Source organism: Nyctibius grandis, chromosome 3, assembly GCF_013368605.1.
Source record: "Nyctibius grandis isolate bNycGra1 chromosome 3, bNycGra1.pri, whole genome shotgun sequence".
Classification (NCBI taxonomy): domain Eukaryota; kingdom Metazoa; phylum Chordata; class Aves; order Nyctibiiformes; family Nyctibiidae; genus Nyctibius; species Nyctibius grandis.
In genome coordinates, this window is record NC_090660.1 from 32,034,589 (window position 1) to 32,322,946 (window position 288,358).

Genomic DNA, 288,358 nt, shown 5'->3' on the forward strand with positions numbered 1-288,358 from the left:
ACAGACAGGCTAAGTCAATTTCTGAGCATTTTTTGTTTGTGAGTGAACAGCTGGACCACTTCAACTTAACAAAGTCATGGTTTAATAAAGTCATACCAGCTGTAGTAAATTATTTGAGAGATACACAAAACAGCAAATTGAACAATAATGGAAACATATTCTAAATTTGAACTCCTCAACTGTGATTTCTCCTTAACTGTGATAAATGTGCAACAAGTTGATTTCCATTTTATATTCACATAAAACTACAAGATTAGTCTGGGGTCTGGTTCCAATTCACTACAGGTATTTTTATTAGCTTTGCAGTCTTTTGACAGATAATCCATAGAGAAATATTAGTGATGTTGTAATTTCCTTTCTTATTTCCCTAAATATAACTGCAAGTTCTCCGTATGTATTGAATTTTAGGAGGAAAGAAAAAGGTGATTTCTATTTCGCTTCCTGATGGATAACCTTCATGATGGCAAATATGATTTGTGTTTATTTTAATGTGCCTTCAGTCTTGATAGTTACTAAAGCTACCTCCCTCTTTGGGCTTCCTAAGTTCAGCAATTTACGACTCTTCATTTTATAACCATCATTTGTTAAGCTGATCATTCCTAAATAGACAAATATTTGGTAATAGCTTATCCCAGAAATAAATTGCCAGAACTACTGACACATGCACAAACCGTCATTAGAACCCCTCTGCTGCATGTATTATCTGCTTCCGGGACCCTCTTTGCCTTTTTGCGTATTGCTGTTTGTTACTCACAGTGCGTCACCTAGAGGTCCCCTTTGATATCAGGGGTTTGTTATGCAGGACACTGCATATACGTGGGAAGATAGTGCCTCTGCCTCAAAGTCCACCCCACGGTCTGCTCTGCCCAGGCAGTGCAGAGGATGGCAGGAACTGTCCTTTCCAACACTCTTTCAGCAGTCCTGTCTCCACCCATACCTCCTCTCACCCCTGCCACATGGAGCTCATACCCTTGGCATCACCCTGTGGAAGCAAGCTCGGAGATAGCAGCATCATTACTCGAAGGAAGTAGATATGGGTCCGTGTAGCTGTCTGTCTGAAGTTCTCACAAGCCTCATAGGAAAGATAGGAAGGCGAGAGATTTGTAATGTCAAATCACCACCAGCCTTGTACAAGGTGCTGGCTGTATGCACAAAAATGAACAGAGTGCACAGCACTATTTCAGATGGACATCTGCATATATGGAGGTGACAGATGTGAATCAGAAATCTGGTGCTCTTTTCTCTACCCCTTCAGCTCCCCACTCCCCATCCAACTCTAGAAAATTCTCAGTTGCTCTCCAGTAACCACCCAGTCTGTGAGCGGGTGACCGGGTGGGGGTCAACGTTAACCTCAGGCAGGGGACAGAGAAGTTGCTGAACTTAACCTTGGGATGATATGAGCACTGCTCACTTCCTCATATATATAGAGAAACAAGCTGGAAATACACAGCAGAGAACTGCCACACCACCCACTATCTCCTGCAGTCGCTTGCTATAGGTGGTCACTGTGGCACCTCTCTTCTCCCCTAGGCCAGAGATCACTTGCACCAGCATTTTGTAGGCCATCCTGCCTGGAGTCCTCTTCAGACATGGTCTTAAAGAGCAATACAAAATTGGAAATAACTAGGTATGCCTAAGTGTGGGAGGAGTGGTGGTCACCCTAGGGCAATGGTTTCCGACTTGAGGTTACAGAAGTTACAGCCTGACAAAAGGGCAGAAGACTGCTTTAGAAATCTGCTCTAAACTGTAAAGTAGTCACAGATTGTTGTGCAGGCTACAGTTACGGTAGTTAAGACTGAGATAGAACTCTCTCCTGATTTAGAGACAAAATAATATATGTTCAAGCATCTCCTTTTGCAGCACTGCAGACCCTCCAATTAGGAGCTGAAATAACAAGAAACTGTTAGCAAAACTACAGTATCAGCTAGAGCAGTGAGCAGAGCAAGAAGCAGGTGTGGCTAGAAGAGCAAGGAATGAAAGGAAAACAGCAGCAAAAATGGAGAGCAGAAGCTGCTCACAACACAAGCTCTACAGTACACCTTCAAGACGACTATAAATCTGTAAATATAATTGTTGCAAAAAGAACAACCTTTTTTGTTTCTTTTTAACTGTTTTCCCACTAGCTTTAGTAGTTTAGGCCTCTAGGTTTTGTATTGTAGAGCAGTGAACAGATTTGTAGACCCCTATTATATCCTCCCCCTTGTCTTTGCCAGGCTGTAAAGTTACATAGTAGGTGAATGGATTTATACAAACGAACAATGGCATTTTTTTTCCTAAAAATTCACATTTGGTCTGCTATTTGGGCTGTTACTGGGCACTGAGTCAATGTCTTTATGGAATCATTTAGCATAACCCCATCAGCTTGCCCCTGAGTTGTACAGATCAGCTCTGAGCATATCTTCCCCCAAAGTGCATCACTTTCCACTTACCTCTGTTCAATTTAATCTGGGTAGGTTTGTTACAAGACTGAGTGACTTGGAAATGTCTCCTTCAGCTCTTCATAACTTGTCCAAAAACCTTACTGCTATGAGTAACTTTGCACTGTCAGCAATTTTTTTAACCCATTGCTCATCTCCTTTCCTGGTGAGCAGCACAAGTCCTTGTAGATACATTGGTGATCTCTCTTTAGCCAGACCTAACCATTTAGTCTCTATTACTTACCTTTTTAACCAACTATATATTGATGCATGGGCCTTCTGTCCTATGTCATAGATAGTTAATTTCCTTGAAAGTTTTGGTGAGGGACTTTGTCCAAAGACACTTATCTGTTTTACTTATATGTCCGTATTCTGGAAGCTCTGATGGACCAGGTGCCCCAAGACATAAATCAGTCTGCTGATGAGGCTGGCTCACTAATACGCCTCACATAGTGAAAAGACTACTCAAACACAAGCAACAAATACACCACTTCAGAAGCGCCAACAGTAGAAACAGCCAATGCAACAAACATGTAATGAACTGCAGGCTGCTGCAAAGTGAGGTAGACAAATGCTGAGCATAGAATGTATTGCATGCTAGTGTAAAAAATAGCATGCAAAATCTGTAGGGCACGTACTGAGGCAAAGGTCTCTCTAAGTGCTACGCTATATGAACAAGGCTGGTCATTGATAGAGGGGAGCATTGGGGATAGATCCAAATCATTTTGACATAAGCCAGCCTCTGGCAAAGGGTCACTGTCGTGTGATACAATGACTATAACTATACATATATGTGTATTTATGTATGTATGCATACCTGTATATAAGATGATAACAATATGTTGATAAACCCAATATGCATTTTAAAAGGTTTTTTAATATTCAAGTATTGAATAATATTAAATCATTACTTATTAATTGAATCAGTAGTTATTTAATAAGCAATGACTACTAAGTGATCAAATATTTACATATTTCTTTCAAAATTATTCATTTTTAAAAATAATTTTAAAATTTCTCTGTCAGGAACTTTCATACCCTTTCATATCTAACTTTCACCCCTTACAGGAATTGTCAAGAATCCCAATACCTTATTAATATTACAGGTGCCAATGCAGGAAGAAAATCTACAACCAGACAACTTCTTTTCAGATATGACTGAATCTAGAAAACCCAAGAGGTTAATTTCTATTGCTACCCTTCTAAGTCCAAGTGCCTCAAAGGTCCCAGATTTTGGAATTCAGGGCAGCCACAGGTACCACCGTAATGGATGTGATGAAAGAACTAGAAAAGAGAAGTTTTGGGTTTGGGGTTCACCCAGCTCCTCACATATTTTATAACAAAATCAGATTTGTTGAAAGAAAAGCAATGCCTTGAAAGAAACTGGTTTAACAGTGCATTTCAAGTCACATGTTTTTTCTAAATAAGAATTTGGAGGCAAATTTTCATCCAGCTAGCATTTTGCAAACTACATTTCAGATCTACTTTCCTGAGTATAGCAATACATTGTATGTAATGACATAAGACTGACAGATGCTGTACAGAAACTTAGCAAGCAAGATTTAAATTAGATCCCTGAGAATATGTGAAGAGGGAAATATCATAGTCATAAACATTGAACCAAGAATCTCCTCGGATGCAGAAATGTAAAATAATGAAAATTTCATAAGTTTGGTCTTTTTTCTCAACATATTATTGCAAGAGAAGATCTTTTGCTAGCAATATACTTTATGTAAGACTTTTCATTTCTCTTTCTCTCTCTTTTATGAAAGGCAGAAGATTTTGGAAGAACTTTCTTGTAGTTACCGACACTGTGAAGAAGTAGTAGGTGAAGCTTTGCTTTCAATGTGATAGGTGCACATCACATTACACTAAGTCAGGCAGAGCTGTTCTGGTTTTATAACGAGAGAGCCAGTGTCATGTTAGCTTTTCTTTCTATAGACAGTGCTGGGACACTTTGCTCAGGTATGCCTACATAATTGCTGGTGTGCTACAGTACTAAAAAAAACAAGAATAAAATAATAAAATCTGTCAGCAGAGGTATTCTCAGTAGATGGAAAATTGCTCTGGTGAGCCATCATCTCACTAGTGGATTCAAGTTTGATGACCTATGCTCAAGAAAGATGAATCTTAAAAGGCATGTGGAGAAGGCCTACCTGAAACATGAAAGGAGTGGGGGCCTGTTTTAAAAGAAACTGCGAGAAAGTATTTGCTGTTTGATTCCAAGCAATCCTCCTCTAAAAGGCAAAAATTATTGTAGCCTGTATACCTATACACATAATAGCAGATATTTGAGTTAACATCAGGGAAGAAAATGAACTATTACACATGAGAACAAATGACTCTTAATGAATCATGAATAAATATCCGTTTGAAGTGAGAAGAGGATATCTAGACGATTGACACAATCATGTTCTGAAATGGGATTTTGAGAAGAATATTAGGATCAAAAACCTCAAACAGTTTAAAAGTGAATCTCAGTAAGTTCATGCTTGCAACACATCTGGACTGATTTGGCCACCCAGGAGCTATTCACAAGTTCCATTGAACAGTGGCAATCACAGCTTGGGTAGGACCAGAAGCATATTGCATGGCTGTTTCCCTATCTGTAAATTACTGTGAAGTCGAAAATGAAATTATTTAAACCAATGAGAATGGCCTTTGTGAAGCAGGAAATGAAAGAGCTGTACTAAAGAAAACTCTCAGAAAATAGTGTCTTCTATTTGTATTTTTAAAGCTATTTAACTACATTTATATTCAAAGTTTTATTCTATTTGTAGGCATCTGCATCTAGATTCATATTAAAACTGCATCTTAAACAACTGCTAGTGATAATTTTCTGTTCCTAGCCAGCCTCATCCTTGCTTTTAACTGACAGGTTTTTATTCAGGTCCACAACTAGGTGCAGCAGGCAGTCTCAGACCTTCCCAGCAGAGTCTCCTGAAGGTTAGGTCTTTAATGAAAATTAATTGACTGAAATTATACTGAAACATTCAAAGCCTTTTGAAGAATACCCGTGGCAGTAGTTCTTCCTGTAGACAAAATGAAGAGTAAATATGCAGTGGCTAAAAAGTACAGATAATCTGAAAGGCAATGAAAATGCAAACACTAGATAGCTCACCTGCACTCATCTTAACCTGGTGTATAACAAGGGCAAAAAGGCACAAGAGAGAGATAATAGGCAATTTGAACACTATGAACCCATGGTCTCAAAAGTAGTGAGGCAAGAAGCTTCGCTCAATATATATAGGTGAGATATTCTTCAGCCGATAGTGAATAGGCCGAACTAAAAGCACTTCAGGGTGTTTACACAGTCTTAAGTACAGAAAGTACTACTACAGCCCAAGAGCTACATCATTTGCTTCTTAAAGAGCTCATGCTATATATGGCATTTTCTAGAGCCTGACATCATGGCTGTTAAACCAAACAGGCTAGTTCATTGTGATAGAAATAGTGCAGCATCCAATATGCGATGATATTAGAAGCCAACAAGTTACTACACTTAGGAACTCTTGTTTCTTATTTGCAATTCACATGGGAGGAACAACAGATCTGAAGACAATTAACCAAATCCCAACTTACTAACTGATACAAATCTAGAATCAAATTATTAATAGCTTGACCACGTAGCCCTGTAATACAGTTTTGCCATGACCAGTGACAGGCTGTAAGCTTTGTAATGAGTTTAAAAGGCACCAGACCTGAATCTTCTCAGACCTGTTCTGTCTCGACTTTTCTTGACCTGCCTTGCAAGTTTGGTTTACTTGGTTGTTCTAAATTAGTTTACTTGGTTACCACGTGTCCATGGGTAATTTGTTTTACTTGTGTTTATCTTTGTATTGTACAACCATAGCTTTCTGTAGATAGCAGTAGTAACTTATTCTATGTAGAATGAGGTATTTATGCCTTTAACATAATAATATAGAGAAAAATAGGCCTGGTAAGATAGCAGAACAATAATACATTTGTTAAAAGTAATACATTAAAGACACCAGATATAGTAAATTTTGATGTAACCCAGAGCTGAAGACAAATGAAGAAAGAGCAAAGGTGTAAAAGTGTGTTAGAAAACATACAGAAATGACTCCAAGTGGATCCTAGAAGGAGGAAGACAAAATTATCAACATGAACATCATATTCATCCTGGCAAAGGACACCAGGTGCTGACAACTCACCATAACACTCACCACCACCACCAGAATGAAACCACAGACAGTAGCATCCAGAGGAGCAGGGAAAGGATGAACATAACATCAGGAAATGGCATAATTAATAATCTGGATGATGGGGCAGAGTGCTTCCTCAGCAGGTTTGCAGATGACCCAAAGCTGGGAGAAGTGGCTGATATGCCAGAGGGTCATGCTGCCATCCACTGGACATTGACAGGCTACAGAAACGGGCGGACAGGAACCTCTCACGAAGCTCAACAAGAGGAAACGTAGGATCCATGCAATCCTCCCTCAGGCCCTTCCCTGTCATTGGCTGGATCGAGGAGAAAAACACCTGTATCTCCATGAACTTGACCCTGAACATCAGAGACATGCAGTCACTCTTGATACACTCAAGGTCTCCCCAGCAGTAACACTGATGCCCACATGGAAAAGCAGCAGCAGAGAATAGTGTGAGTCCTCAATGTCCTGGATCCAAGCCCCCACCAAGCAGCAAACCTCCCCAGATAGCAAGTCAGGTCACAAGTGGGGGCCTTCTGTTTACTGCAGGAGGGAGTCTCCCACTGTTACCAGAGGTTGCTTCCTCTTGGTGCTGCATCTGAGCAGAGACCTCTGATGTTCCCAGTGTAGATGCTCCAGTCCTTGCTGGAAATGTCAGTTCCCTGTGGCATCAAGTCACTGTTACATATGTCATCTCAATCTAGGATTAGTGAAAAATATGCCCTTGCAAGGAAAATACATGTCTACTATGATTTAAGTTCTAGGGCAGAGGTATGTACAAGTAGTAACAATTTATCACACACAGTAAAATAACAACTAATAGGCAAACTGGGAAAAAAAAAAACACCTTCTTGCTGATACTACCTGAAATAATTATCATAGTCTTTTTTTTCCTCTCCTCTCCTATTAGCCTTTAAAGCCAACCCTGAATGGTACTGATAATATTTAATCAGCTTCTCATATATCAATTATTGTTCCTTTCAGAAACAAAGTGTATTTTCCAACCATTCAATACCTTCTGTAAATATTCTGGCTATTTAAATATGTTAAGAGCAGTTAAAGCTGGTCTTTCAGTATCTTCTCTCAGCTTGGTCAAATTTAAAACATGAATTTTCCACTTGTAACAAGAAAACCTTTTGTCTAGCCTAAAGCTCAAAAATATAATGGGCTGGTTCACGCCCCCACCTCTTTTCCCTGAAACTCTTCTGATGCCCACATAGTGTCCAAACTAATAATCTTCCTTGTTTTGCTGTTTTTCTCTCAGTCTTATCTAACGTTGCAGTCCAGGTTTTTATCAGTAGTAGAGAGCCAGTTGTTTTCTGAACCTGTTTAAGCTCTTGACTTCATATCGTGGCTCAAGGGAAAAAAATTCCACCAGTTAATGATGTAAAAGCAATATTTCAATCATATCACAGATGTAACAAGTTGTCTTCAGCAACAGTCCTGATTTTAAAAATAAAGTCTCATCAATTGTTTTGCATCCAGAATAACCATATCAGGATATAAAAAAGTCACAGTGGTGCATAGAAAGGGGATACAGCAGACACTACATCTCAGAATGCTCAAGACAGGTGTAGCAGATTCATAAACAAAAAGATAATCTCAAGGAGAAAGCCAAAGTCACCCTCCTAGTCTTTTTCCACATTCAAATGAAGCAAATTGGCAAGAAATATGGGGAGTATTCCTGATAACCTAAGCTGATTTCTTCTTTTCATGATCTGGGAAACATTTTCAATAATGGCTGTAGAAGAAAAAAGGCTCTGTAAGATATCAGTCTATAAGACAGTAAACACTCCTACTAAGAGAATGAATTATTAAAAGAGGATTAAACTTTAAACCAATAGCTATTTTGTAAATAGTAGGGTTAAGAAGCTAAAGACAAATTATATTAATAAATATTAGAACCATTAAATAGTTGGGAACAGAGATGCCTAAGTCCCTTGAAACCCCTTGCAAGAGAAACTGAAATACTAAAGCATGAACAGCTTTCTTCAGTTAATCTTGCACAGTGGTCCTGTTTTAACAGGAGGCTTTTCCTCACTTCCCTTGATCTGCTGTGGGTTTAGGAAAGGCTTCCCCCCCTGCTGTGACGAAGAGAAACAAAATTTGTACCTATTTTTATGTTAAGCAAAACGAAGCTTTTTTTTAAGGGAGCAGGAAGGGCAAAAATGCAAAAGGAATCTCCTGTTTATGCAATTTTCTGTATATTTCATGCAGCTGTCTCATGAGGTCAACCAAATTGGACAGAAAAATAGGGCCATAGAATAGCTCAGATTGGAAGGGACTTCAGCCTCAGAAGGTCATCTAATACAACCTCCTGCTCACAGCAGGATCAGCAAAATATTACTCAAGGTTTTATCCAACCTGGTCTTGAGAACTTCTAACAATGGAGAATACACAATCTCTCTGGGCACCCTGGTCCACCATTTGACTGCCATCATGGTTAAAAAGTTTCTCCTTACAATGAGTCAGAACCTCTCATGTTTCAGCTTATACCTGTTGGCTCCTATCATCCCACCAGGCACCACTGTGAAGAGCTTGGCTCCAACTTCTTGATAACCTCCTTGTGGGTCCTGTCAGCACATCAGGTCTCCCTGAACCCGTCTCTCCTTCACATTGAGTCAGCCTCAGCCGCTCCTTGCAGAGCACATGCTGCACAGTCCCTGAGATAACTAACTTTCTACAGCTTCCCCAAAAATCTGCAGCTAGGTGAAGGGGAAGCACGAGTATGTGAGCATCCTGACATCGAACTGCAGCCATAACTCAGAGGGTGTGCTATCCATATGGCCATGGTCAGCAGGAAAGCTACAGCTCCAGGTTAGTTGCAGGCTTCTGCCTGGTGGCAATATCACAGGAGACATGTGAGGCCCTGGGATCAAGGGTAGGAGACAGAAACAATAAAATCAGAACAGACTGAAATTCATTAGTTCTGCTGCTCATAAACCAGCCTGCTTCTACCAAGTGTTATTTTCTTCAGACTCAGAATTCAGTCAAACTCATTATGTAAGATTTGTATTTGCCATAGCCCTTTGAGCATGTTGCTTCAGCATAGGTATTATGGTTATATCTATTCATTGTTCTCCTCTTTATAGTTAAAAATGAAGCACGAAGCAGAGATCAGCTTGAACAATTTTATTCTGCATTGTTCAACTCAATCCAAATCATCAATACGTGACTATTTCAGAATGATAACTGTTTTCCAATTTTTGAGAATAAAAGTAACTTCGGAAAACTGAAAAGAATTTATAAAAAATGGAAATAGCTTCAATTGTTTCCACTGAATGGATATACAGTACTTATTTCTGGAAAATTACAGTCCTGTGCATGGACATTTTACTTTCTGGGACTCCCTGAGGTGAGCTTTATTTTTTAAAACTATCATTTCAAATAGTGAACAGTTTAATCAGCAGCAGGATTTACATTCTAAGAATACATAGAATGTACCTGTGGCAAGAAAGGAGACAAATTTAAGCAAAACGTTCTTTGCTTCCAAATCTTGATATATGTCATACATGAAAAACTGTAGTTCAGTGGGATGCAAGACTGATGAACAGGTCTAGAAGACCATATTTTTAGGTAGGTTTCCTAAGAAAATTAAGCTTATGCAATTCCATTTTCTAGCTGTCCCATCTATATGTCTTCTATTAGAACATTTGATTCTGTCGGCCAACTTCAATCAAGTTTGAAATGGGTGAATATCAGGAAGATGACTGAGTTACTCTAAGTCACATGAATGTTAACAGCTTGGTAGAGGACAGCAAATCACAGCAGCATACTTGAGGAGGGAAAGTTGCAGAATTCAGTTTCTACACACTCCATTTATCAACCACTGAAGATGCTGACGTTTGAATCTTAATATCACCCTCTCAGATTTTTATAAGCACTTATTAATTATTTCAGTATTTTACACTTTAAAGACATTTTACAAACATTAAATCCTGCATTATATTAAAACACTTTCTTAGCTGCTGTAAATCAGTTAATTCCACAGCGGTATTCTGTCATGCACCAACAGAGGAAGCATCCCCACAGAAAATAAAGTAATACTGGATTGCAACTAAGTAGCAAAGAATTACCCTAATGCATTATACAGTCTGCCTGATCTATTTTTTTCTTTCCATATGGGGGCATAATAAATGTTTTTATAATGAAGTAATAAAAGTCATCCAGATTTCATCTCCTAAAGTCCATGTATAAATGGAGTAATTATGCAGTAAAAATGGAGTCATTTCCTGTATGTGAAAGCATTGTATTTTCAGGAAGGAAAGTGTTTTAGTGTTAGACATTGTCAAGTACAGGGATTAAGATTATTCCTGTATACCTCTAGTAAATACTGTGTAGTATGAATTAAATACATAGAGAGGGGACATATTTAGTTTAAAAAAACCTCTTTAAAAGCATGACCAAGGGATTCCCACACGCGTTAAGAGCAGCTCTCAGGCTGCCCTAACCTGTACCAGACCAGTACAGCCAATAGGCAGACCCAATAGGCAACACTCAAAAATTTGGTGCAATTAAAATTGAAATAATAAGTGGAACACTGAAATAATAAGGTACAGACTACAAAAGAAGCTTCTACACATTAGAAAAAGCTTGATTTCATATATATATAAGTACATTAGCCTTACTAATATTTACCACAAACTCCACTGGCCTGAACCCCGTATGTGGGTAGGAGCAGAGTCGTACTAGAAACAGCAAAGGCCACACAACAGAGCAGTGGCAGAGACAGGCTGAGATAAATCTGAAGTGGGGGACGGCAGAAAAGACAACAATAACTGGAGGCTCTAATACAACGCAGTATTACATGGTAGGTGGGTAAGTGGCGCAGTGGGGCACAATGGGCAAAGAAAATATTAAGGCCCTGTAAATGGCTGCAAATTTTTGCTCGTTTTATTCTTCCTCTTTTCCCTCACCTGCCACAGGTCCCACTGATCTCTCCCTCCACTCTCCCTTTCCTGCACCTCTGTATAATTAGCTTACTCTTCATTTTCTCCTCACTCTAAAGCCCTTTACCACTCTTCACTCTCCTGTACAGTTGGAGAAGCCAGTATCACTAGCTCCTTTTAATGCAATTTTCTTTAATTTCATCTTATTATGTCTTTTCCCAGATCCTTTTCATTGCAGAAACTCCTTTTCTCTTCTGTCCCTTTCCTCCTCCACACAAATCACTCTCAGCTTATCTGGAGACAGCTTACGTCACTCTGAAGCCAGCCAAAACTCTGGAAACTGCTGCCTGTCTCCGAAGGTGAGTGAAAAGAGATGTAGCAGGAGAGAGATGCCTCCATCTGGACCACACAGCTCCCCTTTCCAAATCAACTCCTTTGCAGCTCTGGTTGTTGCATCCAGAGGTGTTATCCTGCATTTAACAGCCCTGAATGGGTTTCTTTTCTTGGGATTTGTCCAACCGCTTTTCACACTCAAATAAGGTTTCACACACATACAAAATCCTTCAGGAAGAAATTCTGCAGCTAAACCAGGAGTTACAAAAATTGTTCCCTTTGCTCCCTTTCAACCTGCACCTATGTGATTTCTTTGATGCTGTTCAACGGTTATTAGAAGAGACTGGCTACTATTCCCTCACCTGATATTTTAGACCTTTGTCATATCCATCTTCATTTACCTTTTGTCAAAGGTGAAGAGTCCTAATCTGTGTATTCTGTGTAGTCTTATATGGAAACTATACAGTTTACATATAAAAACTAAACAGGACATTACACTCGGCCTCTCCAAATCTGGCCATACTTTGAATAGATGGCTCAGATTCTTAAATTAATCTGAATTGAAGCATGCATGTAATGACTGAGAGCTATGTAGAAGCAATTTATGTGGAAAAAAGAAGACATATGGGCTAGGCTGAAAGCTTTTTTTAAACCTATATTGAATTCAAAGTAAGAAATACAATACCAAAGAGGAAATCTAAAATATTTGATGAACCTCTAGCAGACAAAGTTTTGGCAAAATACAAAAGGTTTGATACATGGTAGTGACAAACCATGTTTTTTTCTGAAGGACTACTCATTATACAGCCTAGTAAGTAGCTGGAGAGAGAACTAGGCTCTAGGAAAAATCTCCTTTTGGAAGAAAATTCAAGACCTTCCCGCTGCAGTAGAGCAAATGCTTACTCCTGATGGCGAAAGCCAAGAAGCCCTGTAAAACTACATATTTCTCACAGTGTTGATATAAATGCAAGACAATGAAAGTCTTAGATGCTCTTATTGAATGTTAGTTTAAATGAAGGCAGTACCCTAGCAAAAAGATACAAGATGAGAAATGTTAGTACCCATATCTCCAGTAACTTCCAGGAAGAAGTGGGGAGGCAGGTAGGAAAGAAAAGCTTGGGGGGAAGGGTGATAACCCAAAGTAAAATCAACACCCAAACCCAGAGTGAAATAACTCTAATTCTGGGGCCAGAAAATATAATCTTGTGAATAAATATAGTTGTGTTTAGAAGTTCTTTAATTGGACAAAAGAGCCTGTTTAAATACAAGGTCTACTGATTTCAGCCTGTTTCACTTACAGTTCTAATTCCCCTTTAAAAGTACAAAATTAGCTCTTGAACTGGTGGTAACACAGACTCCCTGCATACAGCCTGGACTGCACAGAAGAACTGAATAAAGTTCTGGCTTGCACACATCTTTGCTGTGTGTTAGAAGTCCCATTCCTATTTATTCTTCCCCATGCACATTTAGTGAACACAAAATAATTTGCCATGGTGATTGCTGATATTACATTGCTGGCTAAAGATTTCACTCTATCAACTCTTTAACCTTTAGAAAATAGTGTTAATGGTAAATTGACCGCTGAACTAAAGCTGGATAACACAAGGAACTTTAGCACCTGTTCGCACAAATCAAAGAATCCCCAATCTGGGTGATGCTTGGAGCTGTTTTCAAGAGTGTCTTTTCCATCCATGCTGAGTATACTCTATTTTCAGCTGGCATCTTAAACTTGAAGGGAGAAAAAAAAAAAATAAAATGGCCATTTCAGGCTAGCTAGAGAAAACCTGTTAGTGTCCCAGTTCTATTCCCAAGAGCAGTTAGGAATAAAAAAAATCTCTTCTGCATGCTAAAACAATTAGGAGCTCATGCACCTGAGCTGGATGTGCATAGTTAAGGGACTGAGAGATGCCTAAGAAGGAAACAACAATTAAACACCTGGAAGCATGAAATGTTATGCTAGCGGTATAGCAGCACAGTGCAAATTGAATGTAGGGTTTCCCAGGTACAATTTTGATAGAAAAACAACTACCTTGGTCAGTGATCCATTACTTATTACAAATAAAGTGTTCTGAGTATTATCTGTATGAAATAGAATGAAATTACGTTTAAAGCTACCCCCAGGAAAGGTTTTTCAATCAAGGTAGCACCACCTCCAAACCAGAAGCGGGGGAGCTGTTTATTTCGCGATGGGACTTCAGCGCGGTGCAAGAGCGCACCCTCTCTGCAGTCAGGGCAAATTGAATTTAGCAAATTCCATTTACCTGATTAACAGCAGAAAATCTGGTAATATCCTGTAAGGAGATAAGTCAAAAAAAAAAAAATCCTCTACTTGAGTCAGTTTAAAGTCTTATTGCTAGATGAGCAATATTCAGTTCCGGAACTCCATGAGGACTTTCACTTAAAATAAATAAATAAAAAAAAAAACACCATAAACCTCTGCAAAATGCACAGGAAAAAAAAAAAGCTCTTTTTTCTCCAGATTCGATGTTTACCTAGAAAGAAATAAGGACAAGCTAATTGTGAAGTAACTACTGACAGCAATCTGCTTAAACAATGCTGAAAAAATTAATTCATGTTCACCACAATCGTTTTCATAAAACATCTTTAGAAAGATCCTGCTGAGCTCCTTCTACCTCATGTGCATCAAAAAGGTCTCTGAAATTTAAATGCATAATGAATAGCACGTTTTGCCTTGGTAATTTAAATAGCATTCATGCCTAGAGGATTACAGTCCTCACAATCTCAGATGCCTCCTGCCCCTCCTCCCTCACAGTCCTCTCTTCTCTCAGGAGTTCATGAGAGCCAGAAAGCACAGGTTTTTAGTTCCTACAAAAGATAAAAGGCTATTAGGGAAAAAGAGAAGATAGCTGTGAGATGAATGTACAGGTGGACCATTTTGAGAAGTGTTTATTAGCCTTTTCTTTCTCTGAGGTTTGATTGACATGACTGTTTATACCCTTGGATACTCCAGGTAGCACCCTACACCTTAGGGTCTGTCCAGGCATTTCTGAGTCTTCCAAGCAAATAATGATCTTAACACTGCTCTGCAAAATGCTGCTGTACATTTGGGTGTCTCAATAGTTCCATAATATTTGACGAAGCTAGACATGGACTTCCCATCTAGCTGCTCTGAACACATCGGAGATGGAAACATTTCTGAGCAAAGCTCTGAATGTGGCTTATGCTGTGGTGGAACGTGCTCTGATCACTAAGGTGCATCTTGTGATTACTGCGTGATTATGTAGTAGATTCTTAACATGATCTAACATGCCCCATCAGCCTGAATGACAACTGCATAGTCAGGGTTGGTCCCAACACCCTGTCTGCTGTAGGTACAGTATTGGGACTAAGGCTTAGTGCCATGAGCATCTCCTAGATGTCAAGAAAACTTCAAAAAGTCCTCTGGTCTGGAAGCCTCTGATCTGAGAAAATAAACCAATAAATTAATTTCCTAATCCAAAATGTACTTTAGAGAAAGCTGCATCAGACACTTGAAAGGACTGAAAATAGGAAACTAGCAAGGATAAAAATTCAATAAGGTCACATCTGTCATTAAGTCCCGAACCTTGACTCTTTTCAGGAGATGGGTAACAACCACCAAAAATTCTGTTGCATAATGCTATAAGACCAAGCTACAATCTAAAGGCACATTCATGACAGATTTTTTTAAGCATCAAATTTAGAGCTTCAGGAAGTGTACAGAGGAAAAAAACAACTATATCCTGCACACATCTGAGAACAGTGGTATTAAGAATGTTGTAGAGCAAGTAACAGGTAAAATCAGCTTAATGGAGATATTTCGCCCCTTTGGGACAGGCTAGACTATCCATACCAAGTTAAAGCAAATACACTAAAATAATCGAGAAGAAAATTCTTTCAGGTCACTAAGATCTGACTGTACAAGCAGACAGGAGAGGGACTTGGGGAGGGGACAGAGAAATTTATTCCATTTAGACATAACGATCCTGTGGTAGATCTCTCCTTCCCTGTGGGAGGACCCTTCTCATCAATAAAGAACTAGCCTTTTTTCAAGCCATCACAGACAGCCAGGAGCCATGCAATGAGAATTTAAATAGCTTTCATGCCTATAGGATTACATTCCTGACGATCTCAGATGCCTCCCCACCCGTCCTCTCCCACATTTTTGAGTTTGGACCTATCTGTATCTGTAGGTCAATGAACAGGAATGGGAAGAAAGAGACATCAGGGACTGAGCTAGGGCTTGGATGCCAGGCTAAGTCAAAGGATGTAATGAAATTCCCATCCCATTTTATCCACTGAAGTGCTCAGGGTTATTGGAGGGGTCTGAGGTGTTGCGTGCCTTTATCTTCCAGACACCACAAAAGCATCTAACATGAAACACAGAGTAAACACACATGCATTTCTCCACCAAAATTGAGAAAGAAGGGCTGGCTACCTCAGTCACACCACATTCCCTAGACCGATTACATCCAGTCAGATCTTCCACTTGTCATCCACAGATCTGAAATGACAGTCAGCTAGTACGTTCAGCATCCCCAGGAGGCAAGTCACTCCTACATCAAAGCTAAAGATCAAAAGTTTGCCAATACAAGAATGGTGCAAACTGATGCAAAAAGCTGGGTGATGGTATCTGTCATCCCTGGTATTTCACATCATTTTAACACAACATCATAAAAGTTAACTCAAGCTTTGATGAATCTCCAGATGAAGTAGATCCTCAGGTGTCAGAAGATTCTTGAAACCTGTGTCTGTAGCTCCTGCCGTGACAGAATACAGAAAAAAAGATGATTACACTTCTTTTCTTTTTATCCTTTTTTTTTTTTTTCCCTCCTGAAATGAGGAAAGCCACAGGTAATTTAACCAGTAAAACTCTGGACCTGTAATAAAAGAAAATCACTAACACTACTTGAAATATTTCATCTGATATGATTTAGGTTCTCCTATGATCTTTATGAGACAAGCTGGTGAATTCAGTCATCCTGTCAACAAATATGCCCAGGTCTCTCTCCTCTTTATCATTTCTAACCCATAAGCTTTCACTGTTTGGAAGTAGCTATAAATCCTTAATTTCCAGCCTTGTGCTTTGTATTTCTTCCCATTTCTAATACTCAGTACTACAAAACTCTGTGTATTGGCCACGCTTCCCACATTTGTCACACCAGCAAATTCAGCCGGTGTATGGCAGTCCTTGTGTCACGATCATTAGCAAACACAGTCAAAAGAATCTGTTTCCAAAGTTAATCTTCAACTAACTGCACCTCCTTGGCCCAAAAATTTGCAGTCAGCGCCATCTATTGATCCCATTCCGGTTAAGTAGAAGGTAACACCCTGGTTTGTTCACCATGTGGCGCTGAACCGTATCATATGCTTTACTGAACAATTTAAAAAAAAAAATCTGCCACTTGGCATGTCACAACTCCCATTCTGCTGGGATGGTTATTTTATATTTCAAGTTAAGATCATTAAGCTCTTAGATTTTGTTTCCTTTTTCTTTGTGGAAATTTCCTATTCTATACATCCACTCCTGATTAATATTCTTCTAATTTCTATGATGCAAAGTAAGGGACAGCTCTGATCTAGACAGATATGATCTAGAGTTATTTAGGTAAAACTTGGGCTAATAGCAGCTTCCAAATCTTCTCTCTAAAAAGGCTTTCATAATGCTTTCAGCTCCATCAGTGCTGTTTTATTACCTTTCAGACATTATTAGTGTAAGTAATCTACCTATTCCTGTACTGCAGAATAAAGGCAAACAAGCAGATTTTAATTATCAAAAGTTTCCATGATTAATCTATGAAAGTCTCATCAGGAAGAAAAGATGAAGGACTCAGCATTTTGGAGTATTTTGTTTATGTCCTACACAAACCACTACTCCCACACATCTCCATTGCGTTATCACAAGTTGACTGAAATCAGAAAAAAAAAAAAATATGTTTATCATTTATCAATAATGATAATAATACAGAGGAAATACAAACAAAAAATGCATTTTAGTCAGGAAGATTTATTGATTTACTTCTTGATCAGCAACCTATGTTTAGGGACTATGCATTTCCAGGGATGATTAACTTCAGAAGCATGTTCTTACCTGTTTCAACCTGTTTGTCCTAGAATTTGCAGATACATTTTATCAAGTGCAGGACAAAGCAAAAAATGGAACAATTCCTGCCTGACTTCTGTCCCCATTAAAACATTTCATAAACCCAACAGAGATAAAGTAAAATCAAAAAACTAGTCATTCTTTTTTGCAGTATCATAGAAAAATTCACATTAGGAGGAACCCTACAGAGGTCATGTGGCCCAACCTCCTGGCCCGGAAGGACTGACTTTGAAGTTAGATTGGGTTACTTGGGGCCTTGTCCAGGCAGGTTTTTTAAAATTTCAAGGAACAGAAATTTCACAACCACTCTAGAGCATTTGTATTCAGTGTTTAACCACTCATGATTTCTAACACTCATGTCCACACGGTGCACGTAACTCGCATAACCTTACATTCCTTGACCACTCCTTTGTAACAGTGGAGTGGGAGGAAATGGCGAGTCATTTTGTTCAACCATTATATCAGGAACTAGTCAGAAAACTGTTGCACAGACCTGCTCTTGAGTAGAAGTGGCAGCATTTCCTCTTAATCTGAGGGGCAAACAGATCTACTGGGCTGTCTTTGCTCCCCCAAGGTACTTGTAAGGACAGCAGAACAAATCTTGCACTTGCAGCTGAGAACTGCAACTCTGCTCTGTCCATCCGCAGAAGACTTCACACACGTATATGAATGACTAATAGATTAATCTTATTCTATGTTCCTCAGTCTCCTAAGAAATTTCCCTGAGAGAACAGAGATGATTTGATGATCTCACCCACGATTATACAGTAAGTGGTACCCAAGTTGTCCATTATCATCTGGACAGGCAACTCTTGACAAGGGTGAGATTTCACCTGTCTTCGCTCCTCAAATTAGCCAGATGCACCCAACAGTAATCCTGAAGAGGTGGATGTAGTCCATCAGAAGATTCAGCTTTTTGTCCCTGGAAAGGAGGAGCAAGAAGCAAGGAATCTTCTTGCAAAGATTTTTTCAACAGAACATCCCCAAGGGGATCAGTGCCAAAGTTTTCACTGATAGAAAGTGGCAATTTTAGCACAGAGGTTATGGACTTCCAGTTTAAACACCACTTTCATCCTCTCACACAGAAAATCATGTAATAGGAGCTCTTAAATCCTGCTTGTTTTAGGTTTAAAAATGAGTCAGTGAAGCATTTATTTGGAACCCATTTTTTAGTAAGACAGTAAATCAACCTACTATTCATCTCTCCTGAGGTACTAAAGCAGGAAACAGCTTGCTGCACAGCTAAGAACTCACAACAGAAAAACACATCACATCAGTGGGTAAAGGGAAAGTAGCTGGAGTCAGACAAGATGCCCTTTGCACCTACAATCCTAGCATGAGAGGCAATGGCACAAAAGCCATTAGCAATAACACAGTAGAAAATTTTCCTGATCTCAAGCACAGACATGTATATCAACAGTCTGAGCATGCATATGGGCTATTCCCTGAAGGAAAAAAAATCTCTCCATTCATAATTTTCTTTTTATGTTCATGCAACCATCCCTCAATAAAAAAAAAAAAGCTTATTAAAAAAGCAAATGGTTGGAGAATCCACAACTGATTAGAAACAGAAAGGCTGCTGAGCCAGATGCAACATTCTGTGCCAAAACTTTTGCAGTAGCATAACACTGAGAAGAAATGTGACTAGAGATCTAGGTAGCAATTTTACATGTTTCAGGTACAAAGATGTTCTGCAAGAGGCATCCCTATCATCCTTTCACTGAAACACAACTGTAGCCTGTGATCATTACTTTAACCAATTATAACAGAAATATATGGCTGATGACCTAGTAAGAATCCTTGGTTAAAAAGTTAAAAGCATTTTGCCCAACAGATCTCTTGTAGACATAAGCTGTCCATAGGTTTCCTTAAACAACCTCCTACCACCAAGAACAAATTAAGGACTTTGGTCATCCAAAATAGACGGGGCACCTCCAGGACTGAAAGTTATGAGGTGTGTTGGAAGGAAGTGAGAACAAACAAACAAACCAAATTTAATACAAGTTAATATCATGGTTGAAAAATAAAGCCTAAAGCCATCTGAAGAAGATTTGGGGAAAGGTCAGCTACAACAGTCTTCTGGCTGTGAACCTGAGGTTCAGTAAATGGATGATATTGTCATTCTGACACCATTTTGTTACGGTTGAATTAAAGTAAACAACAATCTGCACTGGGTCTGAAAACTAGGGCTTATTTACAAACCAACAGGATTAGAGCTTTTATCCCAACTGATTATGTCACACACTCATCCACTCACTCCCCCAAAGCATTTCATTTGCTAAGGTGTCAACTCCCTTCCCAGCAGGGAGGCTTGCTGCTGGTGTGCGAAGGTCAGGCAGAAAACCACGTCCCTTTGTGCTATACAGCTACGCACAGGTACCAGTCCGAGACAGTATCAGCCAATGTCCCTGAGCATCCCCTGTGCTTTTCTCCTGCATCTTCCTGATCTCCAGGATCTCTCTTTTCAGGCTTCCCTTCTTTCTAAGGCCACTTCCAAAATACTACTTTTTGGCACCACATCTACTTTCCAGAACTCTCCAAGCCCCAATCAAAACAGTCTATGTGCAGAAGTACGAGACACAATCAGCCACCTAAGCAATGGCTCTGTCGTGTCTCTTAATTGGAGAATTCAGGATGTAACTTTAGTTTAGTCCAGGTGTTATTAAATTTATAACCAGACTATATTGGCAGCAGCCAGCAAGCAGAAGGCTTCTTGTCCTTGAGAGCTCAGAAGTTGACACATTCACCCCTCCCCACGTATACATCGAGTTATCTGTTGCCTGTTAGCATTCACAATATAAGCTTTTATTTTTGCCCACAAATAATAAAGAGGTCACATTGCTTGGAGGTATACTGTATTTCAACACCACTCTTTGGACAGACTGTTGCTATGCCCGTTCTAATGATGCTGTGCCACAGCTGTTCCTGTGGAAAGAAACACTGCTGAACCAGCAACACTGTACCAGCAGTCACATTTCTGTCTCCTTACCCTGCCTCAGTGCATCGGGGGGTGGAGCTAAAGGAAAAGGTCAATGCAACACCAGAATTGACAACTCTTGGAAATGGCAAGAGAGCAACAGAGCTGTTTCTATCATGTACTCTGTGGGTCCCGTCCATCCATTCAGTTTGCAGCCTCTTCCTTCCACAACTAAAGTCCATGGCTAATTTTGCCTATGAACAGTGTACAAAATAGTCAGTAGGGCTGGGAAACAGATCAGGTGGATACCTGAGATTATTATCAGAGAACAAGGGTTCAAAGGAACAAATCGAGACTCCTAACAAGGATAAATAGTTGGGCAGAATCTGTGGGAAGAATAAAACAAAGTCATCATCTGGACAGGAAAATGGAAAAGGTGGAGCCCAGGAAAACTGAAGTTTCAAGACTAATGCTGCTGGACTAAATCTTTGTGTCTGCAGAAACTACATATCCCTCTGTCAGCCGTGTCCCACTGGCTAACTAACCTTGACAGAAAAAAAATTGTTATTATCCCAACTATTACTGAGTAATTATTATTTTCACTTCCCTTCCCACCACTTCTCTATTTTTCTCAGTGGATACTCATTAAGACTGAGCAAGTACCACAGACCTCCGATTCTGAATCCCTAGCTCTGCATTACTGTCTATTAAAAATACTTCAGTTCCCTTTCTTGGAGTTCATGGATTTACACAAGTTTCTTCCAAAGACTCAGTTTCTGAAATTTTGAATTTGAGTCAAGTTATTGACATTTCAGAACCTTCTCAGAGGGTGAACAGAAATCAAAAAAAAAAAAAAAAAAAAGACATGTCCAATCTTTGAGAAGGCTGAAAACTGGACAAACATTTTGAAAGGAATTTAGAAACTACAGAGAGGGACTAAAAAATTATACTGAAAGTTAAGGTATCCCAAGGGATCAGTTAGTTAGTCTCCTCTCTTAAGAATACTATTGGGAACTACCTCCAGCTCCTTTGCTCTCTCATTATCAAGAGATCAAACCCACAATTACGAAACCAACAGCCATGTTTGTTACTCCCTTTATAAAGACATCACAAACGTTTGCGGAGGGCTTCCATCCACCTTCCAAGCTCATTCTGAAGGTGTTCAGCATGAACAATTTAAAGCAGATGTTCAAAGCGTATGTCAAACAATGGGATAAGGTCAAGCATTATTTCATCCATTAAATTTCCCATAAGAATGTACAGAAGAGTGACTGGTCTCCAAAGTTTATTAAAAATCAAAGAATAGAAAACTTTACATAAAAATATGTCAATTTTAGCTTCCACATAGTTGTCCGCACAAAAAATTTAAACATGATTTTTTTTAAACCTGTAGCACATAACCACAGTGATAGCCAGGCCAATTTATTTGGTTCACCATGACTGAAGTGTTACAAGATACCACTTTTCAAATGAGTTTTGCTTTAAAATGGACACTAGTATAAGACACCAACTAAAGCCTTTGAAGGCTCCTTAATGTAGTTATGCTCAATATTGCTAGTGTGTGAAGACTAAGCAGTACAGGCTCATGTAACAGCCCTTAGATATTATTTATGAATCAGCTCACAATTTTTAAAACTTTTTTTTTTTTTTAAATTGTGATGAGTCTGGAGCATTAAGACAAACTTTTTGCAAACAGATATGCACTATTCTACTTTGGAATGTTGCCCTCTCTCCCCTCAAGGACCTGCTTGTGTTTGACAGATTCAGTAATAACATGAACTACTTCTGCTTCAAAGGCATACAGCATATTAAAAAGCTTCATGCTTGACACCTCATTTTAATATTCAGGTATCAGTTTTAAAACCTTCTATATCTGTACACAGTATAGATGTCCTGTTAACAGGATTCTTCAGCTTTCTCTGCTAGTGGACTTATATAACTGATCTGTAGTTTTCTGTATAGCTTAAGAATTCTCATTTAAAAAAAACGGGAAGTCAGAGGGCGTGAGATGTGACCTACTCCCAGGACAACTGTGGTGCTTTAAAAACTCAGGGTTAGGCAGGATGTACATTTTTCAAAAAGTTAAAGACAGTGTTTGTCATGGCAATACACACTTGCATAGTATACCTGTATGCATCTGTAAATTAAGTGCCAGCCACTCATACTGTGTACAACACTGGGCTGTGCTCTCCTGCAATACATTAAAAGATACCTCTTGTAATGCTTAGAGCAGCTGAAGTACTTTTTATATGTTTGCTCTTAACAGAACTAATGCATACTGCTATACAGATTCCTTAATGGAATCAACATATTTCCTTTCTCCACATTCCTTAAGCCGGGTACCTCTGTTTAATAATGTTGTTTGAACCCAAACATTAACAGGTTACTAAAATGCATCAAAGCTTGTAGTTCACAGCTTTTTAATTTCACATCAGGACTTGAACCAACCTTTTTCCCCTCCCTCTCAAAAGTTTTACTTCTGCTACTACAAATGCTGGATTTGTTGTCTAGTTCAAGAAATAAAATTAAAACTCATTGGTCAGAGCAAGACGGCTGATAGAGGCCAGACATTGAGCTAAAAAACAGAGGGTCAAAATGCTTTGGAGCTTAATACCTTCTTAAAACTGTAAGCCAAATCGCACTTCCATTGTGAATCAAGAAGCCTCAAATATTACCAAATGTCATGTTTGTAACACTGCTCAGACAACCTGCCAAAACTATGAACCCAACTTAGATAATGCAACCTGGGAAAGGATCTGTAAATTAAAAAAACCTCTTCCCCTTAAATATAACTTATGTGACAATATGAAATTAAATTAAAAATTCCAAGTTATTGCACAAATTATACTTCCAATATTTACAGAGCAAAAAATTCTGAACTTTGAAAAAAAAAAAAAAAAGAAAAACAGGAGAGCAGCAAATTTACTTTTATGAATTCCCAACTTGATTTGCTGCAAATTAAAAAAAAAAAAAAAAAGAATTCCAAGGGGCTGAAGTTTCCTTCACTTCTAAAATAAAAGAAAACAGAACCCACAAAGGAACAGATGCAGCCACAGCAAAAAAGCCACAGCATTTGTAAATGTCCTTGCAGTTCTACTGTCAGAGCTGCTTCAGCACTGTATGAACCGTTGTGGGAAGGCAGAAAACAAACTTCCACATTTAATAAGGCTTCACAGATAAGCACAACTACTTCTTGAAGATGGACTGAACCACCACACAAAGAAACATGCAAAGAAGTCAGCTGCAGATATTTGGCAACACCAATAAAACGATGTGCTGAACGCTGGTCTCCATCCCTCAAGTCGAGTGGCGCTCACTCAGTTTGTCTGAACAGGGAAGGTCATTTTGGCATCTGCCATTATCTGCTCAGACTAATAGGCAAACTGTCTCTGTGTTTTTTTCTTCTCCATATATTACGATTGTACTGGTGGTGTCCTCTGTTACCAACTGGTTGCCTCATGCCTCCACTGCCGACAGGGCTGTAGCTGTTGCCTTGGTTATGAGTTCCCTTCATGGAAAACTTCATTCCACTGTGCTGCTAGAAAACACAAGATAAGCACTCAGTTTAGGCATACAAACAACGGAAAGAAAGCACATATTACCAGTGGCATTTCCTCAACACACAAGTCATTCCCGCAGAACACTGCTTGAAGCAACTGCTTGTCTAATTTTCATGCTTATCTAATTTTAGCTGTGCAAGTCCAAGGGCACTAACAGCTTAAGAAGTTTTCTGAAGTAAATATCCTGCAAATGAAATGGTATAGATTTCAAAGCATCCTTAAAACCCTTAGATCTCAGTATGAAATACACTCACTACGTGTTACCCTTATAAAAACAGACCTTCCACATTAAATACTAATTGTGGCAGTCATGTCTATTTTAGAGGATCTTAGCAAGAGCATGACCAAGTGAGATACTCAATAAGGCTTTCAGAAACATCATGGAGAAATGTAAGGGTGTGATCGTATGAGCTGATACACACAAAGCACAAGTCTGCCCTGCCCATAATCTCACTCAGCTACAGGTAAGCTAGCTATGGCTTGTAAGGAGCTGGTAAATCCTACTGTAAATCCTACAGGGCTACACAGCCCCTAGACCATACCTCATATCCAGACCAAGGCAAAACAATTAAACAATCAGGAACATAGTATGACACTTTCTTTGGGAGGAATCTCCAGTAACTTGGAACAGAAACTGCCAAATAGGTTTAGTGGCAGCCTGAATAAATCTACCACACCATAAGCTAGTACAGGCGTCCCCATCATTTAATGGCATACAGTAAACTGGTTTAATGTGTATGTACTTAAAATAGGTACAAGAGTTTCAAAAGATGAAATTGAAACAGACTTCCCAAATACTGATAACTTTAATGCAAGCAACCTTTTCTGATGTCTGACAGCAATAACTTTAAGACAGACAGCTGACTGCCTTTAATAAGAGCTAATACATCACTTTGTCTACTGTAAGTGGTTAAACAGGAACACCACAAAGCTAAACATTTGAGGCAACTGCTTAGAATATATCTGCAGCTACTTTACTAACCTATATTTCGAAGCAAGCTTGGAGTAGAAAGAAATACGAGAACACCAAGCCATCATTATAATTATGTGCACAAAACCAAAACAGTTACTGAAGGTATAATTCCATAAGCAACATTTTACTGTCAAATTATAATTAGAAGAGACACTGAGCATACAGAAAAACGAACTGGTGAAAACTAGGATTGAAGAATAATTAGTTAACTGCAGGGTGGTAAAAAATCCTTAAACTGTGTTTTAATTTGTAAAGTGTGTCCTACAGCAACCTAATCAACCTTCAACATGCAACTCCTAGACTCCCAAGACAGACATGCTAAGTGCTATCCTCAGACTACCAATGGTGAATTATTCAAGGACAAACAGGAAAAGGGAATGCTAGCTGAGAATCCCTCATTCTTAAGAGGCACAACTGCCCAAATCTTATTTATTGATGTGCGTTGCTAAAACGCCTACCAGAAGTTATTTATGAAAGTCAACAACATGAAACAAAAAAAAATTTAGAATATATTTTTATTTTTGGCAAGTGGTCCTTCAAGTAAACACACCATCTTGTCACATTCTTCTGCAAAGTTTTCTAGTTCAGTAAGTGTACATCTGACTCTCAATTATATAAGCAGACAATCAAGCATCTGCATTGAATGATGTCAAAATACTAAGAATGATCCTTCAACAGTCAAAATACTAAAAACAGCCAGTCATTACAGTTCCCCTCAGCTATACGCGGAAAAAAAAAAACAGAGGAAAACTTTTGTTTTGCTACTGTAGAACCAGGACAAAACTTTGACCAAGAAGCATCAAAGTCTCAGCAAGCCTATCTTCTTCAGCTGGAAATGTGAAAAATCTGGCAACTTCATCCTCAATTTGAGGATTCTGGAAAAAAATTACTGGGGGCAGAAAGGCAGGTCATCACAATATCAGACAAGCACCACAGGAAACATAACAATTAAGCCTATCTACCTGTATCCTAAAAGAAGTCATATCCCTGGTTTGCTCAAAAGGTAATCAAACTTCCAAAGAATGATTAATAAGCTAGACAGAAAGTGATGTCTAGCTTGTCATGAAGCATTTTGCATTTTTTTAGGCCATCAACATAAAGACTGTCAAACTATCAGAGCAGAATCTGAACCCATCTGTCTTATGACCTATAAACTGAGTGCAGGTGCTTAAGGAAGTTGACTCAGAGAGACCTCTTAAGTCAGAGATGATAACTTTGTATTTACTAGTTCACAACTAGATATTGTTCGCTAGTTTGTTCAGATTTTTGAAACCATAAGCTTTTAGCATCCTGCATCCTGTGCTATGGCATTTCACAGCTTAAATGAGCATCATGTTTAATCTGAACCTACTATCTAATGATTTTTCAGTTCTTGGAGTAATTAATTTCTTGTCATTCTGTTCTCTGACTTTTCCATGTACTGCTGATGACTACACAGACCTAGATCATATATCTCCTCATTTTCTTCTCCAGGTTAAAGAATCCAATCATTCATTCTTCACACAGAAGCAATTCCGTATGTTTGACCACTCTTACCATTCTTCCCTATTCTTCTTCCATTTGTATTGTAACTTTCTTCTGATGTGGGAGGCAAAATTGTACTCACTGTTCATGATGGGGGATGTACATGGATTTTTACATGATATTTTAATTTCTGCTCTTTATTCCTAATAATGTCTGAAATTTGGTTTGACACAATTCTCAGTAGGAAATCAAGAAAGCATTATCAAAGCAATTTTCTGAAAAAACATCAAGATCTCATCTTTGCAAGGAACTGTCAAGCCCAGGGCCTACCACTCTCTACAATGTTTAAAGTATTTTTCTCCCTCTTGATGCATCACCTTGAAAGGTCCCTCTGCATCCCTTCTCATTTGGCCCTTAAGGAGCTTAACAGCATGAGCAAACTTTGCCACACTTCATCCGTTGCCTTTCAGATGTTAGGCAGCACAAGGCCCAGCACAAACCCTTGTAAGGCTTTCCTGGTGAACTCCATTTACTACAAAACTTGAATCTTTGTTTCTCATCTTCTAACTGGTTAATTGTTTACAAGAGGACACGTATCTTTCACTTAGTTTCTTTCAGAATCTTCCATAAAAGAAATTTACTTCATGTCTTTTGGAAATCTCAAGAGGCTGTATCAAACAGCTTTCTCTTGTCCACATACTTCTGGATATTCACGTGCTCAGGACTCCCATAATCACTGAGAAATGGCATGCCTGTAAGCAGCTGATGGCTGGAGAGAGATCAGATAATCAAAAAAGAAAGCCCTTCGTCTGTGATACAACCAACAAGTCTTTGGTTTAGACGTTTTGACTTCTTTAGATCTATTTCTCATGATAGAATAATCTCCTCTCCCATCATAGGGCTATTGATTCAACAACTGAGTGATAGAACTGGTTGTTTGGGGTTTGGGTTTTTTTTGACAAGTCTGTTGAATTTGATCCTCTACAAATAGAAGCTGCTAGATCTAGTGGGAAAACTAAAAAATTGTATTTAAGACGAGCTGGGGGGTGGGAGGTGGAATTCTGTATCACACACCAGGTTAAAAAAGTTTCCAGATGTTTTAACAGAAATTTAAGAAAAGAATGTTCCTGGCCTTTACCCCAAACAACAGAAATCTGGTAGAAATTGAAATACCAAGTTAATTGTTTGCTTAGGAAACCAAACTTCTATTCTTAAGTACTGGGAAATTCACTATACGAAACTGCTGACATTCGAAGACTGTCATTATTCAAAAAGAAAATTTATAGCCAAAAATGAATCACCTACACTTTGAAATAACACAAGTAGCATAAAAGAGCTGAAGTCTAAACATAAACACAGTTTCTAAATTGTTTTGGTGTTTGGATTTTTTTTTTTGCCTGTTAGCTTCTCTAAAGTAAGAAGAAAAAAGCAGAAAAGTGTTAGCAATGAAAATGAAGTATCAGTACTCTTAACTTTAAAAGAAAAGAGATTATACACACAGCGCTCAAAAATAATTGGTAAGGACCTATAAAGGTAAAGAAAAAGTTTAGAAAAGGCATAAGACAATTTAGAAAGAACACATATTTACTATTTTGTTGTTAAGACTACAGGATTAATGGGCATAATTGAATGTAGTCTGCAGTTGATAGGAATTGTAATCAAACTCACACACTTCAAAATCATTCCATGAGAAGTATTACAGAGTAGTATTCAGAACTTGAATGTACCATTAATGTTTTAAGTATCCCCTTAAATAATTTAATACACAACCTCAAAATATTTCACAAAGTTCTTTTCAATTTCTCACCGTATTTCCAAATTCTCTATTTTAGGCTTGTAGCAAAAAAACCCCCAACACATAAAGAACCCTTCTTTAAAGGGTTTATGTTCACTTTCCCACCTTCTGGGCGTAACATTTGGAAATATACTAAAAAATGCACCTTGCGTGTAAGCAAAATTTATCTTCTTGTTCTTTATGAAATACATTCACTGTTTTGCTGAGAAACAATAGGCAATGACCTAACCAACATTTTAGTCATTACTGCATGAGCAATAAATCAAGTATTAGGCAATGGTCCAACCTAGCCTCATGACTTTAAATTAGCTAACAGGATTCTACAAGATATTTGCACCAGGTACCTGGGTGTACTCTTAACCTGGTAGGATTTAAGCAGTTTTCATTTCTAAGATGCAGTATAGCAAAACCAAAATAAGTTCTTACTCAAGTTGTTTAGAACCGGTGATATGGGGAAATAAGGCCCAAAGCACCGCAAATATCAGAGACACTTCCCCTCCTTTTGGGCCCCTTGTTTGGACCTACTGGCTACTTTCAGCTACAACTGAGAAGCTGTTGAGTCCTGAACAGATTTTATAAAATGAGCTAAAATCCATTTCTGTTCCCATTAAAAGGGGTAAACAGCATTTATGCAACCAGCCGTGAGAGCAGCAAAGAAAAAAAAATGAACATAGAGACTAGAAAGAGCTCAAAGGCAAGAAAAGTTTTAGATGTTTCTTATCTTCTAACACTAGAGAACTGAAAGACTCAACGTCACAAAGGAGCAGGTTATATCGGTCCTTCATACCGGTGCGGTACCTCTGTCAGTAGCCTGTAACAAAGGGAAGCTTTTGGTTCTCTTCACCTTTAGCAACAGGTTAGTCAACTATTAGTCTGACCAGTTCAAAGATAAATTAGTATTTGAGAGATCAGAGGGCCTAGTCCCTAGAATGAGTGACTGACAGTAGAGACTACCATCACAATGTAAGCATATTTTGAACTACCTTATGGTAAAGAAAGTAGAATCTGACACACAAAATAAATACCCTTTTTGATCTTGTCACCAGTCAAGTTTCAAAAATTAGGGGCGAGAGTGAAAACAACACTACCAGAAGACAGAACTCATACTGCAACTTTGCTACTGTTGTGACATGGGCCATGAAGTGAAATCTGCATGCTTGTCATTAAGGAGAACAAGAGATGATAGCTTCTCTAGCATAAAGCTGACAAATATAGACCTTAAAGAGAAATCTTAACTCACTGAGATTTCTCACCTTTTTAGTTGGAACAAAAGAAGTATTACTACAGTGAGCAGATCCAAAACACTTTCCAAACTATGAGCTGATATCAGTACACTGATATCACACAGTGACACACAGATGTCACACTACTGACATGTGAAAGTCAGTAGAGGAAATGCATATGCGAATATTCAAATCAATCTCAGTTTGAGAGCAATAATCTGATTACAGTGACATTGGAAGATAAAGGTGTACTACACAAACAAAAATCAGGTATTACTTATACATTTCCATATGTCTATCTTTTATTTACGGTGGAGTTATTCATGTTCCCAGAAACTACTATTTAGACTTTGTGTCTTTCCTGCAACTCAAAAAGCAACCAGTAAGCAACCACCAAGGTGGCCAGAGACTTTCATACAGTCAATATAAACATCTAGGCTGGATGTTTACATGGAGACCTCTAGAGATCATCTAATGAAACCTTCTGTTGTAAACAGAGTCAGATTAGGTTACCCAGGGTCTAGTCAAGCTGAGTCAGTTTCCATACACAGAAGGATTTCACCACATAAAGACTGTCCGTATGAATATATGACAATCTAAGATTAAAAATATCTTGAGTACTGTTTCCAGCTGAACAGCCTCTGAAACGAATTTTTCCTTCTCTCCATTCTTTAGGAAAGGAAATAAAACATCATCTTCTTTTCCTAATTTTGCACGTATCAAATAAAAAAACAAACCATGTTCTGTTATACACAGAAGATGGGAGTCTGACATTTAGAATCAAAACTTTCCAAAGTAGACAGTAGTATTCTTCTTCCTTCGCCTAAGAAAATGTGTGGACACCTAAAAAGTATTCCACCCTAAATGAGAGAGCTCTAAATAAAAGATTAGAAAAATGATACTTGGTTGACTGAAGAAGTCTTCAGTACCTGAACAGCTTAATAATGCCATCAAAGAAACAAATCAGGTCACTTCTAAATTGAATTTAACATACTAAAACCTCTGAAGCATCACACTGTAGTAAGGGAATTCAGGATATTTGTACATCTGACTAGTTGATGACACCTATATTCTTGGAAATATTTGGTAAAGTGGACTAGAGTTCAGCCTCCACATGATTTAAAATATATCTTTACAAATTTATCTTTCATTGAAGTGAACAACACTTAACTGCTTGCACTCACCTAAATGAAATATATTTTTGACTCAAGCCCCTGACCAATGTTATTTTTGTTTCCAGTGCTGCTAACTTCTGAGGAATCATTCCAGAGGTACTAGCAATATCAGCATTACCAGTGAGATAAAGCAACACCATTAACAATTGTTCTGGATAAGAGCAAACTCTGAAGCAAAGTATTTTAGCCAGTGAAGTGCCTGTAAAGCAACATAAATGAGCAGTTTATAAGTTTAAGTGTCTGGCCTTGTATAGCCAAACACAAAAGAATCTGAAAACAAACTACATCTACGAGTTCTTCTAAGCGTTATACTGTGGTATTTCAGCACTGACATTAAGGTTTCATTTCCTAGTTGGCTCCTGTACTTTACAACTGAGCCAGTGAATGCTGCTATGAAATTTTCAATGAACATATTCACAATCAGACACCACTCATCTAAAGGGTCTTCAGTGGAAGTTTTCTTAGACACACTGGAGGCCAGTGCAGCAGAAGGACTGGTGCTTACTGGCTTTAGGTAATTTTGAAGCAAAAGATCACTCTTTGGGAAAAAAAATGCAACTTAAAGTAAAAGAAAATAGGAGTTCTGACCTAAGCAACATGAAGTTTCTTCATTGGTGACTAAGTGACCAGCAATCCAAGGAAGAACTAACTAAACTTATTTCATCCCAAAATAACAACAAGGAAAGTAGTCTTTTCTTCTCCATGGGAAGTCACCAAGCAATTTCCACCCCCTCCATTCACCTGGACACGCATGCCAGTATCTGTTTTTCTCCTCATTCCAGCGGGCAGCACTGGTTCATAAACTGTTCTGCTCTTCCAAGTGAAATTTCAAACTGCTTGTCAGCAAAGTAGAAGAATGATTACCATGGAAAAATTATTATGATGATCCTGAAAAGCAAGCAGACCTGTATCAGGAGCTTAATTAGTCCCTGAACTATGTGGAAATTCTCCAAGTAATTATGCAGTATGTAAACAGAATTGATAATCACATCAAAGCTGTTTCAAAAAAGAAAGTATTAGGAAGCTCTAATTGCAGAGAATTTGCCTAGAAGGCTGCAAGTTGTTCAAAATACAGTCAGTGCTCTTGACATTGGCACCTCCTGCTTTTGAGGGTATTACTGGACACGTAGGTACAGCTTTCAAGCTGAACTGAGGCAGAGAAATGTGCCAGGAAAAAGGCTGAAGACACCGTGCAGACAAATTAATCCCTTTTAAAGACTTTTTGAATATGAAAGAACACTCGCTATTAAGAAAAAGTCTTGCACGTGTTCAAGTCTACCAGGATAGAAGTCCTCTGGGCTAGTAAAATGTGCCCATTAAAAATTACAAACTAGCATGGTCTTAAGTTACATCAACTGCAAAAGGAAAGCCATCAACTTGATCTAGCTTAGTCATGCTCCAAAAAGTTGCAAATGAGAAGTAGACATTTACAGTATTCTGGGTAGAATGATTTCACTTCCCACTTCTGACTTGGTCATAATCCTTACCAAAAAAGAATATCTCTATTTCACAATACATAAGCTTTTGGTAAACTCAATGCAGAAAAAACATCATCCCATTTCCTAACTGTAGATAGGAAGAAATTACTCTGATTTAACATGAATCTCAAAGGCACAAAAATTTGTCAAGCAAGCACCACAGAAAACCTCCCAGTTTTAAACATGGATGTATTGTACAAACTACTAAAAGAACAGTTAACAAGTATTGGAAAGGACAGCCAAGTAATAGAAAGACAGAAAAGGTGCTACAAAGCAGTTGTTTTCCAAGATTCAAAATTCCAACAGAGATCCAAAATCCAAGCAACACATTGCCTCTTCAAAATGGAGGCAAAAACTCTGGATGCCAACTTGTTTTGTACCAACAACTGCATGACTCAAAACTGGATTCTTTTTTTGCGTAATTTTGATGAAGTTAAGCTCCAGGATACCTCTTCAGACAAGCAAAGTTGTTAAGGAAAAGAATAAACTAGACTAAGTCTGTATTTTAGATGAAGTTTAACATAAAATAGCTCTCCAGTTTTATTTTAAACAAACTCCAAAAGTTTCAGACTGTACACTAGCATGTGAATACTAAACTGCAGACACTAAGACAGCAATATATTGTTCTATTAGCTTCTCACTAACAGAAAACATTTCCTGGTCAAATAAGATGGTTTTGCCTAGGTAAGATTCAGCAGTAGTGGAGGACAGGCAAAAAGGGGGAAGAGGGAGGGAGGAATCTGTGTAATCACTTAGGAGACTGAAACAAAAGGCATACCTCGAGATAAAAGTGGGCCTCGGCAGTGCAGAGGTAGCTGGGAAGAACATGTGATAAGAATTTTTGAAGATGGTGCCCCTTTTTATGTTATCCTGCCTGCAACGAAATAGTGGAACACCTGCGGTATGCAAAGGGAAAGTAGCCTAGTCTAAATAAAAAAGGGGGTGAAAAACATTTCAGTGAAGTGCCTAAAACAAGCACTTGTGTAGTAACTATGAAGAATTTGGGCATCAAGCTATAACATGTCCTAAATCAATGCTGATATTACTCAACATTGAAAATGCTGTCCAGATGAAATTTCTTCATTTTTCATCTAAAAGTTTCAATGTTTAAAGCACTACCTAATTTTTTCTTTTATTCTGTAGTAAGTGGCAATTACCATCTCTAGACATATAAATCAAACTCACAGGCTGAATGAAAAGTATTTCCTTACATGCCAGGCTCAAAGTATTCTGATCAGCAGCACAAAGTCCAGCTGGAGGTCAGCAGCTCCTACTATCCCAAGAGCTGATACACCAGGGCCAATACTAGTTAAGATCTTTTGTTAATGACCTAGATGATGAGAGACCCTCAGCATGGTTGCAGATGACACAAAAATGGAAGGAGTGGCTGATACATAAGATGGTTGTGCTGCCATGAAGAGGGACCTCGTCAGGCTGGAGAAATGGGCTGACAGGAGTCTTATTAAGTTTGAAAAAGGGAAATGCTAAACTCTGCCCTTGGGAAGAAATAATCCCACACACCAGTATACACTGGGCACTGACTAGCTCGAAAGCAGCTTGGCATAAAATGACCAGGGATTCCCAGGGGACAAGTTGAACATGAGCCAGCAACGTGCCCTTGCGTCAAGCAAGGCCAACACCATCCTAACATGCTACATTAGGAAGAGGATCTCTAGCAGGTCAAGGGAGATGATCATTTCCCCTCTACTCAGCACTCGTGAGGCCACACATGGAGTGTTGGGCCCAGATCTGGGCTCCCCAGTAATAGATGGACATATGGGAGCAAGTCCAATGAAGGTCCATGAAGATAAATAAGGGACTGAAACATTTGTCATACAAGGAAATGATGACAGAGGTAGGACTGCTTAAACTCAAGAAGACAGAGCTCCGGAAGGATCTTATTGATGGGTCTAAGTAATAAGAGGGTGTAAAGAAGATGGAGCCAAACTCTTCTCACCGGAGCCCAGTAAAAGGACAATAAGCAATGAGCATAAGCTGAAATACAGAAAACACCATTTAAATTAAAAAAAACACCACACCACACTTTTTTACTGGAAAAAGTTACTCAGAGCTGTTGGGGAGTCTCCATCCTTGGAGATACTCAAAACCCTGACTGGACAAGGCCTTGAACAACCTGCTGTAGCTGACCCTGTTTTGGGCAGGAGGGTTGGACTAGGTGACTTCCAGAGGCACTTTCCAATCTCAACTATTCTGCTATTCTACAAAATACTTGAACAATCTCAAAGCAGGAACTGAAGCAAATACATCTTGTGTCATGTCCAAAGCATCAAGGAAGCGCTGAATCAAATAAAGACAAGGTCATTAAGTTGAAAATATCCTGGCCCTAGATTCCCAAGAAGTGTGATAGAAGGATCGAGAGAAGAAGGAAAACATAAAGAACCTGAACAAAACTAGGTTTCAAGGAAACTAGCTCATTATTTTGTTATCATATGCAACCTACAACCCACAACTTGCATTACAGCTCTGTCCTAAACCAGACCAATTTTCCTTTCAGTGATTTTTACTTTCAGCTAAGTCTCCTCTAAGTAACTGCACTTTCTGAAACTAACTGCATGTTTTGCAGACAGTGTCTGCTTCCAGGACTGACAACGCTCGAAGTTTGTAGTTATCGCTGAGGCACCGGTAGGGATGTTAGGCTCTTGCTGTACTTATTCTTAGAGAAACCAAGGTCACTGCTAAATTCCTCACTGCTTATGAGTGAAGAGCTGAAGGGGGGTCGCACCTGCAGGGAGGAGCAGACAGGGCAGGTGACCCAAAATTGACCAACGAAGGTATTCCATCCCATACACGTCATTCTCAGTATAAAGCGGGGGGATCACGAGGGTCTCGCTCTCTTTCTGCTATGGACGGTGTCCGAAGAAGACTCTGTCTGTTTTCCTGCTGCCCCCGAACCTGATCCGTGCATTCCTGAATCCAGCTCTCGACCGTCGCTGGGCCCAGCCTGGGCCTTCCCGGAGCCTGCCCTGCAGTGCCAGTGGGGACGTGGCTGACTTCAGGGGAGCTCGATCTTGGTTTTGTATATATATTTATATATATTTGTATATATTTGATTATTTCTATTATTATTATTACACTCTCTTTCATTATTATAGTTTATTAAAACTGTTTTAACTTTCCAACCCGTAAGTCTCTCTCCGTTTTCCCTTTCCCTTCAGGGGTGGGGGGGTGAGGGTTAACAGAGAGCATCTGACACAGGTTTAATAGCCGGCCCAGCTTTAAACCGTGACAAGCTTGTGTGAGGTAGCGGTTGTGACTAATTATTTTAATAAACAAGATTGAGGGAATATTTTCCTACAGATGGAGGCACAGAGGCTGTAAGAAAAACTGGGGGTTTTTCTTCCCCTTGTACTACAATGGATACATTACCTGAAATGCTTCAGGCTAGTTGAGTAACAAAGTTTCCTTGCATGTTCACCTCCCAAGCACATTTAAGCACACATTTAATATTTTGGTAAAAATTCTTGTACACATGCCCATAATTAATTTTCTGTTCTCTATCTTTAAAATGTATTACAGAAAGTGACAAGTGTAGTCATATCTGCTCTAATAATTCAAAATCAAGACAAAAACAAGCCTAGCCAGGTCAGTACTATTTCTTCAGATTAAAAAACTAGCTTACAGACACACCACCTACATGAAGTTTCTATTTTAAGAACAGGGAGTTAAATAGTCTAAAGATCTGCAAACAGCCCACTAGTTAGGCTCCAGGAGTCTCAAATACACCTTAAGGAGTCAGACATCTGAGACACTCCCTTCAACTTGTTCCTAGGTGTCACTGTGCTGTGGAAGGGCTCTTATATTCAGAGATGCATCTCAAACAGCGAACCCTTTCCCACCCATTCTTCTCCCCACACTTCTGACATGGCAGATAAGTACTTTTATGATTACATGAAGTTCAGCACATGGTATATGAAGGTTATCTTCAGAGGTTTTTAGACTGACAGCACAGCACAAATGATCTACACTTCCGATTTGATAGCTTTCTCATGAAAAAGTCGCTCCATTTAGTTGGCTCATACCTGATTACTGGCGGCCATTATCAAGGTTCTCGTAGGCGCAGATTGGGGTTTACCACTTGGCATGGGCAATGCGGGTGGTAAACTGGCCATAAGCTGAGTCGGTGCTTGCAGACTGAACTGGTAAACATTAGGAGCTGTGCAAGGTGGTGTATCAGAATCCTTTTGGCAGAGAAAAAGGGGAAAAGAAAAGCAACTTTACAGAAAGTACAGTATATACAGGCTATGCATGTGAAAATGCACCCAAATATCAACTCATGAATACTGTAAAATTAATTATTTTTTTCAATGGTAAAAAAAAATACAAGCCAGTACTATGTTTATTTTACACATCTAGAAAATGTTTAATTGAACCTGCACCAAGGAGACAATGTCAACAGGTCTATGGTAATCACAGGTCAGTTCCAGTTAGCACAACCTAAAGCCAAACTTGTATCTCTACCAAATTTGAATTAAAAGATGGGAACTAAGGTTGAGAAAAAAACGGAACAAGAACAGCGACACTGTTAGTGATACATAGGCTAGAATTTCAGGTGTCATGACAGACTCCTCTGAACAGTGTTCTGGATTGTACTTATCTGTATGGCAAAGTTACTCACTGTAATTGTTATAGTCGTCTCCCATTCTACCCAGCAACAGCAAAATTAGGGCTCCACCTACCAAGAAACAAGGAGATCGTCTGCCAGTCAAGACTACTATATGCACATCAGTCACCCAGCTCACTGCTAATTAGGAGCTCTGTTCCCCTCGCTTTCCATCGGAAATCTGAGTGAGAATTCTTCAGGGGAACCAAGATGGATGTAGGATTACAGAAAAAAAAAAATACTGTAATAGAATTTATATTACTGACTACTATTCCTTCCAGTCTGATCAACTGCAATTACAGATGCATCATAAGCAGAGTCATACTGGTGTTGTTACATCACTGTGTGCCTGGAGCATTTAACAGACAACAAGCAAGGAGGCAAGCACAGATGCAGGGGTTTATAGGAATTACTCAAGTCTGAAAACACCTGACTACCACAATTCTTAAATGACCAATTATTTTCTAAGTTGAGAAAGTTGAAAAGCAAGCTACAGCCTTTTGAGACAACTTCGAACACAGATCTTCGAACACAGTGTGCCCTTGTGGCCAAGAAGGCCAATGGCATCCTGGGGTGTATTAGAAGGGGTGTGGTTAGCAGGTCAAGAGAGGTTCTCCTCCCCCTCTACTCTGCCCTGGTGAGGCCGCATCTGGAATATTGTGTCCAGTTCTGGGCCCCTCAGTTCAAGAAGGACAGGGAACTGCTAGAGAGAGTCCAGCGCAGAGCCACGAAGATCATTAAGGGAGTGGAACATCTCCCTTATGAGGAGAGGCTGAGGGAGCTGGGTCTCTTTAGCTTGGAGAAGAGGAGACTGAGGGGTGACCTCATTAATGTTTATAAATATGTTAAGGGCAAGTGTCATGAGGATGGAGCCAGGCTCTTCTCAGTGACATCCCTTGACAGGACAAGGGGCAACGGGTGCAAGCTGGAACACAGGAGGTTCCACATAAATACGAGGAAAACTTCTTTACGGTGAGGGTGACCGAACACTGGAACAGGCTGCCCAGAGAGGTTGTGGAGTCTCCTTCTCTGGAGACATTCAAAACCTGCCTGGACGCTTTCCTGTGTGATATGGTCTAGGCAATCCTGCTCCGGCAGGGGGATTGGATTAGATGATCTTTCGAGGTCCCTTCCAATCCCTAACATTCTGTGATTCTGTGATCTTGTAAAACTTATTTCTCAACCATAACACAACGGCAACAGATAAGTAGCTTTCCCTACATTTTACTGCTGCTTTTTACCTCACCCTTAACTCCTAAGTATTCTGAACTTGAAAATAATGGAAAAAAACCAAACCTATTCTTTGTCCCAAACCACTAGTGTTTTTTCCATTCTCATCCATCTGGCTCAAAGTATAGCAAGAGATGGGGCTTGGCCAATTAGTAGCTACCAAATTAGAACACATTATTGGCTCAGAGCATCAAGGATCTTTACTGTTAAAGTAACTACTGAAATATTCTATTGCTCTTTCTGTAAAGACTAATTGCCTGGAAGCAAAAACTCTTCACTTAAACCAAACAAACTTTAAATAGACCTGCAGCACTACTACTTGCCCTCACATGGCCTTGCTTTCCCAGTTAGATTCTTTGGTTAGAGAATAGGCCCCCTAGGAAAATATTTTCCAAGAACAGAAACAAGAAAATATTTTAAAACTTTTCTTGGGGAAAGGAAAAGGTCATTTAAGAGATGTTGACAGTTGTGAATACTGAGCAGCCTAAGCAATGAATTACTAGAAAGCAAAACTTGCATACCAGCTGAAGTAAATACCCACAGCAAAAGCAACCTTCAATAAAACTGTCAGCTATTAGAACAATCACTCTTTTATTGGTCCATATAAAGCTGTACTTACTGCAAAATAAGTTCTAGCAAGAAGGCAGCTGCTCTCCTAACTAGGTCAACTAGTGGTAAAAGTTACAGTATGCCTTTGTGAAGCAGTTTCAGATACTTGCATCACAAATTCACTAGACAGACCACGCTGGTAACAAGAATCTGTGCAGGAAGTTAAGTCTTATGAGATCAGATCTTTACCATTTAATAAATACGTTCACAGCAGGCAACTACATGCTGTAGCAGCACTTGAAAAATGAAGCTTAGTTGTATGCACGTGCAAAGCTGGCTGCCTGGATGAGATGGTATTTTCTCCTTTGCCCAATCCTACAATATTAGCCATGGGAACAGGCTAAGGTCTCTACAAAGATGAAGCTGATACATGCTTAACTAAGTAGGTGATAGAGTCAAGTACAGAGGCAAGAACTTGGATTTCTACGCTGAAGTTTTTTTCAGACACTATTGGTCATGGAATTATTAAAGCTTAGAAAAAGAGGGAAAAATAAAGAGGGGGTAGTCATGTTTGAACAGACAACTTCTGAACATGCTCACAAGTAACCATGAGCAGGCAGATGGGAGGGAAAAGGGGACCTTACTGTCTATCCAATGCGTTATCTTCTGCGATGCAACCTTCACAAACCCGATCAAAGAATACTTCGTCTCTCTACTCAAAGAATCTCCCCTTTCTCTTCTCTTAGATACAAGTAGACCACCTGAAGATTCATATACCTAACCCAGACGGGACATTTCCCATTTATAAGATGTCTAAGGGTTTTTGTGCAACAAAATGTTAACTCCAGTATGGAAGCAGAAGCAGATGGAAGAGAAAAGGGAGTCACATGGTTTAACTGAGACTAGATAAATTTCAGCACAAGAAAACTTGTGTTGCTTTATTTTCATTTTGTAATAGGTATGTTCTTCTGTCTCAATGTTATTTACTGATACGTGTCCCATACAAGTAGATCACATCCCTCTTCTGAGGTGATCCTGGACTGCTAACAGGATTACTGTATGGAGCTGATACGCTGACTTCTCACCAGCATCAAAATCCTTTTGTGAAGAGGAGCATTACCTTTCTTCCTCAAACTGAAAGGTTAACCTCAGTGATCAGAAAATTGAGCCTAATGTGAACAAAACTGATTTTCCACAAGCACTGCCTACACTGAGGGATTAAGTCTTACTTGGTCTTCTGGACAGGATTCTTAAGTGTAATATGCAAACTTGAAGCATTACAGAAGCTCAGAAGACCTACAAGTAAGTAAATGCACACAGGTAATAGTCTGACACTTTAGAACCATGTCTGGAAGACAAAAGCTCTGACCCTTACTAGTGTAAGGGCTACAGAGGTCACATTGTAAAAACATTAATGTAAAATACAGAGGTAAGATCCTTCAATTGATTTTAGCAAATAATCTAGGGATAAAGCCACAATGACTACACTAAGAGCCCAGATAAGTTCTTGATCTCTTGAATACTACTACAATGAATGCCAATCATACAGAGTCCCTCATCCTGCAAGGAAAAGATCTTCTAAAGAGATGCTTCTGGAAACAAAGAGAGACTGCCAGATAAGGTTTATCCTACTGGGAAGTTTCCATTTTAAAACACACTCTTTAAACCAGTTTCAACTTCCTGAGTAAGAACTTAGTACCTGGAAAGAAGATTTCTACTATTCATAGCCTTGATTACTGAGGACTCTAATTTACCTTAATGCTGGAAAGAAGATGAAGTATGGAAGAGACATAGAAACTCATTATTGATGAACTCTCACAGAATCAACTAGGTTGGAAGAGACCTCTGGGATCATCGACTCCAACCTTTGACCTAACACCACTGTGTCAACTAGACCATGGCACTAAGTGCCACATCTAGTCTTTTCTTAAACACCTCCACGGATGGTGACTCCACCAACTCCCTGGGTAGCCCATTCCAATGCCTAATAACCCTTTCTGTGAAGAAACTTAATGTCTAACCTGAACCTCCCCTGGCACAGCTTGAGGCTATGTCCTCTAGTCCTGTAAATCATAGTGACAGATCTTCTCAAACTATTTTTAGAATGTTTTGTGCTAAAAATAACTACAGTAATGTTGCAAGAAACCAGAATTTTAGAAGAAACTACTTTTAATAAGCAGCAGCAAATAGTGTGTGTGTAACACCAGTTCCTTTAAAAACACCCGTTACCCCTGTGATGAAGACCTCTGTTGTCAACTGAGGCGTTTACTCTTGCCTCCAATGGCTTGCACGTGACAGACTTCTACTGTAGCGCCCAACTTCTTCAGTTCACTCAGCCAGATTATCTGCTTGTGGGACAGGCGATCATTGGGCCCTTTCACTTCCACCAGCTTGAAGTGATTAGCTCTCATCTAACTGCAAATTTTGCTTGAGAAATGGGATCCCCTAGCCTTCTATCTAGACAGAAACAGTGAAACACTAGTCTTATGAAAGATGAAGAGCTGAAGCAATCTTTCAATCCAAACTTCTCTTCCTGACATCAGAAGAGAACAAAAAATCCTTTACTGTTCCGCAAAATGCATCTCCCATTATAAGAAGTCCCAGGACCTCATGAGCAAGAGAATATTTACTCGCCAGAAGCTCCTTACAACTAGGTCTGGCCGTAAGAGCTTATTTCAATTCCATTAATAACTCAAGGCTTAAGATACAAGGTAAACTGTACTGGTACATTCATCCATCATGACAATAGTTCAGTTTCCACAAATTTCATGAGCACTCAATTATACTCATAAGTTTCCTTTCCATAATTCTAAATGCATGAAAAAGTGATGCTTTCTGATTTGTTTTATGTAGTCATTTGAGAATTTTCAACTGACTAACAATAGCTACCATTTTAGAGCTTTCAATTTCCAAGACTATTTTTTTTTAAAGCTGGAGTGGCCTAAGAAGATTAATTCACAATCCCAGTCTAAGTTTTGGCCCAGTGGTAAAAGAGTCTAACTATGATAGAAGTCAGTATTCAGAAACCAAAACTTAAACAAAATAGAATGAAAGTTTCTTGCTAATGTGACAGATTTGGCTTCTTACACCCCATTTCCCACCCCCCCTGGAATGAACTACAGAAGTCTTGGCAAAAAGGTTCTTATTGTTTCCATTCTCCAAACTTCTCCCGCTAATTAAACATTTTTTTTCTCTTTCCCACAACATTCAGGAGTTGGAAGCTGTGAGAGAACAACAACCACTTCAGTAAAAATTGTGTTCCGTCTTTGAAAGCAAAGAACTGAAAACAGTAAGAAAATTGGTGTTTATAGTTAACACGTCACAGATTTTTTCATGTGATCCTCTCCTTTCTTACAATTAAAGTGATTTAACAGATAACTGCTGCCAGTCTTCTTCTTTTGCCTCTTTTCCCATTCTGGCCTTCTCCATTATACCTGTATTAGCATTTGACATTATTATGAGCCAATACACGGAGGTGAACCACAGAAACAGTAATCTGCTTCTTACTAGCTTCACCTTCTGAATCAGCTCACCACAGGATTAGGTGAATATCAGTGCAGAAAAGCGGGAGCAGCTAGTGAAGAGAAATATACCTAGCAAGAACATCTATCTACTGTATTGGTTTAATAAAAGTGTAAAACCACACTCCTTGGAACATAAAGCAACACCAGAAAACTTCAGATATTTGATAGTTTGGGGTCATGTGCAGGAGCAGAACTTCAATGCATGCTCTCATTTGAACGGTTTTAGCCCCAACATACTTAACTCTGCTTGATAAAGCAACATGCTTCCAAGGTGATTTCATGGATTACAACCCCCCACCTCATTTCTTCCACATCAGCTTGTGCCATTTCCCTTTTTACTAGGTGGAGCCATAACTTTAGCTATGGTGTAAATAAAGCAGAATTGAGATGAACAAAATTGCTACTTCTATGGGAGGTGACAGGGTGAAGAATTTGCATCAATACACTTGCACCATTTCCGTTTGCCAGCCTATAAACAGTACAAAACAGTCTCAAGTAAGACGCAATTGGTTGATTTTTCTGCCTTTAGGTCAACTGTATTACAAAAGGAAAATGCCTTGGTCATTGTGCTTACAGGAGGGGAAAAGTGAAAGAAGAGATACAGGATACACAAAGCAAACTGAAAAATATACATCCTCCAAAAGCATTAGTGTTCGTTTTACCGAAAAAGAACTAAAAATGTAACCTAATTAGTATCTACCAAGATTAAATACAAGCACAGTAACCCTTTAACCTCACTTCATTATATCCTGCCAGGCCTGACTGTGGTCTTATTCCATGTTTTATCAATACTCATTGTATTTCAGAGAAGCCATCTTAAATAAAAAAGGCCCCAGAAGCGTGCACTTCAAATTTCCTTTGTTGCCCCTAATACTTTCATTTCACAGGCTTTCAATTGGTCTGCATTAAGAGTACAGTAATATTTCAAGTTAGTGTTTTTCAAGTTAAGCACCAAATTATGGGACGCATTATGCAAGCTGAACATGTACAATACTAGAATATAAATACTGAATTTAGGTTTTCTTCCATCCTAAAATGGTTTAGGTATCTCTGTTCTTTTTCAATGTTAAGCTATGGCAAGAATACAACCAGCCTTTGGAATCAGAAAGTAGTCTGAGCTTGACTTCTACAAAATTGCGTGCTTCTCTACTTACTTCATGGACATCACAGCAGTAAAATCCAATTGTACTTGCTGATTTACATATTCCCTCTGTACCCTTTGCTGCTTAGAATAACTTGTTATTAAATAAAATTACTTTATAATTTTGTGCTCAAAACTGTGCCTCCTGCAGCTTTGCAGAAATTTACTCTTATTTAAAGTGGATATAGAAAAAAGACTGCTCAAGCAACTGAGACAGAAGAACTGAAGGAGAGCATAAGACAGTATAAAACAGCACGTAGTCAGAGATACAGGTTAAAAAAAAAACAAAACAAAACAAAACCAAATATGGGACTATATGATGAAAGAGGAAAACAGGCAAAAGCAGCACTGGAAAAATCTGTTCCCCTCTGGTCCACAGAAACTGTCAGTAATCTGCACAGCAAGAACAGGAGAAAAGAGTAGAGTTTTAAAGGATTTGGGGCTTAAACTCTTAAATGCACCAAATCAAATGTCAGTCAAATACTTTTCCCTGGTAACATCATGTTTCTGTGTGTGCACGTTCAGGGTTGCCCACTGCATTATTTGAAGACAAGCTGGCTGCAAGTCAGCACTTACATCTTTCTTTAAAGACTAAAGATGAAGAGGCCTACTTTTTAGAGCACTTGCCTCTATTTGTTCAGGAAGAGGAAAAAGAGTAAGATAGAATCTGCATTCTTCTACGAAAAGATGATCAACTATCCATACACATATTTGAATTGTTACTTTGGTTAGGACATGAGAATATTCAGGCATGTAGAAAGGGAGAAAATCTGTGTAGCTCTTGCTCTCAGACTGAGAATTTTGTTAGGCCACCCCCTTCTGCCCCCTCTTCCTACACACACAATTTCAACTGAAACTCTACAAATTAATCATAGTCATTAAGACAGATTTAACAAGACTACAAGAAGAGCTGTTACAGTAACTACTCTGAAGTGTCTGTCCCTCTACTGCAGATAAGCACATGCCTTACACTTGCAAATTTAATCACTTTAAAAAAAGCAACATTTATCAGGACAAGATATGTCATACACTATCACCTCTATCTGTGAATAGGGAAGTACAACACTTCCTGCTAATATGCTGAAATTCAGACTTTGACTAATAAGAAGGAAGGGGAGATGGTGAAACTTCATTAAGCACGTTGAGTTCAAGTACTAAGCCACAATTTCTTGCAGAGCAAGTACCAGTTTTAAAGTCATCATGGATCTTGTATGCATTCAGCAAAATGATAGGAATAATGAGCATTAGTCTTATCAGTCATATTCATATACTACTCTCAATTTAAGCATCTGATCAATGTATTGAATACATAATACTTGAAGGCAGTGAAAAGACACATGCCAGGAAACACTTAAGGTACTGCTCGGCATATCCCTTAGCTGTTGGGGGCACAACAGTGGGGAGATCAAGCACTGAAATTCTGATGAAAGATTGTTATAAAGCCTCAACAGCAATGACTACAGCTAAAATTTCAAGAATATCTGACAGAACATATTGTAAAAGCTACAAAGTTAAATAGAGGCAAGTATTATGTTCTCTCCCAAACTAGACTATACAGGTACCTTGTTCACTGAAACTTCCACTACCTTGACATGACTGCATGGTCTTGAGAAGTCAGAACTCTTCACAAAATCTTGTTGTAGAAGCCCAAAGAACATTATCATGAGAAACACCGAGATAAGGTGTATGAAATTTCTTACACACAAACTTCTAACAGACAACTTTTGAGATTCTGTGCTGGACTGGATATGAGATTATCTATCCATTAGGTAACAGAAAAGAGCTTTAAAGCTTTCCTATGAGCCATTACATCTGTTACTGATATGCAGGCATCACTGTCACATAAAATGCTATGCTCTATTTGGCATAACAGCATCAAAACTGCAGAGCATACTTGGCACCAGGAATTATACCAGACCAAAATGAGACTGCAAAAACATACCTAGGATTATTTTTTACTTGGCAGAGACTGTTGATCAGGCAGCAGATATTCTCCAGCACTATTTTAGGACTTCCTGAGGTAATAAAAAGCAGCTTTCCACAATGCTTCAGCAACAAGAAATCCAGGTCACCAGTTACAGAGTGCAGGTCCAGAACAAAAAAGCACCCAGGAAAAAAAGGCATTTTCAAGAGGAATTTGTTCACTGCACAGGTTCTCAGACTAACATCTGCAACTAGTCAGAACAAGCAGAGAGCCGGGGGCTAACACAGCTCATTTCATCTGGTTTCAGATTCTCATAACAATCACTTAACTCAGTATGAAGGTTAAAGTGAGATTTCTAATGCCAGAGGCTTATTTTCTTTTGTGGAACAGTTTGATTCTTGCTCCCATAGAGTAAAAACTCACACACTCCGCACTGTCCTTGATGGCAAAGATAGGTATAAAGCATCTTCCATTCTTCACTTCAACATTTGTTAGATCATGTGGGAATGCATAGTATTTTGCAACTTACCTGTTTGCATGAGTAAGTGAAGAATACATACTGCCTTTTTGTCAGGGCAGCATAGAGTATTTTAAATACCTGCACAGCAGAACACTTCATAGACAAAAGACTTACTACATAGATCAGTTTGATAATTAACAGAATCCAGAAAAATGTATGTGCAGTCAAATATGTTCTGATGAGCAGATTCCTTGTATCCATAGGTTTATCTCCATGTGTTCCTTCCTCAGTTTGCTCTTGATCACTAATATTTATATTCTTCACAGAGCTGAGGTAACAGGGTGGGAACTTGAGTACTCAGTATTTTGCAAGGAACTACATTAGAAGTGCTAGTGAGAGTCAGAGCTCTGTATCAACATGTACAGTAAGACTAACCCATAAACTAAACAGGTATCTCAGTAATAGTGATATCAGAAGACAGATTTCTCTTCTACACAGTCTTTGATCTGAAATTTACTGATCCTTACGAAAGCTTTCTTTTGTGAACTAATATTTCGCAGTTTGCTAGGACACTTACGAAGGACAGCACAACTAGAATTTCATCAGCCAGATAGCGCTAGCATAAGGCATTTTGTAAATAGCTTTGCTGCCTTGGAAAAGTCCATAAAAGGATACTTTTTGTACAAATTATGATTTAATCTCATTAGATCCAGAAGTGTGTTCCCCTGCAAGCTAGTCCTGGACATGCAGAGATTAAAGCAATCATCCTTCTGAATTTGAGGTGGTGTACTGAGGAAAAGCATATACATCTAAAATATACAGGAAAAAAGAAAGCTGTCCTTGAAGGAGGCAGTTCTCTTGTTCCTCAGTGGTACACAAGTTCTTATTTCCAGAAGGTGACCATTAATATGGTCCCCAAAGGAAGGAAAACAGTAGCAGGAACAGAAAGAACTCAGGGTAGTAACTTTAAGCTCTTACAGACCTACACTTCCATTTTTCTGAGTATGTACAAAAGTAGAGAGGCTGACTTCTAAATGTTAGCTCTGGTTTACGCCAATCTGGTCTCCAGGAAAACCTGCTCCTTTTATTGCTCTGTTCTGACACCTGTTCTCCTGCTGCTGGAACAAATCTATAATCATTGCAATCTCTGAAGTGCCCGTAAGTCCAAAGACACCAGCAGCCTTATCTATTCATCTGCTGAGCCACATTTACAGAATATAAGGCAAAATCTGTAATGCTGCCAGAACTTCAAGGAAGCAAATGTTCAAAAACCATACAGCATGCTGTATTACAACCAACTATTAAACTATGGGGTCCAATAAATTTCTAGGATCCCTATGAGCAATACTTTGATAACGCTTGCATACTTAATATATACTGCCAATATTGCTTCCAGGACATATTGATGAACATATGCAAGGCTTCCAGACTTACGGTTGGTGTACAGTCATGTGATGACTTCAGAATATAGCTATCTCTGTGCCAGAGTGGATGGCTGGAATACTTAAATTTCAGTAGAAGCTGAAGTTCAGAGAGGGGCAATATGACCAAGTCAAGTCACAAGTTGCCAAGCCTATTTCCTCTTACTCAACATATGTAAGTTGCATTCTATTCTATTATATTGGTAGGCAGATCTCAGAAAGGGCAAGGTGCAGCTGATCACTATTATCAGTGAAACTTTAGCAGTAAATTGAAAAGCAAATACACTATCAAGTCCTTCTAGTTTGACAGCTAGGATCTTGTAGCTGATACACAGAAAAATATACTCTGCAGTCATGCAAAATACTTCTCCAGAAACAGTTTTTTGATGCAGATCTTGTGCTTAAGGTTAACAGTGACATCACACGGATGAATATAAAACCTTAATTACTGGGAAACGATCAGCAAACTGTCAATCTAGGACCTCCCTGTCTCCTGCATTTTCTTTATAATCTGTACCTTGCTTTCAGTCTTCAGTATTAGAGAAGTTCAGAAGATTTAACCTCACAGAATCATTCCTGAAGAACAATCCTTCCCCAAGATCAGAGCTAACACTACACATAACTCTACAGTGATGAGATGCACCATATTCATATTCCCTTGTTCTGAAGCTGGTACCAAAGATCCCTGCATCATACCTATTTGCAGTTCACCAGAAGTTTTGGCACAAATACCAGTTGTCACACATGCTAGATGTTCTTTTGCTGCAACGTGGGCATAGTATTATGCCAGATCATGTCACCGATAGCCTCTTCAACTCCGTCAGAATAGGCTTCTCTTCCCAAATCAGGTGCAGCTCAGGACTGCTCAACCAGAACTTGCTCATCCTCACATATCCAAGTGTCAGTAGGAAGAACTCAGTTATTTGTCAGAAACCTGCCATTCCATTCCAAATTAAGATAACACGCTGGCAGTCTACTAAGGACATAATACCAATAAATGACCAGGGCTTAAACTAGGGTCTGTCACTAGCATATCGGCATAAGGCTTTTTATTTTGTTAACAAGAGTAGCACTTCCATTTACTTTGTGGACGCCCAAACTGATTGCAGGTCTTTCTTGTTGAGAGCTTCCTTTTCACTTTTCATTAATTTCTCTGGCATCATGCCATGAAGTTTCAACGTCAGGCAATAAGGGACTAAGTGGAGGTCATAACCACTCACCACCCATTATGTTGGGAGTGCACGATATTAAGCAAATATTTGCATTTTCTCATAAAACTTATTACAGTGGTATCTTTCTCACTGACACACTCAAACCAGGAGCATGGCTAGTAGTATCACTGGCAAGCATCATGCTGTTCTTTTTCCATTACCCAGATGGTACAACTAAAGCATTTACCATATTTACTGGAGGTGGAGTGAAAAGACTATTCAACATAGAAAATTGACTAGTGTAAAGGAATTACAGAAAGTAGCCAGGACATATAAAGAAGGCGCTTGTCCCTCAAAACTTATTAAATTTTTATTGAATACAATTCCCAACTTTTAATTCCATATTTGACTAGTTTTTGAAAGCAGTCAAGAAACAGGTACTTGGACCTCTCTTGGCATCATCCAGTTATTCACTACTGTAATTAACTGGATATTACATCTTATTCCCGTCAATACCTCTACCTAGCACAGAATGCTTCAGTAGATTTATAATAAGCACCTCATGCCATGCAATGCAATTTTGTTCTTTATAATCTGCGCTGCACAATTCCGTGTTGATTTAAGTCCATACAGAAACACAAACATCTTACAGAATCTTAAGAGTCTGGGAACATACCTAAAGAGACTACAGCCTCCTCTTCCAGGAAGTTATAATAAAGCCCAGCAATTACTTTCAAATTGCACTTCCAAACAAGGAAGATGACAACAAGACTTTACATATGAGGGCCCCATTTCCATTAAAATATAAACTGACTGCTTGGCTGAAAACAGTAAGGAGTATTATTCACCTTCACAGCATGATATGATGTTCATGTTCAATTTGGGGTGTGGGGAAAAAGGACCAGAATTTGACAGTGGGAGATTTTGATTGATGGGAAGATTTATGAAGATATATTTCTACTCTTCTACTGAATTAACTGCTGTTAATTTAATTTTATTACATCTAACTACTACCACAAAGAGTACCAAAAATTTAGCATGGAATTAAGACCCATTTAATTTAATGAAAAATATTTGATTCAGTAATTTTTCTGAGCAAGGGAAGCTATTAATTTGCTGTAGCAGCTTAGGTACAGTATCACATTAACTTCTGTTGTACCAGTTGAAGCTTTGAAGAGTATAATAAACTCTGCTTCTTATTAGTTTAACCCATTAAAAGAAAGAGCTTACAATGTCACTGCCGGAGAGCGATGATACAGAAGAGGCAGATGAGCCAGAAGATAACTGTTGTGTACTAGCCAATGACAAAGCCAAGCGTTGGTTGTAAGAAGGTTCAGAGTCTCTGTTCTGTTGCTGTTCTCCATTGCACGGAGCTATCTGGTCTCTTATTTTCAACCTATTATCTGTTAACAGAAAGTAAATGATAAGCATCATTTAAGAGCACAGAATACCAACACATGGGCCTTGAAGTCTAAGAAGAGATGCAGTTTAACAAGCTAACTGAAAAACAGGCTCAGACAAAACTAGTCATAGGTTAGAAAGTTACAAATACCTTTTTTTTTTCCTACATATCTGAAAGTGATTCATTTTCAGGCATGAGTATTTTCAATTACATCAAATTCAAGAAAAAAATTTAAGTTGGATTCCTGCTATACCTACCAAGTTCAGGTGATAAATTAATTTTGCTCCCCCACTTCTTTTTAATCCAGGCCCTGTAGTCAATCACTTCTTGGGTCACTTTGATGATTCTACCTAATGTACTAAAAAAATTTTTCAATTAAGTATTAAACACACACTGTTGGTTACATATTTGCAAGCATTTCAACAAGCAATCAAATTATGCTAAAAGTCAGTTTAAGGTATGCCTAACCAAAGAATCCTTTTGAACTTTCATTTCCTTTGCACACTATTTAATCCACTGAAGCGTCACAATTTTTACATTAGTATATTGCACATCTTCTACCATACTAACATGTAAGCACTGACATATAGGTGAGATTTTTACTCTGTATTTCTAAATGGAGCGCATCTTAATTACCGAGAAAATACATGCAGACACCAGTGTATTTGATAAAACCAATTTACAGGTTCTCGCATTTCTCCATATAGAACATACTTTTTCCACAGAATCTGGACTACAACAGTTATGGGATACACTGAAGACATTAATATCCCAGCCCCCCAGCTGACCTTCACGCTGAAGACAGACCTTCACTAGCCCTTGCTTAGATTTACAAGACAACCTAAAAGGTGCAGGATCCCCACAATTATAAAGGAAGTACCATGGATCGTGAGGTAGTGGAAACGAGAAGCAGACTGGCTCCAAAACCAGAAAAAGTTAGAATTTATGAAAGTTCGTAACAGTAAGTGGTTCAGAGGAAAAAGCCTACCTGGTCCTGCTGAACAGTGACCAGTTATGAACAAGTACAAAGTAGTATTTTTCCAACATAATTTCCCAACATTCAGCTATTTGAATTGTACTACTTCTTGAGCAGGAGTTGAGTCCTTGTTTGAGAGCTAAACTTTTAAGCTTTCCTTTCATCAGGGACTAGTGGCTGAAACACTAATTATAAACTCCACGCTCAAGATACATGACGGACTGACTATTGTACAAAAATGGGCTGTGAAAAGTTACCATCTTGGAGAAGGAAATGCCATTTTAGTTTTGAAAATCTTCAACCGTTACAATAAGGCTTATTTTGTATTTCACATGACAAAGGTACATTGTACCTGTACTGGAACTTTCTTTTGGTTGAGATGTATAATGGAAAGGGAGGACATATATAGCCCAAATGTATTTAGACTCCCTTTATTAAGTCATTTCATAGGAACACTTTAAAAAGGAGCGATAATTCTCCTTCTGGCTTAGGGATTACTATTTAATTCAAGACCAAACACCACATGTTCCACATTTAGTCTTCCAACTTTAAAGACATGTCAGTGTGTTAGCACTGAAAAAGGCAGTCCAGCATTTTAAGCAAACATTGAACCAAATAATATCATGTAAGTTACCAGACCAATAGCTGCAGAAGGGCCTCACGGACAGAATGAAGGTCATCCACTATTCTATTTACGTAACGTAGATAAAATGATGCATGTTGGAAAACAGAATCTTGAATTTTACATGCAGAATAAAAGGCATGATTGTCACCATTCAACAACTAAAGATCTGGGTTATAATAGGTAATTCTTCGGAAACCACAGTTCAATAGCTAAGTAGAGCACGTTAAGAAAGGAACAAATAAAATAGAGGATAGTATTTTGTCAATGTACACTCCCATGACATAACAGCATTTTAAATATTCAATGCAGTTCTGGTTTCTCACTCTCAAAAAGGAAGTTAAGCCAGAGGAGACAGAATGAAGACAGTAATGACCAACACTGCTGAGAATCAGCTGTGGCCCTGAAGTTGCAGTTCCCAGGACAGCAATGCCAGTACGGAACTCAAACATACACATGCTGGGTCTCTTCAGCAGTGGGACAGAGAAGGAAATCTTGCAGATAAGTTGTTTCATCTGAGACTGCCTTCAGAAAGATTTGAGCTTTTACTCCAAGATAACCTATACATTTCACAACTACTACCAGCTGTGGGCTTAGAACCAGAAAATGAACAGGGACTGAATAACATAAGCTCTTACAGAGGAGTTTGTCAAGTCTGAAGCTTCTTAGAGTACTTTCCCAGAAGCAAACCAATAGTCATGCCTTCATATATCAGAAGGAAAATGAATGATACAGGATGGTATTTTTATCAGCCTGGGTGACTGATACACCAAAAATGCCTGCTATCAAATAGGTGTACAGGGTAAAACTACTGTCACACCAACAATTATGGCAGAGTTGCACATACAGAACCCGGGAATCTCTTCTCTCACTAGCTCCTTTCACAAAGAATAGAGATCAAAGCCCCAAACTCTCATTTTTGGTAGAAAGGTAGAAAAAAAAAAGAAATTCACTAAGATATCAGGTCAGAGGTTCAAAGGCAGATCCATGCTATATTGCTCATACATCAAAATTAAAAACATTCATTACGAGACATCAGACACTGAAAGGTGATTAAAGGCTATACTGCCATATACTTAATCCAGCAGCAAAGAAAGAGGAAGTGTGATCAAACTAGATACTGCTCTCAAAGAACACCATTTCATATGTATAGGACTCAAGCATGTCCATGGGGTCAGAGAACAATTTTTAAAATAAACATTTAAAAATTGTGCTTATCTGTTTTCAACACTGAAAATGCTTATGAACAAAAAACCTACTAAGCTGCCCTGCCTTTACTATGAGGAAATTCCACGCTTTTGGGTTTCTTTTTTTGGCTGAGGCCAGAATTTCTACAGATATATGAGACACTCCCACAATTCTTCAAAGATGTTTGTTTGGAAGACATGGAAAAAAAAGTTAACTGCTTAATAAAATTAGACAGTTCTCCTATGAAAGATGCCCCTTTAAGGTTTTTCCCTTAATATTATCATACAGTAAAACCAGGAATAAGCTATTTACATACCTAGTTAACTTTGTAAGAGCTTAGAAGGTCCTCTTTTTACACACTGCAAGCCTTCAGTTCACAGGGACACTTTATAGCTGCCATTACAGCACAACTACAGTGCAAATAAATCTTAAGATCACACTTAAAAGGCTCAGATTCAGTAAAATCAAGCATCTAAAGCTCCAGCCAAGCTCCACATGAATGAGTGAGTACCAGAGCAGGAGAAAACATCAAGGCTGTGAAAGAACAGCCAAAATAGGCCTTAACTGAACTTATGAAATATCCCCTTGGTATTAAAAGGGCAATATAATCTAAAAGCAGACTAAGGAGCACCTGCGATGGATCTGCTTGAGCACGATGATAAAAAAAAAAATCTAAAGCCTTTACCTAGACAAATACTCTGTAGGAAAAGCTGATATTGCTGATACCTCTTAAGACACAGCACACATTCTAGTTACAGCCACCCACCATCCAAGATGTGAAGCAAAGGAAGGACAGTTTCAGACAGCACATTTCTGCTTTGTGTCAGCAGATCTAGCAGGCAAATTTAACATTCCCTTTGACAGCTCCCAGAACTATCTTGGCCAACCAGGGGCAACCCAAACCTAACATACAGACCTGTCAGCAGTTAGATCTGTTGAACTGTACACTAGGAAGAGACCAAACAGCTTTCAAGCACAGAGATGGAAAGATCACTCTATATATGGCCCAGACTATTGGTTTTTTGAAGATTATCACCTGTAAATGACAACTCCAGACATGCTATAGCAAAACCCTGCCAAGGCTTCCTCAAACTATGAACTCTGGCCTGTTGGCATGACAGTCCCTTTCCCTCATACACCTGCACCACAGGTCTGGCACCAATAAGGAGGAACATGTTATCAGTCTGCAACTCTAGGAACTGAAGAAAGGCTTCAAAAGTCTTAATTATACTGGAAGGGCACATCACAGGAGAACCAGTCTTCCATTCCTCATTTCACATGACCTCATGTGCCACTCAAATGTGGCTACACTGCTGTTTAGAGATGCAGTCTGAGCACACATTCGTATCTGAACCATGCCACAAGCCAACCTCCTAATCTACAGACATACCTATGAACCTAAGGATGCATCTTTTTTCACATCCAAATCAGCATAACTTATGGCTGTCAAATGGTACAACACCACTCTCTCCATCTTCCCCCAAATGCGAACTCCTGCTGCTTCTCTTGCTTCTGATCTATCCGTCACGCAGCCACATGTCAGCTTCTTGACATGACAGAAGTGTTGATGTATTGGTTTTCAGTGAGACTAGAGAGTTCATCTGACTCACCTTCTGACTGAAGGATCGCTAGATCTGATCCAAGGAAAGAGTCAGGAACATACAGATTGAGAAGGAAGAAAAAGGGCAGCTGACAGGAGATAGCCCACAGATAGTTAGGCTAGACAAAATATAATGTGAATTTGCACCTTAATTTAGAGACCATGGACAGGGTAGTAACAGATAGTCCACTTTTTCAAAGAACATGAATCAATGAGAAAGAGCTTATGCCAAACATCTGCTAAGGTTTCCTGTAGTTTATCAAGAAACAGATTAGAACTGGGAAAATGGTCACTAACTTGAAACTTCATGTCCAAAGAAGAGCAACGAAGCTGGTGAAGGGTCTAGAGAAAAAGAATTATGAGCCGCAGCTGAGGGAACTGGGGTTGTTTAGTCTGGAGAAAAGGAGGCTCAGGGGAGACCTTATTGCTCTCTACAACTACCTGAAAGGAGGTTGTAGCAAGGTTACTTTTCCAAAGTAACAAGCGATAGGACAAAAGAAAATGGCCTCAAGTTGTGCCAGGGGAGGTTTAGATTGGATATTAGGAAAAATCTCTTCACCGAAAGGGTTGTCAAGCATTGGAACAAGCTGCCCAGGGAAGTGGTTGAGTCACCATCCCTGGAGGTATTTAAAAGACGTGTAGATGTGGTGCTTAGGGACATCGTCTAGTGATGGACTTCGCAGTGCTAGGTTAACAGTTCGACTCGATAACCTTAAAGGTCTTTTCTAACCAAAACAATTGTATGATTCCATAAAAATATCACTCCTTACAGACTTCTTTAGTTAGCTTACTTAACATGACACTGTTCTCTAGAGACAGCCTATAGCAAAAGACCATACTAAAGCTGTTAAAAGCACATATTGACACTGACCCTTAAGCAGGAGCTATCCTGTCCATAACTATATTTTACAGCTAGACTCATGTCACCATGGCCCCAAAAATTAAGAAATCAATTGTGATTTTTAATCACCTTGGCTGAAGTCACAACACCAAATTTGACCTTGCATACAAGTTGTACAGATTCAAAATGGGTCAAGTCTCCTCATTTTCCTACTAGGAAAACCCCTCCTTCCAAGAAGATGGGAATCTGCTCCAACAAAATCTACTGAACTGTCTATCAACCTCTCCTGAGCCATTGTTGAAAGAGGATGGGTGAGAGAGACTGGGGACAAAACAGTGTTAAGGTAATTTCTGTAGCTGTAAGAATTGCTTTCAAGACTCAGCTGATTACTGTTTCCACTCAGACAGAAGATAGCTTTCAACTCCCGCTACACTCCAGATGTTATATTTGGAAGCTTGAATGAAGATGCTGGTAAGAGTGATTTGAATTTACCCCTTATTATTCTGTGGGACTTGTTACTACAGAACATGGACAAGAAAAAGGCCTATGCTGAAGGACCACAATCTGACTTTTTTCACACTAGGAATATCAGAAGCAGCAGATGGCTAGAAAGCCTTATATTAACTTAGGCTTGTGCTCCTTTGAGTTGGACGGACCCTGAAAAAGAGCAGTAATGATGATCACCCCGAAAGATCTGAAATCTACTGAGATTGTCATCTACAAAATAGGACTCTGTACACAGAAATTTTCCCCGGAAAGAGTTGATATGAACTCAAATCCACCACGTAGTTCAAGAACAAACTGTTCCACTTAGAGGAAAGCTAGCTCCAATTATGACACAACCTATTTGGGGAAAATTTTACACTGTATTGGATTTGACTGGAGCTTTCTTTAGCATACCTGTGGCTGAGGAAAGCCAGCACATATTTGCCTTCACTTGGCAAGGGAAACAATTAACCTGGACTCGGTTACCCCAGGGATTTACAAGTTCACCAACTATATTCTCCCAAATTTTGAAAGGGAATTTGGCTGATCTGTTTTTTCTGTGTAAGTCTGAATTGATACAATATGTAGATGAGTTATTGTTAGTATGTCGTTCAAGGAAGGATTGTGTTACAGACACTCGGTATTTGTGTAATAAATTGGTTGTAAAAGGTCACCGAGCATCTCCATCAAAATTGCAGTCCATCAAATGGGGTCTGGAGAGGCAAAAAGCTTTTACAACTCTGAAAGGTGCCTTAATGCAAGCACCGGCTTCAGGTTTACCAGATTATAGTAAACCTTTCAAATTATATTGTGATGAGCAAAAGGGAAATGCTAGAGGAGTTTTAGTCCAAACTTTAGGACCACATGAAAGACCAGTAGCATATTTTTCTGCTCAATTAGATCCAGTTACACAAGGAACACCATTTTGTATAAAATCAGTAGCTGCAGCAGCAGAAGTGATAGAAAAATGTAGATCAATAGTGCTGGGACATCCCCTAACCGTATGCGTACCCCTTGAAGTTGAAATATTATTGAAACAATATGCAGAAAAATCACTTTCACTGCAACGGGCACATAGATATGAACTGGTTTTACTTTTGGCTGACAACATCACACTTCAAAGGTGCAATACTTTGAATCCAGCCACTTCAATACCTTTGCCGACTGAAGGGGAAAAAGATCAACCTGACTGTACCCAGGTATTAGCAGTATCCAGTAAACCACGCAATGATCTTCAAGACCAACCCCTGAGTGACCCAGACATCAACCTTTTGACAGACGGCTCGTCTTTTTATGAAGAAGGAAAAAGGTATACTGGCTTTGCAGTAACAACAGAAAAAACTGTGTTAAAAGCTAACCCTCTTCCTAGTGCTGTGGGGGGCACAAGGCGTGGAAATCATAGCGCTTTTGAGGCTGCAAAGTTGGCAAAAGGTTTAAAAGCTAATATTTACACAGACTCTAAATACGCTTTTGGAGTTTGTCATGCTACAGGTACCCTGTGGAAAGAAAGAGGATTTTTGACTTCAGCTAGAAAAACCATTGCACCCGGGAAGGAGGTACGTGAACTTTTAGAAGCTATACAGTTATTTAAAAGCTCACACAAACCACCAATATGCACTGTCGCGAGGAAATCGCTTGGCCGATCAAGCTGCGAAAGCTGCAGCCAAACAAATTCATCTTGTTATGGCAGTTCTGTGTGCAGCAGAGAAACCTGACAGGCTTCCAAGTGCAGAGGAGATGTCTTCCAGAGGAAGAAATGAAATTTTGGAGACGACTTGCAGCGGAACAACGGGATGGACAATGGACATTGGGCAACAAACCCCTACTCCCGAAAAGTTATTTACTACCTGTTGTTCGGTGGTTTCATGAAAAATGCCATGGGGGACCTGAGGGACTTGCACAAAGAATTCAACGGCTGTGGGCTGCACCCGGAGTCTGCTCCGCAGTGAAAAGGATTACTGAAAGCTGTAAACTTTGCTGACAATACGCTACCACTAGGATTCAGCCACCTCAAGGTAAAAGACCGCCCACGGTGTTTCCTTTTCAAGGATTACAAAGTGATTATGCTGAAATGCCAAAGGCAATGGGGTATTCATACTTGTTAGTGACTGTAGATCAATTATCAGGATGGGTAGAAGCCTTCCCAGCAAGAATGATTCAAAAACTGTAGTGAAAGCGCTGTTGAAAGAGTTAATACCCCGATATGGAGTTCCTGAAGTAATTGATTCGGATAGAGGAGCTCATTTTTCAGCAGCGATTCTGTTCCAAGTTTATAATGCTTTAGGAGTCACAGGGAACTTACATACACCCTATCACCCTGAGTCCTCTGGACAGGTAGAGAGAATGAATGGGACCAAAAAGGAAAAGATTGTTAAAGTGTGTAAAACAACAGGGTTGAAATGGCCAGAGGCTTTGAATTTGGTTCTGTGGGACATTCGGAACACACCCAGACAACCTGTTGGGTTATCGCCAGCAGAAATATTGTTTGGGCGAGTTTTGGCTGTTCCAGGCACTTATTTGCCAGCAAAAAGATGGATGGAGATGAACGAGTGACACAATATATACTGTACTTGCAAAATTCTTTCTTTGAAATGCGAAAACATGCATATTGGTATCAAGGTGGATCTCCTGAGATACAAGTACATAACATTCAACCAGGAGACAAAGTATTGATAAAAAATTTTAAGAGGAAAAATAGATTTGAACCAAAATGGGAAGGACCTTATGTTGTACTTTTAACTTCTTTTTATGCTGTCAAAGTTGCAGGAAAAGAGACCTGGATTCATCATTCTCATGTCCGTAAGGAACCCGAGGAAAGATGAAATATTTTAGTTTGTTCTTTTTTTTCCATCTGTAAATGTTGCTGTTTCACCTTGTGTAAGATTTGCTATTCGTTACCAAGATTCCAATACCAATGCCTCTCGTGTGCTTTATAATAATTGTTCTTGGCGATCTGCAGGCTTTGTTATAGCAATTAAGACAAAGACTGGGGAACTCATTTTTACATCTAGCTATCCAAAGATTGAGCCCAGAGGAATTATTTATCAATTTGGAAAAAACGATAATAAATATATCTGGGGAGATGATAGAAAAATTAGCCAATGCCTCAATGCGTGGATTTCTGACATTGCAAAAAGAAATTACAAAACTCTCTAAAATTACAATTCAAACCAGAATGACTCTAGATGTGATATTAACCTCACGAGGAGCAGTGTGTACAGTTTTAAGTATCAGTTGCTGTACGTACACAGACATATCTGGAGAACTGCTCACAGATGTGCACAAAATTTGGGAAGTGAGTTCTATGATGCAAAAAGTAGAAAAAGACGACACCTCGTGAGGATCTACTGAAACACTCTCTTGGCTCACATCTTGGTTCCCAGACTTGGCCTTATGGATAAAGAAGCTGATTGTAATTGCCTCGCTTGTAATTATTGTCCTTGTGATTGTACTAGTGTTGGGACAGTGTTGTGTGCGATGTTTTTCTTCCTTTGCTTCAAAAATAAGATCATCATGGAGATACAAATAATTGCAGGGATGCAATAAAAAACAAAAGGAGGGAATTGTTATAGAAATTTTCACACGATTAATGAAAATGTTCTTATGAGTTAGAGAGACAAGAATCAATAGGGGTGAAATAGAATAGTGAATAGAATAATTAATATAAGTCTATCTGAATAAACACAGGTGGGCTTTCACAATCCATGAATATTGTTCTCAAAGCTCCTTGTGTAATCCTGACCTATGACTGAACAAATCATCAATCAAAGCTTAATGAGTAGCTAAGCAGGAGTAGGCCTAGAAGTATTACCTTCTGATGATTTTAGTAAAGGGGATGTATGGTTAACCTTTTCTTTACCTTAAAAGAAATATAGGACACTTAGAAATAAAAATTAGTATAGATAAGGTTTTAAACATAACTTCAGTTGTTTTTAAGGTTGAATGTTTAGGAGACACTGGCGGTGGGAACCGGACTCTGATCAACCTGGATTAGGACGGGACGCTGATCATGGCAAGAACATTAAGGACGCCGATCACAGCAAGAACATCGAGGACGGGGTGTCGGCCGGAGTCGGAGCAGAACCAGAACATAAAGATCAGCTAAACAATGGAAGAGAATGGACTTTTGTGGACTCTTGATGAAGGAAGAAAGAGGAATTGAAATAGTTAGTGGATTATTAACAGAAGCTTATGAAATGTTTATGATGTAGTTGATTATTAGTTTCTATATAAACCGATAGTGAATTTGAGTCAGGTACCATTCACTGCGGTGGTGGTCCACCTCTGAGTTGTTAATAAAACCAGCAAACCTAGAGACCCGGACTCTGCCAATTTTCTTTAACAAAAACTGAATAAATTCAAGTCAGCCTGGGGAGTTCAGCCTCCTGCAAATTCCTACCCTTTCAAGTGCTCTTCGTTTAGTCTCTGTTGATCCTTCTAGTACAAAGTCATAGAGCTAGTCACTGCTCTTAAAGGGAGCCCACTGTCTACAGTTTAACCTACCACTAACAAGCCTAGAAAAGGGAAAAGAACGGATCAGGACAAAGGGCTCCTGGATGGCTAAGGCTTTAGGTCAGGCCACCCAAAAAGTCTTTATACAGATCCTGGACCACTCTGCCTAACAGGTGGAAGAAGGATCTGCCTTCCTGGATTGCCCAAACACATCAGGTTTAACTAAAAACTGAGACTGAACATGGACTGCTGTTGAGGTTCTGCAACAAACTTGTTACTAAACAGCTCATCATCCACCTACAGGTCCTTTGGCATTGACAAGACTGGTGATTGGGGAACTACTTGCATACAGGACTTTGTTGAACGCTGTTCCTCTTGCGACACCATTCCCTTTGACAGAACGGCAAGCCACTGGCATGATAAGTTCTGAGACTCAGACATCACTGACACAGACAGTCCAGAACTAGCAGAAAGACAGGTCAGATGTATGACACTTGAAACACTGCTGCTGGGACTTCTCCCCAGGTTTAAAGTTGTGACAAATCTCAAGCGTTTTCCCAAATACAGTAAGAAGTGTACATGTGAAATGCACATATTGATGACATCTCAGGCTTCCATAAATGCATTTACAAATATACTTTTTGATGTCTGTAATAAACACAGGTACCTCGTAAGAGAATGACTATGTCCTTTGGAGAACCACAAAGAAGCTAATGAAGGCCAGGACCCAAGATACAAGCAAAACTTCAGGAATCCCTAAGTTGTTCTATCTACACTTACATAAGAATGAGTTTCATTCAGCAACAAGAATTATCAGCCAGTACACATTTAACAGATACACCTTTAATCTATCTTAAAACAGCAGTCTCAAATGTCAGTGTCTAACACTTGTGTACCACTCTTCCCATATCTCCATCACAGGCACAAGTGCAGTCTCAACCTTTGTGAATTTAATACCACAGAAAACCTAGAGATTCAGGGGCACTATTAAAACACTGTCAGTCGCAAATCCACAAGTGAAAGACTGCATCCACTTTGTGGTAAACTTACTATAGGAAAACTATTTCACCTTCCAATGATATTAATGCTGGAAGTTAACAGCTTGACTGGAGTTTGGAATTGTACTTATATGGTTTAAGTTACTTGTTACAGCCATTCCCCCCTGCGATTAGCTGGGGAGCTCAAAGCCATTGGGATTCTAGGGAAGTGTCAGGGAAGAGACACCCTCTGATCTAGCCCCAGTTTGTACTGAGGGTTAGAATAACAGATGCTAGAGCAGATACATGAATGAAAACACAACATGGCTGACATGCCTGCATTTTCTTTCTTCTCCCCCTTTCAAAAAAACAGAAAACTTGCAAAGGTGAGAGCTGCGAGAGTACTAGCTGTACAGTGTTTCTATGAAAGACATTAAGAACTGCATTAAAAAATGGCATGTTTAGAAGAATGTTCTGACATTACAGCCAAACTGATTCTTTTAATAGCTTAACTGCATATCAAGCCTTTTAAAAAAGCTTACGGGAGCATGTATTAAAGAACTAGGAAAATTTCCAGCCTTGTTGTCTAGTTTTTTTGTCTAAAAAAGCAATTTGATCACACACATTTCTTTCTGCCACAGTACAGACATATATCATACCAAACATTAAACCAGCAGACCTTCCTTTGAAATACTTTAAGCAGAATGTTTGAGGAAAGACCAATTATCTTCTGGCTCCCTTCCACACTAAGAGAACCTCACATGGGACTCATCCTGGGTTTTGCCACACTGTCTTCATTTTAATGCTGCACATTGAGGTATTACACTCTCATACCACTAGGCAGCCTAAGTTTCTGGGTAGATTTCAATACAGCCGCAGTTAAACAATAAATAACAATATTCCTTTTATTGATTTAGACCCAAACATTCCTAATTGATTACACAGACAAATGGATATTCAAAAAGTGGACTAATTACCTCTCAGAATCTCTATTTGGATATGATCTTGCAAGTGGTGATACTGCATGGCTAAGAACAATGTAGGCATAATCAAAAACTTGTTTCACTTGCATGGCACCGTAAGAACTTCTGCCAACGTCGTTTCCTGAAATAATGTGACAGTCATCAGATCATCTTTTTTTAATATCAGTAACCAGAAAATTATTCACACTTAAAGCTCAGAAGCCTTAACAATACAGATTAACTCTGTTTAAACTGGTTAGCCCATCCTACTCATATCAGGAACAACTAAGTGTGCCTATCAATAAAAGAAGCTAACCTTAGGAATGACACTTAATGTTATGCATTCAATTTACCACTTTTAAAATACCGATGTACCAGCGCCTGAAAGAAACAGAGAATAGAGATCAGCTTAAAGCTCTTATAGCTGTTTTTTAAGAGCTTAAAGCGTCATGTCTCACTTACCAGTAGAGTTTCTGCAGGCCAAATTCAGCTTAAAATTCCACTTGTGCAACCACATTATCTTCACAGGGCCAGGTATACTTACATCAACCCCTACTTAACCTTATCGAAACTACAGATTAATAAACCAGCTCATACAGATTATTTATCTCCACAGGATAAACCAGTTTGTCAAAATCTATCAGAGGATTCCAGAAGTTTGTACAGCATCATTTTTGATCAAGTTAGTGGCACTTCTTGACTGCCCCTCTTTAAGCATGAGTGACATTTAGAGCAGAATTCCTTCCAAATCCAGTGCCATGTGTGAGGAACTGCAGAAGTTAAGAACATGCTAAAGATTCTGTATCAGTGACAATGTACAAGCATTGGTCTCCCATTTGACACCTAGAACGATCTCGCTATTACTAGCAAGAAGAAACATTTGGGGTTTTTTTGTAGATATATTTGGCAACAGACGCCAAAGGTTCACTGTCACCACTCAATTTAAGAAACACAAAGAAAACTTCCTTCAAATTGCATGTCCAAAATACAGACTAGATCTTGAATGGGGAGAAAGCTGCTTACAGTAAAAGGTTCCTTGCTTCAGAATGATGCTTGAAATGCTGTGAGAATACTAGAAAGGGATGAACCACCAAACACGTTTATTTTAAGCTTGAAAATCAGATCAGGGCCCAGGAACAGGTTTTAATGAAAAATCTGCTTTGAAAATTGATGGGTAAAGGACAGAATCTATCCTTTGGAGGACTGAATCCAATGAGGCTGAATTTGACTTTAGAGGAACCCTTCACTTGCTGAAGTATTTTGTCCAGTAAGCCATTATAGACAAACATGCTGAGGTCTGCCATCCAGAGGAAAAAAACAGCCTTGGCTTTACTACTTTATAACACATTTTAGTCCTTCAAGATTCTACAACCATAATACCACTTTTAACAGAAAAGCATAATCAATGAAAACAGACTGGGAACATAAGAGCATTTTGGGAACACAGAATTTCTTCAGTAATATATATGGTCAAATAAAAACTGATCAAGAAATACTTTCTTGTTTAGTGAAGTAACTGAGTATCTTGTTCTGAATGCACCACTGCAGTACCCAACAGCTACTAGGTTCAAAATTACAGAAGCCTCTCTAAATGGCATATTTGCAATTGGACTCTACCCTGAAGTAGAAGCAGAGACCGATGCGGGTCTAAGACAGTGAATCTAGGAAGAAACACATTGTAGTTAAGTTCAGAGCTGCACTATGAGGTAGCAGAGGACTTCAAAAAGGACTTAGTCCAAAGGCAGCTGAATAGAGACCAAGGTATTTCAGTGGTCAAGAAATCAGAACACAAAAAAGTTAATTACACTAGGAAAACAATGATTAATTCAGTACAGGTTTTCCAGGGACAGGACACATTGTTGTGTCCTGCAACAATGACACCTTCCACATAATGACATGCTAAACATATACAGAAGAGAATTAAATCGAGAAGCAATACAGAAATGGAATATATGCAAGTGGCTAAATACACACAACTGCACCTACCACGAAATTAAAGTCCATCTATGGTTGGACTCAATCTTAAGGGTTTTTTCCAACCTAAATGAGTCTATATATTCACATAACAGGAATTAAGAATACACACTCAAACAAATTGCATTAGTTTAGTCCAATCTGGTGCTAAAACAGCTACATTTCACATGCATCCTTCATGGAGTTACACCAAAATGAAGACACTGCTGTTACAAACTGTTGGTTACTCCTTTCCTCAGTTGTTGCCACCTCCACTGTTGTGCCAGCAAAAGAAATCATAAGCCTTCCCTAATCGACTTACGGCAAACTCAGGCAGTTTAGTTTAAACCACCAACGAAGTTGTGTTTGAGTCTTGATTGAAGCAGATTTGAGAACAGAGGCAGGATAGCTCATGCCATAGCATGTCTAGGTTCCTGGATTGCCTCATTCTGCACCTGTAATTAGTTCATAAAAATGTCTGAATAAACATATCTTATTCAATTATACAGTCTGCAGAGCTTCTGACTTGCACTGCAGCTGAAAAGCAGGTATGGAAGCCAAAGCTACTATGTGAGCTACTGTGAACTGTACCAGTCAAGTCTGTATAGAGGTGGCCCTAACCAGTCCAGAAAGCAACATATTTAAGAAGCCAGAAGATCACATATTTGCATTTGCTGTCCTGAATGGACCTGCTTCTGAGAGATTGTTCTCATTAGCAGATCATGTCTTACACACTTGAGCATCCTTCTTTTGTCACAATCTACAGACTGATCAGTTAAAGCACGTAACCCAAACACTTTCACTCTTTAAAAAAATAATACAGACTTCAATCCTCAGATGTACATTAGTAGATAACAATGGGGTGTGATTTCACGTATAATTCAGTCCTCACTCTTTCTTACAAAGCCTTCATCCCTAAAGGAGCACATCTAAGATTTCCATCACTTGCTATCAGTATTACCACTCCGTCAGGTAGCCTTCCATTATCTGAAGCAGTTTTAAGAACATGGCCTGGAAAGGTAAAGGTAAGATCATGAGCTAGGACTGAAGCAGATCTATTTACGTTAAGCTATTATCTAGTAAGTACCTTTTTGCAACATTCAGCATTAAAGGTATTTGTGTATTTTTATAAATGCATATATTTTATATACACATACACACATATTTGCAGGTTCTAATGACAAATAGCAGATATTGAAAAGCTGCAATGAATAACTTTGGGCAGCCACTAAGACCAGAATAGATAATACCAATAGTTGTTGCCAGTCTCAAATCTAATTACTTCCTGTATTTGTGACCTATCAAGATGCAGAAGCAAGCAACATGAAGCATAACTAGCCCTGCAAGTTAGTCTCTTTTCAAAGAAAATGCATTGAATTTAAGGTTTAGAACTTTCGTATGTTTAGAACTTTTTTTTTAGTGTCCATAGCAATTCAGAATGAAGAACAAACTTCTCCCTTCAGCGCAGGTGGAACTCCAAGTCTTCAGCTGCGATTTAGCTACTCTTGCCACTGACAATCTGAATCAAGATCAAAATCATTCCTGTTCTGAGCATCAGAAATTACTAAAGGACCTTGATAATCACCTGATCAAGTTTTTTTTACAATCACAGATTAAAGATTTGTCATCTGCAACCAGAGTCATGTCTTCCAAGACAGGATACTGCTAGACCAACTCCACACAAACCTCTTCTAGGAGGATATCATCTACCCTGCTCCAACATGTTCCTGTGAACAGACTTCTGAGTGCCTGGCTTTGTGGTTCTCCTAAATGAATTCTTTCACTTTTTACACATCAAAAAGGCCAACTGCTTTGAGAAACTGAAATGGTGGCAGCTACAAGATGTTTATAGAAACTCCCTTCTTTGGATGATGCTAAGGGAAAGACTTTCATCTCATTACCTTGCCTAGGACACAAATTCAAGATGAAGAATCTTAGGCTATGTACGAAGATCAAGTATAAACTACCACTTTAAAATGCATCACCAGCTAGATTAGTCTGACATCTCAAATCCAGATTTCAACACACTTTCCACTTCAACTGTAGACTCCTGACATCTTTGTTGGAATCTTGGTTCTCAAATCACTGAAATTATAATCCTCTAGCACCCAATAATCAGTCTTTGAGAATCTCAGAGGAAACTCTAGAGCACTCGGGACAATCTGAGCAAAACCCACTACGACCAAAAAAGCAACACAACAGGTTGATGCCTGTTCCTTCCAAATCTAGGAACTCACAGAAAGTACTGAGCAGGCAGAACTGAAGTATCATATCTTTCCGATTGATATCATTTATCTGTTAGCCAGACATCACCATTTCACACTGAAGAAAAAAACAGTTCCTCCAACTTAAAAAACTAATCCCACTGAACTTAATCCTGTCCCCTACAAGACTGTCTAAAGCTTGAATTATACCTTTCAGCAGCCGATTGCTTAACTAGTACATAGACTCATAGGAGGGACTTTTACACTACTTGTATACTCTTGAGAAACTGAAAGGCTTTTTTTCATCCCTGTATTTTTTTTTGTCTGATTTCTGGATTAAGAAGTCATCTTTTGAAGTCTTCCTCCAAGGCTTAACAGAACTTTACAGAAAGCTGTGATCAACTTGTGAATACAGTGCAAAAACAGGTTTGAGGGAAAAGCTCTATAACAGCTTATGCTAACTGAAGTCAAGAAACATCTGTGTCCACTCTTTACCAAAATAGTTGTTCCCATCTCCTCCACAGTACTGGCACTGACCCTCATGGAGTTAGACACTCAGTAGATCTGGTCACAAACTAATCAAGCAGACATGATGACTTGTCAACTGCACAAGGACCTGAACCCTTGGATGAGTTTTTTTGTACTGGGAGACACACAGTAACACACTAAACTAATTAACAGAATTCTAGACATTATCTACATACATTTGACAGGTACTTTTATATACTGTAGGAATATGTGATTAAATCTAGATCTGAGGAGGTTGTATTCGTGAGATCTGATCCAAAGAGCCATCCTATATGTTCTATGTAATTTTCCTTCTAGTTCCATCAGGCAAGTTCTGAAGCTCTGTGGTAGCTGCCATAAAATATCCCTATGGGACAGTGTTCACAGATAACTTCAAGTTATTGTCAGCTTTCATTTCCCTTGCCAAAACACTTTCTCTCCCGTAAAAATTACATTATCTCAGCCCATTTAACCTCATCTAAAACTTAATTCCTATCAACTCTTTGATAGCATATAACTAGATATCTTTCTTTTAAACTATAGTTCTTTGCTTCTGCAAGATTTATGCTAGGAGGAACAGTTCAGAGCCCCTACTGGACTTGCAATTTATTTTTTTTCTTCTCTGAAGAGTCCTCGAAGAGAAGAAAAAATTTCAAACCACTATTAGCAGTGATTAAAACATTGTGCAGCATACGTAATTTCTTCTCTTCCAGTCCTCAGTAGATAGGAACAAATAGAACCAGAGGACAGTAAGTTTTTCACTCTAAAGAAATGTGGCTCATGCTGCTACTCAAATGGGTCTTCAGGCAAGTAAGTACACAGCTACTGAAGGAAATCTCAATAACGCAATGAAAGTTCTGCAAAAATCACACCTATGCCTGGCAAAGTGCAAGAGTCACGATGGACACAAACTCAGAGCTACAAACATATCAGAGATGTGGTTAGACAAATGAGTATCTTAGCTTGCAGCCTGCTCTGGAGAACTATGAACATTCAGCATATTGAGTATTTAGAAAGGTGCCAGACTTCAGCTCCTGATCCATGGTATTTGCTTTAAAAGTGCTGTACATAAGCAGTCTACCCACAAGATGTGACAGTATGGAGTTTGAGTGCCAATTACATTCTAGAAATACTAATGCTGAAGTTCAAATTAACTGAAAATTGGCTTTGCTAAAAAGCTGTTTTAGAATTTCAGCTCCTTGTGACAGTCTAAACAGAAACCAAACTGAGTACTACAAAGCTGGAAATTTTTTTCAGGAGCTCAGCCAAAATTAATCGTGATTACTTTGAAGGTTACTGAATCAAAACCAAATCTTAGAGAAAAAAAATATTTTAAGTTAGTTACTTTCAAAAGTACATGCAACCATAACTGGCATTCTCTAAAGGTCCCTGTGTAGCACAGAAGCCAGTTACGCAAACCACTCTTCACACTAGCACCATAATACAGTGGCTCCCTTGCAACACATTCATGGATACACACACGTTTCTGTGCAGTCTCTACTGCACCACCCTGCAGGACAGGTACCTCATCTGTGGCGTTTCTTTCCTATATGGTATAATTTCTGAAGTATGGCACCACAGACTGTGGTGGGAAAAGCTACACTTTCCATTCTCATTCTCTCATGATGAAAAACGGAAAGCTGTTCCTGCTAACAAACCCCCTTCCGGGATTTCCTGGACCTCTTTCTTTTGCTGCCCCTCAGAACTGTTAGAGAATCTTATTATACACTCAGTTCTGAATCTCCAATGCATTATGTATCTGCACTGTTTGCATGCAACTCAATTTACTCAGGCTACGAATCTTGGGAGACTTCACATCCTTATCTCTTAGCCCATCTCCATAACTGTACCTCGACACCAGCAACAGTCTCTTCTCAGTGCAGCTTCTTAACTCATTTGACAGACTTCAGGGACTCTAACGTAAGCTGTGAGAGCACAAGTTGAGCCAGAGCTCCAGAATAATGCAAGAAGTGTACAATCTTACCAGGCAGGAGAGGATCTTCAATACATAGCATGGATGGTCTGTATCCATTAGTCATGACTTTCATTATTTCTTCTTTGGCAATATAGGCACCTCCATTTTTTATTCTAATACCAGTTTTCAAGTAGTTAAAATTCCTTCCATAGAGTTCAAAAAATTCTATCAGAAGCATTCCAAGGTTTTCATCAGCTCTTCTGGCATCAATTCTTGGATGCAGCTGTGATACAGAGAACAGTTGTTAATTATTAAAAATTAACGCTTTTCAGACCATAACACAGTGCAACAGAGCTCTCATTTAAATAGCTGAGTATAATCTCTTTATCCAAGTCTGAACTGAGCAATTAATTCTTCATGTACTTAAAACACTTTCACGTAACCAAGAGGGGGCAGCATTTCAGCAGTACTTGGAAACCAAAGAATTTCTTCTTCCCTCCTCTTCCAGCTTTTTGAGGATTAGTAAATTCTTTTCCCTAAGCCAAAAGCAATAACGTAGTACTGCATACTATATTATGGCTTAGTTAGTAACAGAGTAATACCTGATTTTTCCCAGAAAATCCATTGGTCTTAATGTTTTCAGAAGCAGGGGGGAATCTATTTACCCCAATTGAAATACTGTTCTTTTCTTAATCTCCCCATATTAAATACGCTACATAAAATCTATAGTAATATTTCAATTAATCATTAACAGCAGCAGAATATGTAGGTTTTTCCACTATCACAGCTGCTGAGACACTAACATTGCACCTTGTCACACTCATACAAAGCTTACTGTCACAAAAAGTTATAACTCATTAGCTATTTGATCAGTTCCTTACAATATCTGCCAGTTTTAAGTATGTCAAAACCTAACCAACATATAATTAACAAACAACTTGACTGTTTGATTTCATAATTTTAATAAACACTGAAATCAACTATTCTTCACATTCAGTATCAGTAGTCTAGGAAGCAACAGACTTAAACTGCATCCCAGGAAGGTACCATAATCCACATCACAGGCCCTGGTATAGAAAGCAATGCACAGCCTCTATGCTGTTCACAAGGCTCCTGCTGCTGTTTCAGTTCACACAGTGAACAGAAGTTCTTAGAGGTTTGAGAGGTAGTCCATAGGAGCTGCCAATTATCAAACACTTAGAGCCATAACAGTAAAGCTGTGCATTGCTAGGGGAGTCTAAAGAAACAGCACCATAACAGGGCATAAGTACAGAAACCAAAATATTTTAAAGAACACAGAAACAAATAAGGAACCGACTTACCTGCAGGAAACTAATTGCCATTAAAATTAGGCTGTAAGAGCTAATTCCACCAGTAAAAACTTCATTCAAGTCCCTCTGAAGGAGGAACTGTTTTAATACTAAAATCAAGTAAGGCAGCAAAGAATATTTCTGCAAAGCAAAATAAGTCTTATCAATGAGAAGGTCCACATTCCAAAACAAAAAGAACTACACAATCTCAACACAAATTCATCTTCTAATACAAAAATGTTATTCAGTAGTGTGCTATAAAGTGTTTCCACGGGAAGAATTGAAACGTGCTTGGTTTTTATTCTAGAAACAGATGAATAGACTTCAACTCTATTTGATCAAACAGTTTACATATCAAATTTATTCCCCACCCCCGCCAAATAGGAAGATTTCTATACTCTTCTTTGAATGCCATTGTCACTCATTATAGTCAAAGCTTTCCATCTAAACAGTACTTTTACTGCAGAGCATAAAAGTAAATTTGATTTTAAGTACGTACCTACAGAAGAATTGTTTTTAGACATTGTTTAGCAAGGTAGTATTCATAATCAAGCATCACTTAAACTCAAGGTAATCAAAACTTCAGACTTGATTTAGAAGCAAAGTTTAGTACCTATCTGCAGATCTAGATATGACTGTAGAAGTTCTTTCAGTGTACAGGTTTATCCATACAAACACCTAGCACTCAAAGGCAACACTGAAGAAATACCAGTAGAAAATAAATTAAAATATCCATGTTTAATTAGTATTAATGAAAATAGTCTTCAGCAATAAATTTTCAAAATTCTTAAGCCATACCAAAAAGTGTTAGCTAATCTAGCACATCCTTGGTAAGTAGTATGACATTCATTATATGGCTAATACCTTCATGTATTCCTTGATAAATCGAGCTGCCTTCACACCAGTTTCTACATTAAAACTGATGTCAACTTTCACTTCTGTCTCCTGGTCAGTAAGTTTTATTATTGGTACCTGAAAAGATTAAAAGAATGTTTTATGAATCCCCAGAAATGCAACACTGGTGCTATTCTCCAACTTACTCAAGACACATGGATGCTATCAGTCCAAATGAATGCAACTATCGAGACAAGGAAACGTGTTTTTGAGAAGAGATAACAATCCTAACTTGACTGACAAGCAAACACTTTTTAGTGCGGTGATTAAACATACAGGCATGTATGATGACAGTAACTTATGACCACTCATGTACTCTCTCATAGCTATTAGATATCAGTCTTCATAGCTGCAATATCAGTGTTTTGTAAAACAACTAAATTTACTTAATTTAATGACTCACTGCTGTTAATAGAAGGCATTTGATTCTCATAACCTGAGGGAACTGTATTCATCTGACCCAGCACTGCACCATGCACTTCCTAAACTGACAGAAGACTAGCCTAGCAGAAAAAATAAAGCACTGTCTGTGGGTTTATCAAGCTGAATCGGTTCACTGCAGAGTCAAACAACAGCCAGAATGGATAAAAGCAAAGCAGCAGTAGCAATACTTCCTCTTCTGGCAGCAATATATTATTATAGAACTACTGAATATGTAGTTCAATCTCACACCACCACCTTAAAGGCAGTATCCTACAAAATCATCTTATAAACATGTCCTAAACTTCAGCTGATACATTTCTTTTAAATTGAACTTCTTGTATTTTTAAGCTGAAATGGAAAACAAAAAAGAGCAGAAGCATAGCATCATTTTATACCAACAGGAGAGGGAATAAAGTAAGAAAGGCTAGTAAAATTGATAAGCCTAGCCTAGTGCCATTTTCCATCACTAACTGGTATCTCTGATTCTGAAAATCCCACTTATTCTCAGGTAAACCAAAGATTACCAGAGCTACTGTTATGTACTGCTACTCCAACAGAAGCCATAGGAATCTTCCAGACCTAAAAGAGTCATCCTATTTCAGAGACCACAAAACTTAACAGCTTACTAATAGAAGTTTGGAATACTCTGCTCAGGCTCCTAGAGAAAACACCACTTGCTCAGTAACATAAATTTTTTTAGTATATTCAACATGATCTGTTAGGCTTACAAGACAGATGCGAGAGATACTACACATCAGTTTCACATGAAATATAGCTCTTACATAGCATATTTTGGAAGGTAAAAACAAATGTTAGGTTTGGAACACTTTATTACGCCATCAGAAACAAGACAACCTGAAAAACTGGGGTTTCAACCTAGGCAGCTCTAGTTACTAGTCCCTGCCTAAACAAAGTCCTCTCAGGGGTCAGCGGAAAAATATTATACAAATAGTTAACTTATTTTACTAGATATTTTGCAAATACTGACTTTCAGATCTTTATTGACAGCATAAGCATAAAGTATGGCCTTACAGCAAATACAGTACACAGAATTACTGTTGTCCATGTAAAAAACTGTGTGCTATTGCTAAGCACATACAGATTCTACTAAAATCTTGCACAGACAGAGCAAAACATTGTGCTTAAGACAATATCATTTGCTTCATGAATTAAGAACGCTGTTTATCACCAGCCACTTAAGGGATCTGAAAGCTTTTCAGTTCAGTATTCCAAAGACTATTACTTACCGTAGCTTTATCAAGTACTTTAATGGAATATGGCTCAGCCACATTGTGTTTTCTTAGTGCTTGCTCCAGCAGCTGTAAAGGGGGCCGTTCCCATTTCCCAAAAACAACTAGATCAATATCACTAGACAAGAAGAGCACAGTATGAGATCCATTAAGTCTAAAGCATAACACTCCATCAAAAAAAAAAAAAGGTAAAATTGTCATTCTACATATTACAAGTCCTCCATGGTGACCATTTTGCAACTTTTAATCTAGGTTCCCAATAAGCTTCCTTTATCAATGTTAAGAGATGGTCTAGTGTGATTTAGGACCCAAAGCAGCATTCTAGTTTCTTGCCTCCCATTCTCTGATAAGTTCTTTGAGTTCCTCTCCCTTTTACCTTTCTTGCTCCCTCCCCTCTGATTTCCACAGCCCAATCCCATCCCCTCATCTACTCATGTTGACAGACATGGTAATAGTCCAAACAATCTTTTATCAGTGATTGTTATTCATAGAAATGAAATTTTCAGAGCTTTCCTACGGAAAATTTAACTGATGTAAAGACAACATAGTTTTTAAGACACAGCTACACCCGTTGAACCATTAAGCGATATAAAACACCGAATTAAATAAGACATTTTGCTCTTCAAAAACAGGGAAAACACAGCTGTGATGACTCCTCTGACTTTGCACAGTAACTCTGTGATAAGTGACACACTCTCAGTAACTCACTTTATTTAACAAAACACTATCTTTACACAGGAAATACTAAACATTCAGCTTCACTGTATCTTGAAAACAAAGAGCCACAGACTAACCCCAGACACAAGGAAGAAAAGGTAATTCACCAAAGGGTCAGTAAGTACCTTGAGCAGTACAATGACGTATCAAATACTTATCTCAAATCCTTAAGTTCAAAAGCTTTTCCCTTTGTCACATGGGACATTAACCAAAAATTTTACTGGAATTTTGATAGGTTTACACATTCCAGTCTAAATTCCCCATTGAAATTTACCATTAGTCTAAAAGAAGACAAGCTTTTATATAAAAGTAAATTATTACTTACCTAGTTGGAAGATAAAGCCCTGTACTAAAGCTGCCAAATATCTGGACCTGAAAAAAAAAAAAACACACCAGTGAAATATCTTGTAATTATCAATGCTCACTTCATTTTACTTTCACAAGACTTAAGATTTTTCTGGACCTGTAACAGATACAGCCCAGTAAAAAAGTTATTGGACTTACTTTACTACATACTCTAAGTCTGTACAAATATACTTTCTCTTATAGATGCAACTTTAGATGAAATTGGGATTTTTTTAACACGAAACAGCTACCAATCCTGCTAGCAGCAGAGCACAAACTTTTGAAACAAGTCTTTTTCACTATTTATTTCCAGTTCAATAGAAGTATAAGCTGTTATAAATTTCCTTCCTCCCTGCTCCCTTCTTTCCTCACAGTACAGCTTTACTGAAATTGGAAGAGTTTAAGGGAAACATTTTTTCAAATTTTTAGGTTTAAAAAACAGCAAGTACATCTAAACATATAATTCAGATAAACATGAATACTCCAGATTTTACTGTAAGGATGACTGAAATTGTGGTAGGTGTTTGTGGGGGCAACAGAAGGTGTGCTGATGAGATATTCACAGTCTACATCAAATATTTTTAGTATGCTTCCAATATAGAAAATTGAGACATTCTTCCCTCTCTGCTACAGCAGAGCACCATTTACAAGTTCACTTCTTTGAAGTGACCTATGAAAAGGCTGGGCAAGATTGGGCCATTTCAGTGTTTATACCTGTTTCCCATAAGCTAGAAAAATGTTATTACTAAGGAAAATCACAGGTGGGGATGAAGTAGATGAACTTTACAGTATCTTCAGGTCAGTACTGTTGCCATAGCCCTCACTCTGTCATGGACGGCTATGAAATCACAGTGGTCTGAAACGCTTTTCTGCTTGTTAATGACAACACTACTATCTGGTAATCAGAAAAGTGATGCTAGAGATACAGTTTACATTACATTCCTTTTGAATGTTTTTTGTTTGAAGGAAACTTACACTTTGGGTAATAAAGGCTTTGAAAATACAACAACTTCGTTTGCAAGATATCTCAGGAAGTCAAGTCCAATTTTCCCACTAAAGCAGGGCTAAAGTAATGCCCTGAATGTCAAATTTGTAAAGAGTACAAAAAAAACCTGGGGTTTTAACAATTCCTTTGTAAAATATTTGTATTTACAAATATCCACAGAATCAGGACTCCTTGCAGGAATAGATACATAGGCAGTCAGTCTCACTTTAATATTCAAACTGAAGTTATGCAGAGACAATCAATTTAATAAGCTTCTACTTTAAGAAATGCACTTCTTGAAGTGGACAGTTCTTCACGTTCCCAGTTCTCAAAATGAAAAAATTATCAGTAGCCTTCATTAACCTGAAATCTAGGGTTTAAATTTCCTCCATTTTTTAAAATAAGCTGCCAAGTACTGCAAGAGCCGCGATATTAAGTCAACTGCCTGAAGTCTGAAGTCTTATCTGTTCACTTCTAAAACACAGAAAGGTAATAGCAAGGCTAAGTGAACTGAGCTCTACAATTTACTAGAGAAGCAAATCAACAATTAAATTACACTCACATCAGCTGTAGGCCAAAGATCTTTGATGACTGTTTCTATTCTTTTCACTACTTCTCTTCTCATAGCTGCTTCTTCAGGACGAGGGGACATGAAGTCATAGAAGTCAATTATTTCTTCATGTAGTCTAAAGGAGAAAGTAGCAGCAGTTATAAGGAGATTTAACTATCACATTAAATTTCAACAAAAACAAGATATAGGCTTTATTTAATATCATTATTTAACCAAAACCAGCAGTACTTTCAAGAAAGTTGAATGCCACAGCAATTAGGCTTTCATATAGGAAACTGGAGTGTTTGGGATCTGGGACAGATATATTCATACATTATTTTCATGGCAGCACCTCATAGTAATCTCAACAATACCTACACATCAACCCTCATCACATTACCTAAATGCTAAAGATGTCAAAAGACATAGGACACAAACACTAGCAAACATTTACTAACCTTCTTGCTGGCTCAACAGTGAAGGTCAAATTCAATTCCTGATTTCCAAAGATTATTTTCTTTAAAAAACAAAGCATAGTCTTAAAAACTATGCAATGATCCAAATGTGAAGCAGCACAAGAACAATTAAAATCTTCAAGTAGGTTTATTCTTCCAGGGGTTCTTACTTCTGTGTATGTGGAAGTTTACACAGGCTTGGAAACAGGCCACTGGCATTAACGAGTTTTTGTAGAGGGCAATAAAAGGGACATTTGAGTATTCCTTGATGTGAAATTGTCCACCTTGACAAACGGGGATTCCTTTGACCACTCAAGCCCTTTATTAGCCATTCATCCATATAGGAAGTGACCTTCCAACTGAACCACTCAAAGAGAGAAGTGTCAAATATATTCAAGAGTAAAGTACATTAATACCAGTGTTACATGAGGAGTTCTGACACCAGATCTTTACACACCTGTTAAGTCCTTTTGTTTCCCATCTCCCAATACTATAGAACACTCACTGCTAAATCTGAAAGCAGATCAATTCAAGTTTTCAGGTGAATGACGTGCTTGCTCTCAACAGAAAAGCACCAAGCCACGACAAACAAAAAAATGCAAATAACTACTGCTGTGATATTTTACAAAAACATCTTTTTGATGTTGACATATTTCTAAGATTTCTCTCTAATTCAAGAAACATATCAATTCAACAATGTAGTGAAATCCAAATACTGTCCATAAAAAAAAAAACACACAAAAAAACCCCAAAAAAAAATCCTTAGTTAACATACTTAGCCTTCCAAAAGGAAAACTGTATACATCTCTAGTAGGACTCTTAACTCTTCCCCTGAGACTTTTGAAACTCATTTTACTGAGAATTCCCACTCTAACAGAGAGCTTCCAACAGACCACATGCCCAGTTTTTAAGTGTCAGGATTCCTTTCCATACACAAAGAGATTTTAGCAGCAAAGCACAAAGATAGTTCTAAAAAGCATACATATTTAGAACTACTGTATGCCCTTTTTCTTATCTTAAACTGGGCCTGGATCCACAATTGAACATTTAACTACACAGCAGACTTATCAACTAAACATTTCAATTTGTTGATGAATTTACTTGATTTCAAAACTTCAGAGCAAGACAGAAAATACAAACTAACATGCTCCTATTTTATTTTGTTTCTAGAAAGTATGCTTTTTTTGCCCTTTCCGAGATGACAAGACCAATGAATAAAATACCTGAATACACGTAACAGCAGTGGGGCCAAACTAAAGACTTCCCATTGTCCTGCCTATAAAAAACAGCAGTAGGCAAATACAGAGTGAAAGCAAGAAAAGACAAAGCAGTCATCCAACTCCCTTGCAGCAATCCTTCCAAGCCTTCAGTAAGTTCATTTGGCATACTTTTGGGGTGGACCCTAACCATAATATGTATTAGCTCAAAGGACTTTTCTTCCACTGATTCATCCAGGTCTTTTTAGCCCATTTATGCTTTCGTCATTCATGGCATTCTATGAGAATTTAAGAATGCGTCGGAATAAAGAAATTCTTTATTTTAAACTGCTGCTTGTTAGTGATTTTATCTGATGCTCTCTTTCGTGGGGGAAAAATGTTACTTACTGGCAGTTAATCTCCAAACATAACACTTCTCAGTTCTCAATTCATATCCACTTGTCTCTATCCGCCAGCTCCTTTTCAAGCTCACAATCCTCATCTGTTTTCCTCTCCTTACACAGGAGCAGATCCAAAGTTTGATCACTGCTAATCTTCTTGTGTTTATTTTCAGTTGCACCGTTTTCTGACAGGTGGCCAGAAATGCACACAGAGATAATACATAATTACACCATCCAGTCCATGACACACACCTGTCTTCATTTTATTGTCCACATCTTTGCGAAGATTGCTGCTAACTGCTATTTGAGGATATCTGAGCATACAGGTACTCTTTAAAAGAGAGCATTATGAGGGAACTTCAAGGTGTTTTCTGAACAATAACCACCTGTTATTAAACAGGTGGTTAAAGCCCACCCACTGGGTATATTCAGTTTGAATTATTTTTCTTCAGATTCATGATTCCATATTTACTAGAATTTAATTTTATCAGCAATTTTATAGCCTAAATGAACAATGAACTCCCACTGCGACTGTCTGCAGTCAGCTTTAGCTTTCCATTATCCTTTCCTCATTCATTTCTTCTCTCCAGATATTTATTAATATATCGAGCAATAGTGTCTTGAGTAATTTCACTTATAACCTTTCCTTATTATAAAGTAAATAATTTATTCTTTCCTTTGGCTACTTCTAAACAGTTAACCCATAAGCCCAGCAAACCTGTGACTGTTCCGTTTTTACAGTGTCTTCAAAAAAGAATCTCAGAAACATTCTCCTGAAAAAATCCAACAGTTCTGTGTTACCAGACTGACCACATGAATAAGGATTAACAATGAATCCTTCAAAGAAATGAGACCTGTGAGACACAACTACCTTTATCAAAGCATGTACTCGCCTCTTTACATTTACTCACGCAAATAATTTCTGTTTTGTTATGGTATCAACCCCATCCAACCACTCCAGGAGATCCAGACATTCCTGAAAAAAAATGTGTTTACAGTAGCCACCCCATATTAGAGGAGGAGAATAAAAGGGGTCTTAGTTCCCCTACACACTGCAGCCTCTACCATACACAGCATAGTCTTTCAAAGGCAGCCCCGAGTGTGTCAGCAAGGTCAGAACAACAGCAAGCACTCGAGCACTCTCACTTCAATGCCCGCTGAGTTTCTCTTCAGATGATTAACACTGTTGCAATGTTCAATCATATCGTGCAAGACTCAGAAGAATACCACCCATCACTAGTGTACATTTCTTTCCCTGATCTACTTTTTAAGAAGTCAGCTTTGTATTTTCTTCATTTAATGCGTCAGTTTGCATGGGACAACAGCACAAGAGCTAGATAATCAGAACTCACTTAAAGTTCAAACCATATGCCTTGGTTTCATGGTTAAGTTCCTCTGGAATTCTTCAGCATATACCACCAGACATGGCTGTACAACAGTTATTCTGCTGATGGATTTAAACACAATTCACTGAAATTTAAAGTGTCAGTTGCCTGGAGTCAACGAAAGTTCTGGTGAAAAGTCTCTTAAGCCCTTCTCTAACAAAAAGCAATGCAATTAGTTCACTAGTTTTTACTACGTGATCTGACTTCTCCTGGGTGCCCTTTCATGACTCTCTAGGAGCCCTAGTGACTCTGGCAAGTTTCTTGCTTTCGATATGAGAGGTTTTAAGGTTTTAATGCACTTGGCAAACCAGTTCTCAAACAGTTTTCACTTAAGTATTTTGCCCATGTAGCCTTTATGATCTTCATAAGCACTTGTTACTTCCTAAGTCAGGACTGTGACAGTATCTTAATCATTAGGAACAGAATTTCAATTTGCAGCACATGATGTATGTGCAGATATAAGTAACATCTTAGCTATTTTTTTAAAAAATAGAACTTCCTTCAACATATAGCACAAGTCAATTTTCTCCATCTCCTTCTAGCTTCTTAAAGAATTTGGGCTCCCACAGCACCCCAGCACCTGGCTATCTTCTATCACATTTCAAGATGCCTATTACACTACTTTCCTAGCAAAGATAGGCATTTTAATTGACTTTTTCACAAGGCAGTTTCACTATATTTATAGAAATACTGGGAACAAACCTTGGTGAGAAGTAACTGGACTCTCAATGCAAGGTGGAAAAGATTAGAACACAGGGATGCATAAGAGAGGCTACTTGTACTGGCTACGCTATTCAGCTTGCTAATTTTAACAGCCTGGAGGAACCTACCATTCACTAATGCTATTACTGCTAAGCACAGTAAACATCTGCTGCTTACAGGCTGAACTACGCAACAGAATTGACACCTTCTGTCAATTCTGTATCCATTTTACTGTTTTAGGAAAGGCAGACACACTTCTGGTCTTCAGGTTAAAAAAATACTCAGGAGACATTCTCAGACTTCTGTAACGTTTTTCCTTAGAGGCAGGTTTCTAAGAAAGGAGATAATTCACTGTATCTACAACTCATATATAACATTGACTTGTTACTTCAAGGGCTAACATCAATGCAGTGAAAATAAATTCTCCAACAGCATCAAACTAGAAGGTGAAAGAAAAGCTACAGAGACTTTGTTCCCTCAAGCAAGCATCCTGTTTCTTATCATCACATCTACACTACTAAGCACATTCATTTATTCTAAAGGAACAGATAGAAACACGACTGCATCATTTACATGGAACAACTGATTCTTTTTAAAAAACATACTCATTCTAGTAAATATTTTTCTAACTGAAAAGTCTAACACATCAGCCAAGAATCCTTATAAAAGGAACAAACAGATGCCGCAGATAAAGCATGTGGGTGTAACACTTGGGTTGAGTAGGAAAGGGAGGTAAAGAAACGGAGGCACAGGCAGCATTTCAACTGAAGTTTTGTTGTAATAAAGGTTACAAATAACAGGATATGTTCTTTCAATGAAGTGTGAACTCTGAAACATGCCTGAGGACTTCACTGTCTCAAGATTAAACCGTGAAAGGCTCAGCAGCCACTATGCATATTTCAGAAATCTGTTGAACTGTACCTTCACCTACAACTACTGCAAAGCACAATTGCACTACCATGGAAATGCAGGTGAAATCTTAACACTACAACATTCAAATGCACTCAATAGTCGAAACCAGTGTTGCAGTTTAAAACTCAGAAACACAGTTTAGTGAAATAAAGGAGAATATACTATATGCTTGAAAGCAATAGTATATTCTGAGATACAGACTTTTTCCAATATGATCTAAGATTTGCAAAAGTAGCAAAAATAGAAGTATGACCAAGAAAAGCAGATGAACCTAAAATTCTTCTCTTCCTGCTCCACTCACAGCACTCATCAGGTGCCTTTACTTTTTTATACCAGTCCTCCTCACTGCCAGTAAAAATCAGATAATAGTACTCTATGCCCTACGCAATGTTGTAGGCTTACAGATGAAACTATGAAAACATAGTGCTACGTTCACAGACTGTCCTGCCACACCAAATCAGTCTCATATTACTACATAATTCAGACAGCAATTATCTTTGTCAGTGTAATTGTGTGGAAGGCAGCAAACCCAAAGACTGGCAGAAAAAAAAAAAAAAAAATCTCAACTATACAGAACTTATGAATCAGAGCTGTGAAATGTTTTACAGGTAGGTACCCTAAATACTAAACCCAAGTAAGAATCAAGCTTACTTTGCAAGTTAGCTACTAAGGAGAGAATGGAAGAAAAAAGTACTTTTGTTCTCATCCACAGAACAAAGACATAGTTTATAAAAATACATTGTACCCTTCCCACAAGAGATCGTATTGTTCTTATTTCCTAAGCTTTCTCTTTGCACCACACACTTGCAAGTCAGAGCCAGTCCTAATTTTAGACTGAGTTTCTTGCCAATTAGATTTTACCTCTTAGGAACACTTTGACAGTTCACGCACTCAAGAAACCAAGCTTGTCGGACTGATCTACACTGCAAATTTCCAGACTTAAGTAACAGAATTTGTTTATATTTTGGAAGAAAAAAAGAATCAAAAACTAATTATTTTTGCAAAGTATGTCAATCCAATAAAACTCAACCAATTACCTTACTAATGGCTGAACGTACTTTGAAAAAGCTGCATTATAAAAATCTAGAAAATAAACTGATATATATCTCCAAGTTAATACATGGCAAAATAGATCCACCACGTAAGCTTCTGAACAGCTGTATGTTACTCCTGACTTTGGCTGCTGGGCTTTACCACACCACCAAGAAAACATCACATATTTATTTGTTGCATCACTGAAGGAGCATATGATATGTTAAACCTTGGAACTGAATCAGCAAGCTCGCTATGCCAATAAACACTGAAATTCCTGTCTTAATACTATTCTTTTCCAAATGCCCAAAGATAGCAAGCGATTAACATCCCAGACAAGTCAGAAAGGTTGCAACAGCAGAAACACATTAGTGATGCCCGTGTAGTTCAGGTATGCATTACTCCAGGTTAGCCACTGAAACGTTTAAGAGGAGAAGCAACTCTTGACATAATCTCAAGCAGCAGAGTGTAATTCAACATGCATCCAGCAAAGCACCACTAGCAGCAAACCCTGCACATTTAAAGTCAGTATCTTTGCAAGGCAACAAAAGCTAGAAAAGCCTTTCCTGGAGTTAAGTACTGATACAGTTCACCATATAAAAGAGGAAGCTTCTTAATTTAAGAATCTCAACCAAAAGAATAAGGTGTTTCAAAGACTATTAAAGATACCACACTGGTTGTTTAGGAAAAGTGTGCATCACTAATCAGATTTTAGTGAAAAAAGAGCTCCTACTATCTTGTCAAAGGATTCCATCAGAAGATGTCTTCAGAAACCCTGAAGTCATGTACAAAGCAGGAAAAGAGGATTGGAAGATTAAGGATATCAAAAAGGATTATGAGGAACAACTTAATAAGATGCAAACCTATGCTTGAAAAAGGATAAACTAGCTCAGGAGCCCAAAAACCTGCTTCTGTTAAGTGATTTAAGTGATCAGAAAGAGAAAGTTAAGTGATCATAATGCATGACAAGTAGAGAAGCTAATTTTTTTTTCTTTTTTTTAATCCCTCAGAGGTTTCCCTGATCCCTAACTATACAGGGAGAACTTGTCCCAGGCTGACTTTTTAGTAGTAAATAGTTCACAGTAAAATCTATTCCTGGTAATTTGGTATTCACCAAAAGCAGCACTCACTTGATACTGCATTTGTATCAGAAGAACATTAAGCAGCAATCTTTTTTTAATTTAAAAGCATTAGTTTCGACATTCATAATATTCAAACTAGTCAAAAGTAGAATCAATGCAGCACATGAATAGTTATGACTATATCAAGATGTTAACGTAGCTTTCATAAACAGAAGTAGTGTCTTGAAGAAAACCATTAGGAATTATTTGCAAGAATCTGTGAACCACAAAGGAAATCCTGTTATCTACCTGGATTTCCAAATGGCATTTGATAATGGGGCCACATGTCCTTATGAAGACTTACAAAGAAACTAAGCTGACATGGGATGAGAGGGAAGACTTTCATGTAGAGAAAGAACCATTTTAACCAGAAAACAAGCAGCTGGAACTCTTAGTTTCCATGAGGGGAGGTCACCAGTGAAGCCCCAAAGTGCCCTATGCTAAGCAACATCTCCATAAGTGATCTGGCAAGGGGATAAACAATAAAGCAGGAAAGTCTGAGGCTGCAAGGTTATCTAGAATAAGCCAGCTCAAGAACTGCAGATGGCTATTAAAATACAGACTGCACAATGAAGTAGCAGGCAGAATTTGAGATAGGATAAAATGTAAGCACAACAGAGGCATATGAGAAGATTCTATCTTTACAAAGATGCAATGAGGGGCTCTGCACAGGCTCTAAACACTGCGAATCAAGATCTTGAAATAAGAAGTCTGTTAAAAGGTCTGTTCAATACTCAGTAGCCAAAAAGAACAGGCAAGTCCCATGTTAGTAATCAGGAAACAAAATACAAGATAGAACAAGATAGCCCAAGATGCAGAAATACTGTAGCACTATCACACACGGGTCTGTTCTTTCTGAGTCCCAAAGGTACAACAGAACTGTAAAGCATACAGAGGTGACAAACATCTAGAGGCAGGAAATAGCTTCAATAGAAGGAATGATTGAATAGACTAGAAAACAAGACAACTGTCAAGTGATTCAACTGTTCCCTTGCCTCTTTCAAGTGAGCTGCAAAGAGCACTTACGGACTGCCTCATTAATGCATAAACCTGCGCCTGGTAGAAACTATAACCCTAGTGACAGCCTCAGGACAAAAAAACCTGGATCTTTACATAATGCATAGCTTAACTGGGGAACACTTTGCCACAGGACACTGCTGAACCCAGAAGCTCATACCAGATCAAGATGATACAAGACAAATTCATACATAAAATCCACAATAAGCTTAACAATGCACTGTCGGTGGCCCAGGTAGTCCGAGAACCACAGACCACTGCAATCTGAAAGATTATTCCAGGCAATATCACCACAGGCTCATGTTGACATATTCTCCCAACATTTGGCATTGGCCTCTAATGGTCTCAGCCGGTACAGCTGTTTATGTTCTTAGTGCCAATTATCTCTACTGCCAAAGCCTAACAACTGTGAAAAGCATCATGAACCTGATGCCAGGATTAAACTGCCCCATACATGTCCCATTCTCCTTTACACACAGATGTGAGCACCTGTCATGCAAAGCCTTCTCACATTTTACTACTGTAGCTCAGCATTTCTGACCTCTAGTACTACGTTCTCTCTCAAGTCTACTGCTGCCAAAATATTCCTTTCGTTCCATTATCAAAACCATCAGTCTCTAACTCTACATGCCAGGCACCCACTTTACAAGGAAACTTTGAGCCTACTCTAGTCAACTTAGTCAAGAGGTGTTCTGTTCTTTTGACAATTCATCCAGCAGCTACCCTTGAACTCTGCTGCGTAACAACCTTTAGGCATGGAAACAATCTGTTCAACCACATCCCAATGTTCTCTCAAGTCTCTCTCTGGACATTTGCTATGACTAACAGGCAACTACTCCCACGCTCCTCCTTGCATACTACAGTATATACCCTCTAGTTCTGTCCTGATCCTAAAGCCAGATGAAACAAGAATCCAGTGTACATTGCCAGCACTGCCTGCCTCTTACATTAAGACCTTCACTACAGTTATCTACCTAAACAGACACTAATGATTCAACAGATGAAGCATAGCCCACTGCGTTGATTCTTTATTAGAAGGTATTAGAAAAAAATAGCACTGTTAAGGACATGGAGGAATTAGAATAACACCCTTGGAAATCGCTTAAAGCCCTAACAAGTGTTGGACACCCCAGTGCAGACAGTAAAGGCTTCACAGAGTTCCCAAAGTCTGCCTTTTTTCAGCTCAGCCACAGTACAAGAAAATAGAATTTGCAAAAGGGGCTGACTGTGGCATCCCTACACATTAATTTGCATTGTCCACCTCCGACAGCAGCATAATAAGAAGCAAGGGCTGACAAATATGGAACTAGAGCTATGGAAGGTTCTGAATGCAATGCATTTTTAACAGTGCATTGCACAAAACCCAGTAATTGAATTTATCTTGGTCGCCAAAGTTCAGCAATACATCATAAAAGCAAAAAACCCAGTACAACTGGAATTAGAAACACTCCAGCATACCGGTGCAGAAATAAACAAAATGTAATATAGACTTAGTATATAGTAACACCACCACATCTGAGTAGCTACAGAAATGAATCTCTGGACATCACTTTTGGTACATAGTATCCTTCAGCTGCAAACTGGTGAACATTGAAGCAAGTCTTCTGGGGAAGCATCATCATAAGCTTACCTTGCTTATGAGAACTCTCCCCAGCTAGCTACTATGGTCACCAGACGATGCTGGCCTGAATCCTCCTTCAGCCTAACCAAATGTGGAGGTGTTTGTGCTCTTGTGCTCTACAACAGAACTTTTGTGTCATTATCAAGAGATGGTTAAAGACAACAGATATGGAAGAGAAAAAATTAATTCAGTAAAACGTTAGATGCTACGCAACGCTAATTAGTGCAGGCAGAGCACCATTCCAAAGTATCATAACTCTTCTGGTATCCACACTAATCCCCAACAAGCCAGTTCCATTGTTTCTACACAGCACTGTAACGTACCAAGCAGATATGCCAGGTTTTTCAGCACTAATATCTTTCAACATCTACAATTAATCCGAAAACTTAGTTGGAAGTATTAAGCAGAACAGGTTCATATTGTTAAAAACACCTTAGTTCTTTACTTACTTTGTTAAATTAGTATTAAGAAGCAGAATAATTAAATCAGATATGATTTTATACAATTCATAAGCTATTAGCTACATTTTAAGAGAAAGTGCCCTACTAGCTGTGTACCCAAGCAATGCAAATCTAGCAGTAGAGTCCTCAGGAAAAAGTTTAGAATAGCTTGATTCCATATTTTGAAATAAAATTCCAGCACTTTTAAACTCTCTGGATGCTTAGTCAGATATATTTAAAATCCTGACTTTACAGAAACAGAAGGCATTACTTTGATGTACAAAGGCAGCAGAACCTAAGATGCTAGATGTACTTTAAAACCACTCGAGAGGATACTTTACAATAGCAAGAAACCACACATAGTTCTGAACATCAGTCACAACAGCTTGATCTAACCTCATAATATTAAAGGACACTTATCTGCATCACATCTGAAACCAATTATTTTGTCATCTCTGCTGTGCTCTACTCCTAACCTAAACCCAGGCATTTACGAATTTATACTATTGCTATATTAATCACTCTGTTGAAGCATTGGAATACATATGGTTCATTCACCTCACTCCTTACCTTCCAAAAATCTGGAAAAATATGACACAGGTCAATTTAGGGCATGCTTTAGAATGAAATCTAATCAAGCATGGGTATTCACACTTGTGTTTTATGAGAGGGAGAATTTCCTTTACAACACAAAGATTGGCATGCTACTGTCAGAAGGTGGTAAAAGCAATAGGTGTGAGTCCACGGGAAGAAAGGAATGCTGTACATAAACCAGAGCAAAACACAGCCTTTACTATATAAAGCATTCCTAAACATCACCACACCTACCATCACAAAGCCACTGAATATGATCCATTTGAAAAAAATGGTGACAACTTGCACTGCTAGAGACCATCTCCAGCTCTGAACGAGAAAGCGGAGAGAGCACAGTACCATTTCAAAGCAAGCAGGCATTTCATCAAAAGTACTACTGCAGCCTAGGAGAGGGCAAACAGAGATTACCCTTCTTAGCCTGTTACCAAACACACTACATTAACACTGTGATCTACTCCACATCACTTGCAAATTTCGGTGTGTTATAGAAAAACATTCTGCAGAGAACATTCATGGCAGAGGAAGCTCTAACATTCACATATAATATGAGCACAAGCACATCAATGATCAAGTCCTCCTTCCTCTAATCTATGTCCAAAACAGACCGCAACTGCAGATTGTAAGGATCCCATTTTCTGACAGTTGCATACACCAGTCTAACACCACTGAACATGCTCTGTCAATCGACCATCACAGTTATGGAAGTGATGCTTCAGGACCAGGCTGGCAGTTCCAAGTAATACCAGGCAACAAATCAGGAACATAAAGGATCCAGAAGAAACTTCTGTAGGGTTCTGTTCCCAACCCAGTCTTTTCAGTGCATTTTAATTTGAAGAGCCAAATAATACACCAGCCTGGCCTCAGGAAAATGAAGTTAAACTCACCAGTAGCCAGGAACTACTGCAGAAGACAGACATCTAAAGCCACTCCATCAGTGACAATATTTTTGTTATTTCAATCATGTAAGTACTTCATAAAAAAATTTCTAACACCAAACAGAAAATTGTTTTAGAATACACACTTGTCCAAGATTCACCTTGGGTAACAGAAGTCAAAGCTTAAGGCAGAAACTGCTTCTCGTATTTAAGTCTATGGTCTCAACTTCCACGCTCTCCTTCAGCACTAGTTCCCTGCTACTCTAAGGAAAGCTATGACATTTGTACAGTTTTGTGAAGCTTAATGATTTGACAAATTAATCATGAGACAGTCTGGAACTATGGGATCACACATGCTGTAGATACCGGTGTCCCACCCCTAGCATCGGGTCTTACTGTAGTAATACAGATCCTTGACAGAAGATCAGGAAACACAGCTTCCACTTTCAAAGATACTTAGCCAAGAACTTCTCATTAACTCATCAGCAAAAGAAAAACTTGTATTATAGAACTGAATAGTGAAACTGAAGCTTGGCTAAACAATTTTCTTGTGTATGGATTCTCTACAAACTTATAGTTGAAAAGTGGCATAACCTTTATTAAAGGAAAGCCAACAGAAAACAAAAGGCAGAAGATGAATGATAAGGATATGTGATTGGCATAGGTGGTGCTGCCTAAGAACTAGAGGACAGAACCTGCAGTGCCTGGATTTGATACCCAGGTTTGCCATAGACCTGCTGGGTGACCTCAGGCAACTCCATCATCCGCCTGCCTGGAGACCTGCCTCAGTGACACTGACTTGTCTTACACAGATAAGTTAAAATATTAACTCAGTGTTCTACTGCATCTCTATGCAAATAAATCAAAGAAATTCAGACTATTTTTAAGATATCAGAGTTTTAGACATACATCTTATCAGTACAGGACCCAAAGCTCCAAGCATATGACACCTCTTAAACATCCAAATCTTAGCTTCCTGTAAGCAATCTTCATTTCCAGTGCCAGTTTGGAATTAAAAGGCAGTAGTCACAAGTCTTGTCCTCCCCAGGAGAGGCTATGGTTTGCAAAAACAGAACTTTAAAAATATCTTTTAATACTTCTAGATAACTTTAACACACTCAATGACTGACAGTACCACACAAAAAAGAAAAGGAAGACACTGACCTTAAGTTAAATCTCTCACTTAAATTTCTGCAGCTCTGAAAGTGTACCCTGTTATCTTTACCTATTTCCCTCTAGAAATACGCAGTGTCTTTACTCCATGGGCATGCAAGCGTCTTGGATTTTAGGAGTTCCAAGAAACTATTTTTGAAATGACATCAGAAATCTGCTATGGTCAATCAATGCAGCTAACACTTTTTCCATGAATAAAATAACATTAGAAAGCAACGTTTCCCCTTGACTGACTGAAATTTGACAGCTGAAATACAGGAACCTCATGAAACACCCCAGAGGTGTTTTGTTCAAGTTTAGGCCCTTCTACACGCCAATCGGAACAAACTGAATACTCATCCTTACTAACTATCCATTTATATGAGAAAATAGTGGCCACAGAATAGGATAAGTTTCATAAAAGTTTCTCTTTAGAAAGCCAAAACTTCAGTTCAGATATTGGCTGGCTCGATCTATTCTAGAGATAGAATATTTCCCTCAAAAATTTGCTAAGACCACCTTGACGTTCACGTTTATTTCAGCCACAATTGGGCACTTCCCTTTAAATTGATGTTCCTAACACTCCCGAAAATAACCAGTCTGCTACAGCCTAAGCAGAGGCATTTTAAAAATTAGTTCAAGGGTCTTCCTTGAGCTCCTCTGAAGCCTTCCACTTACCCCTTACAATCTGAACTGACCCCTAGGAGGCTGACGTGCATCCCCCACCCATCTTTGCTTTAACTATTGTAGGTGCCGTTTGATTGTGGTCTGACATCTTCACCTCTCACCCTACTACAAGGCAAGGCCTAACTCCCTGCATCTATGGGTTCCCAGGCCCTGCCTGCATCGCTGCTTCAGCCAGGAGCCACCCAGCCGGCACATACCAAAGTGATTTATGAAAAAAACACGGTTTTGTACCCCGCCATCCCCTACCATTGACCTCACTACCGCAGCCGGCTCCAGAGGAGTTTGTGTGACCCCAACCGCCCCCGCCCCCGTGCCCGGAGGGGCCGCAGGAGAGGCTGCCAAGGTCCCCCTTTCCTCTCGGGCTGCAGCAGCCCCAGGAGCCCCGGCTGCTCACCCCTGCACGCCCGGGCTGTATTTCCTGGTCTTCCAGGGTGTGCCGGGGCTCTGCAGTGCTGGCTGAGGCGGCTGCCGCTGCTGGTGGGGGGAGTTGTTGATGGCGACGCCACGGCTGCCGGAGAGCAGGTAATTCATCCCATAGGTGCTGGCTTTATTCTCTCGTTTCCTACGGCCCGGGTGGTACTGGTGCTGCTGGGGAGACGCCGGCGGCGGCGGGTGGGGGCTGCGCGCCAGGTGCGGGGGCTGGTGGTGCCCGTTCACACCATTCACTTTGTTCTCGTGGAAATTAAAAAACTCCCCGGGTCCGGCCCCGCTGCCCAGCAGCCCGGGAGGAGCCACCGCCGCCGCCCGGGGGCCGCAGGAGGAAGAGGAGGAGCCGCCGCCTCCGCCGCCGCTGCACGATCCCGAGGAAGAGAAGCCGGGGCTCTCGGTGCCGGACTCCACTGACGAGCAGGAGGACGAGGAAGACACGGAAGGCGACTTCTGCAGCCGCCGCCCTCCCTCGCCGCTGACGCCGCCGTTCACCGCCGCGGGGCCGGCGGTGGCAGCGGGAACCAGTCCGGTCAGCAGGGCCGGAGGGGAAGGCGAAGGCGAAGGCGGCGAGGACGAGGAGCAGCAGGCGCCGCCGCCGGGCGCCCCGAGCCGCACGCAGCTGTGGCCGCGGGGCGGGGACGCGGCGGCGGCGGAGTCCAGCGCCGGGGAGTTAAGGCAGAGGTAGTGCGGGAAGCTGGCGCCGCCCCGGCCCCCCACGCCCTGCGAGGTCTCCCAGATCTGCATCCACAGCGCATTCGCGGGGCCTTTCTGCTCGGGCTGGATCCAGGCCACGCGGGGATCCATCCACACCCGCCCGCCTCCGACCCTCACGGCCCGGCCAGAGCGCCGCGCCGCCGCCCGCTCACCGCCCGCCGCACACTCCCTCGCCTCAGCGCGCCGGGCCCGGCAGCGGCGCTAGACACGGGCCGGGAGCAGCGGCATGTGTCGCGGGGAGGAGGGAAGGGAGGAAGGAAGGGAGGGCGGCCGGAGGCGGGGGGGCAGAGCCGGGCGAGGCAAGGCGAGCGCGGCTCGGGAGGAGCGGAGGCGGCGCAAACTGTACCCGGCCCGGCGCTGCCCGGAGCGCTCCCCTCGCCGTTCCAATGTGGCGTCCCCCTCGCCAGGGCCAGAACCAGCACTGCGCATGCCCCGCAGATTTTAAACCTTCACTGGAGACGGCCGCCCTGGCAACCGCACATGCGCGCTGGCCGCCCCGGGGGGCGGGGCCAGCTCCGCCGAGACTCGTGGGAAGGGGGAGGGAGAAGGACGTTTGCGGAGGCGTCCCGGCGCGCTCGACCTCGCGCGCATGCGCGGCCGGGGGACGTCGGAAGGGTTCGGAAGCCCTCGGGCGGGAGGCGGGGGTTCGGCTCCCACCGCGCCTGCGCGGAGCGGCCCTTCTTCGCCCCCCCGGCTGTACTTGGCGGTCGGTGTGGGGTGCAGGCGCTGTAGGGCAGGGAGCAGAGGGGTAACGCTACGAGCTTGGCCCCTGCTGTTGGGAGCCGGTGCGAGGCCGCAGCCGTTCGCAGCTGGAGCAGCCGCGGTGCGGGGTAGCAGCCGGCCGCGGCCCAGCGGCGGTTTTCCACAGGCAGCGCGTTATCTCCCTCCGCGCCGGGGCTCATCCCTGTGGAGAGGTGTAGCCCTGTGCCTACGGAAACAAAAGGGTGAATTATGAGTGGTAATGGAGATGAAACGCGAGTACAGGCAGACCTGTTTCTAGCGGGGCTGGATGGTCGGGGATGGCGGGGGCTGAGTAGGGCTGTGCAGACCCCCCGGAGGAAAGGGGAGGCTCAGAAGCGGACGGACTGTGCGTACAGACAGAAGCACATAGTTCATAAGCAAGGGGAGGGTCTCCTACTTGTCTTTCTAGCACCAAGAAAGAGCACTGTGAGGTACTACATTTCCACTGGATACTTAGTTTTTTATTGGTCTTGAGTCTCAGGGCGTCAGTGCGTGTTCAGCGGGTGTCTCTGTACTGGATGGGTCTCGTGCAGTGATCACTGGGTAAAATGTATAAGGCTGTTGGGGTAGGATCAAATGCAGATACGCTGTGTTTCTTTTGTGGTCTAAAGATCGGCTTTAACAGCCAGCCTTCCAGAATTATGTTCATAACTCTGCATTTTCTAATACAGTGATTTGGCCTTTTCCTTGAGCAGCTTCAGCATGCATATGGATCAAATGACCTCTCCCCGGGGTACCCCCAGAGTCTCCAGTGGTCCAGGAATCACCAGTCAGTTGGATACAGCCCTTACCTGACTGCAGAACAGCAGAGAGAAGGGTTGTAGATGCATAATGACAACTACTATCAGAAAATCCCAGTTACAACGCCCTCCAATGCAGTTGTGTGGTGCATCTTAGGTGATCTAACAACTTACTGCCACAGAAGAGGAGAAAAGGAGAGGTCCCACTCTCTGCAATCCTTCTACTCCCTTTCGCTGCTCCCTTGCACAAGCCCTGATACTGATCAGTGAGCCAATTTAACGTCTTAATTCAGCAGAAAACTGCACTAGGAAGAAAAGTAATCGTTTTCAGCAGTTCATTTTAAATGAGCTTACTTTGTGATCAGAGCTGGCATTAAGGAGGGGGTGGAGAGAGGATGAGATAATGAGATGTTATTTGTTAGCAGAGGGAAGTTGTATTTGATGCAGCTCTATTCTCTAACTATACCCTTAGACTTCAGAGCAAGAGAAACTGATTTGAGGGTGACAGCCTAATGTTTATTATTGGAAGTCGTTTAGAAAGAGCAAGTCATTCATATGTTTTTGTTAAGAAAGAGGTCTGTTTTCAGGAATAACAGCTAAACTATGCATAAAAGTACACAATAAACTAACCAAAACCAAACCACATGAAAGAGCCATTAATCTTATCACATATAAAAGCACGTTCACCAGAATTTCCGTCTGATGAAACCAAAGCGCCCTTCTAACTTGCATGCTCAACTAGGTATACTGATCTTCAGCACAGATTTCAGCCGCTTAAGTTACTGATAGCAGTCCTTGGTTTTATGGTTTGTCTTCCCAAAGGATTTTGGATTGTTTTGTTTTGGTTTGTTTTTAATTGAACTTGAATGAAGACAAATAAACAGGTCACTCAATTCTGTTCTTATATAAATGCAATAATAAATAAACGACAGAATTATACTGTCTCTTTCTTCTTTTAGCTCTGAATACTTTGCATTCTTGCCTCTAGGATGGCCCAGGTTCAGCAAGGAGAGGCAAGGATCGGCAGTATTTCCGCAAGCCTAGCTGATGTGGTATGCTGGTGGTTAGAGTGATTACTTTGTAGATCCACTTTGAAGTACAGAGAAGGCTGAGGAGGCCATAGAGCCCAGATCTCAACCTTTTTAGTTCCATGTTCTGACTTTTCAGACAACAGGTGAAGATCACATCTTCAAGCTGCTGAGTTACAAATCTTAATAAAGAAGTCAGTGTTTTTTGGGGAAAAAAAAAGACACTAGGACTGATCTTATGGAAGCAATTCCAAGCTCTGCCGTTTCACGACCTGTTTTCTTTATTTCCTTCCCTGCCCTGCCGCCATCTTTTAAAAGTCAGTGCTTTGAAGAGTGCCTGATTTCCCACTTTGCTAAAATTATCTCCAACTTCATTTTGAGGTCTAGCTGGTAGAGATCACTGCCTTGTAAGAGGCAATAACTCAAAAGCAGCTTTTGATTGAGGAGAGACACAGTATTCCTGAGACTCTCACCAATCCCAGCGCTGTCTTGGAAGGCACCAGGCTGTTTCCTGAACTAGCTAGAGTCTTCTCCGAAGGGGTTGCCTCTCACTGACTTAAACTGTATTCCCGTAGACAGAATCTCTGAAGCTAAAATGGTGCTTTGTCAGTTCCTTCTGTGGGGTCAAGGCAGCAAATACCATGAGAGTGTAATAGTGGGCATGGGATGGAATGTTTGGGCACAACCTACTCAGGGATCTGCATTTTAAGAACACGGACAAGAAGGAAGTCTGCTGTGAGAAATCTATAAGCAATGGTTTGTTAACACGCCAGTTCACTCATGTATCCCATGATGATTCTACAAAGCTTGCAGCAAGTCACTGAAATATCTCTGCAGAAAAGAAGACGTTACACGTTTCCTCTGTAAGTGTGTATAATATGAAGAAATAACACCCAATGGCCTGTTGTGACACAAGGACAAGAAAAATTATCATCTTCTACCATCAGCTCTTACTCTCCTCTGTTTTTAGCATCTCCATTGAGAAATCTAAATAAAGCATGTTTCTAATCTTGTCTCCTTAAAGTGAGAACTTCCTTTGCAAGGACTGATTTTTTAAAAAGACTGGTTGATTTTAATTCAGTTGTCCTTTACTGAATGAAACTACTCACTGAAGGTAAGACTCTCAGAAAGTTTGAAAGTCAAATATAGTTTTGATCATCAGAAAAATTTGCTATATTTTCAAAAGAGCTTCCTTCCTTCCCCTGGTGAACTTGTGAGGATCCAGATATTGAGAAGATCCTAATCTCAGGAGGCACAATGCCTTGTTTGCTGTGGTGAAGTTCAAATGCTTGATTCAGGTTATTAACATCATATTAAAATGCCTCATAATAGCATTGCCTGTCATGCCAATAACACAACGTCCTTGTATCTGCTCTTTTTCATGACTTCAGTTTCTTTAAGGTAGTAGTTAACTTTGAAGTTATAGAACTAATGACTAAAAATGTAGTCTCATTACTTCTGAAGTCCTTTAATTAATCTGTTATAAAGTGTTTTAATCTGTCTGCTTGTCACAGAAAACACAACCACAGCTCCCTCTTGGATGAAGATTGTATTTCAGTTTCAGCTTCAGCCAAATACATTTTTCATTTGGCAACAGTGGTACCGCTGAAGTCTTTGGTACCCTTGTAGTTGATGACTTTGATGTCTTGATGACTGCAATTACAAATCTGCGAATAGTTCATATGTTTTGGTAAATAATGGCAATTGAGTTGAATACCTAAGTGGGATATATACAGAGCAGTGTTGCCCAATGCTTGCTATTAATCTATTTTTTTTTTAATGAACCCTCTGAACGCATTAATGCAGTTAAAGGCAGATAGTGTCTCATACCTTTAATATGGCTCAGTTTACACCCCTGGAAATGATGACGTGCAAATACAGCATACCCGTGTGTTACAATAGTCACTTCCTAGCTCGAACGGAAATCCATTGTATAGCGTTAGTAGAAAGTCTTGCTAAAGCCTTAGGCAGCAGGTTGTGAACTTTAATCTAGATACTGCTGAACTTTCACTGAACTTTTACTTAGTTACATGAAGAAGGGCTCAAAACCAATGCAGACCAGAAAGATACAGTAACCACATTTGTCAGCAAAAGCTGCATCCTCGAGACCTGAAAAGGAGCGGCCTGCCTGGAGACAGAGAGAGGACCCAATGAGGAACAAGAAGACCTGAAACCTAAATATAACTGTTGGACTGAACCATCACGTGAGGGGAGGGGAACTTAGATTGTAAGGGTATAATTGCCCAGGGATTTCTTTGTTCGGGGTCCCTCTCTGGAAGCACTCAGCTCAAGCTGTTTTTCCACTGTACCATCCAAATAAATTATTTTTATGTATAAGATTTAATATCTGAGACTCTGCTCCGAGAAACCTAGGGTTGAGCTTGAGGGAAGAGGAAGCGCATGAGAGTGAGTCTGCGTGGGTGGTGTGTGTGCGACTCCTTGAATGGTGTGTGAATGCTCAGGCAGCGGCTTCTCCCTTAACATGTGTGACACAACCTTAGTTCTGTTCTCTGAAGCTGGGAATTGCCACGGGTGTGATTCCACCAGGGCAACGCAGTGGCTGAGAGGCAACCAACAGGTTCTCCAACAGTTCATACTCTCCAGGACATCTGCAGGATTTTGTCCCATATGACCTTCATTCTGGTCACCCACAATCTCGCTGCAAGCCTCTCATGCATCACCTCCTTCACGCTCACCAGCTCTGATCTCCTTCTTCACAGCCTTTGCAGCCCATAGGATGGATGGAGAAGGCACAGAGAGTAGGGTTCAGCATCATTTCTGATCAGTCGTGTGTCTGTTGAAGGCGGGAAGAGGAAAGAACTGAAAATGACACGGTCTTGAGCTGGATAGGAGCATGAGAGAAAGGCTGTCCAGCCAAGGAGATGCATCTCTAACAAATGACCTTCAGAGTGTGCTAGTCACCAGGATACAGTGTTGGGGAGCAGATAAAGGGGAGACAGTTTCCTTAGCTGCACTCTTGTCACTTTTTTCCCCAGTAAATACAGTCCTGGACAGGAGAGCAGAGATAGAATTTTCCTCTTTCAAACGGAGCTGATCACCATGGGAAGATGAGTGGAAAGGCAGAACAGGAGTTTCTGATTCTTACAAGGCATGATTTAGGGCATACTTGTAATCTGTCCTCTGGAAACACAGGCTTTTACCTTCAAAATGGCTTCTGTCTCCCATTAAGGAAGGCCTGGCACGAGTAACCCTGAACAGGCTAAAATCATGTCATCTTTTTCTCCTTAAATCTTCCACTTTGCTCAGTCCTTCCTCTCTTCGTGGCTCAACGTCCTCTTCTGATGAACACTGAGCGTCAGCCAATTTTAGGGTGTTGAGACATATTCTGAGCCAATTAAAGTGCAGAGGCTGAAACAGCTGTCAACCGCCAGCTGTCTCCTCTTCCCACTCCGTCTTCCCCCACTCTTGCGAGGGTTGCCAGCCCCATGTCAGAGAAGCTGAACAGATGATAAATCAACAGCTGAACAGCTGCAGCTTCCAGCCAGGCGTGTTCATACACATGAAAACACTTTCCTGCTGGATACATCAGATAGCTGGGTGGTAAATGGAGAAAGCATGGGAGGCGATTCACAAGCCATTCAATTACACTTTCAGCCAGGGCAGCAGCCCCCAGGACAGCCAAGTGTGATTCTTGCCTCACATTGCTGGATGTGTGTCAATGCTTCTTGCAGGAACCCTGTCTTTGGAGACCTTTCATCACTGTGTACCTTGTATAGATGTGCAGTACTACAACAGGAGCAAGATAAACGTGTCACCTTGATATACTCATGTCCTATTTCCATTGACATATTTGGGTGTCTAATAGGGATTACTTCCAAAATGCTGCTTGATTATGAATAGTTATCTTGGCTTATTACACAGCAATTAAATACTTAACACAACATTTTTTTTTCAGTTTTACATGACATGAAACAAATAATTATTTAATTGTTCTGTTTCAAGGATGGTCTATGCAAACTTTTTAAATTGTTCTTGTGTTCCATTCTGTTTCTTTTCCTCATCTAGAGGAAGTTTGGAAGGTTACAGATTTTGGAAGTCTTCTTTTTTGACTCAGAGATTAGGAATTTCTGCTTTTAAGACTTGTCAGATTTCTTAAGAGAGAATATGCTGCCAGCACTAACACCTAATTGAAGAGAATTAAATCTTACAGTCTTTCTTCAAAGGCTTGTTTAGACATGGAAATTAAATTGTGATAACAAGAACAGAGAGGGTTTTAAGAATAATTTTAGGTGTATAAAATGATCTGTTAGATCATAAACAAGTGAAGTTTACGTTATATATCTATAAAGCTCTTGAAAGTATTTTTCTGAATGGGAACTAAAGAATTGTATGAATTCAGGTGCTCTGTCTTTCTGTCCTGGTTAATGCAGAACCATGCGAAGAGTTGCTTTTATAAGAAGGATCACTTGCCTTTGAATGACAGGTTGAGGGAACACATTAAGGAGACTCTCATGAAAGTTCAAGGGACCGAATTCCTGGAACTGTTCAAGATTCCTTCCTTAGTCATGTTTGCAATCTAGGAGGTCCCAGGATCATCTTTAAGTTGTCATTTTCCAGGCCATTGTGTAGAGGACAGCTGAGGGCATACAGAACCTGCTGTGTGAATCGTGGCCAGTGGAAGGGATCCCAATTCACGGCATGGTCTCACATGCTCTAAAATGGAATGGAAAAGTAGATCTGGCTAGACCTTCTGCTAGGAAAAGAATCTGTAACTAATGTATTCCTCCTAGGAACAATATTACAATAAAAAAGCTTTCCTTCAGATCTGTTGAGTGTAAGCTTTCTGATGAGGAGAGCAAGAAAATTTAAAAAACAGGATAAAAAAGTGCTAAGATGTATGGGACAAGCTGTGAGAGAGCTGATGTAAAATTTGCTTAGTGGGGATGTGTCCTGGAGCCCTCATCTGCCATGTTAACATGGCACCAGATAGGGCACCAGCTGCTTCTATACTATACTGGGAAGAATCCTTTATGCAGAGCAGAATGACTGTGGAAAGCATTAAAGAAAAGTTAATTCGGATGTCAGCCAAGGCTATCATGGTGAAAGATGTAGCCCACTTTTATTAGCTTCCAAGCTAGATCAAAGCCATATTTGATCTTGTACAGATTTCTAGAAGCTAAATTATCTTGCATGGTCAGCTGCCTAAGTATTTTTCATTGGTTCATCCTGCTCACTGGTCCTTATCTATAGGCAGCACATGCACATACCTATATGCATTAGCTCTTTAAATAGAAACTGCACCCTGTTGCAGTGCACCTCCCTCTCCTTAAGTATGTCTATGTTCTGCATCTCTACCTTCAAAGCTATTATTTTTAACTGTTCTTGAGCCACAACTATATCACTTGGACATCTCAGGAAGGAGATTTCCAGAAGAGAAACAGCTTGATGCTAGTATAAAAGTGCTGACCTGAGCCATATTCACGTCAGCCCATAGATAAGTGAGCAGAGGAGTACAGAAGATCAAAGGAGAGCAAGATTTTTTGGCAGCATTTTTAGGTAACATTAATGTGCAGCAGCTGTAGGATAGATTAGATAGGGACTAATAGGAAAGAATAATACAGTTTAGCAGATCCTTTAGAATGAAGATAGGAACAAGGATGGGGAAAGTGTGAGTCAGTAAGAGAGCATAGCTGAACATTTAATCTGATGTAGAGAAAGACCTGGCCTAGGAATAAGGAGAACAAAGGAGGTGGAGTGGACAGATGCGGGTGTTGGCCAGGGGAGCAGGAAAACTGGCAGAGCGCTGACTCATCTGTCAGCACACACATTTGCCATTTGTTCTTTGAAGGAGCTAAAGTCACAGCCAGGGACCAGCAGAACAGTATTCAGACACTTCTCCCCTAGACTTCCTATCAACATTCCAACTTTCTTGCACTAAATCCTCCTGAGCTCAATACTGGAACTATATAGTACTTTACAAACTTCCTCTGCCTCCCTTGAGACATGATAAACAGCCTCACCACCAGTTCTTTCCAGTGCATGGACAGACTGTGGACAGAGATCAGCTGGGACTTCTCCAGGACTTCTTCAGTTTGTCAGCACCATTTCATGTTGGGACCTTATGCATATGCAGTGCAACAGGCATGCCTTTGGGATCCTGAAGACTGTAGATGAACAGGACATACCTGAATATCCCAAAGCCCCCTTATGATGGCAGTGCCTATATCTTCTGTCTGTGGGTATCGGCAGTGAACATGATAGTTATCTGCAATGGCAGTCTCCACTCCACAGCCATGTGAACTGAGTTAAGGAGTCTGTTCATGATATTAGTGTCCAGTCTCAGCAGGCATCGGCTCCACAGTAAGTCTATGCCTCTGAGCTCCTGGGCTGATGAGCACTCTATGGACATGTAGGTAACATTGAAGAAACAGCATTCATTTACTGTGGTGAGGGCAGAAAAGGCATGAGGAAGGAGGAGTGAAATGTCAGCATTGAAATAGATCAGGATTTCTGGTTGCCTGCAGTAACTGTGCTTAGGTTGAGCTAGGAGAATAGCTGTTGCCCCTCCAGGCAGGTCATGGGCTGGAGCAAAGGAAGGCTGCCATTCCTGCTGCCACATGCCAAGGTGAAGTACCCATGAAACTTCATGAAGGGGCAGCATCATTTTTTTCCCATGCTCAAAACCACCATTGGCTCAAAGCATCCAGAAGGCTGGAAACAGCTCCAGACTCCTCCAGTGAGGCCACAGGGAGGCCTCACAGACTGATGATCCTCTCTGCTGAGTCCCAGCATCCAGTTGACTGATGACTGATTCTTGTGCTTCCCAGCTGAGTGAGAGGTCTGACTGCCCTGCAACCAGGAGCCTGCCTTTTAACAGTCTGGCCTCCAGTACTACAACTCTAACTAGAAGCTGTTTGTTTTTTTGTCATAGTTGCTGCTGGATGAAGCTTGCAATGGGATACTCTTTTCTTGCAGTCTCTGGGAGAGCTCGTGGTGTGGTATTGACTGATGCCATGGAGCAGGTAGATGGAGCACTCGTTCTGCTTGCGGAAACACAAAACTTGCTCAGACGTCTTTTTCTTTTGGTGTGGTGGAAAGGATGCATGGACCTCCTTCTCACTGGAAACAAGTTAATTTGGACACAAGACAGATGTGCTTGTGGCTCTAGGGCTGCCTAGTGGCATCACCAGGCTGTGGCTGTTTTCTCATTCAGAGTTGCCTGGTGATATCTGTCCCAGGTGTTTCCTCATGAGGTGGTGACAGACATGGTTTATGAGACCTGTTTTTGTTGGATGGAGATAATCTCTTGGGTATGTACTCAGAAGTGACAGACATTAACACAATGTAAACCTCAAGCTTTTTAGGATTGTGCAAAATTCTCAGAACCCGGTGTCACGGTTTAAAGCTGGGCTGGCTATTAAACCTGTGGCAGATGCTCTCTGTTAACCCTCCCGCCCCCCCCACCCGAGGGGAAAGGGAAAAGGGAGAGAGACTTATGGGTTGGAAAGTTAAAACAGTTTTAATAAACTATAATAATGAAAAAGAATATAATAACAATAATAATAGAAATAATCAAATATATACAAATATATACAAAACCAAGACTGAGAGCTTGGAAATCCTCCTCAGGCAGAGTTGCTCCCCCCAGCACGGGCAGAGGGGAAAATACAGTAGCTCCCCCCCAGCACAGGCAGAGGGGAAAATGCAGTAGCTCCCCCCAGCACGGGCAGAGGGGAAAATGCAGTAGCTCCCCTGCCATCACACCTGCAGGCTTTTAACTGGAGATTTGGCAAAGCTGGTACCAATCAGTGGGAGACAGGAGGGCCCCTCCCTCCTGGGCCCCACCTCCAGGAGGCAGTGGGTTAGTGATAAACAGGAAAGTGAGAATGACATGTATGGGATGGAATACCTTGCCGGTCAATCCTGGGTCACCCGCCCCGTCCACTCCTCCCTGCAGGTGCGACCCCCCTTCGGCTCTTCACTCATAAGCAGTGAGGAATTTAGCAGTGACCTTGGTTTCTCTAAGACTAATTGGCCTGGTTTGGGCCAAACCAGGACACCCGGCTAAGCCATGTGGCTACCAGTGTGGAGAGTTAAGGTCCATGCTGCCACTGAGTCTTGCATGGTGGGAGAAAACTGCAGAACAAAATGTATTGAATTAATAACTCTTGTGCAGTCTCTGCCTCTTATTTGCTCAGTTCATCCACCATGAGTTAGGAGGAATTCAATCAGACTGGCCGTGCGGACAACTCCACAGAAGTGATTCTGAGTATAAAGCCATGCTACTACGTTTTCCGACTGCGCACATATATCACTTACTGGTTGAAAAGTGCTTCTCTGACAACTTTATTGTCATTTTTTTAAAATGCTTCTGTTGATTCTTTCCCTTGTTCATGGTCTAGGTTGTGCTGTCCAGAGGTGACCCTTTCTGATACTAGTATTCTTATGGGATGCTGTGTCAGGGACTCAGCCAATTCCTACATGACACAGTCATCCTCCTCTAGCTCCTTGTTTGCATAGATTGAGCAGTCTCTCTGCACCTCTAGTGGGGACCCTCCCGTGATCGTTCTCTTCATTAACTTACCTATGAGAACCATACATAGTACCAGTCTGTACCCCATATGATGCAGTGGGATGCTTCAAGAGTGCCATTGCATAAATCTATGGCTGACTCTTGGCTGTGAAGTGCAGACCGCTTCAGAGTCTTCCCTTGGACTGTAAAACCTACGAGGATCTGTCTACAACTGCTGTTCTGAGGATGTGGAAGCTGCCTCTTTTACCTTTGCCCTGTATTTCTTCCTGCTGTTTTCCACTTTCTGCATCCTTGTGACAAGGGAAATCCTTCCCCTGCCCTGAGTGTAATATGTTTCTTACAGTGCATAATGTGCTACTTAGCCTGGCTGTAAGGATCCTATTGCCTGGTGCTGGCCTGGAAACGATCTGTCATTACTAGCAATGGCTCTGGCATAGGGACAGGGTGGAAGTGGTTTGACCTCCATTGTGCCATTTATGGGATAGACAGCTCTGCCTCAGCTTTCTGCACAGCTGCTAAGAACAATTTCTTGACATTTTTACTGCATGGCGTAATTCTTTGCTGGGCCTGATTCAAACTCTTTCATTCATTTTAAACTCTCTCATTTGGGCCACATGGAACCCAGCAAGAATTATGGACAAAATGTTTTGGTCTCACAGAAATTACATCTGCAGTTACCCACAAGGAAAAAGAAATGGTCTGTGATGTCTCAGGGCAGATCTCATCAATCACCCAGGAAAGTTTCACATCAGATCTGCTACAACAAAATATTTACAGTATACATTAGGAAAGACAAAACCTTTTCTAGATCAAGTAGAGCTCTGGCTGAGTGCCCAGCCTTGCTGCCAAACAGCTGGCCTTGCTGTTGGAGCAGAAAGTAGAAAAAGGAAGTACGTTTCTCTGGAGGAATCCATACAGAGGTTAACAGAGGTAAAAGACTTTGTTCCCGCAGACCAAAATTACCTGGAGACTTCACTAATATCCATTCCAAATGCTTGCTGGAGAGCCTTTAAGAAAACTGATTTACTTAAAATGAAAGCACATTCAAAGGCTGCCATTCAAAATGCCCTTGGAGGCATACTTCCCTAGGCTGAAAAATATGGTGCTATGGAAAACAATCTGTAAACAACAGAGCTGTGCTTTGTATTTTGTATTTTTCCCTTACATCTTATGCTACACTCATGCACTTTAGAACATATTTAAGTTGCTTCATTCCTTAAAAAGACAGTATGCTGCTGAACCACAATTAAAATAGTTCAAATGGCAGGCGCTAGAGTTGTTCCAAATGAAAAGTTCACCATGACGTAGCAGCAGAAGAGGAATCCAAACAAGTAGCCTCTGCTGCTGTTAGTCTTTAACCACAAGCATAGAACAAACAGCTATGTGCTTTGTTTTACATTAACTAAGAATGTATCATTAGACAAATTTATCTTGTGACTTTTAATAATTTCTTTTTTGAGTGCATCTCATCAAGTTCACATATGCATCTAGGTTATTCTAATACAACCTTACTATTACAGTCCTCAAGACCTCATTTGGGATAACCAAATAGCTGGTACAAAAGCCTTGGTCAACCTCCGCAAGTTATATCAAGGATTACTAACATTTAAAAAAAGTATTCAAGCAAGACACTGCAAATGATATTTTATTAGTAGAGGATTTTGGGGAAAGGTGTAGGCAGTCTGAACAGAAGCATCTGTGTTAAAATTGCTACAGATATTATACCTGATAGCAAGCATACATGTTTTCTCCTTCTGGAATGGGCAGAACAGAGTTCATTTTCACACTACTGATTTTCAAGAAAAATTTTGCAGTATCAGATATTTTCTAACAGAAAAATTCTGTCAAAGCCGCTGAAAGGGGAAGGGCTAGTGAACAAATGACAAATAAGTGGATATTGTTTAAACAAAAGGCAGTTCTAGCATTTGGCCAAGTTGATCATATGCTTTTCACCAATGTACCTTGGTCTTGAAATGCAAGAATCATAGAATCATTTAGGTTGGAAAAGACTTTTAAGATCGAGTCCAACTGTTAACGTAACACTAAAGTCCAAGTCTAAGTCCACCACTAAACCATGTTCCTAAGTGCCACATCTACATGTCTTTTAAATACCTCCATGGATGATGACTCAATGTCGCAGATCACTCGTTAGAGAGAAGTAGCAATATGTTTATTGATATAAAACAGTGACTTAACAAAGTTTGATAGTAAATGTGACAGTGGTTTAACCAGATTCCATGGCAAGGTGCACTTGATTTACTGCATGGAGGGCAGAGTCAGACAAAACTGTCAGGGAGATCCTCCCATTGAGTCATGAGGTTCAGAAAGGACCCCCTTGCTTTCTGAACTCCTTCTCAGAGAGGAGTCTAGGTGCAGCTGGATCCAATCCTAGTCCAAGACTCGGCAAATGGTTTATGTCTAAAGGATTATGTATGTGCAATCAATCCTTTATATCACTTAGCTAAGATTTCAAAGTTTAGCATGCTATTAATCACTTATCGAGAATCTCTTGTGGCAAGGAAACTCCCAGCCTCGAGGAGTAACCTTGAGAGGCGTCCCTACTCAAGGGGAGATCCTGCTGTGCAGCCCACTGCCCTGCAGGAGAGCTCAAAGGGCTCTTGGGCTGCTCACTATTTATGCGAGTAAGATGATTGACTCATAGTCATAGTTGCATACCAACCACAGATGCTAGTTTCTTCCAAATTTGGCTTGAGTCAGACATTGATCAGCACTGTGGTTAGGTGGGTGCATAGCTCAAATTAGCCCTTGGCTATTGTATTGTTATCTGTCTCCCCTGAATCCACTTTGAGACTGATGCAGCCATCACAACCAGACACATCCATTACGACTGCCACTGGTGGTTATCGCTTGAGCAGGGTTACAGGAGATAAAGGTCAGGTTGGAGGGGGGAGCACACCACCACATTCAACTGCTTCCCTGGGCAGCCTGTTCCAATGCTTGACAACCCTTTCGGTGAAGAAATTTTTCCTGATATCCAATCTAAACCTCCCGTGGCGCAACTTGAGGCTGTTTCCTCTTGTCCTGTCGCTTGTTAGTTGGGAAAAGAGACCAACACCCTCCTCGCTACAACCTCCTTTCAGGTAGTTGGTAGAGAGCGATAAGGTCTCCCCCTCAGCCTCCTTTTCTCCAGGCTAAACAATCCCAGTTCCCTCAGCCACTCCTCATAGGATTTGTTCTCTGATGAACTGCCTCAAACAAATTCTGTACTTTACTTAAGGAAGGTTCCAGCAGTATAATGAGAATATAAAATATAAACACACAAAGAACAAAACCTTCTTCTCCCTTTTTTTTCTTTCTTTTTTTTTTTTTTTTAATGATCCAATTAACTACAATTTCTAAACGCACTGACATTCACATCCCTACAGACCTTAGCTTTTCCTTTCTGCAGCAAGAGAAAGGATAAGCAGTCAGAGCATCACGTTTCGATCCCCATCCTGCTATGGGTAAAACCATAAAATGAACATGATGTGAGCAAACCAGCTGAACTTTTATTCAAGATAAATATTTAGCAGCATATCACCAGAACAAAACTGAGGCATCAGTACAGATTTTCTGTAAAGACTACTGACAACAGAGAGCTACAGCTCTTGAACATAAGGAGATATACTGACCACTGAGCAGTTTCACTATTTACTATTAAAAGAATCTTTGTATTTTCATAAAAGGCCAATCAAAAAAAAAAGAGGTGGTGGATTAGAGACTAAAATGCTGCAGCCAGATCGTTTTTACTGGTTGGTTGTCCCATTAGTGATTTTTAAACAAATATACCTAAAGATATAAGATATTAATTCACCATAAACTATACAAGTATTTAAACACGTAGAGTAGTTAGTGCTCTTTGAATCCTGTATTTTTTCCCCTAAGCAGATTTTGATAGCTGGATTATTTAGACACCAAGATTTAAAAAACTGTCACAGGGACGTGATAGGGTTTAGAAATATCTCAATTTATAAGACTAGATTTCTAAAATTCCCATCAGAATATGCTTTAAGTGATCCTATTGAACTTTTATTGTCCACTAACTCCACTTCAGTATTGAGAAGTAAATCATCCTCCCCACCATCCTCGCCCCAAGGAACTTCATGACTGAGCGTTCATTAAAACAGCTAGGATAAAATGTCAAATTACAATGTGATAAACAAAAACACAACAGGGAAAGCCAAACTTCCTGTAAAACACTAAGGAAGATGTAACACTAACTAGAAATGAATAAACAATTTGAGAATCAAGTAATGACAATGGCAATCAAATAAATGGTATTCCTATGTCCTCCCAAAGCTGGACTTTTGGACTATTGGCTGAGAGCAGCATCAGTCATCCCAGTCAACATTATGAGGAGCAATGGCAGTCCAAGGGCTTTGCTGTACGTAAGTTACCATCACTGCAGGACTGCCTGTTTCTCTTCCCCTCCTTCCTTTGACTATTTCAGTCAATACCGATAGAATTTTTTCTTACACTGTTTACAACCACTGAACAAATCCTTAATGACAGCCAAGACTTCAGTGCACTAAGTACTGTATAAACATGACAGGGAGGAGAGAAGGAGCAGAAATACAGTCGTTAAGCAGAAGCTTGAGTGACAAAGTCCTTTTTCACTACCCATTTCCTGAATGTACTTTTCCTTTAACTAATATCTAAAATTTTAAAGGTAAAGTTCATCAGGTACATTACTTTGATTACTACATCAGTGCAACTCAACAGTAAGACAGAATTTGAGCTTTAGACAAAGCTTACTGCAATACCATACTAGAAAACTCGGCATCTGGCAAAATTATATTACCAATTTGTTTTGAAGAGCATAACCCAACAAATACAGTGTAAACAGATCAGAAGACACTTGGCAAAGTTTGATTTCCATTGAATTTCCGAAGTATATTAGCATCAGAGTTTTTGGGGGTTTGTGGGAAGGTTTTTTTGGGTTTTTTTGTCTGGTTTTGTTTGTTGTCGTTGTTTTTTTTAATTATTATTATTTGGTTGTTGGTTTGGGGTTTTTTTGTTTGTTTGGGGTTTTTTTAAGTTTTCTGTCAAATCTATTAGATTTTTTTTCATCAATTCTAAAAAATTCTTTAATATCACAAGCATGCAGGGGATACAAATGTGCCTGAAACTTGAAAGTCAGTATGCTTGGGATCCCATCAGGTTTTTGAAACCCTTCTGGAGTCCTTCAGGAGAAAAATGTAGGGGTATGAGAACTGACATTAACAAAATAAGCAGCACTAAAAGATTCCAGATTTTTGGAATATAAAACCATCTAGACTCTTATCAACACGAGAAGGAAGACACTTGATTTTTTTTTTTTAAACAGCATAGTAAGAATTTTGTAAAAATCTTAAGGGTTTTTTTTATAAAGTTAGAAAACATTACACAATTGTTAACAGTGCTAGACTGGCCTAAGTATCCCAAACAAAGAATGCCTTCCAAAAATAGTGTTGAGTGAGAAAACACATATTGAATATTGAGATAGTTTTCAAACTTGAGAGGTAGATGACAGTCTTAATCTATTATTTGGGAAAGCTAGCACTATAGCTGTTTATGTAAATTGAATTAAATATTATCTATACAGTGTCCATACCTGTGTAAGAGTGCAAAGAGGAGGAAGAACACTTCTCTCACCTAACAGCAACTACATTCACCTAATGTCTTTGATCTGCATCATCAGTTCTTCCCCCTCAGCATGTGGGTGGAAGAAAGGATTAGGAAGGCAAGTTAAAAATCAACCCCATTTGTGTATGCAGGCAAATAACAGGCAGAATACACCATCCACATTGCAGTGAGGGTGACTGGGCTCACAGCTCAATCCCCAGGACAGTGTGGCTAGCTCGAGTGGAAAGAGCAGAAGCCTGCATAGGCAGACAAGGAAGCACCAGAAGTCCCTTACAGTACTTTCCATGATGTTAATTCAGATGCCATTGCCTAATGTATTTAAGATGGTGCTCCACTGTTGGAAAAGCATTTCTGTTCCTATTCACCATGTCCATCAGGTTCTGGGTTTTCATTAAGAGGAAAAGCAGTAACTAATAGCAGCATTGATGCAAAGGCTTTGTCACAGCGATGATCAGAGTATGTTGTTAACCTGCCAACACCTGTAAAGGGTTAGCTGTTACAAAAAGTGGCCACTTCAAAAACAGTGTTAAAAGCACAGCTCAATACACAAATGGGATCACAATTTTTCTGCATTTTGGATAGTCTTCAAATTTCTCAAGGTACCATCTGAAAAACAAAGACAAAAATCTGATGAGTATTGAGTCTTCAAAATCCTGTCAAGGGAATTAAGTAATTGTGTTCAATTTAATCTATATATTTTCTGACTACAAACCAGGAAAATGCATTTAGAACCTACTCTGGATAGAAAGCTGCTATTTACCACACTCATCCTAACGACATCAAATCACCAACTATGGCGAAACAAAGTTATGGCTGCCAGCAGTAGGGAATCAAACCAACAGATGTGGTGAGAACAGCCAGGGAACAAATAGCTTGTTGTTGCAAAACGTATGTTGTTATGCATCCTGAGTATCCCTGACGGGATAACACCACATTGTATAATGAATTCATGTGGAAGGAAGGGATACTTCACATACTGGAAAAATGGTCCTGTTCGGGACAGAAACGTCTTCAAGAGCTTTGAAAGAATGATGTCAAAGCTTAAGACAGAAGGAAACTAACCATGGAACTTGAGCCTGAAGAACATAATATACGAGGAGAGGCTGAGGAACCTGGCATTGCTTAGTCAGGCGATGAAGAGACTAAGGGGCCCTGTTACTGCTGTCTACAGGTACTGGAAGGGGAGTTATTTAAGACAATGAAGCAAAACTATGAATGAAATGCAAACCCTTGCAGCTGGAATGCAATGGTCCTGTGCAAAAGTGCAGGCCAGAGACTGACTGGCTAGATAGCAGCTCTGTACAAAAGGACATGGACATCCTGGTGGACAAGTTGAACATGAGTCAGTAATGGATCCCTGCAATGATGAAGGCTAACTGCGTACTGGCCTGCTTTAACAAGTATAGAGCCACCAAGGCAAGGGAAGTGCTTGTTCTCCACTATTCAGCAGTTGAGAGCCTGCATCTGCATTACTGCCTCCAGTTTTTGGCTTCCTGTACAACAAAGACATCCACAAACTGGAAAAGAATCCAGCAGATGGTCATTAAGATGACTGCATAGCTGGAACACATAAGAGGAGACATTGAGGGAACTGGGCTTGTTCAGCCTGGAAAAGAAGTTAAGAGGCAGATCTAATTGCAGTCTTCAACTACCTACAGCAATATTACAGAGAAGGCCGAGCCATACCTCTCCTGGAGGCACACAGCAAGTGGACAAGTGGCAGGGGATAAAAGTTGCCACGGAAAATTCCAACTGGACATAAGGAAAAAAACCTCTTCCCCATGAGAATGAGAAAAATCCTTCTCGAGTGCTTTGCCATGCTGGAGCCTCCACCCTAGGAAACACTCAGAACTCAACTGGATGAGGTTCTGGGCAACAGGGTATAGCCTTGCAGTTAGCCCTGGTTGGAGCAGGTCATACCAGATGACTGGACTGAACAACCTTCAGATGCTTCTCCCAACCTATGATATTCTGCGACTTTGCTCAGTACTAGCAGGTGGTAAAACAAGGAGAGATGGTCACAGGTGACAAGCTTGGAATACTCAGGTTGGATAGTAGGAAAAACTTGTTCACTTGGAGGGTAATACAGAACTGGAACACTCTACAAACAAGGTGCAGGAAAATCTCCGTATCTGGAGGTTTTCAAGACTCCACTAGACATAGCCATGGCTGCCCTGACAGACTGTTGGCAATGGCATTTTTTTCAACCTATTTCCTCCATAAATTCATGTTTATTTCCTCTTATGCTACAAAGTTTCAGCATGAGAACCAAAGCAGGAAACTGAAAATAACCAAAATAAGATTAAGGTGTCCAAATTCTTTTAAACATGCTATTCTTTAAAGAGAATCCTTTCAAGAAACAAGTCTTCTCAAACTATGATCCTTCTGTTAGCAGGAAAGCCACATTATGAATACAGTACATTAGCAGTCAGACTCTTTAATTAGAGAGCAGAGACTTTATTAAATGTCATCTACCAGAACTGTTTTCATATTGTCTATACACTTGATTATAGACCATATGATACAGACTTGACTATAAAGTGTGCCTGTTACAGAAGACTTTAGAGTGATTTTCAAAATTTTAATGTTACAGAAACGAGTTCAAGCCGCAAGGGAAAGTATAGTATATGATCAATTAAGACAATTTTCCCAAATTTGTCTATAATCTTTACAGATCCAGGATGAACTATGTTCATTTAAACATTATTTTGACCACCTCATTGTACATTGTGTGTGTTTATGCTCAGTACTATCCCACTGAAATTCTGCAGTGCTTAATACTACTCAGAGTATTCTCTATCATATTCTCCACTGCAGTAGCAGAGTCTTTCACAGGACTTGCTCTGCAACATCCTTATGGGATGGACTATAATTTGTGAAATGGAAATTAAGTGTGGCATAGCGACAACAGAAATGATAAGACACAAACACTTACTGGTGGTGTTGTTTTGCCCTTGAACCCAAGATGAGAAGCGTACACAATGCAAATGCAAGGCTTTCAATGGTGCAGCAGGCAAGGGCAAACCCAAACCATTCCAGGATCTCTCCAAAAAAGTTGGCTCCGCTGACATACTCAAACATTCCTCCTGAAAGCAGGACAGAGTTATATTTAAAGCACCTTAATCAAGGAGATCTCTAATGCTATTTTTTTCTGTAAGTCAAGTAAGACGTATATCCCCAATGTCTCTATATAATTTTTAAAGGCAGTGGAGACTGTTTTTCAGTTCAAGCTGTACGATGAAGGATCACTTCAGACCCCATTCTAAGACAGACCTTCTCCAGCTCCATTTTTCCTCTTTAAATCATGAAAGAAAAGAGGATTTACCAGTATCAGAAGCAAGTTCATGCCTCTGTAAATAATTACTTAACAATGATATCAAACCGGCTCGTTGATCATACATTAAAACTTTTTTCAAACATGTAAAAATAGAAAATATGCGCCCCTTTAAGAGTCTCAGAAAATACTCATAGGGTTAGTTAGCATACAATGTTTAATTTCTTTAAGTATTTCAGAAATTAAGTTAATGATGAACAATATTATGATTACGAATTAAACTTCCAAATTTATCCTCTAGCTTAAAATGTGTTGCCCTTTTGTTCCCCTCCCCCATCAGGTCTCCTGCTTCAGCCCTGACGCTCAGTGAAAGAAGTAATTGGCAGTCTATGTTAAATGTGTTTTATAGCCAATTATGCATAAACAATCAGTACTCACCTGCTGGGAATTTTATAAAATAAGGACTTTCACTCTAATTCCAAAGTAGCGTACAAATTGATAACATCTCAGTATGTGCTTTACCAGTGGGACTAAACAAACAAGTATTTGCCAAGTGTAATAAAGGACATGTATTGACCTTGCTTTAATTACTTTGCTTTGTGATAAAAAAGCAGAATTCTAGCACTTAAACAGGATAAGCAATATCAAAAAGAACGACTCCTCCTGATGGTGCAACAAATAATATCTTATTTCCTTCAGAACTTTTTTGTACACTGAACATAGCACAGGACATTCATATTCATTTTTCACATAGGCACTTTGATTTACAACTATTAAAATCAGTTACCTTCTTGGTGAAAAATAAGTCTACTGCCTTATATATCTAGTTCTTCCAGTTTTATCTTAAAAATCTCACTAAAAACCAAGAGAGAGCAACAACTAAAGGAAAAACTTAAGAAAAACAGCAGAATTCAGAGGTAACTATTATTTTTCTGCTTTCAGTGAGTGTAATATACCTGGAAGAGCCTAATGTTGCCAAAAGTGTCAATAAACCTTAGCACTTCAATAGGGTCCATAAGAAGTCCTTTCATATTCTCCATTTGGCATTAATTATGCCAAAATAATGGCATAAATTATGGCCATGAAGGCCATAATTTATAATGCCTTTCTTTGGATTTCTGTCCTCTTTTCCCTGTATCTCCCTTACTGCAGTAGCTCTTGCTCTCCAATTACCTCAAATCCCTCCCTCTTCATAGGTGGGACAACATAAGATGGGCCAGGCACACACAGTTGCTGAGTACTTTCTGCCTTCCTCTCCTGCCCTCACACTGGGATGGTAATTTAGGTCTTCTTTCTCCACTCACCTGCTGATTCTCGGAAAAGTTGTGGAATGCTATGTTACATTTTTACCACTTTTTAAAAATACAGCCAAAGTTGGTCAAGAAATTTAAAGACTCGCACAAGCCACGTGATATCGTGAAACACATCCCTTAGAATACTTGGCTGAAGAAGAAAAAAAAAATAAAATGTTTCCCACACTATGAAATCCCTTCTTGAGGCAGACAACAAACTGCTATTTCCAGTTTCCTGTTATATCATAAATTACTATCTCCCATAAAATACACCAAGCTTTAGAAGGTCATCTTTACACAGAATCATTTTAGGTTGGAAGGGACCTCTTGATATCATCTAGTCCAACCTCCCCTGGATCAAGCAGGGTCAGCTAGAGCAGGTTGCCAGGACCATGTCCAGTCCAGTTTTGAGTATCTCTACAGATGGAGCCTCCACAACCTCTCTGAGCAACCTGTTCTAGTGTTTGACCACCCTCACAGCAAAGGATGTGTTCAGATGTAATTTCACGTTTGAATTTTGTGCCCAGTGCTTCTGGTCCTGTCACTGGGCACCACTAAGAACTGGGCTCCCTCTTCTTCATTCCCTCCCATCATGTATTTATATACATCAATAAGATCTTCCTGAGCCTTCTCTTCTCCAAGCTGAACAGTCGTAGCTCTCTCCACCTCTCCTCATATGAGAGATGCTTCTTTTGCTATGTAAATTTCTGTAACATTTTTACTCACCTCTTGGTATCTTGTAACCACTTTCCCCTGGTTTTCTCAGATTTCTGAGAATATGATCAGAATGAATATTGATTGCCATGCCAATCAACCACCCTATAAAACCTGAAGAGAAATATTTAAAATACTATCTTTAATACACTAAGCCAAAGTGCTTGTTCAGAAAACAAACTACAGTCATCTATCACATATTAGGCGTACTATCTCAAAGCAGTAGTAATATAAGCAGTATAAGCAATTCTGGTGACATCCTGTACAGTCCCAGTCCCACACTGAGCTCATCAGTCAACAGAGCTCACAGTAATCAACAGGTCTCTAGACAGGAATAGTACTGTAAATTATAAAGTTTATTCCTATGTTGCTAGACTTATATAAACATGTGCATGTGCATATATACAGATGTAATGTGTTTATTTCCCTAACTTCCACATAGGAAAACAAATACACTAAAATTTTAAACACTGGAAGAAACAGCCTTTCTCATTCCTGCCAGAGGGACACATCTTAGTCCCCCTCTTTTTTTTTTTTTTTTTTTTACTGAGAACGTACCAGAGTTTCCACAGAAGACTTCCGTGCAATAAAAAGAATAAAAAAATTGTGAAGGAGTTAATGCACTGTTTACTTGTGTCATTCAGCAAAATGGTTTAACCAGTTACACCAGGCTTCCACAGAAACTGAGATTATTGTCACATTCTGCATCCTTATGTCTTGTTGCCATAATTGCATGGGATAAATCAATGTTAAGGGAGAAGCCACTCGAGCACACATACACCATCCTAGGAGTTGCACACACCCCACCAGAGTCTTTCCTGCTAGGACCAGAGTCCCTTCACAGTGGGCAACTCCAGTGAGCCGATGGGTGCCCCTTTCGACTCCTTTCACACACACGTTCTTACTCTCGTCTTTTCCTCAGGTTTGGCCCTAGGCTTCCTGTAGCAGTCTCAGGTATTGAATCTTATATAAAAAAATAATTTATTCAGATGGTACAGCAGAAAAACAGCTTGAGCTGGGTGCCTCCAGAGAGGGACCCCAAACAAAGAAATCCCTGGGCAATTATACCCTTACAATCTATGCATCTGCCCCTCACACACTCTTCAGGTGCCTTTCACGCGCCTTTTCGTCCAACAGTGATTTCTGGTCCGGGATCTTCTAACACCTTACTGGATTCCTTCTCCCTCTCTCCGGGCAAGCCATTAACTGTTCTTATTTGTTGAGTTGCAGCTTCCGCTGACAGTTGTAGCCTCCTTATCTTCTGGTTTGCGCTTCTTGTGCGCCAGCTCACTGGCAGAGCACAGGAAGCTGAAAAGTCCTAGACTTAAGATAAGTGCTACTTAGCAACAACTACAACATCAGTGTGTTATGAACATCATACTAAACCCAAAACACAGCACTGTACCAGCTACTAGGAAGAAGATTAACTGTATCCCAGCCAAAAGCATATCTAGGTGAAAATTCACAGCTTGCAGCCTAAGGCTTCAGCAAATCTAGCTACTCATGCTAAGTAAGTAATGCTAAACAAACAGTATACCAAATCACACAACGTTATGCTGTAACCCCTGAGTCCTAATGCTAAATGATGGACTCTGAGCAACTCGTTCTATTTAAAACTTACTTATTCAAGCCAAACAACTAGTATTTCTTAACAAGTAGATGCCTAGGAAACAAAAAAATAGGACAAAGACTTTGTCACTAAACATCTTAACCATTTAATCATACGCGTGGCTTCAAGCATAAATGTAACCTCACTTCCTGATAGGAGTGAATGATCAACCCCTCCACTCCCTTCCTTGTAGGCCAGTTTTGTTCTTTGACAAAGCCCGCTGCTATTACGAGGGTGAGTGGGTTGGTGTATGTGTGTGCATGCATGTGTAAATATTCCAACTCCAAGGACTTCTGGCATTAGAAATGATATCTTGGTATTTAGTGGCTACCCTTACTGGACTTTACTCCATGAATTCGTTCACGGTCTGATCACATACAAACCTTTAGTACCTACGACATCAAGAAACAAGGGATTTCAGTTTAATCTACATGTTATGTGGAAAATCTGCTTTGTTTGTTCTAAACCTGTATGCTGCTGGTTCCATCTAAGGTCTCAAGTACCTATATTGAAAAAAAATACATGACCCCTATTTACTTTGGTGTTAAGGAATAAAGATGACAGTCAGCTCATCTAACACTGACATTGTGGGAAGAAGTGTCAGTTCACAGTTCTAAAATCAAAAAGGTTAAAAGGCTTCCAGCTACAGCGAATGAGAGAATTAACTACGAGAAGAGTTATAAAATGGGATTGAAGATACTATAAAATGATAATAAAAAATAAAAAGCTGTGAAGACAAAAGGAAAACTACACCTAATGTTCTCATAACATGTTTTGACCCACCTGTAATGAAACACGGATCTTTTAACCAGCCTGAAGGGTACTTTGCATAGTTGCTTAAGCTTCGGCCTTGCAAGTATCCATTGAAAATGCAGAATAGAAGCGCTAGCACAAAAATGAAAAGTGGTGTTGGTTTTCCTTCCCGGATCAGAAGAGGAAATACGAGTGCCCTACAGTGAACAAGGAAAGAAAAACTGTTGCATTAACAAACAGAAAAGATACTTTTGATGTCCAAAACTGTAATCCATAGTCCATATTATCCTGCTTTTCAAATTCTCAGTGGAGTCTTTGGTCCCTGTTCAGAAGGACAGTTATGCTTGCTTTAACTCCTAGGCATTAATTTTGTTACCTAATCGGAATTACAAGATCAGCCCTCTCTCCCCTTAGGACAGAAATTTTGAACTTTGTATCCAATGCAATTACTTTGACAAGAGCAGTAAAGGCAACTGATGTTAAGCACAGTGTATTTTTGTCCTCCTTTGTTCCTAAATCCTCAATGGTATTATCAAGCCTTCCGAAACGAGCCAGGTCTCACAATCCCTATGCCAAATCCACCAGCACTTCCAGGGGGAAAAGTCAATCCCCTTGAAATTAACCTAACTGAGCTCAGTTTCCTCCTTGCCCTAAAAGTCACTTAAAAACATTAATTGCTTTGCCTCGACAGTCTTGGTCTACCCTATGACATCTGTTAAAAATGTTAGAAATCCACAACTGCCATCCCATCTGGGAAAGGAATCTTGATTGCTTTTCCCAGGGGATTGCATCAATAAACAAAGAAGCTCCAAACCAGAAAAGACGGTGAAAGTTTTTCTACTCTGTCTCATGTAACTATCCAAATGCCAATCGCCTATCAATTTATTTATGATCTATAATGATACAGGAGCAGGATTATTGAAGCCTGAGCATTCTTCATGTGTTTTCCAGCTACCCAAGGACTACTGCTTCAAAGGAGCCTTACCAGAGGAAGCAAAACCTCTGTTGCTTTCAAGGAAGCGTAACAAATTCATTAATATGATTATTTTAAGCCTGCTACATTACAACAAACAGAACTGGATAAGAGAGGTCCCTTTCCAGCATACGTTCACCTACAGAAAGTCCCTCAGTCAGGCAACAGCAATATGCAACTGGAAAAAAGAAACTGCGGTACAGCTCAGCTTTCCGTACAAACCTATGCCTTGCGTTCCTAGCTCTTCCCAGGCACCGGGGATGAGTTCAGATCCTATGCCAAAGCTAATCTCTTTACTCTTAAGAATGGAAAAAGAGGGAGTAAAGACACGCTCCTGGGTTTGCAAAGCCAGCCGGCCACCAGGCCAACCGTACGTTGCATCCTTCTCGACCGTGAGGATGTGGAATACTTTTGGTCAAGAGCAACAGCCTTTCGCAATAAGCACTGGAAAACAACTGCGTATCAGGCACACACTCAGCTTAAAATCAGCCTGACAAATCTATCTCTTCTGTATTAGTATGGTGGCAAAATTACTTGTGGAGTGCTACCAGTAACTATTGTCAATGACTTGAAGGGAACAGCAAAACCTTGTCTGAGCTCTACTCTAGCTAAGCTGCCTTCTCCCGAGTAGTTTTACGAAATACCCAAATACCCTTGAATACATGGCAACGTGGGGCACTCAGCCTCAGCTCTGCCAGTATTTTAAGGAATCATTGAATATCCTGAGCTGGAAGGGACCCACAAAGATCATCGAGTCCAATTCCTGCAATAACACTACGCTGAAAAGAGTAATTGGAGAACAGCTGTCATTACATAATATTAATGTTACATCATATCCGCATCCAGAGCTGAACTTTCCTTCTTGGAATACTGTGTCCTGAAGGCTACCTGGTCAAGTCGTTGCTTAAACGTGGCGGTCACCACAAGAGCTGCAGCTGCAGCGCGCAGATGCCCGGACACACTGACAGGGCACCACACGCTCCGTCTTTACGCCATTTCCCACCGCGTGCCCCGCAGCACCAAAACAAAGCAGCACCGCCAGAGTCATTTGTTCAGCTCACGCGAAAACGTAGAGTATCTTAACGTAAAGAAGCAGAAAAGACTTTAGCGATTATTTTATTAAATAATTAAAATTAATTAACAGCAGAATCTCAATGCCTGCAGTCACAAGAGTAGCCAGGCGTTTCTAGCAAGATGGACCCCGACGTGCCACAGAACGGCACTTCTCCTGCCGTCAGCCACACCCCCCACCCCGCTGTTCGGGCGAGCCCGAGCGGGAGCACCCCAAGGGAGGCAGCAGGCCCCCAGCCCAGCGCTCCAGCGCGGGAGCCCCCCCGGTGCCCGCTGACAGCGTCCCCCCGCCCCGGCCGCACCTGTGTGCGTAGTGCACGACGAAGCAGCCCAGCAGCAGGCGGTTGGGCCAGGCGGCGGTGACCGCCCCGCCGCAGGCGGCGAGCCCGAGCGGGACGAGGAGGGCGGGCAGCTCCTGCAGCGCCCAGGCAGGGCGGGCGGGCAGCAGGCAGCCGAAGCGCCGGGAGGAGTACCGCCCGTAGGGCATGGGGATGAAGCACAGCAGCACGGCGGAGGCGGCGCCCAGCGCCATCAGCCCGTAAGAGAGGAGCTCCAGCAGCCGCTGCTCCTCCGGGCCCGACACCCGCCGCCAGAGCCCGCATGCCCCCGTCCCGCCGCCGCCGCCGCCGCCGCCGATCCCCATCCCGCGCCACAAGTACGCGCCCGCGCGCCCCGCGGCGCCTCCATCCAGCGGCCGAGCCGGCGGCACGCCCACTGGCACCGCGGACCAATCGGCGCCGAGGGCGTAGCCCGCACCGCCCCCTCCGTCCGCCGGTTGGGGGGGCCGCCGCGGGCGGAAGAGATGCTCGGGAGCAGGAGGTCCGCCGGGCCGGCGGCGTCGCGACGTGACGTGACATGACATGACATGACATGACGTGACGTGACAGGACGTAACATGACGCGACGCGACGCGACGCGGCCCGGAAGGAGTGCCGGGGGCGGGCCCGCGCATGAGCGTGGCGGCGCGAGCACGCGGCGGCGCAGTCGAGTGGCCCCGCGATCCCCCGGACGGGGCGGGAGGGGAGCGGCTGCCTCGACGGCGGGGCGCGCGGTGGGGCTCGGCCGGCGGCTGGCCGCCATGGGCCGCCGGGCCTGCGACCGCAGGCGGCAGCAGCAGCAGCAGCGGCAGGAGCGGGGCTATGGCGACGGCGGCGGGGAGCAAGCGGTGAGAGCCGGGCCGGGCCGGGGCGGGGCGGGGAGCGGCAGGGCCGCCGGGCTGATGGTGGCGGCATGTTTTAGGGCTGGGCCGCCGGCTACCCCGAGATCGTGAAGGAGAATGAGCTGTTCGAGCGGTACTACCGGGAGCTGGGCATCGTGCCCGCCGGCGAGTGGGGCGCCTTCATGGCGGCGCTGAGGGAGCCGCTGCCCGCCACGCTGCGCATCACCGGCTACCGGAGGTAGGGCGGGGAGGGGGGCCGGGGGCGGGCAGGGCTGGCACGTACCCGCCGTTAGTGCCGCGGAGGCGGTCTGGTGTTTGGAGAACGTGTGTCTCGATCTGGTCGTCTTCTGCGGGCCTCTCTCCCTTGCAGCCACGCCAAAGAGATCCTCCACTGCCTGAAGGAGAAGTACTTCAAAGAGCTGCAGGACCTGGAGGTAGACGGCCAAAAAGTCGAAATGCCCCAGTCGCTGAGCTGGTGAGTGAGCTGGAAGTGAAATAAGGCACCCTGCGTGTCCCCGACATCCAGCCTGACGAGTTGGTTTCTTTCTTTCTTTTGGCTCTGCCATTTTTCCATCTCTTTTCTCCCAGGTATCCAGAAGAGTTAGCCTGGCACACTAACTTGAGTAGAAAAATCTTACGCAAGTCGCCGCAACTGGAAAAGTTTCATCAGTTTCTGGTTAGCGAGACAGAATGTGTAAGTTTTGGGTAGATCTTGATTTTTGTTCTTTCATATGCTGAGCAGTGTTTTATTTAAATGCAGTATGAGAAATTGAGACTGTATCTTTTCTCTCAGAAGTTGAGTAGCTCAGAAGAATCTGGATTTTACGTTGCTGTTGGCAGTGATTCATCCCGTGACTCTGGCATGTAACCGCAGTTACAAATATTTCTCCTAAATTAATTGCAATTTTTTTTTTTGTTTGAGCATGTGAAAACGAGTCCCTGTAAAATAACTAGTTGGTGTTAGAAAACAGGTATTTGAGTCTGGTAAAAAGTAAGTGTGTGTACATACCAAGACTTACCTTTAGTGATGGAGCTTCTCACTTGGTGGAAGCCAGTTTCTCATTTCTTGAGCGGAAACTACATCTGTAGAATGAATAAAATTGGAGCAAATATGTAATTATCAGAAATTTCAGTTGGGTGAAATACTGTGATTTTGTTTGTTAAATGTTAACAAAATTTAATCCTAAGTTTATAATAGTGTGTTTTTGATTGTTTTATCATTTTACTACATAGAGATTTAAAAAATTTATTGCAAAAGAAATGCATTCTTTTGGAATGGCATAAGAAGGAGTTTGTTTTGGTTTTGTTTTTTTTCTTTCAAGGGAAATATCAGTCGTCAGGAGGCTGTTAGTATGATCCCACCTCTGCTGCTTAATGTTAACCCTCATCATAAGGTAAATCTAGAACATACTGTGTACTAGCGTTTTTACCTGGAAGATAGTTTGATTAAGCAATCAATGCTGATTCACAGTTCTGTTTTGTGTTGGTATGTTGTATGCTTTCTGCATGTAAACCACAGCAATCAACTAGTGTTCAGGTCACAAACAGGCAGGCAGGGGAACATCTGCTTTTTCAGCTTTATGTAATACCCTGTAAAAAAACACTGTTTTTAAGTAGTTACATAATCTTACTTTCAAAGTGTGAATGTATTTAGCTGCATCTAAGTTATATATTCATATTTCAACCCCCTTTTAAAGCAAGATGATGGTTTTTAACTTCCTGCTATCCATCACACTGTGAGGAGATGTAGTTTTCCAGATTCAAATGATAATGTTCCCTGCCAGGTAGTTTTCACCCGTCTATGCCTTTTGAAGAAGTTGCAAACTTCTGCTTTATAGATTTGTTAGGCAAAATAATTTGTGTGAGCTGAAACATGCTGTTAATGGTGGCTGAAGAGTACAGATTGCTAACTTTAACTGAGGTGTCTAAGGAATGCCCGTGATATTTCCTAATGGCAGATTGTAGGAATGGGGATATCTGGTAGCAAACTTCCTGTTCTAACCTTAGTGATGTTTTCATACACTACGTTTGTTTGCAGAATAAATCTATCAGGTGGCTTTATTTTCTTAATCTGCTAAGTTAATGAGCTAATTAGAAGTGCCTTGGTATCTCAAGCAACCATGTTGTGCACTTTCTTAAAAATTTTAAGTTTTTCAAACTTCTGACCTATATATTATAGAGACTCATTTGTACATACTTATTTTTATGTTAACGTTACTTAGCATACATTAACTTTTCAGTTTATTTTCTCCTACTCTCACCTCAACCTAACGTATGACACAGGGCTGATGGCTATGTTGCGTGAGGCAACATCTTCTCACCTCTCTTAAACGAATAATGAACTGAGTGATAGATTCAGTCCTAATGTGTCACAGACGCATTGTGAGTTTTGTTTGGAGTTGAACAGGTAGTGAAGGTGTTTGACTTAATGTAAAACACAAATTGTGAGAATATTTTTGCACACGCCTTAACTTATATTGCATATACTAAGATAGCCGCATACTTTTTTTGTGTTGAATGTTTAACTTGGGTGACTATATTTTCAACGAGCGCTTTCCAGGAGTGACTGTAAGATTTCACAAATTTCCTCATAAATCAGACTCAGAATAGGTTCTTTATACTCTCTGGTGACAAGACAGCAAATAGCTGCTGGAACGATGCCTTGACTGTTGTCATTTAGGACCTTTTATGGTTCTTACTGCCATACTTTCTGAGCTGCTTGTTATGACCAGAATTGCAGGTTAGTTTTCATGCTTAACCAGCATGTTCTCTACATCATGTCTTATATACTGATTCCTATCTAACACAACGATCAGCTTGATGATTGTCAAACCTCTGTAGTTGTGTTCATTTTTAATCTATTTTTCACAATTCATTTTTTTCCTCACCATTGACTTGCTGGACAATTTTAGAGCATGTTTAGGCTTGCTTATTCTTCATTATCTTTTGCATTATCTACAAAAGTAAGTAGAAACCAGTAGCGTCACAACTGTTACTTTAAACAGCAGATATGTTGCTCTCTTATTGAGTATGTCTCATGATGCATTAACACTTCTGCATGGCAGCGCTTATCACGTGCTCTCTGGAACTGTCAGTAAATGCTCTTTGCATTTCTCTGAGGTCTGTCTTCTAGCTTAGTCTTGTTCATGTCAGGGGCTTGCACGAGAATCTGCGCAGATCCGTCCCCATCCTTTATCCTCTTGCACAATTTCAGCTAGCAAAAGGTCCAGAAGATAGTCGTATGTTTCTGAAAATCTGTATCTTGGAGGAAAGATTCTAAGCTTCCTTACTTGAGAAAACAGTGTTAGCTGTCAAATGATTTGCTGTGGAAATGACTTTATGAATGACTTGATCACAAGCCAAGTTTGCAATGAACCAAGAGGGAGAAATATGCTAGAAATCAGGTGGTGTTGTCTACTGTTCTGTTCTGCTACCTGATGACAGTTTGAATACTTCCCAAATACTTCGTCCAGGATACAGAAACAGGCAGTTTATGCTGCCCTGATTTTTTGCATTAAAATGCAAATGTGTAAGGAGGGATAGCAGTTCATTTTTATAAAACCTGTGTAATCAACTGTGTCGGATAATCTCTGATTAATTTATTGATAGTTAAAGAAAAGTACAGCTTGCTCTTGAATGTAACTTTGCCCTTAATATTTGTGTGTATATGTAAAGTTCCAGTTAACTTCAGTCGGAATTGCTTGTGAGCTGACAAAGGGACCATATCCCCATATTTATATTCAGATTTCTCTTTCAAATTATTTTCAGATGATGTATTTGTTCCCTACAAACCACAGTCCTTGTTATATTTTAGACGCTCAGAGATAAAGCTGCATTCTGTGATGCATACAAAGAACAGAACTGTACTTTGTGTTTTTGCAAATTGGTATTCAGAACAATCATAATTCTGCAAGTATATGCAAAAATATTTAATTTAAACAAGAACCATAGTGAATTTCTCAAGTACTTAAAAAATACAAGGTAGGACTTTTTTTTTTAACTTTCTGGTGTTTGTAGATTCTAGATATGTGTGCTGCACCTGGATCTAAGACTGCACAACTCATTGAAATGTTGCATGCAGACATGAATGTTCCTTTTCCCAGTAAGTCTGGAAAAACTACCAAAAACTTTTGTGACTTTGAATTTCCGCTTTTTCTTGTAGAAGATTACTTTTAATATCACAGATAAGTAACTGCATTTAACTACATATTGAATTCCCAAAGTGGTTGAGTTAGATGGGAAGTACGCCACCTTTTCCTTCAAGCTTTGTAGGCTTCCTTGGCTTGAAGCAGAAAGAGTTTTTATGTGTATATATATATATATTTTCACAGTTCAGACTACAGTAGATGTGCTCAGAGCTTAATTTTTGTATATAAATCATGTTTACTTAGTAGATGGTGGCCCATGAGCACCTGTGTTTTAGTGGTATCCTGCAGACACTGGATTAAGCTGCTTTTTAGCCTTAAAATGGTAATGATATTTATCTTTTTTTTAAGCTTCAGAATCTTTACTTTCAGTTAGATGCTCACAGAAAATGCTGCCCACAGAAATTGTGAAGCTGCGGGGAGTAGATTCTTTCTGTGTTCTACTGAAAATCTGCTGATGTACAGAGATTGTCTTTGGTGGCAGTGGAGGTTTTCTCGGTTACAAGGGTTTTACTTTGAGAATTAAAAGTTGAAGGACCCTTGGTTGTGTCTTATTTCCGACGCATGGAAGCTAGAACTCTTGAGACTATATTTGACACATCAGTTAAACCTCAATGTACTTCGTTATTTTATGTCCAGTAAGGGGTCCTCTATTCGTAAGTAGTCTTTTGAGTAAAAATCTCTAGTGGAAGATTTACACAACTTTGAAGATAAGGCAATAAACTACATAAAATTATTTAGCTGTTGAACACTGAAGCATCTTCCCACTATTTTATGTTTCCAGAGGGTTTTGTAATTGCTAATGATGTCGACAACAAGCGCTGCTATTTGCTGGTTCATCAGGCTAAGAGGTTAAACAGTCCGTGCATCATGGTGGTAAATCATGATGCCTCCAGCATTCCTAACCTACAAATAGATGTTGATGGAAGAAAAGAGGTTCTCTTCTATGACAGGATTTTATGTGACGTCCCCTGCAGGTATCTTGCATGTGATCTTCAGTGCGCAGATTTTATTGTACTAAATGCAGTGCTAGAATTTTTGTGTTACTGAGTTATGCTTTGTGTGTTGCTTAATGAGTTACGGTTTATAATAACTTCCAAAACAGGTGAATGCCTTAAACTGTCTTAGGTAAGAGGATACCAAATCAACTTTCATTCCAAGTGGTACTTAAATTTGGTTAGTTGAAGGCTATAAGTTTTGTATTCACACTCAGAATATTGAAATACAAAGATGGTGTAGAAACAAACAGTACAGCATGGGAGAACTAGTTAACATGGGAGAAGGACTGTTAATTTTTTGCTGCTATAAATTACTTGATATGAAATTGGTTTTACTCACAAGTAATACAAATCTGTTCAACTTCTCTTACAGTGGAGATGGAACCATGAGGAAAAACATTGATGTATGGAAGAAGTGGACAACACAAAATAGTTTGCAGCTCCATGGGTAAAAATGCTTATTACACATCTGCACTTCTTTTATTTCTCTCTCCCCCTTTTCCCATATCTTTAACATCTGCATGCATTCGCATGTTAATATATAACAAAGCAGAGACTTAAGAAGAGTTGCTTTTCTCTCAAATCAAGAGCTTATGTGCTATTCAGAGAAAGTGTAATATTTCAGATGTGACGAGTGGAGTGTGTGAATCTAAATTGCTTGTATTCTTATGAATATCTGACATATTAATGTTCCTTGGATTGATTTAAACAAGGTAGCTAATGAAACCGGAAACAAATCCTTTGGTTGGGATTCTTAGCATTTAGGCAGGTAAAATACTGCTGGAAAATACAGAAACTTGTAAAATTTAATAGTAATGTTTTAAAGTCTTTAGAATATAATGGTTTCAGTTACCTGTTTTAATAGGTGTAATTGTGAGTGTGTCTGCAGTGCAGCCTGCACTGAGCTGACTTAGTTTAAAACTGACTTGAGTTTGTGTACTAGTGACAGCTGCTGGCTTAGTCCATGGAGTATATGTCTGCAGTATAGCTTCACCTGTAAGAAATTTGATGGCAAATCTTTCTGGTTCCCAAATGATACATGGCTAGACTAAGAGTGTTCTGTTAGATTGCAGTTAAGAATTGCGACCCGTGGTGTTGAACAGCTGGCAGAAGGTGGGAGAATGGTATATTCTACGTGTTCGTTGAATCCTATTGAAAATGAAGCTGTGATTGCATCTCTGCTGGAAAAGAGTCAAGGTGAGAATGCGAGCTTGGACGGAGCGGGGAAATCTTTTTTTTTTTTTCTCAGCCCAAAAAAGGATATGTGTATGATAAGCTTAGTGTAGGTACTGTGCTCCTAGTGTGCAAAACTGCAGCAATTTTTTGGTACCGGTAGGTTTTCATCGGTGTTGATAACAGCAGTCTTCTTAAATGGGCCTGAATCATGTGCAAATATAAAACCTGAGGAAGTTGTGTTAATGATACACAAAAGACTTCTACACATCAATGGAATTCAGTCTCTGTTATCTGGCTTCTGCTAACCAATTTCACTGGTTGGAGTCCATGTCTGACATTTATATTTCCTTTGGAAAACACAGCATGGGACATTACTGTTGTATGCTATCAGAGTAAAAAGCCCAGAGCATAATTAAATAGTTAGAGGAACGTTATTGTGCACCAGTAGGTGGGAGTCACTGATATGTTTAGCATCCTTCGACCCACATTTTGACATGCTTGGAATTTTAATGTCTTCAAGCTCATGGGTTTTTTTACACTTTTGACTTGCATATGAAGGCTTGCTTAATTTGCTGTTAAGTCTCAGTCATCTGAAATAACAAGAGGTGGAAAAACTGAGATGAGCTGGGAAGCTGCACTGCATAAGTTTGTGATAGTAGGGTTTAGTAGCCCAAATTTCTGGTCTTGAGCTGATGGACGCTGTTTTTTCTGAGTCAGTAACCTGAAGTCTGAAGACATCTAATGAGATTTTGCATGAAAAGTTCCACAGACTTTGTTAAGTTGAGCTTGTACAGAGCAGAAGCAGCTGTATTGCTCCTGGAGCTGACCTGGTTCTGGAAGTAGAATAGCCTGTTTTGTGTAATGTTTTCTTTGTGCCAGTCACTATTCTGGCCCCAAATTACGCATGAAATTTCATTGTCTCTGAAACAGCAGCTTAGCTAAAATGCCTGCAGATAATTAGGAATTGACTATTTAATTTCCACTCAAAGGACTGAGTGAAAGAACAACATAGACCTGTTTCCAGTAAATTATAGTATGCTTGGCTTACTGAAGGCTGCAGTATGCCAGGGTTAAGTTTAACAATGACAAGATTGGAAAGCAGTAAGGACTAGTTGGATAGGAGCACAAAGCAGTATGGATGTTAATATGGAGGCCAACAATTGCAGCATCCTGGGCAAATTCAGTACTTGGAGATAAGGATCTTGGCTGGCTGTGGCATTTGGATCTTGTCTCTGCCCAGTGGAGATATTTTGAGGCTTACTTGGAGGCTATGATGTGTCCCAGCAAGTGAACATTATCCTTGGGGCTTAAATGTAGGTGTAGCTAAAGAAGGGTGAGGTAGTGCAGTGGTCTGCAGGAAGCATTGGCCCTCAAGGATTTGCTCAGCTCAGTCCAGAAGGTTTCTTGGTTCTTCGCTGTTAACTTAGTTCCTAGCACTGTGTAACACTGCTACTTGTGGAGCAGATCAGAGATTGCTTTCCCCTTAGGGCTGAAGGAGTAAGGAAAAGGCACTTTTGTACCATGTTTCCCTTCTAGGAATTGTAGTACTTCTAATGGACCCTTTAATGGCTTATCGGTCTGATGTAGGCTTGAGTTATGAGTTGAAGTCATGCTGTAGGTAGGCAGGAATATTCAAAGGACAGATGCAAACATCACCTTTAATCAGATTTGAAATGTCATTTTGGAACTTGTCTATGAATTCATGTATCACTTCTTCATTTATTTAAAAGACTTGCTTAAACCATCATTGAAAGAGTAAATGGTTAGTTATGTAGAACAGATTGATAAATTGTGTATGACATGAGGAAAAGCCTACCTAATTGTTAAATAACTAAGTATTCAGAATCACAAGAAATTTTAAGGTTATTCTTCTCTATAGAGATCACCTGTTTAAACAGTAACTTTTTATATCACTCTTTCTGGACTTGGGGCAGCTTAAAGTTTTTATTCAGTAGATTAAATTATACTCTGTTGATGTTTCTTGTAGTAATCTCACATATTTTAGGCACATATCCTTTTGTCCTGTGAGGTTGATAGTACTTACCTTATTGTTAAACAGTTTGGAATTTTCCTTTCTGTTTAAAAAATAATAAATTCTTTTTCTTCTCACACTGGAATATATTAAGGTTGTAAGTCCATAAAATGACAATATATCAAGCATTTTAAAAGGCTTAGTCATCCCAAAAGAGTACTTCTCTGAAAATCAGTGTAGTAAATTCAAATACTAAGTAAGTGAGAATAAAATCTTCTACACCTACATTGCCTGGAACACTGGTGTTTAATGATACAGGTTGTAGAGTATTACTCTGTGCAGCTGCTACAAAAAGTATTTAACCGTTATATTTTGGTTCATTTATAGGCTGCAAACTTCTGTAGTTGTTATGAACAGTTCTTACCATCTTTCTTGTTAATTTACACAGTAGTAATTGTATAACATTTTGTTCCTTGACAGTTTTAAAAGGCAATGGTCTTAACACGGTCTTAAAACTTGAAGGAAAACTATTTTTATAAAAGTTAATTAAGAACACAACTCTCATTCTGTTTTCAAGAATGTTTATATTCTGGGGATTTCAGGTGCCTTAGAACTTGCTGACGTCTCTTCTGAGTTACCAGGTTTGAAGAGGATGCCAGGAATTACAAAATGGAAGGTACCTGGTATTTTTGAAGTTCTTGGTCTGCGGTAGAGTGTTAAATTAGGGAAATTTTGAAGTTAACATTTCAAAACATTAGATTGAGCTGAAGTAATGGTAGTGATTCGCTGTTTAGAGTTTTAGACAATATAGCATCGTAGGGGAGAGGGCTAAAAATCTTTCTGATGGTAAGTTCTCGTCTCCTCATCTGCTGTCCTGTTTTTCCTCTAGCTTTCTTTGCTCTGCCTCCAATACTTCCTTAATATTAATTCCCTTTTCCATTGTGTGCATGTGGCCTGTAGATGGCAACATAATTTCAGCCACTTTTTAAGTTATTCCTCCTCCATCTTTACAGTCTGTTAGATTCTCTAGTTCTTTAGCTGGTCCATTTGAATCATTTGAAAGTAAAAGATGTTAAATCCTTTCTGGAAGTAAGCTATAAAACCTGCAGAGATGTGAGTAATGCTAGAATATTAATAGAATCTTGTATTTTGTTCCAGGCCTTATGTGATTTCAATTCTGGAAACAGGCTGGTAGGGAGGGGCAAAAAAGCCCAAAGCTGCTTCAGCTTCCTGTTAAGAGTGTAATCAAGAAGAGTAGGTGGCCATCCTGGTAGTAGGAAAAGAAGCTCTGATTAAATTTTAATTATGAGCACCTTTGCAACACCACTGGTTGTTCTGTCGTCTCTCACTGTTTTACTAGTCTCTTGCAATGGCAGCCTGCAGGTTTATGCCTGTGTGTAGGCTAATGAACAAGATGCATGGAATAAAAATTTGCGTATGTTCTGCCATCGGAAATAGAGCTTAGAAACTGGCGGATTTCTTTCTTGCAGTTCCAAAGTTTAAATTGTGTGCTTGTACCTGAAGGATAAATGTAAAATGCATAACTGTAGCTTTATAATCTTAATTTTACTTTTTTCTGTACTGTATAAAGCTACAAAATATATATATGAAGACCACTAAGAGTATATTGTATTCCCTGTAACATTTATTTCTGTGTTTGCTGTTGAAATAACAAATCTCTCTCCATCTGAACCTTGGTCTGAAAGTATTTAATTAAAACTTGTAAAATGGTGGCCTATATTCTTCACAGTATTTGTATTTACTCCTTTGAAGGTAATGCTGAAAGATGGACAGTGGTTTGAAGAGTGGAAAGATGTGCCTTCAAATAGACAAACACAAATACGTCCCACTATGTTTCCAGTAAAAGATGAAGACAAGCTAAAGGCAATGAATCTAGAGCGTTGGTAAGTTTTCCCAGAGTAGATTTTATGAGGTTTTGATGGTTACCTTGTGTGGTCGTGGGCAAATTATAATTGGGTCAGATTAGGAACGTGTTGCAGTGTAGACCTGTGCTTGTATAGGTCCCAGTATATTTTGATTGCTTCATACGAAATGACAGCCCATAATATTTAAATTCCAGTGAATTGAGAGAAATTATTGAAAGTTGCTTACAAGGGATAAGTACTCACACAAACAGGTCAAATTCTTTGCATCCAATAGAGATACATAGCCAAAATTACTGGAAAAGTATGTAAAACTTTTAACATTTGAACAAAGTGACTTATTTTCTATGAAAGACTTTCCATAGCTATTCTAAAAATAGTGTTTAGAAATGAGTCATTAAAGCTCAGATGTGAATAGTGAAATGAATGCGTTGCACTGATGCAAGTTATTTTGCCAGAATGCTCTGTTTTAGATCCTGTTTCTAGCCTGATAAATTAAATCTGAACAATCCTAATAGGAATACTTAGTTTACCCTGAAAGGAAATATAAATGTGACACTTCTAGTACTTTGTGAGAGCCTGAATGCTGATGATGAACTGCAACATTTCTTTTTATTTTTCCCCCTAGTCTTAGGATATTGCCACATCACCAGAACACAGGAGGTTTCTTTGTGGCTGTGTTAATAAAAAAATCTCCAATGCCTTGGAATAAACGCCAGCCTAAGGTAACAAAGGTAAAATGTTTACTTCTAATAACATTTCTGGATTTTTTTTGAAAGCTCACATAATAGAAAATATACTATAACTGTTTTGTATCTGCCCTTCAGTTATAGTTCAGTGTGTCAATTAAAAATAAACTCCTAAATCCCTTAAGAACTTTAAAAAAAATCTCATTTTAAAACAGAAAAAAAAAAGGAGGGGGGGATTTTGAAATCATAGTAAAATAGCAAGATAAAACTTGAACCTAAAATTAAGGCTTTGAAAGAATTACAGAAGCAGATTAGATTGGGTAGTTAAAGCTGTCGCTTCCTTCAGCTGTGTGTGGTCTCTATGCTGAAGGCTTTTTCTGCTGTGTTATAAGCTAATTCTGATTTGTTTATCTTACTCTGTGGCTGGTTGCTCAGGAGTGATTCACTAGCAGATTAGTCTAGCAGATCAGCAGCAGGGGTAAAACTGTTAGGAGCAGCAGCAGCTTCAGCCATCTGACTTTAATCCATTTGTTGTCAATCGTCTTTAAAATCCTGTCAACAGGATTTTAAGTTGACATTTATTTGATCTCTTAGGTTGTTCGTATCTTTGAGAGAAACTTCTTGTGTGAATCCCTTTTAGCTGTTTCTATTTGATTTGCTTCATTGGAACACCTTATGAGTAAAATGTGTGTGGCAGTAAGGAGAAAGCATTTATTCAGAAGCAAGTGTCATCCAAATAGTTCATGCTGTTCTAAGTTTAACATTATAGCACTCTTACAGAAAGCACACAGCAGCAGGGTGTGTGTGTCACTTTGAGTGCTAGGAGGAAAGCAGCAGATCCTGACTTAAAGCAGTCTTCTCCTTGAGTGCTTGACCATGATTTTGTAAATCACAGAATCAATCAGGTTGGAAGAGACCTCTGGGATCATCGAGTCCAACCATTGCCCTGACACCACCATGTCAACTACACCATGGCACTAAGTGCCATGTCCAGTCTTTTCTTAAACACATCCAGAGATGGTGACTCCACCACCTCCCTGGCTTTCCTGGATAGTTGGTAAGAAATTGTCCAGATCAGTACTAGACGTAAATGCAATTTATAATGGTATCTTGATTTATTAATCAAATTAACTTCCTAAATGGATCTGTTTAAGCACTTACATAAAAACTAGTAAGAATTAAGCCCATGCAAAGAGAGAACATAGGTACCTTTTGTTACAAGTTAGATACTACTTTTGCTTTGTTGAAAATACTATAATTTGAAATAGGTTCATCAGAAACTACCACAAAGAACAGGAGATACTGAAGTGACAGCAGCTAATTCAGATGGTTCTGAATCTATTACTGAAGAACCAACACTTGCTGAAAATGAAGAGTCTAAGAAAATGCAAGAATTGCAGAATTCAGACACTGAGCAAAGCAAAAAGGAAGGAGTATGCGGGTAAGAGACCATGTCTGAGTATTTGTCCCGTGACAACTCTGTAATTGCTGAGTATTCTGTAGTTCTTTTGTTACTGGACTCATTTAGAAGTCAGTCAAGAAGAATTAATGAATTTGCTCAGGTGTCCTATGTTTCCACATTTTCTGTCTTGTATTTCAGCAAGTTAGGAACATAGCCACTTTTCTTATTAGCCTGTGCAAAGTCTGTTAGTCCTTTCTTCTCTGTTAAGGAAAAAAAACTACTTTCAGAAGTTAACCTTTGGAAGATCTTTACTGTCTTCACAATTACTCCCTCAGAAATCTGTGTTTACTTGTTTTTGTGGTTTCTGTTTTCAAGCACTGCTTTCACTTCCTCATTTTAAGAAGTTAAATTTTGGATAATATTGTCTTAGTGAAGCACAGGAAGATGTCAGTATTCTGTTTGGCATACTATTGTTACCGTAAGGCAAGTGTTGACTAAATTAAGTGAATATACTGATTTTAAACCAAGTACTTTTACTAAAATTGACAATGCAATGTTATTTTGTTTTTAGACCACCACCATCTAAAAAAATGAAGTTGTTTGGTTTTAAAGAAGACCCTTTTGTGTTTCTCCCTGAAGATGATCCATTGTTCCTTCCTATCCAGTAAGAGAAAAATGTTTCTGTTTTGGAAGTAAGATTCCTAGTAGTTTAGGAATATTAGTAGTTCTATTCATCACAAAAGATGGGTCTAGTTGGTCATACATAAAACTTTTTCCCTAGCTTTGCACCAGGTGCCCCTCCCCTCAACGCTTAAGCTCTTCTTAAATGAAATAGCCAACTATAGTTTGCCCTGGAAATTTTGGAGTGTATCTTAGAGTCTATGACAGCTTGTCTTTTCTGATGTCATGCGTCTTAGAAAGTCTGATCTTTGTGTTCTGGAGCCAAAGTGTTAAGTGTTTGCAGAGATAGCTTGAGGGAATGGCTAACCCATACATTTTGAGTATGTCATTTCATTGTTCAGTTAATCAAAACAAGTATTATGGCCACAGGAAGTTTTATGCATTGGACCCATCATTTCCCAAGATGAATTTACTAACTCGAACTCAAGAAGGAAAGAAGAGACAGCTGTACATGGTTTCTAAGGAGCTAAGGAATGTGCTTCTGAACAACAGTGAGAAGATGAAGGTATGGTTCATTCTTCAAGTGTTCCTAACAGAGATCGTAAGCATCAGTGGATGTCTCCTTGAACTTTTTTGCCGAGCTTACTGTTCATATAGAGGATTAGCCCTCTCATAGGCCTTTTTTTTAGTCTGGACGAATGTTTTCGTCTCTATCCCTCCTCTGTTAAAGAGATTAAAAGTTGTTTCTGAGAGGTAGATAATCACAAGATTAAAATTGATATGTGTTTTAGCAGATGGAAGGGAAGCTGAAAGTAGAGGAAGGGAATAGAACTGCTGTGTGCGTACCAGCGTTGTTATGTGGTCTTCAGGTACCTTCACAAGTTTACATTGACACTGTTGTATTTATGAGCTCCTAAATTATAAAAGTATTAAGAGATTTGAAAGCCTATGAAAAATAATGGATAACTTCAGCTGAATTATTAACTGGCTGTGTTACACGGGGACATTGTTTCAAAGTAATTTCAACAACTGAACATTTTGAAAAGTTGTTAAGCTGAATGATAATGGGATAAGAAGTAGTTTTTGTGAATTAGAGGGAAAAATGATTTTTTTTTTTTTTATATAACTCCCCATGGAAAATGCCTTGCAAATGCTAAAGATTTGTCTTAAAAGTCATTGAATAATTTAAGTGAGAATGAGGTCATCTAGTCCAGCTTCCTTTCTGCCCCAAGCAGAGCTAACTTCAAAGCTAGATCAGATACAGTTTGGGGCCTCGTCCAGTCAAATCATGAAAATTTCCAAGGATATTCATTACATCTTTGCAATAGATCTTTGAGATGGATAAATAATTATCCTTTTATCCCACATGTAGGAAATGGCTACATAATTAACAAAATTTTAAGAAACTGGTGCATTATATTAGGCAGTGAGACTTCGGGTACCACAAAGGATATAGTGTCCTAATATAAGCACTTGTGCATTTTTAAAATCCTGTCCTTGATTGACTTTCCCAGAATCACCCAGAAAATTCTTACTCAAGCTAAAATTAAAATTAGATCTTAATAGTTCATTGCCCTCATTTTAAGAGTGACACTTCTTCACAGTGTTCAGTTTTCAACATGGAAAGGAGTAAAAGGTGTTTTATGTTGAGAGAGAACTGTGGATCAATAGTGGGAATTCCTTTTTCTCTTCAATGAATTTTCACATTAATTTAATTCAGTGTCCAGTGCAAATGAGCAAACGTTACGGCAGAATTATCCTTTCTTCCTCCTTTTAGTCAAACAGTTGAGGAAAAACAAAGTTCAGAGTGGTGGTTTAGAATTTGTACTCCTTAATGATGCTTATTGGCTTTGCCATTTGCAGGTTATTAACACAGGGATAAAAGTCTGGTCTCGCAACAGTGATGGTGAACAGTTTGGATGTGCGTTCAGACTAGCACAAGAGGTAATTACATAGCATTGTATTTTCAAAGGAGATACTTTGATTTCCTCTAGAGCCTATTGCACAGCTGGCATTAACTTTGTCAGATGAATGACAATTTGCAATTTCAGTATGGTTTAAAATGTGAAAGTTGTTTTCTGATACTAGCTGAAGGACATACTGTTTTTAGCATTTTTCCTTCAGAAAGCAGAGGTTGCATTTTGAAATAATTATATTTATTTATTAAACAGGGAATTTATACTCTGTACCCATTCATTCATGCAAGGATTATAAATGTCTGCATAGAAGATGTTAAAATTCTGCTAACCCAGGAAAATCCATTCTTAAGTAAATTTAGCAGTGAAACACAGAAGAAAGTCAAAGGCATGGGTAAGCCTTCTAATTTGTGCTATGACAAAATGATTATTATACAGTACATGGAAGACTATGAAAATCCTGTCTCATAAACTCTTACTTGCTAAAAAATTTGACTAAATTTAATCTTAAATATACTTGTTAATTAGGTAAGTAAGCATTACGGAAACCCAGTGTGCTACTAGAAACTGTAGTCCTTTCTGATCACAGCCTTTAAGGTTTATGAACTCCGGAGAACAGAAGAGTTGCCAAACTTGTGACTTCTGTGAAGCAATGCTGTGAGGCAGCATTTAAAATATCTGATGAACAAAGATTTTTTTATATGCTACTGATCTTTACGTGTGTTAGTGCTCCAGCTGAAACTGTTTGTCATCTGAGATTGTTTGTCATGATTTTATGTATCAATATAGTTATTCAGATTTGATTTTCTTAAATGTGGGTAGCAATGTCTAGTCATATTAAATTTTTTTTTTCCTCTATGCTGGATCCTTGAAGAAATGAAGACTGGTTTTCAGTTGTCTGTTTATGTTGTTTTATTTCCAAGTCATTGCTGGTCCTTGTGCTTCAGTGCTTGATGAGACAAAATAGGAAGAACAATTTTTCTGAAGTTTGGCCTGGCATACTCTTATGTTCATTTTACTGAAGTAAAAGTTCCTTGCTAGATTCACTGAGTAAATTAATCCACTGTGTGGTTTTGTATTTTGTTTGTTTGGTGTTTGGGAGAGAGAAGGGTTGGCAGTTGCTTTTGTAAATATATAAATACTCCGGTCTGGAAAAAAAAAAGGAAAGAATAAAACCTGGTATTGTCTACAGCTTACTGTACTGCTAACCAGCTCATGTGGTGTGGTTGTCTAAAAACTTGTTTTCTTGAACATTTTCAGATTATGATTACAATAATTTTAACATTGTACCAAGTAACACATCTGTTTTGTTTTTCTTCCCCCCATCCCCCTTCCCTGTAGCAATGGGAAGTATAGTTCTGAAGTACGACCCAGACCCTGAGTAAGTAAATGTGTTGCTTTCCATTTACACAGTTTTAAAACTTGGACAAGAACTTATTTTCATTTAGGAAAAACAGAAGTGGAGGCATAGAGATGCAGTGAGGTCAACAGTAAAGCCAGACAGGATACAAAGAATGTAACAGGGAAAGAAGCTATCTTGCCTGTGAGTTCTTAAAACAATTGCAGGATTTAGCTTTATAAAGGAGAGCTAGTAGTTCTGCCGGAGGTCCACAGTATCACTGCATGTGATTTATTTGTTTGTTTGTTTCCCTGTGAAGTCCAGCATTTGGAACAGCAAAAGTTGAACTTTTGCATTGTTCATTTGTGTTGACAAAGTAGTATCAGAAGCTCTTGAGAACTTTTAAAATGTCAGCTTTTATCTTACTGTTGCTTATATTAGTTTCAAAACCAGAGCCAGAAAATTATTTTGCCTGTTGCAGAAATTTAATAGCATTGCACTTTATTTTTTTTTTTGCTTGCTTGCAGACAAGCAGGTACCTCTTTGGATATTGAAGTTAAGACCAATGTACTTGCATCTTCTACTAAAAGTTAAAAAATGCATTCACTATTAAAGATTGTGCACTTATTTATCAGCGTGTGGCTATAAAATTAAGTTTTTAATATTAACTTTCTTGTAGTTGACCAAATGTAACTGCTTGTTTGTAGAAAACCTGATGATCTTCAGTGTCCTATAGTGCTGTGTGGTTGGCAAGGAAAGACATCACTCCGTGCCTTCGTGCCCAAGAATGAGAGACTTCATTACCTGAGGATGATGGGAGTTGAAGTGTTTAAAGCAAAGAGGAAGGAGGAGGAATCGGAAAGTAAAACAGAGGAAGAAGTCCAACATAGGCTGGCACAAACAGAGGAAGGAATGGATGTGGAAGATAAAGAACATAATTTAGTCACACAAATGGAAGCAGAAATAGGTGAAGAATCTTCCCACAGCCCTGTGGAAAGCAGTACTATGGAAGTAGAAAATAAAATTGAGGATTTAGATCAATCTAGTAAAAATGCCAACAGTTATGTAAGCCAGAAAAGCAAAGACACGGATACGAGTGATGTGAAAGATTAAGTTTCTTTCTCTATTACTTGGCAGCTTCCATGAGGCTCACATCCAGACTTTTTCTTTTAGCATGGAAGTATATTTTAAAATTTTGATTGGAATGAGATGTTCCTCTTCACCTATTTTATTTTTTAAATGAAAACTATAAAGAAATTTCTCTTCAAGTGTGTCGTCTTTTTAGCATTTTAAGCTCCATATTACTGGTGGGTTTGTGTGTCTGTTGCTGGCAGTGGACCATGCACCAGAAAAATCTAGAGCCCGTATTTGAAATGGAATAATGGTGTGTACAAATGAACTGCCTGTATAACTGGTCAAGAATTCCTTCAGAAGAAAAAATGGGGGTTTCATTTGAAGCACGTAAGTTCTAGAAAAATATTTTTCTCTTCAGATTGCTTACTCCACCTACCACCCACTCTGATTACTAATTACACAGGTCCTTTAATGGATAAGGGAATTGGTGTGAGTATGCGTACAAATGCACATATAGGATATCTAACTAACAACCTGGTTAACATTTATTCAAAACAAAACCATGCACAGCATCCTAGGGAAAAAAAAATGCAGAATGCATTTTGCCAGAGACTGATGTCTGAGATTCTTCTTCAGAGTGGTGAATTGCTTAACAGGTACAGATAGTAAATGTCCATTAGCTAGATCTTCAGGTATGCTGAGCATGCCTCAAACTCATATCTTGAAATGTGCCTGTTTAAGAGTCCATGACTGTCCCTGAAATCTGCTGCGGTCATCTGTTTCTCTGTCATTTCTTCAAGTGCGAGTCGTCTCTTAAGTTTTGCAAGATACTTTCAGCTATAAAGCTGAAATAACAGTTAAAGTGTGGTGATATATATATTGTTGTATAGTAGATGTTTAAAAGAGGGTATTTAGGTCCAAAAGGGTAATTTACTTAATCTGACTTAAAAATAGTTGGCTACCTCAGAAACTTATAATATAAATTCCATCCTTCATGACTTGCTCTCAGCAATACGCTTTGTACTTGTATCAAGTTGACCTGAAAGGAAAGTGACCAGTGGTACAATGTATTGTCCTCCATTAGGACCATGGTGGTGCAAATAGTTGTGTTGCTTGTCGAACTAACTTTTTCCATGTATATTTTTACTGATGACATCCTAATGTGGCTTGGATCCATTTGCTGTACCTTGGTACAACAGACTTTCTGATGCCTGCCCTTGAACTACTTCATCAAAGGGAGTATTCTTGAGGGAGAGATGTAAAAGTGAAATAATGCCATGTCCTTGGATAAGATATTAGTCTCATGCAGTGAAGAACCATTGATGGGACTCATTTGCCTCTTGAGAGTCCACAAAATAGGTTAATAAAAAATCAGTTCTTGCCCTTGTATTTTGCTAAGGTTTGAGTTTGTTCTTTGAAGCGGGAGCTGCGATTGTACAGGTTCTTTTTTGTCAGCTCCTTAGGCTGAAGAGCAGCATAGCAGAATTTTCTTTTGAATTGAGGTCTATGCAAAGTATAATTTTTAAATCTGAAATCACAGAGTTGTTTTGGTTGGAAAAGACCTTTAAGATCATCAAGTCCAACTGTTAACCTAGCATTGCCAAGTCCACCACTAAACCATGTCACTAAGCACCACATCTACATGTGGTAGCTTACCACTGGCAGACTGAAATGAGAGTAGAAAGCTTTTATCTGAGAGCTAAAGAAAAGTAGGTTCTTGGATCATAAACTAACTGAAATCAGGTATAACTTAGACTTGTAATAGAATAAGAGCCCACATCTGCATCATTTTAAATCCTTTGAGTAGTCCTGTTTTCCTGCATTATCTATGAAATTTTGCTTTGCTCTTGTTTTTTTGGAGTTGTTTTTCCTGTCAAGTGCAAATGGTAGGTTTCAGCCAAGAAACTGGGAGTCTAATTTTCTTGCACTTATCTGCAGTTTTACTCCCTATCTCAAAAAAAAAAACCAGATTGCAGAGAGAGAGAGAGAGAGATATTTTAAATACTGCAAGTTTGAATACACCAGTTGGTCTGTCCCAGTTACCCTTACCTTGAGTGCCAGAAAGGAAGATACCCAAAACTCTAGGCAGTGGGTGAAAACGCTGTCCTAGCTTCCCAGGCTGGGGGCCCAATAGAACGGGGTGTGTTTTGATTGTGCTGACCTGTGTGCTCCTGTGGCTCTGATGGTCAGGTAGCTGAACGTCTGGGTCCTTCTGAACGTGGGTTGCTGCAAATAATTTAAAAGGAAGATGAAAGAGAAGTGATATGCCATCCTCTTCAGTTTAAAAATGTGAAAGTCTTAAAAGTTTGAAGTTCATGAATTAAGTCCATCCTTGTAAGCAGTCCCTATTAAATGTGAGATTTCTCTAGTTAACATTGCTGTTTCTCAGATACACAGACTGTAGATGTTTGCACTGATGGCAGAGGGTTTTATACGGGAAAGAGGGGAAAAAAGAAAACAAATCCTGCATCTAAATGAATGGTCTGTTTATGTTCTGCTTAGAGATGCCCTCAGGAAGCTGCTGGAGCCTTCAGAAAATAACCTGTTGACTGAAAAACCTAGAAAGAAAAGGAGGCAAAATGCCACATGGGATACTCCTTTGTAGCTTTTTCTTCAGTCTTTACCTAATGTTAGTCATTGCTTCGGAAGTTTGTTAGCATTTTCGTACTTTAGTTCAGCGCAAAATTAATATGCCATAATCTAATGCCACCGGGGTGATTTATTTTTTTGCTTAAATGTCTGAATCCTGTTAAAAGTCAATGAGGCTGCCTATAAAAATTCCTGGCTCTAAACTTCAAATTTAGTCTTAGCAGTAGAAGAAAGCAATTTAGCTCCTGTAACCGAGGCTGCAGCAAAGGGAAATCTGTGCGTTTCTTTCTCCCAGTGGGAAAACAGCCCGGAAAACAAGCAGCGGTGTGCTCGTGCTGCATCGCTGCCGGAGCCGAGCCGGGCACGCCGTCTTGCCCCGCTGTCTGTCCAGGACAAGTCTTGTAAACAACCCCCAGCAAAGCAGCGCGGGTACAACAGCAGTTCTGTTTTTCCCAACAAATGTCCCGATAAAGCCGGCTGGCGCGCTCGTAGCAGCCCATGTTTTTGCCGCTCCGCTTTGCAGCTGGCAGTCGGGAAGGTCAGTCAGCCCGCGGCGTGGGGGGACCTGCAGCCGCACAGGGGTGCGAGGCACCTCGCTGCCCCACCGAGCTGCGCGTGCCCTCAGAGTGCGGTGTTGCTCGAAGGGTGTCTGCACCTCTGTCGCTCCAGGTGGATTTTCCACACCTACCACTGATCCTTGTATCAAACACGTGGTTGTATTTAGTTATTACTTAATTTGTTGCTCTGTGTTTCTTAAACAAACCTGAGTATTGTTTTCTGACTAAAATCTGGTTTACTTCTTACGGTGTGGCTGCTTGTGCTACAAATTTAAATTAAGTTTTTTACTTCTGTACTTGGTGTTCCTATTCAGTTACATTTAAGTAGGCTGTTGGCTACATAGGTATTTGCCTATAATCCTGCTTTTTCTTTAAATGAGTTACCCATGTGTGGCTCTGGCAGGATGGGTAACTCCAGGCGCTCTGTCACCAAACCATCCCTCGGGAACGGGCCCATACACTCCTGCCTCACCTGTGTATCTCTTTGTATTTCTGATGCTTTGCGTCTTCCACTCCCATTCTCCATTTGTCATCCCTTGAAATTACTGACTCCTCCCCAGTTTTCTCTTTGTGTAGTATAAGGGCTTTCAGGTGTGTTAGCAATTTGCCTGTTTCTAAAGGGAAAACCAGTATGAACAGTGACCAAAACAATTCTTACAATTCTTATAACAGGGCAAACATGCGATGATCCTTGCCCAGAATATTCTCCCAGACTCCAGGGATTTCTAGGACCAGAGATGTGGTCTTTGGGTTTAATGGTCCTTTGTATATTTCACTTCCATTAATTTGCCAATTGCTCCCTGAGACCATGTGAACTTTTAGTGCTCATAACATCCTGTGGCACGGAGCCCCAAGATCCCATCTGTTGTGTGAAGTATTACCTCCTTTTGGTTATTTTGGCTCCTAATAGTGTTCGATGATCCCTACTTCTTGCATTGAAAGAGACAACGCGTAACTGATCACCGACTAGTTTCTTCAAGACACTTGTGATTTTATTGTCTTCTTGTCATATCCCTTATCAGTCATCTTTTTTCTAATCTGAAGAGTCCTAGCTTACTTGTTTGTTCCCTGTATGGAGACTACTCCAAACCTTCCATCATCTTTATCAAATGTTTCTGAACTTTTCTCAGTTTTTATGTACTTTTCCAGGTGGGGGAACCAGAACTGTACATGATGCTTATTAGGATGTGGCATTTATGCAAGTGTGTGCTCTCTGTTCTGTCCTCCAGTGTCTGGTTGGTGTTTTTTAATGCTACTAAATAACAAGCTCACATTTCAGTGGAGTTATATTCTGAGCGGCAATTGGGAGCCTGTTGTTTTACATGTGATGTTAGCATTATTTTTCCCCATATAAATCACTTTTATCTGTATTGAGTTTCATTTGCTGTTTTATCACCCAGTTGCTCAGCCTGGTAAGGTCCATCTGCATTTCTTTGTAGCTGGACCTAAACCAATAGCTGCTGTTTGAATTGTTTCCCACACAGAAGAGTTTTCTGGAGGTCTGCAGGTCCTTGGCAGCTCTGAAACGATCCTGAGCTAGTTGTTTCATTACAACAAGATCATAGGAGAGGAATTTCACATCAAAATGCTGATGAGCAGGGTGACCGAGCACCAAAGAGAGTATAGTATTTTCCTTCTAATATTTAAAAAAATTAAGTATCTGTCCACAACAGACTCTCATAGAATGCTTTTCTTCTGGAAAATACCAGCTTATTGGAGGGGAAAAAAAGTGTCTTTAGGAACACAGCAGTAAGACTTCTGGCAGCCTCCCCTGAATCTTTTCCAGGGCTCCTCAACCTAGAAATCTATCCGGGAGGCTCTCGAGAACCACCCCCTAAACTCCCGTTTCCTGTGGCTTCTCAGGCTTCAGACTCAACAACTTACTTGTTGTGCAACAAGGTGATGATACCCTGAACATGGTGTTACCAGGATTTCTTGCCCTTGTAGGTCTGAATGTCTCCCTGGCCAGCTGTCAGTCTGGTACACTGTCCAGCTGTCTGCCCATATCTTCAGCTGACATTCTAGGGCAGTGAAGAGGAAGTTGGGGAAATGGCCTGAAATACTAAAAATGTCCATTTCAGATGTTTCAAGTGGATTTTTAAAGCCGTTTTACCCTGTAGAAAACTTTGCATTTTCAACTCTTCGTTCTCCATCATCTGAATTTTTACAAATGCAAAATCTCCTGGGGAATTAAATTCCAGGTCCTGCATGGTAGCAAAGAGTATGATGAACCTAACACTAAGTTATAACATTAGATTACATATGGTAGCATCTCCCAATAAGAAATATGAATGTAATGGCAACCAGCATAATTAAAACTTCCTAAATTTTTTTTTAAACCCACTTGCTAACGTATCAGCATTTGATTATAGTTTCCTCACCCAAAGAAAAAGGCAGAGGTAAGGGGGAGAAGGGAGGACAGAACAGAAACTGTTCAGTAACATCCATGGTGCTGGATGCAGATATGTAGGATGTAAAGCCAGGTAGCAGGTAACTCAAATGATTCAAGGTGAGCTAGCTGAAGGATGGTTCTTGGGAGGTATTTTTGAAATGTTACAGTAATTGTACGTTCAATTAGGCAGCCTTGTAGATTCCACATACTCGCCACGGAGAGGTGAGTCAGTCTGAGCTTTCAGATGAACAGCTGCTACAGACAGAAGCTGAGGACAGCGCATCAGGAGCCAGTCAATCACTGAGAGTTTTTCTGATTATAAAATTACAGAAATACAGAAGGATTTAGGTTGAAAGAGGCTTCTGGAAGTCACCTAGTTCAAACCCCTGCTCAAAGCAGGGTTAACTTCAAGGTTGGGCCAATTTGCTCCAAGTCTTGTCCAGATCAGTCTTGAAAATCTTTAAGGATGGCACTTGCACCACCTCTCTGGATAAGCTTTTCTAATCCTTAACCATTCTCACAGGGAAGAAGTTTTTCTGTATGTCCAGTTGGAGTTTTCGCTGATGCAGCTTCTGCCTCTTGCCTCTTGTCCTATCACTATGCACTCTTGAGAAAAGTTTGGCTCCATCTTCTCTGAAACTACCTCTTGGGGTGTTGAAGACAGCAACTGAAACCCCCTTAACAGTCTTTTCTCTAGGCTGCACAAACCCAGCTCTCTCCTCCCCTCCTCATTCATCATACACTGTAACTTCTTAACCATCTTCGTGGGCCTTCACTGGTGGGCCTCTCTGGTTTGTTGGCAGATCTTCTAATGGGGGACCTACACTGGACACAGTATTGCAGATGCAGCTTCACAAGCAACGAGTAGAGGAGAATAAGCACCACCCTCAAACCCCTGGCTACTTCATGACTGTTTTAAATTCCAAGACATTTGTGCTGCTGCAATTATTCTAGAATATTCTTGGTGGGTTTCTGTGCCTCATAACTTCATTTTCATATTCTAATTTTTCAAATTGCTTTTCTCTTTATGACAGAAAAAAATCTGTGCAGCTGTGCAAAATGTGCCGATTTACTGAACAACAAGAAGATATAACTAGCTTTGTGCAAAGTTCTCTTGAATACAAAAAGAAAATAAAATTAAATGCAAAAATTTTTCAGTAATTATTGCTTAAGGGCTTTTTATGTGGTGACACTCATGATGATAAATAATGTAAATTACTTTGAATTATGATTTTAAAACATACCGTATTTAGTATGTGGATCATCTTTAATGCAAAGATACCTGCCTTCTTTTCTGCCTCAAAATACATACCTCTTAATGCAGAAAGGGGCTGGAACTCATGGAAGTGCCTCATGATCTCCACTTAGTGGACCAATAAATTGTTCTAGAAATATGGGCTATGGAGGCAGAAAACATGTTTCTCAGCTCTGCCTGCAGTACAGAATGGAGCCAAAGGGCATGACTACATCATGGTAAAAAAAGGAACACCCAGAAGCTCCCAGCTTCGTCCACCACCTACACACGTATGTCCTACAGGCAAAGAGTGTTGGAGTCTTGATGTCTGGGTCAACGTATAATGGATCTGCTCTTGGGGACAGTCTCAAAGTAGTAGTGAAAGAGCAATGCAAACTGCTTCTCGTCCCCTCACCTGAGGTCCTGTCTGGATTTCTGAGAGGGGCTCTCCACCTCAGCTTGAAATCCTGTTCAACCTGCAGGTTAGGATTTGAGATAATGGAGTTTCTGATCCTGAGGAGGGTTGAATCCAACCAACTGCTTCCCCCTCCTAGAAAAAAAATAATTAATTGAAAGGATAACTATGATAGAAGAATGGATGGAAGTTCATGTGCTTTCTTAGGTTTGGTGTGTTGCTAAGTGGCCTCTAAATAGCCAGGGTGGCAGAGTACGTGCACCATTTGGTGTAAGGCCCTCACAATGCTAACAGGTCTCTGCAACAGGTTACTGATCACATTGACGAAAGAACTCTCTCAACTGTGGAGAAAGAAGAGATCTTACTTCTTTGAGCTTTCACCTTCTCCCGCAGATAATGTGGAGCTGGGTGTTAGTGGCCCATAATCAGATATCCATCTTTTCTGAAGAAACCTCCCTCTGTCTTCTGTAATGTAATTTCTCAGTGCCTATAGGGTCTTAAGGATGAACCCACAGAAATCATGAGTCGACACCTTCTTCCTGAATGGCCATTTACATGGACAAAAAGAAAGCAATCCCCCACTTTCCAAAATGGTTGAACGTTGCTGCTTCTCTTGTGCAACTTTAGTTGCTCCTATGGACATTTTAACACCACCTCGAGTTTTGCAGCCTCAGTCAGTCTGTTCACTGTTTTTAAACCTGTCGTTTGCACAGACCTTATGGTGTTTATAGTAAACTTGTTTTTATATATATTTCTATATCCTATCATTTCCTAGCTTTGAATCTGAGGGGGTTTTTTAAAGTGTAGAGGGATAAATGCAGTCAGCTGGTCTGAAGTGGTCTACGCCTTAGAAATATGTGTTCTTTTACACCTTAGTAATATATTTTCACAGGAGGCAAGGAGGGAGTTTAAATGAATTGCTGCAAAATCAGCTTAGGTCATCTGGATTTATATTTCTTATTGTTATGGTAAAAATAATTTAGAGCTCATGAAAAGTGCCATATTGACAGCCTTGAAGTTAAGCTGATTGTTCTATTATTTCCCAGCTCCTCTCTTTCAGCCTTTCAAAGACATCTGCTCTTTTCTAATCTCCCGTAACTCAGTTTTTCAGATGACTGCTAAGGCTTCTGAGACAGTGAGAGCCACTTCTCTGGGTATCCTTAGATGATGCTTATCATCAAGCTTGTCTAATTTGAAGATGTCTAATTTATTTCATTAGGTCTAACTTATCTCATTATTCTCTCTCTTCTTCTTTCTCTGGTCCCTGAGACCTTTTCATTGATATTATGTGCATGAACAGCCTCATCTTTTTAAAGGGCTAATTCTTGTTTTTAGATACATTAATTACTATTTAGAGAGGACAGATTCAAAAGAAGTAATAGGCAATCCATCTTGAAATCATTTGCTGATTCCTTTTCCTTGAATGTATTTAATCAGTGTTTTCTTTGGGACATCAACAAGGTAAGAACAAACCTCACAGAATGATTTCTTGTTATACTGTAGTTCTCTTGCTAAATTGAATCTCATTTTGCACATATTTCTTCCTTATATGCATGTATTCTTTTACATTCACTTTAGCAAACAGAAAAAGTTTCCATTCTTTTTCTGAGTCCTTTTTCTGCTTAAAAGTCCACCAATGAAGGACCACCAACATGGTTAGGAGGCTGGAGCCCATGCATTGTGAGGAGTAGCTAGGAGAAATGGGTTTGTTCAGCCTGGAGAAGAAATGGCAGGTGAGATCTAATTGCGATCTTCCAGTAAATAACAAATGGATATAGAAAAGACAAAGCCACTTCTCAGTGCAAAGTGATGGGACTGATAGCAAAGGACACAAGATACAGCAAGAGAGACTCCAATTGGACATAAGGAAAAAATTATTCTCCGTAAGAAGAGTCAAGCACTGGAGCAGGTTGCCCAGAGAAGTGGTGGATGTCCATCCTTGGAGATCTTCAAAACTTGGCTGAGTGAAGCCCTGAGCAAGCTGATCTAGCCAGGAAGCTATCCCTGCTTTGAGCAGGGGATTGGACGAGCTAACCTCCAGAGATGATTCAAATCTTAGTCTTTTTCTGATTCTAGGATCAGATCGCTCCCCGGGTGAATGCCTTCAGTGATGTACTCTCACAGCCCTCTGAGACTCTTCTGCTCAATACACCTTCAGACGCCCTCTGGCTATTCAGACATCAAAGTACTGCATTTATTGACTAGGGAAGCATGTGCACGTGTTTAATTCAAGTTAAACCAGAGTGCGATGGTTTAACAACAGTCACTGGATCCCCTACTGACTATGTACAGTAGTTTAGTATTGCTAGTGCTTTACATTTACTGTAATTCAAGTTAGTTCAGTGGAATTTGCCAAAATGCAATAGCTTTATTGTTAATTCAACTATATCATAAATCAGAGGACAAATGAGGACTGAGTCGAAATTGTTGATGAAATCGTTAACATTAGATTGCTATGGTAGAAATGAGCCTCCACCTCGGCTTTTTGTATCAGCGCACCATACTGTTACTTCAATAACACTATAGAAGGTACAAGGCTGGAGAACTGTGTCCTGTGTTTCAAAATGCTGCATTCCTAGCTGAAGGAAGCTGCGGTACATGAGTAATGTGAAGCATCTACAGATCTGAATTGTTCCTGTTTTTATTAAGTCATATGTTCAGCTGTAAATGTTACATTGTCTCTAGAGGCAAACAATGAGTTGTACAGAATGACTACGAATTTCAGAGAGAAAGGGCAGATGTGAGCAATTGTAGGACATTTTCATTTCCTGCAAAAAATATGAAATGAGGGCAGGATTATCTGGTTACTAGACATCACAGGAAAGCACAGGTTCCCTTCGGCTTTGGCCAAGAGATGTCCATCTACCCAAACAAGTGCCACTGTGCCCAGGCCTGAGCTTTGACCAGAGGGAATATGAGATATTGCCAACTGGCACATGGTAAAATCAGGGCGCGCAGGAGATTCAGTTTCTCAGGTATCTCATCTTAGAAAAGAAGCCTCAGCACTAAAGGAATAACAGCCTGTGAGGCACTAATCCTGGCAGGACTACAGTATGTTTCAAGGAGGTTGGGAAGTTCGTCCCTAGGAAAGAAACACTGGTGGAAGGTGTTGATAGCAAGCATTTGCTTTGTTCTAGATGGCTCGTGAGACCGTCTCAAAAACAAATGGTCTGTGAAGAAAAGTAATACAAGCGTGTGCTGATGGGCCTCCAGGAGGTCCCTTGTGATGTCAGTCAGTCCCGTGGAGATGTTTGCGATACTCTAGAACATCTTAAAGACATTCAGAGACGATGTCAAGGCAACTGAATCTTACTTCTCTCTGGGTGGGACTTCAGCGTTTGGCTAATATCAAAAGCAACTCAGTTAGTTTTCTTTCTAAAAAAAGTCATTTGGTGAGTTTTTTTTAGCAAAACTTTTTTAAGAAACACTGGTATGCCTTGCACTGAAAAAAAAAGCGTGAGCTAAAGAAAAACCTAGAAAAAGTTGTCAAATAACAAAAGCAGTCAGCACAACTGACGTCTGATTTGCTTCCTGCGGAGAATCCCGTTATTCTGCTTTTCACATTCAAATAAGGTTTGAGTCCACATCCAATGTTCAGGAAAACTCACATAATACCTCACTCAAACCCCTCAAATAAGAACTAACTCTTTAATGTTTCCTTTGAAAAAATTACAACAGGTCATGTGACATCCTTTATTAAGAATTGATGTCATACAAAAGGGTTTGCATGGTTAAAATAATATTAAATCTCTGATCATGCTATTACAGAGACTGTGCTGTTCCCTCTGAGAAGAAACAGGAGGGATAATGTAACAATAATGTTGAAAAATACATTTTTCTGAGGAGTCTGAGCACAGGGCAGAACATTAACATTTTGTACTCCAGTCTGCCTTGGTACAGCACTGTGATAACAGGGTAATGCTGTTGACCTCTGTGAACTACACTGAAAGGAGAGCTGAACTCAGCCCAATTCTTTCCTGAAGTTCATAGAAAAGCACGTTAAATCAGATTTGATCTGAAAAGATAAACATCGTGAAACAGGGTATTTTCCGTGATGTATTCTTTGTATCGTGCCAACCGTCTACAAAAAGCTGACGTAATTTTCTGTCTGTCTAGGTTAATTTCTGGGCTGTGCTCTAAGGCAAACGAGGCTGTTTCAAATTGACTCTGTCTACTGAACCGAGAACACAAGATTGTGGAAGCAGTAGAACAAGTTGGGTTGGAAGGGGCTTGGGGAGGTTGTGCAGGGCAGCCCCCTGCACCACGAAGGGCCAGCTTGAAGGCTGGAGCTGGTTGCTCAAGGTCCAGGTGGGTGTTGGGAATGTCCCAGGGCAGAGCGTCCACTGCTTCTTTGGGCAACTGCTCCAGTGCTTCCCTATGCCTGCAGAGAAGGCATTGAGCAGAACATAGCTGAACAAAAGTCAGCTGGCCCTTTACATAGCTTGTGTTTACCACAAAAAAAAAAAAAAAAGACAGTACATGGGAGAACAGAGAGGTCTCGTTATGAAATGAGTGATTGCCAACAAATTACTGTTGATTAACAGAGAGAATGTACAGAGATTTATACGAATGATACCTTTTGTCAGGATAACTGCTAAAACTACCAACGGAGGGGTCTTACTGTGCAAACATGAACAGTAGATGCTGATCATAAAAAGAAGTTAAATGTTTCAAACAGCTGGTAAGGACAACACTTGAATTTATGGCTGGTAGCACCAAGCAAAGCTGTTAACCATTGTTTCCAAGCAAGGTCTGGGGACAGGAGTCTAACAAATGCATCATGATTACTGGAAATCCACTGTATTTACCTCCAGACCCCTGGCTGAGCTTGAAGGTCACAGATAGAAAGACTGGCTCTAGCTCTAGAGCTGCTCACCCCGTTACATGTGGGAGATATGTGCTAGCAGCAATGAATTGCTCTCACATATGGCACGTGTAAGAGATGGCCCAGAAACAACCTGTCAAAAGAAGCCGAAGCATATGCAGCCCGTGGTAACAGCTCCACAAGCTCTCATTATATAAACATGCTTTGGAGGGGGGTGACCTTGTTCAACAAACTGTTCAAAAACACTGTCTCCCTGCACCCCTGAAGGACGTAGGATGGGTCTGCGGGAGCCCAGGACACTGAGGAAGCGCTGCAGAGTGGAGCAGTGTGCGTGAGCAATGCTTCCTCTGAGGTGGGCGAGCAGAACCATTGCAAACACCAAATAAAAGCCGCTTCCTCCGACGGGTGCCCCTGCAGAGCTTTCCTGGCTTAGGGGAAAAGCTCGTTTGGCCTGACTATGGATATGCTCTTAAATGCTGTGCCTGCTTCTTCTAATGCGGATGTGTCCATCCACAAACCGCTTTCTGCTTCCTAGCAGGAAAGTGAAATGAGCTGTGAGTCCCCAGGGATGGGGGCTGAGAGGGAGAGAAAGTTTCAGGGAGAAGTGGTGAACTGGATGGGAAGTGGGAGGGCAAAGGATGAGTACTAGGAGAAACTGGGGAAGCCGGGGGAGATTGCTGGGAGAAACAGGAATACTGCAACATTTGCAATAATAAGCAAATGAAGAAATTGAGCACAATCCCAAGCACAAATACAGGCTGGGCGGAGAATGGATTGAGAGCAGCCCTGAGGAGAAGGACTTGGGGGTAATGGTTGATGAGAAGCTCAACATGAGCCGGCAGTGTGAGCTTGCAGCCCAGAAGGCCAACTGTATCCTGGGCTGCATCCAAAGCAGCGTGGCCAGCAGGTCGAGGGAGGTGATTCTGCCCCTCTACTCATCTCTCGTGAGACCCCACCTGGAGCACTGTGTCCAGCTCTGGGGGCCCCAACATAAGAAGGACATGGAGCTGTTGGAATGAGTTCAGAGGAGGGCCACGAAGATGATCAGAGGGCTAGAGCACCTCTGCTATGAAGACAGGCTGAGAGAGTTGGGGCTGTTCAGCCTGGAGAAGAGAAGGCTCCAGGGAGACCTTCTAGCAGCCTTCTAGTACCTGAAGGGGGCCTACAGGAAAGCAGGAGAGGGACTTTTTACAAGGACAAGTAGTGATAGGATGAGGGGTAACGGTTTTAAACTGAAAGAGGGTAGATTTAGATTAGATATTAGGAAGAAATTCTTGACTGTGAGGGTGGTGAGATGCTGGAACAGGTTGCCCAGAGAAGCTGTGGCTGCCCCCTCCCTATCAGTGTTTAAGGCCAGGTTGGATGGGGCTTTGAGCAACCAGGTCTAGTGGAAGATGTCCCTGCCCATGGCAGGGGGATTGGAACTAAATGATCTTTAAGGTCCCTTCCAATCCAAACCATTCTATGATTCTATGATTCTGTGATTCTATGAAATTGCACCTAGTTGTGTATGAGAGAAACGTTAGAAGGATTTTGAAGATCAAATATCCAATGTTAAAAGGAAAAGATGCACCTGGGGCATTGTGTGTATGCATAGCACTAAAACAGTGGCTTTCCATGAGTGAACAACACATTTAAGTACTGATGCACTTAGTGGTTCCAGCTCCTGAGGGAGATCTGTCCACGCAAGAGCTGATCTCGAGTGCTGAAAGGGAGCAATTAAGGGCATTGCTAGCAAGCTACGTGATTTGTAAATGGCCTCTGCAGACAATGTTGAAGACAGGCCAGTTCTGGGCTTGGGAGTAATGATGAAGTCTTATGAGAACGGGAAGTACCAGAACAAACTAGTGAACAAAATAGTAGGCACCAAACCAAAATGGCACATGAAAGAGTAGCCTGTTCCAACAGGCCCAGTTGGTGTGTGTTCAAGAGCTTGGAAAGGACATAAACCTGACACTGAAGGGGTGCAAATGAAATTATGTTATAGAATATAACACATCATAAATATTAATGCATACTCTATATTCAATGTTTATTAAATAGATATATTAAAATTATTTTTAGCTATTTAAATTTATGTTAAATGCTTGTTTCATTTACACTTTAAATCTATTATTTTAAAATTTTACTTACATTATTATTTATAAACTATATGTATTATATATTATAAATTATATTACATACAACTATATATATGTATACTGGTATGTATTTATATAACTCATAGTTTATAATATATGCATATGTTAATATAATTACCTATTCATAGATTATATACGATTAAATTACATAATAACATAATGTCACATATTATTTAATATTACTATGTTTTATATATTATATAATATAATGTAAACAGTTTTCCTAGACACATTTACATATATTGCATTATACATTCTATCTGTATAAATATGTATTACATAATATATAAAATACTATATATCACATATTTTAAAAATTTAATTTCTCACTGAAACCTGATTTTGTGCTAGAGGGTTAAAAACATGCAAAATGCTGAGTGTCAGTTTTGTTCTGGGTTTTTTTTCAGATTAAAAATAAAAACAAGCTTTCTGGGTGATCCAGAGAATCAAGAGCCAGTAAACCTTGTGCCTGTATCTGCAAATAGGTTTAATTGATCTTTTGAAATAAAAAAAAAAATAAAAAAGAACAGATAAAGGACAACATAATGTAATTAATCATTCAAAAACCTTTGAAGAAGTCCTTTCTTAGCAGCTATACAAATACAGAATCTTCTTATGGCTACAAATCTGGCCATGATACAGAAAAAGAGTAGGACTGAGAAATCGATTTTCAGGATGGCAAAAGATTAGAAACATCAAAATGTTTAAAAACATTAAGCTTCAACAGTTGATCTGCATAACGTATTAAATACAAGAACCTAATGAACAAAAAGTAAATGGAGGATACTGTGACAAACGGCCCTCCATAGTGAATACAAAGGAAAGAGCACTGTAGGGAAAAGATAAAACTCTTCAAAGACTTTTTTGACTTTTAGGTGGGGAACACCAACATGGTGGTGAGATCAGGGCACGGCTGTACACAGCTCGGGGCAGACGTCTGCTTGATGGGTGATGCCAGGCGGATAAAACACCGAGATGTCACACTGAGACACAAACTGGGAAAACGTAACAATTCTTTTCTCTCTTTTTGAACTGGTTTTATTCACTTCTCCCAAATGCAGGCTCCTCTCAGAGGTGCTCATGAAAGAAGACAAGAGCCAACAGCCACGATACTTGTTGGACAGGAGGAAAATGTGAATATCCCAGAGGGTGACTAAGCACTGGAGCAGGCTGCCCAGAGAGGTGGCGGGATGTCCACCTTGTGAGATATCCAGGACTCAGGCGGACAATGCCCTAAGCAACCTGACCTAACCTCGAAGCTGGCCTTTTTTGGAGCAAGGGGTTGAACGAGATCTCCATTCCTGCCTGAATCATTCTGATCCCCAGGACAAGAGTCTGATGCTCCCCTGTGAGCCATCAGGACACAGAACTAGATAACTGTCTCAAACCAGATGCCTATTTCAAATCTTGCCTAGCACAAGATAAACCAGCTGTTTTTATCATGAACACAGAATGGAATTTGCAAGTAATATTGAAAGATTATGAGATATAACATACAAATATCATCTGACATTCTTTAGGAAAAGGCTGGATGTTTGTACAACATGTTCAGAGTCTTCAAATGCCCTGGCAGTAAAGTTACCAGCTAGCCAAAGCTGTCCCACCCCTAACAACATGAAAACTAAGATTCCTTTTTTGATCAGCTTTGAACATGTTGCAGTTTCCAGTGGTATCAGGTGCATTAATAGACAAAATCAGAGCTCACTGCAAACTCTGAAGATTTGGTAGATGAAAAGCTGGACATGAGCTGGCAATGTGCACTCGCAGCCCAGAAAGCCGACCGTATCCTGGGCTGCATCAAAAGAAGCGTGGCCAGCAGGTCAAGGGAGGTGATTCTGCTCCTCTATGCCACTCTCATGAGATCCCACCTGGAGTACTGCATCCAGCTCTGGGGTCCTCAGTACAGGAAAGAGATGGACCTGTTGGAGTGAGTCCAGAGAAGGGCCACAAAAATGATCAGAGGGCTGGAGCACCTCTCCTATGAAGACAGACTGAGAGAGTTGGGAATGGAGCCTGGAGAAGAGAAGGCTCCAGGGAGACCTTATTGCGGCCTTTCAGTATATAAAGAGGGCTTGTAAGAAAGATGGGGACAAACTTTTTAGCAGGGCCTGTAGCAATAGGACAAGGGCTAATGGTTTTAAACTAAAAGAGGGTAGATTTAGACTAAATAAGGGAGAAATCTTTTACAATGAGGGTGGTGAAACACTGGAACAGGTTGCCCGGAGAGGTGGTAGGTGCCCCATCCCTGGAAACATTCAAGGTCAGGTTGGATGGGGCTCTGAGCAACCTGATCTAGTTGAAGTTGTCCCTGCTTGTTGCAGGGGCTTTGGACTAGATGACCTTTAAAGGTCCCTTCCAACCCAAACTATTCTATGATTCTATGATTACCACACTTCTCAGTTGCTCCCTGCGGCAGTGCGAGTGCCTTCTGGCATCCTTCAGTCCAACACTCAGCACTGTGGCATTCAGAGCAATCTGGAGAAGCCATCATATCCTCCGAATGATACACGGGTCCCATTAAGTCCACAATTAACTCTTACTGATTTCCACAAGGCCACTCTCCACTTTCTGAAATAGTTGGGTCCCTTTACACTAAGTAAAAGGTTATTTGTATTTGAGTCAAAAGCATTCTTCTGACTAGTGCTGATAAAATGGATGGCTTTTATTTTAAATTACTTTTGTCTCTGAAAATGGACAAGGTGAAACTTTCTTTTTAAGTATTTTCTCAGGTTCAATCCAAAGTGTTACCTTGCTCGGGAAGGAAGGGACTGATGTATGAAGGGAGGGTGAGGTATTTCCTATGAGCTGAGATTTAATTGTGTGAGTCCCTTCTGTGGATTTTTGCCTTACTAATAGAAAGTGGCAAACGGTGAGAGTACAGAAGGAGTGACATGAAAGTGGTTGTCTGTCTCAGCTGAGTTCATTTTTTTGTCAGCTGATCTTCTGAATTTGCTCCCTTTGGCTAGATCAGTAACACCTTTGCTGGTTGCTCGGTGTTAACTTTGCTTTCCTTTCCTCTCCCCTTACCCCGCCCTACTGTCCTCCCTCCATTTCTACCCCACCACAAGGAATCTGGTAGGTTTATCCATTAGGCAGCAGCAGATGATTCAATTGGAGAAGTTAAGGAAAAAAAAAAACTGGGAAGAAAAAATCAATCTTTTCAATATGTAGCCCATAGACAAAGAGATCTGTCTGGTCAAGGAACTGTGGAATAAAAAGCAGTCTCCTATTGCTCATTTCCTCCTGAGGTCAAGAAGGTAAGACTTCGTATTTTCTTACAAGTGGGTGGATGCCATCAAAGATACTGTCATGGTTTAACCCCAGCCGGCAACTAAGCCCCACTCAGCCGCTTGTTCACTCCTCTCCCACAGTGGGATGGGGGAGAGAATTGGAAGAGTAAAAGTGAGAAAACTCGTGGGTTGAGATAAAGACAGTTTAATAGATAAAGCAAAAGCCATGTGCACAAGCAAAGCAAAACAAGGAATTCATTCACTACTTCCCATGGGCAGGCAGGTGTTCAGCCATCTCCAGGAAAGCAGGGCTCCATCACATGTAACGGTGACTTGGGAAGACAAACGCCATCACTCCGAACGTCCCCCTCTTCCTTCTTCTTCCCCCAGCTTTATAAGCTGAGCATGACGTCATATGGTATGGAATATCCCTTTGGTCAGCTGGGGTCAGCTGTCCCAGCTGTGTCCCCTCCCAACTTCTTGTGCACCCCCAGCCTCCTCGCTGGTGGGGTGGTGTGAGGAGCAGAAAAGGCCTTGACTCTGTGTAAGCACTGCTCAGGAGTAACGAAAACATCTCTGCATTATCAACACTGTTTTCAGCACAAATCCAAAACACAGCCCATCCAAGCTACTATGAAGATTAATTCTATCTCCCAAAACCAGCACAGATATCTAAATGCTTCTCTTCCATATTGGAAGAATTTAATTTAATTGAAATAAAGCCTATAAAGGATTACATTTTTACTAGCTGCTTGAATCAAAGAGGATAATCTCTTACATTACTGACATTGACTAAACTTTGCCAGTGTTGTCATCTGCTGAGCAATGGTATTCCTGGTTTGTCCGAGTCTATCAGGGAACCAGGGGCAGGACAGGTCTGTGGGAGCTGGAAGCAACGCACAGTGGCAGGGGGTTCTGTTTAAAGAAGACTGTTTGCTTTAGTGTAAACCTAGCCTCCGTAAGAAGTTAAGGACATTCCTAAGGATCCTTTGAAGACATTTTTCAATTGGAAAGAGGGAGGTCTTTTTCTTTTACTAGTTTTTTTCTTACATAGAGAAAAATCTGGCCAAACATTTAGAACACCTTTGCTGCTTTGCCCTGTTCAGTTGAAGCTGGATATGCCAGCTGTTTAACTTCACAAGTTAACCTGTATACTTAAGCTTCCATCATTTGTTTTACAGCATCAGTATTAGAGGACAAAGGGATGCAGGCATTGGGAAATAAAACGCTGCTTCAATTTCTCTATTACATTAGAGCTATTGTTACATCTCATGTGACAAAATCTCAGATCACTTGAAAAAGTGTCCTGAAGAGATAATTTATTTCCTGACATTAATTTCAATCACGGAGATGACATGACCATGTTATAAACCAGGGCTGTTTACTCTTGGATTTGTACATTAGCTCTAAGAGGAGATAGCTGTTACTATTGCCCTGATCCAGCAGATCATAACTTTAAACCACACGAAGGCAGCAGCAATGTTTATTTGTGCTCATTAAGCCAAGCACACACTTCAATTTACTTGTTACACCAGCAGCTTCCCACTTTCTTTGCAGCTAGTATGTTGCACAAAACTTACCTAAAAACATACCAAATCAGGTTTAGCTCTGCAAAGTAGATGAGAGTCATGCAAGTTATGTAGGCCTGCTAGCTGAGGATGGAGGGAATACACAAAGGTTTGTGAGTGCCTTCTGCTAGCACTTGTACCTTTTCATTTAAAAGGAGTCCACACTGGCCCATGATGGTGTCAGTGACAAGACCTCTTGGGTATGATCCACATGTACTCCACATCTCTTGCGAAAACACTGGGAAGGTGGAAAGGTATATTTAACTGAATGGCTGCTCCGGGCATGTGAAGTAATGTAGGAGAAAGAAGTGTAAAGAAGAATTTTTTGTTAGTCTTTCAGATTTCTAGGCACAGGCCCCTGACTTCTCATCCTTCCCAGTTTGGCTTTCTTTACTGACAGGAATTTATGTTATTCTCTGCCAACAGAAGATTTCAAGAGAAATCAACAGCATAAACTGAAGCTTCTCCTTCAGGAGGCTGCAATAACTTCTGCTTCTTTCCCTTCCGAAGAACTCCTAAGTTCTTCCAGAAACATGGTTATCTGCAATAATTTATGGTCACCAGGTGTACTGGTGGAGATTGCTTCTGACTCCTCCTTTGCCACCCTCACCATGGTGGATCCTCACCACTCATACCCTGGTTCGCTTAGTTACATTCATGCTTTTTCTATAAAGAATTTACCATAGGCATTATGGGCAGTGTCCAGCTGTCTCTTTCTGAGAGATGGTGCATGAACTGTAGAGTAGATGATAGCTCCAACTAGCAAGCAGATCATGTCATCTGTCGGTGAAATTCATGTGAAGAAATACATTCTCTCTTCAGGTCACTTCCAATAGGCAGGAACCTTAGACATTATTACTGCCAGTACAGAAAGAAGAGCAGAAATGGCCTTGAGATAAAGTTGTCATTTATACCCCAAGTGCTGCAGAAGTATGTATAGGTGTGTTCCAGGTTTGAAAGCCTCATGGGTGTTATGGTGGAAAGAATACCAGAACAGACTGTTTCAGCTTTGGTCTTGATTTGGATCCAAGCTTCCCCTGTAAATATATATTATATATATACATATGTATGTATATATATAAAAATATAAAATAAAAATACATATGAAAATTAAAAATACATCAAGGATAACTGAGTGCCTGTAGAGTAACTGTCCAGAAGGTCAGGCCAAGAGTAAGATTTTTTTTCTGCTTGGTGATGGAGGAGAGGTGACAGGCAACTCAACATAGATACACCTTGTTTGCAAGAGACTCTGTAAAGGCTGGGCACCACTTGTGCTCTCTGAAAGCAGCAAAACAGCTCTTGCAATGCTTAACATTCAAACCAACTGCACTTCCAGTATTACTCCATTTTGTGCCGTGCAGAGGACAAACGAGCTGAATCACACCACTGTTCGCTGTTGCAACGTTAACAGCTGTGCTCTAGGGCCAGTCACTTTGAATACATCAGCCCTTTGTTCCATCCCTTTGTTTTTCCAAGTGCTCTGACTGCTCTGGTGAGGGAGGGGTAATTGACAACACAACTTTATCTATCTCAGAAATGGGGTCAAAATAAGTGCAATCAGAGAAGGCTTTCCTATCCAGGAACAGTGATGCAAAGCATGCCAGGGAGCAGGGAAGGAAAGACAAGTCCAGGTCCTTAGCTGTCCACCTTTGACTCTACAAGGTGGACAGGGGAAATATGTGCATTGACCAGATTGGGATCTGTTGTGCAGCAGAATGGGGACATGAAACGTAAGCAGATGAACTGTACTGTGATATATTTCAGGTGAAAGTCCCTGTTAGAAATGCCACCAAAATCCTTCTCGTCTCAGATGTTAATTTGCAGCATGTTTAGAGGACGCAGGTAAAACCAGGGCAAGACTGAGAACAGGGGCTTTAGCCCTAGTAATTCAACAATAGCTCACCTTAGCAATCATGAAACCCTTGCAATGTGAGACAACTTCCATTACAGTAACTTGCTTTCCAGAATTTAGAGAATTTTCCTGCAGAAGATCCCATCTGCAAGCTCCAGACTTGCTTTACATGGTTTCCTTCCTGTTCTCTCTACCGAGGGAAGTATTTTTCAATCTTGCATTGCAGGGAAACAGGCAACACAAAAAACCTGTTAAGCTTAAAGTTCTTCAGGGAAAACAGAATTAAAAGTTCTCTCAAAACACCTATTTACATAGAAAATATTTATAACAGTGGACTGGTAGCTGGTATATGTATGCAAAAATTTTAGTGTGGATATGCTAATTAGTGACACCTTCAACAGGTGTTTGCACAACTTCATACATCTACATCCGTGCAGTTAAGTTAGAACATAGGGTGCTTGGAAGGGGGTACTTTACACTAAGTACAGCGTCATGATCAGCTGGCCCTTCCTGGAGGTTAGCAGTTTTATGAATCAGTTAGAGCTTCACAGGCATGTTTTTGGCCATGAAATTTTTTTCCCCAATACCTCTGAATAGGAAAATTTATAACATAAATAATATAATAGAAACATAGAAACATTTAGTTTGGAAGAGACCTATGGGGATCTCTAGTCCAAACTCCTGCTTCAAGCAGGGCTAACTTCGAAGCTGGATCAGGTTACTCAGGGCATTGTCAAGTTGAGTCCCAAAAATCTCGCACAATAGAGATTCCATTATTTCTGGGCAACTTTACTGCTTGCCTGCTCATGTGGTGAAGAGGTTCTTCCCTCCATCCAGCTGGGACCTTGCTTGCTGCAACTTGTGTCTGCTGCCTCTTGCTCTTTGGCTCTTCATCTCAGAGAAGAGTATGGCTCCATCTTCTCTGTAATCCCTTTCCAGGTAGTGGAAGAGTGTAATCAGCCCCCTCTCAGCCTTCTCTTTGCGGGCTGAGCAGAATCTGCTCTCTCAGCCTCTTCCCGCACATCACAAGCTCCAGACCCCTAACCATCTTGGTGCCCCTCCACTGAATTCCCTCCAATTTGTCAAAAAATGCCATGTTCTGGGGGGCAAAAACTGGACACAGTACTCTAGATGTCAACTCACAAGTGATGAATAGAGGAAAAGAATCACTTTCTTTGACCAGTTTGCTATGCTTTTGCCAGTGCAGCCCAGTATGTGGCTAGTCTTCATTAAGACAAGGGCACACTGTTTATCCCTTGTAAATCTGCTGTCCACCTGGGCCTCCAAGTCCTTTCCTGCAGAGCTGGAAGCTAGCAGACAGCCCCCAGCCCTCACTGATGAACTGGGTGGCTCCATTCAAAGTACAGGGCTTAACAACCTATCATTGCCAAACTTCATGAAGTTCCTGTTGGCCCATTCCTTCAGCTTGTCCAGGTCCTTCTGAATGTGAGCCCTGCCTTCCAGGATATTGATCACTCCTCCCAATTTGGTGGGATTATCATAAATTCTATTACTACATTATAAATGATATTTGTGTAATAATTAAATAATAAGAACAATCTCATCCAGTAGAAGGCATTACCTGTGTTTATATTGTTACCATACATTCTCAGAACTGAACAATGCTGGCATAAGTGAAGAACTGGTTTAAATTTCTCTTAAGGATGGTCTGCTTTCATTCCCAAAATGCATGCTAATCCATGTCAGCATGGATTTTGTGCTGAATTTGAAGCCTTGGTTTTGCTGAGGAACTTCAGAAGGGCAATCTTTAGTAAAAGTCTACGGATCTCGTAAATGCAAATAGCAAGTGAAGAACTCCTCTAAATCACATAGACAATGAGATTTGGTTCATTTACATTTCACTGATTTTGCCAAGAGGACCTGCAACATACTTCAGATATTTCTGTTAGTAAACCACAAATAATTTAAAACACATGAGGTCACTGAATAAGAAAACACAAGAATGTTTGACAGCAAAAGATAATGAATGCTAAGTGTGGTGGCAAACACTAAGTATAAAATGCAAAGTTTTCAGAGTGTGAGGAGTTATCTCTGAATTCCCATTTGGTGAAACACAACTGCAATGAATATTTATTGCCACCTTATTTAGCAGCATGAACAAAAGGAACTGTTATAAATAAACAACACTATGACAGTTTCACTGCTGTTAGCTTGAAGTTCTCGTCTGAAGTCAATCAAACTGAAAGACAAAGCAATCAGGGAAAAGACTAAGTCAAACATGCAAATTACAGAGGTTCTATTTTTGTGTTAACTACCGTCATCACTGATTTTTCCAAGAGTTACTAGTGTGAGGAAGCTGTTGGTGAAATTTGACAGGTGTCAGCATCGCATTTGCATGCTTCTAGATTGAAATGCAGGCTTTAAATGTACATTTACATTACTTACTTTAAGGTTTCCTTAGCATATCAGTAAAACTTGGGGGAGGTATAAAGGGGGCTGAAATTTACAAAGTGGAGCAACGTGCATTTAAGAGGATGCAGTTAAGTAGTCAGTAATATGGGAGGGGGAACAGAGAGACAAGTTCTGTCTTTATAACTTCTTGCAATGTCCTACCAGCTGCTCTTGCTGCAGTACCTCACCTCTACCCTTTGATGTACAAAGGAAACCTCCTCTCCAGCACAGCTGTGCTGATAATAGCGTGTGACTCACTTTCAACCCATTTGTCCTCAGACCTAGTTTGACAGACACTTTATTCTTCAGGGCGAGCAAAGCAAAACTTTAAATGTGTCACTAACTTAGATGCCAACCTCCAGTGCGTATTTAGTAACCCATCTGCTCTGGAAATCTGAACTTGGGTCAGAGATGTACTGAACCCTTTGACTCAGTCCAGGTAATATACACATTTGTAAAGTATTTGCAAGATCAGTATATGAATACAAGACAGGATGTGCATTGCCCCCAGCTTCCCACAGCTGGCACTTTGCAGGGCAGTGCATGCTCTTATTGCATGTGCACAGCCCTCCGGGTCTCTCTCGTTCACTTAGATCACGGGCTGCATCTTCCCCCCAGGAATGCACCGGAAAGGCTGGAGGAGATATGTACCCAGGAGTTTTTCTTCAGCATTTCTACTGACTGTCATCTTCTGAAATGGGATGTCTGTAGCAGACTGCTTAATACAGGTTGGTGCTTGTCAGGGGTGGGGGGTATGTAACTGGAAAATGTTATTGTACCATCTGGTTGGCCTGCTTAATTCTGTCTGTATAGTTCATAGTACAGTTTGAGAGGAACCTTCTTCACCAGAAGTTACCTATTGCACAGAAGAGACAAACCTTTCACACTGACTCTACGCAAATGCTTCCCCATGTAATTTCAGCTAAGCTTTCAGATGCCTAAGCATGCATTGCATCTGCCCATGTAACGCTAAAAAGTAAATCCTCAGTACATCAGCCAAGCTCCACACCCAGGCATTCAAGCTGGAAGACAGTTATCCTCTAAAAACTTCATCAAGTGTGTTGACAATTGACCACCTCATTGGAGTCATGTAAATAGCCATGCTGGCCGTAATGCTAGTGTAAAACGAAGACACTATGGCTCCCTGTCTGTGCCTGAAAATCTTGGGGGGGGAAAAAAAAAAAGAGTAAAATGTGGCAAAGAAAAACCTGAGATTTAAATCCTAAATGCCAGTTAGTTCTCCAGTATTTTCTCTGTACAGTCAGCCTATCCAGAATAGATTTCTCTCTACTGCAAGTTCCTGTGGAACGGAAAGTACATACACATCAGAGCACTGGCCATCACAGCGATCACTGCTTGGCATCTGCGACTCTGAATTCTAAATGAGTTTTCTAAAAGTATATATATTACACAGTCACATCACATGTATTTGTTATACCAGAAAGGCTTTGTCCCAACCCTGCTATTTATGCAAGAAGCTCCATTTTAGGATCTTATGTACTGCTTTGGACAAGGAGAATGTAGTGAGTCTTTTTTTATATAATACAGTGTCATAGCACCAAATAAACAGACCATACCTACTATCTTTCTTCGGACTCGGGACTGAAGAACGAAGGAGACACGCTGCTTTTGGGAGATAAAACAAGGCAAGTTCAAGAGGTCTTTGCTGAGTTTTTGATTGTTGAACTTGTAGGACCAATTTCTAATGACATAGAAATACTTTCCCATATAAATCATCAGCTCTGTTCTTCGTGGAGATCTTTCAGTGTTTAGGTATTCAGAGACAGCTTTCTCCCTTTATCATAAGCTTTCTTCGTTCAGTGCTTGTATTCAGTCAAGTATCTTTTTCAGACTCAAAGATCCTCCAAAAGGACATACTCTAAAAAGGCCAGGAAGTAACTTCCTAATACAGCTTCTCACCTCCCCAGATGCTAGTTTGAAATTAATCATCTGTTCTGGGGACAGCAGATGGAAGGTAATATTCCTGATAAAATGGGTCTAATGAGAGCTGGAGGACCTGTGCTGACTGCTAATTTTACAGTAAGTCCTACGGAGCTTTTTGACTGGATAAAGGGGGAATATTGATGTTTACTGTCTGCAAAAATCCTCCCAACTCTTTGATATTGAGGAACTCTGATGAAGCAGACAACTGGCCAATCTATTTTGATTTTGGCCTCCTCAAGTTTAGGATCTGGGAATGACACTTCGCTTGCTTTCTCAGTCACAGAAGTGAGGCGACAGCCTAATCTGAGTTCCACACCACAGCTCCAAATCTTAACATCCTTCTAAGCTGCCAGAAGGAGGACAGAACAAAGATAAAGCACATATCACTTTCTAGGATCCAATAAAAAGAACTTTACAGGATCTTTCTCACTGAATCTCCCTCAACAGAAAGGCACCTGGAGCAGCTCTGCAATCAGCTCCTGCAGTAGGTCCTATCTAAACCGCTGTCCCTCAGGCCTCCTTGTTGCTTTTTCTGGTACTGTGCTGTTCTCCTTTGATCCCTTGTTTTATACCCTTCCATTGTCAGGCTTTTTTTATCCTTTGTTTTAGCTGCCCAGTTATATCCTCCCCAGCCCATCCTGCTCTCTCTCTCAGGTCTTGCTGTCTTCCTTCCTCTCACACACCTTTCCCAATTTTCTCATTCACTTTTTTTAGGCTTGTCTGTTGCAGAGAAAGTAGAACCTGTCTAGCATACAGCTAGACAAAAACCATGAACAATTTTCCCTAAAATGGATCAACCCTCTTTCTAAATCTCTTAATTAACTACATTCTGAGCCATCTCCCTGCCTCCCTGGTCAGAAGCACAATGCTTCTCTACTCCCTGCTGTCCCCTTTTTCCTGCATCTCCCCCAGCACAGGCTGCTCCTGCCGTAAGCAGTCTCTTCAATAGGAGCAGCCTTATTTTTGGTGCGGCAGGAACTCCATCCTGCCCTAGTTCATGCAGTGTGCTTTTCCTTCTTTCTTCCTTGCACGATTTGTTGCTGCGGCTTATCACACACGCTCTGCTCCCCTTCTGCTACAGCTTCAAAGCACTCCAGATTTTTTTATTTGCCTCTCCTACTGCTTCAAGACTCTGAGTGATACAGAGAACCTCCTACAGCCAGAAAGTAACTGTGATTTTTAGCAATGATGTTTGCTCTAACTATTTAAAGCACACTTAAGAAGACACATAATAAGTAGGTTTGAGGGAAGTGGTAGCAATCCACCCACTACGTTCCTTTTAGCTAACCCTTTAATTAAATATTAAAGATATGGTTCTCAGGAAGATTTAAAATAACCAACTGACAGAAAAAAGAGGCAGGTTAAAGAACAGCAGAGAAAGAAAGAATCCCCCCCCCAAGACTTACCACACCTTCACACTGCTTTTAACATAATTTTACTGAGCTGATGAGGGAAGGGCTTTTCCAAAGGGAAATAATAAGCCTTGTGCTTTGCAGTGCTAGATCCCTCTGTATGTCCTCAGAGAGTCCCACTAGGGATTGCAAATTATTTAATGCCTAACTAAACATACTAGTTTCCTCTTTCATAAAGGATAGTAAGAAAATGTTTATAAAACTGAGTAAATAAATTACTTGAAATGTTATTCCTCACTCAAGAGACACATTCTGCTGCTGGATGCACAGAACTGATACACAGTTTGAGGAGAAAAGTATATATACATTGATTATAGCATCGTCTCCAAGTATAAAGCAGGGTGAGATAAATCACAGCAAGATCTGTGCAGATTTGTGGGTATGAAGCATTTTCATTTATAACTGAGATAAAGCACACCAGGTGGGCACCACAAATGGTCAGAGGAGAAAGAGAAGAGGCAGCTGGTGGAGATGAGAAGTGTAAGAAACCAGCCATGTCCACAAAACTGAGTGGCTCTGACCTGCATAACCATTTTGGTGAAGGCTTTGATTATTTTTCTAGCTGACAAACAGCTACACTGGCAAAGCATCTACAGATAAACTGAGCAGTGTTTCTGCACAAATATCTGCTGTGCTGCTGCTTTGCTTGTGTTCGAACTCCTTTGTCCTTCATTACTCTTTTGTTCTTCTCCACTGTGTGTAGTTTTAAATCAAACTCCAAACCGCAAAACTCTGTACAGTGTCCACTGTTGCTGTAATACAAACAGAAACTGGTCAACCATTTCGTTTTGGTCTCGTGTTAGCCATAGAATGGAAAGTGTTTTCAAACACATACCTTTTCCCCCCTCCAAATTAGACTTACAATCGATACTGTCCTGCTTTCAATTAAAATATCGCCAACAACAGATGTATCTATAAGGCGCCTAGAATTTCACAGTAGAAAACCTATTACTTTGAATACAGAAGTTGGCCAAAATGATTGAATTCCTGAGGCAACAGAAACGATACTGGTGATTTTATTCAGCGTGAGTCCAATACGGTTTTCCATTCGAAATCCACATTTTTTAATGCTTTTCTTATACCATTCTAAACATTACCTTCAGCTTTTATGGAGTCCCTTAGAAAGTTTTTTTTCAATTTGTTTACCAGAAAACTTAAATCTTAATGATTAAATAATAGGACATTTATATACATCAGTGGGTTTTCTCAGATACTGGGCTCTAAGTACATACAATGTCTATTGAGTGAAAATAAAAAAGAAAATTCCAGTCATGCAAATCATCTTACAAACCACGTTCCATTTGCCTTGAAAATTTTTACTCTGTACCAGCATATCATTTTAAAATCAAACAGATAATTTCTAAGGTTGCTTTATCCATTTCCATTCGTCTGTTCTGCCATTTTGAAGAACTGACAGGCCACATGCTACTGCAGAAGGTACCGGCTGGGTAATAATGGTTCTGCTACCACCAACCACTCCAAGCCCTGGCATGGATGTGTTTAAAAAAACCACCCAACCTTCAGCTAACTGCACTGGTTTATTTCTTAACAGCACATCACAATATCAGCATAGATAGAACATTGTAATCGGTTGGGTGATTCCACTTAATAATTTTTCAACACTAGGACCTTTCAGCATTTTCATTCTGGTTTCATTTATGAATTAAAGGTCATATATAGAGCACAAATGGGGTCTAAATTTAGTCACAGCAGACCACAGTTCCACATAGAGACAAATCTTCAAGTTATGTTGACCTGCTAGGAGACAAAGATAAACAGCACAGCAAACATGTACCTGCAATGCACTGCTTCCCTATTAAATATTAACTGTTTCATTTACATTTAAATGAACTGAGCAGTAATGGATAGACTTTCCAGTACTGCTGTTTGGTGCTGCTGTCATGGAAAGAAGCTGAAGACAATGTGGGCTGTATGAGGGCAAATGACGCAATCTCAGCATCCGCTCAAGTGACTTCAACGATGACCATTCTCCAGTCTTGAAAGATAATCCTACACAGCATTTTTTTTTTCCTCTCCCTCTGTAAACACATCTGTTCATAAATAACTTAGATGTCTCCCTGACATTCATGGTATGTAACTGAAGCCGAAGTAGAAAAGGATGGGTGGTGTACAGCACTGAGGAGATGTCACAGTACTTTTGTTCAGCATTTTTGTCAAGTGCAGGTTGCTAACATCAGCCATCAGAGACAGGCGGGGTCACCCACCCATATTTTTCGTGGGTCTTCACCAAACTCTTAAATGTTGCTTCAGCTTCCTTTCGACTGAATGACTTTTTTGATTTGCCAGCTTTTCTGCAGATACGGGCCCTGTGCCAAACAAAAAAATAAAACCTTCATTAAACACGTGAACATGCAGCTGGAAACCACAGCTTAACTTTTCAATGCATCAGGCCAAGAGGCATTCACTTATGGGTACCAGTTCCCAAACTGGGGCAGATAAATACATCATTAGAGATGACTAAAAATGATATGCAGTAAAGGAAAGGAAAAAAAAAAAAAAAAAGGCAGACATCTGCCGGGCTATTTCTTCCCAGCGAGCCCCTGTGCTGGCTCACTGCCCTGCATGCAGCAACCAGCGGCTGCTGCTGCGGCCGTGCCGCATGGCTCACCTCCCTCGCTGCTGCGCGGGGACCCCTGCAAACAAACGAAGGGACCTCTACCATAAAGCGTGTGGCACACAGACCCTCATGCCCGCCCCGTGCGGTCAGGGGTAGAGCCCTAAGCGGACGGGGACGGCGAGGAGCACACCAATACACCACAGAAACAGTGCCTGGGCACGGCGCTGCTTCCCACCAGCTCCTGGGGACAGGCGGGTTTTGTGAGTTCCCTCATGGCCCTTTTCAGCTACAGGAGAAGAAGGGGCTCCCCAGCCCCTCTCCAGCCCCCTCTGTACCCCCAGGGCCAGTGGCTGTGGGTGGAGAAGGAGGCAGGCTGCTGCAAGCGGTGCTGAGGGACCAGCTCAGGCTGGGGAGATGGAAAGAAGTTTCAAACCAATTTTGATGCCACAGTCATAATATAGCCCAAGGCGCGAGTATTGCGGAGTCGATGACCTCAGAGAACCATCATAAAAGCGGAGCGTTTCTGCATGCTACGTCTCAGGGCTACCCGCATCTCACCCCCCACATCTCTCTGCCAATGCAGAGCATCGCTAAAAATTACATCCATCCCACGAAACACGCTCCATTCTTCTTCTTCTAATGTGACCCGTGAGAAACGGATAGCCCTGGCATTTCTTAAAGGCAGGAGCACCTTAAAACCAACTTGCTTCTAACCTACATAAAAAATTCTAATTTGTTTATCACCCCTTCATGACAAGTTTGATAATAAATGAAAATATACACATTTAAACATACTGCATCTTTATTACTTTGCAATTAAATATTACCTCTAAATGCACGGCAGTATATAATTTCAAAACCTTGTTTGGCAAGAGACGGTTTCTGAGTTATTAATAGCTTACCTTATTTTTCACATTGGTCCATGTCAATTACCAACTAGCAGAGACACAAGAAAGAAATATAGCTGCAGATTTATTCCACTCTACAGCAATAATACGCTTTAAAGTATTTATGCCTACTGCATCTGTCACAAAATAGTTTATTAAAGTCACAAGTCTAATAATTTTAATAACTGTTTGACAGACTGCACTGAAAGCCTTTTTTAGAATAAATGGTATTTGATGAGCAGATACCATATTACAGTGTTACAATTATTAAGAACCAAGTTAGTATGTTGTTATTTTTTCCATTCTTTTGCTCAAAATGATGCATCAGGCTGCATCTTTTGCCTCCCATTATTTTACTGTCAATTTGGAATTTAAACCAAAAATGGTCATTCGTAATTGCATGCAACAAATAATACTGAGAAAATAATCAGGTGTATGGAGGGAAGAAAGAGGAAAAAAAAGGGGGAAAAAGAAAATAAACTCTGTCCTCAAAGTATCAAAGTTATTTTTACAGACTAAAATGAGTATGATTACTCTGCAGTGTGAACAAATCATTTCGTTCTAGAAAGCTGTCACAATATTGCACAGATACACTTTTGTGTTCAGCGCTGCTGCTATTGTAACAAAACTATGGACACATGAGATAAAAAAAGCTGTTTCCTACTCCTGTTTTAATATGTCATTTTTCTGTGCGGTTTGACTTCTCTTTCAGATCTTCCCTTAACTAAAGATTAAGAACAGCCTCTAATTCCCACCTCCATTTATTCACAGCCAATTTATACCCATTTGGTTTTCACAAAAATAGCTATTTTACCTTTCAGTGCTTTTCCTGGCCTTTCTCCCTAGTCGCCATTTACAGACTAGCAATGTGTTTCCTCTCTAAATACCCCTTGAGACGCTAAACAGCAAGACACCTTCCCCATCCCCATACTAATTTGGCAATTAATGTTCCCCAAATAAGGATGAATTTAACCCCGCTAATAAATTTTCTTAAAAAAATGCTCCTTTTTAGTTGTGACAAAGGGAATAATTAAATAAAACTGGGTAACATATTTTTAAAGTCTCATTGACTAATTATCTTACATATCCTGCAGGAGTGTATTTGTTGTTACAAAACATGTTTTGTATTTTCTTCCTAATCTGAGCTTTTGTTGGAAGCATACTTAGAGAAACACAGGAAAAGAGAAAGTAAAGTGCAACAGAAGATGAAACCAGCACAGGAAATGCTGTCCTCAAAATCTCACCAATGAAATACTTTTGAAAGTAAATATAAACTTACTCTACTACTTGATTTCTGGATTAGGTCCATTTGCCATTTCTTGTCTTATACATGTGATTTTTTTATCATTGAAGGCTTTGATGACTTTCTGAATTGCGTGCATAGCACCTAGCATAGTATGATCCATGTCTTCCCCAGCTTTATCAAAGTCTTAATACTAATCTGTACCTAGAAATAGGATCTTTGCATTGAGAACAGCTATCGCTCATGTTCAGTGTCAGCTACTTACAAACTGCTTTCAAACGAGGAAGTAAGAATTCTTCGGTCGTCGCAATAACGCAGTGATAGCATCACATCATCTAAAATGTTACTGCAGCAACAGCAGATGAAATGAGCATCGTTCCATGAGTTTATTCCCACACTTCGTTGTTATTAATGTAAAGGATCATTAATCTACTTCTAAAAAGCATGTCTGGTAGCATGTGCAGGTTGTATGTAAACTGCATCATCAAAGATCAGCTAATTCTACCTCCACTGTAGGTCCACGTATTTCTATGTACAGAAACTATGGGTTGGCATGGTTAGCACTGTCCTCTTATTAACCAATATCCTGCCAGGTGTTTATAATTTGTATAAAATTTAACCTTGTGGACTGAAAGTTTCCCTTTTTGGTGCCTCAAGTAAACCTGAGGTAAAAAAGAAGAGGAGTGGAATCCAGTCAACACAGTTCAGATACTTTCGAGTCTATACTTGAGTGGTATCTACTGTCTTAATGATTTTGCAGCTTTTTGCCATTCCCACAAAACTCTTCTTCCCAAGTTTAACCAAACCAATGGCATTTTGCACGCAGTATAAAAGAAAGTGTCAAACATTTTATCAGGCACCATTAACAGCCTCTGACTACAGTTATTTTCAGATTGCTACTTAAACATGCAGTTATTTTAACTCTGGTGCAGGAGACTGTGAGCTGCTGCATTCTGTAAATATGATAAATACGGTAAATACAGGATGCAAATCCAGCACTGGCCATAGCTTCAGTTGTGCACAACTGCAATTTTGACCATGTCTAAACCATGCACGTCTACTGCTGCCGTGACAAGGAATAGAGCTCATGTGCACAGCCAATGTTTTGCTATCCAGCACCAAATCAAGAAAAAGATATCAACCTGAATACTCTAGAACAAACAAGATCAAAACATTCCACAAAAATATTAAAAACAACTAGAGAAAACACAGAAAGCCTTTTCATAAAGACATTATATGTCGGACTTTAGCTCTCAGAAGTCACACCAGGAGCTTATTAAATACTTGCAATACTTTCCAGACACTCACAGAGTGCTTTTCATAAAGGGATAACTGAAAACCTAATTAAAACAAAGAGTTGGAGAGAACATTTTCAGATTTTGCCATCTGCTGTGACTTCATGTACTTATCCAGATATAATTTTAACAAGCTAGAAACATATTGAAGGTGAAAGTAATGCCACAGCATCCAAACTGTTTTACCACAGCCATGCTGAAACGCAGGGGGACATGTGCTGCGCTCAGCCTCCTCACTCACTTGTGCTCCTACTGCGCCTGGTTTGCTGGCACGGCGAGCAATCGCATGCCACTTCGTTCTACTCTTTGCCCAAACTAACGAGTTTGAACAAACAGCTGACAAGGATCCAGTCTGTAACCCTGGTAACTGCTAGGGGAAAGACCTCCGGGAGCACAGTCTGCTGCACATAGCCCCCTTAGGACCCTGGCCATACCTAGGGACCGCTCCCTCCCACCACATTCAGCAAAAGACCCGAGGTCAATATCACATGTGATTTGGTACCCACATTTACAGACCACTGTGGGCAAATCTGGGAGCTTCTCTACTTCTCAGTGATGCTGCAGTAGTCTCCATGTTTTTCCACAGTTTCGAACACAGCAGCATGCCCTCCCCTTGAGAACACTACATGACACTGAAGCGCATCCTCAAAAATATTCAACTCAACATCTAGTAGCTCTTTAAAGTCCGTGAGTATCATTATCTGCAACGTGCCGTATCTTTTCTTTTCCCACACCACGATGTCACGAAGTGATCCGAAGACAGAGTTAAGTCCTGTAGAGAGATACCAAACATGAAGCCTGAAGCTCTTTAGCCCTGTAATCCCACTACAACCATGTATCTGCCCACATCTGGCCTGTGTGTCATGAAAAACCATCCTGACATTTCTTCTGGTATTTCCAGAATCAGGATGGCCTCAAGGGGATTTCTTTGGCAGCGATGAAGGGATTTATCTTTCTCATCAAACCAACTATAATAGCTCCCAGACCAAACCCCAACAGTTTTGGCACAGCACACAGGATCAGGTGTGCTCCCACGTCGTATCACTTTTGGCACTACCTGGAAGGACAGGACTACATAACAGTGGCCAGCCTTTCACAGTATCATCCAATCACCAAAGTGCTGGCTGGAAGAGACCTCCATAGGTCCCTAAGTCCAACTTAGATACTTGGAGCTGAACTGCCAACACAGGTCAGCTGTGCCACTGTGGAGCCAGGTCCTGAATTCTTCAAGGTTGTGCCCAGTCCTCTCCTGATGAAAGTCCCTGTGTTACTAGGTCCCAAATTTTCAGAGATTTATTGTATGCAGTTGTCAGCCCTTATAGGACTGAGATTATTCTAGAAATAGCGTAAGGCCCTGCACGACACTTCTCTCAGATGCCACCGCAAACCCTTACAGGCACATCCAACCTGGACTGGTTGACAAAAAGTTGTATTCATTGCAAACAGCACACAGCTAACAGAAGCAGGGAAGCCTTCATGTTGTTAGCACTGGTCTTAGCGCAAACTCCTCAGCCCTGCATTCCTTTTATTAATCCTGGATATGCAAATAACTCAAGGTTGGTCTTCCAAGGGCAAATCATACCTGCCTTCCGCACATGGGGCTAAACGTGGCCCATCATTTAAGCCAGCGTAAGGGTACAACTTCATTTTCTCCCTTCACCCCTTAAGAGATCTCTACAGCAGGCTCTAGTGACCCACTTCTAGGTAAATGTCAAGAGATGGAAAACAAGGAAAGGTTTAGAGAGGTACACAGAAGACTGTAGGAAGTCACTGAGCCACACTGTATCTGTGGTGATCCCTCCAAGGACAGGAAGGAGACACACAAGGATATGCTCATTTTCCAACTCTGTTGTCCCCAGCTTCTCCATGGGTGATGCAAAAACTGTGGATTTTCTAAGAGCTAGAGCACACTATGAATCTCCAGTACGTAACATGTTCCACTAATGTGCCAGCAACTAATGGCTCTGGGCCTCAACTGTTCAAAGCCACACACTATGCAAACATACTCAAATCTTTTCTGATAAGTAACAGAGGAATACAGTGCTTAAGCCTGAACCAGTCTTATTCTAGAATATTTAAATGAGTTTTCAGAGAAAAATATTTCCACTGGCTTTAGAGAAGCATTCAAAAGCACAGCAATGCTACAGTGAGCTACTGTCATGCTCTCAGTGCAATGATTGCAATGTGTCACAACATCACTGTTAGAGTGCAATATACACAGTCTCTCCTCCCAACTACACGGTTTATAATTTTTTTCCTTTATTTACTGATGAAGCTAAGTCAATCATGTCTCAAAAACTGCACACAATTTATATTGCACTATATATAATTACTAGCTATAGCTAAAACAAAGCAGTATAGAAAACTATGCAGACAAATACTGTTAATGTTGCAGCATAAGTGAATTAAAAATGGGATGTTTTCCTGCAAATGTGTAATTTCTGAAGCAGTATTTCCACGCCTTTTTTGGTCTCCTTTTTAAGGATAATCCATACGAAGTGAAAACTCAGCAAGTTCTGGCTTTAAAGCATCCTATAAATTGCTCCTTCTGGGAGCGTGATTGTTCTTTGTCTAGGAAAAAGAAATCTGAATTCCATATGAGTAATTATTAAACTTACTCATCTGTGCACAGCCTGGTGCAAGTAGCTCTTTATCAATACCAACACTTAACAATCCCAATCCCTGTTTGACAGCTACAGAGCACTGTGCTGCTCTTCCTCGCCTTTCCCTAAAGCCAGCAGAGTCAGCAGCATGATTTCGGTACAGATGAGGGTTAAGAAACTCCCCTCCTGCATTTTACGGGTGGGACAAACTCTGTGTTGGCAAAAGAACAAGAAAATTTTGGCAGACGACCACATTATTGGAAGGTGCCTCTAGCATCTCCAGGGCCAAAGGTGCCGTCTTACAACATGGTGGGCTTCCGTCAAAAGAGATGGTCCCTGTCCCCTGCTGTCAAATGGGCACCTGCTAGTCTACATGACAAAGGGGTTGTTTTCTCTGTCAGTCTTCTGGAACCAGGCACCAGCAGAGTTACTGAGGTCAAGTCCAGTTGAAAAGGTTGGGAGTATGACAGCCCCTCTTTGCATCAGCTCACAGTTTCCTACACATTGGGAACCTGAAGTTACCCAAGTTAAACACAGCCATGGGTGTAAATTCAACCAAAGCAAAGCAAACCATCCTTTATGACAGGTTGTAAAGCCAAAGGAGCTACAGCCCAGACAACAATGTCTATCTCCATGTTTCCCAAAGTTTCACCATGCTAAAAAAAAAAAAACGGAGTAAAAAGCAGACTACCGCTGGGAACATTTAATCGAGTTAAGACCAAATTCAGTAAGACGAGAGTCACAAGCTGATGTGCCTTTTCCCCTGCTATTTATACAAATGTGTCAATCTCTTCACTACGATATGTTTCACACTGATGCACATGGACATCTATTCATAAAGCCCCCACTCCTGAGTGCTTTATGTATGTATCCTCAAATGACCTTTGGAAAGAGGATTATCTGTACTTCACAGGTGGAAAGAGGAATATTAGCGAGTTATATGACTTGTCCATGACTGCACACCCGAAGTCAGGGGCAAAACCTGGAAAGCTGAAGTCAGATCACCTCTCTCAGTACTAAGTGCTCTTAACTGTGAAATATCCCCCTGCCACTAATTATAGAAGAATTCAATACTAGATATATTTTAATAGAAATAATCTTGTCAAATTTATAGAAAATTTGCCATTTATAGAAATTCACAGAAAAAATGAAAAATTAGTAACACCAATTTCTTCTGCTTTGTGATGCTTTAGGTTTTTTTATGGGCACATATTACAGAAATAAACCCTATACTTCTTACTTGCAGTTGGGGTTTGTTAGCATTTGTAACACAAACCTAGGAGAAATATCTAGTCATTCCACAGCTATAAAGCCTGGCTATGAGAAGCATCTGAGCTCCAGGCCCCATTTCATAACACAGGGCTTAATCTTCCTTCCTCGGGTTTATTTTCACTCATCTTTGAATGCATATTTGGGAGTTGTGACTGACTTGTAACTCTATCAGGGAGTCACTGCAGAAGGTCCACGGGTTCTGGAGAGCCTGCACAGAAAAGGATTAACTCAATGAGGATCACAGATTTTAAACACCACGCAGAAAATCATGAAGCAGACAAAAAGGAGCTGTTCCAAGGACAGGACTCCGCACGTACACAAGGCAGGCATGTATCTGCCACACATGGCTGAGGACAGGCACACTTGATGTACCCACTAGCCTCAGTTTGACTTTTAACTGCAACGGGGGGGCAAATCAGACTGGCACCTTGATGCTGTTTTCAGAAGAGGAATCACCTGAATGTCTTAAGTGTGGTGCCCACTTACCTGTTTCCTGCAGACCAATGGGGACTACAAATTCATTTTCATCAAAGCACACCTATGCTTCTCCCTAGCTTATGTTCTTTCAGTTCCCAGCACAGTAGTGGCTTCACTGCCAGATGGGTTAGGTAACAGCACCATGTCCTTCCTGTGCACCTTGTCCTGCACCTTCCAGGATCTACTCAATTACCGCTGTTTCCAGACCAACACTGCAGAGCACTCAGCACCCTCTAGAAATGACTCTGAGTATGGCTCAGGCCAGCCCCAAGCCACACGCTTTTCAAAAATATGATGATATTCAACAGAAACCTGGTATTCCATTTACAAGAGAGACAACTGGATCCCACGCACATTAAAGTTAACATATATTTTGAGCCAATTCAGACAGCATAATCACCGCATCCCCTGAAGTTCTCCCTGTTTAGCCGCGGAGTAATTGCACCTGGCAATCTTTCCATCCTCCCATCTCCCTTCGCGCCTAATGTCAGCGTTACCTTTTTTGACAGTTACAGGAGAAGGTAATTTGTAAACTGGAGATTGCATGTGAAGGACTGAATACGTCAAGGAAAAGAAGAGATCTTCCCTGACTCTCATCAGCCCAAAGGAGCTTAGATGGGAAAAAGAAACGCAGCTACTATTATGTTACTTAACCAACATCCCACTTCGTGAGAGGAGATGCCCACTCAAGGGACGTGCCTTGGATCACACCTGGCAATAAGCGTCCCGCAGGTACAAGGATCAGACTTACTGTGGAGTTACAAATCTTCGACCTGGAAGTCTCCGGTCATGCATGGAAATCCCTGGGCATTGTGTAGATGCTCTGAAATAGACATATTTTCAAGGCTAGTCTGTACAAGGAAGAGTAAATCCTTCTCACAATAGAAAGTGGGTTATTTAGGTTAGTCCATCAGGAGGACACCATGTCACCACTCGGGATTAGGCTCTCTCCATTTGAAAAAATATAATTCTTCAACAAAGCATCTGACAAAACACCCAAATGCTACACGGCTCTCTCTATCTGAACATTTTCACTGAAGAAAATGAGGACTTCTCTTATAATTCAGGGAAGAAGAATCTTATTCTTCTGAGCAAATTCAATTTTCTTATGATCCAAAGTGGCAATTCTTTTAAATTCTTATTTAGGAGATCAGCCAACTATTGCTAGGAAGAATTAGTTCTACCTGCCATAAAAGCATGTTTTAAAATAAGCAGTTTGTTTCAATTTAGTGATTTAACTTATTTGATGACTACTTTATCACTAAGGATGATAGTTGAAAGTATTTTAAAATTTTCCTTTTTATGCTTTGAAGGAGTAAAATGGAGATTATGTTCCCCCTGCTTCTTAAAAGAATTAAAACAGCTTCCTACTTCAATGAGTTGGAATCCTTGTGTCTTCATTCCTCTCAGTAGAATATATTTGCATAATAATAGCAGATAGTCAGAACAGCAATATATCAGAGCACACATGAACAATGCTTTTCCCAGCCCATTCATCAGTCCCAGCACCTCAACATAGCAAATATATATGCTCCCACTTAAACTTCAGCTTGAAAATCCTGGGTCTCTCAATTGCAATAAAAGAGAGATCTTAGAAGGCCAATATATCTGATTTTCCTCTGTAGCTAAACAATATTCATTGTTACCTCTTTGGCCCAGTATTTATACCTTTTCATGGCGAACAAGCCCAGTAATACATTCTTTGTCTCCTCTGTAATCTTTGTATATGAGTCGATGTGCTTTTCAACCATGGACCTAAAGCAACAGTTCTTCCCGTGATGATAACTGGCATCATTTGCCCAGGCAACTAATCGAAAGCAAAAAGCAAGCCGGTTTTATTTTTTAAGGCCCTAATATGATACAATGGCTCCAACTAATTCAGAGACCACTGTGTTCTCTATACATTCCTGCAGCCTTTGAGATTAGCTGATTTATTAATGGCTACAGTTTTCAAACCCAGCATCTGGAGTATGGAAACCCATGGATTTGCAATTAATTTCTGCTATACATATTTGAAAGACCTGGAGTCTGCTGACCTCCTGGTCACCATGCAAGTCCCATCTGCTGTCTGCTCACTCATACTTTTGTTTGAAAGGATGAAGAGGGAGTAATTTAGACTATGATTAACTGCTACCTTTGTATCTATTTTTCATAAAATAAGCCCATTTCTCCTGTTTCAATCTGGTAGAAGTCAGATGGGATACCTGTCTTTTTAAAAGGAAAGATAAATCAGTCCAATGGTCATACCAGGCACGTACCTTTTGAAGCAAACTAATGGTATTCCACTGACGAATTTCTAATATTACAATAAGAGAGATGAAAGTATTATATACCAACATTTGATTTAGGAAATTTTCCTATAGAAAATGAAATCTTAATTACAAATTACATTTTGTTTTCAATTTAAATCATTATACAGAAGCCCACCACAGCAAGAGTACTCACACTGGAACAGGTTGCCCAGAGTAGTTGTGGATGCCCCCTCCCTGGCAGTGTTCAAGGCCAGGTTGGACGGGGCTTCAAGCAACCTGGTCTAGAGGAAAGGTGTCCCTGCCCATCGCAGGAGGGTTGGAACTAGATGATCTTTAAGGTCCCTTCCAACCCAAACCATTCTATGATTCTATAACTAGGGTTTCCCCTTTCCTATTATTTTAGTATGTTCTGACAGAATTTTTATGCTCCTTCTGTTCACTGAAGAATAAGGGAATGTTTTCCTCAAAACGAAGAACTTTTTCCATGACATAATCTGCAGAGTTGCCAGTTACCTGAGAGCTGCCTTTGGCTGGCAGTCCTGTCCCTAGCCTCCACAGAGAGAGCAAGGGACTCATAAAAAGGAGGACAAGGCTGCTACTGGTCAACACTACTGCAAGATTAAGCCCAAAGTCCTCAAGGCATCAGGTGCAGCTGTGTTAGTCGTCCTTAAAAAAAAATAATTCCCGATGCATTATTTGGACATCGGCATACCTAGCTTTGTAGTCTCTTAAACTTCTACCAAACCAGCATCAAACTATTACTCTCTAGTGAGACATGTCTATCAGAGGACACAAAATCCTCTTCCACTTTTGGACAAAGCCTGCTCCTTTTCATTTGGGACCATTTCATTCACCATGTTTTCAAGCGAGAGAGAAGACTCCTCCCTGAAACATGGCGCTGGCCTCAGCCGTGCACGTTACTCGAGGAGAGCCACGTCAAACCTCCCGCTGTTCCATCACTCTCCTACGACCTGCGCTGTTCCCCGTTCCTCCCTTCAGCTATTAACATTATCCTGACAATGGCACTGCTATCAGGAAGCAGAGAGCAACACACTCATTTTTAAATCTCTCTCTTAAATTATCAATAAACCGTTTTAAAGGGTGCTGCTAAGAGGGAATAACGCTCAGCAGGCCACTTCCACAGCCTGGACAGACAGACAGACGTGGGAGGCTCTGCCTAGACAGGCATGTCGAACGGTTGCCTCCAGGACAACAAACAACTGGTATTTAAATTATTTTGTGAGCATCACCCCAGCTCCGCAGCAGCTCACAGCCGCCATTCCGCCGGTTCGGCAGGGCCAGGCTTCCTCCCGTGATGATGGGAGCCAGCCAGCAGCTGACTCTGCAGGAAGCAAGTACAAAGTCATCCCCTTAAAACCAAGGCTACAGTTGAGTTAAGGACAACATCAAGTTTTTTGAAATAAGATTCTGGATCCCAGACAGATAAACAGTCTCAGGCCTTTGATGTACTGAGAATTCCCCTCAAGATACTGACTAGAGCTGTGTGAATAATTGATTTTCTCAGCTGAACAGCTGAAGCAACCAACCAAACAAACCCCAACTTGTTTGTTAATTAACATTTTTTTGTTCAGTGAAAACTGGGGGGGTGGTGGAGGGGGAAGCGTAGTTTGGGACTGTTGAATTGTTTCATTCAAATAGACATTGTCTCTCTTCCATTTTAAACATTTTTTTTTCCAGACAGAAAATATCTAAAAACACAGTACTAGATTCGTGATAGGAAGCAAGGGTATGCATCCCATAAGGTAGGACATCTCTCGAGCAAGGTCACCTGAGGCATATGGCTCCTGCTTGGTGAAATGTGGAGAAACAGCCACCCTGCTTTAAAATCCAGCCCCTGAGAGACACGCTCAGGTGTGGGAACCCGGACCCAGGTTTCCTCACATACAAGGGCAATGCTGAAAAGCAACGGAAAAGTGCTACCTCTTAGTTTGTGTCGTGTACACTTACGTCTCCTTACAGACATAACTCCTGAGTGAAATGTTTCACCTGTGAGATGTCAGAATGACTTCTCTCAATTTTAATTTTGCTCTGCTAAAAGGTCTGTGAAATCCATTAAAAAAATCTGAATTTGCGAAGAATCCTGACTGCCCGAAAATGTATTTTCAGTGTTAGTTTCATCTGCTTTTTCATCACTTTGTCAAAAAAGAAGAGGTCATATACGTTCACAGGTTACTATTAGCTCTGACAAAACAGCAGGCCAAGGAGCGCTGCGTTTCTCTCCGAAGAACCGGCAGAGAACAGCAGCGTTACAGTTAGCACGGGACCGATGAGAAACGTTGAATGAAATCAGCCACCTCAGTTCTGTCACGCAAACTGCCAAGAGGAGGCAGGCAGGCTGGCGGGAGGTTCCATCCTGCCCACTCACACCGGCGCCCGCGCCGACAGTGAGGCACGCTTTCGGATGCGTCACAGGCTCCAGTGTTCACCAAGATTTCACGCTAAATCATGGCACTGCGAACTGGTGACATTTCTCTGGAAGGTCCCATTGACCCACTGGCGCCAGCAGTGCCCCGTCTCCTGCTCGGCCTCATGGCTGCCGCCATTTGCTCATGCAGGGTCGTTTTGAGGTGGTGCAGAAGGGGCTTCGCCCTTCCAGCCTTTCTGATTAATAGCGAGCGTGCTGAATATTTCACGCGGTTGCAGGGTGCAGGCTGCTCACAGAAATTACACAATTAACCTGGTGTAAGCCATCGCTATTTGTTCAGGACGGCTCCTTGCAGGCACAGAGACTACCCACAGCACGGCAAGAGTTACCCAAAACCAGCCCTGCAGCTCTGGGAGATGCAGTGCCTCGGCTCTCAACGCGTCGGCGGCTCTATTTTCATTTTTAAAAAAATACGGTCAAAAGTAGATTACCTGTACAATGAAAAATAAAACGGGGATAGGGGAGTGCCTCTTGTGTTTTGAGCCCTATTATGCAATGGAGTCAGGATTACATAATGAGGGGAGTGCGATTACAGAAACGTGGCTCCCATGACACTGAGCCCAGCGACGATGACATGCTGGCAACCCATCACAGGCTACACCTCTGTAACCCAGAAATTAAATTTATTGTCAGTATCACCTATTAACCTTTCCACTTGGAACAAACGATCCAAGACGTTGAAACATGCACATTACACCTATTTAACTACTAAGTTACTGGCAGCAATTTATTTCTGCCTTTTTTTTATCCCACATGCATCCTCTTCTTTTATAAGTAACTTCGTAAACTGCTGGAAGAATGTTATTGAAACTCTTGTATTTTAAATGTGTTTATTAATGATGCACACATAAACGTCCTCTGTTATCAGAAATTACTACTACTTTCTGGAAATCTCTTAAGTGGTTTAGATTGTCAGATTATATAGCTTAATATTTATTACTAATAAAACAACTTACTGCTTTTCTTCACTGAACCATTTTATAATCCCACTAAAATCTTAAACTAACCCTTTTACATTCAATATTCAATAATGCAGAAAGATGCTGAATTGTTAAAAAAGAAAGATAATTTAGCATTGTCCTAAATCCTTGTTTAAAATAATGAGAACTATGATCTGTATAAAAAGAGATGGGTTAACAAATAGTGAGACACGGTTAAGAGTAGCTACAGAACTTCAACATACCCCAGGCTCAATGTACATTAAGGCTCTTTTTTCTTCTTCTCGTACATGTTTTTTATATCCCAAGGTGACCTAGGAAACTTGACCTCTTCAAATGAAGTGCAGAGAAAAATACTCTCTGATTTAAAAACGTGCACTAGGCCCCAATCAAGCAGAGAAAAAGGAGGAAAAGCCACTTACAAAGAGTCTGTTAAATAATCAAAATTAATTTTCAGTCTTAAGAGAAACCAAGCCTTTACTTCTGCTCATGCAAGCAGTTCCATAGAGGCAAACAGGAGTAACCTCATTTTTAAGCAAATGAAAAATACGTTATTATTTACTCTTTCGCCAAGATATGAATTTGAGAAGTTACTTAGCATCATTTACTGACAGACGTGGAGCTGTGCATGTCCCCTGGTTCAAGGGTATTCATTAAGTGAACAGGAAAATCACCCTGTCACAGCCATGTGTATACTGCCCACTACAATAACCATAAAGAAGGACTTGCTATGAGTTTCACCAGCAATATTAACCATTTATTAAAAAAGGCTTATGCAATACTTCTAAGGATATTCTGCAGGAGAGAAAGAAAATAAGCATAAAACACACTAATTCAGCTCAGACAAGATCCTCTGCTGGGGTAACCGGGCACCTCCTCTGCGGGGGAGAGCTGGTAGGAACCATGTAGCTGCTGCAACTGCAGCACATACCTGAAATCACTTGCTCCTTTCACACAGGGAGATTTTAACCTCGCACAACTTCGCTGGCAGCTCAGCCAGCAGTTCCAGGTGTGACCCCGTACCACACCTCTGCCCTGTGCACCAAGCCCCAAAGCCGGGGTCGCCTCTTCTCCCCCCGAGGGATGCTATACAGGACAGCACCAGACAAAGACCTGGGGGGCAGCAGCTCCAGCGTCCGCCCTGCGCCAGCGGCAGCACTTCACGCAGGAGACCAGCAAGTATGGCCGACTAGCTGGTGAAGGGCAGGAGGCAGAGGACTCGAATTCCAAATCCCACTGAAACCTGAAAAACCCTTTTTGCTTTGGGGCGAGGGAGATGCCCCGCGGGGACAAAGGGCATGACATCTTGGTGCCACAAGCAGCAGAGCCAAGCACAGGGACAAGATATGCAGAAGGACACGATGGATGTAGGTGCTCCTTTGCCCCTCCAAGCTGCCCCATACCTCCACTGCACCTGTTTGAGAAGGGACCCCAGAGCAAAACATGTGTGTCCCTGCCTCCTTCCCACCAGTGACACCAGGTCCTCGGGGGACACCTGTCACCCAGGCCTGGCCAAGGTCAGCCACAGGCAGGGTTTGACCTGCTGCCCTTTGGGGTTCCCATCCAAACGCACGCACAGACACACACTTCCCTGCCACGTGCACGCAGAGCAAGAGCCTCACGGACCCCTTACCTGTCCCTTGACCAAGCTAGCCGCAAACTGCCTCATGACGGCCTCCACGGTGTAGGCGCTGGACCAGCCGCGGGGGGTGAGCAGCTCCATGCAGATGGCTCCGCCGTCGAGGACGTAGCCGTTCTCCAGGCGGGGGCTGAGCACCCTCATGAAGGGCGGCGAGAAGGGGAAGTTGTCGGGGAAGGTGAGGTTGAGCAGGATGTACTCCGTGTTGGTCTCCTTCATGTCCTGCCACAGCACCGAGTCCTTGTCCACCTGGTGCAGCTTCACGTTCCAGTCGAAGAGGCTCTCGTCCACCAGCTCCACCGAGATGAAGCGGTCGCTGAGCCGCGCGATGTCCTGCAGCTCCTTCATCAGCCGCCGGGTCCGCACCTGCGTGCAGTGCTGCTGCCGGCCCGCGGGCGCCAGCGGCCCCGACCCCGACGGCAGCGGCCCCAGCGGCGACGGCCCCGACCCGCACCCGGGGCCGGGGCCGGGGCCGGGCCGCTGCGCCGCCTCCTTACCGGCGCCGGGCTCCCTCGCCGCCTCCCGCGGCTTCTCCCTGCCGCCGCCCGAGCGCGGCTGCGGGGGCTGCTTGGCGAGCTCCGGCGCCTTCTTGTTGTTGTGGCCCCCGGGGCTGCTCTCGCTGCTGCTGCTGCTGCTGCAGCCGCCGCCGCCGCCTCCGGGGGGGCCCTGCGGCTGCAGCTTGTTGCTGCTGTTCTTCTGGTTGCCCCTGCCCCTGAGCGAGGAGCCCTGCTGGCTGCTGCTGCGGTGGTGGTGGTGGTGCTTGGGGTCCTCCGTGTCCCGGTTGTGCAGCCGGATCAGCCCGATTTTCCGCAGCAGAGTGGCCATGTTGTGCGCGGCTCTGCTCCCCCTCTCGCCTTTATGGGTCGGGAGGGTTTTACTATTAATTTAAAGCCCCGCTCGGCGGATTTGCTGTCGGCGGGCAGCGGGTACGGCGCTGGGCGGGCGGCGAGGCCCCTCTGCCGCCGGTGCGGGCGCAGGGGGCGCGGGCGACGGGGAGAGAAAAGGCGGCGGTGCCGCGGGGAGGACGTGCGGCCGCCGGCCGCCGCTCAAACGCCTCCCCTCGCTAGGGCTGCTGCGGGCAGCATTGCAGCAGCGGGGCTGCTCCCGGGGACATCACGGCCCCGCTGCCGTGGCCATGATCCCGTGAAAAGGAAATTAAAAAAAAGGGGGGGGGAAGAAAAAAAAAAACCTCAAACCACCCGCAAGGGAGAGCCCCCCCTTTGCCCCCCCCTTCCCCCCCCCGCACAGCGGGCGAAATCGCCTGCGCTGCAGATGGCTTCCCCCAGCACCTTCGGCTCGCACCCGGCCGAGCCAATCCCCGGCAGCTCCCCGGCGGGCCGGTCCCCGCGCCGCGCCGGGCGCCTCCCCTCGGGGAGGGCGGGGGGAGAGGCCGGCCGCGGCAGCCCCTGCCTCCGCGCTCCCCCGCAGCGGCGGAGCGCGCTCCGGCCCTTTGTTCGGCGCCGCTCGCGGACGGGGCCGCGCAGATCCGGCGGAGGGGAGAGGGGCCGCTCGGGGCAGCCCTGCCGCAGCCCCCGCCGCGCCGCGCACACCGCGCTGGCCTACGCGCCTGGCGGCACCGCCGCTGCGGGCCTCGGCGGGGCGGGGGCGGGGCGGCAGGCGGCGGGGGGCCCGTCCCGCAGCGCCGCCGCCCGGCCGCGCCGCACCGTCCCGTCCCGTCCCGCTCCCCGCCGCGCTGCGGCAGTGCGGGCAGCGCGGGCGCGGCCCTGCCGGCCAGGCGGGCCGGGGGCGGTGACAGCGGGGAGGGGCGGGCGCGCCTCGCCACGGGTGGTGGCTTGGGGCGTCCGTGGCCGCCACCCTGGGAAAGACCCACGGGTGCGTGGGTGGGTATCGCACGCGTACACGTATGTATGCGTGTGTCATCGCTCACACGGCTAGAAAATTATATACCGTCAGTTTAGTGCACGTGTATATAGTGCGTATATAAAGCAGCTATATAAAAACTGTATGGTCATGTGTAAGGGCATAATTACATTCAAATGCATCTGTGTGTATGTTTTTACTGTTCATACATCTACCCACCTAAACACATATAATCACATATATAAAGCATATATGCTTTATGTACGCTTGCAGCCCAGAAGGCCAGCCTTGGGCTGCATCAAAAGCAGTGTGGCCAGCAGGTCGAGGCAGGTGATTCTGCCCCTTTACTCCGCTCTTGTGAGATCCCACCTGCAGTACTGTGTCCAGCTCTGGGGGCCCCAACATAGGAAGGACATGGAGCTGATGGAGTGAGTCCAGAGGCCACGAAGATGATCAGAGGGCTGGAGCACCTCTCCTGTGAAGAGAGGCTGAGAAAGCTGGGCTTGTTCAGCCTGGAGAAGAGAAGGGTTCAGGGAGACCTTCTAGCAGCCTTCTAGTACCTGAAGGGGGCCTACAGGAAAGCAGGAGAGGGGCTTTTTACAAGGGCAAGTAGTGATAGGATGAGGGGGAATGGTTTTAAACTGAAAGAGGGTAGATTTAGATTAGATATTAGGAAGAAATTCTTTTGTGTGAGGGTAGTGAGACACTGGAACAGGTTGCCCAGAAGCTGTGGATGCCCCCTCCTTGGCAGTGTTCAAGGCCAGGTTGGATGGGGCTTTGAGCAACCAGGTCTAGTGGAAGGTGTCCCTGCCCGTGGCAGGGGGGTTGGAACTAGGTGATCTTTAAGGTCCCTTCCAGCCCAAACCATTCTATGATTCTATGATATACCTATAAAAAATGATGTGTAAACATGGTTGAAAAAATGGCTTTGAATACATATGTGTGTATACATTTGTATATGTGTGTGTATTTTTGTATTTTTTGTGTTGGGGATGATGTGACAATCTTTGTTTCCTCAGCACAGCAGATACATGTATCCATCCCTCTCACACCTGCTCACGCCCACACCGAATAGGTCTGTCCTCCTGGGACTCTGCATAGCACAGGAAGGAAAAGCTCGTTGCCCATATCTCTGTCCCCACAGCCCTCTTTACCTTCAGAGACTGGAAAAGAACATAAATGCAATAAATGCTTTGAACCGGGGAGTCGTGAAGGCAAGGCCCAAAGCATGATCACACCTGTTGTGCAGGGGACGTAAAACAATGGGCACTGTGTGCATATAGCAGCATTATATTCCATAACACCTTTCCCAAGTAAACACACCCCCTTCGCCAGGAGTGGCCCAAAACACTGTCTTCTGTCGTTTTGAAGAGTGGCCTATGCTGGAAAAGGATTGCTGTGCTTCGGTAAAGATCTCCAGAGAAAACCATCTGGGTTTCTTGAAAGCTATCTGCAGGGCATGTTATGTTTCTATCAAACACTGGGTAACTGACTCGCTTCCAAAAAACTGTTGGAGCTAGTTCACTTTTGAGCTTTTTTTTTCCTTTCTTCTTCCTGTTACGTAAACCACTTAGTTTTATCAATGGGTCCACGTTCAGAAGGTGACCATTCACCAGTGACATTTATGTGAAACTAGATAGCGTGAAATGTAGCCTCTTTGCCAGGCTTTACAAATAGACCCAAATGATAGATCGGTCTGATTTACCACAGATGAAAAAGCTTGCTGTTTTTAAAATCAAGATCCTAGAAGTAGAATTAAATTTGTTTCTCAAAATGACATTATTGAAGGCTCAAAATCATCTTAGCAAAATTGTTGAGAAACCTTCTTACTACAAGGTTCTTCATAAATTATTTTCTCAGTTTGGGCAATGCACACAAAGCATGGAAATAAGTATTTATTTATTTTAAAATCTTCCCTAATAATGTAGCAAGAAAATTTACTGTACAGAATCTGTGTTTGAGGAGATCACAACAAATGTAAACTAAATGATGGGCCACATGGCATAAACGAGGAGGAGGAGGCACAGCACGACTCCATGGCCCACGCAGGGTTGCACTGCTGTTGGCTGCACCATGATACCGTGGGACTGACAGGACGGTGGCACTGTTCTTCAGCTCCTTCGGGGGAGCACAGGGTGGGGGAGTTGGAGGTGAAGGCCCCCTCCTCTTGCTCCCAGAAGACCCTGTAGAGAAAGGAGAGGAGATGCTAGCGGAGCTGACCCATGTGTGATACCTGGTGCATCTCTCATTAGCCTGCTTTGTATGGAAAGAAGATGAAGAGCTGCGAGCTAACTGTAAATGATGGCCCAAGAAGCACAGGTGCCACAACACTGTCCTTGTTTGCTCCTGCTCTCCATGCTACTGACCCGCCCAGCCCAAAAGCCTGTCAGTGTGATAACCCTTGGGGTTGCTTTGATCCTTCCCTGTATGCAGGTACCTGGCATCTGTTGCAGGAGGTGTTTGCTAAATTTCCTGCCCTGAGAAGATCTGCACATGAAATACTGTTCACGGAGTGTTTCCTGGGAGGTCAGAAGCCCTGGGGAATGTGAGGTGGGTGGGCTGAAGTGTCTGGGAGTGTTCTGTCCATCTCACGTTCCTCTCCTACCTTCCTTCTCTCTATAGCCCACCCTGCCTGAGAGAACAAGGGACCTCCAATTTATAGGTTATTGGAAAGTGAGTCCAAGCCTTCCCCGTGTAACCTTCTGGAGTGCCAGACACACTGCCCCCCCTGAGCTATTGATGGACCATCCATGGAGCTGGGAAATTTCTGGAGTGCAGACAAAACTGCATGCAGACATTTTGTGGTGTGTGATGCTTCCAGGTAACAACTAATTTGTGCTTCGATGGGCAAATGACTCGAGCAGGACTTGCAGGGGGAGAAGCAAAGGCACAGAAGGAAATTTCTGTTCCTCTTGTTAGCAGATGAAGCAGGGCACAGAGAAACGTGATGGGACAAGTTGGGTGCAAAAGCTTGAAATCACAGAAACTTCACCTGCAGCTTCAGTCCTGGCAGGAGGTCATGCAGAACATGGGGTTCAGTGGTTGTCCTTGGTTGACTATCTAGTGCAAGACAGGATGGTGGTGCACATATGCTGAACTGAACCAGAATACCAATTAGCAACTCGAGCCTTGTTGGCTACATTAATGTTTTAAACTGAATGGTCTCTGTTCTGGTGACAGTTGGCAGCAGGAGCCACTATCATAAATTTAACATGATGAAAGTTATTTACCTGTCACATATAACTGCTGAGGTATCTACCCAGCAGTGAAGCCAGGAAAAAGAGCAAGGTCTCTGCAAAGGGAGATCAGAGCCAAGTAGTCCCTCTGTGTCCTTGCGCCATTGTTTTGTAAAACAGTACGAGATTAATGATGGAAGTGATGAGAAAGCTGTTTCAGTGACGTGGAAGGTGCAATAGGTGTACCTGGTCAAACGGTGTTCTGCTGCGAAGTGATGTACTGAACTCATCTTTTTCATACACAGGCTTCCTCAGCAAGGGAATTAGTTGGTTAGTCCAGGATGGACTCTGGATGGCTCTGGATGGCTCTGGGACCTGGCCCACAGGTGTATTCTATATCATTAACATCAGGTTCACTATAAAAGGGAGGGCTTCCTAGGAGAGGTGGGTTTTTTTTTTTTCTTTCTTTGATTCTGGCTTTGTTCTTTCTTATTCCCAATGATCGTTAATCCTGGAGCAACTTGCTGCAACTTTGTAGCTAAGTATAATTCTGTGTGTTTTGTTTTCTCATTTATATTGGTTTCCTTATTTTATTAAATTGGTTTAATTTTAACCCACGAGTCTCCCTGCTTTTCCCAATTCCCTTCCTCAGTTGGGGAAGGGACTTTGGGTGAGAGAAAATGTAATTGTTTAGCCCTGGGTGTGGGCTAAATGGAGACAGATATCTATTATACATTCTCACCAGTTTGCCAGGTGCAGGAGTCAAACCGAAGCAGCCTGCAATCTCCCAGACACGGCCCTCCTATCCTTGCCTTGGAGCAGGACTGGTTGATCCACTTACGGTACATAAAGACATCCTAGAGTGATGCAATGGCTTCAGAATCAGGGAGGTAAAAGGGCATCTGGGTATGAAAAACAGGCTGACCTCTGACAGATATTTCTCCTACATATTTAGATGGAGAGCTGCTTTCAGGCTCAGCTGTTGTGCACTGATTAGTGAAACAGGACAGTGTTCAAAGCTCAGGTCCAGCGGCAGCCCTCAGCTTCACGTGGAGCAGACTGCAGCTGATGAAGGGCATCTCAGACTCTTCTGGCAGTAGAGAAGCATCTGTCACTAGCTGGAGATTCAGAGCTCTGAACTCCTATTGCAATACCAATTTGATGTTGTTTGAGGCTACCGGGAAGGTGTTTTTTTTTTCTAGCAGGATAATATTGGCCAGTGATTTTCTCATTTTTACTGAGTTTGCAAAAAAGGAGTTACCTGGGGCTCAGTGAAAAGCTCAGATGTGTATTGTTTGCTTCCAGCTAAATGCAGCAGAATTTTAAGGCCTGAGTGTGTTAGAAAATGTTACTTAAATTGAACAAGTGCAAAGAAGAATTTCTAGGATGATTAGGGGAACAAAATGCACATCTTCTTAGGAGAATTAGAAGATCTTGTCTTGTTTAGCCCAGCAAAGACTGAACAGGGGTGTGGCAACACTTTATATATTTGAGAAGTAAATGTCCGAGAGTGGTATTGATTTCATCACGTGATCAAATGGCTGTACAGTGAGTAATCCTGAATACATTTGGACTGGAAATCTAACCGTTTCCAGCTATCTGATGAATGAAGGGCTCAAATACTCTCCCGAGCATTGGAAGCAGTAGCTTTCAGTCTTGTAGGATGGAGCCTGAGAAGCTTATGCACATAATGGCACAACACAATAGAACAGGAAAATGCCTGAAGATATAAAATTAAGCTTATATTATGAGTCTTTGGGCATCTGATGTGTCAGTATCCCCCACTGTCTGAGAAAATAGATTAGATCACTGTCAATTTGCATTATACCATGCCTCAGGGCTTCCACTGGATTTGGAAAAGATTTTATTTTATTTCTCAATGCATGATTTGTCCTCGACTGGTCTTTTTTGCCTTCCTCTGCAAGTCTGCAGATAGATTGTTATAGGTGGCATTAAAATCTTAGGATTTATATGTCCTGCTCATATACTCAGGATTAGGCCAGCCTTTAGACCTGGAACTCTTTTACAGTTATTTACCTAGATCAGCTTGGTAGGCACCATTGATTATTTCCTTTATAGCACAGGACACAGCCTCCTTCCTAGAATCAGATGGAGTTTTATTTAGCAAATTCTTTGTAAACCTGCAAACACACACTTTTTCAACAAGCAAGTTATTTATTCATCTCTCCCTCCTTTGCCTGACTGAGTTGTCCCAACGCTTACTAGTATCTCACTGGGCACCTTTGATTATTCATTATTTGTCTGCCTCCTTTCATCCTCCAAAGTGACAATATCACTTATTTTTAAAAGGTTATTCAGAGTAAAAGGCATTTCCAGCAACAAACATCAAGAATGAAGAAAGACAAAAAAATGTTCACTCCTGGAATGCAAAAGCCTGTAGCGGTGCATGTGCAGTCCCTACGTTACTGTTGATGTGTCCCCCAAAGTTACTTTTGTCTCAGTGTCGGAAGTCCATCTGGCATTTCTGATCTCTTTGAGTTAGATAAACAAAATACTTGAGGCAACCTCCATTCCACAGACATGATAAGCCCAAGTAAATGCAAAGGATGATACCTGAGTAAATGAATAAATGGGTAAATGAATAGCCATTATATCACAGCAACAGCTTTTGAGCATGAGTGAGGTAAACAATATCCCTGGAGAATATGACTATCTGTCCACTTTTTAAGTCTGCACAGCATTGGAAATGTTCAGGAGAGGCTTTTTATGTTCGTGGTGTTTACCTTCATCTATTGCTACTTGCTGACTAAAAGAGATTTGCATCCAGGAATTCTGAATAGTGGAACTTTATGTCAGCAGTGACCATCTCATATACACACAGGTATTTTTAAATTGTTGCACTCATACATAAATGCAAGATACAATCAGTAATCCTGAGAAAAGTCTTACTGTAAAGGACAGAAATCACTCATAAATTTCTCCTGAAATAAAGGTACAATGCATCCTTTACCTTGTTCCACCTTCAGCCTTGACATCTTCTGGCCATATTTTCATCTTACAATACCACCTTTACAGTCATTCTGTAGCTGCTCAGTGAGGAAGCTGTATCTCATGGAACGGTTGGAGGAATGGCAACTACATGATGGTCACTCTACTCTGGATGCAAAAATTCTTGCTTGTCACTGAAGACAGTGGCTTCCTGGATTTTCTGGCTAGAATTTCTAAAGGCCTGAGATGATGAACTTTCCTGGGCTCCTGCATACAACCAGAGAACCAGGGTCATCACTGAGGTCTTACATCTCTCCTGCTTTTACCTAGGGGCAAACAATATGCATCTGAGCCCTAGGTAGTCCCTTTTTTGCAGAGTCCCCAGCTAATGACGGATGGCTCTTTACTCCAGGAAGAGTCTGAGGGGTGTCCTGCATCAGCTGCAGTCCGCTCCACATGAAGTTGAGGGCTGCTGCCAGACCTGTGTCTCTAGTCAGTGCAGAGCGGCTGAGCCTGAAAGGAGCACTCCAGGTGCTCCAGTACTCTAGTGCACAGCACTAAAGGGGCATGCAAATGTAGCTTATTACCAGCTCAGAGTGCCGGGTTAACCCCCAGCTAGACTCTAGGTCCCCTAAGTAACAGATGGATGCCAGTGTGAACCACACAAAGTTAACACAGGGAGACAGTCAAACTTTAAAGACAGAATGCTGGAATTTCAGTAGTCTCAAATACTTCAAGGTGCCATCAAATAATTTTTGGCTCCTGAAGTTTTGAAACTGCATCACAGACCTCTTCCTCACCTGAAGTGACAGGAACAGGATAAAGTTCAACAGTACAAAGTACAAAGTCATGTGCTGAGGGGCCAATGATGATAAGGAATTTTTATGTAAATCTGGAGGAGCAGACAAAGAAAGAAGAGATAAGGAAAGAAGAGTGTGTTGATAGAAGAGATAAAAAGGATGTGCTGCCAGCGTGATGCAGCTTTAAAAAAAAAGCTGATGTGACTGAAGATGGCACTCAGTGAGGTACTTTTAGTAGAGATGGAGAAGTATTAGAACCTTTGTATAAGATGATGATAAGGTCGCATTTGGATCCCAGAACAGCACACTCCTGTCTTTGATGTCTGCTAAACGCTTCTGCTTTGACTCTGTTCAATTCTTTACCTTCGTGTTCCCTTAAATCTCATCATATTCTCTCATTTTCCTCTTTGCAGCACACAGCCATAAGAAAGGTCAATTGCAATGTATTTATGGGTAATGAACTCTTCCTCCTTTTTCCTAAGATCTTAACATCAGCTTTGTCATCCCAAAAGTAAGAGACATGCTTTAGCTTCCTGTTCCTCGATGCCAAATAAATCCCAAGCTACTGTGGAGAAAGGTCAAAGGGGGTGACAAAGGGTTAGAGAAGCTAAATTCTTCAAAAAATAGTTAGATTACTTGCGAGATTACTGGCAATGGCTTAGTTCCTTAAATGTGAGGAGTGTGTATTTACATACACTGCCATACACTGTCGCCAGAACTGTGATCAAGTCCTCACACCCTGATCTTGGAGAAGCTGCTGCTGCCACCAGCTGGTAGTTCACTGGTCCTTGACTGGAGAGATGAATACATAGCTTACTCAAAGTAGTCCCAGGAAGACAGGTAGGCCCTGAAGGAGGTCACATCAACAGAAAGTTACAGAAACGTTGCTCCAGCCCAAAGTACATTTTGGAATTTGACAAAAGACAAGACCTGCATTATGTTATCAGGACCAACCAATGATAGCATTCATAGTCAGGAGTTTTCCATGGGCATGGCTAGAACAGCAAGCATACTAAATTCACAGCATCAGACATGCAACACTGGTCCTTTTTACAATTAGATGACATTCATGTGCTTCACCACTTAGATTCCAGAAATGCATTTTGGGGTGTCAGCTCCTTTGTACTCTGGAAGTAGAAATGGCAACTCCTTGCATGCTTCACTGCTGTTTCTGCAGAGCCAATGTAAGGGGGATCTAGTGAGCACTGTGTTATATACCATGCAAAGAACAAATGGTTTGTCACCCTGTGGCTGCAGTCATAGATGTCATAAGAGAAGGGCTTTTGCCCCACCTATGGGATGAGTGCAGGTCAGTGGTCCTTTCCTGCCCACTCTGCACACATGAAGATGCACACAGAGATCGTGGGTTATCAGAAGCTGTATGCGTGGTTGTAGATGGGCTGCTGGATTTGTCATTAGCAAGCCAAAAGATGGAGGCTTCTCTCTATTAGGTTTAGCAACAACGTGCCCTTTCTTCTACAACGTCCTCTACAAGAGGACAGTAGGAGCAAACCTGTGCTTGAGTCCTGGAAGCACCAGGCGGTACCTCAGTCACTGGGCTGCAGCACGCTTCAGATGTTCGCCAGGAGAGGGATGGCTGTACTACAGAGCAAATGTCAGCAAGGAACTTCCTGGAGCAAACCCTTATGCCAGAATTCACCTGGAATTCATCTCACATCAGGCTGGTCCAATCACTCTGAAATCAGTTTTGGGAGCAATGTGTCAGACCAGGCCACTCCTGAGTAGGATTTTATTTCGCAATATTGCCAGCTGAGTTCCCCGGGCAACTGCTACTGGCATAATTTAATAGTTGTATTGATGACCTGGAGGTAAATATAAAATTGCAAATAAAAGAAAGAACGTACAGAAAAGCCAGTGAAGTGATAAATAGTGTGGAGGCAGACTAAATTGAATAGTTGTGTTTGTAAAATAAATGCATTTTAATAAAAACAATTTGCAAAGTCATCTTACTAGGAGCAAATCGTTCAAGTTCATGCAGCAAACGTTATCGGAAATTAGGGGTCATAATATACCGAATCAGCACAAACTTCCTGTGGAATCTTGCGGCAAAGAGGAATTTCGCAGTCCTGCAGTGCACCAGCAGGAAAGGATACATGAGCAGCGCAAGGCATGGGAGAACACGGACCAATGCCTCTGCAGAGACCAATGCCAGATTTCAATGTGCAGGTCATCTTCCCTTTTCTGATGATACCGAAAAAAACAAAAACACTGAAAAAGCTGAAAGTCATTAAAGAAAATTATGTAAAGAGTTCAGTGTGTTTAATTTATCATACAGAAGTCTGAGAGATGATTCAATTATTTGATTAAAGCACAGAATAGATATCTGAGAACAAAACTAACTGGACAATAAAGCATTTCTTCATCAGGTAGACAGAGGTGTGGAAAGAATCAATAGCTGTGAATTAGAGTCTGTCTTAGGTGAATTCTGTAAGTAAAACCTATTTAAAGACTGGATGCTGGGCATTAACAGTAAAGTATCTTTCCCAGCGATGCAGGCAGATTGTAAAGAGGGTGGGATATGAACACACAAGAGTGTGAAGAATAAGTTTAAAATTGAAGAGTTACTTGACCTCCCCCGCAAAAGAATAGTAGAAAGAGAGTCTTTAGCTCAATGCCTGCCTGTCTCACGGTGCCTTTCAGGAAGGAATGCCTACCTACATGATAAGGTAGACCAGAAAGCCAGCTGGCTCTAATTGTGTCCAAAGCGTCCACACAACAGGATGGACTAAAGGAGCTACATGTTCTAGCCTTGTGTTCTGCTGTGTTCTGAAGTCCCCCACAGCCTTCAGCGGCCCGTGCAGTCATATACTGTGATCCGTTTGAACCTGAGCAGTTCAGAAGTAGCTTGGAAGAACTGGTAGTCCCAGTTTGAACTGGAGACAGCTTGTGGGCTGTTCTGGTGAACGTGAGACCCTTCATGTTGATCAGGCTGAACCCTGTAGCACTCACTGATTCCAGCCTCTCCTGCTCGACATCCTTGCAAGCCCCAGGACTACTCCCAGCCCCAAGGCAACGGAGCCGGTAGCTCCATACTGGCTGTAACTGCAGCTCTGTGCAACTTGGTTGTTTAAACGCTTTTCACCACAGGGTATAACTGAATGCTAAGTAATTTTTCTGATTTTTTGATTCATCATGTGGGCATTACTTCCTTTTTCTTGTACACCATGAATAACAGATCTACCTTAGAAAAACAAAAAGTGACAGGGAAGGGCACAAACACAGGAACACAGGCATCCACACTGTTTAACTCTTACAAAGGTACCCAGCCAGCTTTTTCACTCAGACCACTGATATTCTTCCAGAATTGCTTTCAGGTACACTTCAGGAGTTGGAATACAAATAAGGTCTTCTCCCTGCTAGCTGGACTCAGTGCTGGAGAATGGTCCCAGGTCCATTTCATTTGCTAGCACATGTGGTCTGGGAGTCTTAGTAAATCTTACTGCCCAGGATATTCTTATGCCTTCTTTCCTGCATCTCTGGTAATAAAAAACTATCAGTTTTAAATACAGTGCACTAGTTATTCTTAGTTACAGGAGAAAAAAAAAAAAAGCAGTAATAGGCCAATCAGCCTTACTTGTTATTATACAATGAAAAGAATATTTTTCTAAGAGTATTTCTCACACCTGGGGAAAAAAAATCATCACATGAAGCTACTTGATAAATATTTAAAGCAACTCTGCATTTCAGAATAGATCTTAATTTTACTTTAAATGACATATGGCAGCAATATGGATGCAACATAAACTGAGTCTGATGAATGAGATTAATACTCCAGGGGAAAAAAACAGATAATACTATTGATTTCTCAGCATATTTTTTTGAAAACAAAATTAAGAATTAATTCTTCGTGGGATATTAAAGGTACTATTAAATAAAATTTTTCAGTATTGCAGATCTAGATGAATTGTCATTACACTATGGAAATAATATTCCTGTCCTGAAACATACATATATAAGTCCTTTGCTGTGTCTTGCTGACCTCCTCGGAGCCAGAGTTGTGAGAACAGACTTTGTCATCCAATATCCTTTACCATCAATAGAAAGAGTCTCATGGGGCTCAGTTATTTTTGGATCAGTTCCCAGAACATCTCAAGATCTACAGGACTTGGAAGAGCAAAAATTATTGTATGAACAAAATCCTGATCCTGCTGCTTCTTAGATAAATAAATTTAGATTATTTCAGTAAGACTGAGATCAAGCTATGATGCATAAATGCATTATCCTGTTAATTTGTGGTAAGACATGTATTATTTCAAGTCATTAATGAGCAAGTTGCTAAATACCAAATCTGTATAGAAATTACAATTACACCTCTTATTCAGCTGAATAATGAGATTTATTTAAATTGTTTATTTTATTGTATCACATTATTTTTATGCAGTAAAATGTGAAAGTACAGCATGCTTCTGAGTCAGTCGAAAAAATCCTAAACATAAATACCATCAGCCTGATATATCAAGAGCAGGTAAATGGTATTCTCTGGGCTGCTCACATCTATCTTCCCTGCTTCTCTTTTGCTTATCACCTGTTGTAATTAAAACAAAGAAGGGTAACTGGGTCATAAAATGGTATCCTTAGGCAGGTGATGCTCCCAGTTGATGATCTGAAATTTCAGCCTCCATTTCTGGGTCTGCAGAACGAGGAAGAAGTGATCGGTGCATTAGATTAGATAGATAGAATCATGCAGAAGAAAATAATAACAAAGTCAAAGACAGAAAGGGAGCAAGACAGAAGGAGAGAAAACATACATCATTGGAACTCAATGTGTTTTATTTTCTTTATTCACTTCTACTTTATTGGCCAGCAGCAGAAAACAGGAGCTGGGAGGAGAATCACAGTCCCAGAGATGGACAAACAGATGAATTATTTGTCACTTTTTGTATATCTGAGAAGAAAGAGTGACTATACCAGCACTTTCAGTAATTAATCTTAAACACCGCATTGTGCCATATTATACCGGAGGAATCATTTATCTGGAGTATATATACCACCAAATAAGAAAACAGTGAGCTGAGCTTTTTGCTGACCTGGAGGCCATATAAACAGTGTCAAATCAACCCTTTTATGCTCTGCTTGGTAAGAAACCGCTATGCAGTCTGTCTACACCCTACACAGCACAGGCCATTCTTTGACAATTCAGGCAGGCAGGACCTCATAACAGTAACCACACAGATTCAAATAAAGGCTTCATCTGGGCCAATATCCTGTGCTCAGCAGTAACCAGAAGCAAATGCTAAAGAGTGAGGACAAGAAGAACATCTATGAGACCACTTCTGACTACTTTGCTGGGCTTGGACTACCTTCGGTTCATGGGATTTCCTGAGCCAGGTGTGGTTTATCCACCTGACTCTCTCTGCCAAGCATTTGTCCCATTTCCCCTTCAACCCAGATAAGCTTTTGCTGCCCGTAGCATCCATTGGCAAATAGTTCTCCAAGGCTGCTAAACCTTGCATGACAAAAATCACCTCTTTTTGCATGTTTTGAAGCTGTCTCTTGTTGGCTTTAATTTGATGGCCTCTAGTTTTTGTGCTGGAGGACAGTCTAGGCTCCAGACCACTTATGGCTTTGTAGATACAGCAAAGTATGGGTCACAGCTCTCATAGTGGGCTCGCTCTCAAGCTGAAGAGTCTCTGTCTATTCATGTTTTCCTAGTACAGAAGCCATTTCACATCTACAGTCATCTTGGCAGCCCTCCTCTGACTCTCTTCCAGGTCTACTCCAGGGAACCAGAACTGCACACAGTATTCAAGGTTGGGGTGAACTCTGAATTTATGCAGTAGCACAATGACATTTTCTACTTTGTTCTGAAATTCCTTTCCCAACAGTTCCTAATTCTCCATATGACTTCTGTGCACTGAGCTGATGTTTTCATGGAAATTTCAATTGCAATCCTCGAGTCTTACTCCTGTATGATAATGGTCAAGAAGCCATGAATCTTCATGTGAAACTAGGATTTTTTTGCTTGCTATGTGCATCGCATTACATTGCCTGTCTGAATTTCTTCTGACACTTTGTTGCCCAGTCACCAAGCCTTTTCAGTCCTTCTACAGTTTCCTACAACTTGTATTCATCTTTACTGCACCAAATAACTTTCTCCTAAGCCAATTTTCTCATTGCACCATCTGATCTCTTTTCTGGATCATCCATGAACACATTGAATGTCACAATTTTCAGCCCAGTTCCCTGTAGAACTCCTCTGAGAAAATTCTTCCCTGCAAGAATTAATTGTTTGTCCCTATCCTGCGTTTCCTATCTGGCAATCAGTTCTTTATTCAGTCTAGGATTTCTTCCCTTATTCCATTGCTTTAGTTCTTAACAGACTTTGGTTAAGGATTTCACCAAAAGCTGATGGGAGATTCTAGTAGATTGTACCAGTTAGATCACTCTTATCTACATGCTTGCTGACCCCTTGAAAAATTCATTAGAGGTTTACAAAACAGGATTTTCTTTTACATAATCTGTGCTACTCTTCCCAAATGGGTCATATTGATCCACATGGCCTCTCATTCTATCCTTTATTACAAACCCTACTTAACCGCCCAGTGCAGATGTCCAGCTTACAAGACAATAATTGTCCGCTCTCTGCATGGAAATCAGGATAGGAGTGCAATATGGTTATTAACATCATGAACCATGACATTTGCTTTCTAAATCTTTCTGTCTCTATGTACCTATTGATCGATTTATTTGTCAGATTGACTCCTTTCCTTTCCTTTCCTTTCCTTTCCTTTCCTTTCCTTTCCTTTCCTTTCCTTTCCTTTCCTTTCCTTTCCATTCCCTTTTTCTTCCTCTTCCCCTTCCCTTCCTTTCCTTTCCTTTCTCTTTTTCATTGGAACACGGGTTTTACTTTTTTTTTCCCCGAATAGGAAAACACTGCCCAAGTTGGTGATCATGAAAAAGTTTAACAACTGGTAATACATTTATAGCAAATTTTAATCCTAAAAGCACTGTACACATTTATCTAACAAAATTCATTAATCTAACATAACCAGCCTAGTAAATATAGGTTTAAGATGAGCTGGATTCCTCTACCTTTGATGTTCAACTTCCATTATTTTTTTCTGTCAGATACTTTACCTGAGTTAGATGGACATCTACCAGATTTCAGTCATCACAAGCAAGCTGGAAGTCATGTTTGCTCAGTTCCAATAGCCAAAGGCTTTCCCACAAAGAGAAAGGAGAGGAAGTTTTAACGGTACCTCGGGATCGGGGGCAGCAGGAAAACAGACAGAGTCCTCTTTGGGGGGCGAGAAGAAGGAAGAAGGGGCGAGACCTTCATGATCCCCCCACTTTATACTGAGAATGACGTGTATGGGATGGAATACCTTCGTTGGTCAATTTTGGGTCACCTGCCCTGTCTGCTCCTCCCTGCAGGTGCGACCCCCCTTTGGCTCTTCACTCGTAAGCAGTGAGGAATTTAGCAGTGACCTTGGTTTCTCTAAGAATAAGTACAGCAAGAGCCTTTCTACATAACATCCCTACCAGTGCCTCAGCGATAACTACAAACTTCAAGCGTTATCAGCCCTGGAAGGAGACACTGTCTGCAAAACATGCAGTTAGTTTCAGAAAGTGCAGTTACTTAGAAGAGACTGAGCTGAAGGTAAAAATCACTGAAAGGAAAATTGGTCCATTTTAGGCCAAACCAGGACAAGTGCTCTTTACAGTCACTTGCTTTTTAATTTTGGGTTAGCGTACTTAATCTTACGAATTCCTGAACAGTGCTTTATATTTAGCAAAGACCCAACTTTCTGCTACTGAAGTAGCGTGGTAACCCAGAACAGAAGCTGACCGTTAGAGGGTTTTTTACATTTATGTTGTTGTCATTGATATCATAAATTGAAAAAATATAACTAATAAAATGATACATCCAAGAAATTAAGAATTGCTGATTTTGATGGTTCTCATTATGGAACAGAAATGGTCACAAGTTATAGCTACAAATGCATAAAATACATTAAATCTGTTGATTGAATATCATATTTATTTTTGTTTAGTTCTTTTAAACATTCATTCAAATCCTTCATTGTAAATCAAAGCATCAGATTCTTATCTGCTGACATTACTGGACTGATCTCAGATTCAGCTGAAAACAGACATCCTGGAAATAAGCTTTTTATAAAACATACAGTTACTGTGACATGCCACGGGTATTTAAGCATGTCAGATAATCTTCCCATGGGGAAAATGATAGCTGGATTGTTTAATATAGGCTGATATTTTCTCATTCCCCAGATAATTCCATTGTGGTTTTTCTTATCAAGTGAACCTCTGTCTGTTACCACTTCTACTTCTTACACAGTTTAGAAAAACACTCATAATTAGCAGATGTAAGACAGGTGGGGAAGATAATGAGCCCTTATCAGATAATCAGTCACTAGTTCCTCCATTACTTTTTCTGTGGTATGCCAAACCCTGTCGTCCCATTGCTCCAGGAATACTTAATTTCTGCACAGAGTAGAGCAGCCACATGGACTGAATGGACCCCACTGCCAAACATATCCTAGCCTCTGAGGTCAAGGCTTTTTGTAGGCTCTGATCCTTGCAGATAAAAAAGAGAGGTTGAAATCCAGGTATCCTGAACTCTAGGTGTGCATTTTCGTTACTAGAAAAAAGGGAAGTCTGAGGGCTCCCTTTGTGAGTGGGCTCAGGCATGGGCTGAGCGTATCTACTGATCAGTCATGGGGAGTGAGGCACGCAGAAAAATATCTGCTCTTTAGATCTATGCAGGTACCTGTATCCCAGTCACATGTGTGACTTTTACCCACGCGTTAGGTCCTTTTGTGCTAAGGACTTCACAGAGATGATCCCTAACCCAGAGCCTGTACCACCAGGCAGCATCTTGCAGCTGTGGATAGCGAGGGGATTAATTCAATGAGGAATTTGACAGGACACAGTGAAGTGATAGGATAGTCACAGGCAGCCCCACCTAATGGTAAAGGGCAGCATGGGAAAAAGCATAAAGCCACCTTGTTGAAAAGCTTTCAAGAAGGAAGTGGGCTCTGCACTGCAAATGGATCAGGACTAGAGTTCAACCTCTGGTAAAGGGTGGGTATGGTAAGCAGATCGGAGCCAGACACAAGTGTTGAATGATTCTGAAAATGAGGAGTAATTTTACATCTATGCAACACAGGAAGGGGAACCACTCAAAAGCAGAGAGATTCCAAATGATGATCTAAAAATATAAGCAATATGCTAATATTTGTTGAGGACAGAGAAAAGGATAATTGATAGAAAAACAAGGAGAGTCAATTATTGAAGTTTTATAGGAGTGGACTGGCAGGAAAGACTGTCTTTAAGAAGTCAAGCAGAGAGACACTTCAAGATCTAGACGCAGCAGTCCATGTCTGGCAGGCCATAGCAATTAGTAGTGAGTTTTCTAATCTCACCATTTCGAAAGGCGTGCTGGCAATTTTTTCAAAGATGTTATTAATCACACTGTGTGCTTACTGCTCCACTGGGATCATAGAATCATAAAATCATACAATGGTTTCAGTTGGAATCTACCCTAGAGATGTTATACAGCAACAAAAGAAAGGAAAGCAGTGCTGAGGGCTACTGAATGATCCATATTGTCAAAGTATCTCTAATTATCTGGTGTTTATAAAAGATGCTAATTATAATTTAGTATTGATTATCTTCAGGGTAAAAAATATTTCTCATTATTTGCGGTCTCGTATTTGATAAATCCAGAACGCCCAAAGCAAGTACTGACTTGTGCAACTTAGGGTTGATAGATCCACAGGAGGGCCACGAAGATGATCAGAGGGCTGGAGCACCTCTCCTATGAAGACAGGCTGAGAGAGTTGGGGCTCTTCAGCCTGGAGAAGAGAAGGCTCCAGGGAGACCTCATAGCAGCCTTCTAGTACCTGAAGGGGGCCTACAGGAAAGCTGGAGAGGGACTTTTTACAAGGACAAGTAGTGACAGGACGAGGGGTAATGGTTTTAAACTGAAGGAGGGTAGATTTAGATTAGATATTAGGAAGAAATTCATTCCCGTGAGGATGGTGAGACACTGGAACAGGTTGCCCAGAGAGGTTGTGGATGCCCCCTCCCTGGCAGTGTTTAAGGCCAGGTTGGATGGGGCCTTGAGCAACCTGGTCTAGAGGAAAGGTGTCCCTGCCTGTGGCAAGGGGGTTGGAACTAGATGATCTTTAAGGTCCCTTCCAACCCAAAACATTCTATGATTCTGTCTTATTTTTGTCTCAAATTCATTTTCCGTCTGCTGCGCAACCGGCGAGCTGAGCATCCTTCCATCAAGTGAGACGCGTTAATTAAAACGCGCGATCAGAGAGGGCTAATTACGCTTGAGCTCAAGGCGGGCAGGCCAAAATTCTTATATCGCCCCGTGGTTTTTGGATAGCATGCGCAGGTGCCGAATTTGCGCTGCCCATCCGCATCCGCATCCTCCCCCGCGCCGCACCGCACCGCACCGATGCACGGCCGCGGCGGGAGCGGGTGCGGTGCGGTGCAGTAGGGTGGAGGCGCGGCTTGCGGCAGAGTGGGCGCGGTCTGCCGCCAGGAGGGCGTGGTCTGGGGCGGGGCCAGCCCGCCCTCTCCGCCTCCCTCCTTCCGCGCATGCGCGAGTGACCGGAAGAGGGCGGAAGGCAGGAAGAGGGCGGTGATGATGGCGATGGCGGAGAAGTTCGATTCTCTGGAGGAGCACCTGGAGAAGTTTGTGGAGAACATCCGCCAGCTCGGCATTATCGTCAGCGACTTCCAGCCCAGCAGCCAGACTGGCCTCAACCAGAAATTGTGAGGGGTTCGCCGCTCCGATACCCCTCTTTGTTGCCAGGCCAGGCCGCAGGGCCCTTGCCGCCGCCCCCCCTACTCCCAGCCTGGTGCCTCAGGGTACCGGAGGCCCTGGCCGGCGGATCTGTCGCCCTTTCGCCGTAGCGAAACGTGGGAGGAGCGGCGGGGAGGTTCGCTGGGGTTCGTGTCGCTGGCCTGGCAGCCGCGGTTAGGGTCAGCGCAGTACGTCCCTTTTTGGCTAAAAACGACCCGTTTTCTTCTTACAGGAATTTCATGGTGACGGGCTTGCAGGATATCGACAAATGCCGGCAGCAGCTTCACGATATCAGCGTGCCCTTGGAAGTTTTTGAGTAAGTGACTTTGTACCTAGAAGGGAAGGTGCTGTAGTCGGCATGATTTGAGGTAGCATGTCTGTGCAGCGTGGATATTTTCCCTGAGGACTGCTTGTTTCTTAAACTCCATCTTCTGAATGCCTCACGAGAATGTGAGCAAGCAGAAGAAGGTAAGAAGTACCTTTAGCCTGTGAGAGGGTGGAAGCGTAAGAGAAATGATAAATTATGTACATTCTTTCAGATCTGTCTCTTTTTTCTTTTTTTTTAAATTTATATTGACTTTACATATGTAGGCAGTAATACAGATTCTGCTGACTCTAGTGATTTAGTAAGTAAGCTTTCATTTTGGAAATATACTTTTACACTAGGTTAGAATCAGGATTTAAAGTTGCAGGTAAAAATAGGCCAGTACTTCAGTGTTTAGTTTCAGTAGGCGTAATCTTCTTGTTGGCAGAGAATTAGAACATTAAAAGCAAAATCATGAAAGTAGAGGGAGAGCTATACAAGGCAGCTTTTACGATATAGCTGACAAGTTAATTTACTTGTTTCTTATAAGTCCAAATATCACTGGTTTGGTATATTCTAGTGTATTACTGGCTATGAAGGACTTTTTTCAGTTGGGCTTTCACTCTGTGTGTAAATCTATGATGACAATCTTAAATGTTTGGTTTTCTTTGTTCAGTGATGGCATTTCCCTTTGTCAGGCACTTATGTTACAAAGCAAAAATACACTTATAGGTTTGCCGATACAGGTGTGTTAATTTTTACTCTTTACTATGGTATGTACACTTCCTCCTCATCTTTGAATTTCTGGGTGCAGTATTCCTATGTGCTTATTGCTCACCGTGTACAAACTAAGCTACTTTATGTTTAGTGCCCTTTCAGTTGCTTGGAGAAGGAATATCTTTCTTCATTCATGTGTACTTATTGCCTGTGAGGAGCTGGATAGTTATATTTTTTGTTTGCTTTTAATACTTTTTTCAAAGCTCCAGGCTTTCTGGAAACAAAGACTTAAAACAGTGTACCCAGGCAGCTGTTAGCTGGCCGTGGCCTAGTCTTTCTTGAGCTGTCTTTTGCAAATGGCTGAGTTAAAATGTGTTTTTTAAAATGCACATTTCAGATAATAGTAGTAACAAAAAGACAATGAGGTGAATAATTCTATGCCTTGGAGAACATCTTAATAGGAATATGATCATTTAGGTAGTATCATCTTTTCTATTTTCAGATACATAGATCAAGGCCGCAATCCTCAGCTTTACACTAAAGAGTGTCTGGAACGAGCTTTGGCTAAAAATGAGCAAGTAAAAGGAAAAATTGACACAATGAAGGTAAGCCAGAAATAATGAAAGTACTAATGTAATAATGTATTTGATAAGTTTTTACTTTTCTGTAAATATGTGGGGGTTTTTCACTTGTGCAGTTATTAAATTCCTTTATTAGTCGATTTCTATTAGGAATTGCTCTGCATCCCTGTGTCTTAATTGACGCTAATGCAATCTGTTCTGGAAAGGAAACTTGTCATTCTTCCCACAGCTGGAGATGCAGATGTCACTATGATTTTATTTTGGTTAAAGTCGTATGTAGCATTACAGATCTTTATTTTCATTTTGAATACTGGTGAGTACCTCACACTGTTATAGATCTGTAACTGTGATGTGTATAGATTCAGAAATCAGCAAAACAGAAGGGGTATTTTTCCAGTCTTGAATGGATCTTAGAGTATTAAAATGTCAAACATGCTATATAAGCATGAGTTAATCTTTATAAAATTACTTAAAATATGTGCCAGTGTTGAGGGTTTTCTGAACTTGTTCTTCCATCTAGTATGAACCTAAGCATACTATTTAACTGCTGCAATTACTGCTGAAAAATACAACCAGAAAAGGAAGTTTAGCAAGATTTGAGAAAGGGCTTTTTGTGTTTCAGAACGTTCTTTGGCTGAACTTAAAATTAGTGTGGAGGATGGCAATTTGTGCTGCAGAATGGAGACATATCTCCATATGTTCTAAGCTTCTGATTCTTTTGATATGCTCTATGGTTGTAAAAGTTGTAGGAAGAATGATGTATTTTTAAGCCAGGTGTGAGTTCCTTTTTGGAGGTGGAGGGGATTCCGTATGAAGAGGACGTCCTTTCTTGCTTTGCATAGTCAGGTCAGACAGATATTGATGCACCAGAGTTTACCAGAGAGGTCCAACCACTTTGTGTTTCTTAGGTGAAAATGCTAGTTAATCTACAGGAAATTAAAAGCATTTTAGTTTGCCTGGTGCTTTTCTAGCAGGTTTGACTTGAGCATTTTCTGTGAATTTTGTAAGTGTAACTTTCTGTGTTTGTGTGGGGTTTTTTGGGTACCGTTTGCTTACGTCACTGAAATGTAGAACTATGTTGTATACAAACATTTCTGTTCATTAGATAACATTGCTTGATGAAATCTAAATAAACTGTGCAGATGATGTATATACTTTTTTCCTTTTTCCAGAAATTTAAAAGTCTGTTAATTCAAGAACTGGCAAAGGTGTTCCCAGAAGACATGGCAAAGTACAAAGCTATTCGAGGAGAAGATCCTCCTCCTTAAGTTGGCCTTTGATAGCTCTGAAAATGTCAATTCCATAACCTGACACCACTCTATGAAAACATTGATTGGAGAGAGCAGGAATCCGAGCCTTCATAATAACTGTACTAAAAAAGGCATTGATGGACTGTAGAGGAGCTTGGTGATTGCTGATGGTTTTGGTCTGAAGCTACTGAATCTTCCTGAAGACTTTTACTCACAGGTTGCAGTTGAAACTTCCTATGGTGATCTGTTCTTTCTGGAAAGGTTTTTGAGATATAATTGCCTGCAGGTTATCAATACATAGCATTTCCCACAAAGTGCATTTCCAGAGCAGAAAATCATGGTTTTTGTCTTCTGAAAAGTGTGCTCCAGGATTGTGGGCTAATCTGTTTTTAAGAGAAATGTATTTATTATGCTTGATTTATTTTTCTCTGTGTAAACTGCTTTTTTTTTTTATTACAGTACAAACAATTGACTGCTTTCATCTTGCCAAATTCTACTGAACAGCAGCCTGTCAAGGGCTGCAGTTCTCATGTGTCATAATGAATTGCAGCCAAGAAAACCTTCAGATAATTTTGTTTTGCTCTGTGAGCTGCAGTGCACATGGCTGAGGGTACAGAAAGTGAGCATATTTGGGGACTAGCTTCTCAGCAATGTTAATATTTTGTATAGCATTTAAGCTTTTGTTTAATTCTATTCATTTTCTGTAAGCAGGTTGAATAAAAAATTGAAAAAAAATTAAATTCTAACATTTTTCTGTTGTATGCTACTCTTTGTAGAATGAACTGAAAGCTATGAAAAATAGCGTATTCCTCGGTCTCATAGTGATAGAAATAAAATGTATATCAAAATTGTCTGTTTAAAATTTTCTATCTGAAGATAACGTCAACTTGGTATTTCGGTTTTGTGGGGAAAACTTCCCTTTTAGTACCTGAAGCAGGAGATTTTGGGGATCAGTGATTGTCACTTGCAGCATTCCTAATCAGCTGTGAACTCCTCTGTGAAATCTGTAACTGTTCATACAGAAGGTGATCAGAGGGCTGGAGCACCTCTCCTATGAAGACAGGCTGAGAGAGTTGGGGCTCTTCAGCCTGGAGAAGAGAAGGCTCCAGGGAGACCTTCTAGCAGCCTTCCAGTACCTGAAGGGGGCCTACAGGAAAGCTGGAGAGGGACTTTTTACAAGGACAAGTAGTGACAGGATGAGGGGTAACGGTTTTAAACTGAAGGAGGGTAGATTTAGATTAGATATTAGGAAGAAATTCATTCCCGTGAGGATGGTGAGACACTGGAACAGGTTGCCCAGGGAGGCTGTGGCTGCCCCCTCCCTGGCAGTGTTTAAGGCCAGGCTCGATGAGGCTTTGAGCAACCTGGTCTAGTGGAAAGGTGTCCCTGCCTGTGGCAAGGGGGTTGGAACTAGATGATCTTTAAGGTCCCTTCCAACCCAAACCATTCTATGATTCTAAGGTAGTCCCAACATAAAGCAGCATGTTGGGTTTGCTACCCAGGGCCACAGTACCTGTGCAGAAGACTGGTTTTACAGTGGAAGTAAGAGGACCTCTTTCCATCTTGGGGGTTTGGGAAACTTGAACCATTTGTGCTTACATTTGTCCTTCCAGATGTAACCTGACTTTTTTTTTGCACCAGTAAATCAATTTATTATTTTGTTAACTTTCTTTTAGTTGCTAAACTTAGTGGGTTTGGGCAGGAGCTCCAAAATAGCACTATATGCTTGTGCTCTGTAGCAGACCTACCTAGTCCATTAAAGACCTTAATGGGGATTTAGGTATGTTCAAGTTGTTGCTGTCGCAATTTCCACACCTGAAATACTGTCTGTGCTGTTACCTAGCTGAAGCAAAGCCCATCCATAAGGCTGAGCAATGCCTTGCCTGACCAAGCTTTGGCATAGCAAAAGGAGAAAGAAAAACAGAAAGCTAGGTGTTCCTCTGCATTAGTTACTTAAGATTTGTTACCTGGCAGTCTAAATTAACCTAATTGCTGCCTGATACTATCCTGCCCTGCCCTAGTCTGCACATTTGCTTTTCCTTGTATTTGCTCCACCACTAATTACCTTTTCCCTTCACAATTTTATTGTACTAACTTTGCAGAAAACAGCAATACAGAAAAAGCGCACCATGTCTGTGTTTTGTTCTGCCTGGATTGCCCTTGCTCCCTAGGAGTTGTTGAGGCAAGGCTTGTGACTGGCAAGTGGGATGGATACAGGGCACGAGCAAAGAAGGTAGGAGTATTTTTCTGGTGTGTATAATGTAGTGGGAAGTGGAGTTTGAGAGCAAAAACATCAGCAGCAGGCAGGTGAAACTGTGTTTAAACGGTATTGAGAAAGAACATTCACGGAAAAAGAGGCCAGTAGATACTGGTCTGGATACTGGAGTATTCTGGCTCCTAGTGCTGACACTGGTTTGTGTGTCAGACTTGGTGGAGTAGCATGCTTAAAAACTGGTGCTTCCAGGAAGACTTTATATCTACTTCTCATTCCAAAATATATTGCTCAGGTTGTGCAAATTCTCTCGGAAATTCATATTTAAAAAAAAAAGTAATCTAGTTAGATTGTCCTTGCTATTTGGACTTTTGGATCTGTAAACTTTACAGGGTGAGTCTTCTAATGCTTTAGAGCATCCTTGGTCGCTTTCCGACTTAGGAAAAAAAAAGAGAGCGCTCTAAAAATCAAGTGAAAACAAAACACATAGAATTCCTCTGTAGAGCAAGCTGGCATTTTGTTTGAAGGTAGACAGACTCCCTGGGGAAGCACTGAAACAGATTAACCAGACAGGTGGTAGAATCTTGAACCATCTTCAGAGGTTTTTAAGACTCACCTGGACTAGGCCCTGAGCAGCCTGATCGGACTTAGCAGTTGGCTCTGCTTGGAGCAGAGGCTGGGCTAGGTGAACTCTGGAGGTTTTTTCCAATCAATACATTTCTGTGACTCTGTGATTCAAATAATAAGAGTTTGTAAGTAAAAAAAGGATAAAATAGGAGCTAAAATTGCTGAAAGAGAAATTGGATTAGGCATTAAAAAACTATCTTGTAAGGCTAGCAAAGCAATGGTGTAGTTTTCTTGTTGAGTTTCCATCAGAATATTCATGAGATATTGGTATAATTGATCCTGTCTTAAAGTAGAGGGAGAAACAAGATGACTTCTTGAGGTCCCTTCCAGCCCTTTTTTGATCGTAGGATTTTGCCATTCAGCAAAAAAAATCCTTATGGATTAAGTGTAAAGTATTTCTTGAAAAGAGAGCAGGGACGGAGAGCAAGGACAAGAGGCAGTGGATATGAGTTGTAATGAGGGAAATTTGATGGACAGAAGGAATAAGTTCTTCACTCCAGGACTGGGTTAGCACTGGAACAGGTGCTCAGAGAGGCTGCAGAGTTGCTGCGCTCAGAGATTTTCCTATCTTGCCTGTACAAAGCCCTGAGCAATCAGACATAGCTTAGAAGTTAGCCCTTCTTGGGGCAGGCACCTGAACTAGATAACCTGCAAAGGTCCCTTCCAAACATTTTTTTTTCTGTTTTCTATGATTCTATTATCTTACCTTATCACAGTAAAAGGTTTTTGACTACTCAGTCTCAGCACTGAAATTTTTTTGTTGCAGTGTGCTGCAGATGACAGTAGGTATTTAACTAGTGCAGGGACCTTTGCCTTGTAGTGCAAATTGTGATTAGCACCCATGCCTGTAGGTGAAGTACTGAAGAGAGGCTGCAAGGAGCTTTTTCATTTGCTTTTCAAGGCATTGGGTTGTGAGCATAAATGGTTTTAAAGATGTTTGGGATCAGAAACAGCTTAAAGTCTATGCAAGGTCAAATTTACTTTGAAACAAAATTGAAGCCTCTGGAGGAACTGAACTCTCGAGGTAATTCTGTCTCTGTAGTGCACCTCCTCTATTCATTTCTAAGCCCACTGCATTTAGTGGGCATATCTGTACATGTTTCCAATTCCTCACACTAATGATTATTTCCCTGTTGTTAACTTTAGAGACATTGATGTTGTTACTTGAGTAAGGTTTTCAACCAGGAGAGACATTATCCTTTTGATTCTTTAATTAAAAAAAAGTCAACTACCTAGTTCTACATTCTGCTTCCTCCTTTGATTGAACTCCTGTGATGCCATTCAAAAACTTCTAGCTTATAATTTTTGGTTTAAACACCATATTCTAAACTGCAGTCCTCATTTTCAAATCAGTTTTTACACATGGTTACTTTGACTTTTGAGCCTCGTGTATTAATTTATAACAGTATCACATAATGTTCGGCTGGTACTGTGAAAATACTATTACAGGATTTACATTCTAGATGTTGTGTGGAGCTTAGCATCACATACAGCTCCATCAGTTTAAATTGCTGACCAGCTCTGTGTTGATCCGCTCAGAGCTAATGAACTTTATATGGTATGGCTTCTTTGTAATGTGTCCTTTCCATATCTATATTCCATGCTATACATACCATAGAAACTAATAATGGATTAGTAGAGCCTATAATGTATGGATTTACTCCTACTGCTGATAGGAAAAGAAGGCATGAGAAGGAAAGGGATACTCTCACAGATCCACTGGAAGGAGGATTTGTTCCTTGCATAAAAAAGCACTGAACAGAATTCAAATTTAACTTTCTGAATATTAAATATTTTTGTGTGTGCTGAAAATTTCCTTTCCTTAACAGAAAAAAAAACAAGTTCTGGGTGTTATTTCAATGTGTCACAGCTGTCCTCTGCCTGCTATGCAGCTGAGTCTTTCCTCCGCAACCCTGCTACTTTCCACCACCTAAGAGCACCAGCAAGGCAGGGGGAGATGAGATTTTTTTTTTTAGCAAAAAAAGAGAAACTCTGTTTATAGAATCTGTGAATTTTCTATGCTTTGGTGGGTTTAGTGTGGGAAGCCCTTGAAATCAGTTGAATTGTCCAGCAAGCATCCTTTCTTGTATCGGCTGCAGCTTTCACGTCACTCCACAAGAATTCCAATGTCCTTTGCGTTAGGGAGTCTCCTCTGCCTTGTGGAAAAGGCTGTTCCTTTTGCTACCATTACAACCCCATCATCCTTCCATAAACGCTGTACCAAGGACTCGGACTACATCTATGCATTTGATTTGTTTGTGAAGCATTGTTCAATTTTGGCCATGTTTTGCTCCTATTGGCACCACGTTATGGATTTGATTGTGCCGGCTACATAACGTCCCAGCAAGGCCTCGTGTGTTCTCTTTCTCACTGTTTTTAATGCTGTTACTGCAACATTATTAATATAGTTAAGTAAGTTGATTTTTGCAGAATAAACAGGAGAGACAGCTCACACTTCCCAAACCAGTAGCCTCTAGGGTCTATTTTATAAAAACACAACAGGAATTTTTATTTTTAAATTTTACACTATAGTTATCCCAATCAAAGATTCTTCTATTCTGAATTCTACTATTTCATAATTATTTGGTGGTATAAAGGGTAATATTTTCCACAGGTTGTGCATTTCCCTCTGCATCTTGCTTTTCTCCTCCATCCCATAAGAATTAATTGTTACCTGATCATATTTAGTGGGCATTAATGAAGAATATTTTGCCAAAACAATATAAAGTGCTCTTTTCTTTTCACATTTTGTGATGAATGGGTGGACCTTTTTAAAAAATTGTTTTGTCCCTTTCGGCCAGCGCATCTTTAACTGCTTTTAGCTGTAGAAGTGTATCTGCTTCTGACTTCTTCATGGGTTACGAGATGTATCTCTACAAGCTCCTCTTCTGTGAGGGAGGGTGAGTGAGGGAGATGGAGCGAAATGTAGCCAGCCAGGCTCCTGCAAACATGTGGGTGCGTTCTCTGTGTCACGCAATCAAGGCCTCTCCAGAATGACACCCAGGTCTGACAGACTGGGTCTGGGGCAGGTCAGCCCTGGGCACCTCCTCTTTGATGGCCTCAGTCAGCTGTAACATTTGGTGGACAATAAGGGCTTGTTTTTCCCCTGCAGTTTCTGCAGCCAGGCTCATAAACTGAGTTGTGCCTGTCAGCAGCCAGCTGAGACCCCGCCAGGGTTCCAGCAGCAGCCACAGCTGAGCAATTGTGCCCTCCATCCTTGCCAAAACAGCGCTAAAGTGATGAATAAATCATCGGGGTGCTGGAGCAGGGTGCTGGTTGTGGTGGTCCATACAGGGACTGACACAGTCAGAGGCTGTTGGTGAGAGCTGGGTATTATAACTGCTGAACAGCTAATGCCTCTGAGTAGGCAGTGACAGCTGCATCTGGTTGATAAATCACCCTATCCCCACCCAATCCCCACTGAAGGGTTTGGGGACCTGGGGAGCCAGCATTGCTCTGGGTGTGAGAGATGTTAAGAAGGATGAAGGTCTGCACTCTGCCTCTGCATGTTGGCCATAGCTGCCTGCAGGATTTAGAGATCAGCCTGGAGCGGTGGGGGAGCTGTGGAAGGCAAGCACCTCCACAGTCACAGGGCCCTAAAAATGTGTGAGATGTGTGTGATATAAGTGTATAATTTGTTATCTTTGTTAGTTAATAAGTACCCAGTGCTGGCCACAATGAAGATGGTTACACCCATAACATTGATGTCCGTGCTTGTTGATGGGAAGAAGGTCCCAGGCTTTCTTGGCTCAAAGAGAGGTGATTTACAGACAATGCATGGACCACATACTTCCCCTGGATATCTAAGTAGTCATGGTAAACATGCTGACTGGGATAGTTAGTGGAGATGGAGGATTAAGGAATAATATTCCTTACAGGTGACAGACATCATCATGGGATCCCAGCAGCATGTGATTTGTGGGGAGTCTGTCTGTGTGAGAAAAATGTTTTTTTGGCTTGGGGGATTTGTACATCAGGAATAATAATTAAAAAATCTAAACAAACAGAAAAAAAATGCTAAACCATCAAGTCTCATGTTCTGCTCAGCTCCAGTTCTAAATTAGTGAGAATTTCTCATTCTATTATTTTATGCTTGCTTCACTTACTATTTCTAGGCTAGCCATGCAAAATATTGCTGTTGTTGCAACTGCCCCAAACAGTCCATATTTAGCATAATTTGGAAGAGAGGTAACTGTTGTAATTTATTTGTGTTTTAGGGAGGAAAAGGTAGCCAGAATAAGTGCATTTAAGTTCATAATGTAGAATAAGAATTGCTAGAAACAATGGTGTTTTCCATTTCCAGGTGCGTATGGAACACAAAACTCACCTAATTTTTCTCTAGTTTGTTAACTGGTTCTCTGGTAAGAAGCATATGTATGAATTACACTGATGTATGCTCTGGTTAGATGATAACCTTCAAGACATTTGTTAAAGGAGAATGTTACATCTTTGCTCATTCCCATTCTGTTACCTGGATTGCATGGTTGGAGATGATCTGGAATTTTATTTAAAAATAACATCAAAATAACATCAGCCAGGCAACAAAGCATCTGAAATAATTAAAAGGCAATACAAATTTATCTAAAAGAAAGGTATGAAGCCTATGAGCATTCAGAATTTCAAGTAATTTTAGTAAGCTTTTGGAAAGAATAGGGGAATATGTAATTACAAGTAATTGCTTATTTTTTAAACCATTATCCTTATTATATACACTATGAAATGAAGATATATTAGATAATGCTGTTGGGCACACACTTCTTTACGATGGAGAGTGTGCTCCTATACTCCATTTAGGATAAACAAAGGCAATATAAAATTCTTTTCTGATCGAGAAGGTGCAAAGGATTTTACTGCAACCTGTTATGGTTCAGCATCCTCTCTGTCCTTTTTTCTACTGGAAGCAGAAGCAGTTGGGTGCCCAAACTTCCCTCATCCTTGAAACCTCTTCTTGCCTAAACCTCCCTATGAAGAATGCCTAACATAAAGCTGTGAAGTCTAACAAGTAAAAAGACATACCTGTTACAGGAGTTACATGCTGCAGCTGATCAGCTGTTTGTATACCTTAAGCCATTGCTCTCGCTAGGTTTTTTCACACAGACGAAAGCACTTTGGTTGTTAGCCAGTTCTCAGAATAAGATGAAGCACCAGTGCGCCTGAAGCAACCTGTTACTGTTGTACCATTCAGGAGAGAGTTTCTTGCTGCAAAAAGTCATTCTAGGCAGAACAGTTTTGTTTTCATTGATTCACCTTTCTGATTCAGATGGTTGATAAAGTACTGCTAAGTGGTGGTCATGGTTTGATGATTTCCCAAATATTTTATATTGTCATGTTTTTATAAATTACTTTCTTTGATGAACGCAGTTCCCAAGTGATTAAAAGTGCTTATTTTATGATTCCAATAAAGTTATCCCAGGTACTCTATAATCTCATTTTTGACTCTCCTATGATCATAGAATTAGAGAAAATAAACCATCCAGTCTATTTCTTTTTGCCCTGAGTGATCTTTGAGATTTTAACTAGATCAGTTAGAAACTACTAACTGAACTTGCAGTTTTACTGAAGCCTCTCTAAATCAATGTCTATAAAAGGTTAATTATGTAAACAAAGACTTAAAAAATGTGTAAGTGCTCCAAATACTGAGCTTAACAGCAAGTTAATAAAAGAAAAATATCACTGCCAAGAATATTTCTGGATTCTCAAGTTTCAACATAAAGTCATTTCTTACTCTACTATGATTGATAGCTGTAGCATTTCTGGGTAATTGCCAGATGTCTTTCCAGCTCCACAGAGCACAGAGTCAAGGTGACCTGAGTATCTGCCCTGCTCTGAGAACACTGTTTACTGCATGTACTTCAATTACTTCCATATGCTTAAGATCCTTCCGTGTATTTTCTTAATCAAAATAATGGAGGAGGACACATAGCAAGATACTTCTGTAACAGCTCTTTTGATACTCTTAATTCAAATCAGGAATCTATTTTCTGTATTGTGACATATTTCATACTGATAACTAGATTGTATTTAGTCTCAACAAGATGTAATGCATATAGCAAAAAAGAAACATCTTTCTGCACAGTATGAAAATTTGCAAAACAATTCCTTCTCTTCTCCGGAAAGAAAAGTCCCTTTATGTGCTAAGAAATAGCACATAATATTCCCATTCCTAAAGATCTGACTTGAATCTAATGTACTTGGTATTTGTAATTTGGTCATTATATTAAATAAACTTTTCCAAATATTACTCAAAGGAAGATGAAGCTACTTCTATATATAATCTGGGAAAAGGCGATTTGAGATTATTGTCATATTGCCTTATTTAATAAGTTACTTTGTGGGAATCTGGGGCATATTTATATAACTTCTGCTGCAAAAACAGCATTTACTCTTCATGTTAATTGTTGACATTCGTAAACTTTTATTTGGAATGTTGCTAAGGATTCAAACTTCCTGTGATTATATAGATGTAATGATATATACCAAGCCACTTCTGTACCATCATGGGAATTTTCAGTCCTCCTAAGTAAACAAGCAGCAGCTTATAATTGTCTGTCACCAAAATCACTGGTAGGTGCCATTTTTGTAGGGAAAATGTTTTACCCATAAGCACCTTAGAAATGCACTGCTGAAGTAAGAGATCATAATTTAAATATATAAGAAATTCCATCTTTAAGCTTATTATTTGTTTCAAGTATTATTATCTTTTAAGTAATAGACTACTATCTATTATTTTATTACATTTGACCAATACTTTTTCGAGATATTCTCTTATATGGTCAATGTCCAAGACGTTTCAGCAGACAAAAAGGCCTTTGGATAGATCTCTTATCAAACATGAGATGTTACTTGGTCTAAGACTGTTTAATATATACTTTCCCTGATATATAATCTTGCTGTTGCTATTCCTGGATGACTGAAAAGTTCTTTATCATTTCAGGATTAAAAATGTAGTTGGGCAAGTTAGATTCTTGTCCTTCAAAGATTTGTGCACACACTTTATTTATGCAGAACCATGCCATTTAAGGAAAAGACAGCATACACAGCTTTTACACAAACATTTGGATAAAGTACATGCCAGTTCAGAGTTCATATATAAAATCATCCAATATTTTCTTCAGAGGATGAAATTATCTTTTGTCAACATCGATAGAATGTTTCAAAATCCTCTTTTATACATGATGACAAAGGACAACAAGGAGCATTTTCTTCTTCTTTGATGCATCAGGTATGTGTGATTTTTAAGAGTAAATATTAAACTGTGATTAAAAGCGATATAAAGACATCCTCCTTTGCCCAGGGATCCTCCAGCATAAAATATCATCACTTTGTCTAAGTCCTCTTACCGCTGGTATAAATTAAGCTTACTTTGAAAACAGCTCAATAGACTAAGTTTTAATATGGTATCATGTTAACTCAGCCCTGTAAACCACCTGGGAACTAGATCAATATGTTTTGAAAAGCATAGAAAAAGGCATTTGGCATTTCCTTTTCTTACCTATACTGCGCTTGGGGGCTGTTCAAGTAAACGTGGACATGAATGTGTACAAGTTCAAACTGGCATGGCCTGCCCTTATACAAACAATTATTTGAATAACCTCAGATGCATGTTATCAGTTACATAAAAACAATTATATGTAAAAATATATGTACTTCGTGCAGTAGTATTGCACATTCATCAGAAAGCTCTGGTCATGTTGTAGCTCCATTAGCTGTAACAGCTGCTTTCTTTACGCAGTGCTTTAGTAGTTTCCTACAGATTAAAGCTACAGCACAAGAGAGCTATTAAAAATTGAAGTGAATTATAACAATTTTGCTAGTCTGTCTTCTGCAAGTGATCTGGTACATTGAAGAGCTAGAAAACTGCAGAACATACAATTTTGTCCAGTATCAGGAGAATAAGAGGGGGTTGAAGACAGTCCTAATAATCAAATACACAGTTAATTGGATATGTATTCCCTTCAAAGAAGGCATTCTCAAGATTCATCAATAATTATAAATTGCTGCAAATTACTAGATCTGATTTATCTTCTTGGCATAGCTATAGAAAAAAGTATTGCACAGGCAGCAGTATTTTGGGAGAGCTGATATTAAGTTGAAGGTCAGGCAAAAAGGTTGCTGTCATCCATTTTTATAGTAATTGTCTTTGCAACAGTTCCAAGGCAGTGCCAGAATGGGTGGGATGAAAGATTTGGATTTGCCTGAAGAACTGACAATATTCTCCCATTCTTCTGAATTGACTCTATACTGTAGAATACGAATCTTGTTTAATTTTGCAGCTTTTGCAATAACTGTAGAGCCCAGGGACCTGAGTGCAGGCATCGATTTACTGCCTGTTTCTCGTTTAGGCTCACTGACCAGCAAATTGCTTGCTAATTTCAAAGGACCAATGTGTCTTAAAGGAAGATGCTGCCTCATCACTGTGGAAAGAATATACAAATTGATTGGATTTTTTTTATACAGTTGTAGCTCTTATAAAACACCAGCATTTAGTTTTATTGTGACTAAAATAAAAAAATTACAAAACCAGAATGACTACAAACATTAAACCAAAAGAATTAGAAAGAAGATAAAGAAGCTTTAAAAAAAATGCTTATCTATAAGGCCAGAAGAGACTAGATCATCTTACCAGCCTTACTGTGTTCCTGTGAAATTCTTAATATTGGAAACCATAAAGTTTCACTCAGACATTCTTGGACTAAGTTATAAAACTTGAGCGAGGTTAAAACATTTCACTAAAAATCAGGTAAAGTCCAGACATTGGTGTTAGACACTGTGGTTCTGATGTAACTTGAAAACTAAACCTTACAAGTCCCAAATTTATGAGCAAGCTATATCAGTTAGGTACCTGATCTGAGCTACCAAAGCAATGATTCACCGTATCCAATGTTTTCTCTCTGCAAGCAACTGATGCATGTTGCTAAAGGGAGAGAGGAACAAAGCCAAAACCTTAACAGAGTAAGTCTTGTTAATGGCATGCTGGGAACAGCCTGTGAGGGACAGAAGTCCATCCTGATGTCCTTGTCAACATCCCAGGTAAACACTATCAGCTGCAAAATATTCTACTTGCAGATATGCACATGTAAAGCCAAGGTGCTGTGTGCAGGTATGTCAGGCTGCATGTTAACTGAGGGGACCCGTAGTGCTCTTGAGGTCCTGTCTGGAGGTACGTGTTCCCACAGCATCCCTACGCTGTATTGGGAAGAGGCCCTGGTGTGGTCTGAGTCTACCATATATGCACCCTGTACCGTTTTTAAGGGTAAAAGTCTCCTTGGTGCTTATTTATGTGAAGCAGCATTTCAAAAGTGAATCCTACTGCATAAATAAACTACCAGCCCACTGTCATGAAGAAAATAACAGGAGTGAGGGTGGAGCATCTCCAAAGAGCAGCGTGAATACTAGTTTTCACAATATTCCTGTGGCAAGTGTGGTTCAAGTTGCAGAATTATAAAGTGAATCAGAATCGTGAACACAGGCTGTAGGTGAAGGAAATGTAGGAAGCAGGCTCCAGCTGCCTCCATACTTGTTCCTCAGGTAGACTAGAAATGCTTAACATGTACAGCACAGTAATCAAAAAACATGCCAGCCTTAAACTGAAAGAGCACTGAACTGATCAAGGCGACAAAATATTTTGAAGCAGCATTATCTTGCAGAGCTGCTCAAATCCATTTCATTCAGGCTGTGTTAAAATTAATTTTAATGCATTTTAGCATGTGTCAAAAGAATTCTGAGGGTAGAAGTCCCCTGATACAAATCACTCACCAGACCCAGAGTGAACAGTTTTACAGTCTTGCTCATGAAAACAACTTTTGTCTATTTAACAAGATGACCCAGCAACCAATTTTCTAGAGCCATTGCAATTGCTTACCATGAAAATTACAGGTTGTGTTCTAGAAAGGCTAAGCACCAGAAGAACCTTTGTGCATTTGCTCCACTTTCTGCTGAGCAGCTTTGGCCACAGCTTTCTGAGCATTGTATCTCCTTTACAAGGTGACCCAGAACACAAAACCTTTTAATTAGCCTGAAAATTCAACCTGCTTTAAATACATGCCTGTCAGCCCCCTTGCCTTCTGCTGCCCTTCGTTGCCATGGCAGCGCTCTCCCAACAAAGGAGGATATCTTGCAGACAGAGAAAAGCATAGCTAAGATGCTCAGAGCTTTTGCATGCAGCCAGATAAATATTCATGATGCAACTGTGTGCTTAAGAGCTGCTCTTTGAGTAAGTTCTAGGGCTATTGTTCACCCTCAAATACCATCCAGAAGAAACTTTTCCTTATTAAAAATAAACAAATGCCCAGGTAGACTGGAAGTGTTAAATCACCTTCCTTCCCCAAATAGCAGTTGGGAAGTGCCAAGTGAGGAGATTGCTGTACAAAGAAAAATGAATCACGTGCTTGACCAGTGTAAATCTATCTGTTGAGATCTGTAAAACCTCTCCAGTTTTTACTAGTTGACAATTATCATTTGTCCCGTTGTGCTAATGGTACAATCAAAAGCAGAATAATTTTAACTGATGAGAAGTTATGTAATGGTCTATGTATTACTATTAAGTATGTGGTACAGATTTATTATACGATACAAATTACAAAAGGACACAAATAGATACTTACGTCTGAAAGTGTATTAAGCTGTTGATCTTTTCCTCTTTCCTGCGTGGCTTCTCTATGGCATCTTTCTTCATGTCACTAAATTCTTTTGTTTATCTTGAGGTGGTAGAACCACCTTCAAAATGTCCGAACACACTTTGTCATCTATTCCAGTGCTACAAACTGGGAATTGTAAATGATTTTAATATGTCATCATTTAAAAAAATAGTATTCTGGGATGGTTTCAACAGCATTTTTTGAAATAGTTAACATCTATGCTGACCAGGACTTATTTTAGCTCATAAATCTCATAAGCATCAAACAAGATGCTGTGCCTTCAGCAGAACACTGATTACTATAATACATCTTTCTGTCATATACTGACAAAGATTCAGATAAAAAAAAAAAAAGGAGGACTGAAGTGGTAGAGATCAGCATCAGGTTTGGCAACATTAAAACCTCTGAAGGAAAGGGGAAAAACTGAGGAAAGAAGGCTGCTTCTATCTGGGTACCCAAATTTGGATTAAGGGTTTTCTGTTTCTTAGCCAGTGTATGGAAATATTAGGGGCAGGCTACTGTAAAGTGAAAGAGTGAGAAGTGCTATGTCACCACAAAGTAAATTTGGGTTTCCTCTAAATAATACAGAGTAGACCGTAATTCATACTTTAAATGACAGAATTTACTTAATCTTTAAATGAATAACTATTACGTAGTTGGTTAGCAACTCAGACAGTACTAACATCCTTGGCCAGGTGGTATCAAGTTCCTTTTCTGAATTTCTGACAGTATCTTTCCATTCATTTAAAGCTCTGTAATAGCTTCCCTGCCTCTTATGCTTTAAATCCAAGACTGTCCCCTTCCATTTCTTTGCATAAGAGAGCCTTGATTTAGGGGAAGTGATTCCATAGAATTGAAAGCTGTAATGTATTTGATATATCTCTATGTCCATATAGTCTCTTAGAACCATTTATGGGGAAACACAGCTGAATTCTGTTTTCATGAAGTAATTTGGTTAATTCTCATTTATTTTTTTACCTGGTCTTTGTCCTGAACCAGACACATTGCTGATGTAAATGGGGTAGGGAAAGAAGACTTCGTATGGTACAGGAGCAAACTTCCCTTTCATGCTGTGTTCCTGGAAGACATGAAGCCACTTGGAGTGAGCTTGGTGGAGGGTCACCAAGATGGTCATGTAGCTGAGGCTGGCCAGAGGGGTGGATCTGGCTTATCCTGGAGAAGAAAAGGCTAAGAAGGAATCTAGCTGCTGTCTCAGAGTAACTAAAACTGGGTTATAGAGAACATTGCACCAGACTTTGGTCAAATGTGCACAGTGAAACGACAAGAGGAAACTTTTCCAGCAACAAGGTGTAACAAGAGAAATGCCAGTGATGTGTAAGGAAGCGATTCTTCCATGGGGAGAGTAGTTAAGCACTGAAACAAGTTGCCCAAAGAGATAGTGAATTTCCTTCCTTGGCAATGCTCAAGACTCACCTGGACGACCTCCAGAAGTCCTTTCCAACTGGGTTTTCTGTGACTCCATGCAAGGGACACATCATTTGTATTTTTCTGTGACTTCTGCACCAGGACACATTATGGGTTACATTCCCCACTGAAATACGTAGGGAGATGACTAGGCCCTGTCCTGAGGCTTGGATAACAGAACAGACCATGAGAAAATACTGAACATAACAAGAGTAATTGCCGAACATAACAAATGGCAGAGTGAGCAGCTGACAAACATTACAGTGTAACACCATGAGAAATGCCTGGATTTCACAGTTTGGTATGGGGAACTATGTGAGAGAAGGACAAGCTCCGCAGATAGCTGGAGGGGAATATTAGGGACCTTTTGGAGAGTGCAGTCTTGGAAGGAATACTGTGTCCAGGTTATCATATCAATAATATCATGTGAGGCTGAGACATTATAGGTAACAGTATCAGAAATACCAAATGTGGTTATGGATGTAGCAAAACTGGGACCAATAGGGAAAAAGTAACCAGAGTGGGTTGTTTATTTGGAAGGAGACAAGGGTGGAAAAAGAGATGGATCAGGATGGGTGGGGGGAATTATAAACACGGGAAAATGGAGAGAAGTGGGGATAAAAGAGGACAGTCACTTATAAGCAAGCTGCTGGTCGATACGGTTGTCTGACCAAGTCCTGCATCAACTGCAGTCTCTCTATCTTCTTACTAAATCCTATTATTAACTATTTTTTCCTGTGTAATCTCAGTCTCTAGCCTGTGCTTTTGAGGAGAGGTCTAAGTGTCAGCAACTGGAGAAAGGGCCGTGGGTCATGAGGGCCCATAGTGCTAACAATTGGACAGCATGGTATACAGACGTTGCCAAGTTGATTTGAGCCCTGTGTGTATGTGTGTAACTCGCTTCAGGCTGGACTAGCTGGCAAGCAGAAGTCCCACATCAGGAAGGACTTAAGGCCTTATCCAATGACTGGGTAAGGGAGCCCCGGCCCAAGCCTGGGTATCAGGCAGACTTAGAGCCTGTGCTAAGGTTCGGGCGATTTGTGAATGCGCTGTGCTCATGAGCCTAGAGAGTGAAGGTGTATGCTTGCACGGGTGAACTGTAAGCCTGATGAACTGGAGAGGAGGAACAGGACCCGGCTACCTGTATTTACGTTTATGCGAGCACTGTTGTGTTCATTCAGGTGCCAGTAAAGGCGCCGTTTGGTCTGCGTCAGTCTGTGGGGCTGGCCCTGCTGGTGCTGTGCGTGCTGTGTGTGTGTGTGTGTGTACCCGTGTGTCTGGAGCACACGGTCAGGCTCACTGCTGCCCAGACCTGCAAATGGAAGAGCATCAGCCACAGCCATTATACTGGGACAGGAGAAACCTCCTGGACTTTGGCGGGGAGGGGAATATCCTGTGTCCCAGAGGCTACTGGATTCCTCAACTCCCTTAATAGTCCCTATTTTGGGTCATGTAATATCCACAAATTAAGGTAAAAGTGAGGCTGGCGTTCAGGGCTGCGGCTCCAGAGAGGCACACATCTTCCACCTCTGATGGAGCCAATCTCCTTGATGTAGTTGCTTTTTGGCTTGTTTGGCCCATCCAGCATGAGGGAATCCCAGGTTTTGGAGGGAAGCCCAGTCCGGCACAGGAAACATGAGTGACTGGCTCTGTGATGAGGGAAACGAGGTCAGGGCTGGGGCCTATGAGCTGCCAGTGTGAAGTGGGTGTTAAAGAAAATTGGCAGAGTCCGGGTCTCTAGGTTTGCTGGTTTTATTAACAACTCAGAGTTGGACCACCACCGCAGTGAATGGTACCTGACTCAAATTCACTATCGGTTTATATAGAAACTAATAATCAATTAAATCATAAATTTCTCACGAGCTTCTGTTAATAATCCACTAACTATTTCAATTCCTCTTTCTTCCTTCATCAAGAGTCCACAAAAGTCCATTCTTTTCCATCGGTACGCTGATCTTTATGTTCTGGTTCCGCTCCGACTCCGGTCGACACCCCGTCCTCGATGTTCTTGCTGTGATCGGCGTCCTTAATGTTCTTGCCGTGATCAGCGTCCCGTCCTGATCCAGGTTGATCAGAGTCCGGTTCCCACCGCCAGTGTCTCCTAAACATTCAACCTTAAAAACAACTAAAGTTATATTTAGAACCTTATCTATACTAATTTTTATTTCTAAGTGTCCTATATTTCTTTTAAGGTAAAGAAAAGCTTAACCATACATCCCCTTTACTAAAATCATCAAAAGGTAATACTTCTAGGCCTACTCCTGCTTAGCTACTCATTAAGCTTTGATTGATGATTTGTTCAGTCATAGGTCAGGATTACACAAGGAGCTTTAAGAACAATATTCATGGATTGTGAAAGCCCACCTGTGTTTATTCAGATAGACTTATATTAATTATTCTATTCACTATTCTATTTCACTCCTATTGATTCTTGTCTCTCTAACTCATAAGAACTTTTTCATTAATCGTGTGGAAATTTCTATAACAGTGGGAGACTTGGCAGACCTGCTTCTGGGAAGAGCTGTTTGTTAGCTGATACCTGGTAGTTGCAATACTCATGCCTTAGTCCCTCATCCCAGATCGGACAGGATCAGGCTGAATAACTATAGCTTCATCAGGAATAGAACTTTCAAGGGCTGGAGACAAAGTGTTTTGCACTGTTAGATAAACATGACTCTCTTAACCTTGACGTTTTCTGATCCAGACAACATAGTATATATTACTAGCAAACAACAGAAAACCAGGAAGAGGGCTGAGGGAGAGAAGTGTGCAGCAATAACTTGTTTACTTATTCTTTTCTAAATTGCTTAGCTGCCATGGAGATAAGCATAGCACAGATACCAGGAGGAACTACTGTTATTCCCACACATGTCATTCTATTGCACTGTGTACATTTACTAAGCTTTACAAATAAAATATTTTAGAAAAGATTGAATTTAGAAACCTCAGATCTGCAAACTGTATTGCCTTTCAAGGGGAAAAGAAAACTTCGAAAAGCACAAGACTTGAGACCAAGTGCTGTGTCTCCATATTTGAGGTTTTGAAAGAAGCTTGGAGAACAGGAATCTTGTCTGTATGTTGCTATAATAATTTATTTTACTCTATGGATTTTGTTTTGTGTTTTATTTTCTTCTATTCCAGTAAGACTTAAGCAGCTGAGCAAAGAGTGGGAGGTAGTAGCAAATTAATAACACTTTATTTGATATTTGATTCTTCTTTCCATAGGGAACTCTTCCAGAAGGAGGATATCTACACTTGACATCTCTGGTCTAGTTGCACAGCTGGGAGGAGTACATCTGCATGTATAGATTGCTGTTCTTGTTTGAATTAGTGCCTCCAGAAGGCTTAATAGGAATATACTTCTTTCAGAGACTGTACCTAGCATGGCTTCGTAAAGCCACAGACCCCCCTTGGTCCCTACATGCACTCTGTTCCCTGCAGAGAAGAGTGCAGAAAGCCCAGCACCTTGAGAGCCTCTCCAGCTTATTACATTGAGGAGAGGTATGTGCTTTAAGCCCTGCTCTCAAAGTCAGTTATGACTTCACCCATGTTGGAGAAAAACATCTAACCTGCAGTCAAGATTAATAACTTAGAATCACCTCTGGCCAGTTTTGCTTAGGAAATGCAAAACTACCTCTAGGGTGCGTGGGACCTACTCTAGCTTCCCATGTCTTCTTGAGAAAATCTGAACACCCTGCCAAACCAATACTATACTATCAGAATACCAGCTACTCTGAGAGCAGTGGAAAGTTTACAGCCCCTTCTGATAGCAGTGCTCCACTTCACACTGAAGTGGAAGCTGATGAACTGGTGAACTCAACATTCGTCAGTTGAAAAAGACAATGAGTTTGGCCAGTGTTGCAGTTAAAACACTCTGCTGCGATAAAGGACATGAAAGGATTTGTAACAGAAATATACAGATTGGGATGATGGCATGAACAGAAACAGATTTGTGTGAAAGCACTACAAGAAACACTAGAGCACAGGTTGGAAGAATGGCAGGCATCAATAGCCAATGACATATGTGACAGCAATAAAATCAGTAGCAGCTAAGGAAGGTGCTGCTTGCACCAAGACAACAGTACAATTGACTCATCAGCAGAAGACCTATACTCTGACAGCAGGAGGATGGCACCACAGTTACGGCATGTGGGTTGTGCCTTTCCTCATCCTGATATTCCAAACAGGAAGACAGACTGCAGCAACAAGACTCCCAAAGTGAGGAAATAAAAGAAAATGAGGAGCCACCTTGCGTAACATTTTCTGGAGGCTATCATAAGCAAGCTCCTGAAGCAAAAGATTATGCTTCAATAACTGGTGACTCCTGAAGAGTACAAAGTAACTCCCCCAAAGCAGTTAATTGTCACCAGCAAAGAGATTCAGAAGACATAGTGAGGACTCAACAGCTGGCACCTCTCATCCTCCATGTTATGCGCAAGTGACCCATCTCGAACTAATATGCACATGTCTTGATGTTTATATGAGTAAAACTGAGGAAAGAATGATTGGACAAGTGGAGAGTAAGTTTTGTCTAAAATAAATATCACCTTTCCTTCTTATAAGATCTTGTATTGATTTTCATTACCTTAATTTGAAATGGTTCCAGTCCTTGTTTTTTGAATATATCACTGTCATATTAGGTATTCAGCAGCTTCTAGACAAGTGCTCTAAAAATTAAGCTATAGTTGCTGTACGTCTGACTCAATAACCAATAATTATTTCATACAAAGTAGGACAAGTTGAGATGCTGAGGGCTTTTCACCCCAGAATACCTTGTATCAAGACTGTTCCACAAATTTTTTAAGGGGGCATAAGATCTGGCAAACTAAAGGAATGTGAATATGTACATGCAAAGAGTTGGACTGAGGGAGCAAGGAATGATCACTGGTACTCCAGTTCTACTTCCTCTACTTTTGCTGCAAAAATCTAAAATGATCTCTGGCCATTCCCTCATTCACATGCATTTATCATGTCCTGTTGAGTGCTTCACGCAGAGAAAGTCTTCTGCTATCAGCAGGATACCTGCTGGTTGCTTGCAGTCCAAATTAGCCTGTGAGCTGCCACTTGAGAGGCTGCCGTATAGTTTCATGGTGAGAATGTTCAAAAAGAACTTTAGATCCAGATTTTCCTGGACAGAGAAACACCATCACTGCAGCATTGTCTCTGATGTAAACATCAGGGTTCTTCTATAAAAGAGATGACAGCAGTGCTTTCTCTACTCAGTGTTCTTCCTTCTCAGCTCCCGTCTATGTACTAGGTGAGACCATCCTCTATCGGTATTTACAGAATGTGAAGTGTTAGCATATAAATGTTGTCACTTTTAGACAAAATTTTTAGGGCTTAGGCATCAAGCAAACAGGACATTTAAGAATCTAAAACTTCAGTCTAGGCACCAGGAGGGATGATTGGACAACACTTAAACGCATAACTCCTGTAAATCTTGCCCCAGTAAAATTATCAATACCACTTCTTCCTTCCTGCTCTTTGACCTTCTCAGAAGGTCATCTGGTTATTCCCAGACCATGTTCCATTTACAAAACAAGGAGGGGCCAAGGTGATATATATATGTATTCATGCTTGACATAAATGCAGTACTCCTAACCCTGTCATTCAGAATACAGATGGAAATTGTTTAATTTCCTCCTTCTAATGAAATAACTCATTTTTACTTTTACTTGAATACAAAGAAGTTTAAATAACAACTCTAGCTCCAATTGTTAGCTATTTCATTATACTTTCATGGTGTAAGTAAACATGCAAAGGGAATGCCAGAGGCCATAGCTGTAGAAATCAATGAATGGAACACAGTAACTGGTTCCACTGCTAAATATTTATAATGTTATGAATCCCTAACTCACCTTTGCAACAGTCACTAGTTTTATTGTAAAGAATAATTTGCTGGAAGCATGTCTCTGTTTTGTGACAGAAGCCAAGTGTAGGTTACAGTCATAAGCATTTTAATTCAATGTGTACAGAAACAGTAAAACAATCCAAGCAAGTAATATTACCTAGACAAGCAAATATATAAGCAAAAAAGTAAACATGTAATAAGCAACACACAGATAAATATCAATGATTCTACTGGAAACATGTTGGTCTTCAGAGAGCAAAGGCTAAGAGGAAGAAATAGAGCTTCCTCACTGTTTGTTTTAGAAAGGCCTTGAGAGGACTTCTTCCCTTGGGCTTATCCATCTCCCTCAAGAGATGCAAGCTCTGGCAGTCAGGGTGGGAACTTCTTCCCTGAAAACACCTCCAGAAGGCATCACACAAACTCCTAGAAGGCATCATATTGTGACTGACCTCTCAAATAGGTTCTAATCCTGTGCCTTGTGTAGTCACAGATGTGCTGGAGGCTGCTCTCTTACTCAGTCCTAAAGGACTATCTCCTAGTTTAAGAGAAAACTTCTTCCCTTGTGGAAGTCCTGTTGCTTTCTGATGCCTGCCTAATACTGTTGGTAGCAAGGAGCACAATTTCTTCTTCAAGCTGTGTGGTTACTTTGAATGCCAGTGGCAGAATCACTCAGAATTTTCTTTCTCTAAACCAATGAGAAGGGATAAATAAGCACCCTGTGCAGAGCATTTCAAGAAGAGATGGTGGAACGCAGGCAGGAGGATTTAGACCCCCTCGTGTGGCATTACATTCAAGATCTTGTCTGTGTGCAAAGAGGAAGCACACCTTGCACACAAAGACCAAAAAGTTATTGCTAGTAAAGCTGAAATCTTAATGCAGGTAGAATACTCACGTACAGGAAAAAAGCCATAGTAATAGCAGTAATACAATTTTAATTGTAATGCACACGCATTTTAGTTTCTGCCTTTTTCCTGGTGTTATCCTCACCCTTCCACTGCTCTTTCTGGGTCCAAGAGTCAGTGGTTTCATGCTGGTGTTGTCAGGGGAGGGAATATTACGGTAAGTGGAGAACATGTGGAGTCCTTTACCAGGAAAAGTATGATGTTCATGTTGACAGGTTTTTTTCTTCCTTGCTTCTTCCTTTTTTTTTTCTTATTTCTCCTATCCTTTCTCTTAGTTTTTTTTTCCTACACACATATATATGTGTGTGTATAATATACATAATACTGTATGCATATATGTTGTATGTTTGATAACATGCCTGTACACCTTTCTCTTTCTTCCTTGGTCTGCAGCTCCAAGTTACATAGCACCATATATACTAAATTTGGACTTGTGTATGTTATATGCTATTTCTTTGTTCTTCTTCCTATCCCTAAACCCAGTTTTGTCCAGCTCCAGGTCTGCAGTTTAACTGGCCATTAACGAACTGTTTATAGCATGAGGTGTCCCAATGCCAACCATGCACCCCATCTCTTCTCATCCCATACCTCTAATCTTCTATGCCACATCTTGTGTCTCTACATGTAAGTAAGCCTCTGCTGTCATTGCAGACCTGTATTTCTCTAATCAGTATCATTGTATTAGAGTTGTAAAAGTCTCAGTCTACCTGGAACAACTGATTGCTACTGCTACCTATAGCAAACCGTGGTTGTATCACACAAAGATAAACAAATCAGGTATAGATGTCTGGGCACTTAGAAAAATTGCTGCCACACCCAAACCAAATAAAATAAAGCTGCAGGCAAGTCAAAAGAAATTAAGGTAGAGCAGACCTTACAAGCCTCAGTCCTGAGCCCTTGCAAACTCAATACAAAGCTTATGGCATGTTACTAACAGTGACAATATCATATTACAGGGCTACAGTTACACTGGCATCATGCCCAAGGAAAAAAGCGATTAGGCAAAAGCAATGCAAAGGCATTACCTGAACTCCCAGCACAGCTATGACAGCTTCATGCATGGGGCCTCTTGATGGCAGGAGGATTGCTTTGTGCCATACAGGGCACAAGGTGCTGGGAGCAGCAAGAACATGGCTCCTCCACAAGAGAGATGACTCAGGAGCTGAGGATGACCACAGCACAGGCAGGGAGAGTACCCTCTTTGGTCAGGACACAAATCTGCAGCATCCAGACACGGTAGGGTATGGTGCTGGTAACAGGCTCTTTTGGCATTTCCAGGAAAAGTGAATCAGGTCCAGGGTGCACCAAGAAAGCTGAGCCAGGCGCAACAGGAGAGGAGGCTCAGAGGGACAGCTACAGAAAGATCTGATGTCCACACGAGAGGGAGGGCCAGAGGCAGAACTGGAGACCAACTACTTAGGACATAGGTCTAAGATTCAGCCAGGAAATAAGTCCAGGGACCAGCCTAGAGGCAGAAACACCTACAGCATAGCTCAAAGAAGAGCTAGTGGCCCAGGTCTGAGCTTAAATGGAACTCCAGATGAATGGGTGGAGGGTGCATTGATGGAGATTCCAGGTGAGGCTGATAAGGTCAATTCAGGACTATCAGTGTCCTCAGGGCCCCTGACAAGAGAAACAGCCAGAGGAGTAAGGAGTATGTTTTCTTCTGCCCTCTGACAGCCTGTCATGGTTAAAGCCTATTCCAAATGGGTCCAGAGCAAAGACCGAGGAGTAGTTGTAGACCTTGAACAACTCTGGAAGCTAGAGGTGGAAATCCTTGCTGGGACAGAAAGTGTTGAAAGTACTCTAAGTGAGAGGAAAAGAGCCTATCCTAAGCAAGGTGAGCTTCCTCAGAAAAACTTACACATGTGTGGGATGAGTTTGCGAAGGGATGAAGAGAAGGAAAAGGCATATGGATGGTTAGCCATTTGGGGGGAATTTTTTATTGATGACAGAGTGCCTAAAAGAGAAGGGAGAAGCTCTGTAATTTTTCAGAGGTCTGCTAGGTGCAAGTTGTCTCAGAAGTGCTGAGTAGTGAGACTAGGGATAGGAAAGATGCTAGGAAAGCTGACAAGTTTGAATCTAGCTGTGACTCTCCAAGCTGAGAAGTCAAAAGTTGAGGATAAATAGTAGCTTTCCTCCTCCCCAAGGGCCAGCTTTGTTCTGTATTTGCTTTGGTGGTGGTTTCCTTTCTTACCAGTGTCCTCTCCTTTTCAGGTCTGTTGCTTCTACTCCTTTGAAACCATTCATGCTCCTGGTTTCATGACCCTCTTGTCTGTGGGCAACGACTGTCTAGTGTGCTTAGACTCAGAATAATTTCTTCTTTTTCTTAGCTTTGAGGAAGGTGTGACTAAAGGAAGGAATGCTGAAGAGGCAGAGGTGTAGGGACAGTGATATACTGTGAGCCTCCAAACGACACCTTGCCCTTCTTCAAAATGGGTAGAAGTAGTGATGGAGAACATCATGGCAGAGAGTTGATGGGGAAGTAGGTCAGCACTGGCATGCAGAGGTGGTAGAGTGAAAAGAGAAGAAGTGAGTGGGCTGCTAGCATGGGGAGAGTGCTGTTCTGTGGTTGTGTTTCCTGCTGTTGTCTTCAGGAGTCAAATAGGTGGGGAGCTTTTGCCCCAGATGAGGGAATGATTTCCATATGCTGATGAGAGCATACGTCTTGCCATGCAGAAAGCAAGCACCTGTGCTCTATGCCCACCCTCAGTGTCTCACTGCCATCAAAAAACACAAAACACACTGAAGTCGTGTCAAGGTTTAAAGCTGGGCTGGCTATTAAACGGATGGCAGACGCTCTCTATTAACCCTTTCCTTCTCTGGAAGGGGAAGGAAAAGAGAAAAGGGAGAGAGACGGGTTGGAAAGTTCAAACAGTTTTAATAAACAATAACAATGAAAAAGAGTATAATAATAATAATAGAAATAATTAAATATATACAAAACCAAGATTGAGCTTCCCCGCTGATGATCACATCACCACTGATGCTGCAGGATAGGCTCTGGGGAGTCCTGGACTGGACTCAGCAGCAGATGGGAACTGGATTCAGGAATGAATGGTTTGGGATCAAAGGCAAAAGAAAACTGGACAGAGTCCTCTTCAGACACTGGCCATAGAAGAAGAGGGTGTGACCCTTGTGACCCCTCAGCCTTAAACTGATTATGACGTGTATGGGATGGAATACCTCATTGGCCAATTTTGGGTCACCTGTCCTGTCCGCTCCTCCCTGCAGGTGTGACGCTTTTACGGCCTTTCACTTGCAGACCATAAGAGACTTAGCAATGACCTTCATTTCTATAGGAATAAGTATAAGCAAGAGCCTTTCTGCATACCATTTATGCCATTACCTTAGTAATAACTATAAACTTCAAGTGTTATCAATTCTAGAAGCAGACACTGTCTGAAAAACATGTAGTCAGCTTCAGAAAGTGCAGTTACTTAGAAGAAACTTGACTGAAAGGAAAAATCACTGAAAGGAAAATTGGTTCTGTCCTAGTGCAAAGCAGGACAAGTTGGTGGATGTTTCTGGAGGAAACTACTCCACTGAAACAGGAATGGTCTGTTCAGGCCCATGTGAGTATGTATGTGGGCAGAGTGGGGTGCCCCTCAGGGATGAATGTGCTGCTTCACCTATAGAGATCTATAGTAGCAAGCTTCAGATGAGTTAGCCTGGAAAATGAAGACCTTAAAAGCAATGCTGAAGAAGGTCAAGAAGAACAGTAAGTGTTGATGGCACCTCACAGAGCAGGTTCTCAAGATGCCAGCACATCTCCATGCAACGCCTTGAGGCACCCAGATGGGGAAAGTCCAGGAAAGACAAAGTGAACCTCCACTCAGCCAAAGAGCAAGGACAGACTGCATACTCCAGCCAAATGCTTCAAACCTACAGGTATGATGTTGTCAGTGATTCTAAAAATGTGTCCAGTTATTGTCAGGGTGAACAGAGGCTCAGAAAGTTTCTTCTGCAGCTACTGCTCTGATATTTTCAGTTTCTTGTCCTGTTCTTGACACTTGAATTGTGTTTTTCCTCTCCTCATTTGTGATGTTACCCCACATGCTGGCCAGCCCCTATCCACTCAATAATATGTGGTTTATGCTTGGACAACTCTGATGCTTCCCCAGGTATGATGGTCTGCTTCTTGCCTGCTACCAGGTCACTGAACTTGCTCTGCAACTATAGATCTGCAAGTGGAGAAGAAGCCATCTTCCATGTGGCAGAAGTCAGGTTAGGTGAGTCAATTATATTTAATTCAGTAAAGACTTTTTCTTAATTTTCTTTTCCTTTTATGTTTCATATTGCAAAAAATAAACTCATGCATTTATGCTGCACTGCTACTTGTGGCCAGTCTTCATTCTTCAGTCAAATAATGACAGGAAAGTCAGTCTACAGTTTTCAAAAATATATGCAAATCCTTGAATAGCTGAATATTTTACTGTCTCTAGTGTTAGAATTGTGGAGGAGGAGGAGGAAGATTATTTTAGACAATACAGGTTCTAAAACTGATGGTTTGTTCTGCAGTAAGGCGGCTCTGAATGATTTTCAGAGTGCAAGGAATCATCTTAAAGGCTAGTAAACCAAAAATACTAAGGACACTGCATAGCATGCTTCAAATCTGGTTGCTCTTGCAACTGTACTTTTCCGTTAAAATCAGTTTGTGAAGTTTGGGGATTATTTTTATTGTTTGCTTGCTTCTAATTTAGTTGCTATAAACTAACTGCATAATAAATTCTCCACAATGAAATATTTGTGGACTATTGTATTCATTTTATGTGTTATACCTGCTTTTAGGGGCTTTTCACACTGTTGGGGTCCGCGTGAGGAAGGAACTACAGCACACCAATATGGTGCTCTAGTAGCTTCTTTATTTTGGTTAACACACACTTTTATAACCTACATACTCTCTTATGTAACGGTCACACACTAAGCTATTGGCTACAAGTATTGTCCATAATCTGGCTGCGTGCCACCTCTACTGTTCTAATTGGATACTTACTATAAACTTAAGCAAGCCACATCCCTATGCTTTCTTGCTATCTCATGCTGTTACATAACAGTGTACTGGTATGTTCTCTCTATAACTTTCCCACGGTCCAGGCCCCTACATCACACGTTTATGTTCTTCAGTACATGAGTAAGACAGGAAGATTTTAATTTGGATCTCAGGATGTGGGGCTGGCCATGAATAAGTCTTGCAAGAAAAGCTTTTGAATCTGGATAAACAGGGGAGAAAATTATAGCAAGTATAGCAATTTTCCTGGCTTGTTACACAAGTCTTATCTTCCCGTTTTGTAGTACCACATGAACAAAAAAACAATGCTGCAGAGCTTATACAGAGCTTATACAGAGTGTTTATTATTTTTAAAACCACAAGACCAGATTTATGAACCTTAAACATAATTAATGACTGATAGTGAAAGCAAACAGTTCCCTCCCCACTAGAGCAGGCACAATTTTTTATTGAGGAAACAGGGCTAGTGCAGTCATGCCCCATGCACAGCAGCCACATCCAGTTCTGTTACTGGCTGTACACTGGAAACCTACAGATGCAGTGGCTACCATTATAACTATGTTTTTACAAGAGATCTCAGATAACAAAAAATGTTTACAGTGCGTTAGATTCTGTGAGTACAAGTTGGGGACAGACCTGTTGGAGAGCAGCGTAGGGGAAAGGGACCTGGGGGTCCTAGTGGACAGCAGGATGACCATGAGCCAGCAGTGTGCCCTTGTGGCCAAGAAGGCCAATGGCATCCTGGGGTGTATTAGAAGGGGTGTGGTTAGCAGGTCAAGAGAGGTTCTCCTCCCCCTCTACTCTGCCCTGGTGAGGCCGCATCTGGAATATTGTGTCCAGTTCTGGGCCCCTCAGTTCAAGAAGGACAGGGAACTGCTAGAGAGAGTCCAGCGCAGAGCCACGAAGATCATTAAGGGAGTGGAACATCTCCCTTATGAGGAGAGGCTGAGGGAGCTGGGTCTCTTTAGCTTAGAGAAGAGGAGACTGAGGGGTGACCTCATTAATGTTTATAAATATGGAAAGGGCAAGTGTCATGAGGATGGAGCCAGGCTCTTCTCAGTGACATCCCTTGACAGGACAAGGGGCAACGGGTGCAAGCTGGAACACAGGAGGTTCCACATAAATACGAGGAAAAACTTCTTTACGGTGAGGGTGACCGAACACTGGAACAGGCTGCCCAGAGAGGTTGTGGAGTCTCCGTCTCTGGAGACATTCAAAACCTACCTGGACGCTTTCCTGTGTGATAGGTCTAGGCAATCCTGCTCCGGCAGGGGGATTGGATTAGATGATCTTTCGAGGTCCCTTCCAATCCCTAACATTCTGTGATTCTGTGATATAGCCATGCCTGCCACCTGACCAGTGCACTGTCCTGTCCTCCCATTAAACTCCATTTCTAACTCTTTTCCTGGGTGGGGGGCTCCCTATTCTCTGTGTGTGTGTGTGTGTGTGCGCGCATGGGGGTCTGCATGCGGCAGCTGAGATACGGTCATTGTTCACAGGGTCCCTTGCGTCTGTGGTGCAGCAACCAGAGCAAGTGTGTCAGTGTGCTCGCTTCCAGCTGCTTTTCAAGCAGTCTGCAATTCCACTTTAAACCACATTTCCAAAAGGCAAAGATGGGAGGTGACGCTTCTAATCCAAACCTTTCCTCCTTGTCCCTGTCTCCTAGCTGCTATGTCCCAAACAGCCTGTGGCCTAATGATTAGGAAACTTTCTGAGGGGACAAGAAGCTACAGTCCTGATTCTTGCACTTTCAGGCAGAAGAAGGATTGAGCCTGAGTGCTGAATCATGAGGGAAATTTTCTACCCACTGTTCCAGAAGAATGATGGAATACTTTCCAGTGACTTTTTTTTTTTTAAGAGTAAACTCTGCTTTTTTGAAAGGAAGTATTTAGAATTATCTTCAACAGAGAATCTAGCTTGAGGATTTTATGTAGATGGAGACCTCCTCTGGAAGCCTCCAGAGAAGTATCTGAGAAGACTCAGACTTAAGAGTCATATATGTACCTAATATTCTCTGTCAGCTTACTCTAGGCAGACTTCAGTTATTCCAGGTAGGGTTAATTTGACTAAAAGAAGATGTTTACAATTTACATATTTACATCTGAGCTAACCACTTCAGGCTCCATTTCTAACCAGTAGAGAGATTGATTCATGTTAGTTTGAAGCAAATATTCACAACAGGTTATCTGTCTGAGCTGGCTGTTCAGAGTCACATTTGGATGCACCTTAACTCACCTCATGTTCTCTGTAGGGAGCCCAGACAGCAAAAAAGATGCTCCTGGGCTCCACATTGGAAATGAGACACTTTTATTAGACTTGCACAACAACTTTGGGGAATTCACTCCGCCTTTGTTTTCTGAAAGCAGACTGACGTTACTTGTGCACTCTTCGGGAAGATTGAACGTGTGAAAGTATTCAAGGCTGTGAGGAACTCAAATGTTACAGTTATGTTTTGAATAGCAGACTAGAGAATCAGGGAATCCCTCTTTGGCCTGTAAAATTTAAGTAATTCTTGTCTAACAACTAGAAAAAAGGTCATATGCTGCTGTAGTGCTTTCTCTTCCTTCTCTTCTTTCCCTATTCCCTCCTCCCCCTGCCCCAGCCCCAAAATACTTCAGCTTCTAACTGCATTTTCTCTCTTATCTTGAAAAAGGTGAATGGAACAAATCTATATATGTCTGTGTTGAAATCTGTTTAGTGTGGGTTTGTGGTATATATGTAGCTGCTGAAGAAGCCGTTTTGCTGCTTCTTCAGAAAAGTCCTTGTCTTTACAATTTATGTGTTTCTACACTGCAAGGCAAGAAAACAACTTTTAAGGGTGTTAACTAAGTTTTCAAAAGATTATACCATAAGATTGTCTGCAACAGAACAGGATATTGGGCTATGAGACCCTGTATCTTTAACCTTGTATTTCAAGAGAATGTCATGATTCAGAAGTATGGAGAAAACGTAAATGCAAAGAATATTAACAACTTCAAATTTGTAATACAGAAGTGGAACAGAGGCAGCAGCTGAGAAGGTTATACCTAAAATCATAATGATAAAAATAATAAAGTATAAAATTGGCTTCTTCCCATACAGTTCAGGTTCCTGTTTTCCTGCATCTATTTCTGTACTGTGGTTGCAAGTTGCTATAGATTTCACAGTTTAAAAATTCTGTAAGTTCTTCCAAGAAAAAGTCACCCCCAACTGCTTCAGCAATAAAACTGCTTATTCTGTTCAATAATGCTGTTCTGCTGAAGATGATTTGCATTTCTGGAAAGAACTAATTCTGCAGTGGATTAATTCTTTTTGAATTGCTGCTGAGAGGAAATGAACCTGCAGAGAGACAACTGACTCGCATGTTTCTTGTCTAAGGTTACTTAAGGTCTCAACATTCATTCCATGCAACTCACCTATATTGAACAGCTCAGTATTTACTTAAGTGAGCATATGCTAAGCTAAGGTACTATGATTTTACTAAAATGGCAATGCATTAATAAGCACAATAACCAAATTCAGGTAAGAAATCTAAATCTAATCCATAAATCAGCAGTTACAGTTAATCAAACACCATACAAATGCAGCAAACAATTGACTCAACCAGTGAACCACAGAGATTGCATTGGCCAGTCTTGTCCTGGATAATTGCAGATAGATTCAGTGCCTAGACACAATCTTGTTTGATTTATGTCAGTAAATTGCTGTGCTACTGTAAAAAGTGTTTGGCTTGCTTTCCTCCACTTCTGAAATCATGCTAGATATAGGATTTAAGCACTAACCTTCAAGAAATGATTTGTTTCTGCACGCATAATGTTGGCATGATTGTCTGCACACATAATGTGGGCATAACCTACTGAAAAAGCTTTCAAACAAAACTGCTTTTGAATCAATGGCTACGTTGACTTTTTAAACACCAAATTTACCTTTAGAAAATTGAAAAATTCTATGCCATTCCTCTACTTTTAACTTATTACCTTCAACAAGTGGAAAGTACTTCACCACAGCTTGTAGGAGAAACAATATGGTCTGCCTTGTTGAGCTTCTGGTTATTGAAGTGAGTCTCTCCAGTAACTCAACTCTTTCACCTCATCTTTCTTCACCAGATTTTCACAAGCAGGGAGAGGCTTGGGGCTTTATAGGTCTTTGAGGAAGAGAGAGAAAGTCACTTTTTTTCTTCAGGATCTTTGTTTCTTCTTTGAGTGCCATTGTTTATTTTTAGACTGTAGTGATACCTCTGTGCAAATGGTATTAGAAACATAACTTTTTACTTTAGTAATGCTCTACACCAGCTCACCTTCTTAACCTTCAAAGAGGGGCTTAGAGTGCTCTGACATCTCAACACTTCTTTTCAGCTTGTGCTCTGTTGGTGTCAGATTGCCTTGTCTCAGAGTTTTAAATTACCTTCTACGCTCTCTTTTGATACCTTTGCCAGAAATCTCTGCAAATCCTTGACTTCAGTTCTAAGATAGCCTTTTAAGTTGTATGCTGCTGATACAGCTTCAGTCTTCCTACCTGCTTTTCAGAATGCTTACAACTAGGTCACATGGAGGAGCCTGCATAGGAAAACCATCCTATAACTGTAAAAATGTTGTTTGGAAGGGACCTCTTGGGGTCTCTCCAACCTCCTGCTTGAAATAGGACTGTGGCTGTGCCAGATTAGGTCAGCCATGGTTTTGTGTAATGAAGTCTCGAAAACTTCCAAAATCAGATTCCAGCTGCTCTATGAATAATCTGTTTCAGTGCTGCACTACCCTCCTGGTGAATCTTTTTCTAACATCCAACTTGAGCCTCCCAAGATACAACTCAAGTACATCACTGCTTGTTTTATCACCAGCTTCTGCAAAGAGTGTAGCCCATCAGCTTTTAACTGCCATTTATATAGCTGTAGGCTGCTGTTAGATCACATCTTCACAAAACCAACAAAGCCCAGCTCCTCTCATACGCTCTGGGTCCCAGACCATCTTAGCTGTTCTCCGCTGGATCCTATGCAGTTTCTTTGTGGTCCTTTTAAACTTAGGGACCCATATCTGTGCACAGATGGGGATTCATCAATAATACCAAGTAGAGGAAGCTAATAACTTGCCTCAGTCTGCTCACCATTATCTTAATGTGGCACAATATATAATCTGCCTTATTTACAATGAGACCACACTGTCACCTTATATTCAACCTGCCATCTCATTACCTCCAAGCCCTCTTCACCAGGGCTGTTCACACAGTCAGTTTCAATGCTGATTCAGTGTTTTGCACTTCTTATTGAACTTCATGTTTCTGTTTTCCCTAACGATTAGTTCAGTGTTGAAGTACTAGACATTTTTCACAGTCAGCAAAAATCTCCTTTTATAAAAAAATCTAACAACTTGCTGAACACATTCACTTTATTATGCTCTCTTTTATGACATGCATGCAAGCATTCTTCAGCTTTCTGAGTTTTAGCAATAAAGCTTTTGGGATGCTAATAGAAATTCATGACTTCTCCTATTGGCTCACACCTAAAAACCCTAGACAACCCTACTTCTGTATTCCGTCAGAATAAATCTTATGTACAATTACATCACTATGGTTTGCCTTGAGCAAGCTCAAATCTGTGTTCCTCACTGCAGTGTCTCTTCCCTAGTCTGTTTTATTCACATGAAACACAATGTTCTTGTTCGTCTCAAATACCAATGGACTAAGCACAAAAAACTGTAATGTACTGCAGCTGTACTGATACACTTCCAAAGAACCAACTGAACAGCTTCCTGTTGACCTGTGTAGCCAGCAGCAGTTCTCTGATGGTTCCCAAAGACTTTCTGTTCTTAGTTCAAAGTGTCTCTTCATGGCTTAACTACATTTCAAACACATTAAGTTTATTTTGAGCCCCATCTGCTACTTGATTAGATGTGTCTGTGGGGGCCACAGAAGTGTCTCCCTATGACAACCTAGAAATATTTTCCCTGCTCTGTTTATCAGATGGTCATGTGAGTGTCAAAGGTTTTACTGAAGTGAAGATGCCACATAAACGACTCTGTTCATCACAGTGAACCATTATGAAAGTTTTCATTTAGTAGAGATGCATGAACCTTGCTCTTCAAAAGTCCAGCAATGATGCAAGAATGCTGGTTTGTAAAAATAGTTGTGAGTGTAAATACATTATCAACTCTGATTGTAACTATTTAATTAATTGCAAATATTTAGTGCAGGCATAAATGGAAAACAGTTGTTCTCTGCTTCTTAGACATAATTTCCCACTTTCCTGATTTCAGTTTTATTTACTTTATGGTTATTATAATGGCTGCCACCAACCACTCCCACTTCAGTGTGCTAACCATGACTCACATAAGTGCTTAATAAATTACATCAATGGGAAAGCAGATGAGCATATGAAGAGGAGATACAAAACTCATTAGTCATGCAGTCTTCTTTTCTGGGGACTGAATTGCCTAACAGAAAAACATTGTGAGTGGCTTGTGCATCTGTCAAGTCCACCAGATGCCAATCTTACTCTTGCAGTTTTTGTGAAAGCTATTAATCAATATGCATTATTCAGTATTGTAAAAGAGGACCTTATTTAAGCAGCCAACTAAAGCAGAAGGAAAAAGGTAACCACCCAATACACAGTAAATTTCTTCAGACAAAGAGAATAACACAGATCTTGCCACTTGAAGCAATATTTAGATCACAATCTATTTATTTCTTTTTCATACATTATCTTGCATAATCATGCAGTTGAGGACAGTTATTCTGGAACAACAAAGTGAAACGAAGAGTCTCTGTGTGCTAGACATTGATTTTGATCAATCTGCATGAAATAAAGTGCATCAGTGTACCAGATCAAAATCAGAAAAGGACACAGTATTGCACTCTCTCCTTATTGCTGGGGATGAGCCAGCATCTTCTTTATAACCTGTTTGATTTCAGAGATCTATAGCATACCTATAATAATTCACCTAAGGCTGAAAATGTATAAAATCTCTGTACAGCCTTCCAGGATTTTTTTTTCTTGGTTTATTTTCACAGAAGGGAGCCTGGTACATTCACACAGGAGTACAGCACATTTAAAAAAACCCAAGTCCAATTTTTTAATCTCAGCAGCTGCAAAGATGATTTCTGTATGAAAGAGTCTCACTAAACTTGAGAGCAGAAAGGGCTGCAATCTTACAGCTATTCTCATAAGCTGATCTGTTGGTCAGATCAAACTACCATTTAGTGATAAAGTAAAAATGAAACCTGAAGACTGTAGCAGCACTAGCAAGTGCCAATGTGAACCTACACTATCCCTTAGCCAGGAAAAGAACTTAGGAGACCACTTATGACAACCTGAAAAAATAAAATAATGAACATGAAGGCTTTAAAGGAACAGTAGATAGAGTACAGAAAAAAAAAGCAAACAGAAGAGCTGAACCCCATGAAGAGGTGTGACACGCAGGGGTTTGTCTGTCCTGAAGCCAGCTCTCTGAACAGAGTGCAATGCAGGTTTTTGATCCCATGACAAGAGTGAAAAATATTACTTTTTCTGTATGAGGATGCATTGAGTCAGAACCACGTCTAATCTGTCCAAATGCTTGTTTCTTTTATAACCTAATATAAACATGCCTCCGCTTCTCCCAGCACTTGTCTGCACTCAGGCCAAATGCAGATATAAAGCAGCTGAATCAGGTGTCAGCAGCAGGTCCCTACAGCAGTTTCAAGAGTTCTCTTGTACCAATTTGTCCAGCTATTTGACTTGACTTTGTAGCTGAGTTGTCTTGTTTACAGCTAAAATGGATATGTCAGTATTTCTTGGCAATAATGCAGACATACCCAAAAGGGTAACGCCATTTGAGTCCACTTTTAAGCATGCGTTGTTCAGATTAGTGCAGGAAGCTCTAACTAGCTTAAACGGACTGTGACACCTAGGCAGAACAGAAAAAAAGGAAATAATCAGAAAGGGGTTTTTGCTTCCTGGTATCTTTTGATTCTCCACAGTTTTCACTTTACTTCATTTTTGTCTCTTGTGTGCCAATACACTCTCAAATTTGTTTCTGTAACTCAAGAAGGAATGGGCACAGAAAGTTTTGCAGGTCAAGATGCCCCTGTGTAAACCAGTCTTCTCTTGCATTCATTCCACTATTTTTTCAATGAGGATAGCAATTTATCTCCAAAAATTTGTCATTATTCTACTCCTCATTGTAAAAAATGTCATATAAAAAAATTCAGTGGCTGAACTGCACACATCTGATAGTATCATTGGGAATACTCAAGAGAAATGCAACAGTAAAATAGAGTACTTCACAAGTTAATCTTACCATCACAATAATACTGATAATAAGAAAAAACCTGTTCATGAGCAGGGGACTTCCTGTGTAAAACCTCTGCATACAGTTTTCATTTGATATAGGTCAATCTATAGTCTTTATATGAAATACTTGTTTGTTCTCATATAGCTGGAACTTCTTAAATGACTTTGCCTTTGTCCACAACATTGTCCTTCCACATTCATTTCATCTATCTGCCTGACCATAGCTTGTATAAGTGGAACTGAGAAAGGCTGTTCCCACACAGCTGAGAGCAAGTGGACTGGTTGTATGCACTCTGCACAGCCTTTATAGACCAAGGGAGACTTGAGCCACATGTCAACCCCTTGGCCCTAAGATACAGTTATTAGGTATTGTGGGTTTTTCATTCAAAGTTTTTGGGACACCATGAAGAGCTCTGTCACAGCTCATCAGAAAGGTTGTTTCTATGATGTTGATATAATGTATGGGCACATGCTCTGTACCTTAGGTCCTTGTGTCAAGGTGTTTGTGTTTGGCAGAAAGAGCCAACTCTGACATGTTCTTACCCATATTTTCTGTTTCAAGTTGTTGTGGGAACTGCATTTGCATTTTTCTCAGAGAAAACTAGTTGGGCTTACTCTAAGACAATGCTTGGAAACAAATGAGTCTACGTGTGTATGCATTTGGAATGATCAGGGAATTTGCATGGAGCAAACTCTTAAGTTATTTGACCGGACAGATGTTCCCAGAAATATTTTGGATTATCTAGAGTCATGATTCAACACACACTGGATTAAAGATTTGGGTCCAGGAACAAAAAAAATCCCTGAAACACCACAAATGTCGTTGTTAATTTTGCTGTTAGAGCTAAGTTACACTCTGCTCCCTTCCCTATTTAGCACAGTGTATTTGAAGAAAGGATAGCACATTTACCCCAATGAAGTTGTCATTTGAAATAAATGGTCTTGCAATGGCTGATAGGTAGAGAGAAACAGCAGAGTAAATGCTGAAATGCATATGAGAAGTCAGGCCCTTTTTACACCAAGTGTGAAAGAAAGCCTCAGACTATGCTTTGCATAAAAGTCAAGCACAGGATTCCTCAAATCTATTAAGAATATCACAAACTGACTCTTAAGCCTTTCAGGCTTCTCTTTAGCTGTAGACTTCTGCCTCCATGCTGTGACTTACTTCTACTGCATGCCATACCTTCAGCAAACTCCGTTCATCCCCAGGGAAGGAACAATCTCCTGTTCCTACCAGGAGGTCCTGTCACTTATTTTTACAAGGTCATAGTCACAACCCAAGGTCAAACCAAAAATCTAGGTATTTCTGTCACACCTTCCTGAAAGCAATAATCCAGACATGCACATAACTCATTTCATGAGTTGAAAAACTTGTCTGAGAATTGCTCAAATAGCCTCTCTTTCTCAAGACTTCTGACATTTTAGCTTTGAGTCATAAAACTAGTTTTGTGGATGGCTAGACCTTTGTTGTTTGTTTTTGTTTTTTTTTTCCTGTTTTCCTGAAACAAGGAGCAGTGAGTATTGTACTAGCTTTGGCACACATTTCCAGCATACCAGTTCAGTCTCTGTACTGGCCGCTTCCATGATCCAGAGATGGCAGCACTTTCAAATTCCTCTCCATGTACATTGTGTCCTGGCTGCATGGTGAAACCCTGGAAGACACCTCAAAAAGACCAGACCAGGTTTACATCCCATGAGCACTCCAGCCAGGTGCCAGTCAGGGTGAGGAGCTGATAAGCCCCTGATTGCATTGCACTCTGCATCAGCAGGTAAGTGTGATTGCAGCCCTTCTCCCATGCTTTGTGAGCACTCCTGGCCCAGAGCAGCCCAGATTTCCCAGTGATTTGCTTACCAACAACCTGTCTGTGGTGTATATCATTAAAGACAAATTCCAAGGGAGATTCTTTGAGGTCTATCTGTGATAGAGATAGACAACTACAATATCCTTCCTTCTTTTATCCCACAGAAGCTTGTTACTCTCCACAAGGTATATATCCATTGTGAGCTGCTTCGCTGCCATTTGCTTTCTCTCAGGCCTGTGCCCCACTGCTGTTTAATTTCCTGACATAAGCAGAGCCACAAAGTAAGGACACCATTCTATATTTTTATATTGTTATTGCCAGCAAACCAAACAATTCATATTGTCATTGTCTGTTGCTACCTCTGTATCTGCAAATAAACCAGAGCCCATGCACACACTCAAGCACTGGGCCGTAGTTATCTGCACCTCTAAACCGTGAGCACAGTTCCTCGCATGGCTCAGGGGCAGCAGCCAAATTTCACTGCCCCCCTGAGGCTGGAGCCTGGAAGCAGCTGGCCAGCCCTCTCCCCTAAGGCGTCTGTTTAGGTGTAAAATCATCTCCTCTGAATAAGATGCATGAGGCCCTTCATCAAGGGTATAGAAAAATATGATCCTGGCCCACGGGAGAGTTTAATGTCAGAGAAAGCAGACCGCGGCGGTCAATATCACTTCCTTCCGGCTCCCTGTTTGCTCTGTGGGCACCTCTCTTGTGTGGAAAGGGCTGAAGCAGGACCGCAGGCAGGCAGGCTGACAGCTGCTTTGTCCTGGCAGCTGTCACTCCGCTGCAGGTGGAGCCCTGTTAGGAAAGGGCTGCCAGCACCTCCCTGAGCGTTGAGATGGAGAAACGTTCTGGGGCTCAAGTCAGGGCGGGCAGAGGCAGGGGGTCATGGCAGCAGTCTGGCAGATCAGGTTTTCTTAGGGACCCAGAGGCACAGTGCGGTGTTTCCTGCAGCTATAGTTTCTGGCATAACTTTGCCTGGACAATCAACAGGGGTAAAGTTGTTTACAAAAGTTGTTTACAGTTGTTCTGGATTATCTCACCTAAAAGAGCTGAATTTTCACTGTCAGTAAAATGATTTTATTCCAGTTTGTGTTCTCACAAGACCTAACTTTAGAGATAGAAAGGCCTTTGGGTATTTTTGGTAGTTTTATTTTAGGAAAGGTGCAAGCAGATTTACCTCAAGGTTCTGGCCAATGCGATACCCCATCACTTGTAACAGGAGCTCAGAGGCCAGGGCATGTCAAGAAAGCCAGACTAGATCTGCAGCCAAGGAGAAGGCTAATGAATTCTGAGAGACAGAATATCAGCACTTTGGAGAGAATAACACACAGAGAGGGCCAGCCAAAATAAGGCAGGCCAAAAAAAAAGAAAAAAATACGATAAAACGTTGTGAAAGACAAAACAGTGATTACTGCAATAGATCTAAGCAATAGAAAGGTGGAGTAGAATTGCTTGGTTTTCAGTGTTAAAAAGGAAGAAGTGGAAAAACTTAGCAAGATAAAAATGTAAGAAAAAAAGTTCAGATAGACACCATAGTCAAAAATAACCATTATGGTAAAAAACTGTATTCCATCGGTATGTTTATGAAATATTTCCAGACACTTGTAGTGGTCCCAGCTTCCTGTTTTGCTGTCTGAGCATTACCCTTTCACCAGCAAAGTTACATAAGGGAGTAGAAAATAAGATTACTTTGCAAGGGCATACCCAAGTAGATGATTCTGGTACTAAATTTGAAGAATGATATGACTTTAGTGATATCTTTTTTTTTTTTTCCAACAGTTGTTTTAATCTCAGAATTACAAACCACTATAGCATTTAGTCTCACACCAGCTGGGTGGATATGTTTTATGAGTTTAGTTTTCATTTACTGCATGAAAAGCAAAATATTCACTGTACCTGCAACACCGAATTAAGGAAACAATAATTCCAAACTGATAAAATATTGCAGATAGATAAAAAAAAATTCACGATACTAGCTAACCTGCCTTGATACACCCAAATCTGTAGTCCCTGACTGACTTTCACTCTTTGCAGAAAGTCTGAGATATTTGTAGCGTTCCTGGAAACCAAAAGGTTCAGACTCAGTTTGCTGGAACGAGAAGGGATGTCCTTACAGTCTACCGAAATCCAGGTACTGTCTATATGGAGGCTTAGGGTTAAGCATAGTATGAACTGCTGTTTCTCATCTATTTCTTACCCTGAAGTCTAACCACTGCTGTTCCCATTTTGTTGCTTGATTCTTAGAGACTTCCAGTGTCTTCCAGGTTCATATTAGTCATTTTACCCCAGGTGTAAGTCGGGATGCAAAATACTTGTTTTTCCTTTCCAGCTTGTGGCTTCCCATCAACAATCAAGAAAGAGCATGTGAGATACAGAATCCTACCAGAAGGTGGGAAAAACAGATAGCAGGATTCCTGTCCATGGACTTCATGTGCTTAATCACAGCACACAGGCAAGTACTCTACAAACACATGTCAGGGAAAGTGAAGGGATGGTGCTCTCACACTAATGCATTAGAGCAGCTTGATAGCTTCCAGTGGTCAACTGAAGTGAGTCACTGAAGGCAGTCAATAAGTGTAGGCTTCATTTGCAGGGTAGATACTGACTAAACTTCAGGTTCTAACACTTGAACAGTTATAATTTATTAATATCAAAAGTGAGAAGAAAATTATGGTTAATTCCTAGAAAAGTTTTATTAGGGACGTAAGATGAAGCTCTGAGATATTAATAGTTTGTGACACGCTCAAGTTGTTGTGACAATAAGATGAAGTAAATCAACAGCACTCTGTTTTGATAAGCTCAAACTGAACTGCTTAAATGTGTTTAACTGTGGACCCATCTCATACTCCTCTTGTTTATGAAATCTTTTATTTGGGATAATGCCAGCATTAACCAATTCCTATTTGTTGATGTCATTTGCTGTCAGAAAGGACCAGAGGATCCTCATGGGCAACATGTTGAGTCAGCAGTGCCCCCCTGTGGTGAAGGCCAAAGTATATTGGAACTGCCTAAGCAAGAGGGAAGGCAGCAAGTAGAGACAAGCGTTTCCCCCCGCTCTATTCAGCACTGCTGAAATTCTATCAAGAGTACTGTGTCCAGTTCTGTGACTCCACTACGAGAAAGATATTGGCATACTGGAGCAATTCCATCAGAGGATCACCAAGATGGTTAGGGAGCTGAGCACATCACACGCAAGGAACAGCTGAGCGAACTATTTGTGCTGTCTTTAGAAGGGAAGGATACGAGCGGGATCTTGTTGCTTTCTTCAACTACTTAAAGGGAAGGTTTAGAAAAAATGGAGACAGACGCTTCTTACAGGTAAAAATGATAGGATGAGAGGCAATGGACAGAAGTTGCAACATGTGAAATTCTAATTAATGTTAGGAAAAAAAATTGCAATTAATGAGACTGCTGAGAGACTTCATTGAGTTGCAAGCTTCAGAAATATTTAAAACTCAACTGGTCAAGGCCCTGAATAATGTGATCTAAGTTGGCCCTGCTTTGAAGTGGAGTTTGGAGCAGATGATCCTCATGGGTTCCTTGCAACCTATAAAATTCTATAATTCTATGATCCTGCTAACTGATGCTTGCAGAAAAAAAAATCCTTCCTCACCTCAATGAGGACAAACTATTTAGATATCACTTTTTTTTAAAGCAGTAGTGATATGGCTGCATAAAAGAATGTAGATCGAGTACCAATTTTATAAGTGGATAAATATTATGCTGGAAAAATATCTGTCTAGTACAGTGTGATGTGGCACAGTTCCTTGTTTAAAGATAGTGTTTAAACCCTATTTACTGTTTTTTTTTCAGCCAACCAAGGTTTAAATACATTGGCAAAGTTGTATTTAACCTGCTTTTGAATATAATTTGTTATGTATGTTATTGCACTAAATCTGGATTGTGATATCTGAGAAAATTCTTTCAGAATTCAGAATGCACAAAAACCTAATCTTCAATTTAGCCTCAAGCTCAGAAACAATAATGGGCACAGTTTTATTGCAATTGTTCTTCCATAATTTATAGTGAATGTAATTGGACTGAGACTCTCCTAATGATGTGAACAGATGTCTTGACTTGTAATATGTTGTTTCATATCAGATGCTATTTTTATTACCATTGAAATGGATCTTTATTGCATATCTCCTTCCCTTGAACTATGAAACAATTTAGAAGTCCAGAAGCACTATCTGACAGAATAAAAAAAAATACAGATGGGAAGCAGAAAAATTTTGTATATCCTATCAGAGGGAAAAGCCCTAACTTTACGAATAAAGTGTTTTACACTGGAGAATGAAGCTATCTCCTCTATATTTCTTGGACTTTCCTATTACAAAATCAGCAGCACATTACAAAGTAAAACAACCAAAACAACAAGGGTTATCATTGTCCACTGGGTATTTTCCATGAATGCTTTTTATCTTGACAAAATACCCATTGTCTGTCATAGAAGCTTTAGTGAAAGGGACCAGACAAACAGTCTGGTTTATTAAAAATTTGAATAAGTCTTGAACACATACCTAAACGAATTCAATATTGCTAGTATCAAGGAGGGGAATACCTTAGTCTATTTTAGAAGGTGTTGGCAGAAGAGATGGGGAAACAAGTAACTTCAGACTCTGCCTTCTACAGTGATGCACAGATTTACCTAAATCAGACAGGATTTGGTGCCTGCTTCCCACTAGAGAACTTCATAATTGAAGTTCATCTCAGTGTAATTAATTTCTTCCACTTGACAGGTCCACAGAGGTATTCTATATTAGGTAAAATGAGATCTCTGGATGCAGACATAGATTCTCCCAAAAGTAACACTGCATCAGTGCTCGGCTGAACGCACTCCTTAGTTGTTCATAGGACTGCCAAGAACCCATGCACTCTTCATGTCTATGGGACACCACTGCGCATCGTTCCGGTGCATTTGGTGAAGTTTTCTGTCTTGCAGTACATTGCGAGAGAAGGGAATTACTGACACACAGTGAGCTGTTGCCAGAAGGAAAGTAGTACAACCATTATTATGTTTTTCATAGGGAAACCCTTTGGGTATTGTTTTCAGAGAGATAAGAAGTTCAATTTAATTACTGAAATCACTTGTCCGAAACATGTTCCTATCTGTAGCACAGCAGAACTAGGTAAATGCTTATCTCCTGCTGTGGCAACTCAGTGAATCAGAATGGTCAATCTCTCTACTCTCCATTGCTTTACCTACTACCCATCCCCAAATCTGTCACAACAAATCAACATTAAAGAGAACAGGGTAACTTGGAGCGATTGAGAGGGGTAGAAAAACGGCTGTGTGGGCAAGACACCAGAACCGCTGAAAGCAAGATAACAAATGGTGGCTAACCTTGAGAAAGCTCAACGAGCGCGCATGCAGAGTGTCACGAGTAGAGCTCTGAACAGGGAAAACACCTGTCAGGAATGACGGACTCTGTGCTTCTTCTCGCTTTACCTTTGACTTAGAAAAATATTTGCACTTCTCACTTCAGAAGCTGGTACAGTTAACGAGTATGTGATTCATATGGATGTTTTGAAAATGTATTAACTAGAGTTTGTGCAGTGCTTTGAATCTGTGAAGTCAACAATTTATCTTTGATACATTAATATTACAATTTAGTGTGAACAAGGAAGAAACATAGAATCATAGAATCATAGAATGGTTTGGGTTGGAAGGGACCTTAAAGATCATCTAGTTCCAACCCCCCTGCCACAAGCAGGGACACCTTTCCACTAGACCAGGTTGCTCAAAGCCTCATCCAACCTGGCCTTAAACACTGCCAGGGAGAGGGCTTCCACAACTTCTCTGGGCAACCTGTTCCAGTGTCTCACCACCCTCACAGGAAAGAATTTCTTCCTAAGATCTAATCTAAATCTACCCTCTTTCAGTTTAAAACCATCCCCCCTCGTCCTGTCACTACATGCCCTTGTAAAAAGTCACTCTCACGCTTTCCTGTAGGCCCCCTTCAGGTACTGGAAGGCTGCTATGAGGTCTCCCTGGAGCCTTCTCTTCTCCAGGGTGAACAGCCCCAACTCTCTCAGCCTGTCTTCATAGGAGAGGTGCTCCAGCCCTCTGATCATCTTTGTGGCCCTCCTCTGGACTCATTCCAACAGCTCCATGTCCTTCTTATGTTGGGGGCACCAGAGCTGAACGCAGTACTCCAGGTGGGATCTCATGAAAGTGAGTAGAGGGGCAGTATCACCTCCCTCGACCTGCTGGCCACGCTGCTTTGGATGCAGCCCAGGATACGGTTGGCCTTCTGGGCTGCAAGCGCACATTGCTGGCTCATGTTGAGCTTCTCATCAACCATTACCCCCAAGTCCTTCTCCTCAGGGCTGCTCTCAATCCATTCTCCGCCCAGCCTGTATTTGTGTTTGGGATTGCCTTGACCCACATGCAGGACCTTGCACTTAACCTTGTTGAATTTCATGCGGTTTGCACAGGCCCAGCTCTCAAGCCTGTCAAGGTCCCTCTGGATGGCATTCCTTCCCTTGAGCATGTCGACCACACCGCACAGCTTGGTGTCCTCGGCAAACTTTCTGAGGGCGCACTCAATCCCACTGTTCATGTTGCCGACAAAGATGTTAAACATGACCGGTCCCAATATCAACCCTTGAGGAATGCCACTCATCACTGGTGTCCGCTTGGACATCAAGCCGTTGACCGTAACTCTTTGAGTGCGACCATCCAGCCAGTTCTTTATGCACTGAGTGGTCCATCCGTCAAGTCCATGTCTCTCCAATTGAGAGACAAGGATGTGGTGCGGGACAGTGTCAAATGCTTTGCACAAGTCCAGGTATATTACATCAGTTGCTCTTCCCCTATCCACCAGCGCTGTAACACTGTTGTAGAAGGCCACCAAATTTGTTAGGCACAATTTGCCCTTAGTGAAGCCATGTTGGCTGTCACCAATCACCTCCTTGATTTCCATGTGCCTCAGTATAGTTTCCAGGAGGATCTGCTCCATGATCTTGCCGGGCACAGAGGTGAGATTGACTGGCCTGTAGTTCCCCAGGTCTTCCTTTTTTCCCTTCTTGAAGATGGAGGTTATGTTTCCCCTTTTCCAGTCAGTGGGAACCTCACCAGACTGCCACGACATCTCAAAAATGATGGATAGCAGCTTAGCAACTTCATCCGCCAGTTCCCTCAGGACCCGTGGATGGACTTCATCAGGTCCCATGGACTTGTGCACCTTCAGGTTCCTTAGATGGTCTCGAACCTGATCTTCTCCTGCAGTGGGCAGTTCTTCATCCTTCCAGTCCCTGCCTCTGCCTTTTGCAACTTGGGTGGTGAGGCTAGAGCACTTGCCGGTGAAGACTGAGGCAAAAAAGTCATTGAATACCTCAGCCTTCTCCTTATCCTGGGTAATCAGGTCTCCTGTATCCTTCTGGAGAGGGCCCATGTTTTCCCTAGTCTTCCTTTTATCACTGACATACCTGTAGAAGCATTTCTTGTTGTCCTTGACATCCCTGGCCAGATCTTAGTAGTGTTGCCCTAGAACTGACAGAAGCACTCATCAGCATCTATGAACAGATAGCAAGCTCAATAAATAATATTAAAGCTAACTCAAGAGAATGCATGATTTTTGGGACAAGGATGTTCCACTCCCCTGCCCTTTCTCCAGCTTTACGTTTTTGACTCTTTCTTCCTTACTTTTGCTTTCATTTTCTATCCCTCATGCTAGTTTGTTTGTTGTTTTTTTCTCCTCAGGCTCTTTTTCCGTTGCATATTTTCCCTTTTGGGAGACTGGAGGAGGATGGTACTTGGTGTTATAAATAAGAGAAAGAGACAGTAAGGACAGAGGTAAGTAGCAGATGCTTAGAGAATACTCTTATAATCTGTCCCCAAATGAGAGCTGCGTATTCAAAAAAAACTTTTAAAGAACGCTACCTGACTGAGTAGTGAATAAATATTATAGTGAGGCACTGCGGCTGTTCACAAAAAACTGCTATTCACATTTTGTCACCCCAGAAGTCCTTTCCAAGTTGCCCCTGCAGATGGTTATTTTCCCCTGAGCTCCACCAGAAGTGGTGCTAAGGAGGTAAGGACCTGTCTGATGAAATGCACAAAGAAGTGAAGCATACTAAAGAAAACTGAATTATTTTAGCTATTCTGCCTCTTCTCTGCTGCAGTGTCAGTTGCAATACACCCTCATAAGCCACTGTACCCTATAAATTGCTCTTAGCAATTTTGTCACTACATGCAGTTTTTGGTCTGGTGTGCTGTGTATACTTAAGGGTACAGTTTTGTCAGCACAAAATGCTCATAGCAATAGAATACAGTCACCTAAGCTTTCGTTTCTAAACTGGTGTATAGCAACATAAACATTTGGTATAGACTGTCAAGACTGCAACTGACATCCTGTAGTGTGTAAGATCTTTAGCAGGATCTTTGCTTGGTCATACTGGCAAGCTGTAAACAAAGTCTGTTTCAAGGGGCTCAGAAAACAGAGTGATGCAAAGTATAAAAGGCAGAGCAGAAATACTGCCAGCTCGTGTAGTCCTCTCCAGGTTGCATGATTTTTGGCTGAAGCTGATACCAGTTTTGTGCGGAAAAATTCAGTCTTTCACAAAGGTCAACCCTGATTTCAAGATTCATCTTAGCAGAGCTTTCCTACTCCCATGAGTGGAGAACACTGACACTCTTTGTCATGGAAAAGGAAGGTAATCAATCAGAGCTATTACAGTCTGATCTCAGGATAGTACTGGGCTTTAGAACAAGTGCTTTCTAAAAAGTTTTTTCTAAAAAAGCAGTTCACTGGGCATTACTTCATTCATGACATAAAGACCAACCCAGCTATCTTATTTTAAGGTGTATATCCAAATATTCATGAGACAGAGGAGAGCTTGGTAGAGTGGAAAAGTAGTGAGGACTAAAGAAAAGTGGTAGGAAGCTTTCACAGCTATATAGCAATGGTGGTCTGCAATACATAGTAATACCACAACAAGTAAAGCTACTAAAGTGGTAGTCTCTTGATTCCTATATACACATGCTGATTCTGATGGTGAATATATTATAAAGAAATACAAATGACAACTATTTATATACTTTCGCAAGTAAAAAAAAAAAAAAGAAAAATACATTTGAACTACATCTTACATTCCTACATTTCTCAGTGTGTGTCTCTGTGTTGTCAGTTACCAGAGTGCTCTTCTAACAGTCTGAAAGGTAAAAATTATTTTATCATTTACATGACTGCAAAATTATTCTAAACTGAAGATCTGAAGGAGGGAGACTTCACGCAGTCTTCCCCTACCTAAGGGGGTGACATAGAGTATGAAGCTAGGCTCTTCTCAGAGTGCCCACGGAAAGGCCGTCAATCACAAATTGCAACAGGGAGCATTTTGATTGGACATAAGGAAGAAAATCTTCAGAGGGAGTCCAGCTTAGCCTGAGATGAGATTGTCCAGAGAGGTAGTACTATCTTCATCCTTAGATATATTCCAAACTCATCAGCACAAACTGAACAACCCAACTTAGCCTTGAAGTTAGCCCTCCTGGGACGTTCCTTCCCATCAAAACTTTTGTGCAATTCTATGCAGCACTATTTAATATAACAACAAGAAACAAAGGGTTAAATTGACTTTGCACAGGTATCCTCTCCTTTCAGTAATACAAAATCAGAAAGAGACTAGGGAATGATAATAAATCAGAAAGCATGCAGTGTGGTGTGCCAGGTTTTGTTTGGCATATGAAGAAGAACTACATCACACACCAGGAAAAGAATAGGCCCTCTAAAGTGATTCTTAAGCAACACAGTACTCCATGTGCTATTTTGTTTGGCTGTTCTTGTTACCAAGTATTGACATCCTGGAGAAATTTGAAAGTGGAGAAGTTAAAATGATCTCACTTCTGAAAAGATACATGACAAAATAAAACAAGAACAGCCCATACATCTTATTTAAAAGCTATGACTTTATTCTGCAGGTAGTTGAAACACATTAACACCAAAAAAAGAGAAGCATTAATAAGGACAAAGAAGATGTAATTAAAATAAAAGAAGAGAAATTTAGATTGCAGTGCAAAAAACCTTTCTAGCAATGAGATATAGTATTGGCTGACATATTTTGTTTTAACTCTGACAGAATTTGAATAAGAATATAACTAGAGCTGGTTTTTTTTTTGTTGGAAGGCGCCTAGAGTAATTTAACTACTTTCTACTGCTAGATTTAATTAGCCAAATTAATTTTAGTGTACTCCATTCAAGCAATGAACTGCATAATACTCAATAACCCATCTCCTTTTATAGGGGTCTCTGTGTACTCTTCTACTTCTTCAAAAATAACAGAATTACATTTTAGGAAGAAAAAAATGCCTAAGCTTAGTAACACTAATAATTTTTTCTCAAAAAGCGAAATAAAGACATTTATAATACAATGATGTGTATTGGGTTTGTGTGGCAAGGTTTTGGTAGCAGAGGGGCTACAGGGGTGGCTTCTGTGAGAAGATGCTAGAACCTTCCCCTATGTCCGACAGAGCCAATGCCAGCCGGCTCCAAAACGGACCCACCGCTGGCCAAGGCCGAGTCCATCAGTGAAGGTGGTAGCGCCTCTGGGATAACGTATTTAAGAAGCAGGAGCCGGGGGGCAAATGGTGCAAAAACAGCAACAGAGAGAGGAATGAGAATATGTGAGAGCAACAGCTCTGCAGACACCAAGGTCAGTGAAGGAGGGGGAGGAGGTGCTCCAGGCACCAGAGCAGAGATTCCCCTGCAGCCCATGGTGAAGACCATGGTGAGGCAGGCTGTGCCCCTGCAGCCCGTGGAGGTCCATGGTGGAGCAGATACCCACCTGCAGCCCATGGAGGTCCATGGTGGAGCAGATACCCACCTGCAGCCCATGGTGAAGACCATGGTGAGGCAGGCTGTGCCCCTGCAGCCCGTGGAGGTCCATGGTGGAGCAGATACCCACCTGCAGCCCATGGAGGTCCATGGTGGAGCAGATACCCACCTGCAGCCTGTGGAGGACCCCATGCCAGAGCAGGTGCAAACACCCGAAGGAGGCTGTGACCCCATGGAGAGCCCATGCTAGAGCAGGCTCCTGGCAGGACCTGTGGCCCTGTGGAGAGAAAAGCCAAGGCTGGAGCAGGTTCGCTGGCAGGACTTGTGACCCTGTGGGGAACCCACACTGGAGCAGTCTGTTCCTGAAGGACTGCACCCCATGGAAATGACCCACGCTGGAGCAGAAGAGTGTGAGGAGGAAGGAGCGGCAGAGACAACATGTGATGAATTGACCACAATCCCCATTCCCTGTCCCCCTGTGCCACTGGTGGGGAGGAGGTAGAGAAATCGGGAGTAAAGTTGAGCCTGGGAAGAAGGGAGGGGTGGGGTGAAGGTGTTTTACTGTTTTTTTATTGGTTTTATTTTTCTCATTACCCTACTCTGATTTGATTGGCAATAAATTAAATTATTTTTTTCCAAGTCAAGTCTGGTTTGCCCATGAGGGTTATTGCTGAGTGATCTCTCCCTGCCCTTATCTCAACCCATGAGCATTTCATTATGTTTTCTCTCCCCTGTCCAGCTGAGGAGGGGAGTGATAGAGTGGCTTTGGTGGGCACTCGGCATCCAACCAGGGTCAACGCACCATGTAATAGTAAATATTATTATTAATAATAATAAATATTGTTATTATTAATAATAAAAATATAATCTGGGATTTCTGTGTTCATCTTTGAATGCTGAAAACTGTAAACAGACGATGGTTAACTGATGATAGAATCATGTATCGTATTCAAAGATGTTACCATATACTATTTAAAGCTGAACAACCATAAAGTCCTGTCAGAAATATTTAGGAATATCAAGTTTTTTTTAAAATAATCTAATTTTTATTCTATTTGGCAATATTATCTGGTCTATCCATTCCCAATAGTTTTTGAACACATGGATAACAGTTCATAAATTTTTAACAATTGAAGTGGTGTTGTATTAGATGAAGCTATACTATTTTTTTCTTGCATCAACTTGAATGTTATTAATTCCTTGTCCATAGTACAAAGTTTTTAACCTCTGACCAACCATTCTAACCTTAAACGGGAGCTGGCTGTGTTCAGCATTTCCCAGCATCAAAGCATATGGTTAAGTTCTTATGCTTAAATTCAGTTTTCTGATTGTCTGTCTCGTTACATGAGCAGATGGAAAATACTGCATGCTTTTAAGAATTATCAATAAATCTAATCTATGCTACATACTACTAAAGTTTAAATGCACATTATCTTGACTGCCTGTTACCCCATTGGTAAATGGGTTTTTACCTTGCATACAGAATTTACTTCTTAGTTATTTCAAATGTTTTAGTCTTCCTGCCCCTCGAAGAGTCTTTGCTACCTTGACAGTGTGATTGCATTATTCTGTCCATCTTTTCATCTTTGAAAATGTGAAGTAAATACTCTGTTAACAAGCTTACAAGGAAAAAAGATTGAGTGATTCCCTTTTTCACATACAGACTACAATATAAACAAGCAAGGACACAATTACTGTAGAAATATTTCCTGATGAGAATGTTAAGTAATGCAGTCTTGGAGTCTTAATGATGTTCTGTGTGCGTGTGCACATATTCATGTGTGATATGGAAAGCCACAGGTGTATTTTTGAAATCTGCTTTTGAGAGTTGCCATCACAGAATTGCAGTTCAAATGTTCACATGGGTGGAATTCATATTATGGCCATAATCTAATTCAGCTGATTAGGATACTGCTTTAGCTGTAATAGCATTAATATCCTGTGCCACACAAAAAGCAAACTAAATGAAAATATAATGTAATTAACATAACACAGTTGAAACCCAGCCCCCATTGCAGAATTATCCAGATCAGCTGTACTCCATCAATTATAGCCATTAATCACAGTCTGGCACATTTTTATTTCATTATCTCAGGACTACATCCTTCTTTTAATCTCATGATTTTTTATTCTGGGAATTTTTCTGCTGGTTCAGTGGCAGCACTCCTATCTTAAATTTCAGAACAATTTTATATCCCTGAATTGGATTCATAGTACAATTTCTTGATACTCCCTGTGCTAAGCTGGAAATGGTACCGAAATAAATTGGTGATAGTTTTTCTACAGTTGTATTATATTCATTCTGTCTCTTCTGTATCCTCATCACTTTTTATCATTTCTGCTGATTCTCTCTCTGCCTTCCATCTCCTGAAGCATTCACAAAGGAGTTATTGTTAGTTTTGGTGCCTTTTAAAAATTAATACTCAGATACCGTGTGGGTAGTCTTAGGATGCTTTTACATTTAATCTACTAATATTGATCATCCTTCCTGTTTTCCTCGTTTGTGAAGGATCATAGTGCTCCTTGCTTTTACTTGTCTCTTTTACACCACTGTTCAGCTCCTTTCTGGCCTTTCTGAAGTTCTTTCCAGTAAGTGGCATGCATTCTGGATTTCCAATGTGTTGTTCAGAATGCTCTCCATGCTGCCTGGGAGTGTGGTTTATTTCATTAATAGCCTCTTTTTAAAAATCATAGACTCAGAAAAGGATTTAGGTTGGAAGCTCATCTTGTAGAGTCACCTGCTCCAAGCAGAGCTAACTACAAAGCTAGATCAGGTTGGCCAAGGCCTTGTCCCAGACAGTTTTAAAAACTTCCAAGGACGGTGATCCTACCACCTCTCTGGGCAGTGCTTAAACGTGCTTTTAGTAAAGATTTCTTTCCCCATGTCCAATTAAAACTTCCCCTGCTACTACTTGCGACTGTTGTCTTCCGCCCTTTTGCTGCACTCTGAATTCTCTTCTGTTGATGGCATCCTTCTCAAAACTGAATGGATGCAGTGGATTTCTTTGTTGCTCCCACACTCTGCATATGTTACAATCACTGTTGTAGGATGACTCTTCAACAGTAATATTCTGAATCAGGTCCTCATGCGCTGCTCAGAATCAGGCCAACAGATGTTGATGGTATCTAAATATTAGTCATGATCCATGACATTTAAGTAGACTATATCACCTATTGTCTTCCTGAGGGTGCTGATAACCCTTAATGTGCCTAGGTAAAGTGTCTGGTCAATACATACTCAAACACAATCATCCTTCCTCTAAAATAAGCCCATAGCTCTTACATAAAATAGTTTCCTTTCACAGAAAAAACAATAATTCCTTAAAAGCAACCTTTCCCCCCTGTTTTTTGCAAATGCAAGTATATTTATTGCTGTATTGCAGGTGGTAAAAGTACCTGAAGAGGATAGCTGACCATGTTTTAAATATCCAGAAATAAATAAGCTGGATCAATATACTGTAACAGATTGTTTTGCTCATTAGAATGTAAAAATAAAAAGGAAACTTGTCAATCTACCAAAAATCTAGCCTTTCAATAAGGATATAATTGGAACGTGCTGTCAAAAACAACTTTGAAATTAAATTCACAGCAGCTGGTACTCAATACATTTCATGACAGGTCATCAAAGATAAAAATTTACCTCTACCTGTTACTTCTTTCACCTCTGTCAGATATTTCAAAATGTCCAGGATTTTTAAAGCAATATTAACTCTTTCACATTAGAATAACACACAAATTGTGTCTTTTTCTTAATTGGAGTCTTTTCCTTTGCAGGAAAATAAGAAAAAGCCTTCATTAAGAGGAATTCTTCAGTCTAACATTTGCTACGGTGAGTCACAATCACCCATCCCTTATAGCCTTGACTAGTCCTTAGCTTTGTTGTAGCTTTGTACTAGTAAATTATCTCTTTAGTAATACACGATTTGCTTCCTCCACTATAAATAATATGCAATATTTAGCAATATTTTCTATAAATCAACAGACTCTGGATACCATCTTACATGTGAATGTTTCTTAAGCACCCAAACACACATATTCAGAGATATTTAGAAAGAGAGGGGGTACTATTAACAATTAGATCTGATAAAGATCACTGCAATTCTGCTCTGCTGCTCACTATTAAAAAAATTACCACCTTTTTCATAATACTCTCGTTTTAAAGGAACAACAAATGATTGTTTCTTTTCCATCTGGAAAAGTTTATTTTGATATTTCTATCCCTCCAGAAATCTAGAATAGCATAAAATGCCTCAGGTGAATAGTTTTCTAATTTGAGAGTATCTACAATTTCATACAAAATCATGGAAAGCTGAAACTAGAGAGGACAGAAGTTCTGCTCCCCATGGGTAGCTGTCATGCATCTGTAAGAAGATTGCTAGAAGGACAACTGATTAGGAGTTTTTCATATGCTCCACTCTTCTATCATCAACGTTGTTGAATAATTAAAACTTGCCTGCTACCTCTTATTCACAGTCTTGTGTTTTATACCCGTCTCCACTTTGTACTGCATCACCTTTATTGATCCATTTTGTCTTTGCAAAAAAACAGCGGTGGGGATATGTTGCAAAAGTGGTTAAGAACAAGACCTAGCAACTGAGGTCTGCTTGGCTCAGGAGACTGTACAAGACCTCCAGACGTCCCTTCTAGCATAACTCTTCCTATGATTCTATGAAACTGTAGAAAACTATTTCAAAGAATAAGCTCAGGCCAGGACTCCAGACTGAACTTGCTGCAATTTGTTGCTCACAATTGGATGGGTGATATTACCACTAGGGCTGTCATGCTGCTGCTTTTTTATCTTGAAAAAATCAAGTGGTTGCTCCTGTCACTGCTGCCCTTTCACTGTGTGAAAGAGTGAGAAGTAATGCATAGAGTTGGAAAAAAGTCATTGCAACTGCACTGCCTGCACCCTTACTCTGTAGTCATGCCAAGGCATCAAGGTTCATAAGGGAAGGTGTAGTCTCAAAGAACTACTGTAGACCTGTAGGCCTTCAGAAAAACCGAAGTCCTTACTAGTGAACTTCAGTCTCACCGTTCTGGCTCTTTTTATGAGTAAACTAACAAAACCACAGTTCTTTCAGAAGTTTGAGGTCAATACAGCAAATGCCATGTTGAAAGTCACCACTTGAGCTGTCTTAGCAATACTAGTTTCACTAATAAAAGACCCTAAATTAATTTAATTAGCATTTTAATTAATTAAAATTTATTTTTCAAAATGCAGAATATTTTGAAAAATATTCTAAGCTAAGCAAGAGCTAAGCAAGCCTCTTGCCTTTATCTTATTATGTTTTAAGAATAAGACTGTACTTTATTACATGATTCATCTAGTAGCTGGGTAACATTTTATCGGAAGGTCTGTTTCATCAGTATTAAAAGTAAAATATGCGTTTCAGTGAACAAGTACAATATTTAATGTTTGTCAGTTTCAGTTTATTGAATATGTATGCCACAGAATAAAATTTCCTTTTCATTTTTCCCATAAGTCCCTTTGCAGCTTTTTGTGGGCTAACTTAGAATTACAAAATTAAATATAGAGCTACGTTCTTTTGACCTAAAATCTCTGACCTGTGAGATAAAGTGACATTGTTTCTGCTTGAGGACTGGTTCAGCTAATTGTTGAGTGATGGCTGTGACACAGCTGGTATGTGATCTTGTTCCCAAGGTAACTCTCCCATACAAAGCGATTCAGAATCAATCATTTGTTTTATAGGGATACAGCAGGTGTTACGTGCTGCACATGGGGAAAACAGACATTTTTACTGAGAGGGTCATCCTTTTATTAAAATACCCTTTCATCTCCCTTTGTGGTGTAGAAAGAACATTTTCAGTATTATAGCTGAAAGGAACATAATGGTTTCAATAGGAAGGATACTCAAGAATTTCTCCTTTGCTTAATATGAGTTCCCTGGGACTAACGTGAACATAAAAACCTGTAATAAAACTGCAAAGAAATACCTTTTTATTTTCGCTTACCTTCAACAAAATCATACAGCCTTTCCCTGCACCCCTATACTCAAGAGCATTGGTTCACAATAATAGTCAATAAACTACTTTATATTTACAGCACACAGCAGAGACCATCTTATTAAATATGAATGTTAGGCAGTTAGGACAGAGTTCATCTCCCAGTAAAGTCTGCTGGATTTCTGTACTTCCAGTCAGGGGAGCTGGACTGCATTTATAGTGCTGAAATTATTGCTGGAGAAAGCAAAAGCTTCTACACAAACAATTACATATGCCTTTTGTTCTTGAAACAACATCAGAAAAATAAGAGGTAGAATTTGTTCCTCTCACATGGATGAAGAAAGCCTAATTTTTCACAAGTTTGAACAAGAAACACTTTTAAACACAGACCCTCATCCCAAATTATTGTGCATCTGAATGAAAAAAAAATAGTATCTTCTTCAATGCATGGAGTTATCTCTAAGGCTGAAACAAGGATGTGGTCTTTGAATTGTTGCTCACTTTGTAGCTGTGCAAAACATGCCGTGATTTCCATGAGGCTTTACATGCCCCCCAGATTTTGGCTTATTTTGTCTAAGGAAAAATACAAAATTTTGGACATGGCACAAAATAAGCATTTCTAAGTTTGGTGAAGAGTAAGTTATTAAGACCTGCATGAAAAGTTACTCTCTCAATTATTTTCTAAATATTTTCTGCGTATTTTTTGTTCCTTTATTTTTTTTTTTTGAGAATATCACAAAAGGTTTCTTCATTTATATTAAATCTGGATTTTTTTTAGCTCAGGGCTGTGACGAAAATCTGTGATTGAATTTTATGAAATTGACTTTTCTCTTAAAGCTAGTTCCTGTTTAATCCAATGACAAACCAGCATTAGCATAAATTCCTATGAGACAGAGAAGATCCTGTCAGATTAATTTAAAGCTATGGAAATCCCTTTCAGATTTATTACCATTCTACAAGTTTAAAAATTAGTAATAATTTTTTGGGCTGCTCTATTACTTGGTAATATCCCTTATCATTTCAATTACTTCTTTGACATTATTTTTTTTCTTGAAGAAATGTCTTTGTTTCTTGATGGTTTGTGTAAAGGAGTGCGTGGTGGGCTAGCCTTGGCTAACAGCCAAACTCCCACCCGGCCACTCACTCCCCCCACAACAGAACAGGGGGAGAAAATGGGAAGAACAGTAATGAGAAAGCTCACGTGTGGAGATGAAGACAGGGAGATCACTTACCAGTTACCTTCATGGGCAGACCAGACTTGATTTGGGAAAAATTAGCTTAATTTCTGGCCAATTAAAATACATATTTAAATACCAATTTGGTAGTGGGAAACAAAAAGACAAATATTAAAACAATCCCTTTCCATCCCCTCTCCCAGACTCAACTTCACTCCTTCATCCAGACTCCTCTCCCCCCAAGGGGTTCTAGTTGATGGGAAATGCGGGCTCGTGATCCATCCATAACAGCTCCTCTCTGCTGGTCCTTCCTCCTCACACTTTCCCCCTGCTCCAGCGTGGGTCCCTCCCAGGCTGCAGTCCCTCATGAACTGCTCAAGCATGTGTCCTTCCCACGGGCTGCAGTCCTTCAGGATACGCCTGCTCCCGTGTGGGTCCTTCACAGCCCGCAGGTCCTTCAGGGTCTGTCTACTTGTTGTGGCGTGGGGTCCTCTACGGGCTGCAGTGTGGAAACCTGCTCTGGCGTGGCTCTTTCTGGGGACTGCAGGGAAACACCTGCTCCACCGAGGTCTCTCCGTGGGCTGAAGGGGAATCTCTGCTGAGGCACCTGGAGCACCTCCTCCCCTCCTCCTGCTCTCCTCTGGGTGTCTGCAGTGCTGTTTCTCACATGTTTTTTTGCCTTACTCCTCTCTCTCAGAGCTGCTGCACCATGTTTTTACTCTTGCTTAAGTAGGTTTTCCCAGAGGCAGCACTAGCGTGGCTGAGGGGCTCAGCTGTGCCCTGTGCTGGGGCCGCTGGAGCCGGCTGGAACTGGCTGTGTCTGGTGCAGGGCAGCCCTGGCAGCTCCTCACAGGGGCCGCCCCTGCAGACAGCGTCTGGGCACCTGTGCCCCATGCAGGGTGTGACCAGTCTTCGCTCGAACATACGCTGCTCTTAGTGACTGCGTTGCATTTGGCTAAAAAAAAGATACTGAACATCTTGTTACAGTAAAAGAAAATCTACTGTAATCATTGAAAACCTCTCAAGATTTGACTGGTGTCAAACTATGCTGTTTCCATTACTCCTGCACAAGTTCTTCACCATGTGTCCTTCCAGACATCATAGTCAGATCTCATCGGGGCGGGAATCCTAAACCGAAGGAAGCGTGTTATCAGCCCAGGTCTGGTGCGGCAGCACCGTAGTACGGGGCAGAGGCGTGGAGGCAGAAGCTGCACGGATCCCAAAGCCTTCTGTCCTTACCTCTGCCGCCCTCGTGAGATAGACGTGGTGGTAGGTTGGGTTTTGTTAAGATTGCCTGTGTAGTAACATATCACATCAGGTGAATAATATGGTCCTCATACAGACAATTCATTGGACCTTTTGGCTCACTAAGAAGGTAATACTAAAGGCCTTGCAGTTCAGAAATTTAGTTTCTTTGATAATTACCTCATTTTAACTTAGAGGCTTTGTAATTGTAATCCTGCACTTGCAGTTCTTGTATTTCCTTATTTGGAATAAAAGTTTATTATATTTTGCTTTTATTCATTAAAGTGAAAGTCCAGAATATAAAAGCAAACAAAATTTTGCATTTGATGGGATCAAAATGCTATCTGGAGGTGACACATCTTTCAAGATTAGGTTTACAAAATATACTTGCAGGATATTTAAAAAAACAACCAGGATATGTAAAAAACCAACCACCCTGATGTAAGATGGGACTCATTGTTAAGATTAAGGAATGCTAACATCTAACAATAATTTAAGTTAATAGATAGACTCATATTGATTTCAATTAGCACAATTAGCAAAGTCCTGAAGATTCAGAACAGAAAAGTCCGTTGCTCTGAAACACCCAGGACCTAAGACATCACAGCTCATCCCAGCAAAGGCAAGGTGCAACCTTTAGCAAAGGGGAGGACCAGTGCCTCAGAGAGAGCAGATGAGAGGCAATTTAGTCCCACACAGTCTGCTATTAGGCCTGTGGCTATAACTGCCAGTAATACTACAGGAGACCTGACTCACATGCATTTGAGGCTTAAATCTGAAGCACTTGCATGTCGAAGAAGATTCTGAGCTTATTTTTTATTGAAACTCACCAAAATGAAGAAGCTCAGCTATAGCCTGAATAGCAAATGAACCCCAGAGAGTTAGGGGAGCAAGATAAGGCTTAATAACAGCTCTCCAAAGAGTGAACTCCTTGATATTTAACATTGCTGTTTAGTTTAGCTGTTTCCTATATAACAACTCTAGGCAATGGTGTGGCAGAATTAATGCATGCATTTATATATGAATTGATATATGAAGTATTACTAATCAGTAATATTAAGTACCAATATTAATAATTAGCTTACTATAAAAAAGCGCTAGTGTGTACATATAAAAATACATTGATTTCATAGCAAAATTCTTATCTTACTTATCTAAGACTCATGCATTTATATTATTCTGTTGACATCGGCGCTATCATTTTTTGTGAAAGCCCTAGCCTTTTGCAAAAAACTACCATAAAACGAAAGATTAAAGCATCTAACTTCACATCCACTCCAGATAGATTTGTATATTCAGTTCTTTTTGTCAATCTCAGTCTTGCTTCAGTCACTTAGAGGCTGTTTTGTGTTAGAATTAAATAATTATTTTCTAGGCTTTTCTCATAATGGTATCTGTATGATTCTAACTCCATTTTGGTTATGCTGAAGAGATCTAAAGATGTATCTATCTTTTGAACTATTAGAACATGAAGTATGGGCAAATCAAAGAGACAGGTGAAGTGAAATTCAGTAAAGAAATGTGTTTTTTTTATATGTCAACAGTCTCAAAAGAAAAACTAAACATTTTTTTTATTGACAAAAGTAAGTGTTGACTGGCTTTTATCCCTCTTGCCCTTACAGGGCTCGTAATGTTAATTAATTAATCCTCTGATTCTGCAAACCTCCTGTGTGAATTAAGTATGTCAGTAATCAAATCAGATCTGCAAAGTCCATTCTACTTTCTGAGCATCAGCACTATGTACTGCTTTCGAAACAACCCCGTCAGTACAGACTGGCTGAAATCCATAGGGCTGAACACATTATGGATGGCTTAAATAAGCCTGCAGAGGTGTTATTACACAAATGAGGCCTGGCTCAGATGGAACTCCTATTGACTTAGGTTTGTGACAGTGGAAGTTAAAGCCTGTCACTACTACATTTCTTCCAAAATGCACAGAGCAAGCTAAGTTTTAAAAATAACGAAAATACAATTTTCAGTGCATTTTTATAGATTTTTATTTCCTATTTCTTTAAAAGGAGAACATTTTAATACAATTTACAAGTTCTAGAATGTATTAATTGCTGAAAGTTGGATTTTTATAGAGGAAGAAACAATTCTAGCTGTACAGAAGCATTGATATGGCATTATAATGTCCTGAGAATCCCCGGCAGAAGGGACAAATTTTCTCAAAAAGCCACTCACAAGAGACATCGATCCTTTCACTCTCTTGATGCTTTTAAATGTCCTACTTTTATTTTGTGCTGCCTTTTGTATCACCAAATATTTATCACTACCTGTAGGCCCTATTATTCATTTCCACCTTTTTCCCACGTTCTTTCATCTCATGCGCTTATTTGCTGCCTTTTTCATTTCTAGTAAATCTCACCTGTCCTGACTTTACATATGGTATGGCAAGTGCCAGCAATTGCAGTGATTTCTTCATCTCTTCTTCCCTCTGCCTCTGACCTTCTTTACTGATGTTGACAGGATGCAAATAGGTGTTTTAAAAAAATTAAAATTTTTAATATTCTCAGAGAAATTGTTATATTCTCAAATATTTATGTTCTTTAAAACTTCTATTTCATTCCTTCATAGAAGAGAACCACAAAGTCAAAGCCTTCTGTTTGATATAGTAATAAATTAACTGTAACACTACGTCTTTCAGACATCATATATGTACATATTAGTTACTGCAAGCTGTAAAGGTATTATTCTCCAACATAAGACAGTGGCCTTGAGTAATTGCTGCTCATGGGCAAGTGATTTGAATCTTAGGGTTTTTTGGGGGGGGTTTGTTTTGGTTTTTTTCATTAACAAAAATTATTTCTTTTTACAAAGCTGATGAAAATTGAAATGTGGGCAAATTTCTGTGGTGTAAGTCTTTTTTAAAGATTGATGACCAGATGTGCAAATGGTCATGGATGGCTAAAGAAAGTAGGAATAGAACCAACAAATGAGTGTCTGTCTGATCATCTATGTGGAAATTAAAATCCCATCACCTTATACAATATCCATTGCATTTTATTATTTTGATCAAGCCACCACTACACCACCAGATTGAAGGAGAAATTACAGTATCTTCAATTAAACTGAATCTCCATATATGCCTACTGAAAAGACTGCTCCTTTTTATTTCTCTTCTTTCAGTGCTTCTGGCCTCCTGTATATATCCTGACCCCTTAATAGGGTCTTAAAAAAAAATTAATAGACGTCCATGAATTTGGCTTTCAAGACAGCCAGAGTTATTAATTTCATTAGGTCCTTTAGCAAGGGCTGCACAGCCCCCATAACTTTGCTGTCTTTTTTTACTTACTCTTACCAATGATGGGGCTTTGAGCAACCTGGTCTAGTGCAAAGGTGTCCCTGTCCGTGACAGGGCGGTTGAAACTAGATGATCTTTAAGGTCCCTTCCAACCCAAACCATTCTATGATTCTATGATTCTATGATATTTGCGACATATTTCATTGCAGCTTGTAGCAGTTCAGTGTAATGAGGCCCATATCAGGATTACTCAGGTAACTCAGCCTTAGACTGAATAGGATGTTCAGTCAAAAGTCTTCAAAGCTAAACATTAACTCAGAACACTGCCTAGCTGATTGATAGCATGCAGTCATTCGAGCTTGTCACTGTCAATGCACTTTGAATCTTAGCAGAGTTAAAAAAGAGGGCTCAGTCAAAAGGCAGAGAATTAGGGATGGCTTAAAAAAATTAATAATTTTTTTATTTCTAGATTTGAAAATAGACTTTCCCCAATGTGGCTCCAAAACAAACAGCTAATTTTTTTCTTGGGCTTTCATTTTACCTTTATCTCTTTTCCTGCTCTCCTTGTCTTTGTTTAACGGAAAAGCCAAGCAAATACATGCATTGACTTTCTGCAAAAGACTGAGTTCCTACCTGATGTTTCAGATGCTTTTAAACTGAGAACGGTAGCTCTTGATTTTTTTTTCTTTAGATTTTCCATGTAAATAAATAACAACATTATCTAGTGGTCTTAACTGTAAGGGAAAGTAAGCATATCCTTACCTTATAATGATATCAGCCAGCAACATCAGCACTCGTGGGTGCACCCCATCAGGTCACATGGACTTGTGTCTGTCCAGTTTGTTTAAATATTCCCTAACTTGATAACTCGAATGATGGTTAAGTCTTTCTTGCTCTAGACTTTCCCACTGCTCTCGGTGGCCTGGTGTTCCTGAAGGCTGGTCTTACCAGTAAAATCTGAGGCAAGATGCATTGAGTACTTTGTTCTTTTCTGTGTCCCCTAACTTGCCCCTCACAGCATTGGCCCTATTTTCCCTAGTCATCTGTTTGTTGATGATACATCAGTAGAAGCCTTTCTTGTTGCCCTTCATCTCCCTTGCCAGATTCAAAAATAGATGGGCTTTGGCTTTCCTAACCTCACCCTTGTGGGCTCAGACAGTGTCTCTGTATTCCTCCTGGGTGACCTGTTCCAGGTGCCCCTCTTGCACACTACCTTTTTATATCTGATTTTAGTCAGAAGCTCCTTGAGCTATGTCCTTTTTTCGGTCAGAAACTCCATGCAAGCTGCTGGTTACTTTTGCTTGAATTCCTGCATGTCAGGTTGAACTATTCTTGAGCTTGAAGCCCAGGGTTTTGACCCTGCAATTTGTCTTGTTCCCTCCTCTCAGGATCCTGAACTCTACCATCTCATGGCCATGGCAGCTAAGGCTTCCCCTGACCTTCAAATGCACAAGAAGATTGTGGAGCTTTCAAAGACCTGACAGGCTCAGGCTACTTCTGCTGTGGAAGACAGAGACTTAAATGCTGGTACAAATGGCCAATATTGTAAAATCATGTTTTTACTTCTTTATCAGTTTCAAGATGCTACCAATCACTCTTGGGACACACCAAGTAGATATAATCTTCAAGAAGATTAAGATAAGTTATCTTTCTTGCAGACAAGTGTTCTGGCTGTATTATTAAAACTGACAGCTAATATTAATTTATTCACTTGCTATAAGATGCACTTATATTTTGATTTTCATTGTGTTGATATTGTTAATAAAAGCTACATTTTTCATTCTCACTTATTTGTGTTTATTTGACCAGAGTTCAGAGTTTAGCTTTAAGACTTCTTACTATTGCATTAAGAATGCCCAGTTCTATTATAAAATCATCATGCCAAATCTAATTAGCAAAGATTTTTTGATGAATTAACCTTGTTGTGGCAAAAGATACACTGCACCTGCTGTTCTGCTTTAGCGCCAGACTTTGTTAAGTCCTAGGTTGTTTTGCTGATCCCTTTCAGCTCAGTTTTTCCTCCTTGTGTTCAGACATCACTACCTCCAGATGTCCAAGATCTTTCTGTCTCATTTATGTGTATAATTTGCATCTTCAGTTTGTTCTTTCATCATTCTCAGTACTCTCTTGTTGCAGAACGCTGCAGCAGATGTTTGATTTTTCCCTTGTACCTTGCTTTGCCTCCAAGGAGCCTTGAAAATGTTGCTACTCCAGACAGGAGAGAAAGGCTTAACATTTGAGCCCATGAATGACCGAAACAGAAAGTTATTTCACAATCTAGCTGGGGAAAGAGCATTAATAATTTTGATCTTCATGCTTAAGGGATCTGATCACCACGGTAGCATAAATCCCCACTCTGGGGAACTGAAAAGCAGTGTTCTGATATGGTGGTGATTCACATGTTCCCTCCACTTCTGGCAATTACCTGTGAAGAAAAAGCACAGGGAAAGGAAAGAGTTTGCCTTTGCTGCATCTCCCTCACTGCCTGGAGGGACACACTGTTCATAGTACGAGGAATACAGACTGTGAAGCAGTGCCAGGGTAAATTTAAGAACTCCATAATGGGCTTCAGGCAGGCTAGAGACCTGAATCACAGATCTGGCACAACTTGTCATGGCTGACCCTACTCTGCTAATCACACCAAATATTTGGTTGTGACATTGTTTCCTGTCTTTGGGTATCAAGGGCCTACAACACCTCCTATCCTCCTCAGTCACCATCGTCCTTGGCTGAAATACTGGCCTACAACATCAAAGGCTGCCTCTTTTGGGGCTATTCCTGGGTGATTTGCTTTTGATGCAAGAGGAGTCACAGCTCTCCTGCTCCACCACCAGCACTAGTGGCATCTGCCTTGAAAACAGAGGCAGGTATAAGAAGTATCCTTTTCCCTCTTGCTGAGAAGGAAGGGAAGAGGGGAAAACTTGTACTCAGTTCTGGGATCAGATGCTTCATGATACTGGGCAGCAAACACAGAGGTTTGAAGTGTGGACCATCTGTCATCTCTTCAGCTGACAGCCTGCCACGAAAACAAATCAAAGCATCAGTAGTTGGAGAGTAGGTTTGCATGGCCAGCACCCGTGTCAGATGGACTGCTGTCTTTCAAGTACAAGAAACACAACTGCAGCTAACACAGCAGGGTCCACATGTCTCCTGACAAAGCTCTGGTGAAACATTCATCTGGTGTTCACATCTCCCAGCTCCTCCTCCCACTCCCAACATGGCAGTGCCTCCATCTCCAGCCACCTAGGAAAGGAGAAAGGAAATATGGCCTTAGAGGGCAGGGAGGAGAAACTTCTTTCAATAATGACTAGGATCAAAAAATCATTCTCTAGGATTTTGGGCTTCTTTTGGACCATGGCATAGTGTCCAGAGTCTCCACCAGGATGGAATGTACTTCTTCTGCAGGAAGAACTCCAGTGTTGGTGCCCTAGGAAGAGCAGCCTGTGGTGATCACAACAACCTTTGCTGGCCCACTCCTGTGTCTGGCCAGACAGCAGCATTGCACAAGCATGCCCACAGCAAATGGGTACAATCTTTGCCCATTTCAAGATACTCTCTCTTCCTGCACCTAAGTTATAAGCATTCCTTTCCTGCTCCAAAGAAATCAGCCTGGCAGCAGAGACCTGGAAGAGATCCACCAGGTATGCCCCAAAATGGTGGGGGCAGCACAGCCTGGGGAGTGTGCTCAGTGATCACAGACCATCAGTGACAAGCAGCTGGAAAAGAGAGCTGCTCAAGAACTGAGGTGGACACCATATGGTGAAGTGGAAGGGGACCCATTCCTAGAGTTGGGAGAGGCAGAAAAGTCTGAGGAACTTGCAGTGGGGTCGTGGCTAACACTGAGTGTGGGTGAGGAGCTATTCTCATGAACACCACTTCACTCAAGTGGCACCATGCAAATCTAGAGAACTTCTTTGAGGTCAGAATGAGTGATACCCCATCCTCTTCCAGGGTAGGGAAGTAGGATCGTTTGGGTGCTGTGTCTACCAAGCTTGATCTTGTTTGGGAGATGCACGTACCTAACCAAATTGTTCCTTAATAGTATCGTGCATGCACTAGGAGGGGGTGTGGGACCCTTTTGTATGAAATAACTGGTTGCTATGCAGCTGTATGCCTCTGCAGCTATTGCTTTTACTGTTGCAGTTGCTATAGGAGACTATCAGACGAAGTGATGAAAGATTTCTCCCCTCACTCACCATGGCATATTGCCCAGCTTTGTGTATACTGCATACTAAGCATCTGATCCTAGAAAAAATCTGTCGCTGCTTTCTTCCTTCTCCCCTGCTGGAAACCATGGAAACCAAGCTGACTTGATTCTGCCATGGACAAAGAATAGAGGGGTGGCCCAGAGACGAGGCCCTTGTGAGCTCCACTGACCTAACCCCGTTCTTTGCCAGGAATGCTCTAACAACACAGCCTACAGGAAAGAGTTATGGCTTTACTTAATCACAGCTGCAACTTGATTATACTAGTATTCTAATTTGAGATACCATTTAAGAACATTCTTTGATATGTTACTTCTATATACTCACTGTCATCACACCAGGCATTGCCAGTCACCAGGGAGTAATATGTGGACTAAGGTCACTCAGATCCTTTGCACTCCTTGAAGTTTCAAGGCAATGTTTGTTTTTTAAATATCCAGATGTTGGGCTGAGCCACACATGCATCTCCTGGTTGGTCCATTAGTTGTCCAGGGGGTTGCAAGGCTGGTACTTTCTGACTCATGCAATGATTTGTTGAGCTGAAACATTTTCAGGGTTGCAGATAGACACACACAATTAGTTTTCCTGGCTGAAATGAGGGCCCTCAATCTGCCTGGTCAAGAATAAACTAGTTTTGTGGCTTTGCATGCAATTACTGGCAGTCAAGCAAATAGTGCAACACCCTCCCTTACATGCACTCTGTGTGATAAGTCATTGAATGGTCACAGCCCTTTGTAGCATCCTCAGTCTCTTTTTCACCTTCCAGCACATTGGGCCAAGAAGAGGCCTAACTGAAAAATGGGACCCCAAAAAGGAGCCACTGGATTACAGCCTGGGTTGCCAACGACCAAAGGCTCTATATTATCATCCAATTTGATTATCTGTTGTAGTTTATCAAAGAATTGGGGATCCATGCTGAGCTACACCAGAACATGGGCTGCAATCTTGATCCTGTGTATGCCCCATCTTAAACATTTATAATTTTTCATGGTTGCCCATCCATGTGCACCTTATATCTCCCAGCTGCTGAGCTAACTCTCTCTAGGTGCCAAGAGATACAACAGCTGCTACCCAAATCTTTCTCCAAACCCTCGTTCCTCCGGGAGATCTTCACAAAGAGAGACAATGGTTACCATCTCCTTGGTGCACATAGCCCTCTGTTGTCCTTTGAATATAATAAGAACTAAGGAGCTCTCCTCCCTTGAGTTGACATTCCAGGAAGGAAGAAAAAGAGGTGTTTCTCTACTACAGTGCTGGGTCTGTGTTTGATGTGACCATAGATGAAGTATAAACATGGAAGAGAGGATGCAGTGTTACGGTCAGCTGGGATAGGGCTGAAAAACTGCCAGAGTGAAGATGACAGAGTGGCATGGCATTGTCCATACTGTTTACTAGGATTGTTTCCACATCCAGACCATGCCCAGGCATAGCTGACAAGTGTGCCAGCTGTAGTGGCTAAACACCTGCCACAGGGGCTTATTAAATGTTAACTGGCCTGAAGAATCCTGTATCACTATTAGATTATGTGCTTGGCACTATTTAATTCATGTTATGTCAATACACATAACCCTAGAGTCTGTGGAGTATGTTAACGCTCTGGCCAGAAGATACAAAAGAGACAGTAGAGTGATTCTACTAAGCAATTGAATTTTCATGCAGAGACAGAATAAAAATGCTGTGCAATTATCCTATATAATACAAATAGTGTGATTTCATAAGTGGTATAAAAATGTTTGCCCCATTGAAGCAAAAGCACATAGCAGCAGTGTCCTGTTTTTGATCACAGTAATCCGCGTTGCAAGAAACAATTATTTTTTTGAAAAGGAGGCAGATAAGCTCATGTCAAAGAGCAGCAATAGCTGGCTGCTCCCTAAAGGACAGAGAGCCAAGAATCAAGAGCAATAGCACGGCTGACAGGGAGAGAGTCTCACTAGCCAAAGCCCAATCCCACAGTACCTAAGCAAGGCAAGCAGAGAAGGCCCAGTGACAGTGGCTGGGTTCAACCAAGGGTCCAGATCCTCAGGCAAGTTCATGGTGATGGGGAAGGTTCCAGGTCAAGCCAGATGGTTAGTCTGCAAGACAGGGTCTGGATCAATGGGGGCTAGGGCTGAACTAGAGACCAACACTCCAACGACTTAGCTCAGGCAGGGTCTGAACATCCAGGGCTGACCTTAAATCAAAAACCCTGGGCCTTGGGGCAGGGTGATTAGGTGGAGGTCCCAGGTACCACTGGGACGTTGAGGCTTATTATTACCTCTAGAACCAAGACAGGACAGACTGTGCCTAGACAGCAAGCACACAGGCAGAAAGCAGGCAGAAACCACACATAAAGACAGTCATCCACAGTCAAAAGGACTTCAAAAAGATGACAAAGATTTACAGAAGAAACAGCAACAAGATTTCCCTCTGGAAATTGGTCAAAAGATAGTATGGGAAAAGAATATTACATTGAACCGTGACAAGTGTTTCTACCAGCGAATTAGATGTGCCTGGTAACATTCACAGGCACTGAGGCCAACTGGAATGGGGTGCTTATAAGATGCCTTGGCTTTTAAGTATCAAACCACATCCAGCTCAGGAAATACCCTATGCAGGATATAGAAGGCAGGACAGTACTCTGTGCATTTTTGAAGCTTTGGCTATCTAGCAGGGGGAGAGATATTTTTCCTGTAGCAAAGATGTCAAGAAAGTAGTTTGTACGTACGACACTAGCTGGTAAATGCGTATGACAAAAAGACACTTGGATTTCCTGTCCAGGAGAGTGCCTGTCCACCAGAGTGACTAACCATTCTGCATTTCAGAAGTGGGATACATTATGAGTTGGGGGAGCAGTTAGAACTCTCTCTCGCTCTGCCTGAGCTCTTGCAAAAGCCTCCGCAGCATGCATGCTAACAAATACTGAGCTATTATGAACTGCCAGCAGAGTTCATTGTGGGACATCTTCAGCCTCAATTTTGCTACTATCCAAGCTGAGTCTTTGGGCTGTGGAGTGCTACCCACCTAGGCTGTGGTTGCTTTCTTGCCAAGGAGAGATCTCCAAACCTGAGAACAGATCACAGAAAACACAGAATAATTTTTCACTTTTCCGACACCAGTTAGGATTTTCCATATCTACGTCATACCCTTCTATTATATATTTTTTTTCAGGCTGAAAAATTCCACATAAATTCTGCTCAGTAGAAGCCAATGTACTCCAATCACTCTTGTTTATTCCTCTGTATCTTTAAGTTATGACTCATCTTTTTAAGACTGTGCAGTCAAAACTGTATACAGTATTCTGGGATGGACTGTGGATTTGAATAGTAGAAAAGTGGTTTTGGGTTTGTTCTCTAACTCCTAATTTACTTTTTTTTGTCTTCCTTGAGCACTAGTATTCACCAAGAATGACTGTCAATAGCTCCAAGATTACTTTCATGAGCAGCAATAGCTCATCGTTATACATGGGCAGCCAGGGTTGTTTCCTGCTGCTTTGCTGCAGCTTTGTGATTAGTAACATTGAACTTTCTCTGCCGTTTTATCACACAGTCATTTCAAATTCTAAAATCTTTTTCAAATCTTTGTGATCAGCTTTAGTTTTCTCTACTTTGAATAATTTTGAATTCTCATTATTCAACAACTTTTCTACATAATTTATAAATATATTGAGCATTCATCCCAGGGTATATTCCTGTTAGTACAGATCTGTTGTGAGAACTAGCTACTTAGCCTCATCCTTTCTTTTCTCTCTTTTAATGATCAATTTTTTTTTTTTTGATGCGAACACTTTTGATGAGTCACCTTGACTGGACTTCTTTTTTTAAAATCCAAGTATACTTATCCACTTCCTTGTTCACTGCCTAAAAAAAGTTCATCAATTTGTGAGGGACAACTGCAAAAACTACAAAAACTGTGTTGACTTTTGCATGTTTAATCATTAATCACAGATCTATTCATTCTTTCTTTCATTCCACTTTCACTCAACTTTCTTTGCATGAAAGACAGACTTCCTGGTTTGTAGCACCCAGGAGCACTTTTCAAAATCTTGCATGACATTTACCACTTTCTCTTTCTCTGGTAGTAAAGTAGATTCAAGCAATAGATTACACACGACACTTACCTGTTTGGCAATCTGTTTTACAATCTGGCCACAACCTCCTGATTCTGAAAATTTTCTACTATTTTTTACTCTTATTTGTATTTTCTAGAAGATGTTTGTCTTTCCTCACCTTTCCAAGGGAGAATGTATTTGGGTTCCCAGTTTCTAAAGACATTCGTGATTGTTGAAAGTGACAAAGAAACATTATGAAGAACGACCATGAAAACTCATGGTTCATAAAAATCTACATGTGTGAAGAGCATTCCAGGAAGGGTTTGATCCACCTCTTCCATTTTGTTTTGTTTTGATCCACATTGTATGTAACCCTTCTACCAGCTATTGGTAATAACCAGAAGAGCTAGGTTCAACACACAATGAATGGTATTAGCTAGTCTGTCCCTTTCCAAGCAGAATTTTTAAAACTAATAAAGACATATGGCTTTCTACAAAATTCCAGTTAGTGTTTTAAACTTCATATTGTATTGTATTCTACCCTTTAAATATATAGATATAGGGGTAGAGTAACATACAGATATAAGGGTAGAGTGTATATATATAGAGAAAGATATATCTCTAAATATATAGATAACTGATCAGGAAACTAGTTTTGCTATAACATTAACAAAGTGTTCCGCCCTGCTTTTTGGTTATGATGTCTGCTACATAAAAAAGTGATCAGTTAACAAAAGAGTTACAACAAGATCTCTTGTTCCTTGAAAACATCTATCTGGAAAAAAATGGAGACATACTGTAAACTTCCATTAATCTAGATCACACAGGTCTAATCAAATTACTGTACATATGGGCTTTTGATTAAAGCTAAGGTAAACACAGCAGTTTCAACCATGTGTTTTCTGTTACCCACGTTATTAAGAGGAGCACAACTTTTACAAATTTACTACTTCCTAGCACACAAAAACAGCCTACTTGGGGATTTTTGGAGACATCTAGGTGAGTCTAGTATTATTTGAAGTGCTTTGAAGTGCTCTTTCAAAGTTGATAACTAACTTAGTTGTCTTAACGAAGTTAGTTGTCACTAACTCCATCACACCATTGCAAATGTCTCTTTTGAACACAGAATGTGCATACTTGAAAAGTGATTTAGTCTTTGGTATTACAGTCAGTCTTCGGGAAGTTTGAATTCTTTCACTAAAAACACATTGCTTGATCATGCCTATTACTTTGGGTTTGGTTTGTCTTTTAGGTGGACAACAGTATACAGGATTGTATATAAAACACTCATTGCAAAAAATCCTTAATTGCTGTGAAAATTCAGTAGGTTTTCTAGGACAACTATACAGACTGTTTTTTTCCTGGTCATAGACTCATAGGAGGATTTGGGTCTGAAGAGACATCCTGAAGCCATCTAATTCAATGCCCCAGTTGAAATCAGGACTAACTTCTAAAAGTTAATCAGTTTGTCTAGGGCCTGGGACATGTCCTCTTTTTTCCCTGTCAGAGAATTCTGAGGGATTTTTAATATTTATAGCATGCAACTAGAATTTTTAAATGGCCCAGAAATAACAGGTTGAGACAGCTAAGAAAAGTGACCTTTAGTGATGAAAGGAATGCAGCAACAGGTACTGGTAATCCATAGGAAAGGATCTAAGAGGGAGCCATCATTTCAAATACAAATGCAAAGAAACTGGACATGGAGCCAGAAAGGCCTAGGTGAGATGGAGTTTGAAGGTAAAAGGATTGTATGGGAAGGGTAGGTGGGAGTAGGGAGAGAAATTGGGTTGAGAGTAGTGTGGGGAGTATCAGCTGACTTGAAAAGGATGTAATTACAGGGCAGGGGCTTGTGGACTGGAGGTGCTTTCAGATAAGAGGGCTTGAGGAGCATGAATTCTATTTGAGGAGTTTGTGGATGCTCAGAAGCAGGAAAGTTAAAGGACTTCAAGCTCTGACAGACAAAAAGGGAGATGAAGGTTCCCAAGCAGGAGTTTTAGGAACATCCCTGCACCTTGGCTGAGGCATTGAGAGGATTTTTGGGTGTACTCCGTCTTTCCCTGCCCTGTGTTCGGCATATCTGACGTAAGACTGCTTTCTCATTTGGCTTGTTCTGTTTCAATTCTGCATAGTTAGCATGGAATGACATTGCCACATGAACATGTTTCTACTGCAGTCTTAGCTCTAAAATGGTAAAAAAGGTTGGGGAAATTGCTCAGAGAGATATGACAAGCCTTTTTAAAATATTCTTCTGCTTTTGCTTATGAATCACAAAAAAAATCTTGTGAACATTCTTTTTAATTCCAGATTATTAGAAAGAGAGATAGCAAGTCATGTTTTATTCATGGATATTCAGGTCAATGATTCATACATGCTGGTTTTACAGCAGTAAAATACTGCTTTGAATTGATGCTTGTAGACTTTCTGCTTTTGTCTAACACCACAAATTCTTTATTGTAAAACTTACTGGTATATTTTTTTTCCTGTTCTGATTTTATGCAAATCATTTCTTCACTTCATTCATCAGTTTCCTAATTTGTAGGAAGGAGGTCTACATCAGGAGGTCTACATTCATCTCACACGGTGGGCTAAGTCACTATTCCTTACAAGTTGTTCAGATACTCCAGTAGGGCCCTCCAGAGAGAAATTTATAAAATAAGTTAGGGTGCAAGTCTGATTGATTGGCATACTCTGCTCTTCAAGGGAATTTACCATCTCATCATATTCACATTTTTGTTGAGAAAGAGGTATTATGAGAATAGATTGTTTCCATCAGAAACAGAAGGTGCTGGTAGAATTTTGTCTTTATTTGAACTGTGCTAACATAATTTCAGGCAAGTTCCTCTTTCTTTTTAATTAAATTCTTAGGTGTCCTATGATACACGTCATCGAGTCTGTCCTTATTGGTGTACTGACAACCTAGGAGTAAATGATAACTAGAAAATAGGGCAGAGATGAGTAACCCTTGAACCTAAGCTGTAAACATACCCCTATCTACTCACATGTAACTCCCATAATATGGGTTCATTTTGAGTATAGAAAGTAATGAACTATGAAAGCTCCTGCGTCCAGAGTCACTGTCATGCTAGATGTGCACCACCCCACAGTGGAGTAGTGGGAGCTGCTTTCCCAGCTGAAGTGTTTCAGCTTTGCAAAAATGTGAGTGGAGAATACTTAGGCCTAAGAACTGAGTTGCATTACGGGTAGGTTAATAAATAGACTGCTCGTTTAGATGGATAGGTCACAGTGACTTGTTTATTAAAGAAAAATAAGAGATTTTATATTTTTATTACTTCTGAATATAAGGGTTTGTTCTTTTTGGCTGGCAATGACGTGCAGGTTAAGTTATAATAATAATGTAACCATGGTAATAAAATAATAAGCGGTAATGTGGTCTTAATTAAAATGATTTGGTTAACTAATTTTACTGAATGTATTACCTAAAGGCTCAAGTAAAACTAAGGGTGCAGCTCGTTCTGTCTCTTCCTAATACAGTGTTTCCAGAAAACAAACTCCTCTACTTCCACTGGGGTAAGTCAAGATGAAGGAGGTAGGTTACTGCTTTGATATTAGCAATAAAGGTTACGTTGCAGAGAGTTTTAGTTTAGATCAGGGGTGTACTTTTCAAGCAAGTGTCCTTATCATCCCCATTTCCCTGCTGCGGTACACATCGTGGAGTGCTGTCACAGTATGAGGACCAGATTCCTTTTGGATGAAGGTAAACAAAAAGGTGTGTTTCAGCAGCACACCTAGTGTGCTCCAACTCCACGTGACCATTCAATCCATGAGACCAGGCCAAGGTTTGAACAAAATAAAGCTCCCTGAAACATACCTAGTGTGGACATTGGTTTCTCAGCATTAGGTGTTTCACTCTACATATCTGTACTATTCTTTAATGCAGACATAGTCAAAAGATGTTAACTCTGTTTCTTGATATCTACTTAAGTAAGCCTTTGACTTTCTCCAATAATTTTAATGTTAGATCAGAAAATGAACCTAACAAGAGTCACAAGTGTGAGCCCATCCTACGCATTTATAATGAAGTCTGATGTTTGACATAACTACAGGTGACTTTAATATCATCTCAACTGTTTTTAACTCTCTAGTCCCAGAGATCTCTTTCCTGTATATCTTTGAGGTCTGCTGTTGGTGTCTTATACCTCTCAGCCTTATGCAGATTTTCCCATGTGGATTGTATGGTGGAAAAGTTATCCATGGCCAGTAGAAGAGACTACAAATCTGGAGGTACAGTATTGTAGTTTACTTTTGGGCACTACTTATACAGAAGGTAAGAATGGGAAAAAAGGCCTTGTAGAGAGAAGAGAAAGGGTTTAGTGCAGAAAATAGAAACAAACAAAATTCAGGGAGTGCTTACTCCAGTGTAATTTGAGCACAGATACCTCACAGTCATGAGCTAAAATGACTCCATGGTTCATGGGAATGGGATCATCAAGGTATCCCCAATCTTGACGTATTAATGTTGCATCAAATTGATACAGGTATATCTTAAGTTACATCTCCTGAAGAAGTTCAAAAAAAGAAAAAAAGTGCCAAACCACTGAAGGAAAAGGTGACGGCAGAAATAGTGCTTTCATTAGAGGCATGGCTATAGGAGTTTGTAGAACATCGGGCTGGGTGTTGACCATTTGGTTTGGAATGACAGAATTTGGACAACACCTACAGCTGCTATGATGCTATGTAATCTGATGCATCACTGCTTCATATAAGCACTGAGTCCTTGCTGACTGAGACTGTAGAATTTTGAATCCACAATTAAATTATAACTTAAATCATTATATCAGACAATGCAAAGGAAAGGTTTTGCTCTTTTTAATGTTCCGCTATTAAAATTTTATGTGGCCATTCACATGGAATATGGTGATATGACTTAAGAAATGGTACAAAACCATCATTTGTTCCTGATCTTAGAAGTCATCTAAGCCACAGCATTTCCTCCCTTATGAATGCAAATAGTCTTTATTGATCCTATTATCATAAAACATTTACCTATTTATGCTGTAGTGTGAGATTTTTCAAATTAAGAGCTCAAATCTTTAAGTAATTCATACTATCATCTTCCTCATGTCCTGAAGAGAAACACAGGCAAAGAGGTAGGACAAATAACATTAATATTAAAGTTTAAAATGCCATTTTTTACATCCATGATTTATGCCTATCATCTTCTTTTAATCTGTTGCCTCATTTTTAATTTACCAATTCCTCTATCCACATCCCATTTCTCATACCTTCTTACTGTTTAGCTCCACACTTCCCAAGAGATTACTTATGTGGAGCAATTGGGTAGGACGGGGGCTCGCACTGTCTTGTTGTGTCACTCTTTGCCCTTCCAGGACACTTCTTAACTCTTATACCTACTTTAAACCAGTATGGGAACAAAGATTATACTCACATCCTTAAGGAAGCATGTGTTGTTAACTTAGTGATAACCCGATTTGAAGACACAAACATCAGGGATCCTCATTCCATTGTATGTCAGAAGCCTTATACAACAGGAGAGAAGAAGTAAAAAAAAAAAAAAGTCTCAAGAGGAACTGCAGAAATCACTGATACTTCAGGATCTGGAAACTAAAGAACTAAGTAAAGGGTAAAGTGGGTAATAACTGGCTGAATACTACACTGATAAATATCAGTATCCACAAAGCATTAAAAAAAGCTATATATTTAAAATGGAAGCACAAAAATGCAGGGCTGAAGGGAGAACTAATATCTTTTCAAAAATCAAAACCATCTTCTATCATCTCCTTCCATTTGGACAGTAATGTACTAATAGCAGAGTGAAATAAATTCAGTTCATCATTATGACAAAGGAGAAAAATTAGAGATAATTCAAGAGATAAGCAAGAGAAAGCATTAAAAACCTAAAGGAGTGACAGAAAAGTTTGACGTTAAATACAGCTTAGCTCAGTGATGCCTGAGCATAACAGCTCTCTAGAAACTTAGTAACTGATGGACTGAGGGACTGAAATGAGGATCACAGGAGAATATTGGGAAACAACTCCTCCATGACATCTTTTATGTGAGAAAGATTCTCCCCCTAAAGAAATTTCGTAGAAAAAGTGAAGGGCAAAAATGTGATCCAACGTTACTTTAAAGTCTTGTGGGGGTACAAAACAGAAAGTTGAAAGTAATGTCCTTTAGGTTAAGCAGAGCCTAAACCATACTAGTCTGGACTGCAGAGATGAGTCATGATCTAAGATTGGCCTCTGAAGAAGATGAAGACATGGGGCTGCAATTTCTGTCCCAGAATCCTCATCCATGGAAACCCACCAGGCTCCATATTCTTTCCAGCCCTGTTCTACTTTCACACACAGTTGGCCTTAAAGACCATATACAGAGGTTGTGAATGATCAGGCTAAACTAAATTCTATATAATCTACCCTAGAAGGTTGTTCTGGCCTCCTTCATCCACCCAGGCAGAAAGTGAGACAAGATTATTAGAATTCAGGATGACTATATGATACTGATGAAATAACAAAGTTTCATCAAGGGTCTCAGGAAATATACTTACAAAAATAAATATTTATGTTAGGCTACCTGACAGAAGGCTAATAAAATTTAGCAAAAGAGCCAGTTTTCAGAGGAATAATGCACCAAGACTACAGCACAGCACAGACTACAGCAGAAGACCTGCACTCTGACAGCACAAGGGTAGCAGCGCAGTTACAGCACATGGGTTGTGGCTTTCGTCATCCTGATATTCCAGCAGGAAGACAGGCTGCAGCCAAAAGATACACAGAATGAGGAAATAAAAGAAAACAGGCAGCCACCTTCTCTAAGATTTACAAAGGATGAAGCAGGCAATATTAGGAGGTGAAAGATAATGCCTAGGAGTCAAATAAATATTGGTTCCTGAAAGATGTGAAAGATCTACCTAAAAATCACTTCACTGTTATAAATTAAAACGAAGCCAGAAGATGCAGTGAGGACTTAAGTCACATGCTCTGTTCCTTGTTGCATACAAGTGATCATGGCCAGACCCCTTAGACATACTTCTTTGTGCTTGCATGTTGGTGTGAGAGTGTGATGGGGTTGAGTCAATACTTAGAAATCTAAATAAAACCAAAATTATCTTCCTCTTCCATATGACTTCATCTTGAAATTCATTGCATTAATTCCTACATGACAAATGGGAGAGGAGAGCCCCACTGTACCTCCAGGTGCAAAGAAAAACAAAAAAGAAATTAAATCTACCTCCAGAAATCCACAAGACATTTTGATGCTGTCCTTAAAAAGTTCTAGAAAGAATTTCAGCTGGCCTGAGTACATCTGCTTTGCAAAAGCTGTAGCTGACAGCTTCTGCATGGTGGGTGTGGAGGGTGTTGGTTTACACATACTTGGTGTTCAGACTGATGGTGTTTTTCATCAGTGGAAGAAATCTTGGGCTGTTCGAATGACATCAAGATTCTTGTGATCCTTGGATTCCATACTTTCCATAATTACTCACGGCTTTTCATCTTCTTGCCATTCACTAGCAGAGTTTATCAAATCATGTAAAAATAACCATATTTTCTGATGTCTGGAATAAGCAAAAGGATACCCTTCCTCAGATCCATATTTTAAGAGACACCCCTATGCTAGCATCTAGTGTCACCAACACATCCTGTTTGTGTTCACATGACCAAAAATTTACAACTTGTTGGAGGGGCAGGAGGCCTGGATGAGAGTCTCCCCCTTTATACCTGGCATGATCTGTTTCCCAACGCACTAAGCCTCTCCAGCCAGCGTGGCTGTACATCTCCTCCTGCCGGCTTTCCCCATCCGAGCAGCACAGAGGGACACAGCTGTGAGAGCTGAGATAGGTACATTTAGCAAAGCTCTCTACCCAGCTCCAGCACAGCCTTCCTGTCCTATCCCCAACTGGTCCTGCAGTGAACGCCTAACTAATTAAGATACTCAGTCTTGTTCTATATAGGGTAATAAAGAAAACAGTGTATTTTTTTCTTATTACACATTCCACTATGTATCACAATAACCGGAGCAAAAATCTTGGAAAAATAGTTGCTATATTCAAAGGTGACCTGTCAATAACTTCAAAAGAGTAAGAGCCCTCTTTTAATTCTCCTCCCATGACACCTGTTCACCAGTGTATTACTGGGACTGCATACCTCTTTGACTATAATAGCTGTCTGGAGGTAGAAACACTATGTCTTGTGCCTTAACAACACAAACCTGTATATAGCCATGCAGCTGGCAGGATTACAAAGTGGGAAAGACCTGTACACCATTTTGCTTGCTCAGTTCTATTCCCTCTTTGTGGCAGTGGGATGCTCTACCATCTCTTTCCCATAGATAGTTCAGGTTGACCTTAAAATTTAGCATCTCTCCAGCAATGAGGGTAAACATTTATTCTGAAGGATAAAAAAATTAGTCATGTTCTGATGATTTTTGAGTAAAACTCCAGCTTGTCCCTGGACTTCATTCCATCAAAGTCTTCTGTAAAGGTCAATAAAATGCATATTTTTAAGCACATTTTAAAAAAGGGGGGTGGGGGAAGGAAATACTCTTTAGAGCATTTAAATCCCATAGCCTGGTGGAGTTTGTTAAATCTTATACTAAACAAAAATGCAAAGAAACTGTTAATCCAGAAGCTTCACTTTTATGCACATCAGATCCCGAGTGATCAGATTTACCTTTTCCTTCAGCAGCTACTTGTTATAAAATAGCCCTTGCTACCTTTGAAAATGTTTCTATGGAAATGTTACCCGCACCCCCACTTTTTGTGCCAATAAGTCCTTAACAGAGGCTTTTCTTCACTCTTAGGTTCTCAAGGTTTCTTCAGCTCCAGGCTCATCCCAGAATTGTATTTGGTTACGTGTCTTCTTGTCTCAAACATGCCTTCAGAATCATTACAAAAGTTATTTTCTCGAATCTTCCAGGCCTGTAATTTGGAGACTGACACACAAAACGATTATTCATGCTGAAGAGCAGAAAATAACACTTATTACATTGTTTTCTTTTGCCATTGTGATTCCTGCTCATGTAAGAGTGGCACTAGCACACCGAGTTTTAAATTGGCACTCTGCGTAATTCTTACTTATCCACAGCTGTGTGTGTGTTTAAGTGCTTTTTTGAACTAATATACTACAATTAGGCCAATTCAAAGACCACTCACCTGAAGCTGTCTGCACATATTGCACTCAAATAAACAAAACAGAAACCAGCAAGAGGGCTGTGACCACCTGATGTCTAGCCAGAAATTTCTCTCTCTGGCAAGTTATTCACATCCAGAACACCATGGTAACTGTCAACCTGCAGTGATGCAAAAGACATCTGAATACTTTGGAGTGTTGTGCGTTTTGAAACATTCCAGACCTTTTCTCATTGCCTGGAACCCCCTGAGTAATAACTGGATAACGTTTTTTGAAAAGCCATCACATCATTTAGCAGTATCTCCTTTTGGTCAGACCATCTTATACCTTGGGTTTTGCCCCTGTTAATAGTTTTGCATCCATGCAGTCCCCAGTGGACATGAAGTCAACTGCAGAACAGGCTATTGCCTGCATCATTCACACCTAAAATTATAACTTTGCGTGTTCACAGCCCGTGTTTTTAACTGCACGTCCATTGCACCTGCATGTGTTTGCTATAGGAACCAGAAAGGGAAAACATGTATTTTGGATGTACGGGATGCAGGGCAATCCTCCCTCCTGGCCTGTGAGGTCAGAGACCCTGGGTTTTCCTCCAGCCCTGGGCAGTAGTGCTGGGTTGAGGTGGTTCCCTGTTTATAGGTGGAGCTTGCAGCGGGTGCGTGCTCTCAATATACACACAGACACTCCCCTCAACCCCAAAACCTTTCACATAACTCCCACTTACCTGCCTGTGAAAGCCACCTGTACGTCACAGTGCCATCTGTATCTTTTGTCCGCTTCTCACTCTGATACTTGTTATGTCCAGAAATATTTCATGTTGTGTTCAGCAGGTTATCATGTTCAGTTCAGTTACTTTCAGCTCAGGCCAGGGCCCTAGCATTTGCATGTATACTTCAGGAGGAATGGTACAGGTTACTGAACCAATTTAAAAAGTAGTCATCAGCAGATAGATAATCCCAATTCATTTGTTTGGAACGCAAAGTATAAATCACATCACACTCTTGCAAACTTTCCCATATATCATTCCACCCCCTTACCCACTCCCCCAAAAGGACTAGCAAGGACCTCTGAAGAAGCTGACACATCCTAACGGATAAAGACCTCAGAAGCCTAGTCATCAGACACACACTGTGGATTAAAAAGCAAAATGCCTTTGAGTATATTCTCCCTTCTTAAAACCCAGTATGTCTTGAATGCATCACATTCATGTCACACACATTCTGGGCAGAGCCCTTTTTGACCTTAGATTCACTAATCAAATAGAAACTCGCATTTCCTTTTTTAGCTCTGTCCCCAACCACTATGCTATTGACTCAGTCCAGGGTATAAATACTAAAGAGGGACAAGGGAAGGTTAACACAGACACAAAAATCTCGTGGACACAGACTGAAAATCCAAAGTTTATACCTAGCTGACTAAGATTCTGCAAACAGTTATGTAATGCAAAAAAATGACAGATTAAAAGAAAAATGCTTTGAACCAAGAAGTTCCAGAACATATTGACAAGAACACAGTGGGGAAATTTAGAACCCAGAATGCTAACCAATAAAAACTACTTGTGTTCGTGTTCGAGCTATTGGCAGGTGTTAAATTATCTCAGTGAGCAAGCATTTTGTGGCTTACTGAAGGTAATTAACATCTGGAATATACAAGTTTTCTAATGATTCTATGTGTTGAAGATATGAGTTTAAAAAGCATAAATTTTCTGGAATGGTATTAAACTTAAATTAGTGATGTAGATGAGAAAAAAAGAAGTGTTAGTTTTATGCACAATTGCTACTTCTGGCAAGGATTTTCTGAGATCAGAGGAAGCAAAACAATCAGTCATCAAAATCCCTTGAGAAGTGTAATTGTGTAAGTCCTTGAAACATTTTCTGGTACAATTATCATTGAAAGGAAAGGAGACCTATCAAACTGTGCAACACCTTATGTTGGTGTTGCAAAATTACTGTAATGAAAGTTAATCAGAAAATGTAATGAAATTCTGCACAGCACAGCCTAATTTTATTGAAAAGCATTGATGTAGGCATCACTTCACATACTGGCCAATCAAAGACCATGAAATGATGACAATCCATGCTAATAATAACACAGAGGTCATTAAAAGGTGGCATGATTTCAATACAAATGAGAAAAGACCATTATACTTGCCTATAGCATGTCTTCTAATGGAAAAAAAGCACCCACTCATCATCATACAAGGTACCTCCTGCTTTATAATGTCAGCATTAGCAATCTCATTCTAGAAACCCATTTCGTAGGTTCATATTCCCTATTTCCTCTATGACTAAAAGTAGGATTCTCTCACCATGTGTATGTTACACCCACTCCTCTCCTGGTTAACAAAGGTATTTCTCAACACATGACCATAAAGGATGTGCCCACCATATAGTCTCCTTAAGCTACACAGAAACTAAATTTAGTTGGGGCTTAGGTTGAAGGTTTGGTCCAAAATGACTTGTGACCTGTTCAGACTAATTTGTTCTTTTGGCAGCATTATAATTTTTTTTCCTTCTCTCTTCCTCCTGATGTAATAGCCTATTATTCTGATATAGTTGGGAAGAGCCTCTGTACCCAGTTACCTATCTGAACAAGCCAGCCCCTGATCCCCTGATCATCTTGCAATGTATTACCTATTTTGTGGGACATGATATATGGTAATGTCCCTTTGGTATTCTATCATACGATTTGAACAAGTAAACTTTTACCGATTCCATTGGGAATTCAGAATTTGAAGTGACTGAATCCAGCAGCCCAAGAGAGGTGAGGCTCCTGCAGCGCCATGCCCCAGGTCCAACCCGTAGTGATTCTGAGCTTGTATTTGCACTAAGCACACACACATATACACACACAGAGCGTACTTATATACATATATACATGGCTGGCCACACACATCAGCACAGACAGACACACTCAGCACACACGCAAACACAACAGCCTCATCCTGCTTTCCTCTCTGTCCTACCAGGGTGAAGGTCCATTAGTGGGATACACATAAGACACACATACAAGGTGGATCCCTACAGCAGCTTGGCTCAGGCACCCCAGTAGCTGCCCTAGCATCCCAGTCTCCCCAGTTGCTGGCACCTGGTTGGACAGAGAGGCTGCAGCCCCGCTCCAGCTGCTGGTACAGACCCCCCTTGCTCCCAGCCATGCACACACATGTACCACACTCAAGTAATTTCCCAGTAGTTGGCCTTGGAAAAATGGTCCATCCACTAGCTGGTCCTGTGCCTCCTTACTCTTCCCAGGTGCCTTTCCCCTAGAGACACACACATACATGCACACACATGCACACCCCTCGCTGGCAGTTGGCCGGGACTCTCCTGGTCCCTCCATAGCTGGATTCCCCTGCAGTCTCACCCCCAGAGATACCCCTGCCCTGGCTCCCAGGCCATGTCACCTACTTGATGTGTAGTCTGGCTTGACAGTCAGACTAGTGACTCAGCTAGCACTCACACACTCCCTCGCACACCTGCACTCACTCCAGTTTCTGGCAGCACGGATGCAGGTGCCCTTGTGACCCACAGCCATACCCCAGCTGCTGCACACAGACCCCCATACACACACACTTGCACACAGAATAGGGATCCCTGCACACAGGAAAAGAGTTAGAAATGGAGGTAAATGAGAAGACAGGACAGACTGTGCTGGTCAGGCACAGGGCATGACCAGGCAAGCATAATGACCAGCAGCCTGTTTACACACAACCAGCCCCTTTTATCCGTTTATCCCTCTATTTTCCCATGTTTGTTCCCCCACAAACCACCACTATCCCTCCCTTCCCCTACCTTTGGTTCCTCCCCTAAACATCCCATGGTAAGTCTTGGGCAATCCTGAAATGCCCTACCCCTGAATCCCGTAATGTGTCCCATACCCCTATAAGCAGTGCCCCCTCTCAGCTGCTAAGGTGATGGCAATAGCATCTCCTCTTGACTTGTGGTGCTGAGATCATGGGGCTGAGGGTCTCCTGGGACAGGCCTGGAAGGAACCGGGGCAGCATATCCATTCCTCTGACTGGGTTATTGGGGTTCCCCCACCTACTATTGTGTGTCTCTGCTCCTTCCTGTGTCTGGAGATGGCCTTTTTAAACACATATTTTAACATTTCTATGATTCTGTGACCTCATAGTTCTGTGGCACAATCATTATGAAAATAAAATATTCTCCAAAGATCTCTGCTAGTAACCTTCTTCTAGTCTCCTTCATATGTACTACTTGCCATGCCTCCTGCAATTCTTCTTTGGATTTCCTCTTAGCTTTCTGTGAAGTAATATTCATGTCATGAATTTATTTTGCAAATCTGTGCTTAAAATATGGTTTAAGTTAGGTTTTTACATTCTGATTTCTGATTATATATTCCTTAAAAGAAGAATCAACTTTTTGAATGGAGACAACTTCTTTGTATGCAATGTGGATGGAAGCCAAACTTTAACAATTAGATTTTAATTTTTACTTTAATTCATTCATAGTTGCATCGTCATAACAAGATGACTTGATTACGATGTCTGCTTTTGACAAAGTGAGGAGATAAGGGCTATGGAAGATGCTTTTGTTTCTTTATGTCATCTCAAACTTGAAGATGACATTACAGAGATCAGATGGAAGTCAGAATATTGTACAGCTTTTGGTTCACACTAAACAAAGAAAGAGGAAGAACATCCTTTGCATGTTAAGCCTGCATGAACCATGTTATCACTGGATGCTAACTAATGGCATGGAGTAATGGTTGAATAACCTGCAATAAACATGTAATTTATAAAGTAATTTTTAACATTGTATTAGTGAATAGAAGTGAAATAGAAGCATCAGGTGAGATTTAGGAAGAATCTGCTTAACAGATGGTGTTTTGTGGATGAAATACACTTGTGCTTGCTTGCCTTTTCATTTTTGGGTGCACATACATCAATTTTTCCATGTAATATTCGTCTAAAGTAATACTGGTCTGAAGTCACCTTTTGTTAGCTTGTTTAATTCTGTAGAAAAAGGAGAAAAAAAGAGTCACACAGTGTACAGTACAAAAAGTCTTCATATCAGGTTATCTAGCAATATCTCAGACTTTTTCCTTGCAATACTTAATTTGCTATGAGCAAGCTTGAATGTGCAGAACACCAGGTAGGAGAGATTTATTTAGAACTTAAAAGTTACTAAAATCGTGGTAGTCGAATTCCTGCTTACAATGTGAAAGAGACAGTTAAGGACTGTCTTTTGGGAATAAAAGAATGTAGTAAGAAATGATCACAGAATCACAGAATGTTAGGGATTGGAAGGGACCTCGAAAGATCATCTAGTCCAATCCCCCTGCCGGGGCGGGATTACCTAGACCATATCACACAGGAATGCATCCAGGCGGGTTTTGAATGTCTCCAGAGAAGGAAACTCCACAACCTCTCTGGGCAGCCTGTTCCAGTGTTCAGTCACCCTCACCGTAAAGAAGTTTTTCCTCAAATTTAAGTGGAACCTCCTGTGTTCCAGCTTGCACCCATTGCCCCTTGTCCTGTCAAGGGATGTCACTGAGAAGATCCTGGCTCCATCCTCTTGACACTTGCCCTTTACATATTTATAAACATTAATGAGGTCACCCCTCAGTCTCCTCTTCTCTAAGCTAAAGAGACCCAGCTCCCTCAGCCTCTCCTCATAAGGGAGATGTTCCACTCCCTTAATCATCTTCGTGGCTCTGCGCTGGACTCTCTCTAGCAGTTCCCTGTCCTTCTTGAACTGAGGGGCCCAGAACTGGACACAATACTCCAGATGCGGCCTCACCAGGGCAGAGTAGAGGGGGAGGAGAACCTCTCTCGACCTACTAACCACACCCCTTCTAATACACCCCAGGATGCCATTGGCCTTCTTGGCCACAAGGGCACATTGCTGGCTCATGGTCATCCTGCTGTCCACTAGGACCCCCAGGTCCCTTTCCCCTACGCTGCTCTCCAACAGCTCTGCCCCCAACTTGTACTGGTACATGGGGTTGTTCTTGCCCAGATGCAGGACTCTACACTTGCCCTTGTTATATTTCATTAAATTTCTCCCTGCCCAACTCTCCAGCCTGTCCAGATCTCTCTGAATGGCTGCGCAGCCTTCCGTTGTGTCAGCCACTCCTCCCAGTTTTGTGTCATCAGCGAACTTGCTGACAGCGCACTCTACTCCCTCATCCAAGTCATTAATGAATATATTGAATAGAACTGGTCCCAGAACCGACCCTTGCGGGACTCCGCTAGACACAGACCTCCAACTGGACTCTGTCCCACTGACCACTACTCTCTGGCTTCTTTCCTTCAGCCAGTTCACAATCCACCTCACTACCCGATCATCCAGACCACACTTCCCCAGTTTAGCTGCGAGGATGCTGTGGGAGACCGTGTCAAACGCTTTACTGAAATCGAGATAGACCACATCCACAGCTTTACCATCATCTATCCACCGGGTAACATCCTCATAAAAGGCTATCAAGTTGGTTGAGCATGACTTCCCGTTGGTGAAGCCATGCTGAGTGCCCCTAATGATCCCCCTATCCTTGATGTGCCTAGAGACAGCACCAAGAACAAGTTGCTCCATCACCTTTCCAGGGATGGAGGTGAGGCTGACCGGTCTATAGTTACCCGGGTCCTCCTTCTTGCCCTTTTTGAAGACTGGAGTGACATTCGCTTTCCTCCAGTCCTCAGGCACCTCTCCCGTTGCCCACGACTTAGCAAAGATGATGGAGAGTGGCCTAGCAATGACTTCCGCCAGCTCCCTCAGCACCCGCGGGTGCATCCCATCAGGGCCCATGCATTTATGGACGTCCAGGTTGCTTAATTGGTCCCTGACCCAGCCCTCATCAACCAAGACAGATTCCTCCTCTAACCTGACTTCTTCTGGGGCCTCAGGGGTCCGGGGCTCCTCAGTACAGCCTCCAACAGTATAGACAGAGGCAAAGAAGGCATTCAGTAACTCCGCCTTCTTTTTATCCTCTGTCTCCAGGGCCCCCACCTCATTCATCAGTGGGCCTACATTGCCTCTAGTGTTGGCTTTACCTGCAGTGTATTTGAAGAAGCCCTTTCTGTTGTCCATGACCTCTCTTGCAAGGTTTAATTCCAAGGAGGCCTTAGCTTTCCTAGTTGCCTCCCTACATCCTCTGACAACAGACTTATATTCCTCCCAAGTGGCCAGCCCCTCCTTCCATGATCTGTACACCCTCTTCTTCCACTTGAGTTTGCCCAGCAGTTCCCTGTTCAACCATGCAGGTCTCCTGGTACCCTTCCTTGACTTCCTACCTGTTGGGATGCTCTGATCTTGAGCACGGAAGAAGCAGTCCTTGAATGCTAACCAACTATCTTGGGCCCCCTTACCTTCTAGTACCCTGTCCCATGGGATTTCCCCTAGCAATTGCTTGAAAAGGCCAAAGTTGGCCCTCCTGAAGTTCAGGGTTGTGATTCTGCTAGCTATTCTGTTCCTGCCACATGAGATCCTGAACTCTACCATCTCATGGTCACTACAACCAAGGCTGCCCTCAACCTTCACCTCTTCAACCAGACCCTCCTTGTTAGTGAGGATAAGATCCAGCAGCGCTCCTCTTCTAGTTGGCTCATTCACCATTTGCATCAGAAAGTTATCATCAACGCACTGGAGGAACCTCCTGGACTGGGGATGGCTGGCTGAGTAGGCCTCCCAGCAAATATCAGGGTAGTTGAAATCCCCCACAACAACCAGGCCCTGTAATTGAGAGACTGCTCTCAGCTGCCTGTAGAAGGCCTCATCACCCTCCTCATCCTGATCCGGTGGCCTGTAATAGACACCCACAACAGTATCACCCCTGCCAGCCTGCCCCTTAATTCGCACCCACAAACTCTCAACTCGCTCCTGATCCGCCCCTGGACAGAACTCAATACATTCTAGCTGCTCACTCACATAAAGAGCAACTCCACCACCTCTCCTTAGCGGCCTGTCTTTCCTGAACAGGACATAGCCATCCATGACCACATTCCAGTCATGCGAGGCGTCCCACCAAGTCTCTGTAATTGCCACTAGATCATAGCCCCCCGACCGAACACGGATTTCTAACTCCTCCTGTTTATTCCCCATGCTGCGTGCATTGGTGTACAGGCATTTCAGGGGGCGAGCTGGGCACACCGATTTCACCCCAGGGGGATGGGAGGCCTCCTGGTCTACCTCAACACTAGAGCGTTGCCCCAGTGGTGCAAGCCCAGCTACTACCCCATCCCCCTTCGAATCTAGTTTAAAGCTCTCCGAATGAGCCCTGCTAATTCCTGTCCCAGAACCCTTTTGCCCCTACGACATAAACCTTTCCCATGTATCACTGTCACACCTGTTGTCCTATAAAATGGGCAGATAAAAATGATAGCAGATAAACAACCTCCTTCCCAATTTCTAAAATGTAGAAAGCAGAATATTCTGTTCCTTGTGGATACTTGATTTTATTGCAAAAATATATTGTTAAAATTTTGAGCCTGGTGGGGAGAGTTTTTAAAACAGAAGGGGCTCCCAACTTGTACTCAGAATCACACAGAATCACAGAATCAATCAGGATGGAAGAGACCTCTGGGATCATCGAGTCCAACCGTTGCCCTGACACCACCATGTCAATTAGACCATGGCACTAAGTGCCATGTCCAGTCTTTTCTTAAACACATCCAGAGATGGTGACTCCACCACCTCCCTGGGCAGCCCGTTCCGATGTCTAATGACCCTTTCTGAGAAGAAATGCTTCCTAATGTCTAACCTGAACCTCCCCTGGTGAAGCGTGAGGCTATGTCCTCTTGTCCTATCGCTAGTTGCATAGGAGAAGAGGCCAACTCCCACTCCACTACAACCTCCCTTCAGGTAGTTGTAGACTGCAATAAGGTCACCTCTGAGCCTCCTCTTCTCCAGGCTAAACAACCCCAGCTCCCTCAGCCGTTCCTCGTAGGTCAGACCCTCCAGACCCTTCACCAGCTTGGTCGCCCTCCTCTGGACTCGCTCCAACACCTCTACATCTTTCTTGAAGTGCGGGGCCCAGAACTGGACACAGTACTCAAGGTGCGGCCTCACCAGTGCTGAGTACAGAGGGACGATCACTTCCCTAGACCTGCTGGCTACGCTATTCTTAATAGAGGCCAGGATGCCATTGGCCTTCTTGGCCACCTAGGCACACTGCTGGCTCATGTTTAGCTGGTGGCAGACCCCCAGATCTCTTTCCGCCAAGCCGCTTTCTAACCACTCTTCTCCCAGCCTGTAGCACTGCATTCATTATTGTCCTGGTTTTGTGGGGATAAAATTTATAGAATCTCTTTTCTGTTACATTTTGTTTCAGTTTGTGGCTAGCTGTGGTATGGTGATCAAGGCCATTAGCAGTTAAATCCAGGGCAGCTGACCCAGGCTGGCCCACAGGTGTATTCTATATCATTAATGTCACATTCACTATAAATGGGAAAGCTGCCGGGGAGGGGTGGGGTTCTTTTTGTTCTGCTTTCTTTGTCCATCCTGCTTTCTCCTTTATGGTTGCTATTCCTAGAGTGACTTGCCACCACTCTGTGGGCTAAGTATAATTTTGTGTCTTTTGTATTAGCATTGATATTGGTTTCCTCATTTTATTAAATCTGTTTAAATTTTAACCCACAAGACTCCCTCCTTTTCCCAATTCCCTTTCTTGGTTGGGGAAGGGGCATTGGGTGATAGAAAAACTGCTTATTGTTTAGCCCTTGATGTGGGGTAAACAGAGACAATTATAAAAGGCTATCAAAATCTGAAATCTAGACTACTTTCTGACAGTAATTGTAGCATCTAAAAGGCATTCCTAGAGCTCAGAAAAACCCAGCATAAATTACTCATAACTGTAGCTTGTTACAGAAGGCTGAACACTGTAAGAACAGTAACATTGGAGCACTTGATCAAAGTACATAGGAGAAAAGAAAACAGCTTGATGGGAAAATGCAGCTCTCCATCTTGTGTACGCTCTGAATAGTATTCTTTCACAAGAATATCCAGGTAGGTTGCTTTCGATCAATGAAATTGCTTTGAAGTGCTTAGTCAGAAAGAATGTTTTCTCTCCTTTTCTCTCCTCCACTGTGAACCACAGCCACCTCCTTCACATCACCTTCTGGTTTCTGCTAGGCTGAGATGCATTTGGGATCTACCATAATGCCTCAACACTGAAGCTTCCAGCCTGGAATTTGTTAACTTCTAAGTCTTGTTGTGCTCAGGGATCAGTTGGAAGCATTTACCATAGTTCAACTTTCAATCATACAGAAGTTTTCAATACTTCAAGATGAATGAGCATTCAATGACATTGAACGCCTAAGTAAAAAGGGCAGATGATAGGAGAACCCTTCCCAGAAAGGAGTCAGCTCTTTGACACATGAATCTCTATTGGAGATTTGGTAAGAATAACAGAAATTTTCTGTGCAAACAGTGAGAAACGAATAGGGAAGAAACATTCAAAGAAATGAGTATTTGTTTCACATATTGATCAGCAAACACCTACATTTATGAAGGTGGTTAACTGGTTATGTTTTCAGACTGTACCTAATTGCATTTTTAAGCGAGCCAAGGTATAAGAACAATTTTTCTAACTGGAAGGACAAACCATGATCTATTAACACACATACAATTCAGTAACCTTTCAGAAAAGGAAAAGGTCGGAGAGCTTGAGCCCTTAAGGAAAGACAGTCATAGAATCATAAAATTGTTTTGGGAAGGACCTTTAAGATCATTGAGTCCAGCCATTAAACTAATACTAGCAAGTCCACCACTAAACCATATCCCTAAGCACCACATGTACTCGTCTTTTAAATACCTACAGGGATGGTGACTCCACCACTTCCCTGGGCAGCCTGGTCCAATGCTTGATA

At 40.9% G+C, this 288,358-nt stretch overlaps 5 protein-coding genes across 8 annotated transcripts; 2 read left to right on the forward strand and 3 right to left on the reverse strand.

Annotated features, from left to right (window-relative positions):
* Positions 1-22,089: 22,089 nt before the first annotated feature.
* Positions 22,090-90,184, reverse strand: TENT4A (terminal nucleotidyltransferase 4A). 3 transcript variants are annotated; one of them, XM_068396141.1, is made up of 12 exons: positions 89,040-90,184; positions 75,068-75,191; positions 73,501-73,547; positions 72,456-72,576; positions 70,756-70,863; positions 69,904-70,032; positions 68,651-68,864; positions 62,018-62,144; positions 50,156-50,256; positions 49,727-49,899; positions 36,516-36,674; positions 22,090-24,345 (listed from the first exon to the last, which is right to left on the reverse strand). In XM_068396141.1, exons 1-12 carry the CDS (start codon positions 89,876-89,878, stop codon positions 24,166-24,168), a joined length of 2,322 nt encoding a protein of 773 aa, XP_068252242.1. In that variant the 5' UTR covers positions 89,879-90,184; the 3' UTR covers positions 22,090-24,165. The 3 variants fall into 3 exon arrangements, with proteins under 3 accessions (XP_068252242.1, XP_068252244.1, XP_068252243.1); XM_068396142.1 differs by lacking the exon at positions 22,090-24,345 and adding an exon at positions 31,825-31,885; XM_068396143.1 differs by lacking the exon at positions 36,516-36,674.
* Positions 90,185-105,529: 15,345 nt separating this feature from the next.
* On the reverse strand, positions 105,530-116,713 carry SRD5A1 (steroid 5 alpha-reductase 1). Its single transcript, XM_068396011.1, has 5 exons — positions 116,405-116,713; positions 114,089-114,255; positions 111,709-111,810; positions 109,352-109,502; positions 105,530-107,022 (listed from the first exon to the last, which is right to left on the reverse strand). The coding sequence occupies exons 1-5, from the start codon at positions 116,632-116,634 to the stop codon at positions 106,956-106,958; spliced, it is 717 nt and encodes a 238-aa protein (XP_068252112.1). The 5' UTR covers positions 116,635-116,713; the 3' UTR covers positions 105,530-106,955.
* Positions 116,714-117,115: 402 nt separating this feature from the next.
* Positions 117,116-134,670, forward strand: NSUN2 (NOP2/Sun RNA methyltransferase 2). Of its 2 annotated transcripts, none has more exons than XM_068396010.1 (19): positions 117,116-117,267; positions 117,342-117,499; positions 117,632-117,736; positions 117,850-117,955; positions 118,584-118,655; positions 121,279-121,363; positions 122,191-122,383; positions 122,778-122,852; positions 123,471-123,601; positions 126,155-126,228; positions 127,326-127,456; positions 128,064-128,160; positions 129,393-129,565; positions 130,098-130,190; positions 130,577-130,712; positions 132,011-132,091; positions 132,319-132,457; positions 133,405-133,444; positions 134,110-134,670. In XM_068396010.1, exons 1-19 carry the CDS (start codon positions 117,181-117,183, stop codon positions 134,513-134,515), a joined length of 2,382 nt encoding a protein of 793 aa, XP_068252111.1. In that variant the 5' UTR covers positions 117,116-117,180; the 3' UTR covers positions 134,516-134,670. The 2 variants fall into 2 exon arrangements, with proteins under 2 accessions (XP_068252111.1, XP_068252110.1); XM_068396009.1 differs by having other exon boundaries at positions 117,118-117,267; positions 128,064-128,169.
* Positions 134,671-162,050: 27,380 nt separating this feature from the next.
* Positions 162,051-179,919, reverse strand: UBE2QL1 (ubiquitin conjugating enzyme E2 QL1). Its single transcript, XM_068396518.1, has 2 exons — positions 178,664-179,919; positions 162,051-163,377 (listed from the first exon to the last, which is right to left on the reverse strand). Exons 1-2 carry the CDS (start codon positions 179,503-179,505, stop codon positions 163,245-163,247), a joined length of 975 nt encoding a protein of 324 aa, XP_068252619.1. The 5' UTR covers positions 179,506-179,919; the 3' UTR covers positions 162,051-163,244.
* Positions 179,920-198,046: 18,127 nt separating this feature from the next.
* MED10 (mediator complex subunit 10) lies at positions 198,047-201,930 on the forward strand. The gene is made up of 4 exons (XM_068396779.1): positions 198,047-198,199; positions 198,463-198,546; positions 199,754-199,856; positions 201,005-201,930. The coding sequence occupies exons 1-4, from the start codon at positions 198,069-198,071 to the stop codon at positions 201,098-201,100; spliced, it is 414 nt and encodes a 137-aa protein (XP_068252880.1). The 5' UTR covers positions 198,047-198,068; the 3' UTR covers positions 201,101-201,930.
* The last annotated feature ends 86,428 nt before the right edge of the window (positions 201,931-288,358 follow it).

Bases quoted from the DNA above. Each gene is read 5' to 3' on its own strand.
- NSUN2 (XM_068396009.1), top strand. From the start codon at position 117,181: ATGGGCCGCCGGGCCTGCGACCGCAGGCGGCAGCAGCAGCAGCAGCGG. The intron at 117,956-118,583 runs GTAAGTTTTGGG...TTTTCTTTCAAG, and splicing joins TGGTTAGCGAGACAGAATGT to GGAAATATCAGTCGTCAGGA. The intron at 130,713-132,010 runs GTATGGTTCATT...TGCCATTTGCAG, and splicing joins ACAACAGTGAGAAGATGAAG to GTTATTAACACAGGGATAAA.
- TENT4A (XM_068396141.1), bottom strand. From the start codon at position 89,878: ATGGATCCCCGCGTGGCCTGGATCCAGCCCGAGCAGAAAGGCCCCGCG. The intron at 72,577-73,500 runs GTAAGTAATAAT...CTTCTTGTCTAG, and splicing joins GGGCTTTATCTTCCAACTAG to TGATATTGATCTAGTTGTTT. The intron at 49,900-50,155 runs GTAGGTATAGCA...TTCTGTTAACAG, and splicing joins TAATTTATCACCTGAACTTG to ATAATAGGTTGAAAATAAGA.
- UBE2QL1 (XM_068396518.1), bottom strand. From the start codon at position 179,505: ATGGCCACTCTGCTGCGGAAAATCGGGCTGATCCGGCTGCACAACCGG. The intron at 163,378-178,663 runs GTGAGGCTCTTG...TGTTTGGCACAG, and splicing joins AAGGGACAGGTAAGGGGTCC to GGCCCGTATCTGCAGAAAAG.
- SRD5A1 (XM_068396011.1), bottom strand. From the start codon at position 116,634: ATGGCGCTGGGCGCCGCCTCCGCCGTGCTGCTGTGCTTCATCCCCATG. The intron at 111,811-114,088 runs GTGGGTCAAAAC...ATTTCTCTTCAG, and splicing joins AGATCCGTGTTTCATTACAG to GTTTTATAGGGTGGTTGATT. The intron at 107,023-109,351 runs GTAAGTGTTTGT...TTTGTTTTTCAG, and splicing joins AGGGCAAAACAACACCACCA to ATGGTACCTTGAGAAATTTG.
- MED10 (XM_068396779.1), top strand. From the start codon at position 198,069: ATGATGGCGATGGCGGAGAAGTTCGATTCTCTGGAGGAGCACCTGGAG. The intron at 198,547-199,753 runs GTAAGTGACTTT...TTCTATTTTCAG, and splicing joins GTGCCCTTGGAAGTTTTTGA to ATACATAGATCAAGGCCGCA. The intron at 199,857-201,004 runs GTAAGCCAGAAA...TCCTTTTTCCAG, and splicing joins GAAAAATTGACACAATGAAG to AAATTTAAAAGTCTGTTAAT.